The following is a 222,662-nucleotide window of genomic DNA, read 5'->3' on the forward strand; positions in this document are numbered from 1 at the left end:
CAGATAGACATTTGTTATTTTTTCTCTTGATAATTTAAGATATATAAGATAAATGCCAGTTCTCCCCATCTGTCCCTCAAGCCATTATTAATTAGCTAACTTCTTACAGGCATCACAGCAGAGATGGGTTTGAAAAGAAGATCAGTTGATGAAGGATATTCTGGTCATAGAAAACAGCCTGGAAAAAAACACAGGGATCAGGGATGTGTGTGAGAAGCTGACAAACATGCTGACAAAGCTGCATTGCTGGAATGGAGCGAGAGTAACACAAGAAGAGACAAGAGCTGATAAATATAGGGAGTAGACCTCTGAAAGGCCTTGAAAGTGAGGACAAGAAGCTTTAATTTGATGCCATGAAACAGAGGGAACCAGTGAGGGGGATTCAAAGGGAAGGGTGACTTGGACAAAACAAAGAAGATGATCTTAATAGCTGCATTTTGAATGGTGATATGGGTGATGGGGAGGCCACAGTTGTGAAGATGGGAGATGATAAAAGCCTGGAAGGGAGTTTTAGCTGTTTGAAAAGTTCTATCTCTCTATGCTTCCAATGAGCATCAATATAATCATCCCCCCAGGTAATCCTTTGATTCCAATCCTAAGCACACACGTGTGCAGATGTACATGCATACACACACAAAAACATGTATTGCACACTTTAAACATACACATGCACACACATACACTTTCCACACACACATGCACACAATATCACAAGGACAATTCCAACATGTCATTAATCTGCACAAGGTTCAAGGAACATCATAGAATGTATGTAGGCTTGGAAGGATTCAATTTTTAGCAGAAAATGTCAATTTAACTGTACACAAACTGATGAAAACTATTTCCATAGATAATAACTGAAATTTACAAATGCTACCTGAGGGCTTGCTAGAATTTGATTTTAGAATATTTACACTGTATATTTTGACGTGTGATGTTGACATTTTAACAGTTATAAGGCTTGCAACTTTTTGAATCTCAATGTCTACTGTCATTAAATAATTACTGTCTGGTCCCCCCCAACTTTCCCACAATTGTGAAAAAGTGAATTGATAACAATAAAAAAAAAATGCATAAATCCCATAATTGTGCACATCTGAAGAGTTAAATTGATGCAAATTGAAAAAAATGCTTTAAAAATCAATATTATCCATCAAAATTATAGAAAAAAATCAAATTCTTCCAAGCCTAGAAATATGATACAGCTCATTTCCTGTCTCTACTACTGTTCTGTCCACATTTTGAATGCCAGTTTTCAGATTTGGGTCTTGGCAATTTATGAGCTCTATTTGTGTATGTATCTTTCTACAACAGCAAGAAAGTAATTATATTCTCAAGTACAGGAAAAAGAAATTAATTTCTGGATGGGCAGGAGTTCAACACAGTGAGTGAATGGCATTATTAAGGACATAGGATCTGAATGAGAATCATAGATCCATCCACTTAGGCATCCCATCCCTTGCCTATTTCAGATCAGATCCAAAGGTCCATCCAGTCCTGTATCCAGCTCTGTCAAAATGGATCAGACTCAAAGGCCTAATCTGGTATTCTGTCCCTTGCCATGTAAGATCAGATCTACAGGTACCTCTAGTATGGTACCCAACCTTCGCCATACTGGATCAGACCCATAGATCCATCTGCTCTGGAATCCTGCCTCTAGTAGTGACCAATATTTGATACCTCAGAGGAAGATAGAGATCCTTCATAATGCACCTTTCCAGATGTCATGCCATATAGGAGAAAAAGTCTCTTTCCAGCTTTCCCATGACCTACACTGGGAAGTTTGATCTTTAGTTTACAGAGCTGTGAATGATATTGACAGTCTGAAAGCCATCCAGATCTTTAAAAATGCAGCCACAGCCTCTACATCCATGTCCTCATTCTGAGACTTTGGAAAAAAAAACAACAAAAAAACAAAAACAAAAAAAACCCCACAAGTGAGTAAACACAAATGTTAACAAAATCTGCAAAGCCTGTCAGTATCAGAAACAGAATGAATCCATGAAAACTGCTGACTTTGGGTTTCTTTTTTAAAAGATGTAAACCAAAGGAAGCATTAGTGGCATTGTACATGTGAGTTGCCAGGGGATTTGTAGTGTGTGTCAGATGAGGATGGACAACAAAAAAGTGTGCATTCTCAGCTTCAAAGATGGTTTTGCAAACAACCGAGAGAAAAAAAAGTAATTGTTTAATTCAAACTTAAAATTGGGAACTATCAGTTTATACACCACCATCAATAAAATAACATAAATAAATTACCTGAGACAAACAATCTGATGGAATCATAGAATCGTAGGCCTGAAAGAGACCTCAAGAGGTCTTCTAGTCGAGTCCCCTACACTCAAGGCAGGACTAAATATTATCTAGACCATTTCTGACAGATGTTTATCTAACCTGCTCTTAAAAACCTCCAGTGATGGAGATTTCACAACCTCTCTTGGCAATTTATTCCAGTGTTTAAGTACTCTGCCAGTTAGGAAGTTTTTCCTAATGTCCAACCTAAACCTCCCTTGGTGCAATTTAAGCCCTTTGCTTCTTGTCCTATTCGCAGAGGTTAATGAGAACAATTTTTCTCCCTCCTCTTTGTAACAAACTTTTATGTACTTGAAAACTGTTATGTCCTCCCTCAGTCTTCTCTTCTCCAGACTAAACACACTCAATTTTTTCAATCTTTCCTCATAGGTCATGTTTTCTAGACCTTTCATCATTTTTGTTGCTCTTCTCTGGACTTTCACAATTTGTCCACATCTCTCCTGAAATGTGCCACCAAGAACTGGATTACAATACTCCAGCTGAAGCCTTATCAGCATGGAGTAGAGTGGAAGAATTTCTTCTTTTGTCTTGCTTACAACACGCTTCGTAATGCATCCCAGAATGATGCTTGCTTTTTCTGCAACAGTGTTACACTGTTTACTTGTATTTAATTTGTGTTGTGATCCACTATGACCCCCCAGATACCTTTCTGCTGTATGCCTTCCTAGGCAGTCATTTCCCATTTTGTATGTGTGCAATTGATTATTCCTTCCTAAGTGGAGTTCATTGCATTTGTCCGTATTGAATTTCATCCTATTTACTTCAGACCATTTCTGCAGTTTCTTCAGATTATTTTGAATTTGAATCCTAAACTCCAAAGCACTTCCAACCTCTCCCATCTTGGTATTGTCTGCAAACTTTGTAAGTCTATTCATATATACCATTATTGAATCATTAATGAAGATACCGGACAGAACCAGACCCAGAACTGATCCCTGCAGGACCCCACTTGATATACCCTTCCAGTTTAACTGTGAACCACTGATAACTACTCTCTGGGAATGGTTTTCCAACTAGTTATAGTAGCTCCATCTATATTATATTTCCCTAATTTGTTTATGAGAAGGTCATGTGAGACAGTATCAACAGCCTTACTAAAGTCAAGATATATCACATCTACTGGTTTCCATCCATAAGGCTTGTTACCCTGTAAAAGAAAGCTCTCAGGTTGGTTTGACATGATTTGTTCTTGACAAATCCATGTTGACTGCTATTTATCATCTTATTATCTTCTAGGTGTTCGCAAATTGATTGCTTGATTATTGTTTCATTATCTTTCTGGGTACTGAAGTTAAGCTGACTGGACTGTAATTCCCCAGGTTGTGCTTATTCCCCTTTTTATAGATGGGCACTATATTTGCCCTTTTCTGGTCCTCTGGAATCTCTACTATCTTCCATGACTTTTCAAATATAATTGCTAATGGCTCAGAGATCTCCTCAGTCAGCTCCTTGCGTATTCTAGGATGTATTTCATCAGTCCCTGGCCACTTGAAGACATCTAACTTGTCTAAGTAACTTTTAACTTGTTCTTTCCCTATTTTAGCCTCAGATCCTACCTCATTTTCAGAGGCATTCACTATGATAGATATCCAATTGTTACAAAACTTTTTGGTGAAAACTGAAACAACAAAGTCATTTAGCACTTCTGCCATTTCCGTATTTTCTATTATTGTTTTTCTCCTCCTCATTGAGCAATGGACCTACCCTGCCCTTGGTCTTCCTCTTTTAATGTATTTGTAGAATGTTTTCTTGTTACCCTTTATGTCTCTAGCTAGTTTAATCTTGTTTTGTGCCATGGCCTTTCTAATTTTGTCACTACATGCTTGTGTTTGTTTATATTCATACTTCATAATTTTAACCTACTTTCCTACTTTTGTAGGACTCTTTTGGGTTTCAGATCACTGAAGATCTCCAGGATAAGCCAAGGTGGTATCTTGCCATACTCACTATCTTTCCTATGCAGTGGAATAGTTTGCTCTTGTGGCCTTAATAATGTCTCTTGAAAAACTGCCAACACTCTTGAACTGTTTTTCCTCTTAGACTTGCTTCCAGTGGGATCTTTCCTACCCACTCCCTGAGTTTGCGGAAATCTGCCTTCTTGAAATCCATTATCTTTACTGTGCTATTTTCCCTCCTACCATTCCTTAGAATCATGAACTCTATCATTTCACGACTGCTTTCATGCAAGCTGCCTTCCACTTTCAAATTCTCAACCAATTCCTCCCAATCTGTCAAAATCAAATCTAGAACAGCCTCTCCCTTAGTTGCTTTCTCCACCTTCTGAAATAAAAAATTGTCTGCAATACATTCCAAGAACTTGTTGGATAATCTGTGCCCTGCTGTGTTATTTTACCAACAGATGTCTGGGTAGTCCACCAAGTCCTGTGCCTTGGATGATTTTGGAAGTACGTCCTACAGACAATTCTTTGTTATGTTCACAGCATACAAACAGAGAAGTTAGAAAAAACATCAAATACTTCTTCAGGGAGATTGCAGTATAACCCTACTGCCAACACAAGCACCAAAGATAGAAAGAAAGCAGGCTGCTCCCTAATTCTGCGAAGCACAAGTCACCCCACCTAGCCCTAGACTGTCTCTTTGCAGACTGACTACCACCGCATGCTTCTCTACAGAGCCCCCTCACCAGCAAGCTGGATTGGTAAGCCACTGAGAATTTAAAATGATATAATATAGCACAGTTTTCAGTACACCACATTCTTTAGCTTCAGCCCTTAATACTTTGTCTAAAGTGGTTTCCAAATTTTTCCTCTTGTGTTCCCCCTTACCAGTAATAGAATGTATCCATGCCCCCCTGGCCAGGAACGGAGTTGTGGTTGGGCTGGGGTCCATGGCAGAGGCCAGGAGTGGAGCAGAGGCTGGGAGAGGGGGCCGGGGAGCAAGAACGGGGACCAGAGGCTGGGAGCAGAGCTAGGGGCAGAGTGGGGCTGGGTTGCATTCCCTCTCCACTCCTTTGGGCGGGGCTGGCCTGGGACTGCTGCGCCACCTCACCAATGTTCCTCCGTACCCCCGCAGGGGGGCCTGCCCCACAGTTTGGGGACCTTTAATCTAAAGGCTCTGAGATGCTCTATGAACCTTGTGTATTTCATTGTTTTGTGGGGGCAGTGAAGCAAGGAAGAGATGTTCATATCTTTACCACCAGATAAAGCAAAAGGAATAAATCTCTTCTCTTCTCCCCCTGTTAGATACACCGAACTTCCTGCTTTGTTGAGAACATTCTTATATATTTAGCTCAATATCACCTTCATCCCAGCATTGCTCACGCATCAGTGGTTCTTTCTGTGCAACTGAACGTCTCCAAAGCTTTTAATTTGATCGCAGAGAGGGAGGGGGCTGCATACAGCATAATGAATCAGCTGTTCTATGCAGTACAGACCCAGCAGCAGACTTGCAACAGTGCTAGTGAATCTGTCACTAGGAAGTGAGAGAGAAAGGGAACAGATCGTCCTTCTGGGCAGCAGGGATATCCCCTGGGCTGGCCAAGCAGCATTTGGTGGAAGCCTTTCAATGACAAGCTGCACCATGCAGTGATCTGAAAGGTCAAAGAGTGTCAAGGGCCTCTCCTCATGGATGGCTTGTGAGGCAGATAATTTGGTGTTTAATTAAAATAATGATTTCTGAACTCCCTGCTGGGATTCACCCTGCTTGCCGCTGTTGGCAATATGGGGCTGGGGCTCAGTGTCAGAGCGAAAAGCCCAGATTCCATTTTTCTGGGCTACTGCTTTACATTCTGAGCTAGGGTGGAGCACTTCACGAGTGACATTTACAAAGTGACAATTACAAAGACTTTGGGACAGAATCTGATCTCAGGTATGTCACCGTAAACCTGGAGCAAGTCCAGTGAATTATTCAAGGTTTACACTGGTGTAACTGAGATCAGGATCTGTTCTTTGTCCTTCTATTGCTCCTGCCATTTGAGGATCTCAAAGCACATTATAATTTTTCATTAATTTAGCTTCACAACAACCCAGTGAAGTAGAGAAGTATCAATACCTCATTTTACAGACGAGGAAACTGAGGGCCCCTGAATTTGAGGGGGAAGATTTTCAAAGGCACAAAGGGAAGCCGAAGCCTTAAGTGATCTGCCCCAGGTCACACGGGAAGTCATTGGCAAAGCTGGGAACAAATCTCAGATCTCCTGACTTCAAGTACCTTGGTCTAGTTATTAAACAACATTGCCTTCTCTTCAGACTGGTGGGTTAAATACCAGGTTGCAGAGACCTATAACAAATGCAGGGGCCATCAATAGCTTATAACCAGTCATGGGCCGTAGAACCTGTTTGATGCAGTTAGGAAAGGTTGTTAATACAAAGCAGTAACACTGCTAACATCTACGTGCAGGGGTGGTGGCACAATTTGTAGAGTGGGGTGCTGATAATGGAAACCATGTATTTGCTGTTTGTTATTACTACTTCAAGCCAGCCGGTGCAGCAGCACCCCTAGTTCCAGCATTACAGACAGGGTAGCTCCTGTGTTATTGGCACTGCTACAATATTTATGTATAAGATTAGATATCTGGATGAATGGTTTTGCAGACTCACTGGGATATTTATTTCAGGACACCCATTCTGCCCCAGTCTGAGCTTTCCCGACTCCCCATGCTGTTATGTCGGCAGCATGTCCTTGAGACAAAGGTACAGCTCCCTTGTGGCTTTCCTTCTGAGCAGGGTGGCCAGGTCTGGAGCTTTTCTATGACCTGAAGTGGGGGGCGAGGGGGTTCTTACAGCAGAGACTAGGCTGTTTACTGGTCTATTTTTAGAGTTGCTCTCAGCTTTTTGGCTGCTGCTGTAGACAAGCACCTTGTGCTGTTAGGGGCCAAATCAGGTGCATGTCAGCCAATGGCTAGGCACTGGCACATAAGCAGAGGTAGCATTACTGCTCTGATAGCCAGAAGCAGGGCTCAGACACTCCGAATATTGGGCTGATGAAGTTAGTGATAGGATGCAGTGTTCAGTCAATGCCAGCTAGATTGGAGCTAGTATCTCATCTCCCCCGGACACTGTGGTTCTCTGCTCCCCTTGGAGATGGTTCACTAATCTGAGATGGCTGAGAAGACTTTCTATCACAGCAATTGCCCCTCATACAATGGCTGTTACATTCAATGGACCAAATTCTGCTCCCAGTCCATGTGCCTCAACCCTGACCTGAAGATTAAAACAACAGATCCCTGCTAGAGCAGGGGGACTTCAGTATCTGTGGCCCATACAGTCACTGGGCTCTCTGCTGAGATTGTCAGCAACGGTGTCAACTGGTGCCATTGTGAGGGTGAAAAGTTCCAGAGGGGTAGCCGTGTTAGTCTGTATACAGCAAAAGCAACGAGAGTCCTGCAGCACTTTAAAGACTAACACATTTAATTTCTGCAGGCATAAGCTTTCGTGGGCTGCAACCCATTTCATCAGATGCAAGAAATAGAAATCAGATAGGGGGACACTCTGTAGCTGACTTGAAAGTTGCCATACTTCTACAAAAAAACTTCAAAAACAGACTTCAGCGAGAAACTGTCTCTCAGGGACTCACTGTCACAGCAGATCACTGGGGCCAAGAGGCTAAGAGCCAAGTATTAGACATTAGCCAAGTATTAGAGTATGGAAACAACTCCACTGAAGTCACTGCAGCGGTGGATATGACCCAGAATGTCATTCGTTCATCTTTTTCATAAACACTGTATCATCCACCTGGTTTTACTAAAAAAATTCCCTTCTGACATATTCTAAAGAATTAAGACAGCAGCTACTAAACATACTCAGCAAGACGATCTAGAACGGGCTCACTTAAAACATCCTGTATTGTCTCTTAAATGCTGAGCTACGGAGAGAGGATTTCAGCAAAGCCTCCACTACTGTATGTCACCAAATTAGACTATCAAAACCATCCAATTAACTCTCACAGTCTGGCTAGGTGACTTCCTTGTAACAGCAGAGAATTGCTCACAATCCATTTGCTTTATAGCAGAGTAAGAAGTTAGGCCCCAATCTAGCAAACCCATGATTAGGCACTTAAGACTAGAGCTGGCTGAAAGTCAGAATTTTCATCCAAACATTTTTTTTTAAAGTTCAGTTTCGAAATGCAAATAGAATTTCAGAATTCTTTCTTTCTGTCTTTTTCTTTCAAGCAAATTAAAATCCAGTTAACAATATAAGCAAATAAAGCCTGAGAGCCCTACAGACTCAAGGCTTCTATTTAGTCACAGAACAGGTACAAAACACATAGTATTAATGCAAGCTTCACACACATCCCGGCACTATCCCAGTCTAAAATCTTCAACCCTGGCTAGAATGGGCGAGAGGAATTCAATCCCCACGGCCCATTCAGTGCTTGGCCTCTCTGCTGTGCCTGTTGACAAAGGTGGCAATGTGCTCATGATTTTAGTGCTGACCTCTTTGTAATGCAAGTGCCACTATCATCGTCCCCTGCAATAGGGACAACCAAATATTTTCAAATACTGGACATTAATATCTCCAATATCCAGGCTGATACCTAGAAATTGTAGAGATGGGCCCATCAGAAATGTCACAGGCAGACAGAGAGATTCAACACAGGTCACTGTCTTTACTGATCTTCATCGGGAATAATCCCAGACAAAATAGGATCGTCATCCTCTTTCCCCTCACTTGTCTTCAAGGCCATGTTGAGTTTATGCCAAAACAGCGGAATGTCCTCCTCTTCCTGGGGCCACATAAGATATGTTTTCTTCTTCACCAGCTTTCTCATTCTGTGGTAGGGTGATAGACTATCACTGGGGATGTGTTCCAGGAAAATCAAGACCAGGACATCCTTGTGTTCATCAAAGAGGCGAAAGCTGGCTATCTGGATCTCCTTAGAGCACCACTCACTTTCCAGGTAGTGGCGGGTTATGACACAAATGGTCTTCCTACTGGCATAGATGTTGTCCACAATGTTCTTCAGAATGTAATTCCCCGGTTCAAAGTCACGGTGGTGCAGACACAGCCGCCAGTGATACTTGTCTTCCAGTGTGGGAAGGAGATCATTCATCACCCACTCCTGGTCATGCGTGTTGTAGGAGACAAATGCATCATAGTCGTATTTGTTATGTTGCCTCATCCTTTTGTACCTCTTGTCATGAATATATGCAAGTAGCAGGTGGTGGACATAAATCCCTTGCCACCTCCAGCGAAAACAGATGCAAACAATCATCAGCAAAATAACCATGGTTGTATTCGTGATAAACAGGATAAACCCAGGGTCATCTGTGCAGGAGGTGGAGTTGAAGGCCCACAGTTTCCTTCCCTTACTGGCAAGTGGGAAAGCACAGGTGTACTGGTAGAAATAGAGCACCTGAGTTTTTAAGTTTTTAAGAGACCAATTGAGGAACATTTGGTTGTCGCAAGAACAGGTGAAAGGATTTTGTGTCAGATCCAGGAAAGTAAGGTAAGGTAAAGCCCTTATGTGCTTAGATTCAATTACATTGAGTTGGTTTCTAGACAGCCTGAGGAGGATCAGCTGAGAAAAGTTTATGTGGAGAATAAAATCAAGGGACTTCAGCCCTATTCCATTGAGATGTAGCTCTTTCAGCTTTGATACAGGCTGGAATAGAGTTGGGCTAATAGGACTGATAGCATTGCTGCTCAAATCCAGTTCTGTGAGCGCAGGGGTGTAACTAAAGGTGGCTGGGTCCAAGGCAGTGATGGCCAAGTTGCCTGCATGGATTTTCATTATTGATTCCAACCCTTGCAATAAGTTAGATGGGAAATTCTGAAGCCCATTGTGCCGTTGGCTGTTCAGAGTGAGGTATTTTAAGGACTTCAAAAGAATGAAGGGAGGATTGTCAAGTTCTCCAGATGTCTCATAGGAGATATAATTGTCAAAAAGCTGAAGCTCTACCAATGAACTTAGTCCCTGGAAGACGCCTTTCTCGAAAGTTTCCTTGACAATCTTATTTGTGCCAAGAAGCAGTGTCTGCAGGTGGCTCAGACCTTCAAAGGCTCCTGGTTTTATTGTTTTAATTTGGTTGTCCACCAGGTTGAGAAGCTTCAGAGAAGTCAGATTCCTAAACATTTCTTTCTTGATGGAGCTCATCTTATTTTCTTTTAGTTCTAATTTTTCCAGCTTCCCTAAACTATCTGGAAAAGGTTGTGAGATTTCCAAAAGGTGGTTCCTTCCCAAATTTAGTTCCAACAAATTGTGTAGATCCGGAAATAGACCTGAGCTGATCTTCGTGATTCTGTTTCCAGTTAAAGTGAGGTGCTCCAGGTTCTTTAGATTGGCAAAGTCACTTGGGACAATTTTCCTAATGCGGTTAAAGCTGAGATCCAGACTTTTCAGTGACATTATATTTGAAGTTGCATTTGGTACCGAAGTGAACTCGTTGTACGCCAGAGAAAGGCTCTGTAAAGAATTCAGGGGCTGAAAAGATACACAAGGCACCACTTTTAACCTGTTGTGTGTCAGATCCAAATGCCATAGATGAGTGCAGTTTTCAAAGACAATTCCTTTAATGCTTTTGAATTTATTGCCTTGTAAGTTAAGAGTCTTGACATTTCGGTGCCAAAGACACACCTTTTCTATGAGATTGTCAGAATCAGTCAAGTTCAAATAATTTAGGTGGATCTCCTCTAGCAAAGAGCAATTCAGTTTTTGGACCACAGCCACTATGTCTAGTGGTGTCATAAATATTCCTCCTAAATATAATCTCTTTAACCCTTTCAAGAAACAAGGGTCTTGTAACATCCATGTAATGTGATTATGGGTGCCAGAGAAAGATAAATCCAGTGAAAGAAGCCTATACAAAGCATCAGTTGCAAAATCAATGAAGGAGATTGGATTATTGGATGCATCCAGTTCACGAAGCCCCATGGGCACATTAACAATATCTTTGGTTGTGAAATTAGTTATCTTGTTCTCTCTTATGTGCAGCTCTTCCAAAGATTTTACCTTAAACACAACATTCAAAGCACTCAGAGAATGTAACTTGTTTGATGTTAAATCAATTACCTTTAACTTCATCAGGGGGGCAAAGGCAGATGGCTCAATCCTGTCAATATTATTTTTCTTAAGTAGCAAGACTGTAAGGTTCCCCAGCCCATCAAACATAGAGCTGGAAAGAATTTTCAGTTGGTTTGAAGTGAGGTTCAAGAGCTTTAGGTTGCTTGTGTGAGTAAAAGTGCCTTCTTCAATTAGATGAATTTGGTTCTGAGAAACATTCAAAACTTGCAACAGATTCAGGTTCCTGAAGTCATTCTGCCTCAGGCTTGCAATCTGATTCTCACACAGATCTAAGATGCTTACATTTGTGGGAAGATGGCTTGGGACTTGAGACAAGTTCTCGTGATAACACAGCACTTTCATCATTTTGCCCCACTTTCCATGGACCGTACAGTTCTGCAGTGAGTAAGAAGCCACTCTTCGGTCTTGGCTGAAGAAAATCAGTGCAAAGAAAAGCTGCAGGGAAAACATCTCTCTAACTCCTGAGTGCTCCGTTGGTTCAAAACCAAAAAAGACTTGTAGTGACGAGAGACCTGAAAGTGAAGTTAGTGCTCTTGTGTAATCAGGAAAAGTTTCCAAATGAGGAAGAGAAAAATTCTTGCGTTGCACATCACTATTAATAAAATATTGAGGTCTCTGTTTTCAGAAGAGCTGCATTAGTTGCTTTAAGTCTCATTCTACTGAAGCATTAAAAAATCTAGGGCCCAATTTTCAAAGGAAGGTGCACCTATGGGAGCACCTATTAGGGCCTGCATAAAATACTTAAGCATGTGCACAATGGGTAAGTGTGCAGAAAGGGCAATAATTTCATCCAGGTCTTCATCAGGCCTCCATTTTGCAATTTAGGTCACTCGGATGTTTAAGACCCCAATTGCACCTGTAAATCAGGGATATACCTGTAGATATCTAAGCATCCTAAACTGTGAGTGCAAATAATCATGGGTACAAAACTGCCCCTGCAAAAATGAGACCACCTTTGAAAAATTGGCCTATAAAATGCCTATTTGCTTATGTGATTTATTTTTGTCTCAGCTGTGGAGGGTAGTTGGGGGGTGGTGGGGGGGGGTGGTGTCACACAAAGTGAGTTTATGCATTGCGTGGCTTCCTTTGAAAGACAGGCCTCTACGATTGTCTTTCCAGATAACAGGGAGAAAGCTGGGAGGGTTTCTTTTAAGAAAATGAGATTTATTTTTGTTGTTAGAAGTATAGAGGCTAAATTATGTATTTTTGTACACTACTACCCTCTGTTGGTAGGAATCAGATCTGCTCAGTATGTTTCCTAGGAATGTAAACAGGATTTAATACTGGAATTTTTTATTGAAGTTTTTGCGTTTTCTTGCATTTACTTTTTTCATGATCAAAATAGTGATATGGCACAGCACCACCTACTTGGACTGGCTTTGGCCTAGCTGCTGCCTCAGTATCCTCTTCTTGGGCTCCCTAATAGCTTCAACATAGGCTTTGATGTGACAAGTAACACCCCTTCTTGGGGCCTGGGTTTATTAGCAAAGGGTGGCATGTTCGCAAGGTAGGGTTACAACACCACTCACTGAAATTTGGCCTGACAATCATGAGAGAGGGGCCAAACCTGAGTGGTGTTGCAAGCCCACACATAACATTATAATCATAGAATCGTAGGACTGAAAGGGATCTTGAGAGGTCATTTAGTCCAGTCCCCTGCACTTATGGCAGGACTAAGTATTATCTAGACCAGCCCTGACAGATGTTTGTCTAACCTGCTCTTAAAGATCTCCAATGCCTGGAGCGGGGAGCACAATTCAGTTGTTTGTATCAAGTAAAAAATTTCTGGGATCATCCCTGAGGCCCTCTGCTTGAGAGCAAGGGAGAGTCTGCGTGCACAGCAGCTCATGCAGTCCTAGGGCCTTCTCCTCTTCCTTTAGTCTCTTCCTTCTCTCTATCAAGCAACAATTCTGACAGGGCTTTCTACCTGGAGGCTTTTCTTCTCTCCCCTTTGCACTCCACAGGCTTCTGTTTTATCTACACCCCAGAAGGCCTGATTTATACACAACGTGCCTGTCCTGTGTGACACTGTTCATTTTCTCCACTTGGGGAGGCAAACTAAATGGGTCATAGGTGGGGCTGGACCCATCTCCCCTTAAAGGGCCAGTCATTCTGTGACATACTTGGTTCTCTCCACAGTGAAATTCAGCTCAGGCAGACAGCCAGCATTTCACCCTGTGCCTTCCATGTGAGGATCTCAAAAGTAGTTTAAAACTATTCATGAATCAAGCCTCATAACACACCTGTGGGAGTATTTATGAATGAGGAAATTAAATGAAGTGTTGTCACAGCATTAAATAAGAATCTCAGCTAGGTTTTTTTTTTGTTTGTTTGTTTTTTTTAATTTTAAGTACATTTCTAGCCCTTGTGGTTGCAGAGAAAAGTTTGAAAAGGTGACCCTTAAAAAGCTCAAGCACCAGAAGCCAAATAAAAAGACCCCATTGTACTGGTTTTTAAAATGGCATGATTTTTAAACCAATCTCATGGTTTTTGAATGCTTGGGGTTGCGTGGTGGGGTGTGCTCCCTACACTGGCCCTGCAAGAACTGAGTTGGACCAGCTGGGCCCAATCAGCTACAAGCTACTTAGGCTGCAAACGGATCTCCTGAATAAACCAGTGCCTCAGGGGGCCATTCCTGGGGCCATTGTACTCTAAGCTCTTGGCTTTGCACAGTAACTGCATTCCTGGATGCTGGGAAGATTGTGAGACAGATCCACTGTCATTTTGGCCCCATAGGTAGCTTTCCAAGGCATTAATAAAGCCAGTGAAAAATGTAAACCCAATTAGGGCCATGAGCTGCAGCTACCTGCTGGCCCAGAGGGTTTCAGAAGCTAGAGGGAGTGCAGAGGTGTTGTCTGTCTCCCTGGACCCTGAGCGGCCCCAGCGATGGCTGGCCCAGGCAAGACCCTGTATGGTGGTGGGAGATTCTTGTGCATGTTGTAAATAAACCACTGGTGTCTGCAAGCTTGAGGGTCTCTGAGTCCTTTGTGGTCCAGAGGGACACCGAAGAGAGGGACGGTGGGGGGATGACACGCTACAAACCCGTTCCATTGTATTTTCAATTCATTTTATTGTGTGGAGTGTTTTATAATCAGTTGTGAGTCTAGATAACATCAGTTTATGTCTTACACTCCTGCCAGCATATGGGTTCCCAGGGGAACGAGAGCCTTCTAGGACCAACTGTAGGATAATGGACTGTCCTGATGGTGGGATGGCAAAACTTGCACCCATGCCATAGCTGTGCAGATTCGGGGTGTAGTGTCAGCTCGGCAGTTGCCTAACTCTAGGACAAGGACTAATTTAAGTGTCCTTTCCTCCTCACAGCAGTCCCTTCAGGTCAGTGTTCAGGCACAGCGGTTTGAGACATCAGCGGTGGGGAGTAGCGCTCACTCACATTATATTTTGTGTTTACCCTGTTCTCACTCCAGTTGAACTCCTGACAGGCCACATTTTGAAAGGTGTTGAGCATGTGCCACTTCTCATGATGTCAATGGAAGGTACAGTCTCTTGACACTGCTCAGTGGGAGTTTTCCTGGAGCTTTGGGGATGTCGACCCAGAGATGGGCCCAGGTTGGTGGAAGACCCAATTCAAGACAAAATAGTTGTGAAGGAAAAGCTGAAACTCAGGTTGCTTTGAAAATGTGTCCCTTTCCGGATAGATAGAATTCTATTGAGCCTCTTCAGTGACAGTGATCAATGCATACATCATCTGTGGGCCTGAGTATTTGCTCCTCTCCACTGAACTGAGAAGCTTTTCATGCCATTTGAGAGCTGCTGCTTATTGAGATCAAAAGAGCATGGCCTGAGAGATGCTGTTTGACTAAGTTTGATTTTTTTCCCCCTCCTCAAAAGGTTGGTGTGAGCCTCTGTTCATTAGTGTTTTGTAAAGGGCTGTGGATGGAAGGTGCTAGCTAATGGGAAGGGGTTATTATCACGTCTTATTGTTGCCATCGTAAGGTAAACATCACCATCAAATCAATCTCACCCTTGGTGTACGGAGCCCTTTTCCATCTCTTCTTATGAGCAGTGCAATGCACAGGTCCCTCTTCATAGCTTCAGGGCCTGAATGAGTAGATTAAAAGGATGCAAGCTGCATTGTGATGGCGCTTTTCAGACCAAAATCTTCTGAGGGTTCCTTTAGAGTTGGGTTTTAAATGAATGTCAGCACAAGTGAACAATGTTATGGCGACAGCTCTGGAGACCAGAAACAAAATTTTCAAAAGTAGGGCCCTAACTTAGACTCCTAAATCTATGTTTAGACACCTAAAGTGGTCTGCTATTCAGAGGTGCTGAGCACCCAGCAGCTACCATTTGTCTTCCTTGGAAGCTGCCAGATGCTCAGCACCTTTCCATAGCAAGCCGCTTATGTAAACACAGCCTTCCTAAATACAGACTGGGAAGCATAGCCCATTTTGGCAAATCACCCCAGAGCAAATACAATGCAGGCAGCGTCAGGGCAAGCTCTGTCTCATTGGCTCATTCTCGATGTGCCTAAGCACTGACCAGGATGGACCACTATCTGGGGTGAAAGGGCACTTCGGTTAGTCCCTGCCAGCTATGATGGCAGTTTTGTGCGGGGGACACTTCTCCAAGAGTCTTTGCACTGAGACCCAGCCATTCTTTTTCACTCTCATTCTCAACAGGGCACAGAGCAAGGCTATTTTTACACCCACACCCACACTTCCCATAGATGTTTGACTGCAGAGTTCCCTTTTTCGAGTTCCTTCCTGGAATTGCGTTATTTGCTTTGATTCTCAGCACTGGGTTTAGATACCATGTTCATTGATTCCTGACAGCTAGAAAGACTGTTGAACAACTATCAGGCCATTATGATTATACATGTCCAGGGCCTGGTCCAAAGCCCTTTAATGACTTGGGACCAGATTAGATTCTAGGTGTGAAAAGAGATGATCTCCTTTCCAAATCCTCCAGCTCTCTTGTCATCCTGAAATCTCCACGTCTTACTTCCTCCTAAACTCGGGACTTCTCAATAATTTATAATCAAGGGAAAGAATCCAACCGGTCATTAGCAGCTTCACAGAACAAACCACTTGCATCTTGTGCGCTAATTAAAAGAACAGAGCATTGCACTGCATTTTTTTATTGAAACAAGTGATTTAAGTCATTCTAAAGCTTCATCAGACTTTTTCACGAGCCCAGGATGACTGGCTGACATGGAGGCAGAAGAGAAAAGCTCAAGATTCAAAGAAGAAGAAATAAATGTTCATAATTCATCAGTCCACAAGAATACACCTGAAATCAGCTCCTGCCACTGTCCTGGACTCCTCACACTTCAGGCTTCCTTTTGCTTTATATTGGAATGGGAGTGCAGGTGAATGCAGAGCTGGAGCTCCTTTGGGAAGAGATTAGAATGCAACTCAAGGACATCAGAACAGAGAAACTTAATTTCCAGGTTCAGAGGGGTAGCCGTGTTAGTTTGTTTTTAGCAAAACGAGAGTCCTGTGGCCCTTTAAAGACTAATGCATTTATTTGGGCATAAGCTTTCGTGGGCAGAAACCCACTTCTTCAGATGCATGAAGTGGAAACTTCAATTTGGTAGGTATATATATATAGTGAGGAGGGCAAGTGTTAACGAGGTTAACCTCGAGGTTAACCTCGTTATCACTTGCCCTTATCACTGTGATGTAACTCACCCGTCCTTGCATGTGTATATATACTTACCAAACTGAAGTTTCCGCATAAGTTTTGCTGGTAAAAATGCTTGTGTAGCCGCGTTATGTTAACGCAAGAGAGCTCTCCTGCTGACATAATAAAAGCACCTAAACAAGCGGCGGTAGCTATGTCAGTGAGAGAGCATCTCCTGCCGACATAGCACTGTCTACACTAGCGCTTATGCCAGCAAAACTTGTTGCTTATGGGTTGTGTTTTTTTCACCCCGCTGAGCAACAAATGTTTTGCCTGGACAAGTGCTAGTGTAGACAAGGCCTTAGAGGAGAATATATGTTTAGATCTTCAGTCACACTAATAGCAATGAACTAATACAAAACTTTGAAATTTCCAGCCATTTCACAATAGCCTGTGGGTTTTCAGATGCAAAGTGACTCAAGCAATCATATAGCATTGTGCCATTAAGACAAAACTCTGGAGATGCTAGAGTGGTGAGAGTAGCTGGAGCTATAGCATAAAAATATGAAATAAATCCTATCAACCCCCCCCCCCATTATTTTACTCCATATTTAGTGCTGTTTTTCCAAGCAATTCTTGCTCCTCCAGGCCATAATGAGATTAGTGTTAACATTAAATGGCCTGTCAAATATATGCTTGTGTTCGTTCATAGTCTCTGTGCTTGGAAAGGCAACAGGAAATGGCACAGAGAAACTCCCTTCTGTTAGCGATAAAGAATGTTTCAAGGAAAATAAGCAAGTTGGTATGAAAACAATGGCAGAATGGAACACGTGGCTACTCACCTAGGAGCATAGGCTTTTGCCACTGAAATCAATAGGAATTTTACCAGTGGCTGCAGCAGAAGCAGGATTGTGAGAAATGACCTAACTACAGTCATTATGTAGTTTAAAAAAAACCAACCCAGATGTTTTCCCTGCATCAAACTCCCATTGTGGAAGCTCTGTCTGCAGCATTCATCTGCAAAAATCTGCCTTGTCTTATTCTTCTCCTTCCTGGGCCCCAAGACCATAGTGTCTCACATTAACCTCAGAGCAGCCTGTTAGCAAAGAAATCGCTGTTAAAAAATTGTTTTGCATCTGACACCCCCTGCAAAGCGTCATTCAGGAAGATGGGCCCCATAACATAGGAGGTGCCGTGAAACACAAGCTTTAAAATGATCAGAAAATACCCATAGTCTGTCCAGTCAGTTCTAGAAACTCTTGTTGATCCAGTGTCACAGGTACACAGGCTCAGTGCTCTTGAACAGCTCTGACTCAATCCCTGGCCTCTTCAGTGTGACAACCCTCTAAGGGCACATTCTCAATAGGGTAAATCTCTTTGGCTTCAATGCCTCCCAGGTTAACCCTGGAGCTTTCAGGACCCCTGCTCCATGCAGTGAGTCCACCTGAACAGGACACCTGGGGAAGCCTTGCAGACCCCCCAGCAACGGGAGCAGTGCACGCCCCCTCCACCTTCCTCAGCCAGCAGTGACTCTCAGCCAGCGCTGTAAAAACAAGAGAGTTTATTAGTTGTCTGGAACAGAGCGCAGAAAATTCTTTGTTAGCACAGCAAGCAGGAAGGTACAGCAAGGTCCATGTTGGTCAGATCCAGAGTCCTGAGACCTGGCTCTCAACCCCTCTCCCTGAGTCCCCAATTCTCCAGCCACCCCTTTCCAGCTGCCTCATAGTTAGCTGCCACCCCAGGCTCCTCCAGGCCTTTGTTCTGGTTCCTGGGCTTTCGACCTGAGATCCCTTGTTTCCCAGCTGGTCAAACCAGTTGGCTTCCTGCCAAAGGTCTACTGCCCAGGCTGTTAGTCACTAGGCATCAGATGTTCAGGCCATGAGAATGACCATTGTCTGCTGAGACTGCCCAAAGGAATCACCCTTACCAGCGCCTAGGTGAACATGCAGCCCCTGGGGGAAACTGAGGCACACACAATATTCATCCAAAATATTATGAAAAATTCCCACTTTGTCACACCCAGTATGTGCTGAAAGTCAGTTTTTAGCCAACTTGTGCTGAATTGTCATTTGCAAACACAAACCCTTAGGCTGGGTGCTTTTGCCAAGGATTCATTTTGGGACCCTCCTCATCTTAGAATTGATCTGAATAGCTTGATAGCTGGAGAAAGGGAGCATTTCAGAGGGTTCATGTGCATAGAACTCTATCTCCTAGAACATAGTTTCTCAACTGTGGTATGCGTACCCCTTGGGGTACGCTAGACACAGGCAGGGGACTTTTGGGGAAGCCCGGCAGCAGCAGCCTGCTTCCCACCTGATCCCAGCTTGCATCTGGGAGGTGTGTGGCAACCCCCGGCTTCTGGGGAAGGCAGGCAGCTGCGCCCCATTTCCTGCCCAGTCCTAGGTGGGAGGCAGGTGGCATCCGCCTGCTTCCCACCCAGTCCCAGGTGGGAAGCGAGCGGTAGCCACCAGCTTCTGGGGAAGGCGGGCAGCAGCCCCCTGCTTCCCACCTGGTCACAATTAGGAAGCGAGTGGCAGTCGCTGGCTCTTGGAGGAGACGGGTGGCAGCCTCCTACTTCCCAGCTCCCAGCTGGGAGCCAGACGGCAGCCACTAGCTTCTGGGGGAGGCAGGCAGCAGCCCCCCACTTCCGGCCGGGTCCCAGATCCCAGGTGGGAGCCTGGTGGCAGCCTCCTACATCTCGTGAGCTGGGCGGCAGCCACCCGTGCCCCAGTTCCGAGCCGAGGGACAGCCTCTAGTGCTCCGGCTTGAAGACGGGCAACAGCCGCCTGTCCACATCCCTGGGTCCCAGCCGGCACAAAAGCCTCCTCTGCCCCAGCTTGGATTGGGTGGCAGCCTCCCTTCCTGGCTCAAAGCTCAGTGCCCAGAAAACTTGTCAATTTCACTATGACAGCCCCAGATTTCACCAGTTACCCTCTTTTCCTCTCTCTCTCTCACCCCTTCCTCCTCTCAAATCTATGGCAAAAAATTTGGCGTGGTGCTTTATATTCCCCAGCATTGGCATGCCGCTCAAAGCCTCCTAGCTTTGGCCAACATCACCTCTAGCCCAGGTACTTACTTGAGCTGTGCCCCCTGGTGTAAAGGTGGTAACCCTACCCACACTAGATCTGACATCTGTCATATCACAGCCTTATATACTCAGCCCTTCTTCCAACATATAGCTCACATTAGTCTGTAAATATAAAATCCCATGGAAAATTGAGTGTTGGGTACTTATTAAAATTTTCAGAAGTTAGGGGGTACTTGCTACTTAAAAGGTTGAGAAACACTGCCCTAGAAATTATTTACGGGAATAGCAGCAAACTGCTAGGTTGACAAGCAGAAAGAGAACCATCAGCTTCAGGGCTGAGATAGTTTAGAGAGGGTTAAGTCTTAAGCTGTAGGACTCAACCCACTTTCAAGAGTGCTACATGGACAGCTCCTGTATATACACTAGGAAACCTGCGTATGCTCCTCCCAATGTGTCCTCTAGCAGTTAGTCTGACAACCGTCGCAGATGAAAGAGGCAAATATCCCTCCTCTTGCATCCAGATCCCTGCAGGAATGGACAGCACCAAAGAGTGACACCTATCTAGATCTTTGCCTAAGGGATGCAGGTCAAACTGTATTTACTTCCTGCACGTCAGTTGGCTGAGTGTTTTGTGCATGTCAAATTAGCTTTGTTACGAATGAAAGAACCCTCTGCCTGCTGTCTCCCACTTGATACAGCCTCTTCCCACAGGTAGGCACGTCTCAATGGAGTTTCTACTGACATGTGTGCCCCTCACGAGAGATGGAATGATCACGCAACGCTGTGCGAAAGTGCTCCCCAAAAAGTGGTCATGTGTCCCCCACAAGGGACGGGGTGGGGTGTTCCTTTAAAAAGTAATGAAATGTGCCTCCTTTACTCAACTTCACCTCCATTGTTCAGCTGGGGGCATCAAGAAGTGACTTTTCAGGCTGCCAGAGAGATCTGTGCCGTGGAGCTCAGGAGGATTCGGTGCTCAGCTTACTGCTGGTTAGCAGCAGAGAGCTTCCTGCTGATCAAAGGAATGAAGCTCACAGGCAGGCTCACGTTCTTACTCCCGTGTGGTTCGGAACTGCAGCAGCAGCCGGCCAGCAGGCCAATGAGACCAGACTCCTAGGTCTCTCTGAGGCCCAACTGGGAACCGCACCTACACTAATTAATAATCTAGGGGCTCTTTTATAGCTGTAGTAGGCTGTACCTCTCCAGCACCCCTATGGGGAGAGCGTGGGTGCTGCTCCTGTCTTGGAGACTGGGGCACCGCCCTCTGGCTGTGCTGTTCAAGGCATTGACCCCTTTGTGGGGGGAAGTTAAAGTACCCCAAACAAAAAGTCAGTAAGCGTCTGCAGGCCCCCTGAAAGCTGAGTACTAGGCCTTTGGGAAGGCCAAGAGGGGGAGAAAAAAGAGGAAAGTCCTCGTCCGTCTCCTTTCTGAGAGGGGCTGGGAGGCCAAAGTTCTCTAGCCATTTCCCCAGTCAGCAACCCCTGCCTCTAGGGGTCCTGCTCCTTCCGAGTACCACACTGCACTGAGCAGGGATCCTCTGTTTAAGGACCTGTCCGTCCCCAGACCCGACATGCCTCACAGGTGTGCCAGGTTGAGGCTGATGGTACCCAGAGAAGCTCTTTAACCCTTTCCTGGCTGGGGTGGGGATTTGCTCCACCACATCATGATGTAGCCATGGGTGGCTGGAGGATGGAAAAAGATTTGAACGCTACTGATGGAGAGCGGACATTTTCCTTGATCTGCTGAAGTTCTGGACCAGCAGGGCAGTTGCAGGTCAGGAACGAGTGGCTTTGACAGAACTATCTGGACACCCAAGACTAGGAGAGCCGGGGGAACACAGCAGGACAGGAATGAAGTTGTCTGAGTTGTGCAGGGACCTAGCAGGACCCAGACCTGAAGTAGCAGAGGATGCTGCAGGTGGAGACTAAAATGGAGTATGAGTGTGTGACGGCTGCACAACAACGTCTGTCCTGTGTCTAGCACTGGACAGCATCAGTCTCTCAGTGTCTTCAGCCTGAGAGTGTATGAAGAAATCCATGTTCCTCACAGACTTAGAAGCTCTAAGGTCAGAAGGGACCATCATGATCGTCTGGTCCAACCTCCTGCACATCGCAGGCCATAGAACCTCGCCCGCCGTCTCCTATAATAGATCCCTAGCCTCTGGCTGATTTACTGAAGTCCTCAAACCAGGGCTTAAAGATTTCAAATTACAGATAATCAGCCATTTACCAGTTTAAGTCTGCAAGTGACCCATGCCCCATGCTGCAGAGGAAGGTGGAAAAACCTCCTGGAGTCTCTGCCAACCTGACCTGGGGGGAAATTCCTTCCTGACCCCAAATATGGCAATCAGTTAGACACTGAGCATGTGGGCAAAACTCACCTGGGAAAGAATTCTCTGTAGTAACTCAGAGCCCTCCCCATCTAGTGTCCCATCATCGGCCATTGGAAATATCTGTTGCTAGTGGTCATAGATCAGCTACCTGCCATTGAAGGCAGTCTCATTATAACATCCTCTCCATAAACTTATCAAGCTCAGTCTTGAAGCCTGTTAGGTTTTTTGCCCCCCCTGCTCCTCTTGGAAGGCTGTTCCCGAACTTCACTCCTCTGATGGTTCGAAACCTTCATCTACATTCAAGCCTAAACTCGTTAATGGCCAGTTTATATCCATTTGTTCTTGTGTCCACATTGGCGCTTAACTTAAATAACTCCTCTCCCTCCCTGGTATTTATCTCTCTGATGTATTTATAGAGAGCAATCACATCTCCCCTCAGCCTTCTTTGGTTAGGCTAAACAAGCCAATTTCTTTGAGTCTCCTCTCATAAGGTAGGTTTTCCATTCCTTGGATTATCTTAGTTGCCCTTCTCTGTACCTGTTCCAGTTTGAATTAACCTTTTTTAAATATGGGAGACCAGAACTACACACAATAGGCCAGATGAGGTCTCACCAGTGCCTTGTGTAATGGTACTAACACTTCCCCATCTCCACTGGAAATACGTGCAACGTCTCTTAGAATTCATGAAGCTGGTTTATTGTTTTATCAACAAGAAAACGACGTGCTGGCCCATTTTGAGCCAGAAAGCCCTTGCGTCTTCTGGCAGCAGTTGATAAGTTTGTGATCACTATGAGAAGGCAAATACATTCCAAGCAAACACATTCCAAGTTGCATCAGCACCAATGGAAATGTCGACTGAAGAGCTTGTGCCCCAACTGGCTTGGCAGCTTTATTCTTTGCAATGTTGCTCTCACATTCCTTCCATCTCTGACCTTCAATCCAGCCAGGAAAAACAGAGTTCAGATCCTGCAGCAGTGGCCAGGAAACCAGCATCTGACTTCATCTTCAGAACAACAATAGGCCATTAAGACTGGGCTCCTAGTCATAGTTTGATGCAGAAACATGTATTACTATGAAGTGTATGCGCTGCTAGGATTAGTGTGATTCCCTGGAGGACATACTCCAGAAAGGAGGAACTCACCTAGGGTAGGTATCTCAGCTTATTTTTCAACAAAGCAACTGCTGATGGTGCTGAGGGTGTGGGATATACCAGCAAATGAATGTGCGTGGCTCCATTGCTGATGTGGTGCATGGGGGTACTGATGGCAGGGGGTGGAGGTATTTTGCTGTAGATTGGGCATGTTATGTAGTCCACGGTCTTTGTAAGTGTGGGCTGTAGTGTACAGCCGAGTATAGGTCCAGCTTTGTATGTCAGGTATGCAATAATGGGTATCCAACTGCAGAATCAACAAAAAATCAGGCAGAGAGAGGAGAATAGTTTTTTCACATGTGGATGGTTGGGTCTCTCTCAAAAGACTTTCCCCATCTGACACTTTCTCATGTCTCTGTAGAATCAGAGGGGCTGGTTTAATCCAAATATTCTTTTTAAGACTTTACTTTAGAAACAATACACTGCAAATGGACTTCCCTGGTGGGATTGGTGGGATTATTTTTTCCTAGTTATTTTAGTTACAGTAAATCTGCTTCACTCCAAACATCCCAAGGAATTTTGGAGCATACATGACTGTAGATACATGACCATTTCAGTGTGTCAGTGATCTGCTTAGCAAGAGGTTCCCAGGTAGTCCACATATTGTAGGGCATGATCCTATGTTATTTCCTCACCCAAAGTGAGATATTAATGGTCCCAGGTGGGATTGAGCATTTGCCCTTCTGAGCTGAACTGGGAAACTTTTCCTGCCTAATAGGGACTGTCTCTCTTGTGGAGGTCAGAAGCTATTTGATGGGGGATCCTGAAAGTGTGGTGTAATTGTGTTGTGTCAATATAATGGCATTCCTTCTCCCAGCAGTGGGGAAGTGCAGCTGGTGCAGATTTGTTTGTATGGAATGTGAGTGGGAGGCACAAACACCATTTCCATCACATCCATCTTCTCTTCCACTCCTCTTCTGAGATTCCTTTGTACAACACTACATTCTATTGTGCATCGTCCCCAGAACCCTGCACAGCCTGACTTCAGATTGTGAATCCAAAAGCAGGAACCACCTGTTGGCTCGGCAAGCAAATTAGCAGGCTAGCAGGAAGATGCCAGAAGTTAGCTTCATGTCAGTTGTGTGAGGAGCCCAGGGCTACTGGGTGGAGACCTTGCTGGGAGGGATGGGCAAATAATTCTAGTGGAATATTATCTGAATTATGCTTGTGTAATATCCAGCTTACCAAATAGTTATTCTTGCTCTCCAGCAAACTTGTTACCTTATTTACTTATTCCTGCCACTCTCCATGGCCCTGTCAATCTATGGCCTTTCCTCGTAGAGGTTGCCAAAAACAGGATCATGTGTGGCAGTGTTGAGTGTGATGTGTCCACTGATTACACTAGCAATTAGACTGAGATCCATCCACTCATTTCTTGTAGCGAAGCCACTGAACAACTATTAGATGCCAATGTCCACAATCCATTGGGGTTGGATTTGAACCAGTAACCCAGAAATGAAGTTCTCCATGCCATTCTACTGATTTCCCAGGATTCCTGGTTCCCATTGTCACCTTGAGCTCTCAGGGTGTCTTTCAGCCAACTAGCCCCAGCTGTTGTCAGGAATTTATGGAGAAAGGGAAAAATCCAATTGCTGATTAGCATGAACCCCCTTAACAAAGGCAGCCACCTGCATCCTTTGCACTAATAAAAGGAAGGAAGATGAATAAATATCGGCATTTTTAGTTTATAGAAAAAGTGGTTAAAGTGATACTGAGACCTCAGCAGAAGTTCCAGGAGCCCAGAATGCTTGGTCTGCATATAGAGAAAGAGGAAAGCTCTTGAATCAAATAGGGAGAAGAGCAGAGTGCTGGACATCCATCAGCCCGTGATCATCATTCTGAAATCAGCACCTGGCTTTCTCTTGAATCTCTCAAACTGTTAGTTATCATGAACTGGAACTGGCTTAATTGGTGTCATGGCTTAGTCCAGATTTGGCAGCCCTGTGAGAGGACTTAGAGGGCATGAATGGTGCGGTGCAGAGATGCACATCTCCTGGGAAGAGAATACAAGGCCAACATGCCTTTGGTTAAAGGTCTAAGGAAGGGAACATTAGAAACTGGGACATCAGATCCCTGCAGCATAAAATGGGGCACAGGGGAGACATAAACCCATGATAGAAATGAAGAGGGGTGTGGCCCTGATGCTGTGTGATCGAGAGCTGACATTTCGTTGTCTGTCTTGCTGTTGGGGTTTATTTTTTCACCGACATTCTTTATATTAGGGTGAGAGAGAAGAGAGGGAACGCAGGGAAAGGGAGAACAAGAGGAGGAGGGGACAGGAAGTGGGAAGGAGGAATGAAAAGAGAGGAGAAGCTGCCTTCATGCTGGAAGTGGCATGACTTCTCAGTCGGTGACAGATGGAAATGAAGTTTGCTGATTCAAGCAGGGGGAACTGACAGGGTTGGCTCTTCCCACCCAACCCAAAGGAGAGACATGAAACCGGGGAAGGAGCTGGGAGAAGGTGAACAGCAGCTGTTTCTGCACTGGGATAAATGATTTATCAAGATTTTGATTGAGCTTTACATTCCTTTTCACAGCCTAGCGGGTGGAGGGTTGAGGGAGAAAGCATATGCTGAGGTGGGATCAAATGGAGTAGGTTGTGGTCAAATCAGAAGGGAGATTGGCTAGAACAGTGAAAAACAATGTTCCGGTGAGTCTAGCTCTCATCAGTGAAGACAGCTTTTTTATAAAGAAGAAAGTCTCATTGGAATATATCACAGCAGCTGAGCCTACTACAGTTTCACAAATATCAGCCCATAAATAAACCCTTCAGAACTAAAAAGACGCTATTGAATGCATTCTACTTGGATCAAATCCCCTCCACTTATTTTCACTATCTGCTTCCTTTCCTATCATGCTACTGAAGTTGTGCTCCAATGTGAATTAGGGACCAGCTTGTCAGCTGTGTACACTGCAAATAGAGCTACAGCAGTTCATGCCAGCTGAGCCTCAGGCCCTAAGTTATGGGCATGATTCAAAATTCAGAGCCAAGTTTTCAAACAATTTCAGTGCACAAATTTGTGTGTGCCTATTTTGTGGGGGCAATTACTGCAAGTGAATATGCACATACACACACACGCAGTGGGTAAATGTAAGCACAGATGAGCCTGAGTAGCTAAGGGGTGATGATGAAGATATTGGAATTACCAGCTCAATCTTAACATTGTCATCACAGAAATGTTTGCTTAGCATATATGGTAAAATCAGAGGGAGAACACAAAAATACGGCATGAGCTCTAGCAGGACAAATAAACCCAGATCATTTCCAGCTAGTCATTACTGGATAGTTCCATGCCATTTCTCGGAGCTGGCCCCGTTCTCCCTGGAATGGTGAGATTGACAATACAGCTCATGGGTTGTAAGAGAGTTCAGGTTTGGCAATCTTCACAGTCTATTCTGTAGATTCACATAAATTTGGATCTTTCCCCCCAAAGAATATTCACTATTTAAATCCCCAACTTGTTCTTCTACCTATGAGCCCAGGTCTGTTCAGATCAAGGTGCCAACTGTGCCTTTTTGATAAATCTTTTCCCAAAATTGATACCCTTAAAATTCCTTTGTCTGGAGGGACAAGAAGAGGAAGAGCATCTTTTTGTTCTGAACTTTGGTACTCTTTAAGTGTTTGATTCTGTCACCCTTACATATGCTGAGTAAATAGCTTCCTCCACAGATAATCCCATGGTTGGTACATGCGGGTACCCTATGCCTCAGAAGGCAGCAAAAAATGATGTCCATGGATCTATCCCACTCTTCACCAGCCAAAGATCTGGCCCCCAATATTTATATTTCATTGGAATTTTTCTTTGTTTCTCACTTCCTTCCTCCACGTTTCAATCTTGAACAGAATGTGAACAGGATATCTGAGTCTGAGCTGAATTTTCAAGCCCATAGTGTTTGAGTGGTCTGAAATTACATCAAGCAGCTGAGCACATTTCTACTTCTGTATTTCTAGTTCTATGTGTTGTCTGACTGGCAAGTGAAATCAGGGATATCAGGAAATGGAGAGAAAGTCCTTGTGGGGCAAAGAAATGAAAAGAACAATATGTGGGAAATAATCAAATAGACATTAAAGCAACTCTGGCCTTGCCTGTGTGTATGTGATACCCCAATGTGAAATTTCCCCATAGCAATCGCTGGATAAAGCTCTAGCTGTCACATTTTGTGTGCATCCCTCTCTGGGTGCGGAATATCAGCTTTATTGTTCTAAGCAATCACGTGTAAACTCAAAGCAGTAACTGCTCAATATTCTCTATGGGAATCTCCTGATTTTAATATTGATCTGAATAGGTTTAGGCTTTGAAAATGTCAAATGGCTCAAAAATTACTTACCAGAGTAGCAGCAAAATGCTAGGGTGACAAGCAGAGGGGAAACGATCAGCATCATGACTGAGCTGGTGGTGTTATTGTGTATTGACTTTTAAACTGTGCAATATGCAATGCCCTCTCTTTAGAGCACTCCAGAATATATGCTGGGCAGCCTGCCTAGCTTCCGCCCAGTGTCTTCTATGGCAGCTAATGTGACATATTTGCCCAACTAAGCTGCCAATATCCCTCCCTTTTGCTCGTGCTATTATTCCAATGCCCATTTTGGTCCTCAGCCCAGTGATGTCAATGAAAGCTTTTCTACTGCCTTCTCTGGGCTTTGGCTCAGGTCTTCATTGAGATGGCCAAGCAGGGGGTACCGCAGGCAGGAGCTGAGCTTGCCAACAGCTTTTATACTTTTTTGAAAATATTTCCACAGGAAATTTTCCTGAGTCCCTTTCCCAGGAAACCAGCACTGACAAAGGGAAACGTGAAACAACAACATAAGCAGTCAAGGGTGCTAGTGATGCAAGAGTAAGCGGTGAAGTGGAGTCAAGGCAGCATGAGCTAGGTAGGGGTAACAGCTACGATTCTCCCTGCTACTTGGTCTGATAAACTTTCTGGTTCACTCTCCTTAAAAAAAAGCATAAAGAAAGAATAAAACCAAGAGCAGCTAGTACAATGGCTGCACACTGTGTGGAGTCCGTGGCCTCTCTGTCAAGCCATGCAGAGGTAAAGGTGGTCGTGGACACTAGTCCCCCGCCAGGAACTGAATGGAGTCCCACCAAACTCTCTGTGCCTAGGCTGCTGAAATGCTGACTGGCAGCGGGAACACTGGCTCTAAAAACCCAGCTGTGTGCAACTTGGATAGGGGATAACTAGGGTGGGGAAAAACCGATAACAAGCTGCAAATATTTGAAGGGTGGAAACGGCACACAGGGAAGGGAACCACTTAGTTTGATACAAAGGGAGGGGAAAATTTCAGTCAAATATCAGGAAAAATTTCCGGTGAGATGTATTAGGCTGTAGAAGCGACTCCCAAGGAAATAGCAGAAGCCATATTACTTGGGGCTTTTTTTTTTTTTTTAAACTGGACTTGGCAAAGCATTAGAAAATGTACAAAAGAAAACAATCGTGTATTGACTCCCAGTAGGCAGAGTGAGTGACTTAGCATGCCTTTTTGTCTCTAACTTCTATGGCTCCATTATACCATTCAGTGCTGGGAGAAGTATTGAAAGAAAAAAATCCTGCCTGTCTAAGGCTCTGGGTTCCATTCTCCAATCCAGCGTGAAGCAGCTCTTGCTGTTGTATAGTAAACTATGAGATCCAAGCTTTTGACAGAAGTGGTGACAAAACCAGAGCTACAGCACTGTAAGCAACACAGCATTAATAAGAAAGCACTTCACTATCTGAAACTATATTTCACACACCAGCACAGGCCAACATAGGGGAGAGGTTAAAAACAGCTGCCAAAGGAAACAAAGACTGTCAGGAAATGGCTCAGCAAACCGGCCCAAAGGTGCAAGTGAGAGCTTCAGACCTAACAGTGTGCAGGAGGGAGACTGCCACCGATGTTTCCTCTTGCCAGCAGGAATCCAGTGGCTTAGTTTTGCATGTATATCTCATAGGACAGTTGAGTGAAGATTGTATTTATTATTCCCTTCCTTTCCATTATATATTCTGCATGGCTTGAACTGTTGCCATGTGTCCCGTTATATCTGAGATCATCCTGATTTTGTGAGGTTGGTTCCCCATCTGGCTAAACTTGCTGAAAAGGGTGAAAGGGGCCCAGAATAACTTTTGGGGCCCTTGCAAAAAGAGTGTGCCACTGTGGCAAAGCAACACGGTGAGTGTGTGGGCATCTTGATGACACTACTGTGTCCTACAGGAGAAACTCTCAAAAGAAGGCAGCCCCACTGCTCCTAAAGGGGCCTTGCCTGTTCCAGGGAGGAGCACAGGTTGCAGGATGGAAGAGTTTGGAGGAGGTGTCTGGAAGTCAGTCTGTTTGCACAAGGCTTGAGTCGCAGCATCTCTGTAAACAGTTCTCAGTACAGAGCTAGTGTAGGTTTAGAGGCAGGGACACCTCTCATGTTATTATCCAGCACGCAGTACGCTGCCACCTATTGGGGGATTTCACTGGAGAAGTGCAAACAGGTTGTGGGTCACTTGCCCAGCGTACATCAGATCATAGTAGACATTTAAAAAAGGTCTGTCAGGTCATCTAGTCCTGCATTTACATGGGCAGAGGAGAGTTACCCAATAGAAAAATCTGCAGATAGCAGAGCACTGATCAGATATTATTGTTTCTGGTTATGGTTGACTATAGAGTTCTGCCCACAAGAGTGAGGCAGAGAACCATTGGGAATCAGTCCTGACCAGCAGACCCTACCTACTCTTCCACCCTCGCTCTTCCGCCGAGGCCCCTCAGTCCTGACCCACAGCATATTCCCTGCTACACCAGTCTTCTGCTTCCCCAGCCCGCTCTGCTGAGGCACCTCAGCTCTGATCTGCAGTATTCCCTCCTGTTACATCCGTGGGGTCTCGTTAGGGAGAGGAAGAACCGCAGACGGACTCCAGAGCTGACTACTCCACCTGAATTTTGGAGAGGTTTGGATCTCGATCCAGATCTGAAGTTTCTGATTCAGATCCATTTATGGCAAGAACTTGTGACCTTCTCCGCATCTCACCTTGTGGACACAGAGGATTGGTCTAGCATGCCAGTGAAATCCAGACCGCCACAGTCATTTCACTGAAGCTAGAACTAAGGCTAGATTTAGCTGAGGAAGGGATAATTTGTAAATTAAATGCTACTTTTTGGCTGATTTTCTGTCTATAGCTTGATTATAAAGATGTGGAAGCCAAAATTAATCACCGAGAAGCTCATCCGGCAGAATGATTTGTGTAACTACTTCCTCAAGTCATGAGTTTCAAGTCAGGAGTTATTATGTTAAGAACTCCTTTTCATTACCAAGTCCACGAAGGTGTACACTAAAATCCGGAGTCTGTGCCTTTGTGGTTCTTTAGAGAAACCTGTTTGTTCTGTGGCTGTCAGACCCGACTCTCTGCTTGTTGTTGAAAAACAAGTGAAGCAGCCAATGCAGGTAGGAGGTGAAGGGTGTGGAAACTGTGTTTTTGTGACTGGAATACCGTGGAGAGCAACTAAAGCAGGCTTAAGAGCTACTTGATTAGAGTTGAGATGCTAACATGCATATGAGCTGCTTGGCAGGTTGGAAAGAGACATTGGATAAGCTGGCTCCTCAGGGATGGATCATGTATTTCTTCCAGGCCATATGCCGGTTGTGTGTGTATGCCAAAGGATGCAGAGTTGATGCTCAACAAATAAACCATCAGGGGAGAGGCAGTCATTAAAGGCTAGATTGTGTTGTGAGCTGTAAAGATACCACAGTGATGGGCACAGCAGTTGAGAGAGAGAGTCTGGGGCTGTGAATTAGCAGGGGCACAAAGGGCCTGCATTGGGCCAAAGCTTGGCAATTGACTTTGGGGGTCAGCTAATTTTTGCACCCCCTAATATTTGGCTTAGATCATTTCCCACTCCCTGACCCACCAGTTCTGCCTGTGTTATTTCCGCCCCCCCCACCCAATCTCCCTATCGGGTTTGGCTGGCTTTCCAGGCAATAAGCAACCTGCTTTCATGCAGCAATCCTCCCAGCTGGCCCGCTGCCAGAGCATTCTCTGCCATGGCTGTGTTTGCCTGCCGGTAGCTGGCTCAGCTGATCTGATTCTATTGGACTGTCTCTGTCCCTCGCTGCAGCCACCAGCTTGGGGAGAGCATGACAATGACGGAGAGGAGCTGGGCCCTGCTCATCAACATGCACATACAGCCGAGTGGGCTGGTCCCTCCTGCCCGCACAGGCTGTGCTACTGCAGCTGAGACACAGCCAGTTTATCATTAACTTCCAAAGAGGCAGCCTGAACAGCAGCAGCGACAGCCAGCCTGCGCCAGGGAAATCTCCCAGAGGCCGATCCCTGACTAATCAGCAGGTAAGAACGACAAAACCTGAAATGACAATTGCTTTGCTGCCACGGGAGTTATTCTCCGACAGGTTGTGGGGCCTTGGAAACATACATGGTGCATTGGCAGAGTGTGGGCGGGCTGGCCTCTGCTCAGGACGGAGCTGCTGTATCCTGTCCAGGAGGATTGCGCAACCACGTTGGAGATCATGTATTTTCCACTGCCGGCCTCCTTGAGGGAGATCAGGTGCCTACTGCAGAAGGAGGAATGCAGGCAGCTGATCCATGCAGTGCTGAGAGGAGGGCGGCAGTCTGAGGTTTAAAGCCAGCCCTCTGTGTTACCACTGCTGAGTCATACCAGCAGCAACGATAACACTTTGAGCTTCTATAGCAGCTTTCACCTGAGGATCTCAAAGCACTGTGCAGGTGGGTCAATAATGGGTTCTCCCCATTTTACAGACAGGGAAACTGAGGCACAGAGCAGGGCAGTGACTTGCCCAAAGTTGCACAGCTGCTCAGTGGTGGAGCCAGGGATGTCTCCTGACTCACACTCTCCTGCTTTAACCACTAGATGTGCTGGCTACCCATGAGACTGAACAAGGAGAGGCTCTGGTGAGAGGCAAGAAGGGTGTCAAAGCCACATGTCCAGAGACAAAGCTGTGATTTTTAAAGACACTCTGACTCAGACCATTGACTGGCTGATATCAGTCAGGCTTTTGTAGCTCAGTTAGAAATATTTCTCACCTGATCTACTCCTTCTGCCGCCTTCACAGATCAGGAAGCTGCGTGGTACTGTCTTCTAGTCACAATTTCACTTCTTTCTCTTGCTTTTGGATGGGACCCTAGAGGCAGGTTCTTACGTTCAAGTTGGGGTGGGATTCAACAGACTTGGAAGAAGCCCCAGCAAAAATGAGCCAATCAATCCCTCCTGCAGGCTGCATTTCCCCTTCCCCCAGCAGCAGGTCTGATTTAGGGGGCCACATGCGTGGGACCTCCGGAAATGAAAGACGTACAGAGGAGAGGAGTTGCAATGGGCAGGACTGATCCTTACGGAAAAGTCTTTAAGGCGGTGTCCAGTCTACTTTCGAATGACTCAAGAGACGGGCCTTAGTAGGTAACAGTGACTGGGTGCGCATGATGTGGTTGCTGTTGGGATTATTTAATGTTTGTTGAGCAGTGACAATGCAGTCAGTGACAACTTCCTGACATTACCCCCTGGAGTCCCCTGCGTGCAGTGGCTGGGATTGCCATCACCTGGAACTTTTAAAAGGATACTAGTGAAGGGAAGGCCCTGGACGAGTGTGGTAGGCGACAGCTCTTTACTGGCAGAGGGCTGGACTGACTAAGCTGCTATGGAACAAGTCTGGGAACCCGTGCTAAGTGCTTTCCAGACATACAAGCAGCCACAATCCCTGCTGAAGGAAGCTTCCAGCGAGACACGGTTCAGACATGTCTGATACACCGGGTGATGACGGGAGCCGCCTGAGGTGGTGTGGAATCTCAGAGTCCTTGCTGGGAGACTTTGTGGGAGAAGTGTGATGATTAAGGAGGGATGGGAAGAAAGAGGAGGGTGTATGGAGACAGCTCAGAGCTTGCAGCGGGCTAGAGAGCTCTGTAGTTGGGAAGCCAGGTATGGCAGCTACCGCTCTGGTGAAAATTCTACCACCTGGCACAGTGCACTGGGGTGAGATTCTCCATCGGGTATAGCAGCAATAAATCACTCCAGTGCGTGGACATAGGGTCTAATATCACGATGTCCTTCCTGTCACAGACACTGCCCTCCCTGAGGGTAACGATATTCAGGTGGTATCAACCCACGTGTGATATGCGGATGTCATCCCTGAGAGCTTGCCTTGCACTGGCTGAGTCTGGCAGATGCTTCTGTGACGACTGGCACCGGTGTGAAGGAGAACATGTGCAAGGGCTCTCAATCCTCGTGCTTCACGTCAAGAAAGAAAATCCTGAGTGCTGCAAAGCTGCCTATATCCATTAAGTGTGGGGCAGCTGCCTTCCCCCAAAGCATCACATATAGACAGGTATAGATGGGCCATTCGCTACTGAAACTCTGCCACTTGTAAGGGATGTGGAAACATCTAAAACAGTAGGTGCCACAGAGAGCGAGGCAGCGCAATCCCATGGACCTGATCCCACCTTAACTTCAGTGGGGTGTAATGCAGCTCAGAATTCTAGTCCGGTGTCTCTAGAACCTCCCATTGGATCAGTACCACCGGGCAAGAAGAATGCATATTTTAGTATCACTGCTGACTGACGGGCTCTCGGGAGGAGAGGAGAGAGGTAAGACAGTCTGCAGAGGACTGGACAACCAAACATCTCTTGTTTGTCAGAGAGAGCATACCAGTGGGCTTTTCGGATATCTGGACTTTCCTGTGGGAGTCTGCCGAATAGAATTGCTGTCTCAAAGCCACTGATGGAGACATAACTCTGTGTAATGCTATCTTAATCCTTAATCTGATAGCATTTTCCAGGCTGTCATTCCAAGGGGATGCAGAGGTGGATGTGTTTTTGTGTCCATAGTCTGCAAAGGGCTATTAATAATTAAGAGGAGGATGGTATTTGCATCCCAGGATCTCAAAGCTCTTTACAAAGGGGGATCATTATTATTATCCTCATGTTATAGATGTGGAAACTGAGTCACAGTGTGGCAGTCACATAGTGAGTCAGTAGCAGAAACAGGAATAAAACAAGCACAGGAGGCTAAATTATAATCTGGGTTGAGGGTGTGGCAGCCAGATCAGAGAGTAGCAGGGATAAATCACTCCATGGGACCAAACACACACCAGTATATAAGAGCAGGATACTTAGCCCTGAACTAGTTGGGTTTTAGGGATCACCGCACCATATTTAAAGTGAGGAGGTAATTCAGACCATGGCCATGCTGGTGAGGATCTTGGTGGAAAAGGGGGCTGGTTTCACCTTCCTTTGAAGTCTTGAGCAGGGTTCAGTGTATTAGAATCAGACAGGCTAATTTCCTGGGGTCCCAGTGGGAGGTTGGGGCACTGATGGTCCTGTGTCCTCCGATGTTTCTATTACAGTGGCAGCTGTGCTGCAGGGAGAGACTGGCAAGGGGAAAGATGTTGAAACTTGGTTGACAGATGAGCTCAGGCAAGAAACTGCAGCCAAACTTTAGGGAGCATGACTGGAACCCATTGAGAGATACACAAGATAAAATGCACACTTAAAAATAGGTGGGGTGAAAACAGTGTGGCACTGCTCATCATTCAAATTTAACTCTTGGTCTTTTCCCTTCCCGAATACAGGTTTTGAGCAAGGGCAGAATTCTTTTAAAGCTATTGGGTGGGATTTTAAATGGCCAGAAACTAACTAAATAATGTATCTACTATCAGTTGGGTGGTTTGAGAGCACACCCAGTAACAGCATTGCATTTCAGCAATTTCAGTTTCCATTGGACCGCTCTCATCCTGTCAACACATCTCCACCCTGCCCTAATTCTTCACTTCATCCTCCTGTTTTGGATGATCGAGCTCGCATCCCTCCCTTTTGGGCCAGGGCTTTAATCATTGCTTCAGAGTCCTTAGGCGTTTCAGTGAAGGCAAGCTGTAGATTGGAGCTGACACAGGTTCCTCTCTGTTTATTGCATTCAAGGCTTCCCGCCCTGTAGTGTTTTTGAGTGTATTGCTTTGCCAGTTCTTGCCCCTCAACTCCCAAAATACAGAATCCAGGAAGGAAACTGTGAGTTAACTCCATTTATTCCTGTTCTCTGCAGGCAGGGAGGAAATCAGATAGGCACATTCTAATGGGAAAGGCATGTGATTTCCTGATAACAATGCTTCTCCTTCTCATGTCTATAACAAATGAATGTTCAGCTTTTTTAAACTCACTCCCCCTACCACAGATATGCCTGGAGTAGAGCCCAATGCAATCAATGGAAACAGAGCTGGGAGGAATTTTTTGACTGAAATTTTTTTGGCAAAAAATGCTGATTCTGAGACACTGAACATTTCACAAATTCATGTCGAGTTCCCTGAATTGTTTGAGTCAGAATGAAACATAACAAAAAATGAATTCAGAAATTTTTTCCAAAAAGAGTTTCAAAATTTTCTAAATGAATCATCTTGATTTTTTTCAGTTCAAAAAGACTTTTCATTTTGAACTTTCCTTTAATTTTATTTTGAGAAGTTAAAAAAATATGCTCCAAATTTAAATCAAAAATAGGTTTTCTGAACATATTTTAAAAAATTAGTTTTCAGTTCAACCCAAAACATTTCCCTCTCCTGATTTTTCAGAATTGTCAGCAAACCAAAAAATATGTTATTTGCTCATCTCGAAATGGAAAAACTCCCACTGGAGTTTGAATAAGGCTCTTGAGCAGCAGGCAGTATTTCAAATGTTTAGCGTTGAAGTGAAGTTAGAAACAGCACAAGCAATGCCAAAAGGAACATGCAGAAAAGAAGCCAAGAGTAGAAGCAGCACCATTATCTAACTCATTGCATGGAATAGCCCCAGGTCCCTGCTCTTTGGATTTTGGGCCTATGTTTGCAGGCAGTTTAGATGCTCACTTGCAAGGTCAGATACCTGTGCCCGCTCATGCAGCTAATTATCTGTTTGAAGATGCATTTACCCAATCTGCTCATGCAGCCACTGTTATTGTGTACATAAATCTGGTGAACAACTTCCTACATATTTTGTGTCTAACCTAACTGAAAATCCAACCCGTAGGATCAGTGAAATTAATGCTTTGTGGCCACTTACCATTTATTCCCATGCCTTTTTTATTCCTCCGTCCTGCACTCACTATGTGGGATTGGAATAATCTTTTCTCATTCGTCTCCCATTTTTCCACAAAGCTAAACTGTAAAATGTAACTGTTAGGCCTTCTTTTAATCCCTGAATTATAATGGGTTATTGGTACCGTGTGAATGCCTGAGAGATGATCCACAAGCATCACTATCTCTCCACTGGGCTGAGACTGCCCTGGATTGCGACCCCCAAATGTATTGCACATGGGCCACCAAACAGCCACTGAATGATAATGACTTTGGGTTGCTGCCAGTTTTGGCTGGATGCAAAGTGGGGACCTAGTGGTGAAAGGTGAATCAACGACACTGAATCAAAGAATCTGCCTTTATTATAGTCATGCATAAAGCTGCTGAGATGACTCCATTGCAGAATTGCTCTAAACCAGCGGTTCCCAACCTTTTTGAGTGTGCAGACCCCTTTTCAATCTCTAAACATTTTGCGGACCACCACATGCTACCAGTTGTAAAATAAATTACAATAGGAGATTTTTAGAAACTATATGAAATTATTTTTTATTTGAAATTGTACATTTCCTTGGGGAGGCTGTTGTTATTTTTCTTTTCCACGGATCCCCTGTAATAGCCTCACGGACCACCAGAGGTCCACGGACCACAGGTGGGGAACCACTGCTCTAAACTGACTTCTCCACCTCTTGCAGAGCCTGCTGCTGCCATGGCGAGCTCCAGCACAGATGAGCTGCCTGCTACGGAGACACCAGAAGCTGAGTGCCCCATATATGAAGAGATGATATGCCTTGACAAATCAGAGCAGAACCAAAGACTAGCAATGGAAGAGCTAATCAAGACAGAGGCCAGTTATGTCCACACCATCGAGCTGTGTGTGTCTGACATCCGGGTCCACCTTCAGCAAAAGCAGGTGAGAGCTAGACTAAAATCTCCCAATGGAGATGTCAATCACAGTGTGGGGAATGTTTTGTTGGAGCTACTGTGTCTCCTCTTAGTAGGGAGCCAAGCCTGTTCATTGTGCAAGGAAAGAACTCTTTTAAGCAGCCTCTTCCACAGGAGAGAAGATGGGGAGGTGTCTAACCAATCCTGGAAGATTGACATCCAAGCCCAAAAATGAAGCCTCTTAAATTCATGGAGGCAGAACCCTCCAAGCCAGCTCTTCAAGGGTGACAGTTACCCTGTAGGAGTTTTACCCCCTAGAATTACCTGTGATATGAGGAGACAAATCTTTAAAAATAGCTGGAAACTTGCACTTCTGCTTTTACCCATTGAGATTTTCATGTCTGCTTTTATATGCACAAACATCCAGAGTGGTGCACACAAAGTGCATTTGGACTTGCAGACTGAGGGTGTGCAATGCAGTTTGAATGCCTAACTCTGAACTTCTGCAAGTATGCAGCTGTAGATGTGGGAAGCTGTGCATGTAGCTAGAGCTGGTCAAAATATTTTCAACAAAACTTTTCCATTGAAAAATGCCATTTCATTGAAACTGAAATTTTTTTGCGGGGCAGGGATTTGAGAGAAGGAGAGAGACTGACTCTGACCCTACAGGACTGTGTTTAGAATCCTAGTCTAGGATATGGGAGACCCACGTTCAAGTCTTTGGTCCATATCAGGCCAGGTTGACTCTGTCTGACTTTCTTAAACGTTCCAAAGGTCTGATTTACATTCTCCATTGGAATGTTAACAATTTTTCTTTCGTTTGTTGCCCCCCATAATCTTTTGACACCTGGGTCCAGGGGCTCCTCCCTTAGGCTTGGGACGGGGGGGCTGGGGCTTTAGATGTGGACAGGCGTGTTCCTGCCCATCCTCAGAGCCGCAACAGGAGGAATGTTAACAAATTTTGACACCTCTAAATGTTCTGTGAAATGGAATCGTAATTTTCCAGCCAACCCTATGTGCAACTTCTGAGGCCAGCTTGAAGGATGCACACACTGCTGCCTGGAGGCTGGTGTCCAATGACCCTGGGATGCACACTCCATGTGTGACTGATTTCATCCTGATTGTTTGTGGCTTCCTTGTTTCTTTCAGCTGCCTATAGACCTGGAAGGGCTTTTCTCTAACATAGATGACGTCCTCCATGTTTCCAAACGTTTCCTGAAAGGGCTGGAAGCTACAGCGAGCCAGGAGCCTGAGCAGCAGCTACTTCGGATCAGTAAGTGTGAAAGTGGCAGCGAGGCCCTGTGTGCAATGCTGACACTAAACTGATACTGCCAATCCCCGTCAGCAGCAGGGGAAAAGGCCCTGCGTCACCTTAATAGCTATCACCCTGGTCTTCCTTGGCACTCTTGATATCCAGACATTTACCATGGCAAAGCTGTTTGCAGCTCTGGCAGAACTAGCCAGCCTCGTGCCCATGGGCAGCGATCCAGGGCAGCAGGCTGCATCCCGTCCAGGATGAGTTGTACTCATGTTCTGCTTCTCCCAGGAATCCAGAGCCTGAGGGGAAGGAATTGTTGGGTCTTGTGCATTAATCACGGCAGGTTGCGTCACTAGCTCCATGTAATCACTGAGAGCCTAACCCTGCAGGACACACACTGCATGCGGCACGGGATTGGACCTGCCCTGCCTAAGGAAGTGGTGGGGAAGGGAAGGTGGGGAGTGTCACTGTCAGGCTAAAAGGGGGCCTGAGGGGCAGTGATGCTCATCACTGTGTTACATTTGGCTGGGGCAGGGCCTGGTGCTGCTGTGTGCTCTCCCTCTACTTGTGTTCCCCGTTCCCCACTTTCCAAAAGGGTGGAGAGGAGCCTCCTGTGACTCTGAACTTCTCCCACTCATCTGGTGGGGAGGGGGGAGACCTCCATCTTTACACCAGCCTTCAAAGACTTCCCCACATTGTCCCCTGCCAGTGTTTGTCAGCCTCAGCTTGGAGGTATCTCACCCTAGGGATGATAAGGTGCCTTGGCTCCCATGGCCATTCAGTCCTTGGCCTCTCTTTGATCCGGCTGGCCATGAGGCCAATGACTGTGCTGGCACTGTGTGTGCTGAGGATGTCCCTCTCCTATGAATGGGGCAGGCTCCTCAGCGTGACTCTTCCTGGTAACTTCGCTGCACAGGTGCCTTGTTCCACGAGTTCAAGGAGGAGATGGAGAGCATCTATAAGGTTTACTGCGCCAGCTATGAGCAAGCCCTTCTGCTGGTGGAGAGTTACAAGAAAAACCCGAGGTTGCAGCAGGAGATTTTGGAGACCCTGAATGCGATGGTGTAAGTTCCTGTTCCCCAGATCTCTTGGTGAAGGTAATTGTGCTTTGGTCTGACTGGCACTCTTTCTCCAGGATGGACTAGGTGTGCCTTGGAAACACATTCAGTTTACACAGCTGGCTGGACTAGCAGGATGTCCCTGTCCTCCTGATAGGTGATTTCCAGAGAAGCAGCTGCTGGGGGCGCATGTCCTCAGTCAGCTGGCTGGATCATGTACCTGAAATAGGGGTTGGTAACCATCTTTACACCACAACCTCCTTCAGCCCTCTGGCTACCTTGGGCATCTCTGAGTCCCAGAATCCTCTGTGCCAGTCACCATGGTGTTTTGTAGGAAGTGCTGTGAGGATTAGCCAGTGGTTTATGGACATTGCCAAGGTATGAGGAAGAGTCATTTGCAAGTGACTGAATTAATTCTGCTTCAGTGGGAGATGGGAGGTGACGAATGGTGATGGCCCCTGGCCAGCCCAGACAGCTACTGATGTTGCCATGGGATGCTGTGTCCCGGGAGCTGAGAAGCGCTGCCATGACAGCACCATTCCCTTCCCCCTCATTCTGGTGCAGGTGGTCACAGTCATCCGAGATAGGAGAGACCAGACTTGGCAGAGGCTAGCTTTTCCTTTCTCCTCTGGGGTATCTGGCTGCTCTGCCATGTGTTCGAGTTTGGAGGGCAAAATCTCCTTCCAATCTGGGGTCATGGGGACAGACTGCCCACACACCCCAATAATTCACCTTCCCTATAAGAGCAGGGTCAGGGGCCACATCAGCAAGGAACATGCCCAGGGACTGAAGGGGATGAAATGAGGTTTGGGGACAGCTCTACTGCCCCGCACTCTCTTGCGGGGTGAGAGATCCGGACCGCATTCTGAGTGCCTGGACCCTGTCTGACCATGTGCTCAGCTCCTGGTGACAGATCCATCCTCCTTCAATATCACCCCCCTCAGGCCGATTGAGAAATAGCTTTGACAAGCTCTGAAGAGAGATCCATCTAGTCCTCCTGGAGAGGAAAGGATGTTAGCATGGGAGGCAGAGAAGGAATAATTGGAGGTGCGTAGCGGGGCGCCCACCAGTATTTCAAGAGCATCTCTCCCGTCTCTGACACACGGGACAGGATGGGGAGTGTTAATCTGTTGGCAGGGAAGGATCAGAAATACACAAATCTTGCTTTGTGCTGCATTTGCCTTGGACCTTGGTCCCTGTCTTGGCTCCAAACCTGGACGATAGGCGAGGCTGATAACTGAGAGCACCCGCAGCTCACACCTACTCCCCTCCCACAGCCAGTCAATGGGAGATCACCACCCACACGCAGAAAGGGGCTTGCCAGTGGATTGCGAGACCTGGGGCAAGAGCTGACGTGGGCTTGCTGCTCACCCTCTCACTTCCCTGGTCAACCTGTTAGGCAGGGCACTGATACCCATGAACAGCAGGGGAGGGGGGCTGCTGGGGTTTCTTACTCTGTGCCTCACAGAATGTAACTCCATTTCTGGCTATAGCCCCGACACAGCGCTAGTGAATAGTGCCTGCCCTGCTGCGGGGAGGAAGGCTGGGCAGCCTGCTGCAGCACTCGCTCTGCTAAAGGCAGCAAGTCACGGTCCTGCCTCCCTTTCCCTCTCTCTCTCCCTCCCTCTCTCTGTCCCCAAGACATGGATCAATCCCAGGGCCTGTGCGCTAAACAAACGTGGCACTGTTTAATGAGGCAAGGAAACCCGTCAGTGGCTGGCAGCGTCCTTCGAGTCACTCCCTGGCTGGCGTTGGCAGAGGCAGTCATCGCAGTGACTTAGCACGGCTCGGAGGGGTGACAGTTCATGTGCTCTGTCTGCTTCCCTTTGGAAGGCTGAGATCAGGGCTTCACGGCCTGGAAATCCCCAGACCTCTGAAAATGGGCTCCCCGGCACAGGGGGCCAGATCCTCAGTTAGTGTAAATCAGCAAAGCTCCATCACAGTCAGTGGAGCTACAGACACGCTGATTTTCAGCAGCTGCGGATCTGGCCAGGCATTTGAAGAGATAATGGCAGCCACAGCATTGCCCATCTGTGACATGCGCAGAGGATCCTGACCTCCCCACAGGAGGCGCTGTCCATCTGTGATGTGTCATGCGGGGCTGGAGGGTGGGGGAGGCTGCTCCGCCTGTCACATGGATTCAGGGGTGGATGCAATTAGCCTGGGACCTTACTGTAAAATGGAGCTTCTTTGGGGATGATTGCCCTCATTTCATCACAGGTGCCTGATGCCCATTTGCCTCCCAGCCACCCACTTCATGTCCGGGTACAGCTGAAAGCTTAGGGGGTCTCTCTCTCTCTCTCAGCTGTGGACAGGAAGGAAGGGCACAAAGCCCTGCAGGAGTTTAGCTGTACTCAAGATCTGAATCCTCCCCATTCGCCTCTCATGTAGGCCTCACACTGGTGCTTCAGACCTGAGCTTCTTCCTGGTGATGCCGGTGCAGAGGGTCACCAAGTACCCACTGCTGGTGCAGAAGATCCTGGAGAACACGTCAGCCAATGACAATGCCTACTCTGCCCTGCAGAGCGCAGCCAGCGCCATGCTAGAGATTAATGCCAACATCAACGAGTACAAGAGGCGCAAGGAAGTAGGTGAGGAGGAACTGGCAAGTTAAAGGCATTGTCAGGATGACGGAGGGTTTGTAAAACCCAAGATCAACAGATATGTCTCCATTCATTGTTATTCCACTGAAACCAGTTTTTAGTCTGGCTTTCCCTTGCCGTGGAATAACCCTTCCTTTCTTCCACCCTCTATCTGTCTCGTCTGTTTAGATTGTAAACTCTTCCGGATAGGGACAGTCTCTAGCTGCATCTAGTACAGTGGGGACCTGATCTCAGTTATGGCTGGGAGCGAGGTATTAAAGTAATATTATTACTATACTAACACTACTCATTGCAAAACAAAGACTGCAGTGTGTAGGGGAGCCCCGAAGTGAAGCAGACTAGAAACAAATGTGAAACTGACCCATCTGTTGTCAGTCTCAGAGCTGAGAAAGGCAAAGAGGAAGCAACCCTCCTCAAGGGTACAAATAAATCAGGCTTTTAAAATTCTTCCTGGTTTTTTTTCTTCTAAATTATCTATATTCAACAAAGCAATTCACCTTGACACACTGCAGTGGTACCTAGCCGCACACAGACTCCTGCAGCCAGTCATTTGTGCCAGTCACTCAGTCGTACCCATGGTGGTTCGCGGCCAGGAAACTAGAGGCAGTTTTAAAAATGTTGGCCTTTCATGGCTGCATATTCTACTCTGTTAATGATTGGAGTTGTCTCTCTCCGCTAATCAGTCTGATTAAGGTAACATGTTACATACCGTACAATCCTTTCTTTGTGTTTTACTACTCTGATTATTATGCCTACCTTATATATTATATTATTATTATTATTATTTGCATCACAGTAATATCTCAATGCCCCTATTGGGATCAGGCCCCTATTGTGCTAGGCACTGTACAAACATTTAGCAAGAAACAGTCCCAGGCTGGAGAGTTTAAAATCTAATTCAAATAAGAGGTGTGTGTGTGTCAAACTACAGGAGGGACGGGAGAGGGTAACAGTTTCCAGGGGATAGCTACAGGAAAGCGTATAATGGGGTAAGCTGTGAGGTGATTTACAGCTTGTTATCTCCCTTCCCCTTATGAGGGGACAGCTGAAGGACTGAAGCCCCAAAGGACTGAGTAACATGTGATCCCCGGGAAGGATCCAGGGCTCAGAGATTTCTTGAGCACTCCTCACCTGTTTATCTTCCTCTCTGTCTGTCCTGAGGCAGCAACCAAATACAACAAGGCTGAGCAGCTGACGCTGCGGGAGCGCCTCGGCCGGCTCAACAAGCACTCCATCGCTAAAAAGACCACACGGCTGAGCCGGCTCTTCATGCACGAAGCTGGCATTGTGCCCAAGGTGAGGCACCTGCTTACGTCCAGCTCCCAGTAACAATACAGTATGTATGTGCTAGTGCCGTAGGAGGGAAGAAAACAGTTCAAGCAAGGCAGCAGGGGGTGGGTGCCCCTCAGTGAAAGCACTTGTTGTTTTTCACATGTGTCGTGTCTGTGGTTTAACACTGGCCATCATGTGTATTTGTCAATGTGATGTGTGAAACATGGGTGATCCACACTGAGATCATGTGATCCATGCTGATATCACATGAGGCACTTAAGTCCTCATGTGACCTACCTGGGTCATTTGTCCCAAATTTAAGGGCTGGCCTGGTGATCTAAGTTCAGATATCAAATTCACTCCCTGGATCCCCGGTGAGAAAAGTCTTGGAGCATTATAGAGGCAGCACGCCCAGCCCCTAATGGTCTAGTCTGGGGGACTCAAAAGAGGGATCCTTGAGGACCCCAAAGGAAGGGAAACAAATCCAGTGGAGTGGACCCTTCCTGCAGGCTATGGCTGATGCATTCTCCCAAGTCCACTAAAGGCCTTTCTGTGCCCTACCTCTACCCTGCATGCATCTCTACCACCATGCATGTGCATGCTGGGTGAAGTTCTGGGCCAGTTGAAGTCAATGGCAAATCCTGAGCCCAGGATTTCATCCTCTGTGTCCCCCAAGAACTGCTTATGTTCCACTCCATTTTGTGTTGCAATCCAATCCATCCCACAGGACAGCAGGAGCACTGTGCCTGCTTGGACTAGTCAGTGGGCTGATCGCCCCTCCAGGAGTCCACGGTCTATCTTCTCCCCATTGACTTTCAGACAGAGGATAAAGAGTTTGACCATCTGGAGGAAACGTTTCAGTCCTTGGCATCTGGTGTGACTGAGCTGAAGGAGAACATAGCCTCTTACCTGAACAATTTACAGGTAAAGCCCATTCATCCCATAATGCTTGGGGGTTAGAGGCAGCCTGTGCACAGACATTTAGGGTCTAGCTCCTGTGGATGGCTGAGCATCTTCAACTCCACCTGAAATCAAGGAGAGTTGAGAGTGCTCAGCACCTGGCAGGATTGGGGCCTTATTTCTACTGGGTAAAATCCACCCCTATGCAGAGGGCTTTCAGAACATGCAGAGGGGTCACATAAGGTCTGTGGATTGTCTAAGTCCACAGAGCTGAAATGAGATTGAAACAATGCCTGGGCCTTGTACCAATTCTCTGCACAGGATGATTTTCACCCCATGTGAGGAATAAATAAAAGAACTGCAGCATTCTTAGAAGATGCACGGTGCTATGGAAGGTCTCAGTGTTATTCACACTGGGAACAGGGATGCAGGGTGACACAGTGAGCTACTGCCCTGGCTTTCCTTCTGATTTGATGGCTTCTCAGTCCTTCCCACAGCTGCCCTCTTTCCGTGGGAGATGGCCTGGTAATGGCTGCCACACCTGGAGTCCTGCCTTCATCTCTAGACACGGTGTTACCGGGTAGATCTTGACAAACTGCCAGGTGTTCAGAGAAGAGCATCCGAAAGGCCCAGGTAGCCAGGGGGATGGACTCATAACAAGCGATGAGAAGGGCTAAACAGGCTAGGCTATGAGAAGAGGAGAAGTGGGCGGAATAACCCTTTATAAATACAGGAAGGGCTTAAAGCCCAATGAAAGACAGGAATTCTTTGGGGGTGGAACTGGAGGAATGGGATGAAATTAAGCAAAGGAAAACAGGCTGAATGTCTGCGAATACTCCCTGCCAGAGAAATGCCTAGTGTGCAGAATAGTCTCTCAGGGAAATGGTGGCAGCCCCATCCCTTGGGACTTTTGAACCTAGACTGGAAAAAGCCCTGGAGAACAATCCTGCATTGACCCCAGGGAGATGAGCTGGATGCCCCGATAGGTCTTTGCCATCACTACAGTTTTCCCGCCACGGCACCAGGAGTCAGGGAATGGGTTGAGCGCCCGGGACAATAAGCTCAGTGGTCTGGCTGTGATCAGACGCAGTTTCCCAAGAACCGTTAGAAGTGCCTGAGGAAAGGAGTGTGTCAGACATGCCCCATCCCTGCCCCAGGAAAATCCTCTTGTCAATATTACTAAAAGGCTGAGCTGATCCCACTCGGAATGACCTGACCTCCTAATGCACCATTTGGCAGGTTGGCAGCTCCTTAATTCCCCCAGTCCGATCTGCCTCATTCATCAGCCACAAGCAGCGCACCAAATCGCCACTTACACAACCTCAGCAAAGCCTGCGGCGCTCTCATAGGAGCCTCCGGAGGACTCGGATGCAGCCCAGGGGTCTCAGGCACAAAGGCCAGTCTGGTTGAGGGGACAAAGATCCCTCCTGCATTCTTCCTTGCTGCTTCTGGCTCCCACCTTTTCAGGAGCAACGAGGGCCTGAAAGGGGAGATGCAGTGCCTGGGACATGCCCTCCTTCTTCTCCGGTGCAGGGTGGGGGAGAGGAGGAGCACACCCGGGCAGAGGCGTCACTAGCCCAGTCTGAGCTAAGAAAGCCCCCTCTGGCTTTCTTAGGCCAAGGCAGCCCAGGCTGGTAGGTACTGCACATGGAAGCCCCTTTTGCTGTGCACAGATTGAGTGGCCTGGTGAGTGTTTCTACAAAGAGGAGGAGATGCTATCCAGATGTGAGAGCAGGGAGTCATCAAGTCACCACAGCAGCTGCCCTCAGGCAGGGGTCATTATGGCTGAGTGGGTGGTGCTCTCATCTCTGGGCCTGGGCATTAGGGAGTGGAGCCCCCCCTCCCCAGGCCTGAATGCTGCCTTTAAAGGGCAGGACTGGGCTGCTGCCGGTGAAAGGAAAGGTCAAACCAAAGCCTCTTGGAACTCAAGCTGTCACCGTCTGAGACTCGAGGCATTTGTTTGCCAGTTCCTCCCCCTTCCCGTGAGCCCACCAGTCACACCTCGCTGGCAGAGACCGTAGGCGAAGTCCTCTGTGCAGACAGTCACACTGCCAGAACTTCAGACACTGCCGCCAGGGAGTATCAAAGCAGTCCCAGTCACATTGCTGCAGGGGAGAGTGCAACAGCACTAGGAACTCGGCAACAAGACCTCAGACCAGGAGGAGGTTTGGGTTTCTGCAGGGTTTCTTGTGATCACTGGGCTGCAGGCACCTGTTTGTTACTGTAGAGTTGCTCTTGCCACCTGGTTTGTGCACCCTGACCTGGGCATGTAGGGTCATTCCTGAGCACTGGGTGCACAAACTGGTTTGCTATCAGAGAGTTGCTTGGAGCACTGGTCTACAAAGACGGCTCTGATATGGAAGGATAACTTGGGGATGCTACACTGAGTCCATTGGTTTATTACCTGAGTGCCCTGGTTGGATACTGTAAGATGCTGGACAGCTGCTGTGGTTAGTCTAAGAGAAAAGAGGGCTGGAGTTTTGGGTGGAAGAGATAACAAATGCATGGAGTTTACAAATGACTGTAAGGAAAGAATAGATCCCATTCTGATACATGCCTTCAGGAAGTCTGACGCAGCCCTGGGCATCTCCCAGGTTTGAACACACATGGACAGTTCTAGGCTTCTCAGCCACATTTTCCCCCTCTCCCAGGTTTTCCTCCTTTCCAAACCACATGAGTGCGAGCTGGAAATTGAAGATGGGGCTGCTCAGCAGTATCGTCACCTGGCAGGAACCTTCCATCGCACCATCTTCCCGGAGTTTGTGAGTGCAACTTCTCTTACATAGGTGTGGGCAGGGAACCTAGCATTGGCCCTGAGGATCCCTCCCCAGAGCTGTTCTTGTTAGCTTACAGCTAGGAGTGAGGGCAGGACTGCATCAGAAGAGAGGACTGTGGGAAAGGCAATTACACTGGCTATTTGACTTGCCTCCTGAAAGGTACTCCACAGGGACCTCCATCGTGTGTCCCAGCCCTGACCCCCCAGTCCGAACTTTGGCACCTCTCTCCAGATGTTCCCCCACCCCCGTTCACACCCTGCCTGTTTCGTTCTGTGACACCTGCTTCTCACCTGGGGACTGAGGTCTGCTCTGCCTGCATTCTGCCCCATGCTGCTCACAGCTGCAGTGTCACTGGTTCAGAATGAGGCGGGTGGGTGAACCCTCCAGGGAGGGGTGCCTGGTGTGTCTGGCTACTGGTGGATAGGTGCTGGAGAAGATACGAACCCTGCGTGGAGCCTGGTGGCTGGTGGGATCATAATGCGAGCTTCTTGGGGTTGGTAGTGGCAGCTCCCTCAATGTCAAATCACTAGGAGCCAGAAGTTGCTCTCTGCAGACCTGACAATTCCCTTTCCTCATGGCCACCAGCCCCGCAGGAGAGTTGGGCGCTGACGTTCTCGCCTGTGACAAGGCTGGAGAGCATGAATTTCAAGGGGTCCCCCAAGCTATTTCTCATGTTCAGGCTGGGGCACTGTGCTGTGCGGCTGGCAGATCTGGGGACATCAGGATTTCACAAGGGTGTCTCTGGGTTCTCACCAACAGAGGAGACGGCTGGACCAGCTGGTCTACCAGCCACTCTGCAGCCTGTCAGATACTCTGAAGGGACCGCAGCAGCTGATCAGGAAGCGCTTGGACAAGCTGCTGGACTATGAGGAGATCCAGGAGAAGAAAAGTGAGATGGGTAGCGTGACATACGACGAGGAAGCCGCCATGAACACCTACCTCGCCATCAACACCCTACTGGTGTCTGAGCTCCCCACATTCAACCATGTGGCCATGCAGTGGCTGGGGCAGATCCTGCGCTCGCTTGTGGCCCTCCAGAGGGACTTGGCTAAGCAGGTGCTTCAAGAGGCTGAAAAAGAGCTGGCCCAGGTAACGGAGACCCCCAGGTGTGTACTGAGCTAGCACATGAGTTAGAGGCTCTTGGACCTGGCCTCAGTGGACAGCCAGACACCACTCAGAGCTACAGCCCCTCAGGTACAGGGGGCACCAGGAGGTTTCTGCCTCGGTAGCGGTGTGCTTTCCTCCCACCCTGACTCTCCACAGACAGATGCACTGTGCATGTGTCTATTTCCCTTCTCCTTTGGGTGGGCTGGAGTTGCTTCTCCTAGGCTGCTAGGTATGTCCTGCCCCCTGTTGGGGAATGCCGCATGGCCACTGTGGATTCCTCTTAGTTACTGTTCGGATTGGGGTAGTGCCTAGGGGGTCCCATTGTAGACCTGGGCCCCAGTGCGCTAGGCACTGTACATATGCAAAACAAGAAAACAGTTGCTGCCCTGAGGAGATAGAGATCAGGAATAGTCTGGCTTTAGCCGGCTGACTCCTAGGAGCCCTCCTCTAAGACCCTACAATGTCACTGACCATTGCACACATGGGGAGGGGATGTTATTTAGTCATTCAGCAGCATCTTTGGTTGACAAGGAGGAGCCGATTGATTGTTCAGGTTTCTTTAAATGTAGAACCTGTTGTTCTCTTCTGGTTTCTGGTTCCCTTTCCTTCTGTCCTTCTCTTCTTTACTCCCTTTCCATGGATTTCCGCCTGCACAGCCCTTCTCCCTCACTGCTATCTCTAATCCCAGGGTCTCGTTCCACAGCTGCCACACGGCCACGTCCCCCTGCCTACTTTCTGGAAGATGGTGAAGGACACTTTAAGCCAGTCTGGTGCTCAGCTTCACTCCTTCTGCCAGAAATTTGAGACCGTCATGCCGAGCCCTGTGGTACAGGTAGGAGTGGGGAGGAGGGCACCTCGCCCCATCAGATGACTGAGGAGTCAGGGACATTTGGGTAGATTCTCAGAGTTCCCAAATGCAGGACAATGCCCCACTGGGAAGCAAGTGAGGCTGGGGACAGCCAATTGCAATGCCGAGGACTTTGCAGCAGCTGTGCTACTGGCTTTGACTCCTTGACATAGTTGGCTGGTAACTGTGGTGAGCGCGGGAATCTTCCACACCAGACTATAATGGCTTGGAGTCCCTGACCTCTGGAGCCCTGGCTTCATACCCCGAAGTTGATCAGATATTCAACTGCAACTAACAGCCGTTCCTACCCCTGCTGCCACTCATCATGACATAACCCCCAAAAGTCCAGAAAGAAAACACATTTGGGGGGCAAGATCTGACAAGGGGAAACATTTTCTGATCCAATTCTCCCTGTCTCTTACCCCCTGTTAGCCTCTTAGCCCTGCTGAGGAGCGCAGGGTCCTTTCACTTGTGAACAAACACGGCCCAGACAAGCTCTACCAGGTGACGAGCAACATCAGTGGAAGCAAAGATCTGGACCTGACCCTGCAGAGGGGACAGATCGTGGCTCTCCTGCATGGCATGGACACCAAGGGCAACACTAACAGATGGCTAGTGGATGCTGGAGGTACTTGTGAGGACTACAGGATCCTCCTCCTACCCCCTGACACTAAGGGTCCCTCAGGCAGGCTTGAAAAACAGGAGAGAGAACTATGTTCTGACAAAGTGAACGGTCCTGTTTGTCCTGTATCCCACTCTGGTTTTGTGTGTGTGTGTGTGCGTAGCAGAACCATTTTTCTCAACCAGCCCGAACTTCCTGAGTTTGGCTGAAACAGGAGCTAGATGTGACCCTCCTCTGGTTTTGCCAAAATCAGATCCACTCCCATTTTTGTCCAGTTTTAATATGTCTGCAGCCAAAGACCATTACACACAGTGCTCAGGTTTTGCCCCATTAATTTCCCAGGGAGCATTTGTGATGTGCCCTGGCCTGATCCCCTGCGCTCAGCAAGATCTCAGGATCCCTTCGTGGTGCCTCACGGTGGGGACAATCAGCCAAGTAGCAGAGAGGTGAATCGGCAGAGCTGTGCTGTGCAGGCTTGCGCCATGCTGGAGTGTTGTCAGAGCCATCATGCCTTCCTTCTTCCTCTGTGCATGAATCCATCCACACTGGTGGCAGGTGACTGGTGCCCAGCAAAAGCCTGACTAAGTCTGTGTATCCTGCAGGTCACCGAGGATATGTCCTGGCTGGGAAACTTCAACCGTATCACCTGGTCCAAAGCGAAAAGCCCAGAATGCAAACGCTGGCCCCAGACACTGGGGCCGAGAGAAGACGGCACTCTTACACCTTACCTGAAATGCCCAGTCCACAAGTCCACATCACCCCTCCGACTTTCCAGGTGGGTGAGGAAACGTTTCATTGTTCAGTCATTGCATCCATCTCTGTGCATATAGCTGCCCTGGCACATCCAGTACCTGCATACATATACAGCATGGGGGGAAGCACATACAGACACACTCCTAACACATGCAGTAGACAGGACATACTTGTCCATGTGTGTAACCACAGCTGGGAACGGATGGTGCAGACGGGGTCCGTGGCCTATCTAGTTTGGTATTCCCTCTGTAACATTAACCAGTGCCTAACACTGAAGAGGAAAGGGACTCCCCCATGTGTAACTGACTATTGTAGCTAGAGGAAAAGCCTTCCTGGCCCCTGCAATGATCAGAAGATGCTCAGAAAGATGAGATTTGATTAACCCTTTGCACGTACAATCACAAATGTCCTTTGGGTTTATAACATTGCACTGCCCCTTGTAAATTCTGGGTGCAGCATTTAACCGTCTCATCACTCAGAGAGTGCGGGCCCAGGCATTCATGGCTTAAATGACAGTAACTAACTCCTTGAATTGCTCTCAGAAGCAAACAGGGAGCCAGTGCTTCTGAAATTCCACACACATGGCACGTTCACACCCATGTGACACTCTGTGTACCATGGACACCGCTCTGAACTGATATGGCCTGAGTGAGTGGGATTCTTGCAGTCATCTTCACTTTAGCCCCCCGGACATGGCATGTCCTGCTCCCCATTGGATCTTCTCTCCAATGGGGGTTTTCCGGTACATGTCTCCTTGCCTTTTCCAGGTGGTTGCAGGTTATGCGTTCACAGCCAGGAGCCCCCAGGAGGTCAGTCTGCAGGCAGGGCAGCCACTGACAGTGCTGGAACCTCACGATAAGAAGGGAAGCCACGAGTGGAGCCTGGTGGAAGTCAACGGACAGCGGGGCTATGTACCTTCCAGTTACCTGATGATGGTGCCCATCCAGGAACCCGTGGGGTGGAACTTGCCTGTTTGGTCTCTACCAACTCAGGAAACATAGTGGAAGAAGTGATGTTAAGGAATGAGCAGTCCACTCCCCTACTCACCCTGTCTCCTCAGGGGGACCTGGTATGCAGTGAGTAAGACTGGAGAATGAGTTGGCAGGGAAATGGAGAGGCCCCACTGGGCTGCGAATGGGAAGGACAAAAGCTGCTGACATAGACTTTTGCACAGAAAACTTTGTGGTCAGGAAGGGGAGTGTGTGTTAATCTGAGGGTGCCTTTGTGTTGAAATGCAGGAGGGCATGAAGCTGTGATGGTGTGTGTGTCTGCCCATGCTTTATTAGAAGCCAGGAAGGGCTGTGAGTGCATGTGGTCCCTTTGCTGTGATTCACTGAAGTTAACAACATTGGAAGCATGCTCCTTTGAGCAGGGAGAAAGAGCCCAAAGAAGCCAGCCAGACTCTAGATCAGATCCAATGCTGACCTCCCCTGACAAATGGAGGCCTCCAGACTGAATTGGACAGTTGCTTGGCGGCCTCTTTGAAATGCACCTGGGACATGAGAGCATGACTAGCAAAGACGGGTCCACATCTTGAAAGCACCCCTCGCAACTGGTACTAGCTGGTGCTCTTACTACCATCTCAACAGAGAGGCCAAGGATCAAATGAGCCCTGGCAACTCAATTATCCTCTGGCCCACTGATGGGGACCATGCTGGGGGAAATCTACTCAGCTGCTGCCCTTGAGATGCCCATTCAGTCTCCAGGGCTCGAAGTCCAGAACCTTTGACTCGCACTAAATTCACTTTAAATACAAAAGACACGGCCATGGCTGCTCTGTTTAAAAGGTCATTCAAATTAGCAGTGTGGCCTAGTGCACTGGAGTGGGACTCAGGAGATCTGGGTTCTAGTCCTGCCTGTGCCACTGGCTTGCTAGGTGACCTCGGGCAAGTCACTTCCCCTTCCCGTGCCTCAGTTTCCTCCTCTGAGATGTACTGGTGGAAAGCTCTGCAGAAGAGCTAGCGATTACTACTGCTACTATTTAATGGTGAATAATAGTCTGCTGTGTCATAGATATATATATATATATAAAGCTATATACACATAACAAACTTGCTTGATACATGCGATTAAGTTCCCAAGTGCTTCATTCAGGCACCACTATGCTTGGGGACAAAATACTGCAGAGCTGCTAAGTGATAGTTACTGTGGATGCAGGGGATCTGTCTTGCTTTGAACTCCAGCAATGGGTAGGATGGGCATGTGGGCAGTGGCACTGCTAGCATGGCACAGACGCCCCTACCACATCATCTCAATAACAGGACACAACTACCTGGGGTTCTTGGCCTGAGGGCAGCCCGGCTGTACTGATGGGGGATGTTTCAGACTGTCCGTCTGGATTACTGGATGCATACAGGGTAAAAAATGCTGATGCCCAGGGTTAGAAAGGGCTGTGAGGCTGTTCCTTTCTGTGACCGATAAAAGGAATTCTTTAGTGGCCTGTGGCACACCTGTGTTATAAGGGGTCCCTGCTACATTCTGTCTTCCACGGCATATTCAGAGCTTGGCCACTAGATGGCCCAGCTGTGCCATCCGGCTGCTGAATTCCAACGCTCTGCCTCAGCCCTGAAATTGCCGGGCCTCCAGAGCAAACATTTGGCTTGACAGTAAGTGGGGACAGACAGCAGTTTGTAGAGCAGTCTCTGCCATCCCATGTCCCCCACTGCCTCAGAGGCTTGGTGCTTCACTGCAATGCGTCATGCCAAGCAGAGTCAGGTCTGGCTGGTGCTCGGATGGGAGAGATGCAAGGGAACCCTCAGGAGTTGCAGGGACTCAGAATTCCAGTGTGGGGTGCTGTGCTGTGCTGTGAGGTGCAGCCTTTTCCATGCATTGTGAAGCTGAGGATATGACAGATCCCAGGGCACTTGGGACTGCTTAGAGATCAGAATCATGGTCCTTTCCATTATTGTTCAAGCTCTGAGAATTGCCGGGTGACCCCCAGCCAAATTCCATTGGGGTGGTTACGTGCAGCCTCCCTGCACGTTCTACTGAATACAGACATGGTCTGCACTCCTTGTGCCATGTGCTTATGATGTGTAGAGTTACTGGGCCCTGTTAAAGAGCTGCCAGGCCCCACCCCAGAGGTGGCTGCATTTCACAGGTGACTGAATGGATCTTTGTTTTTGCAAAGCGCTCTTATAAATAGGAGATCTGACCATTTCCATCATCCACGTGTCTCACGCCCAGCACTGGCAGAAGCAGGCAGTGCATGGGGTGAAGGGAGTGTTTTGTGTCACTAAGTGGCAGTGCTGACTGGCTCCAAAGGAGAGACCAAGCAGGTCCTCCGCAACTGGAAGCATTCTGGCCTTATGGGTAGGATGTGTGGAAGCAATGAGCCCTCAAGGCTCTAGGAGAAGACATCTCTGTTCTTCACCCTTGGATGGGAAGAGCTATTTAGAAACAACACAACTCCCTGTAGCAGCAGGATTTCCAGCCCAAAGAAATGGTCATGAAGGAGAGAGCTGGGATTGTGAGGTGCAGTGCACACCCCGGAGTGCTCTGAGTGTCACGTTGAGGGCCAGGCTCCAAATGGACCATGAGGCCTAGGTGGGATCTCCCAAGAAAGGTGTGGCCTGAGCACAGGTCTGGTAGCAAGGGACTCCTGAGTTCTAATCCTGGCTCTGACATTCCTCCCTCAGCGGCCTTGTGCCATCACCTCTCTGTCCCTCAGTTTACCTAGCAGGGGAGGCTGTGAGGAGTAACGGGTGAATATTAGGAACATTTGGTGCAGGTGAGAAGGGTTCTGATGTGCCATGCTTGCTAACAGCTACCCCAGGTGCACTTGCCCCCCGCAGCAGAATGGGCATGGCCTTAGGAAGCAAAGCTGATGCTGCAGCAGCGAGATGAACCAGCCCTGTGGGAGGGGAAGGGATGGACTATGGGGCGTTATTGGAGCGTGGGCAGTGGGGGGAAGCTCCAGGCACTCAGAACATGCTGTTTCTATTAAAAAGAAGCTGGGCTGGAAAAATCGATCACAAGTTATATATTATAAATGCAGAAAGCCTCAGCTTTCAACCTGTTGTTGTGCATGAAAATAGGCTGAGGGTGTCATCTCATGCCCCTGCAAAGCAAGTAAAATGCGCAGCCCCTGCAAACTTCTCTCCTCTTGCCACCAGCCAGCCTCATGCACCAAGCCCCTACACAAGGAAGAGGAAAGGCCCCAGGCAGGGCAGGTAGAACTGTCTCTGTGTGAGACTGCAGCCTGCAGACATGTGCAGTGTTATGTGCAGTGGTCTATCACCATGGGCAGCCAGCGTACCCTAGCCGTGGGTGTGCACTGCAGGTGTGCACCCTACATATATATTCCCAATTCTTGGGTTCTTTGAGAGGCTGGCTGCAGAGCACCTCACACATAAGACCCATGCACCTGCCAGCTGCTGCCATTGCTCCTGGGGGTTGCGGATGGCTGTGTGACAGCTCCAGGAAAGCAGTCACGGTGCCTGAGTGCTGACACCGATGTGCACTCTGACAAAGGCATATGATAGCCAGTTCAGTCCAGTGACAAGCTAGATAAATGCCGCCACAGCATAAGAACCAAAAGCTTAGACCTGCCCGAGGTACAGGATATCCAGTCACGCCTGGCCATGCTGGGTCTGCACCAGAGGTTTGCAGTTCAATTCCTTGTGTCCATTTGTTGTTAGTGTCCATCCCTGATTACACACACACGCGCACACACGTCATGTTCAGAGGGTTCACAATAAAGTGGTTCCATATTTAACACGGATACATTTATTTTGCTTGATAAAACATAAGCCCCTCTATCTGTGTCCTGTGCCTGGGTAGAGGTGTGCATGGGTCTGTGTAGCTGTGCCGTGGGTACTCAGGCAGCTTCAAGGCACAGGATCCCTGTGGATGGTAGGTTGCCACAGTGTGCTCCTCCTCAGCAAAGGACACGTCTGTCACCTCTGGCCAACTCAGCGACATGGCCGATGAGTGTGATATGCGCAAGGCAGCAGCCCTGGAGCCCGTAGGCCTATAGGATTCCAAAAGCAGGTACAGCCTAGATTGCAACAGGCAAGATTCCCCATTGTCAGGCCTCCATTCATGTATCTAGCAGGAACTCCTCCACGCTGAGGGTGCAGCTCACTCTCCTTGGCCCATTCAGCTGCTCTGCTGAGTCTGCCAGCGGGGGCCTATCAGTGCCAGCGGTAAAGACGTTGGAGCGAGGGGACTGGAGGCCTAGCCCTGCTGCCGCCTTGCAGAGCTCAGTCAGTGGAAGGCCCTGGATTTGTTAGCAGATTCTCAAGAGGTCTGGCTGCAAGACTGCGCCTGGGCTGGTCTAGCCCCTAATGCAAGCACAGCGTACGCTGACAAACGGAGCTTTTATGCTGGTCTGGGAACACCAGCTCCCTGCAGGCCATTAGCTATGCTGATAGACACCCCTCTTCTGCCACATGGCTGTATCTCCACTGCAGCTTTGGTCTGCTTAGCGAGGCTGCATGAGGGTGTGTTTTTCACATCCCTGACCGGCACAGCTATGCCGGTATAAGTTTTAAGTGTAGCTCAAACCTCAGTCCTACTGCTATTTCTGCTAACTGGCAGGGAAGGTAAACGCACACACAAGGAACAAATAGCCGGGGCAGGAACGACTGAGCTAATGGGTAATGACTTTATATGTCCTGTGTGGCGTCTTATAGAGCCACCGTACACCGTGCCTCTGGAGTGGCCGCTCCCGCTGGAGGGCTGGGTCACGAATGGCCAGGAGGTGCTCCCTGGAGAGCCCAGTGGGGTGCTGGTGCACAGGAGCCACGTGACTGCTTCAGAGGGGAATTCTGAAATGTGGTGTATAGGCCTCATGGGTGCTGTCAAGCCCCCTTGCATGGGGGGGGGGGTGGGCTTCAGCCTGCAAAGCCAGTTGCTACTCACACTGCAATGGGACTTGGAACAAAGCTGCTGATCTCCCCCAGCTTCTGCAGCAGAGCAAGAAGGGGGCAGAAGTTAGCGCTTTGCAGAGCCCCTGGCCTCTGCTTCTCATCACTCAGCACATTCGCAGCAGGCTGGCGGAGCTGTTTATAGAGCTTGAGGAGGGCAGCCCCTGCAGGACCCTTGTGCCTGTTTCCTTCCCGATTCCATGAGATATAAAGCCAGAGGCTCCTGACCACTTCTCATCATCAAAGGCTCTGTGGGACTTTCAGCAAGATCATGCATGTTGGCTCAGTGTCTCAGGCAAGCCCGACCTGGGCCTGCATACATCCTGCCTACCAAAAGCTCCCCTGGCAGCCTCATTTTGGAGAGAGATTCTCCTTCGCTTCCTGCCGTGACTGACTGTGTAGCATTTCTGCCCGCTGATAAATAGCAGTTGCCTATCATCACTCCAGAGCTGGCTGCATTCCAGGGGTGGGTGAGGCATTCTTACCGGGGTAGGGGCTGTATTTACAGAGACAGTGAGTAGATCCCCGAAGGCAGCATCCAGTCTGCAGTTAAAAGAGTCCCATTCACATCTGTATACACAACTGGAATCATCATTCCCTCAGTAGGAGTATAATGGTGTTTGGGTTTCACCCACCTTTGTCAACAGCACGTCTTTCATCTGCAGCACCATTGATGTGAGCTTGTCAGGGTGAGGCCATGATAGGGCTGTGGGGAGGAGTTCCCCATTTATTGCTAGCTGGGTGGGTGGGACGCTGCTGTCTCTCTCCCTCATTAGGAGGTTTCGTTAGCACTTTAAAGGCCCTGGCGAGCGAGTGCTCCCCCCAGCACCCAGCCCAGCTGTCCCTCTTGTGGCCTGACAGGAATTGCATCCCCTCTGGAGAGCTGGCCATTGCTGGCCCAAGATTAGAAATCACATAGGCCAAATTTGAGGCCAAGTTGACCGCGCTGTCTCACTGGCTGCAGGGTACATGCGTGGGGGTGTATCTGGAAATGAAGGCTGAGGATGGGGTTGAGGGCATGGCTGTGGTAGGTATGGGCTGTATAAGCTTGAGGCATGTCTGTCAGTGCGGGCTGCGTCCAGGAGTGGTCTGGTATGAATGAGAAAGGTAGGAATTTATGGGGCTGTAAGCAGGGACTTGGCCGCATGAGAAGGTGGTAAGAGTGTGGAGGTGTCCGTGCGGGAGTTGAATCTCTGGGGAGCGAGCAGGGGAGGGGCTGGCGGGTACCAAGGAAGAGTGTACAAGGGTGGGGATTTTTGGGGAAGGTGGGTTGGGGCCATGGAGAGACCATAGGGGTACTGGAGTGTGCGTTAGCTCAGAATACAGGGCCCCTGACTGCCATGGGCCCTGCCTGAGGGTGGTTTGCCCTTCGCTGGGTACCCAGGGGAACACGAGGGCTGGGGGAGAACACAGGACCTAGGGAGGCCAGGAAATCACGGTGAAAGCATCACCCCACAAAGCCGCCTGCCATCCCAGCTAATTAACTAGAATGGTTAAAGGTTAATGGCTAATTAACTGGATGAAGGGACAGGGCCCCATCCTGCTGGTCTCACTCCAGGACCTTGTCTCTTAACATTTCCAACCACTGCTATCCCCGAGCAGTTCCTCATGATGGTGTTCCCCCCACCCCCACACTATGCTCAGACATCCCCTCTCTCTGGAACAATGCCCCCCATGGCTTGTGCATCAGGGCAATGGGGCTCAGCCCTTCAGGGAGCTGCTGATGGCTTCTCTGGGTTCTTCCGCTTCGTTCTAATCAAATCAAATCATGTCGGATTTCCATCCCAAGCCGTCTTCCTGCCAACTCGGCGGGGGGCTCAAACACAATCAGCAGAGCAACCAACACAAGCAGTTACTAGAAACGCCAACTCAAACAAGTCCCGCTCTGCTGGAGCTCAGACTCCCAGGTCCCTTCGGGGCGGGGAAGCGCTGTGGAAATGCTGTCGTGCCCTTTGCTCACGCCCCCCCAGCGTCAATGTCCTGGACCAATTGGGGTGAAAGCTGGGGAAACACAAGGCCTGGGTGCAGGGTTACGACATGTTCTTACTCCATCTTTGAATGAACTGTCATGAATGTGAAATGACTGCCCCGTCCCAGCCCAGAGGTGGCTGCATTTTAGCACTGAGTGAAGCTATTCTTGCACTCTGTAGAGCCTGTGGGTGCTCTTCAGGCTGCAAGTCGCTGTCTCCTTAGCACAGCCTGAAGGCTGGCAGGCTCTCTAACGCCTGAGCCAGCACTTCGAAGTGGACTCAGCCCGCCAGTGCAGTGGGGATGGAAACAGCCCACCGCAAATCCCAGTAAGCAGTTTATGCTGGTCGCATGCTGAGCTGCTGTTCAGGAGATAGCTGGGGCTTGAGCTGCGCTGGGCCAGAACCGACTCGGGAATGGACTTCCCATGCAGAGCAAACGCCAGCTCAGTAGGCCGCCTGCCCTTCTGCCAGACTCCAGTGGCATTTCACTCATCCAGGCCCTGGCAGCCTGCATCACCCCCGAACACCCCACTGCTGGCCAGGGACAACACCAGGGCTTTAGGGTGGGACCTGCTGCAGTCTGCCCCGCTTCCCCGAGGGCAACCCTCCCAGCAACAGGGCTCCTCAGAGACAGGACGGAGACCCAGTGGGAAAGGGGCAGAGCCCCAAGCAAAGCCGCAGGCCGTGAGTTGCTGAAGGCCTGTGGGTGCTAGGTAATTACTGCACAGCTGGGCAAAGCTAGATGGCGAGGACTTGGCGTCTTAGCAAGCAGAGACAGGCAGACCGATTTGATCCCTGAATCCACCCCCGGCAAGGACAGGACAGAGCACCCAGGTGAAAGGCCCTTTCCGGACTTGAACGTAAGCGAAGCATTTGTTGCACTTCCCTACAGCGCCCCAGCGGGGAGATCTCACTATTACACAGCACGGGTTGGGTGAATGGGCACCGGACCCTTCACAGCAGGCCCCTCATGCTGTGCTTGGCACCGGTCCCTCCCAGCCAGCACTGCCCCGATCCTGGGGCTGCTTTCTCTCAGCCAGCCCTCTTGCAGCCTAAATATATGGAAGAATAAAGGGCAGCGCGCGTGCCTTTAAATAGCCTGGCATACCCTTCCAGCAGGAATGCTCTGGCCCCATGACTGGAACATGTTGTTTGTGGCTGGGAGTGAGTGAAGGGGGAGGGTGCCTAACCCAACCTGTTAGTTAGCTCAGTGGAGTGCACTCCGGACAAGGTTAGGAATTTCCTTCTTCACAGTTAGCTGCATCTGTTGAGGCTTTGACTCTGGGAGGTTTTCCGTGTCTTGCTCATGTGCAAGGTCACCACAAGGGTGGGTAAACATGCCTCCCCACTCTTTGCTTCCCCTCTATTGGGGCCGGGGTCTTCCGCAGACCCACAGTTCTGCAAGGTCACAGCTAAACTATCACGCTCCTCCTAGCCCCTGCTCAGCCTGGGGTCTCTGTGTCTAGTTCAACAGGGCAGCGGCGTCCCGTGACCCCCACAAACTCTTGCATCCATTGCCCTCTCCATGTCAGAGGACTGGCACAGCTCAGCGCGACTGGGCTTGCCAATTGTGGCTGGATGTATTCCGGGAGGTTTCATCACATCCCATAATCTTTAATTAAAGATTAATCTTTAATCCCTGGAGACTCCAGGCCAATCCTGGAGGGCAGTAAGTCACCTCATCCTGACCTGCAGCCTCCCCACTCTCCAGACCTGTCCCCCCAGCTCTCATGGCTAGTCTAGTCCCAGCCCTCTCTAAAGCAGAGAGAACACACAGGCAGAGAGGTTGTTGAACGGGGGGAAGGGAAGGAGCCTAAAACTATTTCCAAGTTTATCCCTCTGTCACACACTGTCAGTCACTCAATCCCTTCCCCTCACCCACTCGCTCCCCCTCTCTCTGGGGAACTGCCTTGGGTCCCATTCCCGACCCCAGGAAAAGGCTGCTCCTGTAGAGTCCGCAGGTGAAGGCAAGTAGGGGCTGGTTGGCATCCCCCCCGCTGCACCAGTGACTGTGTGTGGCTGAAGGCAGAGGACATCCTGGGGATTTGGGTGTCAGATCCTCTTTAGGCTACGCTGCCTCCCAGAGCGAAAGCAACACAGGGAGCAGAGCACTTGCCAACCCCCCTCGCCAAAAACTCAAGTCCAAGCTGCTCCTCATGCCAGGGCGGCTGATTTCCCTGGGTCCTGTTATTCCTGCTCAAGGTGACACTAGCCTTTTGCACCTGTTTTAGGTGCTAAGCTGGTGTAGCTCTCAGCAGGGAGTCTCCTAAGGCATGATCTGCCCACCCTGCACCCACTGGAAACCCTTATTTGCCTGCAGCACAATTCTAACCTGGGGGAGAAAGGGCAGCTCTCTGGGTAACCCCCCAACCCCAGGGGTAGGTGAGGAAAAGTCTATCCCACTTCCCCAGCAGGACCTGGCTGGGCCAGGGTTATTAACTGTGCCGAGGGCAGAGCTGCACAGCAGGGCCAAGACAGAGCTGGGGAGGAGGGGAAGGGCTCCATCTTCCTCGCACTCTGCCATGACTGCCCCGTACTAGCTGGGCTTTGAGCGAGGAGCCCAGCTGTGGGCCCAGAAAAAGGGAACCTGTTGCTAGGATACCATGCAATGGCCTCTGATGGTGTTGCCCACGTCCAGGGGAACAACCCACAGGGGAACTCTCTCGGACAGCAGCGCAGCAAGCAGCTCTCAGAATTAGGGCTTGAACACGCCGCCCCCGCCCAGGCCTGCCTTAGTGGGCTGTAGCTTTGGAAATCCAGACAGATGGGTACTATCTGAGCCCTGTTTATGAACCTTCCCTGCTCCCCAATGCACCAGCGGCCTTTAAAGAGTCCCTCACCCTTCCCCATCTTCTGTGACGAGTTGTGTTCAGGCCTGCCCCAGGATGGGCGCCCGAGCCCTCTGCACAAGGGAGCTCCCCAGCCGCAGGAGAATCACTCTGTCCACTTGGCACCCCCATCTTGGCTGCAACTTTGGGGAGAGAGGGTGGGGCAGAAGAGACCCCCTCAGAGCTTCACTCCCACCCAGAGAAGACCTTTCCAAGAAGTCCCCAGTGTTGACGCCATCCCCGCACCACCGGCCGGCTGGACAGCGAGTCTGGGAGCGAGTCTGTGGGCCAGCAGCGGTGGTAACGATGGTATTAGGATGCAAGGGAAGTGCTGCGCTCCCAGCACAGGCTGTAAATGCTGCTGCGCTGGCCTGCAGCCAGGCAGCACATTAACTCAACATTCCCGGCTGATTTGTAAACCAGCAGCTCCCTTTCCCCCCCTGCATCTCCGTGTCACGCGTGTTCCTCCAGCTCCGATTCCTCTTGTAATGACAACAGACTGCAAACGAGGAAAGAGCCGAGTGGTTTGCAACGGGGGACGCAGATGAAGCTATGAGGCATGGAGCAGTCATGACAGCCTGCTGTCCACAGCAGTTCCCAGCCAGAGAAACATCCTCCCCCTGCTCCTCATCAGCCTGACATCCTGAGGGGCACACGCAGGGTCAGGGTGCGATGGAGACCCCATAGAGGGAGTCGGTGGCACAGTCTTGATTAGAAAGCCCCGAGTTCCTGGCTCCTGTTCCCGTGTTCAGAGCGTTAGGCTCTCTCCATCATCCCAACCAAGTCATTAGTCCCATTGTTATCTGTGTTACCATAGGACCTAGAGGCCCTGACTAAGATCCAGGCCTCCATGTGCTAGACACTGTACAGACCCCCAGGATAGGATAGTCCCTGCCCCATCTGAAGAGATGAAACACACAAAGGATGGGAGGGGAAACAGGCACAGAGGGACAGTGACTGGCCAGGGTCACATAGTGATTCAATGGCAGAGACAGCAATGAGACGGAGGTCTCCTGAATGCCAGTCCAGTGCCCCATCCACTAACCATGCTGCCACTCCATCAACCCCAGGCTCTGGGGAAAGGCAAAAAAAGTCTCTCCCCTCATCTCCATTTGAATGTGGGAGCAGAGAGAGGACAGAGAAGAACATTTCCTCTGGCCCCGATGCAGTGTTCATGGGGAAGCATGGCTCCGCCTTTGCAGTGTTTCAGGGATGCAGGGTATCTGACCTGCATGTGTAAATAAATGTGCCTTTGGACATTAAATATCAGCGCTCCCTGTGCACGCTGCCTGCTGTCCCTCTGATCGGTGTGCTTGTTCCCACTGACAGAGCCGCTAGGCTGGAGCAGGGCTGACCCAGCCCTGCTAATTGCATCTTCTTGTGGAAAGGGCTCTTTCGATTTATTGTTTGCATCAAGCAAGGAACAGGATGGACTTGTCCCCTGACTTTGATCGGTCCTGCTGCTTCAGGTCAGGGAGTTCCAAAAGGCATCAGAGAAAGCCCACGGCAGCATCTCTCCTGCACAGTCTACATGTGGGCAGCTTTGTTAATCTTCAGACACCTGACCACGGAAAATGGCAAGAAAACCTTTTTCAAGAAAGTCCCAAGCAAGCCTTTTTTCATCACCGAAACAGCGTCCTCAGCTGCATGCACTCTCCAGAGCTGGCTACTGTCAGTTACTTGGTTTCATTTAGGGGTCAGAGATGGGTGAGAAAGAGTGATGGGAATCTACCCAAACCCCACTCACAATCCTAAACCCTGCCCACAATCCCCAAATCGTTTTGTTAAAGCAGAGAGCAGGGAAATAATTAATGCTGGCAGGTAGGCTGCCATCATTAGACTTCAGAGTCCACACACAATGCAATTATTAAAGGCAGTGCATAGCTGTCTTGGACCTCTTTTTGCTCTGGATATTCGCAAGGTTCTCTCCCAACTGCCAGGATGGCTAGGAACTGAATAATCTTTAGAAATCAAAGCTTAAATCCTGCAGAAGGGAATGGAGGCTGCCCAGGAAAGTGCTGTGAGCCAGCTTGATCTAAGCCCCAGGCTCTCGGGAATGAAAACGTGGCTCAGTTTCCAGGGACCCTGGGTGATGACAGTGTTGCTGGTAGCGATGCCCTTGGGGATGATATGGGTATTTGCTAGTGCTGTTACTGGCAGTGATACTTGTATTCGTGGCAGAGGCGTTGGCGTTGGCTGGGTGCTGCAGTGGGTAGGCGGTGCTCCTACTGTCCTTGTGGGGCTGGTGGCAATGTCGGCATTAATGCGCATGGTATGACGGCTGGCGGGGCTTTCCAGGCTGGTGGGGATGCTAGTGGCGGGTTTGCAGTGGCTCTAGTGCTGCTGGTGCTGGCTGGCACGTTTCTGCTGTCCCTGGGAGAGGGGGTAAATCTGGTTATGGTGCAGCACCAGCTCTTTACATGAAGGGTTAAAACAGGGCTCAACACATTTGTTTTGGAGCTAGGAGCCAGCCCAAAAATTAAGGAGCCAGACAACGTGGGCTCAGCGGCGGGGCACCTGGGCCGGAGTGCAGCAGCCGCTCTCTCCTCCCGGCTCTGCCCCTTCCCCCACCCCTCTCCCACAATGTGGGCCCAGTGGCGGGGCGCCCTGGCTGGAGCGTGGCAGCCGCAGCACTCTCTCCTCCCAGCCCTGCCACCTGGGCGCAATGGCGCCCTGGCTGGAGCGCGGCAGCTGCTCCCCCTGGAGAAATACTAGGAGCCAGACTTAAATGTCTAGGCGCCATGGCGACCTGGTGCCCGGGGTTTGTCAAGCTTGCAAGAGATTGTCTAATAAAGCAAATCTGAAACAAGCTGGCATCCAAGTGCTGGTGGGTATGTGCCAAGCGGTGGCATTGCTCTCAGTGGTAACACTGCCAGAGGATGGTATTTTGAAGAGAGAGACCACACCCAGTCATGGTCAGCCTTCTGGGCTCTGCAGCCTTACCCACAGCAGCACAGAGCTCCGGGACAGTGCTGGCCTGGAGAGGGCGAGTCACGGTAGCGGTGGCAACAGCGAATATTTTTCATGGCTCTTGGTTTGCCCAAAGGCCCGGCTAAGAGCAGCAGAATATGCTTCCTAGGGGACGGCTTTGAGCAAGAGGGAAGAGTGAGGGAAGCAGGCTCACTCACTTCAGATTTGAGCAATTGACACCTGAATTGCCTAATAAAGTGTGAAATTGGTTTCACGCTCTGCTACCTTTTCTGAGCTGCACCGTCATTATGCCTTCTCTCGTCTTCCCCCCCAGCGAGCCGGCTGCTGCTGACGTCCTGTCTGCTGTCACTGTGCCTGCCAGATGAGCAGGTCAGCCTCATGCACATGCTCAGGCTCAGCTGACGGAGCGGGTGGGCTGTTTTGCAAGCCTTGCTGGGAGCCAGGTGGTGCTGAGCCACTGCAGTCCCATCAGGACGTTCACCAGCGTCTGGGTAACCAGGCCATGTGCACTGAGCTGAGCATCTCTTCCCTACTGTCGGAAGCAGCTTGTGGTGGCATGGAACACAGGAAGTGCAGTCGCGTGGGGGCACTTGATGCTGCCATGCCCGTCAGCCCGCCATGACCCAGAATGCCCTAGCATTCCAGCTGCTTCCCCATAATGCCAGTGTCTAAGCATTGGGCTTTGCCACGGGTGTGCGGCTCCTCCAGACTTCGACCTCGGGGCACTCTTGGTGGCCTTAGGCTTCCCTCACTGTTGCTTCCAGAGTGTGAGTTTCACACTTCCCCTTGCACGGGTGTGAGGAATAGGGCAGGGGCATGAATGGGACGCGTGGGCCTTTGCTACGCTTTAACACATCAGACCTACTTTCCAGTACTTCGTCGTGGCAGCCGTATTGGAGACCAGGTCCCGGCAGAGAGTGTTCTAACCCACCATCACCTAGGCCTGGGTTAGACAACATGGTGGTAAAGGCTGGCACTAGCCCATTGCTGCCAGCAGCAGAGCTGCACTGGTACGGGGCCAGCATTTGGGAGTGGGGGGTTGATTAGAAAGTGTAGTCTAGTGTAGACTTGCCTGTGTGGCAAGCATCATCACAGAGCTATGTCGGATGTGCTGGAGATGAAGAGCTGATTTCTGAAGTAAGCCCGTTGCAGGTCTGTTTTCAGTGGATAGTGTCCCTTTAAGAAGATGGTGGTGGGGTTATTGGCATGGTGCAGACTTGGCTCTGCTTGCCTGAAGGTGCAGTTAATGACAAGGGCCGAGTCTCCCAACCAACCCACTTGTCTATCCCAACCTAGCACTGCTGCTTTTGGTCAAAGCTACCTAGGCCTCATCCTGCTCTGGTAGTTTGTCATATGTAGGGCTGGTGCAGCCTGTTCCGGCCCCTGTGCCATCAACCCCGTCAGATCACGGTTAACTCAGGGGCTAAAACAGACCCTCTCAAATCCCTGACAGCCAAAGAGCTCTGGCCTCTGAAGGGAAGCTCAGCATAAAGCACCATGCCCAGGAACCTGCCCTGTAAGCAGAACTGCTGCAAAGCCTGGCCATCGGGAGCGAATTGGTGCCGGCTACAGTGCCAATCAGATTGCCTTGTATGACTTGGAACAGCACGTGAAGGTTACAATCAGGTATGTGCCAAGCACATCAGGCGCTGTGCCGCTCCCCGTGGGCAAGGTGGGCACCTTGGGATGCCTTCTGCCGGTCTGCTTCCATACACAAACTTTACCACTGGTCATCATCAGCACACAGAAAGGATCTTTGAGGCCTGACACATGTTTTGAAACATACATGTCAGCACCAAAAGAGGAGTCACATATTTCCTTTGTCCAGGGCACTGATGATGAATAATCGTACCTGGCTAGGTTGGAAATGCTCAGAAGCCACTCACTGAGTTTAATAACAAGAATCCGTTGTTCCAGCTACCTCCCTGGCACTCTTCATTTGTGGATCTTCAAGCACTTTGGAAAGCTGGGCTTTTGTCACCATCATCATCCCCTCGTGACAGGCAGGAAGCTGGAGCACAGAGAGGTGAAGTGACTGCTTGAGGGTCATACAGTGCGTCAGTGGCACAGCCAGGACTGGAACCCAGGTTTCCTGACTCCCTGTCCAGTGGGCTTTCTACTGGACCATGTTGCCCCTCACCCAGGGAGGGAGCTTTAAGCAGAGGCACTGTGCCCAAGCATGTTCTGGTACAAGGCAGTTTTTTAACGCTAGACCTGTGTCATTGCACGCCCGCTGCTGGGTACTCCAAGCACCTGTATGTGACTAGCCTGCTGTGCATGTAAAAATCAGGGATTTTGCTCAGCACGTGTCCAGGTGGGTGCCTGGCACAAATGCCCCATTAGCACAGGCACACTGGGTATTTGTGCATGTAAGACAGAGGCATTGACAATCTGACCCTCACACACGGCCATGGGCCCCAGCGATGCCATCACACTAATAGTCACAGTACAGGGGAGAGAGGGAACTGTACCCACAGACGGATCAGAACCTGTGATTTCTAGGAGGGTTGAGTGCTGGAGGTTAGGGTAAGAGGGCAAAGCCAAGTGGGAGATACTTTGCCCCTGGGCTGTGGCTTCATGTTTTCCCAGCTGCTGATAAAGTGAAACCCTTGATCTGGTTAAAGATTCAGACCACAAGGTATGTTCTGCGAGAATTGCAATGCCATTAGTGCTGCATAATTGAGCGCAATTGTGTAGGCAGAACTGCTGCCACCTGATCATGCCGCGCCCAGGAGCTTGTGTAAAACAGGCAAGGTGACAAGGTCCATTTGCCTCTGGCCAGATGGAGCTGGCCCATTAGGGGTTAGTGGATTGCAGGGCCTGTTCTACCCACAGGGGGACAACCTCACCCCGAGCCCTAATTCCCGCAGCAGGCTGGGGTGGGGGGGCCGCATATCTCAGAGAAGAAGGGGGGGGGGGCTTCAGTATATGTCAGATTCCTCCTCCCACAGGTTTTCTGTGATTTTACTGGAAGCTGGAGACATTTCCCAAAAGGAGCTTCAGGCCCGATTTCCTAGTGTTAAGTAGGCACAACCATACTGGCTTCCAGAGAGCTCCCCCACTTATGCCAGGGCAGGTCTTGATGCCTGGCTGGCTCCAAGCCTCCCGGGACAAAAAAAATACAACACCAAACCAGGTGACACAAGAGCACAAAGCTCCCGAAGGACCCAGGCAACGTCATGGAATATGGCAAGAGAAACGAGAGCAGGGGAGGGACGGCAGGATCAGCTCAGACGAGCCCATTTAAGCAAACACCTGGCATAGCTTGCAGTCGGGCGGGAGCTGTGATCAGTGATCGGGCTGGGGTGTAACACTGGGCTAGCTGATACAACCAGCCTCAGTCAGCGATAACAGGAACCTGGCTGATCTGCATCTTACCTAGGAACCGGGGCCACACCTGCGTCAGCTGAGCAGCCACAGATGACAGGGCTGAGCCCTCAACCGGGAGGATAGGTCACACACGCAGTGGGGAGATTGTGCGCCGAGGCTCTCGACTGACAGGATGGGGGTGCTGGTGAGACGCCGAGCAGCGAGAGGGAGCCGCGCTGTTCTAGCTCATCAGGAGAGCCGTCAGCCTCGTGGCATGCACCTGGCCTGCCTCTCCCTGGAATGGGGAGAAGGGCAGGGGAGTCGGCAACTGCCTGCGGTGCAGCTGCGGGGTGGGAAATGGGTGAAGGGGACACTCTGCATTACAGAGCAGGGATGTTATTTTGGGGGGTGGTTTCTTACTGTGGGGGCTGTTTGACTCACATGGTTTGAAGAGTCATTAGGGGATCAAGGATCCTCCTGGATCCTTGGCCCTTTGTGCTGAGCACTGGACTAGCTTGCTTAGTCTCCTGATGCGAGCTGATCGGGTTAAATTCAGGGCCTGGGGAAACCCCCCCAGCAAAGGAGGTAGCTGTGGTGGAAAGCAGAAAGACAGGCAAAGCCTGGCCCAGGAGTTGTGAGTATGCAGGGCCCTGAGACCGGCCCTGTAACTTACGCCCCCTAGACTCAGTGCTCAGCTGAGAGCTGTTTTCTGGAGGCAGAGGCCTCATGCCAGTTTGGAGCCAGCCCACCCCTGGTTTGACCTGAGACAGCTGTAAACACCGGGCAGTGTTAGCAAGCCACTAATGAGCTCCCTTCCCAAGTCCTGCACAAAGAGGCCGAAGAGAAAGGTGAAGGCAACATGGGAGAGAAGCCAAGCAGCTGCTGTGGGTCATGAATCTTTTATTGGGGTAGATACTACAGGCTGATAGGCATGAGACCGGCTCCTAGGAGAACACACAGGCAGGATCCCTGGAGCACTCTATGTGTCTGCCTGGCTCCCACACATCCCAGCCTGGCGGGATCCCCATTCCCTTTCACAACGACTCATAACGCTGCCCGTTTGCCTTGCCCGGGTCTGTGCTGCCTCCAGCATGTACATTAAGGTTTCTAGTCACAAATGTGCCACTGGCCACCACAGCTGGAGTTTCAGGGTGATGGACGTTTTCCCCTGAGGCCTTCTCGGCTCTGCACAATGAGGTGCTTCATCTACCTGGCAGCTAAAGGCAAATCCCTCAGTGTCTCTCCCTCCCCAAGGTCACTCTCGCTGGGGCTTTCAGCTCCCAGCGGCTTCCAAGAGACCATAAGGGAGTTAAAGAAAAAGAGAGCGAGAGAAGAGTCCTAGTTTTCTGGAGTTTGTTTCTGCTGTAGCTGCTGTTCCTCGTCTGCCCAGGCTGCTACACAGACTAAGCACCCACATCACTAAAGCCCTTCTTGTGCACATCTTGTGCAGCCCATCTTGTGCAACCGCACACATACATTTGGTAACTGTGGATGCAAACGTATCCATTTGCCCACTTGCTCATACAGTTGCCTGATTTGTGCATGGAGGTGCAGTAACTGTGTGTGCAAGTTGGGCATGCAAATGCATGCACATTTTGCATACATGATTGTTCATCTAGCTAGTTTGAGAATCTGGTCCCTTGTGTGCTGTTCTGTGGTGCATTAACAGGTAGTGGCTCTGAGCCTCTCGGGTTGTAAGTAACTGCATTTTAAACTGCTTTCAAGTGTGGCTCCCCCAGCCACAGTTGCGACTTGGCTTGTGTTCGTGGTTACAAATTGGGTCAGCCCCTAGTGTGGACAGGGTGTGGAGGTGTCAGTGTGTGGGGAACGGGACTCCTCCATATCCCTCCTGTCTCACCGGAGCCCAGATGTAGGACAAGAGGAAAAGGGAAGAGCAGAAACTTTTAAGCTATGCTACTTATTCCCATCTGCCATGAATGCTATAGGCACTGCCAGGACCCCAAGGGCATGGCTGGCACTTGTGCCACCAGAAGGGCTGAACTCCAGTTTCTGTGGTGAACAGATCATGGTCTCCTAGCAAGATGAGCCATAACATTTTCCATGTGGGAGCAGCCCCAGTTCCCTGCCTTACAGGAAGAATGAGAAGGTGCCACAGTTTGCTTTGAACCCTCGGAACTGCCTGTCCCTGGCCCAAAAGGGCTTGAGACATACGGTAGAAATCTAATCAAACCCCTGCTCATCCTTCTCCGCCAGCCAGCCTGGCAGATGGAGTGTGATCAAATCCCACGTGCTGGGCCGCTCTCTGTGTATTTCTCGCTCACCCATGAGCAGGGAAGGCGCCACACTGCCTGGGGTAAATGTGGGAAGAGCGGTGTTGTGTTCCAGGGAACACTTTCCTCTCCACTACCCTATGACATGGCTCCATGAAGCCCAGTGGACAGCTCCATGCATGGCTCTAGGAGTCAGTCATTCTGTGATGTGACCATAAATAAAGCTGTGTGGAAATGCTCCTTCCACAGGTGCAGCTTGTTTCTAAAGTGAATGCAGTGCTAGGGCCGAACCCCAGGCCTCGCTACATCCACAGAACAGGTGCAGCACCAACTGCAAACCAACCTGGCAATGTGTCCCTGCCCTGCCCTGCCCCAGAGGAGAGATTGGTCTCCATGGCTTCTTTGCTGGAACTGACAACAAGTGGTGAAAATTAGTCCCTAGCTGGGTGGTGGCCTTTGTTCTGCAGAAACTTCCTCTATCCACCTCGTCATTTCACCAAGAGCCTGTAACAAATTTCAGTCACTTTTTTTGACCTAGGGCAGATTCAACCCAGTAACCCTGAGGCATCCACTCTGCTAGGCACTCAGGTACTGTGAGATGGGCGTGGTATAAGAAGCTAAAGAGAATGGAATAGAATAGGTTCCTAATGCAACATTAGACACAGGGGCCACTGTTCTCAGCAACTTCCTCATTGGCATTCCTCACATCGGGCCCTGCAGAACCAGTTTCACATGCATGTGATGTTCACTGAATTACTTTCCCCAGAAATGCTGCAGCTTCAGGGGGTAAAACATCTGCATATTCCACGAGCGCTTTGCTGAGAATTCCTGCTGCTAACGAATACGTTCTGCACCGCTTTAATCCTTTAGGGAAGAGCCAGATGTACTGTAGAAAAATGGATCAGGTTATGGAAAGTCAAACTTGGTGTTAAGTAGCAAAAGGCCTTCATGAGTCACTTGCACGAGCAGCGGAGAGTAAAGAAAATAAATAAACTGAATTGAATTGTAAATCAGAAAGGCGAGGGTGTGTGACTGAGCTGCGGGACTCAGAAGTGCGCTGCTAAGATTTTTAAACATGTGGCAGGCTGTGTAGGATTTGGAAATGGCCTTCTACAAAAGCCATTGCTATGTCCATTTCCTGACATCAGTCAATCAAGCTGTCAGTCAAAGGTTTTGGAAACCAGGTTGCTGAGTCTCTAACTGAAGGGAATGCTTTGTGACTCTAAACCTTGTGTCCTTTAAGCTGTTACTGACCAGATTTATAAGCTATAGAAATAAATCCAGTTTGTTACGCTCCTCCTGATCCATAAATAGAATCCTAAATAACACTGATGGAGGTTTTATTTTTTCTAAGGAAGTCCCATAATCAAATAATTTCCATTTTAATTGTGGAGCCAGCAGGCAGATTTCTGCCTCCAGAGAGGACGTGATGGGAACAGTTCAAGGTCACTCACCTCAATACTTTGGGCAAAATGGAATGGATCAGCACTGGAAAGAAGCTCTCACTCTCCGACCTTCTTTCAGCTGCTGGGGAAGATAGATCCTGTAAGGAGCTGAGCCCCTCACCCTCCCTGCCCCCTGTTCCCAATGAAGAGGGAGGAACAGTGAAATTCTAGAGATCAGGAACAGCACTGGCTGTGGTTGAAACCCTCTTTGGTTTTGCAGCCCAGAACCAGGCACACTAAAGTAGCTTGCGATACAAAGGTCAGATAATGTTTGAAATGAGTGCAAAGCCAAAGCACAGTTTGGGAGTGTGGTTAAAACAGAAGGTGTGAAACACAGAATGTAGGACTTGCCAGAATCCGCCCAGCGGCCCATATATTCCAGTGTCCTGTCTGTCACAGTAGCCAGCACTGGATGCTGCAGAAGAAGGTGCAGGAAGTCCTGCAGCAAGCAGTTCTGGGATAACCTACCCACAGAGGAAGTTTCTCCCTGACCCCGATTAGTTAGAGGTTGCTGTATACCCTGAAGCATGAGGGGTCTTATCCCTTCCCAGACTCTAGTCGATGCTATCCCATTTAAGATCTGTGTTTTCACTGAGGGAGGGGATGAATGGATCGTAACTGAGTCCCCGTCCACTCATTTTTACACTAGATGCAGGGCCTGTGCATCCCTTCTTGCATCAGTTTCTCTTTGCTTTTATCTCATGACTCCATCAAAGTATCTGAAATCCATTTGTAGATTCCACTTACGGTATCATTTTCTAGTACTTGGAGTAAGGGAAAACTAGGTCATTTTATATTTATTTTTAATGGCTGAAATTGTAGCCCTCCAGCTGCAAAGCGCTTTGCACAGATCTCCGTGGAATTTGACAAACTTGGAAGCAAGTGAGCTGGGAGAGGATAAGCCTTCCCCGCACTGAAGAAACCGGGTATTTTGCCCAGCATCTTGTTTATGCTGCCTGGGGAATTCAACGTCATCACCAAATTTGACATATTGCTAATTGCTTGATTTCTCAGGCCACGTTTCAGTGGCGGGTGAAGTGGCTGAGCTTGGGGAGCCTTTGCTATGAAAATGTAAGTCACTACTAATTAACAAACTAATTGTTATTAATGCAATGCGTCATTTCAACAAAACACTCCAACCAATGGTTCTGGGGTTGGGTTATTTGATCATGCTTGTGCAGTGATACTCAGATTGAGGTTCACAAGCTGGAAGTGGCTCGCTCATGTGTCTCCTGCAGCTCTTTGCAGCGCATGATATTAAAACTCTGGGTGATTTAATTATTAACCAAACTAAGTTATTAACCAATCAGGTTGCTTTTACTCTGTTATTAACCAATTGTAGTTGATAAAATAATAATACTTGATTAGTCATTTTGCTGTGAGAATTATATATAATATAATATAATATAATTAATATTCACTTGTCATCCTATTTAAATATGTATATATAGTACCATAGCACATGAAACAATTAATTCACATGACTGTGACCATTGAGGTCTGAGTATCACTGTTCTAGTGAATCAAGAATGGCTTTGGTTCTGGTTGCGTGGGCATGTTGAATCTGCTGCTTAAACCCATGTCTCCCATCTCACACAGACCTGGACGAGGAAGGCTGGCCCAGTGGTTAGGACACTACCCTGGGATTTGGGAGACCAGTGCTCCATTGCCAGCTTTCTGTGTGACGTTGGGAAAGTTACTTAGTTGTGCTAGATCTTAGTCCTCCCTCTGTAAAACGGAGAACAGCACTGCCCTGCCTCACACGGGTGTTGGAAGGGTAAATACATTGAAAAAAAGATTATGAGGCACTCAGATACTATGGGGATTGGGCTCATATAAGCATCTTAGATAGAAAGATTCTCCACCCCACACACTGTCTCCATTTTACAATATCCTCTTCTCAGTGAGGAAGTGGGTGTCTGAGGGGCTTGAGACTTAGCTCTAGCCTACATTACATTAGAGAAGGTTTGCTGGTATAGTTATTCAGGTATAGCTATATCAGCAAACCCTTCCAGGGGGGACACAGCTTTTGCCAGTGTAGTTTATACCGATTCCCTGAGTGAAATAAGCTTTACCAGCAAAAGCATTCTTATGTAGGGATAAATGAATCCACACTGGGACTTCTGCTAGTATAGAAATGTCAGCGAGAAAAAACCAAACTCCAACTGACATTACTACATGGGAAAACATTTCTAGTGTAAACCCAGGCCTGTATCAGTGACTAGTCATGTAATGTGCCATTCAGTGTCACCTCTGTTCAATGGCAGGGAGCATCAGAGATTGCACCGTGCGATATACCAGAGATCAGCGATTGGACGTCAGGCCACAAGCTTAGCCGAAACTGATGGACTTACTGAGTTCCTTGGGTAGTTTCAGTGAAGCAACGTGTCAATTCAAGGATTTGTGGAAGAGCCAGGGTATATAGGCCACCAGGGGCTACATGACATGAGACCTTTACAAGTCATGGAGTAGGGGAGTAAAGAGGTAAAATAGGGGATTTCAGAGGGCACCCTGACCCCCCAAAATAACCAGTCACTGTTCCAAACAGCAATGTACTGCTACCCTTTAAATATAAATATAGTGTATAAAGATATAAAGACCTTAACATGCTGTTTCTGTGTACTGTACCTTTAATCTCTAAGCATTCTTCTGCAGCAGAGAGATAGGCAACCTGTATACACCAGTAAATAGGGAACTCGTCATTCTTCACTGATGGAATGCTAGTGTAGACAGGACAGAGGTAGCTGCAGGGTGCTGGACTGGCCGGCTGATATTTTACCCCTCCATGTTGTGTTCAGTCCCTCAACCACTGGGGGGTGGCGTTGGTGGTATCAGGGTTTGAGAAAGCCAGCGTAGACAGAGTAGACAAAGGCAGGTGGGCTTTTCTTTTGTCTTCTTATGCTATTTTGTTCTCCCAATCTAAAATAAGAGTCACGCAGACTGAAGGCGTTTGTTTGCGCCTTGTGGTGGAGAAATGTAACAATCAAGGACTGAATTGCTCTATGATTGATTAACTCACACCCTCATTATTCCCTCTGATTCATCACCGCCATCTCCGCTGATCACCAGCATCTGGAGGCCCAGGAGGAACTGGGGGAGGAATTCCAGATGACAATGTGGGGGCAGGTGATCATTACAATACAATAGACAGACAACATGGCAAAGGGATGGTGATGGGAGAGCCCTTTGTCTCTTGTTTACCAAATAGGCCATAGAAACTCCCCCAAGAAGACCATGGAAGCACTGGCCACGGAACAGCTTGGCAGAGCAAAAGGACGGATTTCTCGCTGTGTGTCCCAGCCCCAAACCTGGAACTGGTGTAACCTGTTTGGAGTTGGGAAATGGACCCTCTTCACACAGAGCAGAGTAGGGCCCAGGGGACAGGCTGTTACTGGGGAATGCTGAGAGAAAAATTTAGGAAACCTTAAAGCCTTTGATATAGGGGCATGATGCTTACCACACTGGATCAGACCTATGCGGGCAAGATAGTTTCCAGCCTTAGGGGAAGGTGAGTCCTGGTAACTCCCACTGGGCCCCAGTGGCAATATGCAGAAGACCAGCATTTGCTGAACAGGGTTATTATCAAGGCACCACAGAATTTCTTATGCTTAAAGCCAGGCTGTAGCTCGCCCTGCATAGGAGCACAATGGGGTGGGATTAAACAAGGATCCTTCATCCCACTAGGGTCCCTGCACAGGGGCCCGCTAAACTAGCAATCCTTCCACTCTCTGAGCACACAGCCTGGTCCCAGCCAGCCCAATAAGTGGAGTTAGCCATATAAGAAGGATTGGGGCCATGTGGAACCGGGCTAGCACTGGAGCTCATGCTGCCATCTTGCAAAAGGCAATGGAGCTGCCACTTCAGCATGTGTTCCCAGAGCCCTGGGGGAAATGGTGAGACAGGGAACGTTCCTGTTTGGATTTTTCATAATGTGGCCCTGTAGGAACCCTCTGAACAAACCACACAGGCTCTTAAAGGGCCCAGTCTTGATTCCACTGGAGACAATGGGATAACTGTCTTGGCCTTCATTGGGAAAGGTTGTGTCCTTCAGCATATCCCATATTCTGGGAAACCATAGTCAAAACAGCCATGCATGGGCATTGGCAGGGATTCCTTCCTGACCCCTGCAGCAATCAGAGTATGCCCTGAAGCATGCATGCTTCTGTCTTGGTGGCACAGCTAGAGATATCAGAACTGGTCATAATGTTATCAAGTCTTTTAAAACAAAAAATCCAACCACGACTTTGGACTCACTGGTGGGAAGAGCTAGGCACTGCCGGATATTACAGTGCAACCAGGAGAGAGTGTGCCAAGTATAAAATAGCCAGTGCTCTTGCTACTGCAGTCTCCATAGCCTTAACTGGACATTTAACATTTAACAGGGGGATTTGATAGCAGCCTTCAACTACCTGAAAGGAGGTTCCAGGGAGGATGGAGCTAGGCTGTTTTCAGCAGTGGTAGATGGCAGAACTAGGAGCAATGGTCTCAAGTTGCAGTGGGGGAGGTTTAGGTTAGATATTCCGAAAAACCTTTTTCACTAGAAGGGTGGTGAAGCACTGGAATGGGTACCTAGGGAGGCAGTGGAATCTCCGTCCTTAGGGGTTTTTAAGGTACGGCTTGACAAAGCCCTGGCTGGAATGATTTAGTTGGGGTTGGTCCTGCTTTGAGCAGGGGGTTGGACTAGATGACCTCCTGAGATTCCTTCCAACCCTCATCTTCTATGATTCTATGACAGCTGATTTGTTATCAAGACATGTTGGTTTATTCTCACTGGAGCGGAGCCCCTGTATACCCAGCAAAGAAGCAAATCCTGCTCTTGTTACTGACAACATTGTTGAAATCCTTTGGAAGGGTTCCAGCCTCTGGAGATTCTGCGGATGAACAGTCACCAGGTCCCCTCCAGCCAGGCCTTTTCGTTCTTATCTGCGCTCCACTTTCACGCCTGAGTCATCAGAGACAAGAGCATCACATCAGAAATAAAGTCATTCACTTGCTATGCAAATGCAGATGACAATCCTCACTTCAGTTATTGAAAACAGAGCACAGGCTGCTCGCCCATGGGCTTTTCTGGTGGGTGCTTTCTTCCTAGCCCTCTGATCAGCTTTACTAATCCGGGGTTGTCTGTCTTCACCTCGGGCAGGAGATTTGGTCTGTCTTGGGTTATAAAAATGATGTCAAGGAGAAGAATAAACCAGGCCCATCATCCCAACTGTGATGTTTCCATACACATAGGACTGTAGGAATTGTCAGACCAGATTAGACCATGGTTCATCTACTCAATCCATAATCCTGTCTCTGACAGTGGCCAATCCCAGCTACTTCAGAGGATGGTGCAAGAAACCACGTGATGGACAATTATGGAATAACCTGCCCATAGAGGACTCAGTTTATATCCTGAAGCAAACCATGCATTTTCAGTCTAGAATGGCTTTCATTTTAAATTCAGGAAAACAACACCAAGAAAGAATAACAGTAAAGTCCCCTAGGAGAGCACAGTGTGTGTGTTTCCTCTGTAACTGGCTGCAGTAACTCTGAGAACAAAATGGCTGCTGACCTCTCCACACAGGGACTGTCCTTAGCTTTAAAGGTGCAAAATAGAGACTCTAAAAGTTATCACAGTTTCAAGCTACATGTACCACACACCCTGCTGACCCAAGCAGATCCAATAATGCATTGTTCAAGGACAAAGTCAAGGATGAGTAGGCACAAGATCTGATCTGCATTTTTCCTTACAACTGCTCTGAAGTTTATTTATTTATTTTTGCAAAATGTGGGTGTCAGGGTTATTCTTTTAATGTCAGGGCTCCTCAGTGTACCAATTCTGCCCCACGACCCTCGCTCCTGATGTATAAGCCCCATGGTATTCCTCCTCTACCAACGCTCCTCAGCACTGACCTGCAGTACGCCCTGCTATGCCAGTGCTGGAAACCTCTCACAGCTTTGCCACTCGCTCACATTCCTCATCTGCAGCACCTTGTTATTCCAGTGCTGCTCCTCGGCATAGCTCAGCCAATGCACCTGCATCTTGACCTGCTGCCTCCCTGCTATTTTAGTACGTGCCTCCCACACGATTCTGCCAGCGCACCTCAATTCTGACTCGTTATCCCAATCCTGGGCCTCTCAGTCTGATTTGTGCCACTCTGGGCTGTGGGTTTTTGATGTGGACAAATGGGAATTAAATTGAGGCCACCAAGCTCATTCTCACTTACAGCCATAATAAGATTTCAGACAATGTCTCACCCACTAGCTCTTCACAACAGCTGCCTGTTTCCACTTGGAAAATGCTATCCACTATCTCCTGCTGCCATATCTCTGGCATGCTGCTGCCTGCCTAATTGAAAGGGGCCTTTGTAAGGAGAAGTCTTTTTGGAAAAACAGAAGCAGCCGGATAAATACTGAAGTATTTTCTTTTTTATTCGAATGTGCCAGATCCAAAATACTGAAGTCCAGATTCTGCTCTGGGTTCCCCAGGTCTGACAGCACCACAGTCAGTTTACTCTGGCTTTACACCCGTGTAACGGAGATCAGAATCAGTCCCTGCCTGTTCATTCCACCTCAGGGCTTAAGAGAGGTAACTGCACAGCCTGTGAGACTCGGCACTTGTGCACTGACAGTTCACAGTGCTGGGTCAGCTGCAATAAAAGCAGGTGATGTGCACTCCAGGTTTGGCCTCTCACTCTCTGCCTGCGCCGCGCTGTTGAGCGAGAGGCATCAACGGATCCGGAGGACTTACGGTAATGGCACAAAAGCCGTCCGGCATGGTTCTGGGACTGAGGGAGGCTAGCCCCACAGCAGAGAAGAGGGAGGGCAGAGCAACTCATCCCGTGACAGCTGAATGGAAGGCACCCGCCTGGCACAATGGCTTAGTGTGAATAAAGTGTCAGTAAGGAGGGAGTCCCTGCAAGTGCAGCATTCCTGGTGCAGTGGAGATTACATGCTGCTAGCATCACCAAGGAGCATGCAGGCTCAATCAGTTAGTCAGAGATCACTCAGCTGCTGACTCCAGTCCTTTTCTTTCCACTGAAGTGCACCTGGACGATGGGACACTTACATGCTGTTATTAGACATTAACAGGGAAATGATTTTCCGGGCCAGACAAGATGTGAAATCATTTCAGTGGCAGTTAGATGGAGCAGCTGGGGAGCCCTGCTGGATGCCAGTGCATTAGCTCTCTAGCTCTCTTCCCCTCAGCTGTTCCTCACGTACAGACTCTCAGCAGAGCGGCACTGTGCAACTGCTGGGAGTCTGTCTGAACATCAGTGGATGAGACACACCGGTAGGAAAGGCATAAAAACCTCCGCACCTTCTGGGCCCACGTTTTAAGAGAGTTGCCTAAATTGTGCATGCAGATGCCCCCATCTGCGCAGGCAAACCTGGGGAGCCGGTCCCTGCGAGCATCTTCGCGTGCATCAATAGTGGGCCAGCACGGGCCATGGATGTGGGCATATCTGAAATGAGGCTCTGTGGTTTTCTTTCCAGTTTTGAGGGGCAATGCAAGCTTCAAAGAGAAATTCAGTGGCCCCGGCTCATGCACCTTACACAACTGCATGTGCCCTCCCCCGCCATTGATGGATGCATTTAGAACTTGCGCAATTTCATTGCCAATAAGTCATCCGGCAAATTTAGCCTTTTGCAACTTTTGCAAGTTGCTTGTAAACCAGACTGGATCATTATTCATCACAGGCCATGAGATCGTTTGGACAAACAATTCTTAGTCCGTTCCTTGGTCAGGGACTGTTTCCTGGGATTCTTTAATATTCCAGGGGTGTGACCAGTCACCTCAGTCACATGGGTTTGTCCCCGCTCCCTGACTGAGTGAGTGACACTTTTCACTGAGGAGAATGATGTTTAGGAATAAGGAATCCTCTTGTTCCCAGGTGACTATGCGAATTTGCACAAGGGGTCATTTCCCTTCAAAACGTTCACACCAATGTCGGCGAGTAGCTAGTAATAAAAGCCACTAACGCGGTGGAAAGGAGGGGAACCGCGGCTGGGGATTTGCGTGAATGTTTGTGAATGCTAGCTTCGGTGTATTCTAGCTGCATCAGCACGCCGCTCTGCTGAAGCAGCATTCACACTCTGTCTATCACAAGGAATCTCACTTGAAAATAAAGCAAGTCTGAAAAATCAGAGACATAATTGTGCTTGGAGGAGCTCCCCCTGAGCATTGTCCCGCCTCCAGCTAACGGTGCCCAAGGCAGGGGCTTTACTGGATTTTATTGTGTTGGAGGCTGGGGACGTCCGTAGGTGGCAAGGCAAAAGTGACAGCAAAGGCATGTTCAGGGCCAGGCAGGGATACAGACACAAAATAAGCAGCCTCCATTGGAACTCAAAACTGAGGAAGCCAAGCCTTTGGGATGAGCCCTGACAAACTGGAAGCCTCTCTTCTTTGCATGGAAATGGTTCTGTGGCACATTTTCATAATCATAGGCGGTTGTTCTGGGCCAAAATTCCCATCCCCCACATGCCAGTGTAGTGTGCCATGTGCCAGCTGGCTGCCGTTCTACCACCCAGTGGCGGCTACCTTCAGTGGTGCTGTTGCCCTCAGTTTGTGGAGTGGTTTGAGATCCTTCTGGGGTTATTATTAATTTATTATTATTTGCACTGAGGTACTGGCAAGGGGCCGCATCCAGGATCAGGGCCCTGTTGTGCTAAGTGCTGCTTAGCCATAGGGAGACACAGTCCATCCCTTTATTTTCCCCCAAGGAGCCTCCACTGTTAAAACTTCATTATTAATTTATCCCCAGAAAGAACGAATCATGAAAAAGCCAGAGAAGAATAAATCTTTGCGCTCCTATGAGGAGAAGTGCAACTGTATGAAAGTCAAAGTCTTGTTATTGTTATCTGCAAGGACATTCATTAAATCCGCATCTTCCACGACCTATCAACCCTGACACTAACAAAGAGAGAAAAACCAGAATAACTGAGACACTTGGCAAATGGGCGAGCTGCATTTCCTAATCAAACGCTTTCTCCTGCCCAATTTTGATACATTCCTATTTTTGAACCAGGGGATCCAAACTGAAGAAACTTATAACAGGAACGACCCAGAGAAGAAGAAAGAGAACAATAATTTTAAAAGGACAATCTCAAGATGAAGGTCATGGCCTGACCTTCAGACAATGTAGGCACATATGCCATAAAAGGCTGTGCAACTGCACATCTAAATTGGTGCAATTACCAGGACTGCACAGGCAAATGCAGATGCAATCAATTGCCATGATTTGTGCACTCATCAGCACATATTTTGTATGCACGCACTTGTGTATGATGTCTGAAAATCTAGCCCCATATGATTAAATAAAATTCCTTATCACATTTATTAATGTAAGATTAAACTATTAAAGTCTTAAATTATTAAAACAACCATAGATTATCAGTAAAACAAAGGATTTTAATGACCTAATTTACTCTCCACCATCTATATATGACATATTTGTTCATTTATTCACACAACAAGTACAATAAAAGTCTACTGAATCTTCTTAAAATAACAAGTATTCAGAAAACATACATCTGTCCTTGACAAGGAGAGGGTAATTTTGCTTTGCAGTTATAGTTTATATAGAAATATACCTCCCTAATGGCACGAGCTATCTTTAAAAATAACTGGCCATTCTGTTCCTCACTCACATTGTAACTCACAAGTGTAAGTGACTCAAACTGGACAGTGACACTAGATGGGTCAGTTTCCCATTTTCTTTCTCAGCACTTTAGTGGTCCAGTTCTCAGCCCAGAGCTCCATGCTTTTATGTTTGGGTTCCCATTTCTGTGGAATGCATACAGTTTTGAAAAGTGCTGCACTGACATTTTAGGTTTTAGTCTAATGAAAAATGTGCGGGCCACATCGGATTTGGTAAAACCCTGTAAAAATGAAATCAGCATTGTGGCATTTCTCCTCCTTGACAATGACCATGGGTACTGAGGATTCTGGCTGAGGGCACAATAGGAGGCCTAGCCTACAGATAGCGTTTGTGCCAGTAAAATGGTGGTTCAGGTATAACTTTTAACCAGAATAGTTATACCAGTACATCTCCTAATGTGGATGCTGCTTTACACCAGTATGGCTTATTCCATTTCCTAGACAGGAACAGCTATAGTGATATAACTGCAGCCAGTCTACACTACAAACTTTTGCTGTCATAGCTATGTTGACCAAATGCCCTCGTGTAGGTGCTGTTATACCAGCAAAAGTGCAGTTTTGTCAGTATAGCTCATTTTACACAGGGGGCACAGGGGGTTGTACTGCTCTAACTAGACTATATAGTTGACGTGATACAATGTTTGTGTACTGAGAATGCCTGAGAAAGAAAAGAGTGTTCAAGAAAACCAGCAACTGAATGGCTTAAGAACAAATGGATGAACAACTCCCAGAAACCTGATTTTCTGTGAATCATTCTGGCTGCAATAATTGAAATTGACCAAACTGGGAGTCTCCAGGCAGCACATGACTTTACATTTTATAAAAAAGAGAAGAGAACAATGATACTGAATAACACAGAGTGTCTCCCCTCCTCCGATGCTGCTATGCAAGAATAAAACAAGGATAAAATTAAGCTGAAAAGCTTCTGTCTGGACAGTGAGCGGTATTAGTTCTCCCAAGGGAAGTGGTAGAAGCTCCATCACTTGGGTCAGCTAAAACTAGACTGGACAAAGTGCTGGAAAATACTGTGTAGTAAACAATCCTGTACTGGCCCCCAGGAGATGGGCACCATGGGAGCCTTTTTGAGCTCTAATTTCAGATTCTAAGAATAACAAAACTGTATAAACAAGAATCCGACAGTCCATGTTGGGAACTGTGAAGAGTGGGAGGGAAGGCAGGGAAATGATGACATGGAGAAATTATGTTATCTGACCAAAAAAAATTGCCCCCAGGATCAGTAATGGATCATGCGTTTGGACACACTGGTTATTTGAAATCTAGTATATTGGTTCACTCTGAATCACAGTGTAATGGGAAAAGACAGGGAAGTGAGCAGAAAAAAAGGAGGTAACTAGAGGTTGGTTCTTGCTCTGTCTTGTCTACAGAGGGCAAAGAACCAGCGATCATGATACATATAAGTCCTGTTTACATCCAGTCTCCTGACTAGCGTAAGCTCTGTTCACATACTCTCCCACGCAGAGGGAGTGCTTCTGTGGTAGAGTGGAACTGATACTAAAGGCTGTAAGATACTCACCAAACCGCCTGGGGATCAAAGACCCAGGATGTGTGAGAATGTAGGGGGAAGCCCAGAAAGTAAGTGGGACACTGATCCGCAAACTTCTGTTCTGTTCGGGTTCTTGTGCTGCTGCACCCATTATCACTGTCCTTGTCACATCATTATTGTGGTATCCGAGAGCTCTTCCAAATGACATTGACCCACACCTCACCTGCACCCAAATTCTTCCTTCCCGCTCCCTAGTCCTAGGCTACTAGCTCTTCCCCAGCCTGGGTAGGCTCTTGATCACTGACTCACTGCTCCATTGGGCCACCTCCGCCAGCCAGATGTGGACCCCAAGGATCAGATCCGCTCCTGCTGACATGACACTTTGAATAGAATGACACGGAGAATGCAGGCAAAAGTGCAACTGGAGATGCAGCAAAGGCAGAATGCAGAGACACATTCATGGTTACGAGCCGAATTCTGTAGTCTTAACTGGCCTTTTTTCCAGGCTGCAGCTCTGTATGCATTTCAGCTTTGACCATTATTCCATGTATCTGCTTTTAGCAGGTCCTTCTGTGTGAGCCCAGATGAGTATGAATGGCAGTAATCTTCAGGCTGGTTCATCAGGACGTAAGCAGAGTGCTAACAAGCAGTATATGCAGTCCCTGAGGCTTTGGTAATAACCTATATGTAGCTTCACAAGGTCCTGTGCAGTGTACAGGCTTAGAGGGATACTCCAAGTGCATCAAAATTGATTTGCCAGCACTTTGAGTTTCAGCCAAAGACCTGCCGGCACAGCTGAGCAAACCCTCCACAACCCTCTGAAACAAAGAGCTAGCTTCTGAGCACTGTGTAAACATACCAGTAGGGATGGGAGAACCATGACCATTTCAGAGGTTCCTTTAGGAAACGCACCTTGTAGTTTGGAATCTTACCTACGGCCTTCTCTACACTGGAGTTTTGGCCAGAGGCATAGCTACACTGTTGCAGCTGTACCATTGCAAGCCTCATGTAGATGCACTGCATGGTATAAACAGTGACTTGAACTGGTGCCATTTACTCCAGTTAATGGTCTACCCCAGTGCTCTGCACTAAGCGTTTGCATTGCTGCAGCTTCATCAGGTTCACTGCACTGGAAGCTAAAACCACAACGCAGACAAAGCCTGCATCTTCAAATCTGAACCTCTGGGTTGTAATTCACATAAGAGCATCTGCTCTCCTAAGTTTTCCAGTGCTTTCTGCTTCCGGAGGAGTCAGCGGTACAAAGAGCTGCCTTTCTTGGGGTGTTCTACATTGCTGTGCCAGAGAGAACCAAAAAGAAAACAAAAATTAAAAGGTTTACTAAACATTTTGGAAATGAAGGAAAAAAATTGGTTCTGGTTTGTTTTAAGGCTGCATGAATGGGTGGGTCTTATTTTGTTATTAATGTTTATTATTTGTCAAGCACTGACAATGTGAAATCCACTGAGGAAGAGATGGCCTCTTGCCCAAAGAGTTTACAATCTGTTTGCTCCAGCAGAGCAGGAATAGCCATTTCTGCAATCAGTGCCTTTCCCCTCTTATTCTGGTATCTATGGTGCTTTTCTTTGGTAGACTATTTTAAGCAAACAAGTTTATTGCATCCCTAATTTTTCTTTGTATTGTCATCCATGGGTTACTAATAGGAAAATTTCTGTACTGTATGCTCTATATTCCTATACCTTAGCTGGTAAGAATAGATCTCACACAGTCGTGTTGCTTCTCTAGGTCCTGGTTTTTGCATCAGTGTGGGGGGTGGGCGTAAGGGGAGTATACAAAAAGCAAGAGACAATCAGACAGACACATAGAGAGAGAGAGAAAGAGAGATCTGATTTTGAAAAAGTTAGGTGCACAAATGTGCATGCAAATACATGTATAATTTATTCACACTATTACCCTCAACTAAATGTGAAAATTGGGTATTTGTTTTTATGCAAAACACACTGTCGATTTTGTTCATGGAAATGCTCAATCTATGAACACAGTTGTGGTAAGAGTGCATGCAAAATAGATATGCAATTGTCTGCCTAACTTTTTGACAATCAGGTTTACAGTGTACAGAGGAGAGAGGAATAGACAAAGATATGCGCACTGTGCAGTAGTGATGTGAGCTTGTTTCTGGGATAACATATTGCAATCCAGTCACACTGCGTTGTGCTGAATGATATGATGTGGTTATTAGGAAGTCAATCTATGTCATCATTTGTACTAAACAGTAAATATTTACACACACACAGACCCCACACAATTATATTTATAAGATGTTTCCTTGGAAGGAGTCAGACAAACAGTAAATAGGGGAGGATTTGGGAATCTAGACAAGGAAGTGGTGGGGATGAGGGGAAAAAATGATAGGCTCTTGCAGATTTTTAGTCACCTGGACACTTCCAAGCTCCGTGAGGATTGTGTGAGTTGTGATTCTGCTGCATTATTTCTGTTGCAGGCCAGCTTTGGGCAGGGAGTTGCTACGTGTGAAATAACCATTTGCAGTGAGCAGGTGTTCACATAGGGCCTGGTTCTGTGAGGTCCTGAGTGTCCCCAGCTCTCAGTGGCCTGACTGGGAGATGAGGGCACCTTGCAGGAGGCACTCAGCACTTTGCAGGATCAGGCCCCATAGTCTTGAGCCTTTCTAATAAGGTTCTAATACATGTAACGTCTACAGAACTGTCAAGTCACCAGTCGAGGGAAGTAACGTAAGGATGGTGACAAGCCAGCAACCTGGTCATGCCTTCCCCAAGCTTGTCTGACATTCCCAACCAGTTCCTTGCAGCAAGAGCTCTTACACTGATATTATACATGGTGCTGGGGCTTGCTTAGGGCAGCTAATTTACCTTTTCATTGCAAGAAATCTCATTGCTAATAGGAGATTGATAATCACTCAGTGCTCTCCTAGGTGTCTAACAGGGAGTTTTTGTTTCTTTTCATCCATTAAGGCTGCATATACAGGGTGTGCATCGGGGAAGGGGGAGACAGGAATAATTGGAAGAAGGGGGGAAGTGAAGCGGTAGGGAGGAAAATTTCCTCAGACTAAGAAGGATTCTAATGACTCCAGGTTCAGTTAGCTGTTAAGTTCACACATCAAGGGGGGCAAATCACTAAAATCAATTGGAGAAGCTACTTGGCAGCATAGAGAAGTGTGGTTTATGGAGTTGACTTGAGTTGAATTGTCTATTAACCACAGACACAGCAATGCTGAGGTGGTTGAAAAACAGCAGTGTGTGTCTACACTAGGCCATAGGCATTGCAACAAACTATTGGTTAGAACACCCCAAGTTTTCAAGGCCTGTTCCATACTCATTCCACCTACAGCAGCTGTCTCTAGAGTCTTGCAAGCACTGATCACACTGGTTGGTTGCAATGCGTGAGACAAGGTCTTCTGCTTAGGTCTCTTTGAATTAGTGTGGAAGGGGAATCACAGAGTTCATAGCTTCATGTATTCCAAGGCCAAAGGGACCACTGTGATCCTCTAGTCTGACCTCCTGTATAATCCAGCCATAGAACTCCCCAAAACAATTCCTATAGCAGATCTTTTAGAAAAACATAGCATCTTGCTGGTGATCATGGAGAATCCACCAAAACTCTCAGTAAATCATTCCAATGGTTAATTACCACCCACACTGTTAAAATATGCATGCCTTATTTCCAGTCTGAATTTATCTAGCTTCAACTGCCAGCCATTGGATTGTATTATGCTTTTCTCTGCTAGACTGAAGAGCCCATTATCAAATATTTGTTCCCCGTGTAGGTACTTTTATACTGCAGTCAAGTCACCAGTTAACCATCTCTTGCTTAAACTAACTAGATTGAGCACCTTGAGTCTATCATTATACAAAAGGTTTCTTTAGCCTTTAATCCTTCTCATGACTCTTCTCTGACCCCTTTCCAGTTGATCCTTTTTGAATTGTAGATCCCAGAACTAGACATAGCACTCCAACAGCAGTCACACTAGTGCCATATACCGAAGAAAAATAATCTCTCTGCTCCTACTCGGATTCCCATTTCATGTATTCAAGGATTGCATCAAAGCCCTTTTGGCCATTGCATGACACTGAGAGCTCAGGTACAACTGATTCTCCACCCCAACCCCCAAAGCTTTTTCAGAGTCACTGCTTCCCAGGAAAGAGCCCCCCATCCTGTAATCATGGTTTACATTCTTTGTTCCTAGGTGTATACTTTACATGTATCTGTGTTAAAATGCACACTGTTTGCCTGCTCCCAGTTTATCAAGTGATCCACACCGCTCTGTGGCAGTGACTTCTTCCCTTCATTATTATCACTCCCCCAATTTTTGTGTCATTTGCAAACTTTATTAGCGAGGATTTTACATTTTCTTCTAGGTCATCTTCAATAGCATAGAGCCAAACGCTGATTTCGGCAGGACCACACCAGAAACCCACCCACTCTCTGATGATTCCTTGTTTAAAATTACATTTTGAGACCTATCAGTTTGCCAGCTTTAAATCCATTTAATGTGTGCCATGTTAATTTTATATCATTCCAGTTTTTTAATCAAAATGTCATGCAGTACTCCAAATCAAATACTTTACAGCAGTCTTACATCAACACTATTATCAACCAAATGTGTAATCTTATAAAAAAAGATATCAAGTTACTTTGATAGGATCTATTTTCCATAAACCCATGTTGATTGGCATTAATTACATTACCCTCCTTTAATTCTTTTCCCATATTAGCTGCTCCATTGTCTTGCCTGGGACTGATATCAACCTATAATTACCCAGGCCATCCCATTTATCCTTTTTAAACATTGGCACAACATTAGCTTTCTTCCAGTCTTCTGTAACTTCCCCAGTGTTCCAAGACTTATTGAAAATCAACATTAATGGGCCAGTGAGCTCCTTGGCCAGCTCTTTTAAAACTCTTGGATGCTAGTTATCTGGACCTTCTGATTTTAAAATGTCTTACTTTAGTAGCTGCTGCTTAACATTCCCCTGAGATACTAGTGCAGTGGAAGCAGTGTTATCATCATATGACATGATTACATCATCTTTTTTTTCTTTTGCCAAATATAGAACAGAAATATTTATCTAACGTATCTGCCTTTTCTGCATTATTATTGATAATACTACCATTTCAATCTAGGGATGGACCAATACCATTGATAAGATTCTTTTTTGTTCCAGTTGAACCAGGCAAGATAACCCTCCTAACTTCACCCCTTTCCATGATTCCCAACAGCTATGCAGAGTACTCTGAGGTGTGTGCTTGCGGGTTTTCCATAATGCACAGATACAGCAGCAGCTGAAAGTCATGTGAGTGAATCTACCAAAGCAGTCGTGTTAAAACCCTGCTGTTGAGTGGGTGTGCTAAGGAATTACAAGCAAGACAACTAAGCATTTCACATGCTCCGTGTGTCTCCAGATGTTTGCTCACTTAATGCAGAGTCTATCTATCTCGTCTGTTGCAGGATATGTCCATACTACAAGAGCTGCAGCAGCGTAGTTGCAGCACTGCAGCTACCACTGTCATGTAGACACTTAGCACAGCAACAGAAGGAGGTTTTCCATTGCTGTAGTGCAGTGGTTTTCAACCTTTTTTCATTTACGGTCCCCTAAAAAAATTTGAATGGAGGTGCAGATCCCTTTGAAAATCCTAGACATAGTCTGTGGACTACAGGTTGAAAACCACTGCTGTAGTAAAGCCACCCCCTGAAGAGGCAATAGCTAGGTCGACAGAAGAGTCTTCCATTGACCTCCCTGTGTCTACTGTGGGGGTTACATCGACCTAATTGCATAGCACAGGGCTTGTAATTTTTCACAGCCCTGAGCGATGTAACTAGGTCAACCTACGTTTTAGGTGGAGGCAAGGCCTCAGCTATTTCCATCACCATCGTATCTAAGTGCTGTCTAGATACTCCCTTTGATACCTTTCAGTTCAGAGGGATAATGCAAGGATGTAGAACAGGGGTGGGGAACGTCCGGCCCGCGGGCCATATCATTTGGTCTGGCCCGCGGCGGGCCGTATAAGGCCCGCGAAATCATTAGGTCTGGCCCTGGCAGCGGGGGGAATTCGGCGGCGGCGGGGTTCCGTGGGGGGGGGCAGTGCCCGCCGCCGAAACCCTGCCGCCGTTTGCCCCTTTTCGGCGGCGGGGGGACGTTGGCGGCGGGCCCGGCCCCCCGCCCCCCACGGAACCCCGCCGCCGCCATGAAACCGCGCTGCCGCCGAATTCCCCCCCCCGTCGCCGAATTCTCCCCCGCCGCCAGGGCCACCATCAGGCCCTTGACAGAAAAAAGGTTCCCCACCCCTGATGTAGAAATACAACACCACACCAGTGTCATGCAGTGTTTCACACTTCCCCTGCACCCGGCTTTGACTGCTAGGCAGGGCCCCCACATCGGGGGCGGGGGGTGGGGAAGGGTACACTTTACTGGGGCCCGGAGACCCTGGGGGGCCCAGCCCAGGCTCCAACCCCCATGGGTATGTGTGTAGAAGGGGGCCTGTGTTACAAGTTTGTACTGGGCCTGAAAAAAAATATGCTTGGGCCCTGCTGCTAGACAGGTGAAAGGCAGGGCTGCAGGTGGTCTATACCATCAGACTCTGATCATTTTGAACAATTGTGCCAATCTAGCAGTCTAAGAGTATGTCTACATGGCAAAAAACCCTGAAAAAAACCCTGTAGCAAGTCTAAGAGCTTGGGTCTCAGAACCCAGGCTCCAGCCCAAGCAGGAATGTCTTCTTGCTCTTTCAAGCCCCATAGCACGAGCCGTGCAAGCCAGAATCAACTGACCCAGGCTCTGAGACTTGCAGCCGCTGGGTTTTTCTTGCAGTGTAGCCAGACCCTACAACTTTGGCTGTAGTGACCAGTGGCCTTCTATTCAACTGTGCAAGCTCTAACCTACAGCAGTGCCGATGGTACTGGGGTCTGGAGTGTCTGAGCTCAGCTGGAGTTAGAGAAGGCACAAGCGAATGGGATAATAGATAACCGTGGCACTGAGACCCCAGCCCATCACCAAGGAGGGATGGTGTGTTCAGAAACCCACTCTCAGAAGCCTACTGTGCCAGAAATGGCAATGCATGTACCAGTATTTCAGAATGATTGCTCTAGGTCAGCACAGTGGTGGGGCCAGGGTTTTTGAAAGCAAAGAGAAGGGAGGATCTAAAGCTGGGGCTAATGAGAGTTTTAGGCTCTTTGCTATAATAAAATGGGATGCAGACTAGCTACGGATAGCTCTGGGACCTGAACCATGAGGAAAAGGGATGGGGCCTAGGGACGGCATTGCCAACAATTGCAGTTTAAAGAACAAGAAGTCCTAGTTCCACAGATAGCTGGATCCACCACTGCTTCATTCATTTGTCTTACCCATTCAGCACTTGCTGACACTGAGGAGGGAGCCGGGGTCTGTTCCATGAGATAATGACACTCCATTGGAGGGGACAGATAAACAGAGGGAGGTGAAGGAAAATAGTGATCTCAGCTCTCAGATAAAAACCAACCCAACCCCCCCAGGAGAGGTGCCTGGACTTTCTGTGTTCTGGTGGTCAGAGAAGAGTGGGGACTGGGAGACGGTTCCTTGGGGTTCAAATTTTGGCCACAAAAAGGCATCCCAAGCCCTCGAAAACATGGTTAAAATCTGAGAGAAGATAAATAGCAGCTATCTTTAGTGATAAGGACTGAGTTAGTTCAGGCATGGAGAAGTGGTGCACACTGCTGTGGAGATAGCAGCATGCACACTCAGATACCGTCACACATGGGGACATCTGAATGCATGAGAGAAGATCTGTGCACACACCAGGCTATCAGTGCACCTGAGGGGATTGGTGCAGAGAGAAATGTCTGCATACAGGAAAAGAGATTTCTATATGCACGAGCCTCATTTATACATTAACATATACACTGGGAAAACTCCCCCTCTTCTCTCCCACCAGCCCTTGGTGACTACATCTGTTTGTCTAAGTGCTATTCCCCATCCAGGGCAGGTCCCACCCTAGCCACCTGACCTCAGCATTTCATGGCCTCTCTCCTCACCAGGGCATTTTGCGTGTGGTTCGAATTGGCTGTGAAAAGCTTAGGTCATTCTACAAATGACCCTGTGTGCCCCTGCCCCTGCTGGGGACACCTGCACTAGAAATGCTGAGCCAGCCATGCAAACTGTTTATGCCTCCTGTGACTGAGTATGGATTGGCTTATTATTATTAGCTATTATTTGTTGAACAGTCAACGGGGAGCTCAGTGCTCAACATGATACAAAGGAAGACCAGGGCCCCGCCCTGAGCAATTTAGTTTTGGAGCCTGATCTGAAAAGGCCTTCGGTGCCTCAAGAGCCCTCAACTCCCACTGACTCCAATGAGATCTGAGGGGACGCAGGGCCTGGCTAGATCAGGCCCAAAGGACCAGGTACCGCTTCTGTTGAAATCAATGGCAAAACTCCCCCTGGCTTCACTGTGAGCAGGACACATCCAGATAAAGGGCGGGATGGGCGGCACCTTTTTACTGAGCTGCTCTAGCGCCTGTGGGATTTGAGTTTCATTCCCCCCCTGGGCTGAGATAGCATGTTTATTTGCCTTCCAAACTGTCTGGCTCTCTGATGGCACCAGCAGGCACATGCGGCGAGCAGGAATGCAGAGACAAGAGCTATATGGGTTGTTAAAGGGAAGGAGATTCCTGCTCAGATGGGAGGGGCTCAGACTTTGCTGCATTGCCTGCCACTCGACATCATTCTCCTTAAGACCCAGGCTTCCCCAGGACAAGCAGGTCAGCCCAGGGGGTTCCCAGCACTGCCTGAATGAATCTGCCTCATGCATTTAGGGACAGCTAAGTTTAAGTTTCTGATCATCTGTAGGAGACAAATACAAAATACATGAGAGTGACAAATGGAAAGATAGTGTGGCCCCCTGCTGCACGACATGACATTGTTAACCAGAGACCAGCCAGGTAAGCAATCTGATTGTAGGAGAAGCTAAGGAATGCTCCTAGGAAAGGACCAGCAGCAGGATCAAATGAGCAAGGCAGCATTACTAGGGTACAGCAAGATGACATCAATACAATATGACAGGCACCGTAAGTCAAGTGTAGCAGCCTGCAGTGGTACAGTACACCAAGGTAAGCAGAGTGAGAGAGTGAGTGAGAGAGAGTGCTAGTGTAATGTACGCTGGGAGATTGCTGTGTTTGGTCACTAAAAGTAAATAGCTTTCTGGTTTTATCCACCTAGATCTCCTTCAAAGGAACAAATTGCTGTAGAGAGATATGAGGTCAATGATCTAAAGTCGAAATGAAAGGGAAAGGTCAGTGCCTTGAGTCAGGCAAGGACGCAGAAAACTGCACAGATAAAGAGGTGGTTGTTCAGGCACATTACAGCCCTGTAATTAGGGTTTCTTCTCAGATTTAAAGAAACATGCTGGAATGAGCTGCATGTTTTGATGGCTGGGGTCCCTGGGACATTGCCCCTTAGAAACAAGAGAAGCTTGTCTACACTTAAAAATCATGGAGAAGAATCAGATGGTGTCTGATTGCTCTGATAGGGTAAATGAGGTGGGCAGTATTGATGTCTGGAGGGTAGAGGGCAGATGTCTCGCTCTCAGGTACAGGGCAATTGGATTATCCCCTCTCCAGGAATGACTGGCACCTAGAGAAAGGTATGGTCTAGGGCCCGGGGTTATGGCTATGCATTATGCTGTCGTGAAATATGCTTTCATTTCTACTGGCCATCCCAGCATAACTGGCTTGCCCTATCAGAAACTAGGGCTTCTTACAAAGTGAGAGGTGTCTGAGATTTCCAGAAGAACCTGCCCCAAAAGCTTACTAGGGGGCATGACCATAGCGGGAAAAGAAACATACCACACATGGGGAGATATTCAAAAATGGGACCAAACTCTTCAACGTGCTCAACACCTTCAATTCCCATGGACTTCACAAGGAATTGAAGGGCATCAGCAGCTCCTAAGAGGCGCTCAGCATTTTGCAAAATTGGGACCTTTATTAACAATTTTACATTGTTCCCTCACATATACATACTATCAAATTCAATCTCAAGATGCACATGTATGTGCTGGTGTACAGGTCAAGGTCATTAAAAAGACTCATCAAGAAAAATCAGCCTCGCTTCAGCTGTTGTTTGTTTCTTCATGCACACATCTGTGAGTTACTCAGATGCCATAACTTGCCATTGAAAGAAGTCAGTGGCCTCCGCTGAAGATCCTGGTGCAATCACTCAGACCAGACAGACGGCTGTGAACATGAATTGTTATATAAGAGCCAACTTTACTAGCCTTCTCCTTTAAAAAACTCCATTATCCTGTGTACCTCTGTCTCGGGAACTCCCCATCTATTTTAATAGTGAAATAAAACCCTCCCTTAACTCTCTTGTCTCTGCATCTCTCCATTTCTTTTCTCTGTACATAGATTATTTTAATGCTATAACCAGTGCATTGAGATACATTTTGGAGAAAGTCACTATACAAAATTAGATTAACTGTGCTGTACTGCAATATGCTGCATTGTAGTGTATTGTATTCTTGTGTATTTTGCTGCATATTCTACATTGCTTTGGTCTTTAGAGCTTATGGGTTTTGCCTCAAACCACAAACCCCAGCAGCTAAATTTCTAACATCACACCAGATCATCCAGACGTAATTCAAACACTAGGCCAAGGCTACACTAAGAATGCTTTGCTGTTATTGCTGCACTGGTATACACTACTGGCAAAACACTGGACGTGGTTTATCCTGGCAAAACTCCGCTTTTGCCAATGTAATTTATTTCAGCGATACTGAAAACAGAGCAGCTTTGCCAGTATAACTGCGTCTATACTAGGGACTTTTACTGACATAGCTATGTTAGTCAAGGGTCACACTTCTTCACACCCCTGATGAACATAGCTATGCTGGCAGAAGTTTGTGGTGTAGACCTGGCCCAGCTGTTAAAGATAAAATGATACTGTCGTTTCAGAAGAATTCAGCCACTCAAGAATCCCCAATGCAGACAAGTGCTTAGACGCAGGGGTTCGAAACAGCTGGCATGCAGCTATACACCATCCTGGCACCCCTCTGAAGATACGAGCTTGTTCTCCGGATTCTCAGCTTGCTTGCTTTCTTTCCAAGCTAGTCTCTAGCTCTTATGATGGTGAAGAAAACCTCCAAAATGTGACCGTAGGCCATATCTACACTCTGAATGCTACTGCGGCTCAGCTAAGACATCATACTACGCCACTGTGGTGTCCCAGTTGACACACTTCCTACAGAAACAGAAGGGTTTTTCTATTGCCGTAGGAACTCCACCTCCCTGAGTGACAGTTTCATGCTTCTATCGGTCTAGCTGCATCTACACCCAGGGCTACCTCAGTAGAGCTATGGTGCTCAGGGGTATGAATTTTTCACACTCCTGAGCGCTGTAGCTATGTCAACCTGACTTTTAAGTGTAGACCAGGCCTGAGTGTAACTGACAGAGTCCTGTCTACATGCGTCTACAGAGAACCTGGAACAATTTCTCCGAGAGGTGTGATCTGTCCCATTCACTTCACTGAGATGTTAGCTCAGATGGTCCCTGATGATCATTTAAATGCCAGCATTGTTGACTGCAATGTTGTTGTAGCTGTGTTGGTCCCAAGATATGAGAGAGACAAGGTGAGTGAGGTTATATCTTTTAGAGAACCAACTTCTGTGGGTGAAAGAGGCAAGCTTTTGAGCTTACACAGAGCTCTTCTTTAGGGCTGAGAAAGGTCCTCAGAGTGTCACAGCTAAATACAAGATGGGACAGATTGTTTAGCTTAAGGAGTTAACATGTAAAAGACCATTCAACGTGTAGTGGGCAGTTAACACCTCTGCAGACAGAGGGAAAAGAGAGTTGGTGGATTATAGATTGTTATAATGAGCCATAAATCCAGAGTCTTTATTAAGACCATGATTTTGTAGGGGTTGTCTGCGCTTGAAACCTACAGTGGTATAGCAACACCACTGTAGCACTTCAGTGTAGGTATTCCCTACAGCAATGGTAGGGATTCTCCTGTTGGCATAGGTAATCCACCTCCCTGAGAAGTGGTAGCTAAGTCAACAGAAGAATTTTTCTGTCACCCCAGTGCTATCTACACCAGGGATTAGTTTGGTTTAACTACGTAGCTTAGGGGTATGGATTTTTCACTTCCCTGAACAATGTAGTTGAGTCAACCTAACTTTTTAGTGTGGACCAGACCTTAGTGTTTAACAAAGTTGTGCATCTTAGCTCCCAGGCTCATCTTTTGAAGGTATCGTGCAGGTTTCCTTTGCAGACGAGGACCGAGAGGTCAGATAGGGAGTGATCGTTTTGTGAAAAGTGTTCGCCTTAGGTAATACGGTGTTATCATTTTTCTGTGTGAGTTCATTCGAGAGGACAGTGATTGTTCGGTTTCACCCATAAAGTTGTTATTGGGGCATTTAGTGTACTGGATGGGGTACACCACATGTTGTGATAGGCATGGGTAGGACCCATGGATCTTGAAAGGTGTGTTATGGGTTGTATTGAGCATCATACAGGTCAGTGGAGATATGCCTGCAGGGTCTGAATCTGTTGTTATGGCAGGGCCTGGTGATGCTTTGAGTTGGTGGTGTGATGCTGGGAGACCCGGTGCCAGCTTAGGTCAAAGTCCCAGGGCCTGACAAATGCATAGCTGGAAACCAGTCTAGCTCACCTGTGGGTTAGTATAGTTAAAATAGATATTAGTGTTATAAGAATGTGTTTTGACTTTATGGAATGCTTGTAGGATGCTGCATATATTAATTCTGCTTATAATATCTGTATCCCAAAGTATAAAGTTATATGGAGTGTTTGCATTGTAAACCTCTGCCATTGTGTAACTCACCAAACAGGAAAAGCAGCATTAATGAAGGTAAAGTGCTCATCCTGCACGCAAGATGGCCCATTGAAGGCAAATGAGGCCCTGTTAGCATCAAAGGATAGAGACCTTGTTGATTGCATTCCTCATTCCCTCCAGGAAGGGGAGGCCTATGCATGAACTCAGCCCATCAGCTTGGATTCTGGGGTGAAGGCGATAAAAAACCCTGACAAGGAGCAAGTGGAATCTTTATGCTGTTTGGACTCTGAGGGGAAAAACATAAACAAGAGATCCCCATGCTGCTTGGCATCGGTCAGCCATAAAGGACATATCGAGCTGCTTATAATATAAGCTTATATTATCTTTTAAAATCTAAGACTGTAACTCATTTGTGTGTGTGTTTCCTGTTTTAACCTTGTCAATAACTCTTCTCTCTTTTCCTAGTTAATAAATCTTTAGTTAGTTTATTACAGGATTTGCTACAGGTGTTGTCTTTGATTTGAGATTTGAGTACAAATGACCGGGGGTAAATGACTGGTCCTTTGGGACTGGGAGTAACCTGAATATTGTTGTAATTTTTCATGTAAAGTGACCATCTATCACATAGTCCAGATTGCCTGGGTGGCAAGATAGACTGGGAAATGCCCAAGAGGACTGTCTGTGCTCCATGGTAGACTGTTATAGTGCTTTAAGAGTTTGCACTTGTTACTGGGTAGGTGAAATCTAATTATAGAACATACCACCAGCTTGGGATGTCAGCCCTGCTTTTTGACAGTCTGCCCTGAGGTTGGCATTCATGGTGGTGAGCCACTCCAGGCAGCCTGACAGGTGGGTCCTGATCTGTGGGGAGCTTGCTGCTGCTGCTGCTGCTTATCTTGGCAAGGTGGGGGTTTATTTAAAGGCCAGAAGAGGGTGCTTGGCAAAGACTTATATCAGGATGTGGTCTGCACCGCATATGGATTGTAATTGTTTAATGCTAACCTGTAAGGGTTCCAGTGTGGGGTGTTAGGTGACAATTATGGCTATGCAGTCGGAGGTTTGTTTGGTTTTTATCTTTATAGAAGCAGGTTATCTCAGGGTATTTGGGTGGCCCTTTCGATGATGCAATCAACTTCTCTGGTGCAATGTCTTAGGTGAAGGCGGTTTCAAGTGCGTTAAAATGTGTGTCCTGGACTTTCTCCTCAGAGCATATTCTGTGGTATCTGTGTGCCTGGCTGTAGATAACAGATTTCTTGGTGTGTTTGGAGTGGTTACTGGATCTGTGAAGGTAAGTGTGGTGATCTGTGGATTTCTTGTAAATTATTGTCTGTAGGACTCCATTGTTGAAGCTGATTTTGGAGTTCAGCAGGTTGATGCTGGTGCAGAGAGAGTTTGACAGATGGGTGGGTGGTAGTTGTTGAAGTTGTGGTGGAAATCTATGGGGGAGTTTAGGTCATCTGTCTAGATGATGAAAGTGTCATTGATATATCTCAGGTATATCATTGGTTTTGTGGTGCATTTGTCCAGAAATTTTTCCTCCAGGTGACCCAGGAAGAAGTTAGCATACTGAAAAGCCATCCTAGCGTGCATGACTGTTCCCATGGTTTGGGCAAAGTGTTCATTGTTGAATGTAAAATTGTTATGGATAAGGATGAAATGCATGAGTTTGGCCATGTGTTTGAGGTAGATATCTGAATGTCGTCCATTGTCTTCTAGATATTTGAGGCAAGTAGCAAGGCTGTCATTGTGAGGGTTATTGGTGTACAGGAAGGTGCCATGGTGCCAAGATGGTGTTCTGAGGTAGGATGTTAATATTGCAGATTTTCTGGAAGAAGTTGGTTGTGTCCTGATGGAAACTGGGCTTTTGTGTGGTGAGTGGTTTGAGGATGGTTTCTATGAGTCCCAATATTTTGCAGTAAGCGTGCCATCACCAGATATGATAGTTCTGCCTGGGTTGCCTTTTTTGAGAATCTTGGAAAGCATGTGGAAGGTCCTTGGAGTGAATTTGTGGGAGATGAGATTGTAGAGTTTCTCTTGGAGTTGTTAGAGGAAAGATTTGATGATATCCTTAAATTCCTGGGTGAATTGTGATGTGCCGTCTTTGAGTTCTTTATAGTAGGTCATAGTGATCAAAGTTGAGGACCCCTTTGTCTGCTGGTTTGATCACTATCTGGTGCTTGGATTGCATAGCTGTCCTCTCAGTGGTGGTGAGATTGTAGTGGATGTGATGTCTGTTAAGGATTTCATAGTCAACTTTTTCCTGAAGCAATCAATATAATGATGAAGTGTCTTGTTTTGCCCACTGTGGTGTGTCCAGTCAGATGATTCTTTTTTCTTATGACTGTTAGTAAGAACATGGTAGTTGTGGGTAGTGTCGTCTCTATTGTGAAAGAATTCTTTGATGTGGAGTAGACGAGATAATTCTTCTAGTTCTCCACATTAGTGTGGTATCAGGTTCTGTGGTGGGGGCAGAGATTCAGTCCCTGGGAGAGTACAGATAATTCAGCTCCAGTTAGAGGTGGTCTTGATAAGTTGATGATGTTGGGGTGCCATTTAGTGTCCATATGATGGGTCTTGGTGTCATGGTTTCTGCCAGAGGTGGTGTTCTTTGGATTGCAGAATTGTTGTAGTTGGTTCCACTTTTTGTTTTTGTGTTGGATGGTGGTCATCAGGTTTTTTTGATAGTTGTTTTGGGTTTCTTGCATGATGTCCAGGGAGGTTTCCTGATTATTTCCTTCCAGTGTGTGGGAGCATGTGATGATTTCTTATTTAAAGTGGTCCCTTCTGGAATACATGAGTTGCAGGAGATGGTTCCTTAGTTTTTCTGAAATCTCCACAACACATCTTTCAAGATCTACGTATCCTACACGTGTCTGTCACAACACGTGTTGTACCTCATCCAATGCACTAAATGCCCCAATAACAGCCATGTGGGTGAAACCTGACAATCACTATGTTCTCAAATGAATTTGTACAGAAAAATGATAAAAGACCAAAACAACACTACACCCATGGATGAACAATTTTCACAAAATTATCCCTCCATATCTGACTGCTCAGTCCTCATCCTCAACGGAAACCCGAACAACACCTTCAAAAGATGAACCTGGGAGCTTAAATTCATTACTTGTTAAACACTAAAAATCATGGACTTAAAAAGACACTGGATTTATGGCTCATTAACAATGATCTATAACCCACTAACCCTCTTTTTTTGCTATGACTGCAGAGGTGTTAGTTGCCCATGTCAGCTTGGATGGTCTCTTACAACATGTTAAGCCCTTACGCTAGACACTTTGTTCCAACTTGTATTTAGCTGTGACACTCTGAGGGCCATCCCCAGATCTGAAGAAGAGCTCTGTGTAAGCTCAAAAGCTTGCCAACCAGAAACCAACAGAAGTTCCAATAAAAGATATTGCTTCACCCATCTTGTTTTTCTAACTTTGTTGACTGTTTCTTTCTTCATCGAAAGAGGAGAGAGAGGATCACAGACTTGCACAATTTATTGTGAGGGATGAGGAGTGGGGTAGAGGGTGGCGACAAGGTGGTGGTACTCCTGCTTACCAGGAGGTGGTGTTTGAATGGGTTCCATCCCTTTGTTTTTCCCAATCAGGAAGGAAAGTAGGAGCCCAGCCCAAGTTGTTCAGCAAAGCCCATGGGCATGTTGAAACCCCACCAAGGGGGAGCCAAGAGAACATACAGTATTATAATCCGAATACTTGAATTTGCCTGTCCCTGCCTTTCACTCCATGCCCACTCAATGGTTACAACATTTTCTACTTTACAAACATCAGAAGCCTCTGAAATGTTAAACCAAAGCCAGAGAGTTCACACAGCATTTTGGGTGTTTCCCACTCTACTGATTTCCATTGGCTCTCTTCTTTACATCCTACATTTGGCCTTTGGTAGAGCAAGGGTATATATAAACTCTGCATCCTCTCCTGACCGGTGGCCTAATGACATTAGTTGCTCTCTGTGTCCTGCTGTTTTGAAAGGGCATTTGCAGCCTTTTCCTGTCACGCTTTAAATTGGTAATATTATACCCAGCCTCTCTGGGCCAAGAATCACATTGCAGCAGCTGGCTGCAATGCTGGTTAAACTCTTGGAGATCCCCTTGGTTATAATCCGTGACTCACACAAACATATACCATTACGAACAAGCAAGATGCTCTGAACATTTTTTTTTTTAGCTTAAAGGTCAGTGGACTCCTGGGTCAGTGTGGCCTGCAGGACCTCTCAGGATCACAGAGCATGCTCCAAATAGAGCAAAGAATATCACTGGATCTCAGTGTACCAGAAATTCACATGAGATGGACCCATAAACGTAACAACTTCTTGACCTTTTGTTTTGGATAAACCAGGAAATTTCACTGCCTTTCACTAGAGCAGGACAAAAAAATCTCTACAATACTCTGCCTATTCTATTGCTGCTGGTACTTCTTCTATGTCTGCCAGGCATTCCATTATAACACTTCATTTCTCTGGGGTTTACAACTCATTCATAAAAAATTGGTTTTGCTTGAAGCATGGAATAAAAGGGAAAGGTTTGTTTTTAATTAACAAAATGTTTTGTTTTTTAAATGAGTTTGACTGTGCTTTCTTAAGTTACATAAATGCACAAACAAGAGGTCTGACCACTGTCAGCTGCTTTTCTTTGCTTGCATAACTCAAGTGTGGTTTTGATTTAAAAGAGATGTGGCAAGCAATTAACTTATAATGCTGTTGTGTAACCATGCTACACACAAAAGTATATATAATATCACATTATATATGATTAACGCTTTTGCCTCAACATACCATGCAAGTGGCACATCCTAAACCCCATGAGATGGGTATTTTTAATGCAGCCATGTGGTTTATTTCTAAAAGGAGGAAAACAACAAACATAACTATAACTGGCTCTTCTATAGCGCGCTCCATATGAAGATCTCAAAGCACTTTGCAAACTATAGTTAATAATTCTCACAATGACCCTGTGAGGTAGGAAAGTATCATTATTCCCATGTTACAGGTGGAAAAAATGAGGCACAGAGCAGAAAATGACTTGTCCAGAATCACAGCTCTAGTCATTAGCAGAGTGGGGAATGCAGAAGCTCTGACTCCCAGTCATGTAAACTAATGTACACTTCCCCATTCAGGAATCAATCCAGCTCTCATTCAAATCAATGGAAAGACTTCAAATCAACAGATTTAACTTAAAAAGAAATCCACTCACGCTAACTTGTACTATTTTGTAAAATGGCCATTGCCAAATCCTCCTTTTCCTTGATTTTAGTACGTAGAATAGTGGCTAAAGCATGTGCTCCACAGAGTCCTAAATAGGGGTTTGAAACAGCAGTGTGAGGACAAAGTGGATCAGCTACAATTGTTATTGCTGATGGCCTCACACAACAAGAAATTTCTATTAATCCATTAGAAATACAAGCTTAATGTACTTCACCCGAATCAGGCCCTATCCCTCATTTGCATAATCAGCTTATGTGCATAAGGCTCATATGGTCCCATCTCAGCAGTTTGATAGGATTTTGGGGGCTGAGCCCAATAGTTTGCATATGTTGCTACTCTGATCAATTGCAGACCAACTAACTGAGCTTCCTGTACTGCCAAGCACTGCTTTTCCCCCGTGTAATCCTCGTGAGTATGTGAATAGTTAGAATGTTCACGAGATTTTGGTCCAGTGATGAATTATTTCTGAAGGAGCTTTTAGTATGGGCAGCAAAATGTAAGGCAGAAAATTGTGCTTGGAACATGAAACCATTAACTGTGACAGAGCGAACACCACACAAATACATGCAATGAAGCGCTGAGTTAATGGCGACTTTTCAGTCCTCTTCATTCTTCACTTTGGGTCACTATGTACTCTGCTCATTGTGTATATTCAGGGGCTAGTCACATGGCTATGCACATTGCTGAGAGCCCCGTGCAAGCAATTCTAATGACTATGTGCATTTATATGCCAAAAAGGTGCAATCCTCACGCTCCCAGCAAGCTGCCAATGTAGTTTGCGGTGGTGCTGTAAAGTTTGGTCTCTCCGGTTGAAAGGACCAATCCTGTCAACATTTTTACCACTGGGCATAGTGTTTATTACCACTGAAGTCAGAGGAAGTCACAGCAGTCAGTGCGACAGCCCATAATAAATGTGTGCAGGATTTCAAAAGTTAGAGTATATAGTTAAAGCAGCACAAAATGCCAGTATAGCTAAAGCAGCACAACCTACCTAGTGTGGATGCAATTAAACCAGTTTAAATATGGCTTAAACCAGTAGAGTATATTCCTGTACAGCAAGGAAAATAACCTCCACTGCTATAAGGCACCTTTTTACAGCATAAATGCATCCACACTAGGGGTTGTATCAGTATAACTTTTTCTGTAAAAAAAAAATCACACTGCAACCAACATAATTATATCAGTACAAACACTGTGCATAGACCAGGCCTTAGTAAATATAGCTTGCCTTCTCTCTTTGAAGTGACTGTATTCTGTTTTCTGACCTGAAGTCGCATGTAACTAATGGATATTTTTATTTCCCTCCCTTCGTCCTGTTTCTGTCCAACATATTGATTGAGAGAAGGTGAGGAAGGTTGCTCCTCTGACTATCTGCCTGAGACACTCAGGGCTCAGCTCAGCTAGCTTTTGCACTGAACAAGAGAACAAGAGAAATGTAGAAGAGCATGACTGGAGAGCCCAGCCGTTTGCTGTAACACCAACAGGCAGGGGTGAGGGGCCAGCATTGTCTTATGTAATTGCGTGAGATTCAAACAATGGGCTTTGCCTATCCCTGGAGAGCTCTCTTTAACATTATTGGAGGTTATCAGTGTAACTCACAACCTGGCCAGGGGCCAAAGTCATGACATAGGCCCCAACATCAGCATCACAGAAAGAAATAAGAACCCAAGGAGGAGTTGGAAATGACACCAGTGTGGCAGCTGGGAGCAGGGGCCCACAGGGAACAAGCTTCCCCAGCTAACAGTGTTCTGCGCAGATGGTTTGATTTGGGGACAGCACTCTGCCCTCCTCCCACCCCATGGGGAGTGTTCTGCTCCCTGGCCTGACTGCCCAGTGCCCCCCACCCCAATGAGAAGGGTGCTGAGCTCTCAGTGGGAGCTGTCTCGAGCCCTAGTGGGAAGTGTTCTGCCCCCTGCAATGGGAAACGCTCTGCTGCTGCCAGGCTTCTACACAGGGCTTGGCTCTGGCCCAGGGGCGGAAGGCAGGGGTGTCACAGCAGGCGAATGGGGAACGACTCGGTGAGGCAGGGCCATTCCTAAGGAAGGAGCAGATGGGAGGAGGTGTGGAGCTAAGTACCTGAAAACTGGGGGATGCTCTCGAGGGGAGGGCGTCTTGCCCCCTTGGGGGATGCTCTTTGGGGAAGGGTGCTCCCTAGAGTTGCCAACCCCTCTAGGATTGTCCTGGAGTCTGCAGGAATGAAAGATTACTCTTTAATTAAAGGTTATGTCGTGCGATGACACCTCCAGGAATACTGTATGTCCAGCCAAAATTAGCCACCTTACTTGGGGGAGGCTTTCTGCGAGGGGCTGCAGGCTGCTCCTTGGGGGAGGCTCTTGGGGAAGGCTGGGGCGGGGGTCCAGCCCTGCAGAGAACAGGAAAAGACCAGGCACTCCCCCCGGGAGAGCGACACAGAGGGGGCAGGACGCCCCCTTCCCGGGCTCCGCTGCGGCGGGCCGTTCTCACCGGCGGGCCGGCTGAAATCTCCCATCCCCGCCCAGCCACCGCGCCGCCAGGACCGGCTCCTCCTTCGCCAGGCCGGCTTCTGCAGCCAGCCGGCTCGTGGCTCCTCCCCGCGGAGCGGCCCGGCTCCGCCCCGCCGGCTGCCCGGCTCCGCGCTGCTCTAGGCTCGCCGCATGCTTCTTCTTGGTGCCGCCGCTGCCTGAGCCTGAGCTGGAAGATGGCGGAGCCGGCGCCGGACTGCAGCGCGCTGCTGGACGAGGAGCTCTCCTCCTTCGTGTTCAGCTATCTCACTGACAGCCAGGTACCGGGGCAGGGAGCCCGGCCCAGGCACCGGGGAGCCCTGCACCCCCTGCACCGGGAACAAGGGAGCCGCGGGGTTCCCTGCACCGGGGAGCCCTGCACCCCCTGCACCGGGAACGGGGGAGCCGCGGGTTTCCCTGCACCCCATGCACCGGGGAGCTCTGCACCCCCTGCACTGGGAACGGGGGAGCCGCGGGGTTCCCTGCACCCCATGCACCGGGGAGCTCTGCACCCCCTGCACAGGGAACAGGGGAGCCGTGGGGTTCCCTGCACCGGGAACAGGGAAGCCTCGGGGTGCAGAGAGTCTGGATTCCCCATACACCGCGGCAGGGAGCCCGGATCCTCATGCACCAGACAGAGGGAAATGTGGGAGAACAGAAACCCCTGGTCCCCCTCATGCACCGGGCACAGGGGAGTCCAGGGTACAGAAACACCGGTTTCTCCATGAACCAGCAGGGATGGGGCAGCCCTGATTCCTCGCATGCAGCAGAGAGCGGGTGAGAGGAATCTGCGGGTGCAGGAAGCTCTGATTCCCGCCATACACCAGGGAGGGGAGCTTGGGGTGCAGGGATTCGTGATTCCTCCATGCACCAGACAGGGGGGTCTAAGAGGGGGTGTTGCACGCTACTGCTGCAGTCCCAGTGAGAGGAGCATGAGAGGCTGCAGCCGGCAGTCCCCTCTGACTGACGGTGGTGCGTGTGCAAAGCCCCCCGCGCAGCAGTGGGGGGATCTGGCACCGGGGAGGCTGCTGCTGTGCACCCAGGGAGCAGGCCAAGGAAGCTCGAGCCCTGGGTCGGGGGAAAGCTCGCGGCGTCCGAGCGCTTTCAGCACCACTCGCACGTGGACTCCTGGGTGCTGCTGCTGCCTCTGACACCTCCCCCGTGCAGAGCAGCCCGGCCGGCTTGGACGCGGGGGCACGGGGCTGGGGGGCAAGGCACATGGGCACTGCCTGGCCACAGTCGGTCTTTGCAGGGTTATTGTGTGTGGCGGGGGAGGGAGGCACTGTGTGTGGGGGCTGTCTGGGGAAGTGCAATTGTTGGGGGAGGGGTGGCAGCTGGGGGGGGGGGCGGTGTATCCAGATGCGGGAGGAGGTGATTGGGGCGGGGGGGGGGGGGGGCAACCTCTATGAGGGACGAGTGAGTCTAGTGGGTGCAGAGTTCCTTAAAGTTGTCAGGTTGGTGTACTGATTCCTGCTCACCCCCATCTTTCCCTGCGTGTGTTGCCTGCTCTTCTGCTCCAGACAAGTGGGTGAAAAGGTGGGGGTGAGAAGAAGAGAGCGGTTTGGCTGATGCATGGGTCGGCTGCTGCGATCCCAGCCAAGAGCCTGCCCTGAATGCTGGTGGATGGCTTAGGGGCTGTGTTGCCCCAGCTCGTCACTCCAGGGATAGGCTGGTGTATTGATGGGGTTGTGTGTGCTGTGGGGGCAGATAAGAGTAGGGTTGTGCGGATGAGTCATGCGGTGTGTGTCGGTTACACGCCTGCAGGCTGAGATCTGGGGGGGGGGGGTGTGGAGTGAGAGGGGTCTTGACGTTGCAAATGAGCGATTTGAAAATCTGGATCAGCTCCTTTTTGGACGGAGCTGGATATTAAAATCAGATTAAGTCTCCTTGGCAGCGCCTGCATGATCACGAGAGGGTGCGTGCTAGATATATCAGAGCGCTGCGTGTTTTTTCCATTTTGGGGGGTGGTGGAGAGGGGCTAAACAATATACTGTGCAATAGCTGAAACCGTGACTGATCTGGAGCACAGCCACACATTTCACAGCCAGATTTATGTGCCCAGAGCCTGTTGCAAATGTAAATAGTTTTCTATAGTTACTTATACCCCCCCACACACCCTCACTCTTATAACCACAGGTTACAAAACAGCTTTGATTGGATCAGCCACATAAATGCCAGTCTTTCTTCTCTCACTGGTTGTATTTTGACTGCAGGAGCTGGGGGAAGAACTGCTGTTTGGATTCATAACAAATAATAGTTGAAGACTTAGTAAATCTCATTTGCCCCTGCTGCATGTGCCAGAGAGAACTAGGCAGGTCTTGCCACCAGCTAGATTGATGTGGTCTCTGTACTTCCTGAAGCAAAACACCAGCACTGGAGATTTCCAGTTTGGCATGGGACATGGGCAGTGGGGATCTGTGTGGCAACTTTTATTATTAACTGCAAGCTGCCAACAGTTTGATTACAGAAGAGAGGTCAGAAAGGGTGAAAAGTGGGGAGAGGACATTTTGTAAGCGGAGTTTGTATTTTCTGGTTTGGATGGATTTATTATTACCAGACGAGGAAACACTGGAGAATATGAGATTGCACAGATGTCATTCTACAAAAACAGAATTTCAGAAAGATAAAAATCTGTAAAAATCTGGTTGCTCTCTATGCAAGTGAAAGTTCATGGGTATGATACCCACTGATGAATTGCATCTTCTCTGAATGTTTAACATGAAATCAATGATTATATGCTGTGCACACACTTTGACAGCTGAAGTTTTTGCATTTTAAAATTCCAATCTAAAAATGTTATTCGAATAAGGATCTCCCCCCACTTATTCTTTTATATCCTGGTGCAGACATTTTTGAGAGTTTGTATGTTTGCTGCAAAATCATCATATCCTCCAAAGTTTGGAACTATGAAATGGCTTGTGATGAAATGAGTGTTTTTCCATGACATTTCTTGAAATAATATTTGCGGTGTTTGCATCTCTCTCTCTCTCTCACACACATACACACACATACACACACACGGTAGTTTAAGTGGCACTATGTACATACATAATGTTATTGCTAACCTGTCGTCTGTTGCGTGTATAATGTTAACAGCAGCAAACAGATCTTTGCAGACTGCACAGGTTTCCTCAGAAGTGTTAGGCAGTCTGTGCTGGTTATAGGGTATGGAAGGTGCTTTTGCTAATTTCATTTCACTTCCCTCCCCCACAGGTATAGAAGGGTTAAAGTCCCAGCATGTGATTTGTATGCATTTGTTTGAGAAATGATTGAAGTTGTAAGTGTGTATTTTGCTTGTACCTTAACCTCTGATGAAATTGCAGTGAAGGCTCCAGTCACATGCTTTGCTTATAACTATAAAGGGGAGGCGGTTCCCAGGTTCGCCTCTGACGTCTCTCCCCATTACTACTGTACTAGCCTTTGCTTACAACTGGCTTACTGAGTTCTCAATGAAGCCTGAAAGCTGCTCCTGCAAAGTCCCCAGTGTTCCAACACAGGATCAGATTATCCAAAGAGGCTAAAATGTCAGGAGGCCATAAGATCATGAATATTATCCATTTCCTTCGGGGAAATCCTGAAGGACTCCAGCTTCCCCCCATCACCTCTCCCCCTTTCCTTTCTTTTGCAGCAGTATTTGCAGAAATTCACAGCAAGGTGCTCAAAAGCCCTAGGTGATTAATGGCCAGGCACAGCTAAATAGACAAAATCCCTGAGAGGCACAGTGAAAGTTTAGCATGGTTATTTGCATCAGTCTCTTAATTATGCAGAATTGCACTGAGGGTGCATGGTGACCTCTATTTACATATCAAAGCAATGATGATTCACAGGATAACTGCATTGCTGCAGAAAGAGAATAAGGGTTTTTCTTTTTATGTTACATTTTTCTTACCAAAATGGGCTCATTTTGCAGCGACTTGAAATGTATGATTTATAGGCCAATTTAATGCATTCTGTGCTGCTCATTTTATCTTAAAAAAAGGATAAAGACAATTGTAGCTAATTTGTCCAGCGTATCAGGTGTTGGAAGGTGCCACGCACAATGGGTGCTACTAGCGATACCAGTCAAGGCTTATGGAATCTTTTCTGATTCTCTGAAAGAACTAGGATCAGCCTGACTTTTCCATTTTTGACTTGTTTAAAAATTAGCACAGGAAAAAATAACACAGGCTGCTGCTTGGAGACCTTTAAAGATCACATGGACTGAAATACATTATTCTCTATTTAGCTTTTCTGTACCTTGTTAACAGCTTAATTCATTAATGGACGCAAAAGTACTTTGAGGTCCTCAGTTGAAAAGCAGTATAGCAGGTTAATTATTATTGTTCCAGAGGGGTAGCCGTGTTAGTCTGTATACAGCAAAAACGAGAGTTCTGTGGCACTTTAAAGACTAACCAATTTAATTTTTTTTTTGTTTTAACAAATTTATGCCTACAAAAATTAAATTGGTTAGTCTTTAAAGTGCCATAGAACTCTCGCTGTTTTAATTATTATTGTTAATCATGAAGCAGTTTGTTCTTCCCCTCTAAATCCATGCATAACTCCAGCTATTCGTCATAGCTCGAACCCATGTTCTACTTTTTGTGTGCTCCTCTTCTCCGTCTTGGTCAATAGCTGTTTATCAAAGATTTTTGTCTTGAGGCCTGGACTAGTTAGGCCATGCAAAGGATGACCCTTCTTTGCACCTGTGTCAAGCATACCTTTTGTATGGACAGCATGCAGATATGTTCCCTGTAGTGTTAGAGTGAGTGAAAGAAGGTGGGGTCTGGGGAGGAAGGTCTGAGAATAATAGCCATGTGCAAGTCTAGAGAAGTGTTATTATTACTAAATCTGCACATATCAAAGAAACAGATGAAGCAGAATACAGACATTTTGGTGAGGTGGCCACTGCTCGGAGTAGTCGCAGTATCTTATATCACAGCACTGAATGCGGAAAATCCAGAATACAGCTTGCTGCTGAAATTGTCATTTTCAGTGATGAGATACTAATTGTTAGGAGCAGAGGCAGAGAATTCCCACTGGCAGCTCCGGTAGGCATGCTGGAGATTGGTCCCTTTTTAGAACCTATGCACAGATCAGCCCATTTTCAAGCCCTGAATATCTGGCAGTTTGCCCCTGTGTTTACTATCCATAGTAGGAATCCACTGGTTTCATCTTGGTGTCGGTTTGGGGGTTTGTCTGTGTTATGCCTACATGTTCCTTTCCTTGTTTCACAGTGCCATTCAAAGGTGCCTGTCCCACAAGTGAATAATTAAGGTCCTAACCTGCTGTCCATAGCAAAAGGAGTTTTCTGAGTGAGGCTGACTGATTTCTATCTACATTAACCCTTCCAATGTCAAAAACCTCTTTACAGTAAGAAATTCTACTTCCTCTGGAGTGTTGTTCAACAACCCAACAGGTCTTAAAAATACCACTGACCCCTCCAAAATCTTCCTACTTTCCCAACGTGTTCCTCCCGTAAGGTGTCTGGCTTTAAACCTCTGAGCCTTGAACCTGATGTTGCTCCATTGTTGAGTTGCATGGTAGCACTGTATAGCATAGTCTCTGCCATGCACATGTTGCCTTTTCCTTGGCCCAGTGGGTGACTCCTGTTAGTTGGAGCAAACTGGAAGGTTAGGTGGGAAACGAGTTGCCATGCGTTTTATGTGACCGTTCTACTGTCTAGCAGACATCCAGCTTTTGTGTTCCTTTCAAGAGTAGACACTGAGGTGTCAGACATTGCCCTTTGGTTTCCTTCAGTTAAATGGGGGACTGGCCCAGCAGCATTCTGTCATGTGGAAGTTTGGAGTTCGCATTCCAGGCTAGCGGAAGGCAGCATGCAGGGAAGGAGCATTCCATGACACTTAATAGTGACCTTCTTCTGGCCAACACAGGGACTAGGATTAATGGGCTCATCAGCGGGCAGGATTCACCCCACCTTGGCTGGAGGGAGAGTTGCTCTGACATGAGGGATGCATTATGACTTGTATTGGTGAAATGGGAAAATTGCAGAAGACCCTGGTCTTCTGCAGGGCCTCGAGAGCGTGTTGTTTCTGTTTCACTCTGAATCAAACTAGATGCTCAACTCTGCTCTGGAGTCTTCAATGAGTTTATAGAACCGAAATTAACTCAGCAGTTCTTCGGAAAGCAGGGAGCAGAGTGCAGGAGCTCTGATGGGAGTGTCTGTGTGCAGAGTGCCATTGCCGTGTACGGTGCCACTTTCAGGGTATGAAGTTAGTGCCAGATTAATGGCTCTGGAGGCTGAATCCTTCCGTTCACCACAGAGCAGGTCCAGCAGCAGGATATGCTTTCGCTGGAAGGGTTGGGACCATAGTCCATGCCGTTCTTGGCTTCTTCCTGAGGCTGCCAACAGAGGAGTCAGACGTGATGAGATATGGATGCCCATCTACTGAAATCCAGCGGACTCCTTTCATATGCTCCTCAGAACAGACCTCGGTTGGTAAATGCTTTTGGTCAGGAGAATCCACTTTCTAGCTTCCGCTTCCATGGCGTAGCTGCGCTCCATGGCAACACTGTGGGGGCTTATGTTTCTCCTGATGTTGGCAGAATAAAGTGGTTTAACAGAGAGATGGTTTCTAAAAGCCTGTGAACTGCAGATTGCCAGCGAGCCAGCCGTGGAGCCAGCTTTTTGAACAGCATAGCTGTCTGTGGCATGCAGCCCTGGCAGCACAACACATTTCCCTTCCCTTGGCCACAGTTCTCAATGGAATGCGTGAGGCCTGCTCCATAGGACCATGTTTGCTTTGGTTGCACTCCTGCCTGCATTGTTGAGAAGGTCCATAAAACGGGGTCTGGTGAACCGGGGTCTGTTGGCTCAGCAGCCATATCACAAATGGCCTTATAGTCACCACACTTTTCCTTGCAGAAAATAGGAAGGACGTTCCCTCTCTCCTCACTAAGGCAGCATACTAGACAAATACCAGGTTGTGGAGACGTAGAAGAGAGAGAGATTTTTTAAAAACTGCTGTAGTTGCAGTAATAAAGAGCGCTGACAGGTTAAAGTTAATGAGCCTGATCATCAACTAGTGTAAATTGGCCTAGTTTAATTGAAGCTGTGCCAATTAGCACCACCTGTGGATTCAACCCCAGACTTTTCCTGAGCTTGTCACTACTGGTATGCTGGTTTGCTTTCCCTCATTTCTCTCCGCCTGGACCATGAAAAGACACAGATTACTATCTGTTTATTGTTTGTGTTATAGTAGCATCCAGGATGTGGCAGACATTTTGCACGCACGCGCATGGACCCCTGCTCTCCTGATTTCTACATCTATATCTCCTTGTCCTGAAAGGGATTATGTTCTGGTCGACTCTGCTCTTGTTCTTAGTCCATTTAACTTTCAGGCTCTCATGCACCAGGCTACAATGATTGTTTTTAAAATACCTGTTTACCTTAGAGTTAAAAAAGGAAAATCAACCCTGTAAACATGCCTGTTGGCCATAGGTTCTGTAGAAGCTGATAAGGGCAGGGTTTATTCCTACCAATGCTAGCTTCTGGATACCAGTATGTATGCAAGCAGCTGTGGGAGCATGAACTTGGTCATAGCCCCTGGGCCAGGTGTGATGGGTGGGCCACCACCTACCACTGTGTCTAGCACTTGATTAGCATTTAGCCTGGCTCCTGGGTGGTAGTGCTAGGATGGGTCTTGGGAATGCTCCACTTACCCCTCTCCCTGTTTTTTCCCCCTTGCCCCAAGACAGGATAAGGCAGAAGTTCGCCATTAGCACTTCTTTTGTGTTTTCCACCTTCAAAATGCCTCAGAATTATAGCCCAAGTGACAGATCACTGCTTTGTGTGTGTGTGTGTGTGACGGGGGTGGCAAGTCGATGTCTGAGGTATGGAGTGACTGAAGGAACAATAAGAGACAGGGACTGCTAGAGCACTCAGCAGCTCTTTGTATCCCTTTCTGACTCTCTAAACTCTCCTCCCAGTCAGTCAGAGCCAGAAGCTTTCCCAGCCTTGGGAAGGGAAGCCAGAGTGGTTGAACATGACGCAAATTTCCCTTCACACATTGTGGAACAAGAGGCCCCTTGACATTGCTGTGTGGAGCAGCATAGGGATAGAGGAGTCTCAGATGGCTGTGCTTTCTCATCTCCCATCGTAATGTAAGAGGGAGAAACCCTGGGGCATTGGGAACACTGAATTGTGCTGCTTCCCCTCTGTTCCTCCTGGGACCTGACGACATGTTCTTTACACAGCTGTTTTCCTTTGCTGCTGAGGAGAGCAATAAAAGGCAGTTTAGGATGAAAGCAGTGCCTCCAGCTCTTGCAATAAAATCATTGTGGGGAATTATATTTTGATTAGATGGACTTACTAAATTCTCTCTCTGCATTTCTCCTAAGCTGTGAACTTGCTGCCTGCAGCAGTACTGAGCATGCTGGAAGAAAAAGCCCCGTTCCCAGTGAGGAAGCTCTCGCTGGTCAGACAGCCCAGTTCCTGTTTCAGTTTGTGGAGTTCATTGCTGCTGCTGCTGCAGCTCCACATTTGTTATTCAGAGAGAGCTGCAAGAAACCTATTAATCCCCATCAGGGTGGCCATGCATTCATCAGGATAAGAGCCACCTTCTCCTCCCTGGAGGAGCCCTAATTTTCCTGCAGTTCAAAGGCCAGGAAATCCCGGAGCTGACAGGCCTGTCCGGGGACCAGAATACCCTCACCAAGCTGCAGGATGTGAGGTCCCTGTTTGTGTGAGGCTGGTGTGGTCAGAGCAGTGTGAGAGGAACACTTTGCTGTGCATTGCTGAGATACATCACACACCAGGAAGCCCATCACCATCTAATCAGGTTTCTTTTCTGTTCCTGTGTGGTGGCGTTTGCAAGTTGTCTGAGCACAACCTCCTGATGCCCTGAGTCTGGGCCTGATTCTATTTTACTTCTGCTGGCGTAAAGGAGGAGTAACTCCTCTGAAGTCAGTGGAGCTACATGGCTTAAGTGAGCTCAGAGTCAGACCCTGACCCTCCGTGAGTTGCTGTTGGGGTGGAGGAAGTGTTGCCTGCTGTCTCCAGTCACTCTTTACAGCTGGGCTATTTTTTTAACCTAATCGAAGTGCCTCATTGGTAGAAATTAGCTGTCATGTTTGCATTATGAAAGTGAAAATGTAAAACAGAAATGTTGCAATAGATGTTGCAGAGGCAGGATACTACAGTGACTGTACTTTTTGCATGGTGAGGAGGGACTGTTCAGGGTTGTATCTTGTCCATTACTGGACCAGCTGGATTGGTTTAGAACAAACAGTGATTGTGATTTCATCCAGGGGGATTGACATGCATATGGTAAGGTAACAGTAATAGTCAGCAGATAGGTGTCCAGCCCCCACAATTCCCACTGAAGACAAGTGCTGAGGGAGCCTTGGTTTTACATTTCCCCTGAAAGACAGCACTTATCCTAGGATTAAGAAAGAGCATTTCAGGGTGGATCCTGTAGATTCAGGGGGCTGCATCTGTATTGAAGACAGCAGCCCTGCAATTTGCTCCATGTTATTCAAAGGAAATGTGGTCCTTTGGCAAGTTGCCAGTGCAACCCTAACTCGAGCAGTTTGAGCATCCTAAGTACATGCATCAGCAAAGAGATGGAAAGTGTGCTATCTCCTTAAGGAAGACTGTTACCCTTCAGCTAGGAAACCCACTACTGAGAGCAGCATCTTTAGCTGTGGTTAATCATTGCAGTCTCTGTGCCCTGCATGGGCAGCCAGATGCCCATCACCACTTCCTTTGGGGATGCTCAGACCACATATATAGCAAGGCAGAGGGATTGCATAGTGACTTGTGCTTTACCAGCTGACTGTGCTGACAGAGCGCTGTTGCATGAATGCTCTTCACCTGGCATCCAGTGAGGCTTTGGTGAACTTTGTTCCAGCCTGTTCTCTCTGTTCCCTGAGTTCTTGGGAATTGAACAGGCTGGACACTAATGTGCTGGGTTCTCATTGTTTAAAGAGGGTGGCTGTAACATTCATGGTCCTTTGGTTTAAGCTGATTAAAGCTGTGCATTGAATTTCCCTTTAAATTTACTTTAAAAACGTATTAGCCACTCATGAGCCGTAGGGTCCCTTTAAACCATAGCTAGTTAGCTGCCTTCCTTTCCCACCCAACCTAGATCTGACCAAGGGACTGCTCTAACGATTCCCTCTGAACGAGCTTTGTGTCATGCAAAAGGGATGTGATCAAGTGTGTTACAGTCCAGATTAGGCGCAGATTAGTTTTACGAAGCGTAAATAAATGCACCCATAATTTTGTTTTACTAACATCTCAGTGACAATTTTTTCAGGGGATTTTTAAACCTTCCACTTGGCTCTTTTATGAGAACTGAGAAGAGTAACTTACTAGCCTTGTTCCGCAGGGCCCAATCAGGAATCGAGACTGCAGGGTGCTCAGTGCTGTACAAATATGGAGTGAAGTGACAGCCACTGCACTACAGAGCTTACAGTTGAGGTTAGTCATAAGAGGCAATGGGTGCATGAGAGAAATGAATGAGTTTGCTCTCTGTTCCTCCCTTGTATTTGTACTGAAGGGGCAGCTGAGTGAAACTAGACCTGGGGAAAGAAGCTGCAATGTATTTTGCTGAACTATAAGTGCTTTGAAGGAACTGATGGGGTGAATATGAGCTGGGAGGATCTGAGTTGGAGAGCTTATTTGCTGTCTGATCTTCCATGGTGCACTGAATGCCTCACTGTTCCTGTTTACTCCTCCTTTTCTCTCATATTCTGTCTGCTTGTCTGTTGTTATTATTAATCCTTGTTGCTTTTCTCCATCCATCCTAGTTTTATTATGTTTGGGGGCTAAATCTGCAGCCTCCGGCCTTGTTCTTTGTGCTGGTTTCCCAGATGTGCTTCGTGACACTGGCTCCTTTCTCTGAGCCAGCCGTTATCTGCTCAGGATTTGGTTTGGTTTTCATGGTGCTTGTATGTGTGAATTTAGAGCTGGTGCAAGTTGCTACATTGCCAGACCTGGAGACTGAAGGCATGTCTTTATTGACAGAGCAGGCGTTGTACAGACAGTAGCAGTGAAAACTCCCTGTGCTGACCCACCAGTTAGATTGTAAGCTCCCCTGTCCAGTGGCCTTAGTTAGTTCCCTATTTGTTTATAAGGCACCTAGCACACTATGGGTGCTGAATACATAATGTTAATCAATAAATGATCAACATCACTCTGATCTGGAGGAATCTCAGCTAGGGCTCAATGGGGAATTCAGCCACCATGGCCTTCGGTCTTCAAACGGCCAAGTTGTGCCAATTTCTGTGGATGTTTTTGTGATTTGGTCTCTGTCTATGAGATCCTGGACTGAAACCCACCAAACTCAGAAGACAGCAGATCTAGTGGTTACAGCTAAAGACTGGGTGCCTGGAGGCTGTGATCAAATGGCGGCTCATCTGAAAACACAGTTTTATAATATACGTATGTATTTACTTTTTTTTGAGGATACTGTTGGCCAGACTTTTGAAAGAGCCCATCTTCCCCATTTAGACACCTAAATGAGGTGGGAAGAGGTTCAGAGGTGTTCATCTTCCAGAATCTGAGCCCTGAGCCCTTTTGAAAATCTGAGCACTTTGTTTAGATGTGCAAAGGGGAGCTGGGCTCTTTTGAAAAATTAGGTCCTTTGTTATTTCCACCCTTTGGAATTATTGTCATTGCTATTACCAGCAACAACCAGCATCCTAAGTGGGGGCAGCAGAGAAAAAACTGTCTTAAAGGTGAATTGCAGATTTATTTTTCAAATATCTAAATAGAATTTGAGGCAAGAGTGCAAGTTTGACCAAGTGTTTTTATTAATGTTCTGTATGCCAATGGGGATGAAATAATCATATTCAGAAATACACAAGGCAAAACTGTGCTGTGGGATTAAATAACTTCACTTCCCTGCATCTCTGCAAGCTCTCTGCTTCAGCAGGGCTCTAATGGGAACTGTGGCTGTGACATCTCAGGATGATGAATTCCAGGGCATCAGCATGGAGCCAGCAGGCGTGACATTTGGGGGTGGAAAGGAAAACAATAGTCAAGGCGAATGCCCTTTGTTGCCCTGGCATTTGTGGCACTGAGCACATTAAAAATGCATTTAGCTCATTTAATGAAAAAATGTGCAGTTTGCCCTTTAAGACTGTGGGATGGAAAAAGTCCTGATGAGTGTGATTTCTGTTAGTCAGGAATGGCTTCATAACATCTTGTTTGTGGCCCTTGCTTTACTGCACCACTGGGCTGAATTAGTTTAGTAGCCAGCACAAGGCACTGGGAATCCACCATGAGAAATACCAAATAGAGAGATCTATAGGAGCATCTCGAGGTTCTGTCTTATCTGAGACAAGACAACAGTATCTCCAGACATCTTGTCTCAGACACTGTTGAACACGTTCCTTGAGTCTCGGTCACTCTGGCTGGAAGGAGCGCGTAAAAGCAGATGAGCCTATGAGCTGACATTTCCTGAGGAAGTGGACCAAACTCTGGTCTCTTCTGGCAGCTGGGCCATTAGGGTGGCTGCAAGCTCCATTCCTGTTTCAGGTTAACAAGTCTATACACACCCCACATGCAGCTCCTGAGACACAAACCTGGGCCAAATTTTGCCCTCAGATACACATTGGGAGCTCCTGTTGTCTTCAGGGGGAGACACAAACAAGAACCTGAGTGCAGGATTGGCTCCATATATATGTCAGTGTTGTACGAATATCTCCCTACATTGCACTGCAGTATGCAATTTCTCTCTCTTACATTATCTGGGGATTCTGCTAGAGGAACATGCCGATGTAAAATCCGTTTGAAGTGTGAACCAAATGTCAGTGGAAAGATAACTCCCTGTTGATGTGACTTATGGCTGGGCTGGACATCATGATTATATGGTCTGCCCTTTCGTCCGATGGGAACCTCTGATCCATTTGTGTGTATCTGTGTTGCTGTCCTAAGAACATTGGGTATGATGAATACCGTGTGCTGTATGAGTCTCTGTACCCATCTATTTATAACTGTATAGACAGAGACACCCGCACACGTCTCTCCTTTGCAGAGCTGATATTCAAACCCAGGCATCCCTGATTTAGGCTCTGTTGCTCTGCTGAGCCAGTTGAAGTGCTAACTGATCTGACTTGTGATCCAGTCTCTGATGGAACAAGCCTAGGATGTGGCTGCTGTCTCTTTTCCCCAGGGATGTGGAAGGTCTCTTAGCTACTTGACTGTTATGCTCTGTGAATTTCTTATCACTTCCTTTTTAAGGCATGCCTTATTAAAGGAGAAAATATGCCCAGAATTTCGCAGCTGGGTGGCTTGCCGACCCACTGAGGAGCTGCAGTGCATAAATGGCATTGCCCACAGCACATGCTTCCCGAGTGCTGAGCACCTGCTGTTTGTATCCAGACTCACTGTGTTTTATTGTTAGTAAATGATTTACATTACACATTCCCAGGTTAAGCTTTTTGGGTCAGCAGTGCTGGTGAGTCCTATGTTGCTGCCCAGGAATGGTGCTCACAGCTGCTGTCATTCATGTGTGTGCGCACAATGGCGGAAGACTTGGAAGAAATACCTCTCTAGAGTTCTGCCAGGGGAAAGGCTGCCTGAGTTGCTTTTCACTTTCACAAGCACCAGCCCATTCCCAGTGGACCAGGCTGCCTGTTGAATCCACTGTGCGAGGGAGAGGCCTAGCCAGACCGTGAGTTTTGGAGTCAGTGTAATGCTGCCCCACATGGTCAGCTTGTGTTGTGGCCTGGTCTTAAAGAGTACAAATGTGTGGCAGATACGCCATACAAGAGTGGAGTGTGTTTAGATCCATATCCCTGCTGGTGTGCGCGCCCCATTAGCAATGCAAGATATGGACTGTAGTAGACATCTGCCAAGGTTCTGCTGTCTTCTCCGCTACCTACCTGTCCGTCTGCTGTCTGTCTTGGCATAGAGGCAGAGAAAGCAACAACTGCAATGCATTAAATGAGGTGTAATGCTGTAGTGTTGGAATCCGTCATGCGTATAATGTAATAAATAGGGCCATAAGCCTTTTACGGAGTCTATTTCCACTCTTGGATCCGGGATTTAATGCATGGCTGCTTAGAGAGGCTGAGGATTTCAGAGGTCAGCAGGGCTAATTGCAATGCTGTACGAAAAGGGAAGACTGCAGAATACTGCACATGCGAGTAAACCACCTTGGCGAAAAGACGCAAGGAAGGGCGCGCTGCAGGGATCCAGCTGCAGTGCCAACGGGCCCTGTGAGCTTCAGAACAAACAGGCCCAAGTACATTGTGTTACCAGTGTTTTGGGAAGACAGTGGAGAGGCTCGGATCGGAGAGAAGGAGCCTCTCGAAATTGCCGCTCAGCTGGGTTCAGGTGACATTGCAAGCTCTATGGGGGCCTGTGCCAATTTCCTGAGTCATGTGCTGAGAGGAGAATGTAGTGCATTAGATTTCCTCTGTCCTCCGGCACACATGTCCCTGAATATCAATCGGCTACAGGATTGCTGGGAATCTTGACCTTAGGTTAGCAGGAGGCCTGAGTTTCCAGGAGAACCTGAATGCCTCCTAAGGAGCTTTTCAGTGGCTGATGATGGCAAAAATCAGGGTCTCATTGAGAAGGGTCTCCCTGCACCCAGCAACATGCAGGGACCTTCTGCTCCACTCAGCCACATACCCTGCAGCTTTTGTGCTGGAAAAGATGCTGGCTCGGCAGCCCTAGAGTCCAAAGGCCTGCATTTATCCAGGGAACAGGCCCAGCCTGGGCTACATAGGTGTCTCACGGACGTTCCTCAGCCCAACCAGGAGGGGCTTCTCTAGAGTCACCATGGCCCATTCAGTTCTTAGGCTCCCAGCCTATCAGCATAAAGGCCAGTTAGTGCCAGTCATGAACAGAACTCCTGTGTAGGTGCTCAGACTCCATGATGCAGAATTGGGATCTAGACAGAAAGATGCTGGGAATTGAACTGAAACCCACTGACTCATTGCTCATATCATCATCATCATCGTTATTGCCTAGAAAGGGACAACAATGTCCTGGGTGACATGGTCCCCGCCTTGAGGAGCTTATTGTTCAAGTGGACATCGCAGGAATGAGATGGATGAGCAGGGCCATGGACCAAGCGGTATTGTCTGTGAGGACACTGCCATGGCTTTCCTGAGGGTAGGGCTGGGGACATGAGGCTTGTTGGAAGAGGAACTGGCCAGAGTTTTTACACAGATGCTATGTGAAGCCCTGGAAGTGACTTAAATCCTTGGTGGTAGGGTCTGGCTGTGCCCGGTGTGGGGCAGTAGATCCACATGACTCTGCTGTGTCTCCTTAGGGGCAGTTCCTGGAGGGCTTGGGGCGGGGCAGGGGGATGCTGCTCACCTTGTTCAGCAGAGAAGCAGAGCTGCCATTGGGTATGTTAATTTACAGTAGGTGGTGCCCAGACTTTGCCACCTTGCTAACACGCCAAAAGTGGGGGGAGGGGGGGCTGGGGCTGTACCTAGTCAGCATAAATTGGAGCAGATGGTGCCATCCTCAGACACACAAAGGAGGTGCAGCCAGTCCCAACATGCAGAGAGCAGGGCTGCTTGGAGTATTGCATGCTGGGGGATCCCCTCTGCACCTAGACTTTGGCGTCTCCCTTCATTAGAGAGAAGTTGAGGTTGGGGGACTGGTGCAGCTGGGTCCCTCACTCTCAGGGAATTTGCTTGCTATCAGCTGTCAGAGCATCCTTGCTGTTTCTGAGAGTTTTACCCATCTGAGCAGTTCCCCGTGGAGGGTACATGATGGCAGTAGGTAGCTCTGTGGCACTGGGTTAGCATGTGGTATCCGAGCGCAGCCTTGGGTCAATGCCATCCGTTTCCTTCAGGATGAAGGAGAATGCCAACTCCTTTCCTTGCTGCTCCTGTCATCTCCATCCCAAGCAGGAGCGATGATGTAGTCATGGTAACCAGCATGGTTGCTGTCTCACGTTGCAGCTCCTGTGCATGGTAGGCCAGTAATCTAGAAATATTGTCACGGCGAACTGCTCGTTGGTGAGGAACTGATCAGAGTTGTCCCACCAGTTACAGTTATCAGCCATTTATAACTGGGGAAGGAGCCTTGTCTAGTGGTTCTACTGGAAATTAGGACTCTTGGGTTCCACTCCCATCTTTGTCTGTGATTTGGTGTGTAGCCTGGGGCAAGTCATTTCATCCCTCTGTGCCTCAATGTCCCCATCTATGTCACAAGGATAATGCATAGATTGATAGATTAGATTATAATGCCAGAAGGGACCATTGTGATAATCTGATCTGACCTCCTGTATAACACGAACCATTGGACTGCCCTGAATTAATTGCAGTTTGAACTAGAAGATATCTTTTAGAAAAACATTCAATCTGATTTAAAGGTTGCCGGTGATGGAGAACCCATCACAATCCTTGGTAAACTGTTCCAATGGTTAATTACCCTCACTTAAAAATTTGTGCCTTATTTCCTCATTTCCAGTCTGAATTTGTCTAGCTTCAGCTTCCAGTAATTACACTTACCCCTACACACTCTACACACCCCCCCCTACACACACACCCCCTCCTACACACACACACACTTTTAGTGAGGCCTCATCTATTAGCATTTGCCAAGCTCATTGAGGATCCTTATTGAAAACTGCTATAGAAATGCAAAGTATTACTATTAATAGAGTCCTTTTGCAAAGTTATCTTTAGCAACCCTGTTCCCACCTCCATTCATAAGAGCAGAAAGACAGGCCTGATTCTGCTGTATTACACTGGTCTAAATCAGGAGTAACTCCATTGAAATCCATGGAATTTTCTTTGGTGTGGGTGAGATCTTCCCACCCCACCATTTGCCAGACAGAGTTCACACTTGGGTATCTTGCCAGCATATTTTGATGCTTAAACGAAAGTTCTGACAAATCTTTCTCTGGAGTGGGAACAGACTGGGGGTTTTTCTGGGTTGTTTTCCCTACTGACCATTAACCTCTTGGCTCTCTTTGAGCTCTCCTCTCCTCCCCTTCCCACGCCACCTCTGCCCTCGCTCAGACCTAGCCGGGAGAAACTGCCAAGGACTTCCTTCTCTGAGCATCTCTGAGGAAGTCCAGCATGTCATCTTGATCAAAGGAGGGAGCAGTGACTGAACTGCTGGGAAGGGTCTGACGAACTTGATTCTCCATCTTTATTTTGATGGGTTTGTCATGTTAAGGTTCAGACCATGGCCATCCCTTCTCCAGACTACCTGCCTCAAAGACCCTCACTTTAGAACAGCCACAGTGTAGGTGGTGGATGCCTACAACGTGGCATGGAGGTACACTCCACTGAGACTGCTGTTTCCAGCCTGCCTGTTGGAATCAGGATGGATCATTATGTGCAGCGTTTATCATCTCTATTGGCTGTACTTCCAGAGTAAAGGTGAAGGTGACTGCAGTACGCTCCCTTGTATGCACGTGGCCCCTAATTACTGCTGCAGTTCTCAACTGGGCAAAGTCTCGGTGCCCCTTCTTGCTTGACTCTGTAGTGAGATCAGAAAGAACTGGTGATGCAGTGGAGCTGGCCCACAGAGAACTTGCCAGCTCCCACTCCCGCAGCTCAGTAGAAATAGTGCCAGATTTTACAAGCTCCAGCAGACTGAGAGTACACAGTGGGAGGAGGAGAAAGCAGGGGACCCAGGGAAACGTACTGAATGGGAAGAGCTGTGTGTTCCAGGAGAAGAGTGAACTCTGGATAGGATCTTTTTTCATTTCATAAGCTGCTTTTCAGTCACACAGGATCACGGCCTCCCTGGAATTCTCTTAGCGGCTTAATAGCTGTTTTGATCTTGCTTTCCTTTTGCTTTTCTAATCAGATCATGGGTCAAACTGAGTATGGGCCGCACCTTAGTGGGTGTGTATTGGCAGCTGTGCCACACCAGGGTGTGTGCATCAGTCACTGATTTGGAATATCAGACCATAATGACACCTTCTGAACTGTGATGTCCACTTGCATCTCCGCCGCTTTTGAACTTCAGTCAGTCAACTGGTTTTAAGAAATGGCTGCATGTGTTGCACTCTTGCTATGCACAGGGACACACACACAGAGGGTGACCAGTTTTCAAACGTGGGGGCCTCAGTAGAAGAGCCATATCATGACTCTGGGCACTCACACCAGCCCTCCACCCCAGAGGTGGGTGCTCCCCTGGCAGTGCTGATTTGTTAAACTCTTGGGATGAATAGTGGGGAAGCCTGTTTGTGTGCAGAGCAATGTAAATGAGTTAAAGGAACGTAAGTGGTGCAGGCCCGTTCCCCCTATCAGTTCCTGGCCATGCCTCGCTGCACGTTCTGTCACAACATTTACTGAACAACATTCTGACTTGATGCCCTGTTGTTTTCATGAACACGTGGCAGAAATGGCACGGGCAGGGGATTGGGTGAGGCCGTGATTCTGTGTAGGTGGGTCTGATGTAGCAGCACCTTATGCTGCAGGGAGTGGAACAAGAGGTGATTGGAGCATGTGACTTTACCTCTCCCTTTGGCCCCGTGGACACATAGTGTGCTGCCATCCTGCGGGGGTCCCCTCCCCATTTTCTTGGTTCTGAGCCATGGATCTAACATGGATCAGCTCAGGGAACTGATGATTGTAGTTTAATTCCATTCAAGGCAGCAAACAAAGGGTGGTCTGCACCTTCGTGGGTGCGTGTTAGCAGCTGTACAAGCCTTTTAAGGTGGTGCAGAAAGTTTTGGTAGCCAGGGTAGAGGCTGAGTGCGTACTCTAGAAGGACACCTTCTTGAGGACACCTCTTTTCCCCGTTCTCCCCTTTCCTGCAGAAGTAGGTGTCTTCCGGTCTCCCCTCTGAGCACCATTTCTCCTCCTTTCTTCAGCAGTATTTCCTTCCCCTCCTAAAAACTGAACTGAGGGTTCTTCTTCCTCTGTGCCTGCTGGCATTTGAAGAGACCCCATTGCACCCAGTAGTCAACCCCACCGGAAAGGGTTGTGTATCCCAGAGCAGGCCACTTTCCTCCATGGGGTCACCCACCTGTAACCTCTAACACTGAGAGTTGCATTTGCATTTGGAGGGGGCTTTGTACATCGGTGAGTGTGTGTATGTTTGTGAGTGTGCAGGGTGTGCAAGGAGGTGTGCATATGTTTGCGTGTGAGGGGTGTTGGTGAGTGTGCTTTGTGTGGTGTGTGTGTGTATTATTGCTTTGCTAGTTGTAGTTTGCAGCCTAATTTATTGGATGGCTCAGGAACGCTCCCTTCCCAGGCTGTGAATGTGCTGCCTGCTGTCCCTCCCACAGAGCTCTGCAGCTGCCCTGCTTTCCTCTTAGATTTTCAGTCCAGCCTGACTAGCCTTTGCCTTGGCTTCCTGGAGAAGGAAGGGCCTCGCTAGCCCAGGCTGGTAGCCTGACAGGATTGAAGCCTCCAGGCTTTGCCCTGGATCCAAGCAAGGAGCAGGGATTGCGGGGGCACCCAGGCACTGAAGTGAAATCAGGTCTCGGAGCAAAGAGCAGAGGACTGGAAGAAGATGTGAATTCTCCTCCCTCAGATCCCACCAGACCTCTCCCCATTTCAGCCTGCGGTTTCATGTATTGATTGTGTTGGGATACACAGCTATGACAGCTCCATACACTTGGCTTTGGCCATACACTGCTCACATGGGTCACTGCGGTGAGATGCCCCAGGCCCAGGTGGTGGGAAGGGCCTTTCGCTAACGTCCCTGTTGTGGAAGAAAAGCGCAGCTTGGTGGTGGTGTGCAGACTAATGCGGCGCAGGCCTCTGACACAGAGCCTGTGGGGTGAACCGGGGGCATTGTTCCAACCAAGGCAGCATGCAGGTGGGACAGAGACCACAGTGCCATCCTCCCACGAGGTTGGTTGCCAGGAGAGCAGCAACAGCATGACCAAGAATAGCTCATTGCCCGAAGTTTGCTGTGAAGAGAAGTGGAGCGCTAGAAGTGCGAGGGAGGGAACTGGAGTCTGCGGGTGGTGCTGTGAGCAGAGTGCTCTTTAGCGCCTGGATAACAGCCCGGATGTGGGGAGACAGGCCACCTTGCATACAGGTTGTGTGTGTGTAATTAAATGCACTGCTGCCGTCAGCCTCCTGAACATGCTGCAACACACAGAACATCCTGCTCTGCTCCCTGCACTGCCCATTTGCAGGTGAAGGATTTTCCTAGAAGAGCTGCATCTGCAGGAGAGGCAGTCTCCTCCCCGCTCTCCCAGGCCTATGTTGAATGCTGGAGCGGTTCCTCTGGCCATTCCACAGCAGGGAATCTTGCCCACCGTTGAGGAGGTTGGCTGTATCACAGCCCCCCTGTTAATTAAGGCACCTCATTTGTCTCTGCATCACCCTCTTTCAGGCTTAGTTCTCTAGCTGTTGATCTCAGACCCTTGGATGCTGTGCTGCTCAGTGCAGGTCACCTCATCTGTCTCAAGGGCACAGCTGAGGGAAGGGCAGCGGCACAGACTGGTGGCATCCAGGGGTCGGATTCCCACTGGGGGATTCATTACAAAGATGAGGACTAGCGGAGTAATTGGAGATGGATGAGTGGCCTGTAATCTAAAAGGTGAGGCGGCGACAGTCCATGGGGCTCATGTTTACCCTGGGTCATAGTGAGACAGAAATAAGGGAGCAATAATACTCTGATACGTGTAACCCTGAGAGAACTAGAGCCAAATCTATTCTCTCCACCTGCTCATCCCCAGCTGTTGCTTCCTCCCCTAAGCAGAATGGATCCTTCCAGTGTCGGTCCACCTTGCTGGATCAGTCCTGCTGTCACTCATTTCTTCATTACCAGCTGCCTGACCGTGACCGGGTTGTGCTCCTTTCCCACCGCTCAGCCTCCTCAACTCTATCCCAGAAGCTTCCTGTCTCTGCCTCCCATTGGTTCCCAGCCTGAGGGGAGGGTTGGGAATTGCAGGGAGTCATGGGGAGGAGATAAGTCCTATCAGGAGGCTAGGCCTTTGGAAACAGCCGGCTTCTTGGTGGTGTGCATCTGGAAATTAACCAATTTCCTAGGGTTAAAAGAGGGTGTAAGGAAAATTGTCGGTGGAACTCACTGTCACAGGATATTTGAGGCTAATAGTTTAGTGAGATTCAAAACGAGATTAGAGACACATCTGGCTAAGAACAGCATTGGCAATGACATTAGCTAGGCTGAAATCACAAGGACTGTCCATTCTCATGCTTCCTGCTGCTGGTCGCCAGCTATGGCCTGGAAGGAATGTGCCCCCTGGCAGAATATTGCACACCTAGACATATGACGTGGGGAGGAGTGTATTACAACTCCTTCTCCGTAGCATTCATTCAGTCCTGGCTGCTATCAGACAGGACATCAGATTAGGAGGACCATTGGTCTGTGCTAGTGTAGACTTGATGAACCATTGTCCTGCTTCAGCATGGTTGGAGATGGGGCATTGGATTGGCTGGACTATTGGCCTGCTTTGCTAAGGCAAGGGTAAGTGGCAGGAGATGGGATGCCGTGGTGGACAGGGCACGGGCTGGCTCCAGTAAGTATTGGATCTGCTCTGGTTTGGCAGGAGATGGAAAGGGGGATTGGCCTTCTCCCAGTTCCTGTGTTCCTAACCTAGGTCACCCCACTGACATCATTAGACCCTCTTTTGGTGTATGTCAACCTACAATGGAACCAGCAACCTTCTAAGCTACCAAAAGGAGACGGCTCAGACCTGTTAGACCAGCGGTTCTCAACCGGTGGTCATACCACTGGTGGTACTTCGAAGAAGGCTGGGTGGTACGTGAGCCGTACCGTGCCGCCGAATCCGCCGCCAGAAGTCCCTCCTCTCCCCCCCCCCCCGCGAAACCCCGCCACCGCCAAAAGTCCCTCCCACCCACCCCCGCGAAACCCTGCCGCCGAAAAGGGGCAAACAGCGGCAGGGTTTTGGCGGAGGGCATTGTTCCCCCCATGTAACCCAGCCGCTGCCGAAAGTCACTCCGTCCCCTTTTTTTTCCCGACTGGTACTCAGGTCAGGTACAGTCAGGTCAAGTGGTACTTGACCTGACTGTACCTGACCCGAGTGGTACTCGGGGAAAAAAAGGTTGAGAACTGCTGTGTTAGACAGCAATCCCTGAGTATCCCATCTTTTGGAGTGTTGCCTATTTTCACAGGGCTCTCTGCTGGTTGGTTCAGTAGGGATGTCACAGAGGTCTTTCCCAGGGCGTTGGGCTGAGTGCTCAGCACCCAGCAGATTTTGTTGGGACAGGGCTGGGATGCCAGGGCAGGCCTTGCACAGAGTGATGGCCCTGCCATGGCCCAGACTGGCAGTTAGCACGTGCAGTCACTCCCCGGCAGCATCAGAGGGAGTGTTACTAGCTTAGTAGCAGGCAATTGCACAATCGCACACTTCCCTTCTCCTCTCCCCCCCTCCTTTTTGGCTGGAAGTGCTGGAGGGGGTGTGTATGTGAAGGCAGGTAGGGACAAGGTCAGACAGGCAATGAACTGCTAGTCATGTGAGGCCACTTGCAAGCTTGTTACAACGCAGTCTCACTTTGGCGTAATGTTCATTACAACACCAAATGCTTGTACTCTCACCCAGAACTAGTCACTCTGTTAACCCACGGCAGGACCTTAAAGCATAGCAGTGGCTGAAAGACGAAGGGTATGGCTTTTGGGGGCATTGGATGGCCACCATGGCTGGCCTATATTCTGGGACTCCTGTGACTGACATCACAGCATGGCAGGAACCGGAATAGCTAATGCCGTGAGCTCATTCACAGAGGTGGAACTAGGGGAACGATGTAGAATAACCAGGTCAGATTCCGACATCAGTGATGTTGGTTCCATCTGGAGTTGCCGCGTTGAGGCCAGTGGAATGACTCTGTTGTGATGGTAGAATTTGCCCCAGTGGCTTCCCTTCCCCACAACGCTCCCTGCCCACAGATATTTGGGATTCCTGCACAGAGTGATCAAGTCGTCTCAGTTCCCAGCTATCTATATTTACCAGCTATGAAGCACATTCCAGTTGCCAGTTTTCCATGGCCAGCTTGAGGCATGTGTTTTGGTCCCTTTCGCCCTGTGCATTGGGAGCTGCTTCGGTTGAAACAGCTGGCTAAAGGCACACCAAGGGGCAGAGTGCAGTGCTTTTTGTGGAAGGGGGTAATTATGTGAGCTTTTCTTAGTTAAAAGGTGAATGTAAAGGACAGTAACACATTGGGTTTGTGCTCCTTTCTGCTGCTGACCAATTTTGTATATGTTTTAAAGCCATTTAAAATGCTTTCTTGTCCACACCTCTTTAATTCTAATGTCTGACCAACAGTGGGAGGCAGGAAATCTCCATTAAAGAATCAGCACCATTGCTCCTTCAATTACTGTGCCAGAGCTCACCCACATCATTCTCGAAACCCCCATCAAGTCCTCCATCAAAACCCAGGGGAGGCCAGATTTGAGACTCCTGATGGTTCCAAAGGAAAAACTATGCGGGAGAAAAATTGTGCGTGTGTATGGGACCAACACCACATTCAGCCCTTCTGTCACATAAAGAACCAAAAAAAGGCACAAACCCACTTTTAAGAATTCCTTTGTAGGTCACTGGTAATGGGAGCATGCAGCGAGGAGGCAGGGATCGATGGGTCACCAATCTGCTCTCCTAGATGGTTCAGACCCCCAAACACTTTGTTTCCCTCCGTGCATTCCAATTGCAGCCTCAGTTATAGGAGAATGAACGGCACAGGAATGGTCCCGGGAACTCCTCATTCTTCCCCATGCTAGGTTCCCTCCAGTGATTAGAGTGGGGGGGCAGGGAGGCGGGGCTGGGGGGAGAGGAATCTTGAGCGGAGAGCTAGTGTGAGGGCGGTTTCTGTCAGTGAGGAGGAAGGTGTCATGGGGATGTCCCACCATGTTGCTGTGTTCTGGTGACATCTCTGCCATCTCCAGTCTCAACACTGCAAAACAGCAGCGCTGAGGTCTCCCCTCTTACTCTGCCCCAGTGGCTCAAACTCCAGTAGGCCTCCCTCAACACGCACAGTCACAGTCGTTTCCTTCGTTATAGCTGATCTCTTAGTGCCAGATTGGGGTGTCCCTGCTGACATGGAGCAGAACCTCACTTCACCAGCAGTGCCACTGGGCCTCCTGAAGATGAGTCTCTGGGTATCTTAGTCTGACCCTAACTGGGCGTAGCTCTGCTCCTAAAGCCATGTTGCTTTCCCTGAGATTAACATCTTGCAGCTCCTATTAATGTTGGTGTTTATATGGGGTTTGTTGTGTTCAAAGCATTTCCCTGGCAATACTGACTACATTGTCTTAGCATCCCCTCCCCCCACGAGGCAGGTCAGTGTTAGTACCCCAGTGTTACAGCTGGGGAAAGTGAGTTACACAGAGGAGAAGGCAGTTGGCGAAGGTGCAGAGGGCAGTTGGCACTGTCAGTGGAGTGAAGACTTGGAAGTAGAGCTGTGCAAATAATTGATTTTTCGATTCACGGGCAATTCTGAAACATTGGGGAAAAAAAATAGTTTCGGGTCAACCTGAAAACAAAATGTTTCAAAATTGTTGGTGCATCTAAAAAAAATAAACGATTTCAGTTGAACAAAACGTTTCATTTTGACGTGGAGTGTTTTTTAAAGGTGTTTAAATTATTTCAAATAAAACCGAAGAAAATTTCAAAATGAAAAGTCATTTTGAATAGGAACATCAAAACATTTTGGCTTTTTGGGATTTTTTTTTTTTTTTTTTAAGATGAATGGCTCATCAACAAACAGGAATCCGTGACACATTTTGGTGTTGCTGAATCTTCCTTTTTTTTGCCAAAAAAGAATGTCAGTAGAAAAACGTTGCTCTCTGTGTTTGGGAGTTCCTGAACCCCAGTGTTGTACTGAGACTCTGAATTTATATGGTGCCCCCCATTTGAAGGAGCCAGACACATGTTGCTGACTGGCACGTAAACGATATATGGGGTTAACCTCAGCCAGCACTGATATGCAGCCACTGTTGGGGTGGAACGTGGCAGCACTGCTGCATGGCTGTTTAGGGCAGGAAGTGAGGAGGAATCCTGCGTGGCAGGAGAATATAGGGGGGCAGGATGTAAGCAACCAGGTTAGAGTTTGGTGTGGCGGCTATGCCCCGGCTGCACCTGCATGACCGTTGGAGGAGGGGATATGAACAAGGTTACGTGGGAGCTAGAATTATCACAGGGGCATGCGCTGACTTTCCTTTTGGAAACAGCCTGTTGTATGATTGCACTGTTACCCTTTGCCCTGCTCATCCTCTGCGTGCCCATCCATCCTCCTGTAGGGAACCTTCTCTCGCTTCCGGGCTGTCAGCTGTGGAGAATGTACATGGCTGTTCACCTGGGAAGGATCCAGATGTTGACGCTGATGGAATTAATGTGGTCGGGGTCCTTGCCGGTATAATTTAAATGGAGCCAGGCCGCTTTGCAAGGAGTAACTGTGACACCAGCAGTTACAGAAAGTGCAACCCCACATCCACCCTCTTGGTACCTCCTCTCTTGGGTAACCCAGGAGCAGCATGAACCCTGGAGGGTTAATTCCCCTGCTGCAGCTTCACAGCCATCTTAGCACAGCTGGAGCCTTAGCCAGTCTGTCCCTGCTCCCGCTCCTTTTACAGTATGGGCTGGCTGGCGAAGGAAGCCCCATAATCTGTTCTGTCCTGCTTCTTTCCTTCTTTGGTCGTCCTCCCTGCTCTGCGCACCATCACCCGCTCCCTCCCTCCCTCTTTCCAGAGCTCAGGTCTAGGGCTGTTGCTTCACACTGAAGCAGACAGAAAACTAGCAAGAGCAGAAAGGGTCCCTGACAGCTGTTTGTCAACAGTGGAGCCCAGCTGGTCCCCTCACCTGGATTATGGCCAAAACGGGGGCAGTTTTGCAGAGGTTTCTCATATGTCAATCTCAGTCAGTCTCTGCCAGAATCCAAGATGGATGCCAACCGGCTTTCCAGGCTTATAGTGCTTAGCACTTAGAAAGGCGTTCACAGCTGCAAAGCCCTTTACAGCTATTTACTGATTCATCCTCCTGGGGGCAAAGGTCAGGATCGTTAGCCTCATGGTATGGATAGGGAAACTGAGGCATGGCGAACTGAAGTGATGCATTCAGGGCCATCGAGCGAGTCAGTAGCTGAGCTACTCGTGTGGCGTCTCCAACATTCATGGACCAGGTTTAGAACTTGGAGCTTTCTGTCTCCCACTCCCATTCCTTGTCCAATCTCTCGTGCTGGCTCTCTTGACTGGCCATGCTCCCTGTAGGGGATCTTCAGCTCTTCCCTTTGAGCTGAGAGGAGGCATTCCAGTGGCAATGTCTTTCAGGCGAGTGGCTGGTAACAGGCGAGGCTGATACAGATAGAGACACTTCATTGGATCAGCATCAGTGAACCTTGAGCAGATATATTCCAAAGCCAGAAGGGACCACTGTGATCATGTAGTCTGACCTCGTGTATCAGACAGGCCATAGAACTCCTCCAATTAATTCCTAGATCAGATCTCTTAGAAACAAAATCCCATCTTGCCAGTGATGGAGATCTACCACAACCCTTGGTAAATTGCTCCAGTGGTTAATTATTCTCGCTGTTAAAAATTTACACCTTATTTCCAGTCTGAATGTATCTAGTTTCAACTTCCTTTCCTTGGATCGGGTTATACCTATGTCATCTAGATGGAAGAGCCTGTTATCAAATATCTGTTCCCCAGGTAGGTACTTATAGACTGTGATCAGACCCCTTACTCTTCTCTTTGTTAAACTAAATAGATTGAGCTCCTGGGGCCTGTCACTGTAAGGCAAAATTTGTAATCTTTTAATCCTTCTCACAACTCTTCTCTGAACTCTCTACAATTTCTCAACATCTTGAACTGTGGACACTAGAACTGGGCACAGTCATCCAGCAATGGTCACACCAGTGCCAATTACAGAAGTGAAATAACCTCTCTATTCCTACTCAAGATTCACATTTATGCATCCAAGGATTGCATTAGCTCTTTTGGCTACAGTGTCGCACTGGGAGGTGGACGGAGATGGTCAGAGCTGTGTACGTGCTGTGTCCTTGGACTGCCGTCTAGAGCTGGTTGAAACTCAGATTTTCTGGTTCAGGGGAAATTTCGACATCCTGATCCGTGTTTTCGAAATGTGTCCAAATTAGACACTTTATGTCAAAGTATCAAACTGTTTCATTACAACACAAAAGGAGACACTGATCTAGAAAAGAAGATAAAATGTTTCAATAAGTACTAAGTAGCAGCTGCTTTTAATTATTTTTAAAATAAAAGTTATAGAATATTTCAGCTATTCTATTGTGTCACCTTATTACATCAGTAGCCTCACATTATGCACAATTACTACTGACCTACTGGAAAACAATGTACAAATAATAAAAACAATACAAAAATAAAAAACAATAACATTTTGGAATTTCCCTGCAATAGACATTTCCCCCAATGATTTTTTAAAAAAGAATTTGAAATACTTTTTAGGCAGGAACGTTCGTAGAAATCCAGACATTCTCCTAAATTTTTCAATTGGTGCGAAAACAGAATTTTGCATCCAAAAATATGCTGACAAAACATTTCCAACTGGCTCTGTCCGCACATTGTCCAGCAAAGGAGCTGCCGCAGCCAGTGAGAGTCGCCCTGAAGTGCCTGGCCCTGGGCTGGCCTGAGCATGGCACTAATGGGGAGGTGAAAGCAATATAAACACCGGAGAGCAAAGGCTGAGTCACTGTGCAGGGGGTCAGTCCAAGCCCTGCAGCTCCACCTCTGGGTGGTGGGGAGGAAGGAGGAGGGTTCATTTCGGCTGGGATGAAGCAGAGCTCCACTAACAGGTTCAGCCTGCAGGTGTCACTGTCTGAAATAAACAAAGGTCAAGATGAGCTTTCAGGGTGAAAACAGTTCCCCTGGCTGGGGCCCAAGCCCCCCCAAAGCCCAGCCTAGGGGAATTAGTCCCAAGGCCTAGAGGTGTCCCAGCACAGGAAAGTCAGAATCACAGATCCTTTCTAGGATTGCACCATGGGCTTGGAGTTACATCCCCTCCACCTGCAATCTCCCTCCCCTTTCTCCTGTCTTCATTCCCCCATCCCCCTTCTTCCCCAGCACTCCTCCACCCCTCCCCAGACATCTGGATCCCTGAGCATCCCCCAGATGTTTACTTGCTGACCGACCGTGGGAGAGTTTCTGGAGCATGCGCTGCTGCTGCTTGGGCTGTCATAGGGGGAGTGGAGATGCCAGATGGATGGCCAGGCAGCTGTACTCTGATTCCAGCCCCGTTCTCATCCTGGCCTCACTGGCCAGCTCCAGAGTGTGATACCCGTTTCCGAGTCTTTCCCTGGAGAAACCTGCATGGCCTGAGGGTCATGAGCAGGAAGGAAAGGCGCCTCCAGCTGGGTAGGGGGGAGTTAGCACCCCATGGGGTGGGCCTGGGGGAAATGGCTGTGGGGTGGGCGCAGGAAGACACGTCCATGCCTCAGCCCATGCCTGTCTCTTTTAAGGGAGCCAAATTTCTTTTTCTCATCCCCGCCTGCTTCAAGCGTCTCCCTCCGTCACTGCCAAGCCCAGCTCTGCTGCCAACTCTTATTTTAGCGCATTGTTTCTCAGCTGTCCCTGGCTGGTGTCTCAGTGGACTGTTACCCAAATACTCGCAGTGCCACAGGGGTTTCTGTCCCCGTGAACAAGCTGAAATTGGGGCAAAAGCCTCTCTGGGGGTGGGGGGCAGAAAGTGCTGGCCACGTTCCCAGCTGCAATGCCCAGTTCCTGTGCGCTGATCCTCCCCTTACCCTTAGTGCTGCTCCAGCACCATTCAGCTCTTGGAACTAAGTTTCGCCTGTGAGGCCAGGTGTGCTAGAGTCTGTGTGAATTGTGCTAGGTCCCTGGCTGCCCTGGCCACGGAGCTGGGCTCAGAGAAAGCTCTATTGTCCTGCGTTGTATGTGCTGTTGTGGTCATGTCCCCACAGGCATGTGCCTGCCCATGTGTGATTTACTGCAAGGGTCACAGATTTAAACTCTTCTCTGTGTGTGGTGGAGCGGCTTTGATCCTGAAAGGTCCCAGGGAGCTTTACAAGAGAAGGGGTGAAGGCTAGCGAGGGAGGCATCGTCTGGTGGTCTGAGCATAGGATGGGGAAGTAGGAACTCTCCTGAGACACAGCCTTGTCTGTGCTAGTGATTCCCTCTTGGGCCAGTCACTGCTTTGTGCCTCAGTATCCCCCTCCAGAAACACGAAGACACTGCCAGCCACCAGAGCTGGAGGATGGGGGAGGAACTTTTTTTTGGCCTGTACAAAAAAATTCACTCCCTCCCTCACCCCCATATTTTTAAAAATAAATGTAGTGTTGGAAACTTCATCCCAATTTGAAAAATGAAGAGCTGGCTGGTTGAAACGCAGGGGGGAAATTCAGAAAAAATTCACTCTTCAACTTCTTTCCTTTCTAAAAAAAAATTCTAAAATTAGAAATGTCGTCAGAATTTCAAAACTGGGAAATTGTCGCCCCTCGGTGCAGTCTCTGTGCCTTGCAGGTGTGTTCTGAGTGTGAGATATGCGTCTGGTTTGCAGGCGCTGTTCAGCTTTGTCCAATGCACAGAAGCCCTGACAATCTCCAGCTCTAACAGCTAACAGTGTAACAGGTAGCTGCACTGAAGAAGGGACTTGCTGGGAAAACAGATTGTATATCACTTTGTACACGTACAGGGATCTCTTCTCTCACAAGTGAAATGCGACCACCTCGGTGGTGGAGCCTAGCATCTGTAAAACAGTGAACAGCAACACGACAACAGTGTAGAAGGGGAAGCTGAATTCTGCATCCATTTGATATCACAGGGGACTGTTGGGAGGCAGAATGGAATCATGCATATCCCGTGCAGTACCCAGGGGCCTGAATGGCTCTTATCTGACCCAGGATCAGTGGAACAGATCGTGGCTCAGAGCCATCTTTCCTTCTGCGCTGCTCAGGTGGGCTAGAGACTGACACTGGGGCCTGGGCTGCACTTAAAACTTCAGTCGACCCAGCTAAGTCACATAGGGGTGTGAACACTCCTGAGCACTGTAGTTAAACCAACCTCACCGCCGGCATAGAGGCAGCTAGACCAGTGGAAGGATTCTGCTGTGTGTCTTGCACGGTCTAGCAAGAGAGAAATGAGGACAGGTGTCTTTGGCCCCTGGGATCCTTGGACATGGTGGACTTGGGCTTGGTCACTGTGGGTTGGTCTCAGGTCTCCAGCTGAAGTTTAGTTTAGTTAATGCCTGCAAATCAAGGGGAGTTGTTCTCTCTGCTCTAGCTCCTCTCACGGAATGAAGAAGTGCTGAGTACCCACATTGTCCTGTCGTCCTGCCAGGCTCATTTCTCAGCTCTGTATCCAACAGGATATGGAACCAGGGCTACAGAGGTGGGAGACCCTGAGGGTGGGTCAGACTCCTTGTGCAGTGGCTCTCACCTTTCCAGCCTATTGGACCCCTTCCAGGAGTCTTAGTCTTGCGTACCCCCAAGTTTCACCTCACTTAAAAACTACTTGCTTACAAAATCAGACATCAAAATACACTATTACTGAAAAATGCTTGCTTTCTCATTTTTACCATATAATTATAAAATAAATCAATTGGAATATAAATATTGTACTTATGTGTCAGTGGGTAGTATATAGAGTGGTATAAACAAGTCATTGTCGGTATGAAATTTTAGCTTGTGCTGACTTTGCTAGTGCTTTTCATGTAGCCTGTTGTAAAACGCAGCAAATATCTAGATGAGTTGATGTACCCCTTGGAAGACAACTGCGAACTCCCACGGGTACGTGTACCCCTGGTTGAGAACCACTGTTCTAGTGGGTGCACTGCCTTCTTTTCCTATGGCCATTGTGAACACTGTGTGGGGTGGAACATGGCCTCTGCACCGGGTCGTTCCAGAGGGGGAATATTCTACCGGGTAGCTTCCCTGTCTGCTCCTGTGCTGCAGCACAGATATTCCTACAGGCCCCGGGATTGCATTTACTGATACAATGGACCACTCAAGAATGTGTGACGTGAAGTTAGGAGGAAGCAGCCGCTGTCCAGCAAGCTCCAGGCACTGCTGTAGAGCTGTTTCTCACCTCCGGTATCCTTCCATCAGGGAAAATAATGCTTGCCAAGCCCTCCCATGGCACTGAGCTACTTCATTAGTACCAGTGATGCGCTAAACATTACCTCTGAGAGAACAGTACCAGGCCTTGGCTTTCCGCTTTTGCTGTCAGTGTCTTGTGCAGCACTGCGGCCGTCGCTGGCATTTAACAAACAACCCAGACCTCCCAGCTGGTTTGCAGCTTTAGTTCAGGTGTTGGGATTCAGTAAGTCGTGAAGGGGCAGGAATTGCTCTTCGAGGTCTTTCCCTGGATTCAGATATCTATATTTTAACTGTGGATTTATTTATGTAGGAAGTTTTATCCAGTTTACAAATCCTGGCCATGTAAATATCAGAAACAAAACGATCCTTGCAACAGTGAGCTTTTGTTTAAGTAGGCATTATGCAGGATTGTTGTACTCATTAGATCTTTCTGTTTAACAGGGTGTTAACATATTCCAGAGTGAGCATCATTCCAGCGCTGGGAATATGGCATTTCTAGTGGCTTTAATAATGTGAGGGAAAGCTCTCTCTATACATTTTTAACAGACCAGCATGTCTATTGAATGTTAATATTCCAAAAAATTGGACAGATGTGCTGTGTTTTTGCAGGTGAATGTACTTTGTGAGGACTCCAGATATTTTTAGAGCAGATGATTAATTGTTAGCACCTTTCCCTATGCCCCTTCGGCTTTGACCATTGGTTGGATACAGTGGCAGGGGACGTTTCTCTTGGCTGGCCCCACAATCACAAGGCAGGAGTATTCTGAGTGGAGATGTTGCCATGGCATAGCAGCACTGCTGGAGTCTGCCAACCAATTGGAGCACAGGACTGCTTGGACCTCCTGTGTAGCAAGTGTCCCAAAGTGAACCAACGTGCTGGAAGCACTGGCGCTAGGAGGCAGGGTGCCTGGCGTTTTCATACTCCTTGGCCCTGAGTCAGTGGGACTGCATGCCAAGAGCAAAGGGATGCTTTTCTCTAAACGTCCAGCAGAGCCTCTTCCCATCCAGGCTTTCAAAGCAGAGCAGCGGCTCAGAGGCAGTGGCTGATTTCTAATGACGGTCCCTGTTTTTACCCACCAGCTGCAGTGACCATGGCGGGAAGAGTTCAGCTGACTTGGCCAAAGTCCCACATGGGAAGAATGTGAACGCAGGGTCCTTCACGCTGTAAAACACGAAGACCCAGGTCCTCAAAGGTGTTTAGGCTCCTGACTTTCACTGATTTCTATGGGAGTTTGGAGCCTCAATAGCTTTGACGATCTAGGCCTAGACCTCTGGGCTTTCCTTCTGCGACAGGTGGGTTTTCTCTGAAGGTGCTGGGTAGCTGAGAAGGGATCTAGGGCATCGTTTTTGGCTTCCCCATATTCCTGACCAACCATTTTGTGGGTCGCTTTCCTCTCCCAGGTCACACTTGGGGTGAAGGCCATTTTTAAGAAGGTCCTTCCATGTTGTAAAGCATCTGGCAGAGTCCTGATTCAGGCTGTGGGAAACTGTCTGGGACAAACCATGTGTGAGAAGCCAGGTCACAGATACCTGCAGAGAGAGTGAGCCTGGTTAGCGCTAAAAAAGGGGGCTATGGACAAGGAAGACTTGGAGAATCCAGGTAGAACCATAATGAGATTCGATCACATTTCCTCCCTGCTCTCCATGCAGGTTATGTTGGTGCCCAATAAATAGCTCTGCAAAGGGAACAGGCTGAGGGGAGTTAGTCTGCCTGGTGGCGACTCCTGCTCTGTACAGTCCCTGTCTAGGGCCCAGCCTGTGGGGTGCTGGGTGCGTTCCTTAAGCTACTTCGTGCCGACAGCTCCCGTGGGTGTGAGTAGGAGTATAGGGTACTCAGCACCTGGCACGGTTATGGTCACAGCATTCAGGCAGGGCAGCATTTCTCTGCATCCTGAGGAGAGTCTGCCTTGCCCTGGTTTTTGCCTCGCTCTCTGTGTCTCGGCCAGAGATTAGCTGCTTGCCCTGGGAACTGGCTGGAAGCAGACAAGGGTGAGGGGAGTTTCATGGCTTGATCTGTAGTTGCATTTCTCATGGTCCAGGGAATGTCTGTGCTCCTGTGCTTTGGCAGGGCTCCAGATACACAGCTCAAGGTCTCCAGTCTAGGTACCACCGCTTCCTGCTCAACCGCACCACCCGTGACTGCAGCCCACTGTGTTCAGGTAGCTTTGGCTCTGCCTGTGCATTGGGCTGACACTGTGCAGCTGCCGGGGTACTGCCTAAAGCACAGCCAGGTTGCTGAGAAGGCCGAGGGGTGGTTGTGTATCTGACAATGATAGGGAACCTGCCTCCTCAGGCCAAGAGCCTCAGGAGCCACCACCGCTACCTGAGAGATGGCAGGGGTCTCTTCTCCCCCAAAACGAAGGGGGTCAGTGGTCCTGCTACGTGCCGGATCCAAACGCAGGCTGAGAGCTCCGAGGGTGAGGTGTAAATGGCTCCCGCTTCACTTCTCTGCAGCCTTTCTTCTCACTCAGGTCACGGTGGGGCTCCCTTCTGTCTCAGTCACCCCAGAAGAGATGGTGACACTGGGCTGATAAACCTAGAGGCTGTTCTCCTGTGGCTACTGGAAAGGGCAGGGTTAGAATGACCCCCGTGGCTCTCAGGCCTGCCTTTAATTTCCCCCACAGCCACAGGCAGAACGGGCCCGTCTATCATTAGAACAGATTTGGTCAATGATAGAAAGAAAACTCCGTCTTTTCCTCCCTTCCCCCCCAGACACAGAGAGCTGAGGGACCCATCCGACAATCTGCTCTGATTGACAGGCAAGAATAGACAAGTACAGCCTGGGCCCGTGTGGGGCAGGGTCACCTGAGGGATGATCTCCATGGAAATTGGAAGGGGAACTTTAGTGGACCCCTCTGGGTTCTTGCTGTCTTTGTCTCCAAGTGATCTCCTAGCGTGTCAGTCAGAGTGATTTGTGACCACCCCTTCCTCTAGTCCCCTCACAGGACGGGAGCTGGAGACGGGAGGTGTGTACGTTCACCTGCAAAGTGAGTAGTTGCTGCTGTGAGAAAACCCTGCACTAGAATAGGGGGAGAAGGGGGCTGCGAGTCATGACTAAGGAGCATCAGCAGAGCTGGGGGTTGGAATAGCTGCAGATCGGCTCTGAGGCGTTAGCAGAGCTGGGGAACAGTATGCGTGGGGGCAGCTAACAGAGTTCCTGCCTTTTGAACTCAAACCAGTGATATGCAAATTTCCCCACCCTCCTTCCTCCATGGGCTCATCACGTCTGGAGTCAGACAAGCACTTTCCTGGCCTGGGAATTCCCCCAGGTTGCTTCAGGGATCATCTTCCTAGCAGCCTGAGATGAATTGCTGTAAGATGATGTTGCTCAGGTGCAGAGGCTGTGGACCCACCTTCCGTACATTGTGTTTCCTTTCTGGGCTGTGTTCTCTGGGGAGGAGGTTGTGCATGGAACAGCCTCGCTGCCTCCCTCCCTCCCAGGGCTTGGTACTGATTGTAGCGTGGAATGTGCCTCCAGCGGAGCTGAATAGGTGCCCAGTGCAGCCGGGGAGGATGCTCTTCTGTAAGGAGGAGTTGATGGGGAAGGCCGGTATGCAACAAGTTTAGAGGCTGATGTTTGTTTTAACCCATTGTGCCCACAGCTGGCCACCTCATCCAGATGGGCTCTGCAGAACCACACCTGACTCTTGTGTGTTGCTGTGTGTAACTTGGCTTTGTGCCATCTCATTTGTTACTCCCAGGGGAACGGCAGATGCCTGCGTACTTCCTGTTTCAGGGCTGCATGCCTCCAAGGGTGGCAGGCACCCACATCTCTGTGCATTTGGCTCTCTTGCTGTTGGGTGCGGGACACAGCAGTAACTTGTCTCACCTGCTGCTGCTGGGTTTTAGGTGTCTTGAATGTCATGAACTGCCACTGCGGCCGGGCCGTGGTTTCTACCGCTCTGAACTTGCCTGTAGTGAGTTTGAGCAGGGAGGGACATGGCTGTTTTCTGACTGATGCTAATGAGGGCCCTGCCCATTTCCAGTGTGCCCGAAATCAGATTCTTCCCCTGCCCCGTTCCCGCTCTCCTTCCAGATGTGTAGTGTGTGGCCAGAGGTTTTCGGCGCTTTAGGATATGTCTACACAGAAAAAAAACTCTCGGCTTAAAACAGCAGCAAAGGCATGGCAGCTTGGCTTTAACTCGGGTTAACATCTCGATTTCAACCCCAGGCTGCCCTATAGCTTGACCTTGAGCTGCTAACTTGAGTTAGAAGCCAAGTTGCCATATCTCTGCTGCTATTTTAACCTGAGTTAGCTAAGCTGAGTTAAGAACACAGCCTTTTTTTTCAGCGGAGATGTACCTGTTGATGGGAGGGAGGCAGCTCTGCTCTCTTACTGGGTGTGATTGAGCCATGCGGCTTGTTCCGTGGTGACTCACTGGGCCAAATGATTAGTGCAATTACCCATGTGCATTTATTTCTGATCTGTTAGATATTATCTTGGAAATCAATAGCAAAGTTTGTTTCCAGCCCAGCACAGGGGCATCTCTTTTTGTTCCCAGGCCAGGGTTTCTCACACCTTCCAGATCCAGCCTTCATGTCATACCTGTTTCAGAACTGCATCAAGAGCCACTCTGATCTCCCTTTCTCTGCTGCAGCAACACAGATTCTGGCATGTGGCTGACATTATGGAAGGTGTAGGGTGCCCTTGGAGGGCATGTGGGGAAGCAATTTAGGTTGAGAGTCCTGCCAGCCCATCTTCTCAGTCTTTGCTCACTGTCAAATTTGAGAATTGCCCCCCTCTTCTCCCGGCCTCCCATATCAGGACTTGCTCTGGGTTGGGACTTTGAACAGGTTTCAGGCAGCCAGTGGGCAAAAGTTAACTCAGCGATTATGATGATCATGATGGATGGAAACCCAGAAAGGGAGTCTCCTTAAAAATGCAGTTCAGCTTTTCTCTCCCACTATGGGATCTGAGATGTAGAAACAAAATTATTGCATGCCCTGAGCAATCCTAGGCATTTGGCACAAACGATTCCAAGCCCTGCATCCCGGAGGGACGGTTAATTCAGCCAGATTGACCCCTGGCATCCTGGCTTTTTGGATTGTGAAACGTACCAAGGTGCCAAATCTCATCAGTAGAAAAGCAACATAAAATTGACTCTCTGGGGGGGTCTGGCCCAGCCTGGTTAGCTAGCATCTCCTGGTCCTTCGCTGCTTTCCTCTCACAAACAGTAAAGGGAATTCTCTTTCCCTGCTTATTCCAATGCATCTGAGGTGGTAAATGGCTAAGTGTTGATCTGAGATATGGATCTGGGGTTCAGACATGTCTGATGAAGGGGCCCTGGCTTTTGCCCCATTTTCTTGGAAGAAGCCTATAGTGCGAAGCATCGGTGTTAGGTCTACAGCTCTGGGACCTTCTTTAAAATGCTGCAAGTGTCATGGGGAGACCCCCAAAGAGTTTACACCATCCAAACAACTGTGTTTAGTAGCTGAGCTTAAGCAGGGCGGTTTAAATTCACTTGTGGCCAGACTGGATCATAAGTGCAGTTCGAGGCAGGGCTGAAGCAAGTTAAAAGGTGTATCCCAGCGTGAGCTTTTAGGCTGGGCTGTCTGCCTGGTTTGCTCCCACCTGCACAGGCCAGACCCAGTTGTATTGTCACTACATTGAGGAACAGCTGTGTGTAACTGTGTGTAACCAGCAGACTAGTTTTTATAGCCTTGTTCTCTCTTTATAAGTGGGACCATATGTAAGATTTTGTGCTCTCTGCATTCCGGTCCCCCTCTCAGATCAGTGGGGACCTTAGAAGGGGTGCGGGCTGCGGGGCAGGTTGATGGTGTTTTTCCCCTGTTTGGCTATGACTAATCCCGATGCTGCCCACTATTTATTTGTATACTGACGAATAATGAGGTTTCTCTTGCTGCTGCTGCGCTTAATCCTGGCTGTTTCCAGTTAGTTTAGATCAGTTAGCGACTGGCTGAGTGGCTGACATGCAGCAGATTCTACACGCTCGCAGACGCGGATGGTGTTTCACACACAGGCTCTCCAGTGAATCTCAGAATGCCCTGGGGCTTGTGTGGCCTTTCAGATTATTCTGGTGTATTAAATGAAAGCGGGAGACCAATCAGACCTCTCCTTAGCTATACACAGCTTGATTTTGTCTTTTAGGGACAGATTTTGGATGAGCCTCCATAAATACAGGCTTACAAATACTCTAAAGGCCCCAGCATAAGTACCTGGTTTGCACACACCAACCTGTCCCCCTGATAACATACTCTGCACCAGCGTATCTGAGCACCCTGCAGAGCCCTTCAATTCAAAGAGGTTTATTTTGCAATTATACAGGGGCTGGCCTGTTTGGTGTGTGCAGATGAATATCGCTGGCATGTTAGTAGCTCCTGGAGACTTTGGCCTTTGATTTGTGCAGGCAGCACTGTGCTGAAAGGGTGTGGCTGGAGGGGGATGTTGGGGCCTGAACACACCACCGCCTTCCTTCTAACCTTTCCCAGCCCCGCATCGGTGGTGGCTCCTGTGTTTCTGGCGCAGAAGCTCGGCCCTCAGCAAGACCGCCAGAGAGCAATGCAGCATGTCAGCACCTGTCCCCAGGCACATGGCTGATTCTTTCCACTGGCCAAGGGCTGACGGAGGGCAGGGAAGGTGTTCTCACAGTTGCCCTGACTTCGCTTGCACCGAATCCAGCAGCAGGCCCAGTAATAAATGAGAGTGCTATATTTAGAGGCGCAGTCTGGAGGAACGTCACATTGTTGCCAGCAGATTTACTACACAACACAAGCAGGTTTCCCTGACTTCCCCCTGCTGCTTCTCTCTCTCTCGGTACCACCTTTGCAGAAAGCTTTTATAGTAGATCCAGCACCAGCTGGAAAAAACACATCTAGGGCTTAGTGCCGAATCAAGGACTGTCAGAGCAGGATCAGCTCCAGGGAGCCCTGGTGATGATGTGTGTGAGGGGGAGAGGAGGTGGCCAGAAGCCCATTTGGTTTGGCAAAGGCCTCATTTACTTGTATGGAAGTTTAGTAGCAAAGAAACATGTTCCTCGGACAGATCCATCTTCTGTGTCACACTCGCCTAGTGGTCATCCTGCTTTCCTGGCACGTTCAGTAACTCAACCAGGCGGGAATCCTCTCCGCTTCCAGCACAGCTCTCGCTGATCAATTTCTATTTCTCTTACAAAGAGTCACGCTAAGGCCCGCATTGCTGCCGCCCACAGCCTTGTGCAGAGCTCTCAGTGTAAGTTCAGCACCGGGGAAATCCTACATTTGGAGGCAAAAAAAATCCCTCTGTTGCTACTGGGGGTCCAGCACCACTTGTGGTAGCAACACTGGTAGCCTCTAGTGCAGATGGGCCGTTGGTTTCCACTGCCATTTCTGCATTGTATCATCTAATCCAGCACAGAGCCATGCTAATCCGTAGGAGTGCTTACAATGCCGGCAGCAGCCCATGTCCACGTGGCTAACAATGAACTGGGGTGAGCAACGGTGGGACGTTTTGGCAACATTTCCTTTGTGTAGCCAAGGCCATAAAGGCTTCTGCCAACCCAGGGACTGCATGTTAAAGGTCCTGCAATCCATGGTAACAACCAGATAAAGTGGGTGCAGAGGGGTAATTCATGGCAGGGAGTGCTCAGCTGTGACTCCTTCCCCCCTACGTCTCCTACTCCCAGCCCGCAGAGCTGGAGTCATTCCAGGTGCAATTAGAACGACACCAAAGGCTCTGGTGATGCAAGATTCCAGGGTCATGATGTAGGATGTCTCCAGGGACCCACAATAGAGGGACACCCCAGTTACTTGATCGTTCCACATCCCGACAAGGGTTGTTTAGAACAAACACTATTCAGATATTAGGCCATTTCTCTCCCCTCCCCCCACTTGTAAAAATCCATGTGAGTTTTTAAACCCGAGGTTCAGGCCAGGTCTAAACTACAGTGTTTTGCCAGCACAGCTATGTCTGTTAGGAGTGTGAAACTAGACGGGCCAGAGAACTCCTTTTGCTGCTATGCACTGTGTCTCCAGTAGGGGGCTTTGCCAGTACAGCTGTACCGGCAAAGCCCTTGTAGCGTAGCCTAGCCTTGAGATTTTCTAGGTAGTGTGGAGATCTTCCAGTTGGCCTATGCACTGCTTTGAAAATCTCAACACCTCAGCATTGCCGTAATGCAGGCAGCTCGGCCAGTGGACCATGGTCCTGACCTGCAGCACTCATAGCTATTCCAGCTCTGTGAGCGCCAGACACAGCCCTGCCGTGGCATCTCAATCCTGACCTACAGCCCCTTGTGCTGTTTATGTTTTCACCCTCACCTCTGCTCTACCATGCACCTCTGTTTGCATCATGTTCCCTTCTTCCAGTCTCAATCCTCTCCAGAGCATCCATCCACACCTCATTTCCCAATAGTTTGGTGACGTACACAAGGATCCTCTGAGGTCTCTGAGTAGCTCTCTAAACATGTTTCGCTAGGAGTCTAAACACAGACGTGAACAGGGGTCCTCGGCGATGCAGTCAGCGAGTGAAATAACCCGTCCCAGCTGAGAGCCCCTGCAGAGCAGGTTGCCTGGCACTGGTGGTGCCCAGACGCTGCTGGCTTGTGTTGTCATGGAGCAAACACCCCTAGTCAGCCATATCACCTCTCTGGAGATAAAGGGCCACTCGTGCGTCTCTCCATTTCCATGGCACACAGGTCTCTGTGCCCAGCTAGCAGCCGTGTGGGGGCTGCTTCACTGTTCATACACAGCGGTGCGCTCTTTCCTCCAATCACCCTTGGCGGCACACTGCTCGCATCATCAATACCGTAATGCTCGAGGACACCTGAAGGTCTGAGAAACCTGCTGACAGGGCTGGTTTTCAGCTGCCTCACTCAGTGCCTCTTACCTTTCAGAATACCATGCAAAAAGCAGAGTGCTACAATGGGGCCCCAACTGCTGGTGACACAGCCTGCGTGCTGGAGAGAAAGCATGTGTATAGCAGTAGAGAGAACAGTGGCTCCCACCCACTACATGCCACATGGCTCTGTCCAAGCATGAAGAAGTGTCAGGGAAAGACGTGCAATGATAATGGAAGAGGAGCTGCAGGGCTTGTTCAGTACAGAGGACAGCAGCGTCCAGAGGAGGGGGGAGGAAGAGCCTCATCCCAGGAGAGACCATTTCAGGAGGGAGGGGGAAGGAAGGCTAAAGCCAAACTAATTTATATAGTTACAGTTGCCGCTGTTTACTATAAATACTGATACAATTAAACCAGTCCCTAGAGGTGGCGACTTTTCAGATCCTCCAAGTTGTCCATGATTTGAAACAGAATTTCAGACCTTTGGGGCCCAATCATAAAGCCAGTTGCCCAGGGTAGGTGGCCAGATCACTGGAGCAATGTGCTGGCTTCCCATGTGCTGCACTGGGAGCTTTGAGGTGGGCAGGGAGGTACATCCAAGCCAGAACAGACAGCACCTGATTTGGCAGCAGGATCACCATTTTGCACAAGTCTGATATGTCCTGGCACTAAAATTCACAACCTCGGAGACCAGTCTGTTTTCCACCTGCATCGCTTGCCTGGCAGGCAGGGGCGAGGGGGTACAGATAATCCCACCGGCAGGTCCCTGAACAATGGCAGAGCCTGATCAATGTTCCCGTCACTCTCCCTTTCTCTGAACGAAGCTGGGAGCAGAGCACAGAGCTCCCTTTATCTCCTCCCTACTCCCGCCTCCCGTCTTCTCCAAAGTTTGCACTGCAGCGTTTCTCTCCAAGGTGACATTGGAGGAGAAACTGGCCGTTCAAGGGCACCCAGCTGCATTCCGAGTCCAGCAGCCCCCTGACACAGAACGCGGCGGCAGCTGAGAGAGACTGATGGTTTCCTTTGAGCGGAGCTGATAAAAGCCAGGCTGCACAGTTGGGTCCTCGGTAACCAGAGCTGCTCACGTGGCTCACAAGCAGCTTTCCCTGATGCTGAAAGCTGGAGCCTTTCAAAGTTCTTGAAGGGGGCATGGTAAGCAGCCACCTTAACCCCTTCTAGTGCTGGCTGGGGTGAGCAGGCATCTCCAGGAACCTCCAGGGCAGACCTCACTGCTGTTAGAGCCTTTGCTTCCAATTCACTTGAACCAGAGATGGGCCAGAGCTGCAAAGACCGGATCTGGATTGAAACATCTTCAGAATACATGAATCCAGGTTTTAAGTTTGTGCCATTATGGGTAAAGGGGCCAAAGGCAGAGTTTGGATCTGGGTCCAAGCTGCTCCAGTGTCTGGGGCTTTGAGGTTTGATCCATCTCTGTTTTAACTGGACATGATGTCAAAACCTGCTGCTGGGGAACCGGTGCCTTTGGGTGGTTGTGACAGGCTAGGTGAGGAGCCAGGAATGGCTCTGGGAAGAAGGAGGGATCCAGTTGTATGGGAGCCATGCAGCGGTTAGGGTGGGATATGTGGATGTGGCTGCGTCTCAATTTGGGAAAGCGGCGAGCACTGTGTCGCTAGCTGTGTTAGCGCTGTATGCCACGTGCTGTATTCCAGACCTCCATCAGCTCCTATTGGATTTCTGCTTTGCAAACCATGGGGGCACCATTGCAGCTGACCCCACTAGGAGAGCGGAATGGGCTTTGCGTTCTATGGAGGTGTTTGTTGCACACTGCACTAGCATCTAGCCCTGTAGTGGTTACTCACTGTATCCACCTGCCATCCTGTACCATCCCCTGCCCTAGAGAGAAGGCCCCTCATCCCTCTTCAGCCCCAATTCCCCAGAAACATGACAAACCTCTTTAAAATCTCATTTCTGGACTATGCTCTAGCCTATTGCCTTGTCAACAGACAGTGGAAGCCGGTATCCCTTATCGAGGCAGCTGCAGCAAGAAACCAGATTTGGACAAACTAGCAGTTCTTCCACCTGAGATTTCTTCTCTTTTGAGCTTTTTAGGGTTTGGTTGGGGAGGGGGGGTTGTTTGTTTTTAGGTGTATATGGATTCCCAAGGAGGATAATTTTGAATGGAGGGAAGCTTTGTGTGTATGTGTGTGTCTTAATAAATAAATGAACATTTGACCCTGATAGTGATTTTCCATCTGTAGATCTCTAAGCACCTTCCTAAGGTGGGTCAGTGTCAGAGAGGTGGGAGTGAGGCAGGATGATTACAGGATCCCAGAGCATTCAGGCGTGCCTGGCTCCCATTCCCAGGCCGGAATATACCACCCTCTAGCCCTGTAACCACACCAGTAGCATGAGTAGCTGGACTGATGGCCAAAGCCTCTGATTCTCTAGTTGCTGTGCAGAGCGCAGCCCCTCAAGGCTTGGCCCAGACCACATGGCAGCACAGTTCTGGCCAGTCTTTGCTTTCCCCCCGCCTTCCTAGCATTGTGCATTGTTATCCTGCCTGAGGTGCCCATCACTCAAGTACTGGGAATTAAAGGGCAAATAAAAGATTTTACCACATAATAAAACCCTCCAGGGAAATGGATGGAATGCAAAGAGTGTTGATGTATAAACACACTAACGGAATTCCCATGAAACCGGATTAATATCTCTTTAAGTCCAGACTGCACCCTTTCACTCCTCCAGTCCTTCCGGAGCCCAGGCCTGGCTGCTGGTTTGGGAACCTGACGCTTGCCACAGCAGATCAGACGATAATGTCTGGTATCCTGCCTTCAGCATGGCCGTTTGTGCCGGGCACACGACAGGGCGGGCGTACTGACCCCCAAGGTGAGCAGCTGGTGCCCCGAAGCATGTTGGTCCCGTCTTAGTTGTATCACTGCAAATTCATACAGTTACCACAGCCTTAAAAAAAATCTCACCACAGCATTTGATGTGCCCTTTCCTCTGTAGCGTTTTCGCCATAGTTACGCAGTGGACAGGTGTGAGTGGGGTAACAGAAGACAGCGGCACTGCCACACAGCTACCATGGAGAGGCGTGCCGTCTCGGCACCTAAATAGAACGGCCTGGGGAACGGGTGCTGTCAAAGTCTCAGTGGCTAATTCCAGCGTGCTCCCCCTCTTCAGCCCGGGCTGAGAAGAGGCCAGCCAGACACTCGGCTGCAGTGGGCGTTGTCTGTTGCGTGCGACACCCTCGGTCATGTTTCCCGGAGATTCTGTGTACGCATCACGCTGTAGCAGAGTGGAGCAAGAAGCGCTCTGGCGGCTACTGCGTCTGCTTGTGCCAGGACATCTCCAGGCGCTCTGCAGAAGACGGACACTAATTTAATAGGAAAGACAGCAGTGCCGAGCTAAGGAGGGAAACCAAAGGGGAAATGAGGGAGTCTTCAGCTTTGATTGAAGGAGTGTCTGCTGCCCAGATTCCTCTGCACTGGGAGCTGCAGAGAGAAGCGACAGTCCCACATCTCGCCCCCAGCATGTGGCATATTGAGACCCTAGTGGAATAGGCAGGGTTCCCTTGCCGTGGAAATTGGCTTGAGTTGTTACCTCAGAGAAAGGAGCTTTCCCTTGGCCTTAGGCAGAGCAGAGTGCCGGAGCTGACAGCCAGCAGCTTCCGAGATGGCAGCATGCTTTCTCCATGGCAGTGCAGGTGAAGGTGATGTGGCACTTGCAGTGTTGTCCTTGGCAGTTGATCATCCAGGGAACAACCTCCCTATGTGCCTCCCAGTCAAAAAAGGGGATGGTGGGGACAGGGGTTTGTTTTGAATTGGCCTCCATAGGAATATACTGCAGGGACACGATGGGATGGGGGGCAGCGGGGCACAGAAAGAGGCCAGTGTTTTTCCCTGGCCGTTCAGCACTCAGTTGTAATGGTGCAACAGACTTTAATGTCTTGCGACTCTGTCCCTAACGACACCCTTTAACGGGGGAGCTCTGCACATCTCAGAACCCTCTGGGGCCACACACACCTGGGATGGGTCAAGTGCGGTGCTTTCCCAGGAGCGCTGGCAAGCTGGCTTCCCTTTGTCATTTGTCTTAGAACAATGCCTGCTTTTTAAGGTTTGCCACGGGTCCCCATGGGCTGCTCAGCCTTTCTCAGGAGGCTTACAGAGAGGGCGGGCAGCAGGGAACGGAGTGGAAATCACCATTATGCTTCTGGGCCCCGGGTGTGTGTGTTGGAGGGGCTTGCTCAGCCCTCCCTGTGGGAATGATGGACAAGCCCTCAGCGTGCCTGTGTCCATGCAGTTTGCGTGGCACTGAGTGCTCCCATTGCGCGGTCGGAGGAGAAAGCCAGCTCGGAGACGGTGTGTTCTCTGCATTGTACTCCGAGCGCGGAGTTGCCGCCATGGGGCTCCTCCTCCTGATCGCCTGCCTTGTGCAACGGGCTCTCCCCAGCCTTGGTGGGTTCCTGCTCAGAGGCCGCAGGCTCCTTGTGGAGATGGACTGGGCTAAGTGGAGCAATGAACTGGAGCCTGTAAAGCTGACCTGCTGCAGATACCGTTGTGTAGCCTAACAAAGGGACCTTGCACTGACGGAGAAGGAGGAGAAACATTCCCCCTTCTTTCCTGTTTCTTTCCTGCCTCCTTCTGTCAACATCATAGAAGGGATCCCTTGGGAGGGGTGTGTGGGGAGCACACTCAGAAAATGAAACAGCGGACCCAAGCCTCAGGGAAGAGGAGGGAGCAGGGGACTACTGTGACACTGCCAGGCAGGGCTGACCCGGGAGGGGGATGGGGGAAGAGGGCAAGCTCTGTTGGTGCTGCCTGGTAGGGCTGATCTGGGGAATGGAGCTTGGGGGGAGATGTGGGGCAGCAGAGAGCTTTGCAGCTCTGCTTCACTCAGCTCCTCACAATAATTCTCTCTCTCCTTCCTGTCTTCCAAATATTTCCGTTTCCTGCTTTTGGCATTTGAATATATTTTCCCACAGGGGGGAAATGGTCAGATTCCAGCTCCCTCCAACCCTGGGAGAAGGGTGGGAGAGGAGAAGACAGAAAGCTAGAAATCAGATGGACTTAGGTCTGTCAGGGCTCATGCCTGGCGCAGCTAGCCAGGACCTGGCCTGATTGCCCAGCCACCAAAGAGGATCATGCTCTGCTGCAGACATGCCAGGAATTTCTCTCTGTTCCTGGATCTCAGCCACAATCACTGCTTTGCATTGCAGCTGCAGGGAGCACCCGATGGAACTTGGGTACTTACAGCACCAGGTGCGTTGGGGCTTTCATCCCGCCGGAGGTCACACTAATACTAGGAAGGACAGAAAATGCTAAGATCTTCCTTGTGCCTTCTTAACCTGAGCGTGAACCTACTCCGTCTCCTTGCTTGTCCTGATTAGCACTAAGGAGACAATGCTCCATTTCCTTATGTCCCAGGCGATGACACATAGTGGATGAAAGACTCTTTATTTCCTTCTGTGAAGCGAGGGGACTTCACACAGTGTGCCCTTGTACCTGACTACAAATGACGCAGGCATCCAGGAGAGATGCTCTTCTCTCTTCCTTACCGGTCATTAAACTTTCCAGCACATGTGCTGCAAGTGTTTCAGGAGGGAGGCAGGCTAGGGGAGAGCATGGTGTAAATGCACAGATAGATGCTGGTCTGGGTTTAAGGGAATGCAGTATTTGAGAAGGCGCAGGCTGCTTTGGCAAATGAAAGGAATCCAAGAGATTATGGACCATAGACCTAACAAAGTGATAGTGCAGCTTTTGTTGCACAGCTGCCGGCAGTTTATCTGCCTCGACGTCAGATGTGTGTAAAGGGCCTGGATTCGCAGACGGGTCTCAACCTAGTCTTCCTGTCTGTGTTGCTGGTCTGCTGATACAGTGACTGTTCCATATGGAAACATCCCATAGAACTGAATGGAAAATTATAACCCTTCTCTATGTTTGTAATGGACAGAGAATTAGATTTGTGTGTTGAGCTGTTATACCCCATCCTTGGGATGTCACCCATAAAGTCCTGTGTTATGTTTCCCAAACCAGGGTAGAACTATATATAAATAATGTTAGTACCTGCTATATTTCCCTCAGCTCTCCCATCGTTTCTCAATCTAAGATGGATTCAGACTGCGATTCCCTGGTTCCCCCTGTTTTTCTAGGACACCTGTTGGAGTGAGAAGCTGAGCAGGATACACAACTGTTGGCATTTCAGTCATAACTTTCCCAGCATCACTTTGGAATGGGATTTATAGGGATGGGGAAGAAATCACATGGCATGATAAGACATGATCGTGATCCCGGAGCAATCAACACACACACTCACAAAATTGGGAATCTGACTCCCTGTGACATTCACATTTTGGTATTTCCTGGCCACTCACCCTGGACATCTGGTATTTCTTCAAAATCAGAGGAGTTTTACAAGGAGTTCCAATAATAGGAACTCAAACCCCACCCATGTGGTTATTGCAGCCTCCCAGGGGTGAGGGTGGGCATAATCCCTTGCTGGGGGGTCCACACTGAAAATCACTCAGTGGTGTCTTCTAATCACATTCCCTGGGGAAACACCACGCATTTCCCACAAACACTCACTCTGGTTCAGCTCTGCCAGTCAGAGGTGGTAGGTTCCATAGCGTTGAGTGCTCACTGCCTTCTGGCACCATTTTACACACCACTGATTAGGCCAACTGGGAGCAGGGTTAGAAGACGCATGGTTACCGTGTCAGAGACCTGTCTATTCCAGGACTGTCAGCACGGCAGCTGAACTGGTGTGAGCAGTGAGAGGGGGAAGATTTTTGCTAAACATCTCCACTGTAGACAGGGCCCTGGGTGACAATACAGCTCCCATGACCTCCACGGGCACTGAGGGGCCTGCAGTCCAATGCATTTGCACCATGCTGGGAGGGCACCGGGCCTCACAGAGCACAGCTCTTCAGTGACTCCCTGTACCACGCGGCAGAGGGGTAGTTTGGAGGCAGTGACACAATGACCAAACCCCACCATGGAGGGTGGCAGGGCTCGTGTGGTGCCTGCAGTGACGTGTGCAGGGCCCAGTGATTTCCCCATGCACTGCCCGTCAGCCCAAGGAGCCACACAGTCGCCCCTCTTTGCCCACAGCTATCATGTGGCCGTTTGCTCCAAGACAGTCAGATGAGGAAGGTCTTAAAATATTTCTCCAGTCATTTGTTCCTTTCAAAACAAGGGAGGTGCTGCTGTGGGGAATTTCTGTGACAGATGGGCCTGGCTAATAGTCAGCTCCTGAATGAGTCAGACATTTGCCCTCTCATTCATGGAGCTAGTCAGGCTCAGCTTCCGTCTTCTGGCTTGGCAGACTTGCGGAGACGCAGTGAAAACTCTCCCAGTCCTGGCAGTGCCCGGGGCCTGGCTGGGGACTCAGGTGCTCTCATACCTTGTTTGGTTTTATTCCCCTCCAATCCGTGTTGCTCCAGCTGGAGCTTTCCCTGCAGTTTTCCAGCTGGGCCGGCCGGATCTGTGAATAGGGATGGAGTCGCCCATCGCTCACGCTGGTGCAAGGAAGAACCAGGGCTGTTGCCTGGGAAGGAACTGTCCTGATAACATAGGCCCACCCTCCTCTGATCTTTGCAGTGGCCAGGGTGGCCCACTGAAGTGGGTAGAAAGGTGCTGGGGCGACCAAGGCTATCATCCCCAACGTGGGGATGATGCGTCTTCATTGCGTGCTTGGTGCTGTGTTAACAGAAAGGATGAGGTGGGCAGTTCCTGCCTCAGAGAGCTCCAGGCTGGGCCTTGGAAGTGCTGGCATTAAAACAAGGGCAATATAAGGCTGTGCATCCTCCTGACTGCCTCATGAACACAGAGCGCTCTCCCCCGGCCCAGCAAGTATGGGACTATTGTGAAAGGTTCAGGCAAGGGATGGGCAGAAGCTTTGGCTGATTGGTCTACACCTGGCTCCATATCATGGGATTCGTGGCTTCCAACCTCTCGGGTGATCTGCTTAACCTGGGAGCCAGGAAGCTCTGCTCTTGAGTCACTGTGGGACAGCTGTTCAGGTGGAGAGCCCTGCTGGGATGTGCAGGACACTCATGCCACTGAGCACAGAGTGTCAGCTGGGCTTGGGTGTCACATCGTGTGTCTCCTCAGTTTAAAGATCCAGTCCAAAACAGGCTGGATCCCGAGGGCCTTCTTCAGTGTTTATAAAGACTTTACTTGGGCTAGATACTGGCTTTAGTGAGGGTTTTGCCTGAATCCGAACCCTCACTCAGGATTCGTTTCTATAGAAATAATTCATTCAGAGCGTCCGTCTATCAAAAAAAAAGCCCAGTCTGCTTGGGTCACTCCTCCATCTACTCTTCCTCCATCCCTCCCTTCTCCCCGGGATGTCTCAGCCTTGGACAGTCTATGCATCCTTACTGGAGAAAGGTCTTGCAAAGAGATGAGTTTAGCATTGGAACTGGAGATTTGGATCTCGGTCTCTGCTCTGTTTCCAGGGCTAGTGTATTCTGCAGCTTTGGGCTCTTGGCAGAGAGATCTCTCGTCTCCTGAAAGTTTATCCTGGAGACAGTCAAGCCTGGTAGGTAGGAAAGAGCTCCCTTGTTGGACAGATTCCCTTGACCACACCTGGTTATTTCCACGCCCTGCCAGTGTCTTCTCTCCTGCCCTGCTCATGCCCACAAGTGCTGCTGCTGCAGGGCTTGGCTGCCTGAGCCAATTTGCTCCTGTTTGAGATTTCAATTCCCACTTGCATTTTTGTGCCTTACCCAGCACATACTTACTGTTATTGCTCCTTATTTATCCTGCTTTCTTTTGTGTGGCTGACAGCAAGGGATTTATTAGAAAATACCATGAGGGCTCAGAGGCATGTCTGGGAATCTCAGCAATTTGATCTCAGACTGGCCCTTTGCATAGCGTTTTTGTCAGTATTGGTGAAATGGACTGTGACCAATGGAGCTGTGCCAGCCACACTTGGAGTGCGATCACAAGGTGCCTCCTGCATGAAGGATACTCCAGCAGCAATAGCACTGGCATGTCACATTAGCATGTCAAAGGGGGGTGTGTGTGTGAGTGCATGCAGTGCTCTCTCGCTGGGTGAGATCATGCCTGCATGAGTGTGCAAATTCTGAGAGAGGGGATGCTGCCCTCCATCACACTGAGGACCTGGCTTAGGATCAGTTGTCATTATCAGCCTGTTGTCACACCTGAGGCTGAATGTGTTGCTGATTTTCTGTGATGCTGGGCTACTCTTGGCGTTGTTTGCCCATGTGGGCTGGATAAACAGTCCTTAACTGTGTAGCCAATCTAACCCAAACTCATTCCTAGAGGAAGGCCTCTGACAGGGGAAGTATTTGGTCCCTTGTCTTCCTGGTGCACCTGCCCCATCTTTGTCAAATGTATATTTTGGAATGAGCTCACTCTACCTGGAGGACTTATTCACTCGGTGTTGTGCATCCTATGGAAATCAGGGCCGAGCCAGCAGCAAGTTTGGCAGCAGAAGCGATAGGTATACTTTCCAGATGCTGCTGTACAGAGACTCCTGCTTAGGAATGTCCTTTTTACAGTTACATTCTACCTAACTGACTCCTGCGGTTTCAGTGGGGAGAAAGGGTTCGCCTCTCCGTGTCCAAACACGTTGCGCGACGTTTCCGCATGCCATCAAGCAACTGCCACATTCCACGGCAGACATGGCTGCATCTCAGTGTGGGCGAACTGAGCCCCGTACATCGTCTGATATGTATATGGGTTTACGTTTGTAAAGCAATTTGGGATCCTCTGGGATAAAAGGTGCTAAATAAATATAACTCTTTTATTACTTCTCTGTGTAAATCAGTTCCTTACTAGGGGAGGTCAGGAGCGACTGTGTGTTTTGTCAGCAGTAACCTTGTGTGTACTCCTCTCATTGACTGTGGGTTTCATTGTTCACACAGCAAAACAGAGTGGACAATGTGATTTGGAAAAACATGAATAAATGGAGGTTGAAATCCCTATAGTAATAAAGAGTGGCCATTTAATCTCTGACAAAACATACTTTCCTTCAATCCTTCCCAAACTCAACACACCTTTGTTCAGAAATGTTCTGCTTCACCTTTGGTTATTCAGTAAGTTTTACCAATATTTTAAGCCCGTTTTTTTCCTTTCTGAGATATCTGGTATGACTCAGGGATGCTTTTGTGCAATTACTTCCATCTTTCCTCCATATCAAAGCTTAAAACTATAAAAAAGTACTTTGCCAGGTTAAGTTAATGTTTAATAGTCTCTATTGCTCATGTCTTGTGGTACTTTTCAGTTATGTCCTTTTCTATATAAGGCAAAAGCCAAGACACAAGGTCACTGTGTGTTTGACTATGGGCTATAGCACAGGGCTGGGAGTCAGGAGATCTGGGGTCTGTTCCAAGCTTTGCCACTGTTCCATTACGAGACCTCAGTCACATCATCTCGTTCTGTACCTCAGTTTCCCCATCTCTAAAACATAGCTAACCCTAACAGTGTGTTGTGAGGTTTAGTGTTCGGTTAGGCAGTTTGTGTGGTAAGCCCACTGCCCATCTTGCTGATCATTATTTCCTTGTGTTCTCTTATCTGTCTCCACCTGTTTCTTGTTTTATATTTAGCTAAATAGCTTGTTGGGGCAGGGTCTGACTTTGTGTTCTGTGTTTGTACAGAGGGGCCCGGGTCCATGACTAGCACCCCTGCGTGCTATGATAATACAAACGACAGCAATAATAATTCATAATAAATGATATTTGAGGTCCTTTGAAGGAAAGCACCAAGAAGGGTAAAGCATTATTATTTATTTGTGTAGGCCCTACACAATGTTGTGTTTGTCCTGGTAAACAATGTTGAATCTTTAAAAGAAATTATTATTTAATGAAAAACACAATGAAAGTGCCTAAGTCCAACCTCCCCGGATTCTAGCAGGGAGGTCAGATCCCAGAAATCCGTTTATGCAAATGCAGGAAGCTGGGAATTCTCACTGCTCCTTCCCCATTAGCCTACAGGCAAGAAGATGCCTGTGTGCGTGGGAGTCAGCGACCTCTCCACACATTGTGCTTCTTGCACTGCCAATTAGGCTGCTTTTAGCCTCTTGTTTCATGTCCCCATCTTGGTTGGAGGGTGGAAACTTAGTGCAGGCCTAATGACAGAGCTGCCTGCTCACCGGCCTCTCGCATTTACAGATCAAAACCCCTTCAGGGTGCCTGGCCCAGGCACCAGTTGGCAGGTTTGTATTCTGCCAGGAGATGGTCACAGCGGAAGGCCTCAGCAGGGGGCTCGCTCCGCACCGAGGGACCCCGTCAACTATTTATGTTTGTGAGTGCAGGCAGGGTCTCGGGCTCCTGACACAGCCTCCTCAGGGGGAGTGACTGCCCTTGGTGTTTGAGGCTTTGGCTATAAATATCACACTGTCTGGAGGGGCCACCTGACAAAAGACACAATCCGACACCACGTCTACCCATTCAGAGTGACATTTTGTCAAATGCCATCGCAGGGCTTTACTTTTCTGCTGGCACACGCTGCCGTGACCTTCATGGCTCCGGCCAGGTGCCTTCTTTCTGTATTTACATTGATTTATAATTTACTTTTCCATCTCCGGTGCTGCCCTGCACCAGTCACTTGTCTCCCCCCCCCAAGTCCCCAACACCATATTCTGACTCAAGTAGAGAGTGGGGCAGGGGCGGGACAGCTGTTTCCTTGGCAAGCGATGGCCCTTTTCCTGGAGCCATGGAAGAAGAGGAGGCTTGGACCAGAATCCTGCTTGGGGAGGCTGATAACAGGCTCACTGCCCAGGAACCCTGAAAGGCCCAACATGATTCTGCTGAAAGCAGCTTTTCCCTGGAGTGGATGATGGGGGCTGGCAAGTGCAGAGCTCTGGACGTGTGAGAGAAGCCTTCAGTCAGGTGGGGCTAGAACTGAAATCGCTTCTCTCTGAGGGACCCACCTGGATTAGGAAGCTTTTTTGCAAGCTCGCTCTCTCTCTCTCGGCGACGGTACCTGCCATCAGGGTGGGGTCACCTCGGACAGAAGGGAAGGAGGACAGTAGCATTTGCTCTGCTGGCTCTGTGGCAGTGCTTCTTCCTGTACAAGCTCCTCTCTTTGGGGTTTTATAACAGAGCTGCAGTGAGGCCGGGCCTATTCAATTCCCAGCTTGAGGCACCCGGCACGTTCTTGATGTGCAAAAGCCGCAGACTCCTCCAGGGCCTCTTGGTTGTGTGCTAACATGGCCTGGCTGTTCAGGGCTCCTTTCGCTTTTCCCCAGTGCTCTACCCTTCAGTGGGTGAGAAGGGTGTGGACCCAGCCCTGACATTCGTCTGCCAATGCTGTTCTGAGCACCAGGAAGAGGTGGCCACGAGGTGCTCCCCCTGCGCTGGCCAGCTCTGCGGCACTCCCTGCTGCTCCAGGGAACTTGGATGCCAGATATAACCGGGCGGGAGCAGTACAGACTAACTGGGCAAAGTTCAGCCCTGGTGCGAGTGTGGCTCACTTTTGACTGTAGTGGGAACTGGGTACACTTGCTCCGGGACTGAGGTTGGCCCGCTGTGTCTGTTGAAGAGTCCCGTTTCCAGACTCGGCAGGCTCCTCGCACGCATGACCCCCTGCAGCTGCATGCACAAGTCAGATCCCCGCATGCATCAGCCACACACTTACTCTGGTCACACTCCAGGGCTAAATGCCCAGCTTTAGAAAACAAGCCCATTCAGCAGAGCAGCCCCAAGGAAGCTCTGGAGGCCCTGCACCTCCCATCTCAGCCAGCGGGGTGCTCAGCACCTCGCGGAGTCAGGTTTTCAGTATTTCAGAAGGGCTGGCGGGTGTGCAGGCGCTGGCTCCTCCGAAGAGCCCATCCCGACTGCGGGGTCAGAAGTTCATCAGAGTGAAACAATCTCTGGTCTGTCTAATCCGCATTTCAAACTGTCAGTAATTACGGATTTCCCTGATAAGCCCAGACGGCTTTTGCCAAAACCCTCCCGCACAAGGATTTTCTGCCCTTTTTAGAAACAAAACCGAGTGGGGGCAAGGCTCCCCTACCTTTCACATGCACAGACATGAAGCTGCGCCTGCAGATGCTGTCTCCACAGCCCTTGAGCTCTGAGTGGGTCGCTGAAACAAACCCTGCACGGTCAGTGGATTTGCTCACCTTGTGTTGGTTTATGACCAGCGTAAACATTACTGGCTAATTTGGGGCTCTCTTCTCAATGCTAATGTATATGTCTCTGTGAACGCTTTGAGTAGGCACTTAGTCATGAGAGGAAGACTTTGTACGGGGTTGGATGAGTCACTGCAGAAGCCACAGCTCTTTGTGAGTAGGCGACTGTTCCTTTCTGGACAGGTTTATTGCTTCCTACAGCCTCTCTGGGGTACCATCAATTTTCCTCCTTTTTCTTGTGCAGCCTAGAGAGCAGCAAAGCGGTGTTTGAATGACAAGCCTATTGCAAAGCATCCTGGGGACATTTATGCAAATGACAATGTAAATCTGGCCTTCGAGGCTTAAACGGGATTAAGTTATTGAGAAGCTGTTGCAGTCAGTCCAGCAGCATTTTAGCAGCAGCAGACTTTAGAAGCTTAAACTTTTGCAGCCTTGCTAAACCTGAGCACAATTTGCATGTGATTATCCAGGTGCTTTGAGCTTCACTGCAAAGTACTTTGCTGTGATTTAAGGTGCTGGAACTAGGGGCTTCCTAGACTAGGGAAATTTGCATCAGTGCAACTATAATGATACTGAGACTAACAGCCACTGCACTAGTGTGCAATGGGACTTGTGCAGCATATCGATACTTGGGTAGCTACGTGGGAGCAGAAAATCCCAGTGTTGGCAGGACCTATATGGACCTTGTTCCATTAGATCCCTCCATGCAGTGTAGATTAACAATCCACTATAGATTCAGCTATGTATGGTTGTTTTGTTCACATCACCCTGAGAGGCAAGGCTTTTTTCCTGGTAGTAAGCATTTTCAGAGGCTAAAAGCTCAGGTAAGCATTAGCATGGGGAGAAATTCAACACTGATTGCCCAGTGGGTTCCAGCACTGGGCAGAGCAGCTGGCTCGATGTTGCTGAAATGCTGGCCTGTACTATTTTAGTTGCCCACATGGTAGCAGAGATACAATTCTTCAGAGACCGTATAGAAATAGTACGGGAACTGTGTTTCTTTCCAAGAAAGTGCACGGATTGCAGACTGGAGCCTGAGTGCAGAAATTGTCTTGGAGAGGCACGGGGTTAAAGCTTGCTGCCTGCATTAGGTAAGATGAAAAAGCAAAGCTCACAGGGCTTGTCTTGCAGGCTGCAGGATGCGTGGTTTGCTTCCAGATGGCAGAACTCCCTGCTTTCTTCACCCTATTCAACTCTAAGCCTCGCAGGCCAGGAGACCGTGAACAGTCCGATTTGTGTCCTCTGAGTGTGTGTCATCAACTGTTCCCTGGAGCAGGCTGAAGGGGTAGAAATGGAGCTAGGCTCCCTGCTCCCTCCTGAGATGCAGCGAGGAGACTGCAGGCCCAGTTTTTCTTGCCCTGGATATAGGTCCAAAGCCTAGCACACTCTGAATAAGAGCCAGGCCTTTGTGGAGCTGTCTAATCTGTAGAGCCCACGTTCACATTTAGTTTTGAAAGAAGCGGAAACATTTCCTGCCTTGTTAATCCAATATTCGAATTGCAGGTTGATCTCAGGAAGAAGCTTCATGTAGCTTTAGAGAGAAGGCCCCCCCCCCCAGGCTAATACCCGGGTTAAACTGCTCTCAGAGGGGAACGTTCAGAGACATTGGCTTTCCAGATAAATGTCTTGTTCCAGCCCTGTGTCCAGGGTGGCGAAGAGAACTGAGACCTACTCTTTCCATTGCCTCCAGAGAAGAGTTTGGGTCAAAGCTCTGCTGAATCAGGGACTTCTTGGGGCATAGGCTTGAGCAATGGAGCATCTCTGCTGCAAGCCAAAAAAATCAGCAGTCAAGTATACTGGCATGTCAGAGCAGCCCAGCCTGCATTTCCCAGCCCTGTTCTCTCCGTTGAAACAACCCACCGCAATTATTGTCAAACACTGTTTTTCCCTTTAACAACATTCAAAATTGCTGCTGAAGGGCTGTGCCGGTGAGTGCTGTCAGGCAGGAAACTAATCTAACCACTGGCTTCTCTTCCTCCCCTGCTTCTAGGAAGCCAACAGGATAGCTGGCACTGGCTAGTTTCTTAGCTCAGCACCAGACTCTCTCAGAGTGCATGTGGAGGCGGAGGGGAAGGGGCAGGGAAACACCAGCTAGAAAGAGATCTTACCCAAATAATGAAGTGAGGGCCAGATCCTCTGACGTCAGTGGAGCTGTGTCAGTTTATACCAGCTGGGCATCCAGCCCACAATTTTTATTTGGCTCTCCCAGGAGATGGAAAAAACCCTACGGAGAAGTCACTAATCTTCTACCTCTCTAGTTCTAGAACTGGCTGTCCTGGGGTCTCATGCATGAGCTTGTTCATCTCTCTTTAAAGGTAATTCCGGCTAAGCCCTGGGGAGTTTGTACATCACAGACACAATGGATGGGCACACTCTCTGTGTCATGCACTTAAGGGGTGCTCCCGCAGCCACACTCTGGTTTTCAAATCCTTCCCCAGCGCCCACAATTGCTAGCCTCAGTCTGTGGAGCTCAAGTTCACATTTAATTTGGAAAGAAGGGAAAACACTTCCTGCCGTGTTAATCCAATATTTGAATTGTTTGTCTGAGTGCGTGGCATCAGCTGTTCCCTGGAGCAGGCTGGTGTGGTAGAAGGAGAGTTTGGCACTCGGCTTCTGAAAGAAGGGGCCCACCTGGGCTGTCACCCACTGGTGAGAATTAAAAAACACACAAAATGCTCTAGGACAGGGACTTCTCTGAGTCTGCCAGTGCATTCTGTGTCATCGTCTATTTAAGTTATAAGCTCTTCACAGCAGGGAGCCTGCTCTCAGTGCTTAACAGTAAATTAATAATAGTTTCAGTGCTCTATCCAGCCGGTAACCACTGTCTCTACTGAAATAAAGCTCTTTGCAATACACATCTGACTGCTGGCAGCATCTCTGTCCTACTTCAGTCAATAACTGATATTATTTCTCCCCGGATGGAGCGTGCAGGAAACTCATGATTTCAAGAAAGCCATGGAGGCCATCTTAAAGTCGATGTCATGTAAACCACTGAATTGCACATCTGGTATTCTTGACAGGCTGCTGGATGCTCTGAGGTAGCCTTGATCCCCACGTACTAGGGTCACCATATATGACCTTGAAATTTGACAAGCACAAATCCAACCATCCCACTTCAAAAACCCTCCATTAGGTGAGAAACGGAAACACAAACGTAAATATTTCTGAGTTACCTTAGAAGTTTTGCTTCTGCCTTCACCTCCCGAACTTTGCGGTCAGGTGGTTACTGCCCGCATGGTACCTACACAGTGCTACAAACAGCAGCTTATTCCCAGTGGGTTGTGAGAATCTGGATTCATTTCCAAAATGAAGTGAATCCTGCTGGGGTGTGGGGACACTGCACTGGTTCCCATAGAAGTCAGATAAGTTTCCCTGGTGGATCTGAAGTGGGGATCAGTTGATTCTCAAGTTCCCTGGGCAAGTCTTTGAACTTTGCTGAGCTCCTGTGCATGTGAACCAGGTGTCTGGAGTGAAGGATGGCTCAGAATTTTCAAGTGTCTCTTCATGGGTGTTTGCTGGCCACACACCAAGAACCAACAGCTGTTTTCCCTACGAACTCCTGAGTGAAATTAGAATAAAGTTCGTTCCTCCCCCAAGCCAGCAGGAAAGGCACCGAGTGAGAAAAGGGAAAGCTGGACCAGCCAAGATCCAGTCTCCATGGGCACCAGACCCAGCATAGCCATTCTCCTAGTCCCTGACTAGGGAGGGGATAGGGGAAGAATTGAAAATACTATCACCTGCCCTCCTACCAAGTGCCTTTGTTCTCTTTCTCCATGGCAGGCAGCCAAAACGGGATTCTTTTCTCATTGAACGTTGCTGCTGGGCAAACATGCTGGGATCGATAAATCCCCTGCAGACAAGTCCTCCTTTGACAGAACTGGTACCACACCAGCAGTGCCATCTCTCCATCCCACCTCGACAGACTGCTAATAGGGTGTAAACAGGCAGCTCATTCAGTCCTTGGCTTCCCTGTTGAGATTGCCAGCCCAGAGGCTAGTGGTGATGGTGGTTTGTGCCATCTGTCTACTAGGACCTGAAATAAGGCGCTCCCCAGTTTTCACACAAGGGGCCCTCCACACAGCAGTCAGATGGGGATGACTTTTGGGCACCACCAGGAACTAGTGGTTCCTATTGCCCTGAGCAGGTCAGTCCCTTGGATTGGGACTGAAGCAGCCTGGCGGTACAAAGGCACTGGCTGCATTCTGTCCTCCCGACCCGACTGCCAGCTGGGCAACTCAGCATTCCAAGGAGGCATGAAGTTTCAGGAGTTTATTTTTACATGGCTTCGTTGGCAGGGGGGATGTGTCGCATCTGTAGAGATGATCAAAAGACGTCCCAAGTGCTGGTGTCAGTTGCTTCTTGTGAGCTCAACACCAGGATCTTTTTCCTTGTGGCATATCAAAGGAAACTGGAGAATCTGACTGTTTTGCTTTTTTTTAATTGAAAATATAGATAAAAAGGGATTTTCTAAAAATAAAAACCGTTGCCTCTGTTCCCACGGGAAGATTTGGGGGATGGAGGGAGCCAGAGCAATTGCTGGAAACAGACATTTTCTGGGGCAGGCACAAGAAACACAGAAAGAAATCAGGATTGCTCCATAACAGGTGATGGGAGAATCTCCCAAAGGGCATCAGAACCCCAGAACTAAATAACATCCATCCGAGAGCAGAGCTGCAGAAAAGGGGAGGGTAAAGACAGGAAACTCTGTCCTGTAAATCTACGAGGGGTTGGCCTAGGGGAAGCCCAAAGCTTCTGGTTTGAAAGCCTCCAAATCCCTAGACCCACAGGTTTACTCAGCCCTTCATTCTTCTAAATGAATTCTGGGCAGTTTACTCTGGGAGTCCTTCCAGGAGAGGTGTTAAAAGCCAAGGCCCTGGCCGGCCTGCGTGGACTTTAAAGATCCTGCAGCCCTTCATGGGTTTGCCCTGGTATCCTTGGTCAGCCTTTCTCCTCCCCACTCCTTTATGCAGTTTGCTTCCTGCACTTAGCTGTCTCTCTCCACACCAGAACCGGCTATGGTGCATTCCTGAAGTGTCGCAATGGGCCCAATCCTGTTTGCTTTACTTGCTTGAAGAAGATTTATTGGTTCCATTGGGGTGGCAAGGCAAATGGGTTTTGGGCCTGTAGCTGAAAAACTCCCCCCCAAACCGTTGGGATTCTTTGGCACGGGGGCACAACTACCATACAGAAACACACATTATAATTCAGCCTGGCCTGTGGGAAAGGCAATGGAGAAAACGATTTCAGAGCCCATGATTGTTTGAATCCAGTTTCTCTGCTGCTGACTGGAATTTTGCCCTGTGTTGAGCGGGATGAGAGCAGCTGTCTGAAGGTACTTAGAGCCTTGCTATAGTGCTGGGTTAGGGTCTCTCTTTCTCTAAGCCTCCTGTGCCTCAGCTCCCAGCCACATGAAACCCACTCCTTGTGGTTGCCCCGCCTCGCCAATACCCTCCTGACCGTTTGCCCTTCCTTTCACCTTCCCCCAGAATGGTGTTGATAAAGAGAGAAGGAAGCTGGGTGGGGGGTTTAAACCTTCACTGCTTGTGGAACACAGTGTCCTAAACCAGACTGGAAAATATGGACAGGACACACAGTCCCATTTCCCCAGCGTCAGGCAATTTAGACCAGTAATCCCAGATTATCCCAATTAAAAATAAGAGCAAAACTGGCTTTTCCATTTCTAGAACTTGTGAAATTGATTTTACTTCCACTTATTGAATCCTGAAAAGATTATTTAGGGCACTTCAAGGCGGCGCCTGTGATGTTTTTCTCTCTTCACAGCCTCTCAGATGCTCAAATGTTTGTCTGATCTGAAATCCACTCGCAGTATAAATAAACTTGCTTCCCCCATCATCAGAAAACACTCACAGGTTAGCGAATAACGGCAAGAATTGTATCACACCTTTCGCCTTTTGGTTCGAATCCTGCCCAGGCCATTAAAGTAGAGGCAGACAGAAACTATTACCAACTAAGGACTTGTGGTGAGTGGCATGAGAGGAGTGGGTGACCTTGGCTCAGAAGGGAAGGACTGAGAGCCTGCTCCACTGAAGTCAATGGGAGTTATGCCACTGGCCTCAGTGAAGGCAGGAGCAGAGCATGAATGGGCCAGAGAGTCTGATGGACACTCACCCCAGTGCAGGGGAAGACCCGTTTGCAGAGGGCAGTGTTTGTGGGAAGCTCAGCCTTCCATTACCGTGTGTGTATGCGCGTCTGCTGTGTGTGTAGAGATGAGGCTTTCAGCCTTCAGGGCTGTCAATGTACTAACTTCACACCAAAACCTTGACCCTGCATTAGCCAGCCAGGTTTCTGTGCAACCTCAGTGGGAATAAGACTCTGTCTGGGGCTGTGGGATAATGCAGATGGTGCAGTTGGAACAGAAGAGGGTCAGTAATGAAGAAATTCCTCTGTGTACACAATAATCAGAGCACATTGACCGAGACACCCAAAGCAGAAGAAACATTTTCAAATTAGCATTTGACTGGAACCACTTTTCACTTTAAACAAATCTCCCCTTCACATTCCTTCCTGAACCCCACAGCCAGTGCCCTCCACATAGCACGGCCTCTGGTTGGCAGGGCGCTAGCATGTCAGTGGGGGTCTTGCCCTCCGTCACTCGCGCTTCCGTCGTGCTGGCGTGTAATGCAGTCGTATGTTCTGTCCCTCAGAGAGCCGTGCAGCTTTACAGCAAGGCAGCATTGGGAAGGAGGTGGAAACAGGGCAGGTCTCAGCTGCTTTTCATGATTAAATGGATATTTTTAGCTCTGTTCCTAGAGCTTAGATTGGCCTGTGCGCGCCAGGAATTGATTCCTTTCTACACCAGGATTTTTGAGCATGTGTGGGCTGGGTTGGACACAATGGAAAGAGAGATGGGGAATTGGGGGTCTGTAGTGTCTTCCTCAGTGACTTGGCTGCAGGGGGAACGTGTAACGGACTCTAAAGAAGGATTGTCACTGAAGGCTGGGTAATTTTGAGGAGATACGGTGATGGGTGGAGGGGTTAGAGAGTTTGATTCAGGTGACAGGTGGGAGGACGTGGAAGGGCAGAGGGGCAAGAAGATGGGTTAGGGAAATGGCATAGCTGACTAGCTGTGAAACTGTCCACCTAAAAGTCTTGCCCAGTGCAGGGTTTTCTTCAGTGGCGTACTGATGGGGGTTGGGCCCGGAGGGGACCATGCCCCCTGGCGCCAGCCTGGGGGGGTACTAGCTGGGCCCTCTTCAGAGGAGCCACCCCCCACTGTTGCAGGCGGCCAGAGGCCGCCAGGCTTTAACATCCCCAGTGGCTGCACCGACCCCAGCTCAGGCCTGCCAGTGGTCGAGGGCTCCCCTTGCAGGGGGAGCAAGCATCCTCCATGCCCTGCTGTCCCTGCATTGGGTGCAATGAGGGAGCCGCGGGGACCTTGGCCATGCAGGGGCCAGGCAGTCAACCTAATGGCAGGGCTCTGGGGCAGAGTCCATCACGCCCGCCCTGCCGCCAGACGGCCCGAGGGCATTTGCCCTGTCATTCCTGCCTCCCACCGCCTCCACAGCGGGAGGGGGGAGGAGGAGGAAGTGAGAGAGAGTGGGAAACGGACCTACAGATACTCCCTGCCTGCGGGGCACTGCCGCTGACACAGTGGGGGGACACAAATGTAAGTACTGGTTCCCGGGTGCCGGAGACCCACAGTACGCCACTGGTTTTCTTATGTGTCCTGTAAGCTGCTTGCTCTCCTCCCTAGTTGCTGATTATCAGGGCAGTGGGACAAGTGCTGGATATCTGCAGTACATCACCAAAGGCTGGAGTGGCTTAGGTTTCCCTGACAAACCCAAGCAGCTGCTTTGCCAGCCTTTGGGCTGCATGGCTTTGAGGTTGTGCTCGCTGGAGGAGACCAAGCTCCTCCCTTGCAAAAGCGCCCCGCTGCGGCGCTGACACACCTGCACCGGCGCCTCTGCCGCACACATGCCGGAGCAAAGGTTGTAGCAGGTTTAGATCGGCCGTCTTGCAGGACAGCTTTCGGAAGTTTCTGATGGGAACTTCAAGTGATGTGGGCATAGCCGGTTGGTTTGCAAAGTGCGCAATGAAGAGACTCCCCTGTGCCACCTTACGGCTAGGTAATTGCTCCAAACTGGGCCATATGCCAGTAAGCTGCCCCTGGGGAAATAGGACCCATAATACTCAGCAATACTCCCCTCTGCTGCTCTCAGCTTTAATATTGGGGGCAGCACATTAACACTTCAGCTGCCAGCATGCAATGCTCTGTCTTTATCCCAGCCACTTGAATTGATATGGACCATTGCATGCCGGGAGCTGAAGTCTCTGCAGGCCACAGCTCTGCATTCAAGTTGAAGTCTGTTCAAATCTGCTAAGTTTAGGCAGATGAGGTTTGGTCTTTGGGCTTCTGGCAAGTTGCCAAGGCAGCCCTTGGTTGGGCAAAGTTTGGGTGCCCTGAGTCAGATGCATCCTGACCTGCATGCAGCCGCCAGGCATTTCATGAGCTCCTGAGCGTTGTCGTGGTGCATCTCATTTCCCCGGGCTCACCCCTTCTCGTCTCTCCGCAGTACGAGGTGTCTGGCGAGGAGCACCTTTACTCCGATTTCCCTGAGATTGATTTGTCCCCGCTGGACGCCAGTGACTTTGATTCTGCCAGCTGCTTCAGCGAGCTGCAGTGGTGTGCTGAGCACTCTGAGACCGAGTCCAGCCAATACAGCACAGACGACTCCGAGCTCCTTCAGGTACCCTGTGCCGCTCAGCTCCCTGGCCCAACGGAGAGGCCGCCGAGCTGCACTTTCACTCTGGGGCGAATCTTTCCACCTGGGTCTCCCTCTCCTCCCCTGCCCCCCACCTACAACTACAGCACTCTGATGTCATCTGTTCAGCTCACGGAAAGGAGGGTGGGGAATGCTGTTTTGTCCCCCAGCCTAGCCAGAGAATAGCAGTAAAGACTGCAGAGCAGTCTGGAGTTAGTCTGTCCTGGCCATTCTCTGTGGACCTGATCCAGTTCCCACTCACATTAGTGGAAAGCTTCCCATTTACGCCAGGGGCTTTGGATCAGGTTCTCTTGGATAGGGACCTGGTCACTGAGAAGGGCTTTTCCACTCCCCACGCTGCCCGTACACAGCCCTCGCCAGTCCAGAGCAATGCAAGCAGGGTTGAACTGCAGGGAGGCGACTGTGCTGGACCTGCTGCATGGGGAGCCAGCACAGGTAGGCACCCAACCCACATGTCCACACATCTCACTACACCCACACACAGAATCACTGCCCAGTGTTGCATATCCAGGCCCTAGAAGCCAAGGTAGCTCTGCAGCTGAGGTTGGGGACTGTGGGCTTCTCCTCAGGTGACAGTGCCTCATCTCCTTCCTTCTCTTAGATCAACATGGGCAAGCAGAGGTGTGGTGGCAGGATGAGGAGGGGTGGGGGTCCGGGCTATTAATATCTCTTCCCCAGCTGATTAGCACTCTATTAATTTGCACTCCGTTTCTAAATGGGGCAAGCGGAGTAAGGCTATAATGAGGATTTGGAAGAATAGAAAGGGGGCTGCTGAGCTGATCCTCCTGTGATGTATTATTAAAAGGAAATTACAGGATAGTGCCTAGTGCATCCTGTTTGATTTTGGGTCTGACAGATTGTGCTGGGGAGGGTGGCAGCGATGGTTCTAACAGGCTCAGCAGCAGCGTGGAGCGATGCGACACAGGCATGTTAATTTCCAGCAGGCAGAAAACAGCTCCCCTTTTATCTGACTCTCCAGCTTCAGCATCACCTCTGCATCTCTGCGCACACATTTATTTATAGCCGAGACTCCCTCTCAATGAGTTGCTCTCTAAATAGACATTCGAGCATCATCCAAATAGCTGATCTGCATGCGGGGGGAGGCGCTCAGGGTTGTCTGATGAGCTAGTTGGGAGGGGAGGATCCACTCCGCCCACTCGTGGGTCACACACCGGATGTTAGTTCACCCTTCCTCCCCCCAGCTCTGTCACTCCAGACTCCACACCACAGTTGTGCAATCAGGAGGCAGCGTGGCAGTGGGTAGGTGGGTGTGATACAGAGCTGGATGTCAAGAGACCTGGCTGTGCAGCCCAGCTGTGCCACTGGCTTCCTATGTGACCTGAGGCCAGCAGCTTCTTCCTGCCTCAGTCTCCCCACTTGTAACATGGGGATGATGAAGGTTGTTCCCCATCCGAAAGGCTTTGAGGTCTATGGTCGGGGAGTGCGGTATTAGTGCTAATACCTGTGTATGTCTGTGCCTGTGTGTATATAAATGGCAGTCAGCTGGTTAGATTACCAGACACACCAAACTGATGGTTGTAAACAAACACATTGCTTACAAACTAGAACTGGACTCAAGTCACAAAGTTTGGCTCCAGAATCAGATCCAAATCCAGATTTCACTGACATTTGGGAGCCCTTTGGATTTGGGGTTCTACTCACAGAGACACAAACATTCATATCAGGATCTGATCTCCCAGTGCCAGGGGGCTAAGGAGCATGCTGGTCCAGGGCCCTGCTTTGGGCCTCTCTAGTACATATATACTGATTTGCATGGTAATAGGAAAAAATAGAGTCAGTGTTTTTAAAACAGGTCTGTGGGGTGGCCCCTTCAACAAGCAGGCAGTTTACATGTGAGAATCACAGAAAGCCACAGAGTCAACTGGTGGATTTAAAAAAAAAAAAGGATGGATTGTTTTTGTCATCAACACTGATATTGCAGTGATGTGCTAAGAAAAGGTACTCCAACCTCATTCAGCTGGGCATCCAGTAATCAACACAAGGGGTGGGAAGGAATTACAGCACTGTATTGAATCTCCTGAAGCATCAGGGATAGTCACTGCTGGAGGTGGAGCAACAGGCTGGAGGGCCCATTGATTGGATCTGGTGGGTAGGCTCTGCATAGCGAGAGGGATCGTGAGCTCTTTGGACACACTGGCTGTGTCTCCCCAAAAGCACCTGTCCCCACAAGCAGTACCTCTAGGCAGCTTAGGAGGAACATTATAGTAGGTTACAAGTGCTAACAGAATGGGGGGAAAGGCAGAAATGGGCATCACGTCTCCTTCTCTTCGGTAAATACCTGTCTATTTAGAGAGCTAAGTTACTTATATGACTCCCATTACCAAAGTATCTGAGTACCTCCCCAAACTCCTGTGAGTTAGGGCAGGGCTATTATCTCCATTGTACAGAGGGGGAACTGAGGCACAGAGAGATTAAGGGACTTGCCCACGGTCACACAGGGTATCTTGGCCAATCAGGGAATTAAACTTGGGGCTTCCAAATACCAGGCTAGTGCCCTAACCTCTGGACCATCCTTCCTCTTGTAGCTGTGGCCTTGACATGCTCCATCATCTCTGGACTGGGAACGAAACGTTGCCTTTCCCCGAGCTGATAGTTGCACATGGAGAAAAGCCTTGACTCTTCTTTTCCCCCTTTAGCAAAGACCCAGCTCACTGGCGCCCATTAGCAGCCAGTTCTGGATCTTGGCACTGGTTACATTTTTTGGAGACTTTTAAAAAGCCCCACAATATTTCCTAACTTAACCATAACAAGATGAACGTTCCGGCTTTTTCGCTGCGCTGCTGCTTTGCTTGAAAAGGGTCCAGTACAGCCCACAGACCCTCATCACGAGATGCATATTTTCCACTGAACTTCCTGGGGAAAAGATAAACAGAACAGCAATGCAAGAGACAGACCAGCTAGCAGTGAACAGGACACGCTGAAATGTATCCCACTGAATTTCTATGCACAGCAGCTGCGTGCCAATAAAAGGAGGAAAATAAATCAAGCCAAAAATGGAGCATCCTGATTCCTTTTCCCTGGGTCTTGCTGTAGAAACTTCAAACAGGGTTAGGGGGTGGAAGGAAACGGTATTTTAATTCTCATTAGCAGGTGCTAACGTACATTCCTCTCTAATGATCCTCATTTTAGACCCAGATTTATCCCTGTCCGACACGCAGAGCTGCTGTTATCCTACTTATTATTGTAAATTATTTATGTCAGGAATGCTACAGTAAATAATCCCATAGAAATGAATCCTCCGAAAGAAATGAATCTGGGTCACTGCAGTGATTCCTTGTCTGATGTCCAGCATTCTGAGTTTCTGCCCCATATTTGGCCTTTGGAAAAATGATTGAAATGCTGGTGGTTACAACAGGTCAGAGGCATCAGCAGAGCTGTGTGGGGAGCCCAGACTGTGATAGTGGGGGGGGGGGGGGGTGTGGCTGTAGCTTGGAACTCAGGGGCATCAGCAGAGTTGAATGTGGGCGTGCAGGGCAGGAATAGCAGGTGAGTATAGTAGGTCAGGACTGAGGCATATCAGCAGAGCTACAATGGGAAAGCCTGTGGTCCTATCTGGTGCCCTGTGCTGATCAGGTCAGAGTTAATAGGCCTGCCCTCCTGGTTTCCCTAGAGCCAGCGACTGCATCTTTCTCTTCAAAACATCAGCATGCAGTGTGGCACAGTGTCATGACATCTGACAATATATCCTCAAGTCAGCCACAGTATTACCAACCCCTCTTATTAAAAAAATATCATAAGGCAGGCCCCCACAAGCATGAGAGTGGCTTAACAATCACGAGTTTAAAAAAATAATATATATGGAGTTCTCTCTCTTTGCTTTCTGATTTCTGAGCCTTTAGGATTCATGCCAGTCTCATTTTCAACCTTTTATGCAACCACAAAGGCTAGAAACTTCCTTAGTTTTAATTAAAAGCGGAGATACTCCTGATTCCAGTCATTGAGGCTTTAAGAATTGAACATCACTTACTACAAGGCTTGTGATAGAATCATGCATGTGCCATTCCTGTGCTTCCCTAGATCCAAGGGGAGGGAGACAGGCTGGAGCCAGACACCACAGACTCCCTTCAATTGGGCAACCTTGAGCCTAAGCCCTTCATATTTCCTTTCCTCATTCTGCTGTGCACACCAGTTCCTCCTCTCCGTCCCTCTGAGCTCCAGTGAATCTCAGGAAGTGCTGATCAGAAGCAAGAGAGTGAGTCAGGTGGAAATTGTGGCCACAGTTTCATGCCAGCTGCCCACAGACTGGGGAAAGAGCACATCACTGGGTGTCCTTCCCTGTTTGCAGATGTGTCTGAAATACACCCAAAACAGGAAGGATGGAAGTTAGTTAGAGAGGAAGCTGGTGCTGGGAATCCACTTCAGCAGCTGCTAATTTAAGGGGGAGATTGGGTTGGGTGGTGGCTTTTTTTTTTTTTTTTTTATAAAGACACTGTTGTGCAAGTGTTACTCAGAAAGATACAGCCAAACTCTTACAACTTAAGCCCACCCCCTGTAGAGAAATACGCCTGTTCAGAGACATTCAGTGAATCCAAAAAGAACGCAGTCAGTCTGTTGAAGAGCTTTCCATGCACCAAGCCCAAATAAGCTCATAAAATAACATTCATTTGGAAACAAATATTCATTAATGGTCAAGTAGGGCAGGTCCTCTCCAACTGGCGACTGTTACATTTGGACCTACTGAGACCAGCCTTGGCAACTTGCTGGGAATCGGAAGGGCGCAATAAATTTGCATAAAATGGACCATATGGCAGCTGCTCTTAGATCTGATTCTGCTCTCACACTAGGGTAAATTGGGAGCAGTCCTGCCGAAGTCAGTGGAATCAGACAGATGAAAATCTGGCATAAGTGAAGGAGTACTTAGGCCTCTTTAAATAATATGGCAGGACAGCTTGCGGGAGCTGTAGTTGCTAGCATGCTGCACAGCTAGGCCCGTCAGATCAAGACAGCATTACAGATGAGAGGTCACAGCCTGTGTGTACTACACTAGAGATGAGGGTGACGAGTGGTCACACCGAAATCTTCCACGTGCATTTGGCCATCTACCAAACTCTGGTCCCCCTCGACGTAGCCCACGTCCCCCTGCATTGATCAAGAAGGACCCTGCAGCTTCTCCTTCAACTAGCCTTGTCTAGTGAGTGCATCCTGTTTAGCCAGTGAAGCAAACTCACCCGCTGTGGTCCTTGCCAGAGGAAGACGTTTCAAGACGCCCAAGCCACCTTTTGCCTATTTAAGCTTTAGACCATTTCTCTTTGTCTTGCTGCCGGTGCCTGATGGGAATGAGCTTTCCTCTCACTTAGCTATTCATGTTTCCTCCTTTGGGCATTACATCTAGAGCATTATTAGGCCACCAGCTTGGTCCCTTCTCTTAGCTGGACACGTTCAGTCAGGCTTTCTTCCCTGTGCCATGGTCTCCATTAAAGGAGGTCATTGAGAGTCTTTCCTGGTGCCGGCAAGAGGCTTCTAAGTGGATTTTTACTGCCCTGTGCCTAAGTTGCTAACGAGAAAGGAGCCAAGAGACCTGGGCTGATGAGATTATGTTAAACGGGGGCCCAAATACTCATGGGCTAGTGGCCTGAGCACAGGAGAACTGGGGGCCAGCAGCTTCTGCTCTTTAATCCCAGCTCCCCACTGCTCACCCCTTCTGTGGCCTCAGGCCATTCATATTCTCTGCCTCAGCATCCCCGTTTCTAAAAAAGAGTGTAATGCTGCTAACCTGCCTCACTGGGGGGAGAGGTAGTGAGGAGATTTCTCCTAGTCCTATGGAGATGGAAAGTGCTATGAAAGTGCCAATATTATTGTTCTTGTGGGGTGAAATCCAGGGGGACCCTGCTTGGCTTTTACTTTGCCCGTATGCAGCCTGAGCAAGAATTAGGACCTCGAGCCTCCATGGTCTCTAAGAGATGACACGGCACGATGTTTTTGGGGGGAAGGACGGATGTCCCGGCCAAACGCCAAGTTGGATCTCTCTAGCTACATCCCCCTGTCGCTTCAGCGGGGGAAGCCATTTTAGCTCTCCAGCCAGAATTATGAATTATTATTATTTGTATCCCAGTAGCACCTAGGAGCCTCCCGGTGAGGTGCTGTCCTGACACAGAACAGAGAGGCAATCCCTGCCCCAGAGGGTCCCCACTGGAACCATGCTGCACAGCACTGCTGTCCCCTCTTGCCCCCCGGGGAGTCGTGCCCCCTGTAATGGCAGCCTGTGAGGGAAATGTCGGCTCGCTTTCACTGTGCTGTGCAAATCTCTTTCTCCTTTCAGATAATAGACAGTGAGAATGAAGCGCTGCTGGCGGCCCTCACTGAGACACTGGATGAAATACAGGAAGATGACATGGGCCTGGCTGCCTTCCGAACTATGGAAGAAAGGGACGTGCCCAACCACACCTGTGCCTCGCCAGCCCCTTCCCCCAAACCTGTCGCCCCCATCCCGGGGGGGCCGCCTTTGGCCCCCGAGGTTGATGAGCTGTCTCTAGTAAGAACCCACTTCCTACTGTTTAAGGTGGATTTGGATGAGCCTCTGATAAGCCGGCTGCATGGGTATGATAGGAAGCAAAGGTCTGAATCTTTTCATTATAGGCTTAAAACTCTTAACCGTCGATACAAAGCATATACCTGTATTGTATACATATACATGTGCCGCGCCATCGCCATCACCTCCATCTCATGCTCCTGGGAACAAGTTGATTGATGCTGTGTGCAAAGGGAGGGGGTGTTAGAGATGGGCATAACCCATTTTCCAACCCCCCCTTGGGGCCCCACTTTATCTGAACCCCGCCACGGTTGGGCTAACCATTTCGGCCAATTCCTGCCCCCCTCCACCCCCACCTCAGAGCTCCCCATCATTCAACTGCATCTCAGGAGACCATCTGGGGGCAGTACCCAGCCATTTTCCCCACTCCCCAAATCTCCGCCCATGGGCCTGGCCCTTCTCCCTCACTTTCAGGGGGTGTGTTCAGGGGCCAATTCTCCTCAGCTTAATTATGTCCTGTGCTGGAAAAAGGGGAGCCAGTCTGACTATAATCCTAGCCCTTGCACCTTATCTGTGGCCTCAGTAAGTTAGTCACTCTGCAAGGAAGTGGGGAGGAGGGAAGAGGGGTACAGCTAATGTTACCCCTCCAGCCCGTCCCACGAAAAGAGCAGCCCATCTTTTCTGTGTCTACTTTCTCCCAGCGAGTTGGCCTGGCCTGCAGAGCTTGCAGTTCCCTGTGCCCACTGGGCAAGCCTTTGACTATGCCTGCTCTGAAGGAGGCCTCTCTTTGGCTTTGTGAGGTTTCTGGATTCCAGTCCCACCTCAGACTCCTTACCGTCATTCCTCTGCTTACCTTACAACTCCTGGGAACCCAGCCTCCCTCACGGCTTTAGCAGTAGGTCACTGGCATTACCGCCAGGTGGGACATGGCTTGCTGGGCCATATATAAGAGGAGCCCTGCAGGTCTGATATAACCAAGCTGCACCTATAGCTCATTCACCAGCCAGAGCACTTGCCCATGGGGGGGACGCCCCCTACCCCTCCGCTGCGTATGATGAAAAGCATGGGTTACAAAAGTGCATTGCGGCATCTAGTGGTGAAAGTGTGCATTTCCACTTCACACAAAAGTGCATGCGTGTGGGTATATATATCACACACAATGTGTATGTGTATATATCGGATGTATACGTTGCAGGGGGAAAGCACTTACACTTATTATAAATGGTAAGTGCACAATTAAGCCACGGGGCACCTCTGTTAAAATTTCACTGCAGAACCCAACTGAGATAGCAGAAACCCTCTTGTGTGAACCTCCCACTTCAATTACCATGGTCATGGGCTGTCTCAAAGAGGCCTCCAAATTTGCAGGCCATCTTTGAAGACCAAGCCCTAGATATTGCACTTCTGTACTTTCCCACAGAGCCTAAGCAGTCGCCTTGCTATTGATCTAGGCTTCAGCGCTAGCACAACGCGTGTGGAATACGGAATGTTTTTTAAAAATGTTTTGAACAGAAGAATATGCTAACCCTGTGATCGGAAATGACTATGCCACGACGCTGTGTAACCTAAATTAATTCCAGCTCAGCTGTTGTCACCAGACCCTCTTGATGGGATTACAGTGGAATTCTCATCAGGATCGTCTTGGGCAAGATCCCCAATAAACACATGGCACTTATACAGAGCTTTATATCTTCAAAACGCTTTGCAAGCTAATTGATTAATCCAAGCCCCTTTGGATCGTTACAGCCAAATGATCCTCGCATGGGGACTCGTGAGCTGCCTGAATCAGACGCATACACAGAACTAAAATTGCCGTCTGATAAGGACAAAATTGGTTTGGCGGGTTATTTTAAAGGCAGTTCTAGTGACTGTAATAGGAGGTGCTGTGGTGCAGAGTGTAGTGTGGTTTTGGGCAAGCAAATTCACCTGTTTTCCCCATCTTGCATAGCTACCCGACAAGGGTGTTATGAGGAGCAATGTGTTAATGCTTGTAAAGTGGTCTGAAGCCATAAAGCGCTCGAATGCTGCGTTCTGACTGCCCCTGCCACAGGCTATAGCATTTTTTACCTGCAGCCAATTAGTATGCAGAGAGATGTCAAATTCTTTCCTGCTTGGTTCTATGATCCACTATAGCTGCCAGCCCCAGCATGAGCCAAGGGCAGATTCAGGCACACTAGTGGCTTGCGGTCCTTGGCTTCAGTGATTGGAGATCACTGAACCCGCGTGACACGTGTGCAGAACAGATTAGCCTGCGCTCAAGCGCTGTTCACACTGGAATTCCCATTCTTTTTCTTAACACTTCTCTTTTTTAGCTGAAGAAGTTGCTTCTGTCTCCGTCCCACATGCCTCCAAGCTGTGAGGCTCAGAGAGAGGGGAGTGTACGACGCTCGGGACCCTCAAAATCCAGATCCCAGCGACTTTGCACAAAGGTATTTCCCGTCCCAGCCACCGTGGTCCCATCCAAGCAGGGAATGTTAAGGATGCCCCCTCCTGCCTGTGTCCTGGTGATTCAATCTCAAGAATGGCATTCAGAAAACAAGCCAGCCAAGTGATGGTTTCATGTAGGGATAAACAGCCTCTGGGTGACGTGGGGGAGGATGAGCCCTGGGGGTGAAGCTGGTGGAAAACAGACTTGGCCTAACAATGTCATGATCTGAAGGGGAAGGGAAAGTACTGTCAGTGTGGACTGCCTAACCCTGAAAGGATTCTGGAGAGCTCCGAACTACCCTATCTGTGCATTTGGGGCAGCTTGTTTGCAGTGGGGCCAAGGGTGCAAGACTCTCACAGTTTCACTGGGGTCAGTTCTTTTGAGTTCTGGTTTATAAAATCCCTTCCTCTGCCCCTACCCCCAATAAATTATAATAGAGCTTGCTGAATTGACTTAGCCTAGGGAGAGCTGCATGCAGAATTGCAGATCCCAAACCAGTCATTTAAGCTAATCCCCTGAAATCCAACACAAGCCACCATCAAAGATTTTCCACTTGGATAATGGAAATTGTGCAGTGCATTAGACGTGTGGACGTAGATTGCCTCAGAAAGGCAGAAAAATTCTGCCAGAGGAAGGGGGGCATTGTTCCATATCAGCTGCTTTGGGAGAAGGACTGTTCTAAAAAGAAAGCATTGATGTTGTCACAGACGCCAGCTAGAGAGAGATCAGCTGTGTCTGATGGAATCCATTTAACTGTCTCCATGTAACCAGCCTATCTAGCTGATCCATCTAATAGGTTTCCATAGTATCCGCACTATTTTCCGTGACATAACCAAAGGTTGAGAACTGACTCCACTCAGAAGCCCAAGCCGAGCAACCACAGCAATGTGAACATGTTACCTGGTGTAAGAGAGACAAGGGGAGTGAGGTAATATCTTTGATTGGACCAACTTCTGCTGATGAGAGAGACAAGCTTTTGAGCTACACAGAGCTCTTCCTCTATTACCTCACCCCCCTTGTCTCTCTAATATCCTGGGACTGACACAGACACAACACCACTGCAGACTTTGTTGGGCTAAGTCGCTCTCCAATTCTGCTGTTGGGCTGAGTCTGTGATTGGAGATCCAAGAGACCCCTTAAGAGTTAAGTGGGTGGTTTAGGGGTTCAGCTGCTATCCAAGCCCTGCTGCAGGTTAAGGGCGATCTGGATGGGGCTGGAGATAGGCGCTGTATCCCAGCTCTGTTCTCTTCTAGATAGCTGGTGCATATTCAGCCCAGGTCACTTGTATCCAAAGGTCAGGTCCATCTGCCAGCTCTCGGGAAGCTTGAATGAAACAAATTTTGGAGTGGGATGCTCAGTCTGTTCAGATGACAGAGATCACCACTTCTATGATGGGCAGCTCTGCTGGCAGCCTCGACAGAAAAGTCAAGCATGGAAGGGCTATGAAGTTGGAGCCCCCTCATCCCGAGAGGCGCCCTAATCAGAAGGCTGTGGTTGCCCTGCGCCTGACTAGGTGTGACATTCCAGGCTGTGATCCAGACCACTTGAGAGGTGCCTCAGTGCATTGCTGCTGTAGCTCCCAACCTGGGCGCCTCACAGACAGCTGAACAGCATGCAGGTCACACCCTGAGTGTGCCACAGCCCTGGTCCGGCAACTTAAACCCAGCAGCCTGTTAGCAAAGGCCAGCCACACTCTGGCTTCCAGGAGCCTTGGTTACCACTTCCAGAGTGTCCTCCAACACACTCCCATGCCTGCATTTCCCCCCAAAAGTGTGTCTGGCACTGTCCAGCCCTCTCCTGGACAGTCCAGATGTATTAGGTCCATTGCCCCCCTAAGGGGCCAATACACAACAGTTCGCTCCTTTAAATGGAGTTACCCACACAGTTCAGTTGAAAGACAACACTGGATTGAGTTTGATTAAAGAAATAAAACAAGTTTATTTAACTACAAAGAGAGGTTTTAAGTGAGTACAAGTATAAGGCATTGAAATCAGAAATGGTTACAAGAGAAATAAAGATAAAACACCTTCTAAACTTAACAAGCTAGACTTGGTTCAAGGTGAAATTCTTATGACAGGTTCCCAGCAACATAGCTGACCAAGTTTCAGGATCTGCTCCCAAAGTCTAGAGACTCTTTCTTTTGTCGTCTTAGGTGAACAAGAGAGAGATGGATAGGGAGAGAAAACTTGGGGTGGTTTTGCTCCTCACTTTTATAGTTCAATCACCCTTGGAAATGCATTTTCCTGAGGGTTACTCCTAGTTTAAACTCATTCCAGCTCATTCCAGCCGTCCGGACAGAGACAAGGAGTCTCGTGGTGAAAGAGGTTCCATGCTGTTGTTTGCGAAACTGCAGATTTGTCTCGTCTCCCTCTTGCAGTCTCAAGGACTTTGTTTACTACTTATATGTAAATTGAGGCAAACACACATTTCTTTGTTTAAGGCCTGCTTGACAAGTTTTGCCTAATCAGGGGTACGTGGGTTTGAACATGAGCCACCATCATCATTCAGGGAGAATTAATAACTTTACGTATAATATTGCTACACGCATTTTACCATGATATCACTGACCAGCAAGTTACTAGTTTTTAAATGATACCTTACAAGGCATATTTTGTACCAAGGTTATCACAGTAGTGTGTAGGGTGTGAATACAGGGGAGCATTCCATCACAGTAAGCCACCCCAATTCTCTGGCTAAATAAAAGCCTGTGGTTTACAAGATGGACAGGATAGGGCGGGTGACCAAGATGAATTGAGATCAAGGCACTATGGGTGTACCTGCACGGCAGCTGGGAGGTGTGATTCCCAGCATGGACAGACAGACTTGCACTAGCTCAGCTTGAGCTAACAGGCTAAAAATAGCAGCGACTTGGGCGGTGGCTCAGGCTAGCTGCCCGAGCTCAAAATCAGGGGGTTGGGGTGGGCTTGGGCTCAGGCAACTAATCCGAGCTGCCGCTGGTGCCGTAACAGCCACACTGCTATTTTTAGTGCACTAGTTCGAGCGAAGCTTGTGCAACTCTGTGTACCTGGGCTGGAAATGACACCTCCCGGCTCTGGCGTAGACATGCCCTCTTAGGCCAAGTCTGTTTCCTCATCAGTTCACAGCCAGTACTCATCATCCTCCCAGAGGCGTCACTCAGAGGCTGTTCATCCTCCCTTTGTGTTTCAAAGAAGTAAAGCAACCTTTATCCACTCTCCCCAAAGAGCAGAGGGTAGGAGATGGTCCTTGGTGCGCTGCCTTCCCTGCACCATTGTCTCAGCTCAGGGATTGGACCTGGCTGCAGCAGGAGGCCAGGCAGCACATGAAGGGACTGTTGCTACTGAACGTTCACGTGTCTCCATTGGGATGTAATGAGCTATCATTCAGCCCACTCAACTGGCTATGACGAAGTGGACGTATCCAGGGCAGAGATCTCCATATCCACCTTTAGGACAGATCCCAGTAGACTACTGAGGCCGGACGATCCTTCCTTTGCTCCTAACAAACAACCCCTGAAACGCTGCGTTGTTGGCTGAGTCTAAGTAATATGATTCTTTGCGGGGATGTTGGAGCCTGCCTTAGTAACTCTGCGCTTGCCGTATTCGGAAGGGCCTGGGGCTGGAGAACTGTTCTCGCTAAATCAGAGATCTATCAAAAGCCAAGCCCTTGCTTCAAAGTGGCCTTGTGGACCCAGGCAGAGCGGAGCCTGCCTAATGACAGTTCATGACTGGGTGTGTGCGGGGAGGGCACTGGAAGCCATTGCAAATGACTGCATTTAGAACAAGGATTATACATGGAGCGCCAGATAGCCTCAGCCCATTCATTATCAAAAGACAACTCAGGTTAATTATGTATAATTGTTCATAATGTTCTAATAAATGTTGTATATTGTCTAAGCCTGGCAACATGGGAACTTGCCCCAGCCAGCCAGCCTCTGCTGTGGAGACTTTGCTGAGAGCCGAGGCCGGCAGCCTGTGCTGTGAGAGGTCCTTCTGTAACTCTGGACTAGTCTGGTTCTAAAGATGTTCAGTGAAGCAACTGCCCTCTCCATCTAACCAGGCAGTGCAAGCAGGGCCTCATCACATCGAGGGCTGAGAAATAGGACCGGCTGGCTTCCCAGGGAGGGCCCACTTCCATCCCTCCCCCCCCGCTGTGTGAGAAAATGGGCCTAGGGTCTGTTTCCCCCTAGCGTTGTTTAGTGAAAGAGTGGACATGACAGATTTGTCCTTGCTGCTCACAGAGTGTATTTCTGCAGTTGGGGAGTCACTTGGTGCAGTAGTTAAAACAGCCTCAGTCTGGGGATCGGGGCCTGAGCCAGTTCTCACTAGGGCTTCTCCCTTCCCTCTCTGAAGGCAGAGGGTCCCCGGGACAGAAAGTTGAGCTCTCTCCAGGCTCAGAGTCGGAGCTGCACAGAGCTGCACAAGCACCTCACCTCCACCGCACACAGTTCGCAGACCAAAGCCATGTGGCCGCCAGACGAGGGCCGTGGCTGCAGCAGCCCGCCTGCGAGTCACTGCGCACACAATGACGGAGATGACAGCGACTCGAGCGAAAACTCGCTGAGCTCCAGTGAGGCCGCAGTGACGCCTCCCTCCTCCAAGGATGGCACCAGGGATCCGTCGGCCAGAGAGAAGACGATGCACACAGTGGTGAAGCTCATCCACTACATGCATACCTACTGTCTTCCTCCTAGAAAGCTGCCTCTCAGAGACCCTGCAGGTGTGACGCCCCAGCACTATAACAGCCCCTGCAAGAGAGCAAAGCCAGACTGCCCTTTGCAGAGACCTCCCCTTTGCAGCCAGGAGGGCCGGACGGCCTGCACCTGGAAAACAGCGGCCAGCTGCAAGAAGCCTCGAGCCTCATGGCCTGAGTCCTCCATCCTGAAGGAGCTACTGGCCCGGGACCTGCTGTGTGACGTAAGCAAGCCGTACAGATTGGCTAAACCCGTGTACGCTTCTTTGGTCAGGCCTCATGGCTCCAGCTCCCCTGCCCAGGAGGCTGAGGGCGCTACTGGGGGGTGTAAGTCCAGAGTCAAAATGCCACTGGAGAAAACAGAGCTAAGGCAAAGCCCCAAGGCCGAGTCTGAAGTCAAGAAGGAGACCAGCAGCCCCGAGGATGACACTGGGAAGCATATGGCTATCCCAGCCCAGCAAACCTCATGGAAAGTGGGCCGGAAGCAGGAGAGCACTATTTATGCCGTCCGGCGCTCCAAGAGACTCAACCCGGAGCTTGGCCACTGGCTGTCGTTTCTTGAGGAGTCTCCCCCAGAGCCCTCTGTCCCCGGAGAGGCAGCAGAGAGCCAGACAAAGGGTGTTCTCGCCTCCAGGGAGCATGTATTGTGCCCAGCCCTGGAGAACTTTGATGCAGAAGAGCCAGCGGCAGAGGTGGAGGTGGGCGGCACAGACGAGGGCGACAGCGGGTGTCAGAACCACCGAACAGAGGCCCAGACCCCCTCGCTGGGGAGCCCAGATGAGGGAGATGGATGTGAGGTGAATGAGAGCCAGCACTGCACCCCACTGCATGAAACAGGTAAGGAGGGGAGAAGGTGCAGGGGACTAGAAGCGGATTAACCCCAGTCTTGACCTGGTATTGCCAAAACTACTGCTCCCATGGATCCCGCTGGCTCCGTTCTTCCCAGGCTATCAGTGCAGGGGCACTTAGCGTCAGCTGAGCTGGCCTGCTGTGTCCTGAGCACCAGCAGTGCACGGCACACCCTGGGCGGTGAGTCACTTGTAGTAGTGCTGCTGTCTGGCTGACATAGGAAGCATTTGTGTCTGTGCCCATGAATGGCCAAGCAGTGCAGGCCCCATAGCTCATGGGGCAAATGCCAAACTTCTTCAGTGTAGTTGTGGGATGCATAGTCCAGTGGGCAGGGCGAGGGCTGGGAGTCGGGACCAGCTCTGCCATTGGGTCACTCTGACCTTGGGCAAGCTGCTTCACCGCTCTGTGCCTCAGTTTCCCCATCTTTAAAAGGGGGGAAATGATACACATCCTCCTTTGAAGTACATTGAGCTGTGTGGATGGAAAGCACAGGACGAGTGGAAGTCGTATGTCTCCATCCAAAGACGCTGTCTGCTGAGTGAATCACTGCAAAACCACCCTGTGAAGGGTCTCCCCATTTTCTCATCCTATAGAATACTGCCTCTCTGGCTGAGGAGGGAGCAGGGACGCCCCCTGAAGCCCCTTGTAGTACTGTTAGCAGCATCTTAGCATGTGCATGTTGAAATCACTTTATAAATATTATCAGATTAACCTTTACCACGTTTAGTTGATGGGGAAACCAAATCCCAGAGAGGCAAAGTCACTTGTCTAGGCCACCCAGCAAGCTGGGGGGCAAACTGGCACTGGAACTCAAAGCTCCTGGCTCCCAGGCCCTTTCCAGATCTGCTAGCCCACGCTACCTCCTCTTTCTGGTGTGATGCGATCAATCAGTGTGAAGGGAATGCAGCATGTTCGGTAATTCTGCCTCTCTCCATGTCTTTCAGAAACATCCACGTGTCTCAGGCTGTCCTTGGCACAAAGGTAAGTGTAAAGCAAAGTATTTACCAGCAATTTAAACCCAGCGGCAGTCTGGGCCAGCAGGTCTGTACAATGGCCTGTAGTTTTGCCTGAATGGACACACAATTTATATTTCAAAGTACTAACCAGCCAGGCAAAACTACAGGACTTTTACCAGTCGGATGAAGAAGTTGTGCAGCAGGGAGGAGACATGTGATTTGCTGGGATTTGTGCTTGAAGCATAGCATCCTGGCCTGGGACCCTACGTGCAAGTGATAGCCTCCAGGCCTCAAATTCGGGGCAGTTTATTCCTATGGATTTCTCTGCTGAAGGCCTTAGACGTGCCATATGCTGGAGAGAAGGTAGTAAGGGCACCTCCTCTCTGGCTCCTTTCGCTAGGACTTTGGAGCTCTGGCTGGGAGGGACACATTTCTGCTGGAGTGTCTCTCTCACTGCCTCTTCCTCTGTCTCAGCTGGGCAGGAAAATGGAAATGCTTCAAAGGCTTGGATTTTGGCCTCCCACTCCTTAATGTACTAGCCCTGACACTACAGAGAGTTGGAGAGGGACAGAAATAGGCATCCTGCATGAGTTGCATCTCCTCTTCCTGTTCCCCCTTTGGTCGTGGTCTCTGATGTTCATATAAACACCTCCCCGCTCCTCTAATTTCCTTCTCCTCTCCAGTGATCCTACATATGGGAAGAAGACCTTTGAGCAGGTGCTGACTGTAGAGCTGTGTGGGACTGCAGGTAAGACAATCATTTAAAGAAGCAGTACTCCCTTCCATTGTCGCTGTTTAGATTCTCCCAGCGTTCTTCGGGATGTGAGGGGAAACTACACCAAAAATTCAGCGTGAAATAGTCTGGCACTCCCAGCTTCTAGAAGAGGTGGTGGTGGTCATCCTAATCTGAGGAATTATTTAAACAGAGTAAATATAATAGATTTTAGTAATAAAAACTACCTGCATTTCTATAGTGCCTTTCATCTGAAAGGATCCCTCAGCACTTTACAACTATTTATTTAAGCAATTTAGACACCCTGGAAATGCAGCCACCTCTGGGGTGGAGCATAGCAGCTGTTCAACCGTGCACAGCAACACTGCACAACACTTCCATCCAGGAAGTGAGGAGGAATCTGGAATGAACTGAAGCCAAACTGTACATTCTCCTCTTGAATTTGGTTAGAATCCCAAAGATAAAGTTTCTGATAATGGGAGTGTTTCCATTGGCTTTAATGGGGTTTGGATTAGGCCCCAAATCCTTGCATTTCCAAAAGTTGCCATTGGATTGACAAGGACAATGTGATCCAGGCTGACAACAGGTCTGCTGTTGATGGCATTTCCCAGGAAGTTCTCCCATCCAAGCACTGCTCAGGTCCAAATCTCCTTAGCTATCTAGATGTAATGTTATGCTATCACTACAGGCTAAATGTTCCCTGGAATAAGCAAACAGGCTAATTTTCAGAGGTGCAGAGTGCCTGCTGACCTCAAGTGGCACATGGGTGCCCAGCTCCTCTGATAATCCAGTCAAAGGCCTTTCTCACCAAAGTGTTTTGGGGAGGCGGGAAGGGGACCCTGTGGGCACCTCTGGCTGCAGACCGCTTTGGTGTTGCAGTGACCCCGTTCTGAAGACAGGAGGCTAGCAGTAAATAAGAGGGGAGTCCTGCGCTACAGAGTAGAGGGTTGGTGGCTCTCCACAGAGTCACCCAGGCCTAACTCCTCTTGCCATGGGCCAGTTATGGTATTGCCTTAGTGGGAAAGCTCTGCTCCAAGAGTTTCATTCTTGTGGTTTGTTGGGGGGATTAAGGTCTTACACCGCCTACCACTCCGCCATACAAGCCTGCTGAGGAGGACCTGTATAAGCCAGACATTCACCATGGGTCAGCGAAGGAGGAAGCCACCCTTGTCCCCTCCATCCCGGGGCCAAGAACCTCAGCAGCGGCAGTAGACGTGGCAGCCTCCAGGAAACTCATGAAGAAGCACCCAGAGCGAAAAGAGCTTTACGCTCACCTGAGCCGAGCTGCCATGCGCCCTTCCGCCTCGGAGCAGCAGGGGGTGCTGAAGAGGCCATTTTCTCGCTCTTTCGGGGACCACGACTACTGCCAGGTGCTGAAACCGGAGGCCACGCTCCAGAGGAAAGTGCTGAAATCCTGGGAGCCCCAGAGCCACGCGGTGGGTGAGCACAAGCGAAGAGTGCCGGATGCACACTATCAGGGGTCGGGCCAGGGCAGCAAGGAGGGAAAGGGTGAGGCCGTGCAGAAGGAATGCAGCAAACAGCTGAGAGACCAGGAGATCAGAGCCAGCTTAACCAAGCACTTCGGCTTCCTGGACAGCGCCCTTGAAGATGAGGACATGGCTTTCTGCAAGACCTCCGAGTACGACACTGTCTTTGAAGACAGCTGCAGTGAGAGCAGCTCTCCCGTGGAGGAGGAGGAGGAGGAAGAGGAAGAATGTTGCGAGAGTCCACTGGAATCCAAGCTGTGTTTGCGCCGGAACCTACTTGGACGGTCCAGTTTGCACCACTGTTCCCGGAGCAGATCCAGCTCTGGGTCTTCGTGCTGCAGGTCCAGGTCTCCAGCAAACAGACGGACTTTCAGGTATAGTTGGGCAGCTGGCAGGCGGGGAGGGATGGAACTGGTGAGTCCCAGCCTGCAAGCACATCTCAAGCAAAAGAAGTTCTTGGGGGTTTATACTAGGGGGATGAGAGAGGCAGGCGAATAGAGCACTGGCCAGGGCTCTGCCACCCACTCCTTGAGTGACCTTGAGCATCTCTCTGGGCCTCATTTTCCCCTTCTGTCAAATGAGGATACATTTGTTTTCCTCTGTGAAGCACTTTGAGATGACGAGATGAAAAGCAGGCGCTCGAGACGCGCTACATGATGTTCCCACGTCCGTGTTATGAACACAAGGATCCCAAAGCGAAACCGAGGTGATCCCCCCACACCCCGGGTTACATCCAAGCATTCAACCCCAAAGGTCACACCGGTTTTAAGCTCTGGGCTTCAGCCCTGACACCGTACGGTGCAGAGTTAACACTGAGCCCCTCTGGAGAGCATGGGTGAGAGAGCACCCATTCTGCACATGGCACGTACTGCATACCGATCCAAGGCCCTTCCACCAGTCCAGCCCCACAGCGGGGAAGCTCTGATTAAATCGCCTCCATTTGCTGAGACTAATTTAATTTATTTTAGTTTATTAATGTAAGTGGTAATACACCAGTGGATGCTTGAAACTGGTGAGTCAGCCAGTGGTTGGCCAGTCTGATGGTGGGTTTCTTTGATGGTACAAGAAGGAAGGTCACAGCCAGAATTGGGGAAAAGCAAGGAGCTCTTTGGGAAGGGGAGAGCCACTGAAGGAGGTAGCAGGAGATGGTCAGGGAGCCACATCAAGTATCTATAAAGAATAATTTTCCCCATGGCTTAAGTCCCAGAACCCGCCGTAGAGAGGCTTGGTTTGGGAAACCAGGCTCTTTTCTGGGTGATCTACACCCGGCATCAGTGGAGTGGCTCTACAGGAGTCTCGAGTTATTTTTTAAAAGCTTGTTCCAGACCCATAAACTTGATTGAGTCTCCATTTCCTTTTGACTCCCAAAGCTCCCCCTGCAGGATCCCTGCTCGGCCCTCAACTCCTCTCACTTGCTTGTTTACAAACAGATGTGAATACAACGAGCAGTGTCAAGGTGAAAACGCCAGCCGGGACCAGATTGAGAAAAGAAGAGACAAGGCCATTGTAAGTGACCTGCAGGCTCCGCAGGGGTGCCGCACTGAATGACGGGGAAGCAGCGTGACTTCCAGTGGGAGCAGATGGCTCCCTCCTGCTGAAGTCCACTTAAACCTTGGGACAAAGCAATTCACAGCCCCTCAGTTCATCTCCCACTCCAGTAAGGAGACAATGGAACGTATTTGCCCTGGCTGTGGCATTCTTTGGTGTGGGGCCAATTTTAAACAAGGGTATGGGAAAAAGATAAAGAGGAAGCAATTGATGTTGGCAATATACAGAATCCCTGGCATGGGAGGAAAACAGAGCTCCCTACGTCAAGGGCTTCCGCACACGTGGAATTAGCTGTTAGGGCCGGGAACTTACGGAGTACTTGGAATTGCTAAGAGATCGCTGAGCTAAGCCTCACTGCATATAAAAAACAACAGATATACATAGAAAGCCTGTGAATGTGTAATGATGGTAATTTATTGTTCTTCTCTATTGCTGCGTGCGCGCACCCACACACATACACACACGCACACATCTCTGGCAATTTTTCCTCCACACAAGCTGCCTTCCACAAACAGCAGTTCTCAGGAACATTGTTACAGTTACACTTCCACCAGGAGAAAGCTGCAAAGGCTAAAAGGATGCAGTAGGAGGTTAAAGGAAAGAAAACAGGCATGAAAGGAGACCAGCTGTTGGAGGCTCCTCAGAGAGCTGTTTACGCAGTGGGGCCAGATCTTTGCTTTGCATGTGCTCAGAGACTTGGGGGCATTGTCCAGCGTTGTGACTCCCCAATGAATAATACCCGGGGAACAGCAGGGAGGCCTGGTAAGCGGGTGGGCCTAAGCTGCTGCGGTTGTGCTTTTGCAGGGCGAAGGCCGGGTGGTGTACATCAGAAACCTCTCCAGTAGCATGAGCTCCAGCGAACTGAGGAAACGCTTTGAAGTGTTTGGGGAGATCGTCGAGTGTCGGGTTCTGACCAGGAATAACAGGTGGGTCAGGCACAAGCTGCGTAGCTTAGCTCGCTGCAGGCCCACAACAAGCAAAGCAGTGGGAATGCTTGTCGGGCCTTTGGGACGTAGGGCACACGGCTGACTGACTGACTCATCCTCATCTTTTAATGGGATGAATCGGGATGGCCTTAAAACAGCACAATCCTCTGGGTGTTCATCACATCCCAGTGCTCACAGGGTTAAGCAAGGCTGTCTTTAAATTCCTCCTTGGGCCTAGGTGTGTGTGGGAGGCCAGTAGAACTGATAAGATACCATAGTTGCAAATGAGATGGACTGTACAATTTCCACATGTGCCCTCAGTAAACCAAGCTACACGGTATGTGGCTCTCACTCAGTTCCTTGGCAGACCATCACATCCCTCCTCCCGGTGAGTCACCTCTTGAATCCTCTCTTTGGCTGCTCAGGGGGGATAAATATGGCTTCATCACCTACCGGTGTTCGGAACATGCCGCCTTGTCGCTGAAGAACGGCGCCTCGCTGCGGAAGAGGAACGAGCCCTCATTCCAGCTGAGCTATGGTGGCCTCGGCCACTTGTGGACCAGATACACTGACTTGGGTAAGAAAGCAGGCAGGCCCCGCTGGTGAGCCGGGCTCCCATTTCTTTAAGCCAGAGGGAGTTTCATGGCCTTCTGTGGGAGCCAAGGCGCAAACCTCTTAAACGGGGTGCTGCAGCTCTCCAACTTAGTGTCCTCGGAGAATTCACCTATGGGCACCTGCCTTGCCCGTTAAACACTCATAGGTTGGGATTCATTGCCTTAGTCAGACTTCTCCTTGACCAGGAGTTTCCTTTAGTAATGTGCCATGGGGGTCACTTAATCACCACAGCTTGGAGGTGCAGCAACGCTGGGTACGCTCTGAAAGTCAGGAGCATAAGGGAAAGTGTGGCAGCAAGGCTCCAAGGCGCGCCTTTCCCAGGCTGGCCAGGGGAAAGCATTCAGTTTTCAGAGCAGAGGAAAAGACAAGCTTCCACATAGCCCACACTCCAGCTGCTCCTGCTGTGTGCAGGCCAGTCCGTGATAGCCATCAGTGAAAAGTGGCAAGAATATAGATGGACACATACTCCTGTGGAAAGGGCTTTCTCCGGAAGCTGCTCTGTGAAGAGTGGCCAAATTATCATGGCATAACTATAATAATACATTACACTTTCCAACTCATTTCATTCAGAGACCTCAAGCCACTTTACAGACATTAATTAAAGCCTCACAACCCCCATGTGATGGACTAGTTATTAGCCCACTTTCACATATTGGGAAACTGAGGCACAGAGAGGCAAAATAATCTGCCCGAGGACACAGAGTTAGTCCATAGTAGAGTCAGGATCAGAAACAGGAACTACTGAACCTTTGTCCCAGGAACTAACCACTATATCACATGTCTTTCATCAAAGTTATAAGCTGCAACTGAGTCTTTGTGGAAAACACACTATCCTGTGATTGTGCAGCTGGCAATGTCTGATTAGCTGGAGTTCCAGGCCAATCACTTGTGCAGTGAGTTTCCACACACTTTATGTATATATTTAATCCAAAAAAAGATGTTAAAAGAATATCAAGGTTGCAAAGTTAAGCACTCAGAAATTAGTTCCAGAGGGGTAGCCGTGTTAGTCTGTATACAGCAAAGACAACGAGAGTTCTGCAGCACCAAGACTAACAAATTTAATATTACAAACATTACTAACTAAATATTATTAACAAATATTAAATTTGTTAGTCTTTAAAGTGCCACAGAACTCCCATTATCTTTACTCAAAAATTAGTTCAGCCCCTGGTGTGTACAAATTATGACAATATTTAATTACATGATCATATACTATTTTTACCACAGGATCCCTGCCTCATTCACTGAATGAGTAGTTATTCAATATTTCTTTTTATCCTCTTCGTTCAGTGTATGGGCCCCAGTCTTAATTAGTTCACACCATTTGACCCCTGCATTGATACAGAATTATTAATATCCTCCTGCACATTTCTATGGCTTTCATCACTATAGTAGCTGAGTGCATCACAAATTTTAATGCATTTATTTTCACAGCACTCCAGTGAGGTGAGGTGGCATTGCTACATGGGGACCTGAGGCAGAGATTACAGCCCAAACTGTCAAAGTGTCGACTGATGTGGGGTGTCCCATTTGAGATGCCTAGAGCCTGATTTTCAGATGACTTAGCATGGATAGCCCTTCAGAGGTCCAGAGGAGAGCTCCCGTTGACCTCAGTTGCTGCGGTGAGGGCTCAGGATTCTGCAAATCAGACTCCAGAGTATCAAGTCCAGCACCCAGAAAATAAGGAACGCACAGTGGCCATTTATGAAAATATTGATGGACGTGGTTTGTCCAGCATCACACAGGAACTCTGTGGCAGAGGCAGGGATAGAACCCTATTCTTATGGCCAGCATTGAACTGCTTTCATCATGAGGCCATGCTGTCTCTTCCTTCAATCCCCTGCCTCTTTCACTGCACACCTTCCACCTTCTGCACCAAGTGAGGCAGTGGTCCTGTACGCCAAAGGTTCTCAACCATTTGGGGCTCAGGACCCATTTGTAAATGTTGATCACCTGTTGTGACTCAGTAAAAAGACCAGGAGAGGGTGTTGGGTTCAGCTCCTACAGGGGAAGGGAGGCCCTGGGGGCATTGCAAAGCCCACCCTGCACTCACCCCACAACTTTGCCTGGTTGGTTCCTGCATCATCATGATGGAGGGGCCGCTGGGCCACACCTGAACAGCACCATGACCCTGGAAGTTGCAATGCCCAGAGCAGGTAGCCAAGCCCAGACAGCCCTGTCGGACCGAAACCACTGGAGCTGCCACATGACCCTGTGAGATGTTCTGGTGACCCAATTTTGAGTCACGACTCATGGGTTGAGAAACCCTGCTGCAAACAACAGCCTCATTCACTACACAACCTTGATTCTTCCCTGAGCACCGTCCTTCCTGTGCACTGAATGATGCGGGGGTTTTGTGGAAAAAATACTATGTAATCGTGCAATTAAAACTTTATCAGAGGGCAGACACATGAGTAGACTGAATTAAGGTGGCACAGGGAACTTTAATTCTAGCATTTTTTAACTTCTGAGAGCTTGACTTTGCAACTTCAATGTTTTTTTAATGTAGGATGGGTTGTTTGGTTTTTTTAAAGTAATTTCCGACATTGATTAAAAGCTTAAAAAATTAAAAAAATAAATTTCATCCTGTGGAGCCAAATTGAATCCTGTAAGGGGGAGCAGCGTGGTTTGGTGCTTTAGATCCCTAGCACAGTCCTCCATCACTAAAGCTAATGGAGTAACTGGTAGCAGCAGAAGGCTGCTAATGTCTCTGTGGACCTGCCGGTACCAGGGATGGAGACATGCACTTTGCCAGTGAGTTTCACAACCATTTGTTATCAGCAAATAAAGGTTGAGACTCAGGAATATTGGGCTGTCCAGGTTCTATAGGGGAGTGTGTTCTAGTGGTTACAGACCCTTCTGCCTCTGGCCCATCCCCGCCTCTCCCTGTTCCACCATTTTCCCCTCTCCCATTCCTCACACCTTGGCATTTGAGTCAGGTGGCTTCTTCCGTCTCTTCCATGCTGCCTGGCTGCCAGCGGAAGAAACATTGGTAACACCGGAGAGAGAGTTTCCCTTCTCTTAGGTTCAATGCTTGGTGCCACAGAGGAGCAATTGCTCCCTGTAGAAGCCAGGATGAGCAATGGTAGAAAAAACGCTGCTTCAGCCCCTGAATCGCTGAGCTGGAGCATGCTCAGTCAGTCTGTGGGGACAGCACATCTGCAGGGTGGCTGGCACAGAGGAGTTGCAAGGGGACAGAGATACTCGGTGCAGACAGAAACTTCGGAGAATTCCGCTGCCAAACCCTAACCAATCTGTACTGATCATGTCTGAACTGAAGTTTTTCAGAGGCTCATAACTTGCCCAAATTTGGGCACATTTCCACAGGAGTGGGATGTTCCCCACCCATTCTACATGTCCCTGACACCATGGTGACTCCCCTTACTCCAAAGCACGGAGGTGCTAGAGTTTTTTAATGAATCGGTTGTGAGAAATTTTTTAACATGGACAAAACAATGTATTTTTTATCTTAGTCTCATTCTCAGAAATGGCTGAACAGTCATAGCTGAAACTTTTCCAGAGTCAGACACCCAACAGGGGAAATTTCAGACCAAGCAATTAAAGTTCGGCAAACTTAGAATCAACTGAAAACAGCTTCTTATAATGGGACGCATTGGGCAACCTTAACTATAGGCTCTGCTACCAACTCTGCCTATCACAGAAAACGAGTAACGAACCAGGATTTTGATGGAGAAATACCTCTCTGCTCTGTTGAGAAGAGGCGGCTTTCCTCTGAGCCGGGTACTGCACACTGCAGAGCTCAGAGAAAGGGAGCTCCTCTGCTGCCAGATTTGATAGGACGCTCAGTCAGATGGGGAACGGCGGGTCAGATTGCTGTTGGGAGTGAGAGTCACAGTCTAATTTACATCTAATTAAACAAACAGAAACCCTGAACCAGTTCTCTCTTTTGAAGAGGCAGCATGGACTGATTATTTGACTGGAACCCAGGAGTTCCTGTTACTAATTCACTGGGAGCCAGTTTGATCTAATGGATGGGGACTCAGGAGATGTGGCTTCTGTTCCTAACTATGCCACTCAGTGACCTTGGTCAAATCACTTCACCTTTTTCCCCTTGCACCCATTGCCTGTCCTATCTAGAATGTAAGCTTTTTACAGCAGGAACTGTCTCTTGCTATGTGTTTGTACAAATAGCTAGCACAAAAGGCCCCAGTGGTTGGGGTCTCTAGGCCCTATGCTAACACATCATAATAATAATATGAGAATGAGCAAGTCACATCACTACTCCATGCCTCAGTTTCCCATCCATTAAATGGGGACAACACCTGCCTCGCGGGGAGAATGCAGATTAATTAGTTCACCCACATACAGTACTTTATAAGTTTTAAGTACTATTAAGTAGCTATACTGGGCTTCAAAGAAAAATAGCCGACGTCCTGCAACCCTGACTATCTCATATTCTGTCCCTGCCTTTACCAGATTCCAACGCGGAGGAGTCATCCCTGGCTCCTATAAAAAGCAAGTATGAGACCATGGATTTTGACAGCTTGCTGCAGGAAGCCCAGCGAAGCCTGCATCGATAACAGCCTTAACCTTGGAGGAACACCTCAATACCTCAGTCAAGGCACTTCCAATATGTTTACGTTTTCGAAGAAATTATTATGTATATGAAAAAAGAGAGAGAGAGAGAGAGAGCTTGAGAGAGAGAGACTGCTGTCCCTTTAAATTGATGTTTACATTGAACAAAGCTGCTTCTGTCTGTGAGTCCCCATGGTGTTGATGTCCCACTGCCATACAGTAGTATCCTTGCTTCTGACTGGTTGTTTTGGAGTGACCCTGTAAGCCTCCTAAAGCCTCCTATTCCCCCTCCCCCCCACCTCCCCGGGTCCCCCACCATCCACCCACGCTCCCGTAGTGGAGTTGCAGCTGTGTTCACCATAACTACATTTTTTGTCTGTAGTGTGTGATGATGAAACCGTTAATTGTGAATAGAATCAGGATTATAAACTAATTTTTAATAGAAGAAAAAAGTATATACTTAAAAATGTATTTATGGCTCAGATGTACTGTAATTCAGATTTATTGTATTGCTTCCTTGATTTTTAACTATGCACTGTAATGAGGCGTTAGCCATTGAGCAGATGGGAGTCAGTCCGGGAGGGATCCTTGATTAATTGCTGAGACAGAGTTTGCCCTCTCAGCTGTAGAGTGAGCCAGCCAGGCCCCAGCTCCTGGTGAACTGGAAGGGGACAGGGTTGGTGTTTGCCTTTCCAGTTTGTTGTAAAAGCCATTCTTCCTGCTTGTGTGGCTGGAAGTCCTGGGTCTCCAGCCCCCAATCTCAGGCTGCCTGAGACTGAACATGCTGGAAAGCGATGGGTTTAGTGGGCTGGCCCTGGCTGGTCCGGAGCTGGCACTGTTGAACAGTGGTGCAGCTTCGTGGGACTGGGGGAAGGAGTTATAAGGATGTAGCATTAGGGAACTATTGAATCAGGCACCATGGGAGTTAATCTCTGCAGGCTTCTTTGGTGATGGAATCAGTCACGAGACAGTAAAGCTGCTGTCCTGCCTTGAGAACCTGGGAGAGAGTGAATGCTAACAGCCCACAAAGCCATCCCCAGAAGGAGCATGCCAAGGGTTCAACTTGATCATCTCCCGATACACAGGCAAGCACACTGGTCTTGCACTAGGTGAGGGTCACATCTTCACTTAGATGATCAGCTAAAGCCTCAGTGCTCCATCAGCTGGAGCAAAGTGATTTGCTGGATGCATCATGCACAGCTACTTCCACAACACGCAGGGGAACTGGGTGAGAAAATTCTTCTTTCACTGAGCCTGGGAGCTAGGTGGCATGGCAGCTAAGGTGAATATCTCTGTCCCGCCCAGTGTGCCACCCTTCCTTTGAGTGGTGTCTAATAAGCCATAGACCTACCTAATACCACTTGGAAGTTAGCAAACCCAATCTCTCCATTGACACCTCTTGGGTATCACATTTCTCTAGGCAAGGCTCCTGGCTAGCAGAGCACAAGTGATGGAGGCACTGCAGCCCTGCTGTGTGTTTGCCTGCTGCTCTCTTCTCAATGCCTGCTGGGTAGCACTAACCCTGGTCTGCCTCTTGCTGGATTCCAGAAATCCCCAATCTCGGGGTCCTTGCAAAGCCTGTCAGCAATGCTGGGTTTAAGGTGCACAGTTGGTGTGGTCGGCAGCGTCACTGTAGAATTGACCTGCAAACTTTAAAGCCATTTTACATCTGAGTGGGGGAGAGACCGAAGAGTCAGAGAGAAAACAGGCAAGAGACAGTGTTTAACAGTGGGAACCATATAACTTTGCTGACTCCACAAACTACCACCAAGTTTTCAGTTTGTTTTTCGCACATAGGTGAGACCGCAGGGATTGAGCCATCCCCTGTAGATAGAATAATAGCCTTAAATTCTGCCAATAGATAGATTAGATTCCCTTAAGGTCTCCCCTAGTACATGTCACTGACCTATTGTTATGGTACTTCTTCATCATACGGGGCACACATGACCAAAAACTCAGTCATTACTTGGGACTAGATTCTGAGCCCTAATTCATGCTGAATTTTGCCGTGCTCCATTGACATCAATGGCACTGTGTGTGATGTAAGATACTATTCAGTGGGGGAAGGATGCTAGAATCTGGCCCTGTGCGATCCTAGGACAATTGATTGTCTGATTCATTGTCTTCTAATGTGGAGCTCAGGGTTCTAAAAACTTCCAGTTACATGGTAGCTACCTATTAGCTACCTGATGACTTGAAATATACTTCCCAAAACCTTCACTAATGGGTTAATTACTGAGCACTTACATGGCATATTCCTCGTATGATTTCAGTCTTGTTCCAGAGTAGTTACCCCATTGTGTCCCTACTGTAAAACACAGTCATGGGCTCTTCTTTTGCTCCTCATCCCAATCTAGATTACACAAGTAATTCTGACCTAGACTGAGCGTCTGCTATTGGCAATCGCCTCATTGTAGCTTTGCCTTTTTCTGTCCTAGTATTTCCTCACAACAATGATGTTTACATGTGATTGCTATAGAGCTTACTGTAGAATGTATATAGCGACACATTTAGGGTGAGTAGTACTGTCCTGTGCTGTGCTGATGTTTTTCAGAAAACGATCAATCAAAACCGATAAGTGGAATTCTTCCATCTCCTTGCTCAGTACAAGTATGGATCAAAGCTCACAAAGCTTGCTTTGGTCAGAGATGGAAAATGCATCAAACGTTAAGAATGTGAAAGGGTTGAATGCAGCTATAAGGAGAACTTCCTGGAACCTGGAAGGAGCCTCCTTCAGTGTGAATCAATCATTCGCTTCACAGACTTTGTTTTCAATTCACCCAGGTTTTAAATCTCATATTGCTTTTATGAGGCTGGACTTCCTGTGTTGGCCGTTGGCCAGTGACAGTTGCAGAACTTGAGCGCATCAAGTGAGATACTTTTGAAGAGGAAGGAAGATCCCGTGATGCACAGGGCCAATCAGTACTGCAATCCTAGGATAGGAAGAGATGCAATAAGTGGTCTTCGTGTTGCCTGAAGCCTATAAACTATTTTTGCAAGAAACGTCTCCAGGACTTATGCAATATGCACTCAGGTGCACAAACGCACACACCTGTGGTTGTGGCCAGGACTGGGCAATGAGCTCCCGCTGGGGCCGCTGGTGACCACATGCACAGCAGCTGTGAATCCAGTACTGCTGAATGTAAAGCCAGAGGGGGTTGTGGGTTGGAATGTACACGCAGTTTACGCTGCTTAGCTCATACCAGTACTGGTGGCTTATCTGAGTGGCCGCCAAGAGTTGGATTTTCAGCCGGAGACGCACAGCCATGAGTATTCACTTTGTTTATGTCACTCACACTAGATCTAGTGTAAAAATTGTACCCTCTGGTTTAAGGTTTTATTTAAGGTCCTCTTGTCTTGCAGTGCCACAATCTGCAGCAGGAGATTTCAGGGGAGGAGCTATGTGGTACAGTGGACTAGACGGGAATGCCTTCTACACAGGAGTGTGGATCCTTTCCTGGCCTTGGTGGGGGGAATGATTGTGCAACATGTACAGTGGCCGGTCACAGTCAAAGGATGGGGTTTGATTCCTAGTCTGCTATTTACCTAGGCTCAGACCAGGGAGGTGCTGAATTCACCCAGATTTGAGGGCACTCCCCACCTTGCAGGAGTGTGCTCTGTATTTGGAGCCACATCTGGGAGAGGGTTATTCTGAGACTGTGGTGTCCACTCGAGGAGAGGCAAATAGCTTTAAGTCCTACTGAACCAATACTGTACAGAGAGGAAGAGAGTCTCTGTGGGCAGAACTCTGTGGGCTCATTCACGGATGCCTCCCCGTACAGAGAGTGGCACAGTGTCTTCTCCACCCTGTTCTGTTCATAGTCCCACATTTTAAGGGGACACTTTCCCATTTTTCCCCCATTTGCTTTTCAGGGTCTATGTATTTCTCTCTCCCTTCTCTCTCCTCTTCCCCCTGCCCCGTAATAACTACAGTGCTAGCAATAACGTTAGCCATAACCCCAACAAGCAGAAGAAACCATGCATCTATGAGGGAAGCAGGGAATTATATAAATAATTTAGTTTTTGGCTGAGGGTGGAAATAAAAATGGTGTGTTATAATAAGCAAGCAGGAGGGGGCATTTAAATATATATATATATATATATATATATATAATTGTTTCTGAATGTCTGGACTGGAAAGGGACAGCTGGGGAATGCAGGCTTTTAGAGCTGATGTTGCCCATGGAAAATATCTATCCCCAGTTCCTACTCAGTGCAACTTTGAGCTGCATTCCCTGCACAAAGCATAAGTAGCAGCTCAGGTCCCTGTGTTGCAATGTTAGCATTAGATTTCAGTTCCCATGTAAGGAAGATTTACAGAACCAGCTTTTTTTGTGTGCGCTGATTTTCTTTTTGGAAATAGGTTGAATTCTTAATATCTTACTATCTGTAGCTGAGCCTTTAAAACCCATTTTTCTTGACTTGATAGTCCATCCTTGACAATCTTGAGCAATATAGAACCAAATAAAACTTTCGGGTTTCCATTGCTCTTCCTAAATAGATTCTATAATCAGGTAGTGGCTTAGAAAGTCTGGGTGCAATACACCAGGTGGCGCTGCAAGGGGCATTATTTATCGGAGAGCTGAACAAGGTTAATCTAATAATGGGATGTGTGTATGCGTGTGTGTGTGAAAGAGCGTGAAGGATTAAATTGATGCATTTCTTGAGAAAGGTGTAAGAATTTCACCTAAAAAGGGGCACATCTGCTTTGTTATTTATAATAAAAGCTAAATTCTACTTTTTGTTTTTAAAAGGACACTGCTAATAACTACAAGGGCTTGATTCTGCCACTCTTACTCATACTGAGTTAGTAGCACCTGAGTGAGTATTCTTACTCATGCTGAGTAAGTAGCACCTTACTCCTGCGGTAGGTAAAAGTAGCAGAATTGATCCCTTTGTGATTAAGAATCAAGTTTTTAAGTTGGCTGCATTTTTGTTTTAAATTGGTAGAGGTTTTTTATATTTCACTTAATTTCTTTCCCGGATATGTTCCGTTGTGTCCTTATTTATGTAATATACTTTAACCTTAAAAATGGCATGAATTCTTATGCCTTTCCTTTATTATTATTTTTAAAAAGAGATTTATTTCTAGTGTGATTTAACTGTCTAAATGAGAGAACGTTTTCTTGTATTTTTACATTGTCAGATTCTATAGTTTCATAGATAATTTAACCAAATCGCTCAATGTATTATCTATATCTATCCGGTGGGTATAAAAGTTCTATTTTAAATTGTGTAAATACTTCAGAACTGGCTTCTTTTTTCAGACTCCCCCTGCTGTGGAGTTACTTGTTTACATCACAAAGACTGTAGAATCTCTGCGCTCATGTATTGTAAATAGTGAAGTGATCTGCCTATAAATAAACTATAACAAATACACTATAAAGGTAAAAAAAACAAACCACCTCTGTCCAGATAATGCTTCAGTTTATTAGTGCAAACCCATTATTGTGTGTTCAGGGAGGAGGTGACTTCTGTTGCAAAAAAATGCTTTCCTCCATCTCTTATAGGTTTTGAACAATTAATTACAGAGCAAAATATATGCCCCTCCAAAACAGGTGTTTCCTATCCCCACCCACTCATTTTAGGACTCGAATATTTACAGCAAAAGTAAATGATACAGGTAATTCCTTTCACTTGGTGTTGCCAATGGATGGAATTGTACATTCTGCCAGCAGTGGTTCTTTATGGAGTTGATTCATTTTTGTTGCTTTTTGCCTTTTGTTGCACAGAAGTTACACTACTTGAAATTGGGGTTTGAAACTGATTTTGTTAAAAACCAGTGAAACCCCTGGGTAAGAGTGGCTTATTTCAGTGTAGCTGAATCCCTTTTATTTACTGCATTAAGCCACATCGAAATAAGCCACTCTTACTGCAGAATAAGAAAGTCTGTGTGCAGTCTTTTACTGGTTTAAGGTACTTTGGCAGAGCATGCAGGCCAGTTGCCCTGCTGCCTGTTCTGTGGGCTTTGATTGGTTGTTGATGGGCTGTTAGATGCAAATGTCACCATCTCTGCATTATCTAAGATGAATATGCCAGTGCCGGGATAGCAAACACTTCCCCTCCTCCCCCCCAAAAAACCCAACTGATGCATATGTTTTTAAACTATTAGAGGGAAAAGAAGAATGTCACAATAAAACTGGGAAATATCAGGAGCTTTTCCAATACTTAATATTCACGGTGACCTGCATTTTCTGCTCACACGCTCAGCAGTGTGAAACAGGAGTAGCCTTGCAAAGTCAGTGCAGCTGGAACCAGTGTGAGGTCAGGATCAGGCCCTTCATGACTAAGCACCAGGCCTGCACATATGCTCTGAAGTCTTCTCATGTGATCAGTCCTGCTGACTCCAATGAGACTACACGGGTGACAAAAAATTGCTCAGTGGGTGAGTTGTTTGCAGGATCGGTCCCTACTTTGGAGTATTCCTTTCTAAAACAAACACATACAGCATGCATCCTGATGAGCAAATGGAAACAGTCACACATAATTTGCGACCCCTCACTGATGGGAGAAAAAGATTTGTCAAGTACACTTTTTGTTACTTTCTATCTGACCATTGACTGAGTTGAGGATGGAATGAGAAGAAATGGTTTATGAATAATTTATTTAAAACAACATCAATTTGTCAGATAAATTATTTGCAACAAATATTTCAGTTTCATTTGTTCCCATGGAGATTAAAATACAAGTTTCTCTATTCCCTTGCTATTTGGTAAAGTATCAACTTACTGCACACAGCGATGCCTCTTTTGTCATAGTTCATATACTTGTCACTGCCCTTGTTAGTCAATGCAATAGCCAGTGCTGTCTCTGTTCTCTTCAGCCTGGAGACAGATTGACACGTTTCTATTGGGTGATGGGAAGAAAAGGCAATAGCTTGTTTTTGTGACGGGGCCAATTTTACAGCTGACTTGGACCAACTGGTGTCCCTGGTGCCAGGCTGCCTTCATGTCTTTGCCTATAGCAGGGGCAAGCGAGGTCTTGGTTGAAAATAACCAACTGCCCCAGTCCCTGGCACTTTTCATAGTGGACAGTATGTGCGTGCTGTGCTGCTCTCTGTGCACGTTAGCTGAGCAAGTAGCGTAGTCTTACAGAGCTGCCATGCCCACACTTTTTGGAGGAGTCCACTAGTTTATCAGGCCAAGACCTTGACTACACCAGCTGCCCCTCATTCAGTTGTACGGGGTCTAGTCTGCCATGTTGCCTCGGTAGCGCCAGCTCTCATGATGATGAGACTGAACCTTGGAGCAGTCCCAGGCGTGTTAAAATCTATAGGATTGTATGGGAGATGGGGGGTTGCAGTGCAAAGGGAGCTGGCCTGGGGGCTTATTGTTAAGGCTTTGTGTAGAGTTCCTGCCCAGAAAACTTGAAGCATAATAATGGTGCTCAGGAAGGAGGAGGCAAATGGGGTTCATGTGCAGAAGCTGAAGTTCTTACCAGGAGCCCCTCCCCCTCCTCATGGGATGTCTGCTGAGGAAATTGAAGGCCCTGTGGGTATATGCTGGGGCCAGACAGGACACAGGGAAGCTGAAATTTGTCATTTCCGGGTCAACAAATGGGAGTATAATGTCAGATTTCCAGAGACTGGTGAGAGAGAGAGAACAGAAATGGCTCACGAACCCCCACGGCAAGAGAGAGACACTTAAACTGAACCTTTAAAGTGGAAGCAAGGTGAGAGTGCTGCGGCTGATACAGAGCACATGTCCTGAGAAGCAGGGCTCCCCAGTATCATACCCGTGTCCTAAGTTTAGTTTCATAAAGTTTCTCTGAAAGGTGTGCTGCAAACAGCTTCTCCCGCAGCACATGCCTTTGCAAAGCTCAAGCTCTCAGGTCGTCCCCAGCGCCTGGAAAGGATATGTCCAATTTGCGATTTAATCTGTAGCCAGGCACGGTCCACCCCTGCCTTCTTGCACCACAGAAACCTCAGACTCCCCTGGCTGGATCTCCATGGCGTGCTCTTCATTCGTGCTCCCTCCACCAGCACCTTTCTGGTTCTGTGTAGCAGTGCTATTTGCAGTGTCCTCGTATCTTCAGCCCTTTTCCCAGAGCCCGAGAGGAGAAGTTTCCCTTCCTGGAGATCTCTCTGACTCTGAGCTCAGCCAACCCTGCTACTCTCCCTTCCTGTACCTTTCTTACCAGTCCCCCTCCCACTAGATCATTAACTTCCATTACCCCACTTAGTCAGGAGGGGATAGGGGAGTGAAGGATGGGACAGGACTACTTGGAGCAGAGTGATCAGGGTGCAGACTCACCTGTTAACTCCCTGTCACACAATCTATTTGCATATTGAAGATGCTGCCACTTTGGAGCAAGGTTTGCATGGGGTATGCTGTGAGCTGCACAAGAAACATACCCTCCACATGCACATTTCAGAGCAAATGCAGGGAACAGCAGGACTAGAGGATACATGGTTTTAATCCGTACCTCCACAGATCCACCTCCCTTAGGAAATGTAAACCCTTTTAATTCTGAGAATGTGCCAATAAAACATCTCTGAGAGAAAGGCTCTGATCCTCTAAATGGAATGGATCTTCCTTTGAAAACTACAGTCCTGGTGTGTGTCAGAGCTCGAATGTGGGCATCTCATATATTTGAAAGATCAGGAGGAATTGCAGTGTTTTCAGGTCTGCAGGGTTTCTCTCTCAAGTATGTTGCTGTGGATTCATTCACCAACAGACTGTACAGTCTCCTGTCATTATTGGGAATGTGGCAGTCCAGCTAGTTTCCTACACAGACATCCTTTACGAGCCTCCACAGCATATGAAGGGGGAGTGCCTATGGATCTCGAAGTTGCTGGAAACATTCAGGCTAGGATTCTGGTAAATACTGATGTTTTTTGTTGTTGAAGTTTTTATTTCAGCTTCATTCTCTCAGAATTCCTCCATGTCTGGCCTCTTAGCTTAAAGTTATAGCAAGTGTCTTAGACAAAGATGTCCTAAGTCTAATCCCCATCTGAAGCTTTGCCAGGTGCAGTTCTGTAGCTGTGCTGACCAAAATGCCAAGACTCCTTTTATACGGTTACTCCTGCTCTTCATTGGTTACGGAATGAGATGGGTACTCATGCACTGTTTAAAATCAAAACTTTGATGCTTTAAATTGAGGACATCAGGACTTCAGGGTCTCCAGGTCTTGGAAATATTGATTTTAGCTTCTGCCTGCCATACATTTCACTAGATGAGGTCTCTGAAAGCTTTGCCAACTCAATACATGTAGAAGACTAGAGAGAAATCAATTATAACAACATATACACTCCCCCAGTCCAATATAAATCTATTCTTGCCAGCTGCCATGGGCTGACAGGTAACTGCAAGGAGTAATGCATGTTGGTTTCTTTCTTTTTTGAGGGCTTTCTACCCAGCCTTCAATTTGCCTGTCTGATTGGAGCCACTATACTGATTTCTGGGCCCTTGTCACACACAGGTGCCTTTCTTTCAAGGTCCCACTGTTTTTTAAGGAAACTAACCAATGTATTCCTCTCCCTTTAAAGCAATGTAAATTCCTACTTCTATTGTTGCTTCTGTTTCTTGTTTGCTGTAGAGATGGGTTCTCTGTGCCTATGCAACGAGCCCTGGGGCCCCAGTCCTACTTCCCCTCATGTTTTTTCATGTAATTTTTACCCCTTCACAGCTCCTGCCCAGGCTTGGTGTCACATTCAAAGATTCCTGGCTGTGTCTCAGCAAGTTTCCAGAGGTCAGAAGGGATCTTTCCACTTTCCATTTATTCTTCTCCCCCATCTTTTCCAGCTACCCTGGTCCACTGCTGCGCTGACTCCTTGTCCATCTCCCCCTTCACTTTTCTAACTTTCCTCAGTCTGGCCACATCTCACAGAGCAAGTGAATGTTTCTGCTTCTTTAAATTTCTCTGGTCTTTGCCTCTCATCTTTCATTTCTTGTAGGGAAAGAGGGCTCCGGTGTGACATTATATGTGCTACATTCCCCCAGGCTGTAACTCCACTAACTAATTGCACAAGGGATGAATTTGGCCCCACATCTTGTGTGCTGCTAATGCTAAGTCACCAGCAACAAGCCAAAGTACATATACAGGGACCCTGGCTTGTGTCCACATTCAACATAGTTAAATGCCACATTACACTCGTGCTTAGAAATCCTGCATGCTGGGGAGCCTCAAGCATGCTTTTAGAGTCCCAGGGTTTTCTGTGACAAAGCCCTGGCCGTGCAGGAGCTCCATACCAAGCGAGCCATTTAAGAACAGTCACCACGTTAAGCAGAACCATGTGTGGCACCTGTCTCTGGAGACACTTGCAGCTCATAGGGATTTCGAGCCCCAGCCTGATAAGGCTTTAGGGAGGGAGGTGTTTCCATATGGCCCTGCCGGCATAGTCACATCTCTCTCGGTGCATTTGGTCTTAAGATGCTGTTTCCTTTTCAGCTTTGCTTCACTGCAGTTCAATAGGGCAGGTTTCTGGAGCTATGGAAGAGGTAGCAGCAGTAGCAGAAAGCTTGGAAGAGGAGCTTAGCTGCCCCATCTGCCTTGACATCTATAAGGAGCCCGTGTCTCTGAGTTGTGCAAGGAAAGCACCCAAGAGATGATTGACAGTCATCAGCAGAAGCCCTGCGACACTTACTCCTGCCCCATCTGCCAAGTCGACCTCCTACCCTTCCCAAAGCTGCAGAAGAACTTCCAGCTGTGCCGCATTGTGGAGAAGTTCCTGGACCCCCCTTCCAAGGAGGGCTGCTTGGAGGAGGAGAAGCCAGCAACCAGGCAAAAGGAAGGTATCCCCTGTGATTTCTTCCTGGGGCAGCCTCAGCCAGCAGTGAGGACTTGCCTGACCTGCGAGGCATCATTCTGCCAGGCCCACCTAAGGAAACACAGTGTAAAGACTGCCCAGAAAGGCCATGTCCTAATGCCCATGTCCTAGTCCCAGCTGTTCCCCAAAGAGATGGAAATGTCCCAGGCATGGCAGGGTGCTGTATAGTTACTGCCAGGATGACCTGGCCTGTGTCTGTGTGATGTGCTACATTGCTGACTACCACAAGGGCCACCGCATCATCACCCGGAAAGAGGCCTTTAACCAAGGGCTGGTAGGTGATGGTCACTGCTTCGGAGCCTGGCAGGCATAGGCCATAAGTGGGGTCTTTCAGAGAGTCACACACAGTCAATCTACAGTGTTGGGCTCCGGCAGAGGGGTATGTACACAGGTGCTGGCACGGAAAGGCTGTCCCTTTGTTCAACCAGGATACTTGTGAGTGACACTGAGATGTGTGTGCCCCCAACACCAGGAGAAATCAGTGTCTGAGCTACATTCATTCACAGATGAGAAGAAGGCAGCAGAAAACAAGTGTTTTAGTGCAGGGACTCCAGGCCAGCCTAGTCAATGGTCCCCAGATTAAAACCTCATTTCTTCCAGACTGTGTCCATTGCCATCTGCTCAGCTGCATGCCCTGAAATGGAGTTTGGGCTACTTGCATCCATTGGATTGTGGTTAGGAGCAGTTTATCCTCCCTGGATGTACAGATGAATTAAAGGTTGCAGTGGTGATTCACATGCCCAGTTCAGAGGCCATGGATGAGGAAGGGCTGGGAGATAGATCAGTAATCTTAAGTATGAGTATCCCTGGAGCACTTGGGTCCAGTTGTGATGTTTCAGGCTTTGTCTGAATTCTACGTTAGTCTGTGAATCCTAAGCTTGGGTCTAAAGAGAAAAAAAAACAAAAAACAGTGAAAGCTTCTTATCTTTTTCCATTGCAAAACTGCAGCATCTTTCTGTAAACAGATGTGCTGCTGCTCTCTCACCCCAGCCTTGTAGCTAGGAAGGTCCCCCTCCTTCAAGAAAATGGTAGCTTGAAAGCCCCACTGGACCTATTTAATGATGAATGTCATGAAGCACAGAAAATGACTTTCTTTATCTTGTTCATCCTAGGACAATGGCTAAAGCTCTTTTGTTTTCTTTCATTAGATGTTTGTCTCCAGAACAGAGAAAATGATGCAAATGAATGTAAATGTGATGAACAAAACCTTAGAAAATCAGCAGAGAAGTGAGGAACAAGCCCAGGTCTGCCCCTTGCCACAGGATAACTAAATATCTGTATAGTTCTGCAATGGCCTGGAAGGAAGGGACAGTGGATGCAGACCCAGAGCTTGCTTAAATTCCCCAGGGTGGCACAACTCTCCCAGTGGGGTGTCTCCCAACACGGACCTAGGACAACTGAGGGAGATGGGATAGAGTCATCTAGGCAGAGGGAACTGGGAAGGCTGTGCCAAGTGGGATGAACTGCAGAGGAGAAGACGCTCTCGCCAACTCAGGTGGAGAGCTATGTGAGGCTCTCTCAATCCCCCATGGTGTCTGGGTTTTGTATGGTGCCATCACTCCCAGTCAGTAATGTGTAATGTCCTATATCCTCTCCCAGTGAATGCCGGGAGAGGGATCCTGCTGGACTGAGCACTTCAGGAGCTCTGATTTCGGTATTGCATATTCTCCTGTGATCTCAGCCTCCTGCCACATGCCTAGGACTTGGGAAGAGGCAAACACCTTTCAAATGACTGTCTCCAGGTTTTCTTTCTTTCTTTGATTGGGATGGATTATACCAGCTCTGATCAGATCTAAAAACACATTTTGGGGCCCACTGCTCAAAGAGCATTTCAAGATACCTGAGACTGAAAGTCTGGCTGTGTTATAAGGTCCCCGTGGCACAGTGTTGTGACGCACCTTCGCAGAGCACAACCGAATGGTTAGAGCACAGGAGTTAGTCAGCAGATAGGGGTTCTATTCCTGGCTGTGCCTCAATGTCCTGCATGAGCTTAGGTAAGTCAGGTGCCTGCTCTGCCTCACTTTTCCCCAATCAGTATAATGGGAGTTACGCTGCTACCTGACTCTCCGTGGAGTTTTGGGGGGTCAGTGGACTAGAATCCACACAGTCCTCTGGGAGCCTCTGAGAGGAGATATTGCAGAAGATATTATTACAGGGACAGGACATTGCATGAAGCTGCAATGCAACATGATGGAATGGAGAAAGGGTGGATGAAAGAAGGTCTGGCAATGGAGTGAGGGAAAGGGAGAAAAGAATCAGGAGGTCTGGATTGGAGAGAATTCAGGACACCGCAGGGTACTTGACTATGCAAGGAGCAGGTGGCCTGGGATAAAATGTTGCTCGTGTGGTTTGCAACGTTGGTGAATGAGTTCAATGCAGTTTCTTTTGCAGAGTTTTATATGATGGTCTAAGTGAGAGTGAGGGAAGCTGCTCAGTGTACAGAATCTTGGAGATCTTCAGATCTTTTCACATGGTGGAGAAAGATTTTAAATAATTTCCCCTCTGCTCCAATCCCTCCTTGGTTGGATAGGTCAGAGAGTCTTGAATTGTGGTCTGTGGAGCACGTGCTGGTGGTCTACTAGAGCTGACTGGTCATATGGGATGGGTTCCTCAATATTCCCAGCTACTAAACTTAATTAAAATACATTACAAATTTTTAGGTACTTTCCTAATAGCACTTTTCTAATAGTAAGCAAATCACTGTCTTTGCAAAGGGTTGTTCTTCTGCTTATGTGGCATCTCCATTAGTGGAGGTTTGCAGCTATGGAGGCCCATTCTGTATGATCCTCTACTAATCTCTTTGTGGATGAATGTTCCTTTTGATCCACTCAGAGTACCACATAGTGCATCCAAGATTAGTTTTTCTGCCTCTTGTTCTTCTGCCATCAAACTTTCCCATCCAGTGCCCGTGAATGTGCATCACCCGCTGAACCCCTTAAAAAGTGCCCTGAAAATTGAATCTTTCTTTTCATCAGATTTCTGACTAGCATTTGCTGAGTTCCAATAGTCTCCAAGGGATGTTAACATCCAAGGCATGTTATGTGAGAGCACATGGGAGAGAAGGGAGCTCTACCAGTTGGGAATGGAGGGATGATGTCCAAGAGACAAGTTTTCTCTAAAGACGTGGTCCATCACAGTGTGAATGTCTGAAGAAACAGGTTTATAGAGCTTATTGGAAAATGTTTTTTATTCCATGAAAAACATTGATAAAATGAAAAGGTTTTCATAAAATATTTTTGGTTTTCAATCAACATTTCTACTGAAAACTGGAGTTGGTCCAATTTTTTGTTGTTGTTGCCAAAAAAACCCAAAATCAATTTTCAACCATTTTTTTTCCAGTTTTGATTTTGACTAAAATCCCTAAAAGTAGTTGAAAAATGGACATTTCCTGCCGAAATATCTATTATTTTGATGAAAAAACAATTTTTTGTCAAAAAAAAGCAAAAAATCTCCACCAGCTCTACTTGGTTTTAGATGTAACAACAACAAACAACAACAACAATAATATAGTTACAAGACTGAATCCCTGACCTGACTCATTTTCTTTTGTGTATTTTTGGGGGATTTTTTTTAAAAGATCCATGAGAATAAGCTGAGAGATCAGCTGTCAAATCTCTTCAAAGAAATCCATTCCTAGGTGGATCATAAAAAGAAGCAGATCCTGGATGTCATTAAATTCAGTAAGGAAGAATGGCTTTCCAGGATTCACAGAATGAGGCATCTAACAGCAGAAGAGAGATGAGGCTTACCAGACCCTCTGGGAACTGCAGACTCTGAGATTACAGAGAGATGCTATTTTGTTTCTCAAGGGAAGTGGCATTTATGGTCCACTGACTGATTAATATTATACTGTTCCTTGGTCTGCCCTTTGATCAGATCAATATAATACTCTTAACATCCCTTTTTTTAATAGGCTTTGAAAGTGACTCAAGACAGGTGAGTACTTCACCAAAATATTCTTTTGTGTGTGTTTACTTTGTGCTTTTAAATGTGGCAGTTCTACAAAAATGGAAGATTTTGCTTTCTCTCTCTGTCTCTCCATTCAGCGTGCCTGGAGCTTGTCTCAGTCAGGCTGTTATTCAGGTACAGCTCTGGGCAAGCCATAACTGGGCAAATTATGAACGACAGGAGATCTCAATCTCTCTCTTCCGTCACTTATAGTTCTTTACTTTTTAATTTGTATTGTGACCCCAACTGCCAGTGATCAGGGCCCCATTGCGCTTCTTATGTGCACTTGTAGAAAAGAGAGATGACCCTCGCCCCAACGAACTTGAAATCTATGTACATGATGAGAGGCAACAGGTAACAACAACGAAGACCATTGGCTTTTGGTATCCTGGACAGCTGCCTCAGTCACCCATCTCTGGAAAGTGTTAGAGCACCACTGGTGTCAACCAGAGGAAAGCACAATGTGCAGCCAGTTGGCTGCATTGAGAGTGACGCCATTCTGTCACCATGTGCATGCACCTAGGTGCAACTACTGACATCAGCTTATTCCCAGTGAGAAACTACAGCTTAGGGGGTTTGCAAAATATTTAGCCCACTGGAGGAAGAGAGAGAGAAGTAGGCTCAAAATTGTTAAAATGGCAAATAAGTGGGTCGCAGTCCAAAGGTGCCCCTAGTTTTCATGATCATCCTCATTTGCAATAGAATATCAGCTCCAGGCACCAGCCCAGCCCTGAGCACTTGGGGTGCTGTACAGATATAGCCAATCCAAGGCTTCTTTAAACAGCTAACCCTCCCCCACAAATAAAATATCTTACAAACAAGTGAAATCGCTCAACTCCATGTGCAAACTCTGGTGCTTAATGTGTGTTTCAGGTCTGGAAAAACCATTGACTCCCTCTGATAGTAACACGTTAGGTGTGACGGCCTTTTCGATGCATTCTTTGGGAATCGGATTAGCCAGAGTGGGGTGTTTTAGTTTCAAGAGGCCTTTCTATAATTTAAATTTGGCTTTTGCCAAGGTTTTTCAAGTTTTCATTAAACATTCTCCCCTCCCCTCAGTTTAATCAACCTAAATCTTTGTTTTGCAAAAGCAACTTGATCCAGCAAACCATGCCTCATGTGTTTCTGAAGAAACCAAAGGCCGTGCTTCACAAACCAAGGGCCTGATCCTGCAATGAGCACCCCAGGCTGAGCCCTGCATTCCCTAGAGCCTCAGTAAAGTCAAAGATTGCCCGAGGGTTGCTCTTGCCCAGCTTTCAGGATGACCAAGGGAATAAAACAAATAATAAAATCACTGCAACTACCCAGTTCCCACTGTACTGCCCGAGCCTAAGGGAACTTGAACCTCAAAGGCGTGCTGGTATTTAAACGAGGGAAGAAGTGACATGCCCTCATGGTTTGCAATGCTCTCCACCACTCCTGACTAACTGGATGATGGCAGCTTTCTCTGTTATTCTGTGACTTTTGCTTATAAGGCATAAAAAAATCAATAAAACCATTGAAGGAAAGCAAATCTTTGGTGCTCACAAAATGCAGACATATACAGTAGACTGTGGGCATGCCAGCCCCAATGGCTGGCGTGCTGCCCATCAACCAGGCATGTGACATACACCCATGCCAAGGCAGCACAGACCACTCCTGTACACGGAACTAGTCATGTGCAGGAGTCAGCTAACGCCCTTAGCAGGAAGGTGTGTGGCATGATAACAGGCAGGTGCTTAACCTGGAACTAAAAGACTGTGTTTTCTCCTATTTCACCAAGTTCCATAGGCAAGGGGAGTCCCAGGTCAGAGGGGGAGGGCAAAAAGCAAAGCAAATGAATGTCAGAGCCTCAGACCGCACAGAAATGATGGGAGATGGTTAAAAGGACAGCATGAGCCAACACTAAATGCCTGGGACACAAGCAGGAAACTCAGCAATGGGAAAATGTGAAATGTACTGAATAAACCACAGTGGTGCAGTGAGACAGTCCCCATGTTATCTGCTCTTCAGTTTATTCCACTGCCACAAGATGAGGGTCAAGCACAGGCAGAAGACACTGCAATATCTCTTCACTATATGCAGCAAGACACCTGTGATGATCATACACTATCTCATCCCAAACACTCGGTCTGACCCTGTGGAAACAGGCATCCAGAAGTGTTACTTGTGGGCAAGTTACCCATTTGTATCTGCTGAGCCACTCAAACAAAAGGGAAAAGGTTTAGCCTAGACATGCCTTGGCCTACAGTAACTCACAGAGTAATGCTGCAATAGATCTCGTGGCTCTCAGGTTACAGCGCACAAAGGAACAGGCGATGGCAGGGAATACTTTTCTATTTGAATAATAAAATAGAAAACAATGTTTCTTTTAATGCATCAGTCACAAGGATAGTACCAAAGTCCATCCATCGTTTTAGAATCCAGTTAGCTGGAATGTAGGAAGCATGTTATGTATCACAAAAGGGGTCTGGACACAGTATGAATCATAGGACATGGATTTAGACATGCACAAGATATGTCTATTGCATGTGTGTGCAGGCATCCCAGATTACTTTGGAAACGATACTGCATAGCAGTGTGTAGTCCGTTTGGTATTTGTGCCACACTCAGAGAGGCCTGTGCTTATCATAACTTGAGCTATCAGCTGCAATGCACGTTAGCAGCATGACCTTCAACTGATGTCGGCAGCTACTGCTTCCTTTGTTTTATGTGCAGCAGTAAGAATCTGCCACATTGACCAAAAGTGGTTAAGGGATCAGAAACAAAGGCCAATGCAAAGCAGCAATGTTACCTGACTTGGAGGTAGCCCAAAGTGAAGTGCAGCAGGGATCAGTGTCAGCCCCAGTTTTACTTAACATCTTTGTTAATAATCTGAAATTGGACAATAACAGCACAGTCGTTACATTTGCAGATGATATTGCATTAGGAGACATCACAGACACCAGTAAGGACAAGGGAGTGTATAAGGGGACACAGAATAGGCATAAGAAGAAGAAATAAAATATTCAACCTGGAAATAATGTAAATCCTTTTTGGTGGGGGAGAAGGAGGAAGAGATCAGAGGAGGCATCATACTAGACTGGATTGAAGGACTGTTACCATAAAAAAATGGATTTGTCTGCTGGATAAAAAAAAATTAACTCTGTAGGGAGAGGATCCCTGAGGGCATCAAACCAAGAGTGGAGTCCTTGTCTGGACACAGACTCAAGGCTTTTTATTGACAGAACCAGTCTCAGTTTGCTAAGCTCTAAGGACTAGACAAAGGAGATAATATTATTCTTTGCACGTGTATCACAGACAGCAACACCTTCTGTTACAAGGGTATTGTGATCTCAGCAGTGAATAGGAAACTTATTTGTGCTACAATAATACAGTACCTAGCTCTTATGACAATGTTATTAGGAAACCTCTGTTTGTAGCACCCTAGGTGCCAGGCACTTCACAAAGAGAATGAGGATACAGTCCTCACTCAGAGTCGTTCACAAGCGAACTTATGGGCTACATGGAATAATGGCGGAGAAATGATTTCAGGCAAAGGGGAAGGGAAAGAGGGAGTAACACAAAGGATTGCAGATGGAATTCAGGGGTGATGTTTAGACTTGTAACTAAAACCAAACAAACATAGTGTAACAAGAAAAGCCAATGCAGTTGTCAGTGGGTGGAAAATTAAAACCAAAAATGTTGGGGTTTTATTTTTTTTTTGACAAAAAGCCCAAGTTTTCCCTGGGAAGCAGGAACTTCTCATGAAAAATATCATTTAGTCAAAACTCCATTTTCAATGGAAAAAAATCAATCAGCCCTATTCTGTAAGCCAAGGCATCACGTCTTTGTCCAGAGCAGTGTTCGTCTCCCTCTCTGCGTGGCTTTGGTAAGAACATAGCTACAACACTGCTTTCAGTTTGGGGAACCAGAAGCAAATTGAGATACTGGAGATAAGTATCTTCAGTGATGAAGGGGCTGCAGTGCCTGAGTTATGAATCGGACACTAGGGCTGGGTCATACCTAGCTAGTCACCTAGTTCACCTTCCTGCCCATGCGAGTGTTTTAACTTCATGTACGATTTCTAGTTTTTTGTCTGATCTAACTTCACAGGTCTCACATCCCGGGGCTCCCACCACTTCCCAAGAACTATATCCTGATATTCACCTACATTTGGTCTCTTTTTAAATGTAATGTTATTTCTCCTAGTTTTATGCTCCTGCATTGGCTTAAATCAACCATCTCCCTGCTGGGGCTTTGCATCTTTCAAGTGTTCAGCTGCCATTGTTTCCCTCCCCACACATACACTTATTGCTCAGCCAAGCTGTGTGTGTTCGGGTCTTCTCCTAAACCCCCCAGCTTGTGTTGCTCGTCTCTGGACTTCCTTCACTTTGTTTGTGTCTTTCAAGTTCTGACGTGCTCAGGGCTGCCAGCAACAGGCCAGGCCCTTTTGCTCCCAAAAGACTAGGACTATCACCCCGCTCCACAACATGGCATCTCAGTCGAATAACACGTGTCCCACACCTGCACTGACCCTTTGCTTATGGATAGTTTGTTGAGCCCTACATCTCCTGTGGCAGCGCTGTTTGTTTGCCCTCCCCTTTCACAGTTGTGGTTTGGATTATGTTCCTCCAGAAAAATTAGTTTTCAGTTTCCCTAAAATTAATCCTATTCTCATATGCCTGTATTTCTAATCCCTCTGGGACTCTCTAGTCTTCACTAGTGTTTGCAACTCCCTGCAGTTTAATATCATCTCATTTCTTTAACATGTCAGTAGAGATTAGAGAAAGACTGAGTATATATAAGCTCAGGGAGAAGGGAATCTCCACAGCTTGGGCTTCCTGAACTCCACCTGAGAGCAAGGGCCAAAGTACTGAAACAAAAATAAAACTCAGCAGGAGCCTGTCCTTGAATTAGTTTAAAAAAAAAATCAAGCAAAGGAAAAGGGGAACCACTGTTTCCTGTAATCCCAGGAGACTCTGGCAGCTAAATCTGGCAAAAGCCCAGTACCCCTCAGCACACACCTCTTTATAGTTCCTTGGAGGAACTAAATCATAACCCCCTGCTGGGCTGGTTCTCCAGCAATCTCAGCGCTGAGGGCAGGCAGCTGTGGCATCTTGCCCTGCTTAGGAAGAGAGAGTTAACTCTTTCCCTGCCTCCCATTAGAGAGCCATTAATGGGCCTATACAGAGGCCCATTATATCTGTTCAAAGAATAACCAAAGGGGAGTATCTATTTATTGTATGTAATTATTTTGGTGTGTGTGTATGTGTGTGTGTAAGAGGCACCATTCCAAAGCCCTAGAAGCCCTGACACAATTTATACAAACAGTATAAATAACTAGCATTTAGCCTCACAACAGGCAACAATGTTCAGCCGTCTGCAGAACTCCCACAAAACTCCCCACCCTCCTGCAGGCCCCCAGCACCCTCAGATGTGTTCCTCTGCAACAGCCTGTGCAAGCAGCTAGACCTTCCGGCGCGCCTCTGTTCTTTCGCCCCGGGAGGGCCAGTGTGGCACGGGGGGAGACCCCCTAACTCCCTGTGAGATAGGCATTTCAATACCTTTGAGGATCTGCAACAAAGTCCCTTGGTGGGAAGATTGTAAGCCACTTAAGACGTTATAAGTAAAACCCAACAAGCAGCCAGTGCCGGCCCCAGAGCAGAGAGCTTTCACAGATTGCTGCATATTGCACCAGCTTACATTTCACTGCAGTTGTCTAGACCTGAGGGGACAAATGTCTGGCTCATGGGAGCAAGGTCTTCAATCTCCTAGCTAGGCAGAGATGCTAGGAAGTGTTCCTGGTCATTGCTGCTGTATGCTTGTCTAATAGCAACTGGGTGTCCAACACAGTGCCCGGAGTCTGAAACAAATCACAAATTGCAGACACACACCCTCAGTTAAAGGGAGAGAAATCATCCACCCCACATTTTCTATTTCCCAAATCTGCTTTCCTTACCCTACGAGCATCACCTCAGTCTTGCATGGACTGAGCATCAGCCAGCTAGCTCTCACCCATGCCTCAATCCCGCTCTAAAATGCTGAACCAGAGAAGACATAGCCGTTGTTCCCTTGGGGTATCTCTTTGCACCCATGGAAACTTCCTCCAATGGAGCACTGGACATTGGTCCTTTTGCTTCACCTGTTACAGAACACAGGTAAACCAAGGTAAGCTGTGAGGAAAAAGACAAAGAAGAGGGAGTCTAGGGGCCAACCTGTCAATGGTGGAGTATAGGATCCACCTTAACAGTAGTATGAAAGCAAAGGGCATAAGCATTAATGGTGGAGAGTCAATTAAGGTTGTCCAAGAGGGATCCTTGGAAAAATAGGATAGAAATAGGCAAAGGGAAATTGAGGCTTAATATTATGGAAAAACGACCCAGAGAAAGGCCTTTTTGTTTAAGCTGTTTGACCTGGGTTTGGTTCCTGGCTCTGCCACAAATTTCCTTTTAATGTGCTCTACTCTTTTGGCTTGTCTGTTTAGATTGTAATCTCTCCAGTGCATGGCCTGGCCCTCTGTATTTACACAGTGCCTCGCTCACGTAAAGACGACTCCCTCAAGTGCAGGTTATTTGAATCTGCTTTTCTCCTCTCTCACCGAAGGATTTTGCTGTGTGTGTTTTTAAATGCCTCACTTGTGTCCTCACATCCTGTCAGCCCTGTTCCTCATTTTAGGGAGAGAGAGAGAGAGAAAGTGGCAAATGTGTTCACTGGGGGGAGGAGGAAGAGGAGGAGCCAGAGACCAGATAGCTCAGAGGGTGGGTTTTTGTGGTTGGCCTCTAGAATGGTGGAGAGGTGGTCCTTGCAGATGTTGGACTGGTTTTGTTGTTGTCTTTTCTACTTGCCTGTCTCTGCAGTTGGCACTAAGCCCAGCAACTCCCTGTTTAGTTTCGTTTCTCGCAGAGTGACGAGGGTGTTGTTTCTGAAGCCATGGCAGAGGCAGAGGAAGAATTCAGAGCAGCTGCTGACCTGGAAGATGAGCTCAGCTGCCCTATCTGCCTGTGCTTCTACAAGAACCCTGTCTCCCTGAACTGCCGGCACAGCTTCTGCAGGGCGTGCATCCAGAAAGTACTGGCTGCCCAGCAGCAAGCCAAGGCCACCTACTCCTGCCCCATGTGCAAGGTCCAGCTGGGGCCCTTTCTGGAGCTGCATAAGAACTTCCAGCTCTCAAGTATAGTGGAGAAGTTCCTGGCCACCTCTTCAAAGGGAAAACAGGGCAAGGAGAAGGCCTCTCCGCAAGAGAAGAAGGAGGAGATAATCCCCTGTGATTTCTGCCTGGAGCAGCCTCAAGCAGCAGTGAAAACCTGTCTGGCCTGTGAGGCATCTCTGTGTCAGGCCCACCTGAGCAAACACAACGCCAAGGCTGCAAAGAAAGACCACGTCCTGATAGAACCCTGTGACAACAGCTCCCTGCAGGAGAGAAAGTGTCATGAACATGGCAAGATGCTGGAGTGTTACTGTGAAGATGACCTGGTCTTTGTCTGCATGCTGTGCTCTATCACAGGCTCCCATAGAGGCCATTGTATCATCACCCTGAAGGAGGCGTGTGATAAGGAACAGGTAAGGGGCTTTCTGTATCTCTGCTTGATGGGCACAAATTCCAAAGGGGATCTTTGTTTACAACCCCTTGTAGGGCTATGCTCAGTGGGACGGTACATTTCAGGGTGGCAGTGCTAGCCGGGTGAGGGAAGGATTCCCGGGTAATTCAGGGCAGGGGGTATGGGAGGAGCGAGGCAACTCATCATTTGGTCTAAGTGTTCACCCCCAAAGTGAGAAAACTGTAGTAAGTGGGGGGGGGGGGGGGAAGGGGAGGGGAATGGCCCTCGATAGCTCCTTTTTTGTGCTGTGTCAGGCTCAGTTGAAGGCAGGAGGCAGATTTCAGTTCAAGCAATGTGTGAGGATCAAAAGTGTAAAAATCCATTGTGGTCCCATGTGGACACTGCTCTAGCGGTGAAAGGCCCAGACAGCATACTGTGAAAGTCCCGCAGTTGAGTGTACCGAGCTTGGAAGCAGTAATAAGTTTAGCCACACTCCAGGCCAGCCAGTGCAGTGTAGCAGTGTCCACGCAGGACATTACTGCGTGCCAAGCTGGTGGGCTGTCGGTTCACACCTTGGCTAGCTGCACAGTAATTGGCCGTGCAGACATATCCTTAGATAGGTTTCGGGAAAATATCCATGACTAGCCTCTTATGTTCAGATCCTGCAAATAGTATATTGTCTGTTCACCTGGGTAAAGTGATGTACATGTGTAAGTGTTCACAGGATCGAGTAGCTGAACTTGTACAACTTCTCTTTTTAACCTGTGCTGGGACTGCTTTTTTGTTCTGTGTTTGCACAGTGCCTAGCACAGTGGGCTCTTGGTCAGTGACTGGGGCTCCTGGGTGCTACGATAATACAAATAATCAATTATGTACATATACATATATATATATATATATATATATGAGGTAAAATTAAAATCAGTTCTGACTAAGGATTCCATTTTCCAACTGCTCCAGGGTCTTACACCTTATTAGGAGGCTTGCAGGCGGCAAGAAGCACACAACTTCTTATGCAACTCACTTGAAACAAATAAGCACACCTATTCTATGAAAGGGAATCGATAAAAGGGTCTCCTGTTCATTTCATCAGCTCCTTAAAAGTGCCATTCTCTTGTGAAACCATCAGTGTTACTTTCTCTTTATAACGTTTAATGTATTTTTCCTTTAACTAGGTTATTCTCTCTCACACTGTGAAACTGATGCAGGAAAACAAAAATGCTATGAATAAAACCTTAGGGGAGCTTCAGAAGAGTGAGAATCAGCTTGAGGTTTGTCTCTGGATTATTCAAAGCATCTTTCTCTAATGATTTGTAAGAAAAAAATGATGGTGTCTCTGATCAATGTTCTCTAGCAATACCCTCTGACTGATCAAGCTGTGAAGATCACATAATAATAAATAATAAACCTATACCAATAATACCCCAAGATGGGCCTCTGCAGCTCCTAACAGTTGTGGGACTGCAATTTAAAAAAACAACAACCACCATAAATGTGAAGAAAATTGACGGAGGCAAAGAATATTTGCATTTCTACAGTGTCTTTTTCCACAGATTCCAAGCACTTTGGGGATGAATGTGCAATCCTAATTCCCATTTGTGAGCAGTTACTCACATAAGCGGGCCCACTGAAGAAATCTAGCCATTTTCATTCAATAATTAATTAATTTTCACAATGCTCCCTATGTAAATTAGCTGATTATTATTATTCTTATCCCCATTTTACAAAGGAAAAACCGAGGAACAGAGAGGTTAAGTGTTTTAGGCAAAACCACACAGCAGAGTCAGGAACAGAAGCCAGGAGTCCTGACTCCCAGCTCCTTTGCTGAATCACTACACACACTTAATCAATCCCACAGCAATATTTTTAAAGCTCTCTTTCTCTGTTAAAAGAGGAGCTGTACATAAATATGGGATTTTCAGGGTAAACCAATGCAATTCTCAGATTATAACGACCTATTTGAACTTTCTCTAATTTATTCTCTTTCATCACACCCAGATAATTTTCAGATTACTCTGATTACTTGGCTGAGGAAACGTAAAGCATTCTTGTTGCCCACTTCCTTCTTAAATCTGGGATTGCAAAACACTGGACATAATAAGTAATAATTAATAAATAAACAAACACACTAAGATGCAATACTGAATTCCTGAGCTAGCGCCTTATTTGTGTATTAATTATTTTAGCTCAATAAGAAAACTTTCAGTGCTCAGCTCTCAAACCTCTTCAAAGAAATCAAGGCAGAGGTGGATCAGAAGGAGAAGCAGATCCTGGCTGAAATAAAATCCAGCGAGAACAAGCAGCTGTCAGACATTACCACTCTGAAGCAGCAAACAGAGAAGAAGAGAGATGAGGCTGCGCAGAATCTCCAGGACCTGCAGATGCTGAGAGCGCAAACAGACCCTTTCCTCTTCCTCAAAGTAAGCAGCAGCATTTAGCTCTGGTTAATAAATGAACATTCAAGAGGTTGGCCTTGCCCTGCATTGCACTAAAACTATTTTTTAAACTATTTTTATAGGAATTTAAACTGGCACAAGACAGGTAAGTTCTCCCCCAAAAGGGTTGTCTTTTTCCTTGCCACAATATGGTGCTGGCAACAGTAAACTCAAAGATTTCTCTGTATCCCTAGTCTTCATTCTGTGTCCCTATGCCCTTCAAATTAAGGCCTGGTCTTGAATCAGACAGAGCCTTGGCTGAGTCAGAATTCACCACCCCCAAATTCTGGATGGATAACTACTCACCTCCAACAGTGCCCCTTTAGTTTTCAGTGTCCTGAGCATCTGCCTTGGTCATCCATCTCTGAGGGAAACCACTGGATTGTGTTAGCTCATATAATTATATTTTCCAGACATGAGCACAGTGTAGGGTTCAACTGTATTGAGAGTGATGCTTTGTCATGTGTGTGTAATGTGCTTGGGTGAAATTATTGCACTTAGAACAAGGTGCAGGGCTCTGGTTTTGGCGTAGAGGTGAATTGACTAATTTGGCTCAGTTTGGAGTCTCATCTCCGGGCTGCCAGTTCTGTTTGAGGACAGTCATAGTAGTTTTAGTGTTATTGATGCCTCCTGTTGCAAGAGGCACAAGTGGTTAATAAGTTTCTTATTGACACACTTATGTGTTATGGTTATAAGTACAAAAAATTAATCATCATCTAAGCGACATCACAAGCTTGTTGTGATGCACTGAGATGATAAAAAGTCCCCTTGAGGGTCACATAGAGATTTGGCTTTAACATTGATTTGGATTTTGAAATGTCGTCTTTGCACTTTGTGAGAATCACGCTAGACTGTGACTTCACCTATGGTTTTCTGTTTTGTTTTCTGTTTATGCTGCTTCCAAAGTGATTTAAGCTAAACCAGAAAAGGCACTTTTATATCAGGATAAGAGTATCCACATGGGGACTATAAATGTAGTAGTACAATTATACCAGTATAGTAGTGCTGGTAAATTTACCCATGGAGGCAAACCCTGATAGGGTGTGAATTGTGGCTGTGAATCAAAGTGTCCTCCAGGGCGTCCTTTGGGATGGTGCACCTTACACACCTCAGAGTTCACAGCTATATCTAAAATCATAATCTACCTCTAAGGGAATTAGACATTTCCTGGAAGCTTGACAGTTTAACATGTCTGGCATTTTCCTTTCATCACATGGGTGGTTACACAGCTTGGTAATAATAATATTCAGTAATGTTTGCAAAAAGTGTGTCCCTGATTTTCATCAGACTGTTTCAAAATGTGAATGTTTCCACCCCACTGAAATCAGTAATAATACTACATAATGTTACCAATAAGAACTGTAAGAGTAATGGTAATACAGAATACTTCTTTAGTACTTTATGTTGCCAAAGAACTCTCCTGTCTGTATATTCTTCACTAATTACCAGGTACCTACCTAACTTTAGAGATAGTCAACCTTATAATTGCTAATTGGTGTTCACTGATTAAATGACTGTCTGGGTATTCTAGGATTAATAATCAGGATTTCAGTACTGCCAGCATGGAAGTATTAGCAATGGAGCTGGATCAGGCAACAATTGCAGATCTTAGAAACTGGACACAGCATTATATCTCAAACCTAAATTCATTGATGCAAGTGGTGCACAGTAAGTAAACTACCCAAACTAGTAACAGAGCGTTACTGGTCTGTAGTGGAAAATAATCAAGACAGAGCAATAGCTCCCGGATTTATTCATCTGAGCATTGCTTGTGTGCTGCTAATTTTGATCCTTTTCCATAGGGATAGGGCGTGGATGTATGCCATCTGCCATGACACCCTGTCCCCTCAGCCCCCCCCAACCAGTTTCCAGATCCATCCCATTTGTTAGCCCCCTGGACCCATATTTTCAAATCTGCCTCTGATAATGGGCTCGAGACCCCACAGCAACACATTCCAATTGACTGTTATATTGCAAATACACTGCCAGCCTTCTAAGATATTCTCTTAACCCTTGCAGATAAATTCTCTACCCAAACACAGAGGAACAGGTAAATGCCTTTCTTCTCTTAACTATTGAAATATTCACTGCAAATGTCACTAACCAGCCTCAGTATTTTCTGTAAGTTCACAGCTGTTCATCGGAAGAGTATTATGTATTGGGCTAAAGGGACAGAGATTTCACTGCTTTTATCCTCTTTCAAAACTAGAGCTGCACCGAGGCTCCAAACATTCCCCACAAACATTCGTTCCCATTGTTAAACAATACAGAGGGGTAGCCGTGTTAGTCTGTATACAACAAAAACAATGAGAGTCCTGAGCACTTTAAAGACTAACACATTTAATTTCTGCAGGCATAAGCTTTTGTGGGCTGTAATCCACTTCGTCAGATGTAAGGAATAGAAATCACATAGGAGGTGTGTATATATATACATATCCAAGGGTAAGGGGAAGGTAGGTATAAGCAAAGTCCATTCAGTTAGAGTAGTTGAGGCCTATTCACAACCATTGATTAGGAGGTGAGAATGTGTGAACAGTGACAATTACTTCTTGTAATGAGATAACCATTCCAAGTCCTATTTAGACCCAGTTTGATTGTGTCAAGTTTGCATAAATGGACACAAATCAGACAAGAATAATAATAACATCCATAAACCAGTCGGAGAACACTTCAATCTCCAGGACACTCTGTAACTGACTTGAAAGTTGCCATACTTCTACAAAAAAACTTCAAAAACAGACTTCAGCGAGAAACTGCAGAGCTAGAAACCATCTGCAAACTTGACACAATCAAACTGGGTCTAAATAGGACTTGGAATGGTTATCTAATTACAAGAAGTAATTGTCACTGTTCACACATTCTCACCTCCTAATCAATGGTTGTGAATAGGCCTCAACTACTCTAACTGAATGGACTTTGCTTATACCTACCTTCCCCTTACCCTTGGATATGTATATATATATACACCTCCTATGTGATTTCTATTCCTTACATCTGACGAAGTGGGTTACAGCCCACGAAAGCTTATGCCTGCAGAAATTAAATGTGTTAGTCTTTAAAGTGCTACAGGACTCTTGTTGTTTTTGTTGTTAAACACATTTGCTTTGAGTGTATCTGTGCCTCTTTGCTTTCCCTGAACACACAAGTGAAGGGATTCACCAGAAGAAGTGCTCCCTCAAACAGCACATTTTAATTCACACTGCAGAGTATTTGTGGAAAGTAGAGTTTGCAAAAGGCAAGAATTCATCCTGGCACCTGATTCTGAGAGTTACTGTCAGGCTATCTGGAGTTGCTCACGATCATGAGTGCCAGCCTCAGTGCAGACTGTCATAAAACAGGGCCCACATCCCAAGCTGGTTTCATGTTGTACAATTAGATTTCATCAACCCAGTAACAAATGTGAACTCCTGATGCACTATAACAGTTTTACCATGGAGTCACAGACAATCCCCTTGGGCATTCCAGTCTATCTTGCCACCCAGGCAAGCTGGACTTTGTGATAAATGGTCACTTACACCAAAGATCACAAAATATTAACATTTCTCCCAATCCCAAGAGACCAGTCATTTACTCCAAGTCAATTTGTACCTCAGATCTCACAGCAAAGACAACACTTGTAGCCAATCCTATAACTAAGAAAAATTAATGAGAAAGTTATTTACAGGTTAAAGCAGGCAACATAGATACACATATGAGTTACAGTCTATGGTTCCAAAAGGTGTCAGAGTTGTAGTAATCTGTCAGCACTGAATGTCCTTTAGGGCAAGCCTGGGTTGATCATGGGGATCTCTGCTTTTATTTCCTAGTGCCAGCTTTGTGAGAGTCCGGAGAGCAAAGAGATGAAGAATTTTCATGTCATCTATCTTTATTTCCTTCTTCCAGAATTCAAGTTGATAGGATGAGCTTCCTTGCATGTAACAGCTTTACGGGTGTGAGAGGGCCATTTGCCCAGTCTTTGTATCGTAATGCTTCACAATGGCCCCTTAGTTTTTATAGTCCTTGCTGGGTAGGAGAACCATTCTTCTGCCTGAGTTCACAAGTTCAGAGCAGCATTTTTACAGTTATAAAGCCAAAACCTATGTACTACCTTATTAGAGAGACTAGATAGGTGGGGTAATATCTTTTATTGGACCGACTTCTGTTGGTGGGAGAGGCCAGCTTTTGAGCTTACAAAGCTTGTCTCTCTCGCCAATAAAGTCTATAACCTCACCAACCTGGTCTCTCTAATATCCTAGGACCAACATGGCTACAACAACACTGCATGCATATTCCCTTATAGCAGGGGATACAGACATTACTAGTAAGATTAATGCAGACAGCAACTTACAAGCATTTTATAGAGTCTAAAGACATCCTTAGAAATCTAATACCTATTTTGAACAATACTAACATACAAGTTAGCTGGTCTGGTTTCCAGCTATGAATTTGTCAGTGCTCAGCTGATGCCTACAGCCTTGACAAGAGCTGACACCTGGTCCACCAGTCCACAGTTACATTCCTCCAACCAGACTCATCTCCTCGGTTTGAACAAGGGTAGGAATAGGCTGTTCTTCTTTTCAAAATAATGGTCTTTGTATGTCTGCCTCTTAATGAATTTATTTCATAGCCAACTCTGTCCCCAAAGTGCAGCTAATGTTTTAATGGGCACTGACATTCAGTGTTGTCTCTTGACATACAGAACAGTTCCAGACTTCAGAGATGATGTCCCTGATCCATTTAAAAGTAAGTTTTAAAAAATGTTGTTGCTTTTAAAGACTCTGGGCCATATCTCCTCTCTCCTGGGAAGATATCTCACCTGCATTTTGTACTGTGGAGCTCTGTCAAATCTTCCTGTCGAGGTGAGGCCAGTGGGAATGCAGAGGACGACTACAGGGCATGGACCTCAAAATCTGCACCAGGCTGACCTCTACTAGAAAACACACAGGAGACATCCTGGAACTTAGGCCTTATGAAGGGATCCCTTCTGCATCAGTACTCCTTAAGGGCCTGATCCAGACCCCAGGAAAGACTTTGCAGACTCCCACTGACTATAACAGGAGTTGGATCAAGTCTGTAAGAGTCATTCCTCACAGTAGGCCTAGTTCGAATAGTAATGTGGGTGACAATATAGGGTCAGATTTCAAGAGGTGTCTGTACATTTGCATGCCACTTTATGTGCAAAATTATTACTATAACTTGCTTGTCCCCTTCAGAGTTTTTTTTCTACAGAATGAATGAGGCAGGACTGCTATCTTCCCTCATTCAGGGAGGACCTTAATAGTTTCACAGTGGCTGAGGCGTATCTCCTCCCTCCCCATTACACAGCTAAGCTAGCCATCCACATGGATGTGAAATGTAGCCTTCTTTCCTTTAGCTCCTCACATCAGGTTTGGCTCTCTAATGGAAGTAAAAGATTTTTACAGTCTTGCCCTTTACACTTTACAAAATGCAGGAGTAATTTCAGATTGACTGAGGTAAAGAAGATGAGTCTAATCCAAAATGTTTCGTAAATAACAAAAGCTAAGTAGCAAAATGATCATTCAAGCATATAAAGATCTTAGGTAAAATGCTGGCCCCACTGAAGCAAATTGACTTCCATGAGGCCAAAATTTCACCCCTGATCTTACATCCATGCTATCTTGGGCTGTGATCTTTGTCAGAATTTATAAATTTAACAGGGTTAAGCCTACTGGATGGGAGACTGTCAAGAAAAACCTAAGTGCTGCAGGAGATGATGTCAGTGACTCAATATATAGCATTATCTTTAGTTGCTACTAATCTAATGCCCAAACAGTGCAGCTGGTTGGAAAATAGTGAGATGATTTAGTGAAAATTTTTGGGGAAAAAATTATTTTTACAGATGTTTTCCATTTTTTTGGCAAAAAAAAAAAAAAAAAAAAGGAAGCTTTTTCAGCTTTCAAACAATTTTTCATCGAAAACCCAGGACATTTAAAAAGAAATGAAAATTTTCCACAAAAATTTTGGTTTGGAGCAGTGGTTCTCAACTGGTGGTACGCGTACCACCGGTGGTACTTTGAACCGCGCCGCCAAATCTGCTGCCAAAAGTCCCCCCCCTGCCGCTGCGAAACCCTGCTGCCACCAAAAGACCCACCCACCCACCCCTGCAAAACCCTGCCGCCGAAAAGGGGCAAACGGCGGCAGGGTTTTGGCAGAGGGCATTGTTCCCCCCATGTAACCCCACCGCCGCTGCAAGTCCCCCGCGCCGCCGAAAGTCCACCCCCCTTTTTTTCCCGAGTGGTACTCGGGGGAAAAAAAGGTTGAGAACCACTGGTTTGGAGGGGGGGGAACCCTCCATTTTCCATCAAAACCTGTTTTTGATGGAAAAATTTCAGCCAGCTCTACTCAACAGGATGGTGGTAAAATTTTATTTCATAGGGGTTACTTGTGTGACAGCTGCTCACCTGTGGGAGGAAGGGTTCACAATCTAGTCCTAAGTATGATTACATTTCCCTGAAACATTTGGTTGTTTTACCAGGTCATCCATTTCATCGTTTCTTCCAAAATCAAACATCTGGTTTTCCTTCAACTCATTCATTTGTATGGAAATAGACTGAGGACACAAGGTAGTACATACAGGTAAGGTATTCAGAGGAATTTATTAATTACACAGAGTAATTCAACAGTATGTCTGTCCTCCCTCTAACACCCACCCAGCCCCAGACATGGTGGTAAGTGTTTAAAGCAGTTTGCCCTATTTTTCTAAGACACTTTTTTTGTCTAAACCCTATTTATCAGCTGAGCATTTTAACACAATAGTCTTGTCTAATTAACTAAAGATAGCCTTACCTATTAGGGCTCTGTGTTTGTAATGAAGGTCTGGTTATGTAACAAGTTTTCTGTTAGTGTCAAACTAAATGTTCCATATAGAACAAGACCCAAATTGAAATGAGAAAGCAGGAGAAAACACTGGAAAATATGAAATGCTAAGTAGCTCTTCAGAAATGTTGCTAACATACTAATAAAATATAATTCATTATTGAGAGTAAGAAAGTGAATCTTCTCAATCTTTTGTATTTCTAGAACATACAACTAAAGGAAAGAGTGGTGTCGGTAATAGTGGTTCCCAGACAGGTCCAGGATTCCCAGAAGAATAAAGAGACATGAGAAAGTTGGGGACACTGAGACAAAAAGATTAAGTTCAACATTTTCATAAATGTCCATTAATTCTGAGTTCTTGTCAAGTGTCCTCGCCAGAAAAACTTCCTGTAGCAAATAAAAATATAGCAAAGAAATGCAAAGAATTAAACATGAATGCAGCAAAAACCCAGTGCTGAGTGGCCTTCTCCTTTCTCCCCAACACGTGGAATTGCTTGTTTCAGAGTATTCACCAACCAAGCTATAGTCGTGTCACCAGTGATCAGTCTGACTAGATAGTGGCTGTATGTTTGTAAGCTTTTGACTTCTGTTCAATGTGTTTTGGAGTGATCAAATAAATTATTAAAAACAGGTAAAGTCAGTGCTATAGTAGTTCATGCCAGTAAGCAGATTTATAGTATTCAAGTCAGGTTTGCTTACAGTTGACGATAGTAAACAAGGCAGGACTTAAGGAAGCTGTACAGTGCAGTACCCTATAGTAATCTTGTGAAGAAAAGTCTGTAAAGGGACTGCTTAGTGCACAGGAAGTACATTTCACTTAACTTACTACAGGCTGGAAATGTGCTGCTTTATTTAACTATATACAAACAGGATAGGACGGGGGAACCCCACACACTAACTAAATGGGAAAGAGGGGTGGAGCATGGCCCAACCCATAATACTATAAGTAACCCAGTTAACCCCTGGATGAACACTGTACTACATCCCCTTCTCGTCTTAATTTACAACCCAAATGTAGTCTTTGCCGTAGCTCTCAACCTTTCCAGACTACTGTACCCTTTCCAGGTGTCTGATTTGTCTTATGTACCCCAAGTTTCACCTGACTTAAAAGCTACTTGCTTACAAAATCAGACAGAAAAATACAGCAGTGGCACAGCACACTATTTCTGAAAAATTGTTTATTTTTTCATTTTTACCATATAATTATAAAATTAATCAACTGAAATATAAAGTGTATTGTATTCAGTGTATAGTATGGAAAGCAGTAAAAACAAGTCATTTTTGTATGATATTTTCATTTGTACTGACTTCACTAGTGCTTTTTATGTAGCCTCTTGTAAAACTAGGCAAATATCAAGATGAATTGATGTACCCCCGGGAAGACCGCTGCTTACTTCCATGAGTACATGTACCCCTGGTTGAGAACCACTGTTTTAAATAATCAGGGGCTCTTCTCTCTCTCATGGGATAGTGCTTCTCTGTGGCAGTTCAACTTGCCTCCAGGAGCAGGCCCACACTTCCCCCAATCTCCTGATCCATCAGATCTATCGATACCCCCAAACATTCCCAGCAAAACTGCATCCACTCTTGGCCTCAGCTCCTCCAGATGGTGAGTTTTGGCATGAGTTTTGTTTTCAAAAGCTTGCTTCTATAACACTTCCTCCTCTGTGCTGGGATGGATTAAGTCCAAATGAGTTCTCACTTTCCTTCCCATCAACAGCTGGGCCAGGCTCTCACCTGTCATAGTTTGATGAGTGGTTCTGTATTTCAGAAGAAATCGAGCCAGCTTTGTTTCCAAGA

At 48.0% G+C, this 222,662-nt stretch overlaps 4 protein-coding genes and 1 long non-coding RNA gene across 6 annotated transcripts; 3 read left to right on the plus strand and 2 right to left on the minus strand.

The window, feature by feature from the left end:
- Positions 1–8,880: 8,880 nt before the first annotated feature.
- On the minus strand, positions 8,881–11,745 carry LOC137165537 (toll-like receptor 13). Its single transcript, XM_067566823.1, has one exon. The coding sequence runs from the start codon at positions 11,743–11,745 to the stop codon at positions 8,881–8,883; it is 2,865 nt and encodes a 954-aa protein (XP_067422924.1).
- A 19,750-nt stretch (positions 11,746–31,495) lies between these two features.
- On the plus strand, positions 31,496–52,640 carry ARHGEF37 (Rho guanine nucleotide exchange factor 37). 2 transcript variants are annotated; one of them, XM_067566777.1, is made up of 13 exons: positions 31,496–31,692; positions 37,100–37,317; positions 38,439–38,562; positions 39,464–39,611; positions 41,997–42,196; positions 43,374–43,504; positions 44,300–44,404; positions 47,032–47,142; positions 47,917–48,246; positions 48,968–49,096; positions 49,544–49,739; positions 50,336–50,508; positions 51,254–52,640. In XM_067566777.1, exons 2-13 carry the CDS (start codon positions 37,114–37,116, stop codon positions 51,485–51,487), a joined length of 2,085 nt encoding a protein of 694 aa, XP_067422878.1. In that variant the 5' UTR covers positions 31,496–31,692; positions 37,100–37,113; the 3' UTR covers positions 51,488–52,640. The 2 variants fall into 2 exon arrangements, with proteins under 2 accessions (XP_067422878.1, XP_067422876.1); XM_067566775.1 differs by lacking the exon at positions 31,496–31,692 and adding an exon at positions 33,880–33,957.
- Positions 52,641–102,878: 50,238 nt separating this feature from the next.
- Positions 102,879–194,636, plus strand: PPARGC1B (PPARG coactivator 1 beta). Its single transcript, XM_067566468.1, has 12 exons — positions 102,879–102,962; positions 163,948–164,121; positions 170,438–170,650; positions 172,960–173,076; positions 177,407–178,583; positions 179,540–179,576; positions 180,235–180,299; positions 181,356–182,145; positions 183,202–183,277; positions 184,124–184,245; positions 184,671–184,822; positions 189,298–194,636. Exons 1-12 carry the CDS (start codon positions 102,879–102,881, stop codon positions 189,399–189,401), a joined length of 3,111 nt encoding a protein of 1,036 aa, XP_067422569.1. The 3' UTR covers positions 189,402–194,636.
- Positions 194,637–206,089: 11,453 nt separating this feature from the next.
- LOC137165212 (uncharacterized) lies at positions 206,090–207,152 on the minus strand. The gene is made up of 4 exons (XR_010923301.1): positions 207,105–207,152; positions 206,886–206,965; positions 206,351–206,427; positions 206,090–206,229 (listed from the first exon to the last, which is right to left on the minus strand). It is a non-coding gene; the product is annotated as an uncharacterized lncRNA (long non-coding RNA).
- A 3,688-nt stretch (positions 207,153–210,840) lies between these two features.
- Positions 210,841–222,123, plus strand: LOC137165463 (E3 ubiquitin/ISG15 ligase TRIM25-like). The gene is made up of 9 exons (XM_067566743.1): positions 210,841–211,633; positions 212,787–212,882; positions 213,798–214,031; positions 214,130–214,152; positions 215,578–215,714; positions 216,066–216,096; positions 218,725–218,768; positions 220,522–220,622; positions 221,067–222,123. Exons 1-8 carry the CDS (start codon positions 211,004–211,006, stop codon positions 220,593–220,595), a joined length of 1,269 nt encoding a protein of 422 aa, XP_067422844.1. The 5' UTR covers positions 210,841–211,003; the 3' UTR covers positions 220,596–220,622; positions 221,067–222,123.
- Positions 222,124–222,662: the final 539 nt, after the last annotated feature.

Source organism: Emydura macquarii, unplaced genomic scaffold, assembly GCF_026122565.2.
Source record: "Emydura macquarii macquarii isolate MOO-44397 ecotype Brisbane River unplaced genomic scaffold, CSIRO-AGI_Emac_v2 contig_2768, whole genome shotgun sequence".
NCBI classification, from domain to species: Eukaryota; Metazoa; Chordata; order Testudines; family Chelidae; genus Emydura; species Emydura macquarii.

Bases quoted from the DNA above. Each gene is read 5' to 3' on its own strand.
- LOC137165537 (XM_067566823.1), bottom strand. From the start codon at position 11,745: ATGTTTTCCCTGCAGCTTTTCTTTGCACTGATTTTCTTCAGCCAAGAC.
- ARHGEF37 (XM_067566775.1), top strand. From the start codon at position 33,903: ATGCATATTTTAGTATCACTGCTGACTGACGGGCTCTCGGGAGGAGAG. The intron at 38,563-39,463 runs GTAAGTGTGAAA...TTCGCTGCACAG, and splicing joins GCAGCAGCTACTTCGGATCA to GTGCCTTGTTCCACGAGTTC. The intron at 49,740-50,335 runs GTACTTGTGAGG...TGTATCCTGCAG, and splicing joins ATGGCTAGTGGATGCTGGAG to GTCACCGAGGATATGTCCTG.
- PPARGC1B (XM_067566468.1), top strand. From the start codon at position 102,879: ATGGCGGAGCCGGCGCCGGACTGCAGCGCGCTGCTGGACGAGGAGCTC. The intron at 102,963-163,947 runs GTACCGGGGCAG...GTCTCTCCGCAG, and splicing joins GCTATCTCACTGACAGCCAG to TACGAGGTGTCTGGCGAGGA. The intron at 180,300-181,355 runs GTAAGACAATCA...GGGGGGATTAAG, and splicing joins AGAGCTGTGTGGGACTGCAG to GTCTTACACCGCCTACCACT.
- LOC137165463 (XM_067566743.1), top strand. From the start codon at position 211,004: ATGGCAGAGGCAGAGGAAGAATTCAGAGCAGCTGCTGACCTGGAAGAT. The intron at 214,153-215,577 runs GTAAGTTCTCCC...TGGGTATTCTAG, and splicing joins TTTAAACTGGCACAAGACAG to GATTAATAATCAGGATTTCA. The intron at 216,097-218,724 runs GTAAATGCCTTT...CTTGACATACAG, and splicing joins ACCCAAACACAGAGGAACAG to AACAGTTCCAGACTTCAGAG.